This window comes from Buteo buteo, chromosome 21, assembly GCF_964188355.1.
Source record: "Buteo buteo chromosome 21, bButBut1.hap1.1, whole genome shotgun sequence".
Taxonomy (NCBI): domain Eukaryota; kingdom Metazoa; phylum Chordata; class Aves; order Accipitriformes; family Accipitridae; genus Buteo; species Buteo buteo.
The window spans coordinates 3,813,421-4,101,778 of NC_134191.1; the positions used below are offsets into that span (position 1 = coordinate 3,813,421).

Consider the following 288,358-nt stretch of genomic DNA (forward strand, 5'->3'; position numbering starts at 1 on the left):
TAATTCGACATTTAGCAGTGTCATAATTTTAATCTTGTCATGACATAAGACTTGCCATTGCTTAACAAAAAAAAAAAAAGTAATATTTGATCTGATCTTTCTGCCCAAATGCGATTCCTTTTTGGTCATGATTTTGGTGTATAATCACTTAAATTTGAACTGAATTCATTCAGCATACTGCTAACCCAGCAGTTAGTAGACAAGCAAGGAGCAGCAGCTGGCAAACATTAGTTCATTTAGTACCTTACTAAAACTATTTTTCAGGCACCTGTAAATATTGGCAATATGGTTTTGCTACAACTCTGAATATTTCTGTTTGAATTAAGACAACTCAGCCCACACATACAACTTGGGATAGAAGTGTCTGTGTTATCACTCAAGTGGTATCTGCTGTTTGAACAGAGTTTGTGTCCCTAAAGCCTACAAAGCATGACTTGTCTTGATTGTTATTATCAGGCTTTATTGCTGGACATTTTCCACGGACACATTTATATAAATGCAAATAGAAAAATGTAAAATGTTTAACCTTCGATTCAAGCCTCATGATTCACTTAGTGTGTGCAAAAATCCAGAGAGTTGTCCATTACATCCTCAACTCTTCCAAATTTCCCTGCCTGTCCTTCACACCTAAGCCATCTGTTTGTCATTTCTTGGCGCTCCCCGTACCTCTTTCACGAACGAACCATCTGCTCAGAGCCTTTAAACTTCTATTTACAATACATACTCTTTTATCTATTTTACAACTCTTTGCATATGTCAAAATTTTAATTACATAGTCACATATTAGGATGTCATTGGCTCAGGGGTCTTTTTCTAACAACAGTGTCTGTGATGGGCTAGAAGGCATTTAAAATGTGTTTTATGGCTCGCTGATATGTGGTATTTCTGAAGAATGCAACAAATTTTGAAGCGAAGAAGCAGACGATGCATGAAGTCTATAATTGTTCCAAGACACCTCCAAGTAATTGATGTCTAAATAATTCCATAAATGCTATTGCTTTGTTAAAATACAATAACAATATTAATTTATATGAAAATTCACTTTGGCTAACAGCTAATGCATTTAAATTTCATATAATCTAATGTAGTCCTATCTCCTGTTAGGTTGGGGAAAAAAAGAGGTTTCTTTCTAGAAATTTACTAGATACCGCAGATCTCATAAAATATAAGAAGGTATGAATGATTTTTATAAATGCTATAAATATGATTAAGATATCCACCTCAGAAAGAAGGAGAGCAAAACAGACCTTGCTGAACAAAAAACAGCTAAGAAAATTAAAAAGTACCAGTTATAGTACAGGGACTGTACATACATACATAATGCATGCATACAAATAAAGCTTTTCCCCGCTCTATTCAGATGGAGTTCCATCCACACAGATGAGACACTTCTCATACAAATTGCTGAGGAATGTTCCCTGTTCTTCCAGGATGAGTTTACTTAGTTGACACCATTTTAGGATGCTACCTTTTTTGCATGGTCATCAAGAGTGGAGGGAGTTCTAATAAGACACGGTGTTAGAGGAGAAGGAAGCAGCAGGTCTCTTGCCACATGGTCTACAAAACAAAAGAAAAAGGAATTATTGAGCATTAGCAAAATGAGATTCCCTTTTGGTGGGCGTCAAGGGCTTTGCCTGCATCTATCTTTTCTGCCCCTTAAGATGTGAGGGTTGGTCAACCTGTCTGTAAAAAGGAAGGATATACCAGCAATGAAATCTAATAATACATGGAAAGCACATCAGTAGGGAAGTGTTGTTATCTTTGGCTTTGAAAAAAAACCCAATCTTGAGAGAGATACAAACAGATTCAGTGCTATCAGAGGAAGGGCTCCCACTGAAGCACAGGTGAGATGAGTCTGGCTGCCTGAGAGCTGATCCTGAATTGAAGGGGTGACTTGGAAATCACCCTGGCTCAGTTGCAATGTCTGCAATTAGCCTTTTACAGAACTAGGATATGCTATAGAAACCTCTGCTTCCCCCTCTGCTTGCAGAGAGGACTAAGAGCTACACAGAAGTCCTATACAGTAGATCCCAATCAAAACAACATTAAGTACAGAAACACTTGCCAGTGTCTAAATGAAAAGCCTTCAAAATGGCTTAATTTACTGTAAGTACAATTCTAGGAAACAGTCGTTGAAATTCAGCTGCTTAGGGCAACTCCATCTCAAACTGAGCACAGAATCACTCCAAACCGCTTGACAGTAAATTGATCTGTGAATGTATTGCAGGTGGCTGCTCCATGGCAGACATACATACACACGTGTCTGAAGACTGTCAGAAGACCAGCTGGTGGGAGACAGGATCGTAAAGACGACTTTTCCACAAATGCCACAAGCGCAACACTAGAAGTAAGCCATTTCCCAGACAAACCTGATTCAGAGCTTAAATAACCCCATCATTAGGACTCCACGGCTGATTGCTAGACTAACACGTACAGCTGTAGTGTAGCACCACAGACCCTTTTGTAAGTCATTTGCTTCAGGACGGCTGGGAGAAGGGATCCTGTAGAGAGCGAGTCAACAGCACAATTAAATCCCATCAGGAAAAGAGCATCTCTTTCCTTTCATTTCCATTTTTTCCCTTGGCACTTTGTTACACTCAAAGACTTTCCATGGTACCATACACCCTAGTATTTCTAGCTTTGCTGCAAGGTAGAGAGATAAATGAAGCATTTTGATACTTCTTTGCTTTCGTCTAGTTCTGCACACAGAGTGGTGTACTTTTTGTGAAATTTTATTAGCTTGACTAGAGTGAGCAGCTGTCCTAAGTCTGAAATGACACAGAGTATTGGAGCAATTCCAAAAGAGCTATTCTAGGCATGCAAATGGAGGAGACAATCCCACCTCTTTTTGTAATTGATTAAGGTAAATAACTAAAGCCTGGAACAACTTGAAAGGAGCCCCTTCCCTTTTAATTATGCCTCTTTTTTAATAATGTAGCTTTTGAAATCACCATCATAACACGGATAGAAATTTTAATATCTCCGCCTAATGCTATTGTGTACATACCTGCAATGATGGCTTCTTTACAGGAATTAAGGAATCCAGGTTCCTCATAATATTTTAAAAAATTCTTTAAAAGACTGGTTATCACAATCCCTCAATTTACCAACTGATTTTCTGTTACCTAACTAGGGCTGCACAAATTAATAACAGATTTAATTCATCTTCAGGCATTGTGATTCCTCTTCACCTATTCAAACAGTGGAGATTATACTCATAATGCAGATCAATACTACCTGATTTCATACCCTATTTTCAGTTGCTTTCAAATCCTCAAATTTAATCATGCAGCCTGAATGATCAGCTACATTCTTTTGGAGAAATTTCATTTTTTTAAAAAATGCATTCATTTTGGAAACAGGTTTAAGGAACAAGACATCATATTTTTACATAAAAGTTCTTATAAATTTTCAGCTGAAATGCTTTAATGTTTCTATGGTTTAAATGAGTGACTGGGAATGCCTTTTCTGTTCTTCATAAGTTGATAAAGAATAGTAGGCAACAAAATGAATTTCTTTCAGTATGGAATTGTCTAAGTTACAGATCCGAACAGAGAAAACTCATTAGGTAATAAGTCTTCCTGTGGTGTCAACATCAGTTACCTCAGTGCTTTTTGTACTGTTTCTGTACTGGCAAAACAAGAGTTTAGAAACGATTGATCTATATTTTCTTGCCAAAGATGACACAAAAATATGATCTTCTGTGATATATCTGTTCTTTTTTTACTGCATATATACAATGAATTCATACATATTTTATGAAAACCTTTCACCAAAAGCTCTTGCATTCCTATAAAAATGCCTGTTTGTTGGTTTTTTTGACATGCAGAAAGACTGATATTTGGAAAAATGATGGACTTCAAAAATAACTTTGGATTCTCTGACCTGTTTCACTAATGCACGCTGCCGTAAAACCAGGAGGGGTGGAAAGTGCAATTCACAGAGAAGGGAAAGTGGAGGCATGCCCTGAAGCTTCATGGCACTGCTCATGACCTCTCAGCCAGGCACTCCTGTTGCTGGAGCTGTTTCCTCCTCAACCAACCTGCTAAGCCTGGTGAGAGAATGCATCAGCTCCATCTGTCTAAGAACAAAGAATAAATTTGTGCTTTAAAAGGGTCTATCTCTTGCTCTTTGACTATTCCTATCGTAATTTAATCATTTTCCTGCTTTCCAGCACTCTGTGATCAGAGGGAGGCGCTTGTACCGTTTGTTATTAATGTTTTTCACATCCATTCTAGTTGCCACAATAGCTCCATCATCAACAGGCTTGAAGTATGAACAATTAGATCATGATTTTCTTTAAGCATGTACCAGACATCACAAAAATCCAGCTGTGTGAACAAAGTAAAGAATCATCTTTGAGAGCAAATGCTGTTTGCAATCTTACAATTTGCAGACTAAAAATTAAATGACTATTTTTATCCTCTCTTTTCTGCCAGACACTAACTAAATTTGTCAAAGTAAGCATGCTTAGGATTAAAGTTTTATTGATTTTGGGTTTGGTTTTTTTTTTGAGGCAAACTTAAAATATGACACATAAAGTTTTCATAGCTGCGCTAGACTGCAGAAGACTTTCTGGCCCAGATTCCAGCTCCTGCTGTCTCCAGTTCACCTGCCGAGAGCTCCTGATCACAATCTCAGTGGTGGTCTTCAGTGCACTGCGGCTACCTGGCTCACAGCTCTGTTGGGGCCACGGAAATCTAGAGCGGAAGAGTTCGTAAAAAAAGGAAAAGTGTGAGAGATGGAGACTGAGAGAAACACCTACGGGAAAGAAGAATACTACCCAGTAGTGGGCATCACCTGCAGGTTAAGGGGAATGGTCATCAGCCTGGGAGCAGGTCGGCGTTGTGAAGGAAAGTTGGTTTATTCAGTGTTCGCTCTGAAAGGCTTCTGTTGGGTTATTTTATGCTGTGGTATTGTTTTTATTCCTAGGTTTGAGACATGACTTAAGGCCTTTTTTTGTGTTGAATTTCCATTAGCTTTGTCTTTCATTTCTGTGACTTGTCTTCTATTCCCTTCTTAGCATTTACCAATTGTAAATCCATGGTTTTGAGATGAGAGGAAAAGCAGAAATATTTTAGGAACTACTGTTTTCACAAGTTCCCTTCATAAACTGCTTTCTGAGGTGGTTACCCACCAGCTTTCCATGAGCTTCTAATCCCATTCTCTTGAATTTGAGAGTCCCATGGTCTTCAGTTAACTAGACTGTATCGGGCACAAATTTTTAACTGGTTTTCCAAATAGCTTATGTTGGTGTTCACTACCTGACCTGTTCCTTAGGTTATAAGTAGAGGCTTCGATACCTAGTTTGCAATGTAAAATCCAATAGCTTTTGTAATATTTTCATTTACTTGAAATTACATAGTGAAGGGGTAGAATTTAAATGGAACTTTTTACTTGTGTTACAGGAGATGAAGGAGGACGTCCAGGAGTTTTGTATTATCACTGAGTACAGCTGAATTCCTGAAAACTTCTATAAGGTCAGTGAAATTAATTGTGTAGGCTCTCTAGCCACAACTGCTAAGAGGAGCAAGAGCAGCTATAGTGAAGGGGAAAATAGTTTATGATGTTATTTGATAAAGATAGGTGTGAGTAATTTTAATGAAGTCCAGAGAGATACACCAGTTTGCAGCAACTGCTGAGACATCAGCTCCACCTACAGAAAAGGCTGTTGTATAGCTCTTACATAAACGTATTGAGCAGACATCCAAAACATCAGCACTTGCAGTAGTTGCTCTAGTTCAGAAAGATTACATACCTATAAAGAGGTACAAACAAGGAGCAGATTAAAGAGGACTGCAGGGGATTACTGAGTCCTATACAACTTCATATGGATGAATTTTTAACAACGGGAGCAAATAACTACTAGAAGGTACATTATTATGTAAAGTATGAAAACAGAATTTACGTGTCTTCTTCCTGAAGCAATCAGGATTTTTCATATTTCTATTGCTAATTGAAAATAAGATAAAATAAAACACATAGTCTGCCCCGCAGCATCTCGAGCCTCAAATAACTTAGTCTTACAAGTGCTGAGTATAATCCGTGGTGCCAGCTATGCTGGGCAGGGTAAGGAGTTTCTCATAAAATTATCCTCAATCTCAATTAAAAATTCCGCATTTACGTCTTAGTTTATCTGCAACTGAAGAAGACTGCTCTCTCTTGCAGTCAAAACATGTCATATGCATATTCTCACACAGAAAGCAGTAGAGGCTCTAAAGCCTATCTTAGAGCCTGTTTGATTTCCTGGCTGCCTTATTTGTTTACAACAATGCTCTTAAAATTGTCTCTACCATCTGTGTGGTTTCTAGTTGTTCGAATGAGAATGAGATATTAAAATGCCATCCAGATGTCTAGATGCATATCAGCATTAACATATTATGCAAATTGTCACAAGGATAGATTTTTTTCTTCTTAAACAAAACAATATTTTTAGATGGAATGGAGAGAAGTAAATCTGTGAAGGATGACAAGCAAAAAAATGCACTGAGCATATTCAGCTGAACTTTCAATCACTTTTTATGAAAGGGTTAGGTACAAAGTGTCCTTAGTTGTTTTTACTGTAAATCTACAGAGGGACAATTGAATGAAAACATAATCTTAAAAAAAAAAATCCACAAAAAGCAACGAAGCACCACTAAGCCTGAAGATCTCATAAAATGAATTCAACAAAGTGAAATATAAAAGTTGCCTCTGTGTATTTATCTCATGAGAATGGGACTTCATGAACAATATAACAAATATCTACTGGCTACTGAGCATCTAATTTAAAGAAACCTTTGGCTCTGACTCTATGGATGTTTACACTACGAGATAAGTACATGGAATCAACAATGCAAGATCATACCCAAGCTTTCATTGCTCTAAAAAAATAAGAACTGAGATCAGAAAATTAAGATAAATGTCTTTAACTGAGGTTGATATTTTCTGGGACCTTGATTCTTACAACTAAAAATCAACATGATGTCTCTTGAATTTCTCCCTAAAGTTTGGTGCATTTAAAAAAAAAAAATTAAAAAATGGAACATTGCAAAAAAACCCCTGAAAATTATTTTTGGATCACTCTCAGTATCAAGAGCTAAGGGTGGAAGATGGCCCCAGCTTGTAGGTTCTGCAGGGAAGCTGGGTACTGATGCAGAGAACAAGCTGCAAATAGGAGGAAGAAGAGATTTTATCACTCCACAAGCAAATTTTCATGGCTTTTAAAATTGGAAAGGAAATTGGAAGTGGAACAACTGGAAAATTGTTTGATCTCATGGAATTTCACTCAGCTCCCATGCATCAAGGCCTACCAACATATTTCCAATGGTCACCATTTTTAGTGTATGTTTTGTAAGCATTATGTTGGCAAACTGTGCAGAATTTCAAAAGAACTCAATGCAAACCTGGGAAAACTTTTGGGGTTGATGTATTTTGACTTAATTTAACTCATGGGCATACAGTACATTAGCTAGAACAGGGCCTGAGTGCAGAAAGACATTTGAAAAACAGTAGTAGTTCCACTACATTCACCATGAAAAGAGTCTTTGAAAAAGATACAGTATTTGGAACAAAGAAAATGAGGAAATACATTTTACAAGAGGATTCCTGAAGAGGCTGTAGCCATCATGGAGGAATTGTTGCAAATGCCAGGAAACTGAAGTATGATTGCAAAGACATCAGTGGTGATTTCATGCTGGGGGTGATTAGATGAAGGAGTAAAAGAAAAGCCAGGGAGGCTCTTCCCCAATGTGTTTGAAACCTGTTGCTGTACTGTGGTCTACTCAAAAGCCATCAATTTTGCCAATTGAAATGGTTTGTAGTGAAACAAAACAATCACAGATATATTATTTGGCTTCAAATATTTTAATGAAGTCTAACCTTAAGCTGGATTTCAGGACAAAAATAAAAAATGAGTCATATAAAGCAGGGTTAAGGGAAGAAGGGTTTTTACAAAGTCACCCACTCCGTCATTTTTATCTCAAGATAGCATAAACCAGACCTAAATTGTTTCTGACAGGTGTCTGCTTAACCTGTCCTTCCACTGATGGAAATTCCACAGACATCTACATTATTTATTCCACTACCTATCTAGACTTTAGGCTGGACATTTTTTTTTCCTAGTGTTTAACCTAAATTTCCCTTGCAATTTCATCATGGAGAAGATCCTATTCCCTCCCTGATGGCAAGGAGTACACTTTACAGCCTTCCTTCTCACAGAGGACAGAGCTAGAGCTAATACCATGTAGGTTAGAACAACTTTTCACCTGTGTGAAGGGATTTCACCTCCCTTAGCGTCCTTCTCCAGACTAACCAAGCTCAGTTATTTCAGGCTTTCCTCATGCTCCATGTTTTCTGCAGTTCTGACTGCAGCATATTCTCCACAGAATTCGTTTTAGTCAATCCATATCTTTTTAGAAATATTGGGTCCAAGACAGACCAGAGTTCTCCAGCTGTAGTCTTACTGATGTGTAGCCTTGAAGAATTACTTCACATTTAAATTGTGCTATTCCTGTTTACTTATCCTGATTTGCTGTCTGCTTTTCTTTGTTAATGACACTCCTACTGTCTCCCACCACAGCTCCTCTCCTGCAGACATCTTCCCTATCCTTCTTCCCTAGCCATCTTATCACCAAAAGGCATTAGGTGAGCTTGATACAATTTGTTCTCAAAACATCCATGCTGGTTCTTTTCTTATAATCTTTTATCTTCTGAGTGCTTAAATAGATTGTCTGACTATTTATTCTGGTATCTTTCTGGGCACAGAGCAGAGAATGATTGGTGTGTAATTCTTCAACATTTTTTAAACATATTACCTTATTATTGTTCTTTTTTTTTTTTGTCTGATACCAGTGGCATATAATCTGGACAAGGAGAGTGTCTATTATGTGTATACCGAGGGCTTAATCCACAGAGAAATGTAGAAGAAAGGATTGTATTTCAGCTGCTACTGCAGCTACTCCTGGGCAAGGATGACAGTTCCAGTGTTCAGTGGATCAATGATATCACAAAAATTGATCTTTAATAAATAGGCCCAGAGTTTGAGCATCCTGTAGCAGACAGTAAAAACATATGCACTATGTTATATACCTTATATACATTATAGCAGAATATATGCACGATCCCACCCTGAGGGGGGCAAAGATATATATTATATCTTTTTGTTTGTTGCATGTTCTGGGTTTTGCTCTAAAACCGCCAGAGACTTCTAATGATAATTCTCAAATGCCAGTCTAATGTCACGAGAGGGTAAAAAGAAGGAAACCGAATCGTGTAGTTTAGCTCCTTCAGTCATTAAAACAGGAATCCTAGCCTGGTTGAAAAAATATTGCTGTTTTGAGGATTGATAACTGTTCAGAGAATAAATCTGTTTGTGGATTATTAACTGCAAAGTAAAAGCCTATTTGCAATGAATGAACAATAGCTGCTTTTTGTATTGGTGTGTTTGGAGTGTCTGCAGCCAGATACAAACATTTGTAAACAATCCATCCATACAGCTTCATTTAGAGTTCCTGAGAGTTATGAATTGCCACCAAGAGGATAATAAATAGGCCGCCAGACTTTTTAAAATTCTGTTTTTTGCTTGGCATGAAGGGACTTTTAGTAACACGTCTTAAAGCAACAGGGTTTCATCTTCTGAACTTCATTAACTGCAAAACATAGAGCTCCTGTTGGTAAGACCCTCCAAATACTAAAAGCAGAACCTTAGTTACAATGTACTGAAGCAGGGTCCAAACTCGCCATATCCCAGATTTGTGCACCCCAAACTTTCACAAAGGACCTGGCAGAAAAAGCTCTTGTGATACTGCTTTAGAAAGGAAACAATAGTAAAAAATTGCTTTTCTTGAATCCTTACAGACTATGTAATCCTCCTGGATGACAGCTAGTCCTTATTTCCAGTGTAATATTAGCCCCTATTTACAATATAGTATTTTCCTAAAACTCAAATGAATTGTAAAGTCTCTCAGCTTCCCTTGTTCAGGTGCAGTAGAGGATTAATAAGCATTTCCTATGCATGGTTACAAGCGGAATGAATCTCTGCTGCTGCTGTTCACCCTGAAAAACATTCGTGATCCCAAAAGCCAGACCTTTGGGTAGAACACAAAATGTTTGCGTAGAACACAAAATGCTGGTTTTCAAGCATTCACCTGAAAGTTTTAATTCATGCTCTCACAAGCCCAAAGTATGAATGACTGATATAATATATTCTAGGGTTTAGTCGTTGTCAATCTTCTGGCTTTTCTAGTTGCTCTCACACATGGCGGTCAGCCTGGATTTCATATGAGTATAAGCAGTAGCTGTATTCTCACAGGTTTTCACATACGCAAGAGTGTTTTACTGTGAGCTATTTTGACACTTTCAAGAATGGCTAATTATGCACATTTAGAGGTCTCTTTCAAGGCCTTACCCAAAACGTATTGATCTTCCATTGACTCTCGTTGCCCTTAATAGACTGATGGGCAGTCAGGCTCTTTCTGCCTTATTTGATCTCTGCTGCTTACCAGAAATGCAATTTCTTTTCCAGCAGAGATCTGGACACCCTTTTCATTTTGTATCTTCCTGCATTACCTCAGTAGTTGTTTTTCCTGCTGTTTGAACCTTCTGCACAGAGACCTTCAAGGGAAATAACAGAATTGCATCAAGGGAAATAAAAGATTTGATGTAATCCTGAGACACATTTTAGTTAAACACAGGCAATTTGTCTTAGAGTAGTTCGATATCTGGATATAAATATATGGCCTTTGTATACCTGAGATGATATTGTCTATCCCAGAAAGCTATGACTGTTAATTAAAACAGATCAAGTGATAGCACTAATTTTACTGGCATATTAAGAAATAATTAATTTTTATTTGAGCCCGAGTCCTTCACAATTACTTTCCTCAAGCACTTGATGAGTGAGCTTCCGTTGCACAAAATCTTCCTAACACACTTATTTTAGCTATAAATATTTTCTTTGAAGTTATTTCTTAAATGTTTCTCAAATAGGATATGGAGAGGTAATATTAGACTTTCTCAGTTTACAGTATTACCTGTTTGCATGTAACTATCATGTGCAGATAAAATATCTGATAATTTGCTTTCAAGCACCAATACCTTTTTGAAAGAATTACTTCTAAATCTACTCAGGAACATTTCACAGAGTAAAAGTGATGATATTAGGTTAATACATTATTTATGATGAGTGATTTGCTCAGCCCTATGCAAAATAGAGGAACATTTTTAACCAGTTAAATCAAAGCTCTATGAAAAGAGGTGAAAGCATATTCTTTCCCCCATCTTTCTCAGTTTCATGACAGACTGCCTTAATTACTTATTAGGCCTTAACTTGGCAACTTGTCTTGTGGCAGCTGACAATAAAGAGCTGTGCCGGAAAAGATGAGAAACATCTGGGCAGTACAACCAGGAATAGCGACATTGCTGCTTCATCTTGTCTCCTTTTTTAGCCCAACGTCTGTGTCCTTTGCTTGAGGTTTTACACAGCATGTCTTCTTCCCCCTTTAATTCCCTTTAGACATAGTTCTAACAAAGATACTGCAACTAGAGATGCAATAGAGTGCAGAATGGAAAATGAGTTCACGTTAATCATGCAGGTACACCTCACTGGATAATTAATAGCACATCTTCCTGCCCGCATGTAGGACTTCAGAACTGATTAACCGGCAGCTTTCACTGCGTCCCACCGTATAAGAAAGTATGGCAATAAAAGAGGATTCAGCTTCACAGCATCATATAAGCTTAAATTTCATTGATAGTAACAATGTGAACAAGAAAATGTGAGATATGGGGAAAATATCTCAGGGAAAAAAGGATAGGAAAATAATTCTTCAAAGCTAAAAAATAAAAAAGCAGAAGAACAACGTACCAACAAATGTAACATATTTCTAAACTGAAGTTGCAAGAGAAAACACTTCAGTCCCACAAGAAGCAATTAGAAGATCCTGTGGAAATAGTGCATTAAAAAGATGGGTCTCCAAAGGAATGAACTGCTTTTTCCTCATATCTTTTTTTTATTATTGTTCACATGGAATTCATCTAACTGCATATTCTCTCCACAGTGTTTGAATGTTGCTTTCCCCTTTCAGAATGATTATCTGTCCTCTATTGTAAGGAGGTATGAATAAGCAAAAGCTTTCAAGGCTGCTGAAAAGGATGAAGCACTTTTTTATTTCTCTTTGTAGAACACAAAGCCTGTAGGAGGGAAATTGCAAAATATTGTTCTTCTCTAACATGCGTTGGAGAAGTACTTGGTTTATTTACTCATATCCCACCTGAAACAACCCACAGATTCATTTAAATAAATAAGCTTGCCCTACACAGTAGGTTTTTATGTGTGGAGTGGGGTAAAGAGAGTGAGGGAAATTCTTGTATGGAGTGGATTAGTCCATGCTTAGGCTTTTTTTTTAATATCTTTTTTTCCCAGTTTTACTGCTTCCTTTATAGAGGGGGTTTGAACTGAAAGAGTTTGGGAATCTCATAATGCAGGGCATTTAGTCCTTGGTTTTAGACATTTATTACCTTCTAGATCAGCTCACATGTGGTTTAAAATGCATCTCTCATTGTAATTCTTCAGCCACAGTCACCTGGAATCTGAAAAGGCCTTTATACCACGGAATCTGTTACCTGCTATCGTGCCCATAGTGATTACTGCTCTGCCTTGGAGGTAACTGGAGATATATTACAAATCTAGGTTAATAGGTTCTATGATCAATCAAATCAAAGGCACATACCTGTCCTATTAATAATGCAAATGTGATAGGATTATTGAGTTATGAGTAGCTTACACACAAATATTAACCACTAATACATTCATTAAAGCTGGGTAAAGTATTAATTAGTTTTGATGCTGCTGGATTGCAGAGTAACAGATAGTTTTACCAAGGCCTGCTCAAATTGATTAGTGTGATCCCATGCTGTGCACTGTGTTTCCACAACAGAATTGATCTTTTTCCTAGATGAAGACAAACAGCATTCTAAACCACATGCAGGGATGTTTCTGACTAAGCTCGGCTAGGGAAATAAGTAATAGAAATGTCCTGTTAGAAAGTTTTATCCTGTATGGGATCTTATTCTGAAAGTAACCACTTCAAATTTGATGTGACTATTTTTAGATCCAAAAGAAAAGTGGAATAAAAGATTCTTCATTTTCACTGTGCACTGTAGGGGTATAGGCAGTCTACCAAAGTGGGATTATTCTCCAGTACTCCTGAAATGCTACTTCCTAAAGTGATATTTCTGTTCTGTTAATCTTATTTATGAAGAAGCTGACAGCTTTGACTTTTCCAAAGTGCAGGTAAAATCCCCACCATGTGATAATGTCTATATAGGCAAATACCTGTAGCTCGTGCTTGTTACTGAGCCTTAAAACTGTGGCCCTCAGCGCCTATCCTCATCCGACTTAACAGCAGCAAAAAATGCATCTCTGTACTCACAAGAAAGGCCCAAAGTGCTGAATAGTGTAGTTTGAACACAAGCTATATATAAGTAAACATAAGGATCCCAGCTGGCACACATCCTAGTTAGGCAACCATGCACTTCTCAAAGATGCTCAGATATGAATCATGTATTTTAAAGCCAGTTGAATTACTATTGCAGAAATAAGGTCATAAAATATTACTGCCAATCTCTTGAAGGAAATGTATGTTGTTCAGTAATTATGCAATAACTGAAAGAAAAGTTTTTTATTTCATTTACTTTTTTTGCTCATTTCATCTTGGAGGAATGAAGGCAACAATCATACATGGAAAATCACTATCTTAATGTGTCAGACACTGTGGATTTCTGTGCTGGTGAAAGTAAGACTAAACTGGCCTTCTCAGCATGCTGACCACAACATCAGTGAAGGCCCTCATTGATGAGGGTATAAATATAGGTACTTTAATATTACGCAGGTTTAATAACAGGAACTGTTTTTTTCATGTGTCTTTTAAAGAGTCTGAGACAAGCCTATGAAAGACCGTGAGATTATTTCTAACAATATCACTGGCCTAAATTGATATGGGGTCGTTTCACTGCATGGACTGAGGGATAGAAAAGTTCTTCAAGGTTTGACCCGAGTGAGTGCCACACAGAGATGAATATTCTCAAGGTCTCAAAAGGGTCTTGGTCAAGGAAAATTTCAGCTTCCTCTCAGTTTTTTCCCCCAACTCTAGGCAGCTCATTGTCCCTGTAATATTATCTCATTTCTCTGAGTTCTGAAAGTGCCTTTTCATTTGTAGCACTTCACTGACAGTGAGTGGCAGTTGTTCATTAACCATTATCTCTTCTAATTTTCTGTGAACTAATTGTGAGGAGCATAAGAAAAGCTATTAGAATAGTAGAACACTGAGCGATAACAGAAAAAAAAGAGCGGGTCAAGATTACATTGGATCATCACAATTTACAGCAATATTTCTTTCAAGAAATGTGAGGTCTAAAAGTCAATTGTTAAAAAGAAGGCAGAAACAGACCTGCTAATATTCATTCAAAAATCAATAGAAATGTCCAATCTGATACAAACTTCTATAGCAATTTCTAGGGAAAATACTTACCTTATGACATGACAAGCATCTTTATTGCATAGGTTAAATGAGCCAGTAAAAGGAAAAATATTGCTAGCATATTGGAACATAGCAGTAGAACTGAAGAACAGACATACCAAGGCCCAAAGTTAAGATAGCCAAAAAAGAAAAAAACCCCACCCACAACCCCCCCCCTATTTAAGCTCATACTTACAGTCCAAAGCTGGCGTTCGAAGAGGGGAACATGCTTGGTAATGAAAGGTATCATTTATCTGGCTAATGTTTCCCAGAATTTTGAAAGAAATAGAAATAACATTATTAAAACTATTGCAGGTTATGAGTAAAGTAATTTTGCTCATGTCTGCATTAACTTGACTAACCACAGCAGGAGATTCCTTATAAATTTAGCTGATTATGAATACAAATAATCAGGTTTATATACATATCACTCACGGTTAGAATTCATTTTTGATAGCAATGAATGAGGGCGGTGAAAAATTGTAAATCAAAATATGTACTTGAACAATGTCCCGTTGTGTCAACGTGATTTCAGTAACTCACGATAAAAAGGTAGAAAAATGTGAATGACAGTTGTAGGAATAAAATTTTTCATATTTTCCTGTCTTTCAGCATTTAGACTAATAGGTAGATGGAGCATGAAAAGACAAACAATGATGGAAAAAATAACTACACTGGACGTATGTAGCAAACAAGTAAGATATAGGCATCTTTATAAATCAAATCTACAGCTAGGGTACAGACGGATTAGCAGGTGGTGAAACAACAGATGACATATACACCACTGATGGTGAAGAAATATGACCAAGTTGAATAGTTTGGACAAGCTTTAATTCAACACAGCACACTTTTGAAAATCGATGGCTTTTAAAATAACTTGGGAATGTTTCTGCCGAAGTCACAATACCTGCTGGCCCCTGGGACTGGGAAGTAACTCCGCACCATTGCTAGGGTAACAAACAATAAAGCTGAGCAATTGCTGATGATCACTTTGCACCAATTTGAAATGATTCTTGTGACCAATTACTCAGGCTGTGGCTGGAATCAGTTAGAGTTGTTCTGACTACACCATGCGGTACTTCCACAGCTATTGATGCACCACCAGATCAGAAGTTAAAATGTTAAAATAATGTAAGGGAAAGGATTCACTGCTGTGCAAAGGTTCCCACTGCTTAGGTGGGGCATAGCGGGGAGGGTATTGCTGAATTCCTTATGGATGAGACCAAAAATAAATGTTAGCCTTGGAGTAGATTAAAGGCAAGTAAGCAGAGCAGCAGAAATATCAGTCATAATAATGAAGGTGGAAGTAGATGGCTTTTCCAGATTGGTAACCTTCATCAAACAAATGCAGGATGAGATCATTTGAACACAGATTGGAAGAATTATGGAATGAAAAATAAGTTGAGTAAATCAACAAGCATGTCAGGTGATACTCCGCAGCGAAGATGGAGGTTTCTTTTTTAATTTACTGAAAAGGCACATTCTATTCTCACAGGGCTGAAGCTATAAGGACTCATTGCCGAGAAATGCTACTGGATACACACCTCCACCCCCTCTCATCCAGAAGACTGTTGATGTGTTTGCAAGACAGAGATATTTATGAAGAAACTTCTTGTACAAGGTATGTGCATGTGCATAGTTTAATTTAGGGCTAAAATAAGTGCCTAATGCGCAACATCGATAAAATCAGAAATGCAAGCAATGGAATAAATGAGACTGAGTGTTAGGTCTGTACCCTTTATGTCCTTTTAGCTGGTCAGAGTTCTCCTCTGTATCTTTCTCAAGAAAGTTGCTTGCCTGGTCCCCAGGCTGTTAAAAGGAAGGATTGATTCGAGGCTTTAACCTGTGCAGTTCCAGCTGGGACATTCAGGCTGGGCAGGCAGTACATGAATGTTTTTTGAAAATAATAATATTCCATCACTGGTGATACCAAGTAATAGTGAGAAGAAAGAAGGGTTGTGATTTATAGCGTGTCATGATGCCATTGGAAAAGGTGGGGAGCCACTCAAGCCTCTCCATGTTCCTCCTGGGAACAGTGCTGCGCTCCACTCAGCTCAAGATTGTGCCCCAAGGTGTATTTTGACCAAGAGAAAACAAAACAGTCATGTAGACTGGTGGGTACCTCTAATCCCAGTAATGACAGTAGCATGGGCATACCAGACATGCTTTCAATCTTTCTAGACTTGTGTATCGATGTCTACCTCACATACTCTAATTTTGCACCTTGGGCAAGTTTTGAAGCCTGTTCTGACTTCCACACAATTTAGATCTTCTATTTAGATATCACTAATATATTTAAAACTATTGTTCATCCACTGCCAAATCTCTTAAACATCTAAGTCTTCCAAAATATCTGTACCATCTGTCACAGTCTAAGAATTACCATTCTAGTTATCACCAATAAAGGGATGGAGTCATTTGATATGAAATTTATGCATAGCATCAGTCACCTGTTCACCCAGGATACAATTGAATCTGCCACTGCGGAATTTTGTATAACTAATGAGTCAAAGGCTGGGTTAATCATATGCATAGAGGGCTAGGAAGAGTATACTAGAATCATGTGGACAGTTTGAAAGGGTGGCTATGAATGAACATATGTGAGACAGAGCAGGAATGAGCTTTTAATTGGTGATGGTAAAATGTGGTTGTTTCGGAGCACAGTGTGGGGATGAGGGAGATAGGCATTTATTCCAAATATTGGATTATACTAAAACTAGATTTACCTAGTCTTTACTTTGGTACATGAGCACAGCACAAAGCAAGATTTAGTGTTCCATAGTGAGTGTGGCCACGGTGACTACAGGTTAAAGCACCCACCTTGGAAAAGGAAAAAATCTGCTTTTTCCACCCCTACTCCAATGAGTTTATGAAGACTATAGCAGTTGAATTTATGCAAGTTGAATAACTTCAAAAGATGTATTGAGAAGTCGTCCCTGATAGTTAACTGGTGTCCTGGTCCGGGGAGGACATTCAGAGGCAGGAATTCAACCCTCCTCAAGCAAAACACAGAGCTGAACCTCAATCTGCCACTTCCCAGGTCAGCAATGCAATTCTAGGCAGGGAAGACAGAAGGGGCTGTGTTTTGTATGAAGTTCAGTCCATGAGGTCTATCAGGGCAGGTTCTTGAGGCATCACAGCTGGGGAATACCTGCTCTGACACAGGCTCATCTGCACGGCCACTGCAGCAGCCAGTAACTCCAGGGCTTGGTGACATCTGAGCTGAGGTTTTGAGGACATTCATTTCAATGTTTGCATCAAAAAATCACAGTTACAGAGGTGGAAATACTCCAACGGGTCTAGCCCTTGGCACCTAAACAATATAAAAAAGTTACCTTTTTGGTGATACAAACAGCATATGATAAAAAACAATGCAACAGAAACTGCTGATGGGAAATCTAACTAGGTTAATACAGTTATTATCTAAGTCATGCTGCCAGCTATAGACGAATATTTTCCACAATCCATTCATTGTTAATGAACATCCAAGCTAGCAAATTAAAATAAACCCATTTTATCACTCAGATTTAATGATTTCCTGCTGGGCCTTTTTAATGTTCAGAATTGGCCTTCTTTGAAATACTTAGCTCATCAGCAAATTTGCTGTCAGTTTTTCGTTTCTTCTCCACTGAAGGTTACTCTGAAATTTTCACCTTTTCCTTTCAGATGTTTATATTTAAAGATAACCACTGCCAGCATGAACAACTTTTACCTCTCTTTGAGCTTGGAGTTCATAACGCTGTTTGATGGCTGTAAGCCCTTAAGTACTGAAACAAGGTGAACATTCAACTCCAGAAATTTCAAATCCAGGTGAAGTGAACTTGCTGATTAACTCTGTGAATGAAATGAGTATTTTAGTAGAGTGCTAGGATGACAGCAAATGAAAATCTGTCCTAAAATATAGTAAAACCTGCAGGAAATACAAGGTACCTGCTGAGAAACCAGCTTTCTCTTTACCTATAATGTTTAATCTTTTTGACTCTCGCCTAGTTCTTCTAGGGTAGAGGGAACACAGTACAGATTTCACAGCGCTGTCATCGCCACTGAAATGCTCATATTAATCTAGATTTTTATGCTATGTGACCGTTGGCAATAGGGACAGTTAACATTCCAATATCGCTTTCCGTTCAAGGATACTGAAGAGCATTGGAAACATTAAGCTCTGAGGTTGGTAATTTACTAATGAGAAAACTGATTCAAAGAGAAATTAGGACCTTAATCTCTCATCCATTGAAGCCAATGGAAATCGTTTTGTGGTTTCCTTGGGCAGACTGTGTGTGGCTTGTAAAAGGTCACACGAGAAATCACAGAAAAATTAGACCAAAAGTCCAATAACTTTTTGCTTGTTCAGTACAAGAATAACTGTCCCTTATCCTATGCCTGAATCCTTTGTATCTGACTCCCTTTTCCTTAATGCAGTTTAGAAATATTCCAATAAATTTAGATTTGCTAAGATTACATTTTCATATCACCACCAGCTGTGTGCTGCCGCAGAGGAGATGTGGAAAAACGGATAGCTTTGGAGCACTGCTATTCTTTTATTCAGGCCTAACATCATGGGTCTTCTCCCTGGGATCTGAGCTGGAGCCTTCATTGGTAGTGGAGGTTGATGCTCCAAACAGATAATGGAAGCAAAGATCTTTTGGGCAAGTTTCCCACAGAAGAAGCACAAGCTGGTCCCATGGAGTTGAAGAACCAAAGCCTTTGTGTCCTGTTTGCCTGCTCACAATTATTTTAAGCGCTTTAGTACAACTGAAAGCCATACCTCATGTCATAGAAATGAGATTTTCAAATTCTTTGAAGTAGATAAACTTTAACAAAAAGCTACTCTGGATTGCTGAGACCTTTCATTGAACTAAAGCATCCGGTTTTCAGGGTGACGTGATGACATTGAAGAAGTCACAATTAAATTCTTCAGACTTGTTATTTTAGAGGTAATATTCTCCAAGCACCTGATCGAAACCACTCTGTACTCAGTAGGAGTCTTTCTGCCTCGGGGCTCCCTTAATGTTTTGCAAGATCCTCTATCTCCGGTAATATTTCAGGCAGTTTATTACAAAATTCCATAATGCAATATGCATTGCTTGTGTGGCTAGAAACCTTTATATCAACAGTCTAGATAAATGCCGGTACTGCTATCATAATACACTTCAACAGAGGTAAGAAATATAGTGCTGTATTTACAAATTTGATCCATTCAGGGCCTAGGGCTGTAGTAACTTAGATATAGGAGCGTTTATGCACAAAATCACTGGAGCATACACATGATTATTTATCAAGATGGTCTCTGTATAGTGCTAGTATTATGCATTAGCACCTACTTGATATAACAGGAATAAACATTTCACAAAAGAACACGAAGGACACTGGAAAGGTATATCACAAGCACAGTTTTACAATGAACCCAGGGAATATTTATGTTGTACATTCCACATAAAATATGTGAGAGCTAGCCAAGTAAAGCCCTCCCAAAACTAGGTAAGCAGGACACTTTTATAATGGTGATATAACTGAAAGAGCGTTCCTAGACTTTCAGGAAGCTTATGTTTTCTATTGGTTTTCCTTCAACTTATGTATCACTTAAAGGTCATTCCACAGCACGATTGAAAGAGTAGATGTATTTTGATGCTATACAGAACAGACTTAAGTTTTTGGACTAATCTGGGCTTAGCAAACTCTAGCATGCAGTGAGTGGCAAATGTATTATTCTACTGTGTCATGTAAAGGATTACCTCAGATGTTTGAAATAATGCATATAGTTAAAGGTGATGGTAGAATAACATTAAAGCAATTCATTGTTTCTGGGCCTGATGGTAATATGAATGATAAAAACGTGATGACTATTATAGCCTTGAAGCATTACAGTCATTTTGCTATGATAATAGTCCTCAGATTTGGTTATAGCCCTAATATGTTACCTGAAAGTTAAAATTAGATTCTCAGGTCTGTTGGCACATAATGATTACTTATTGTCTAGAATGTAATTTCTGAAAGAAAACGAGAGTTGATCTTGAGGATAAATGCTGGTTTCTTTTATCTTTTTCCTTTTTTTTTTTCAAGACAAACTAAACATGGAGTTTGTATTTCAGAGAAGGAATCAACTGAAATACGCCAAAATAAATATCTCTCCTGCTCCATACTTACATCACTCTTTGTACCAAACTGTTATGGACCACTAGCGGTAACGTTTCTGGTGTTAGAAGCAATACACCAAAGCTGTCAAGTGACTGAGAGCTTCAAACCAGACCCTCCAGGTAGTTTGGGGTTTATTTCTGAGATATTTTAAACAGGCATGTGCAAAGCAGCAGCTCCCAGAAACCTGTCCTGGCTGTTAGGCTTGCCTGAGGAGTTACAGTGTTGTCTGTCTGAAGGACACAGGCTCTAAGATGACTTTCCTCAAAGTGAGTCCCAGCCTTCCCCTTCCCTACAGAAGTACCTAGCAGGAGAAAGGAGTCGGAGTCACAGTTTGGACTCCTTCCCCACCACACTAGGCAGTTGTCTCAGCTCTGTTTCAAACAGTGCCCATTATTGTAATATTAGCACTTCACAATCCTTAATGCGTGTTTAATCCATCATTTTTAGGACTCTCAAATGAAGGACTCGCTGTCCGTGGTCACCGCTACCACTGCAAACTGGAAGATTGCAATCTTAGCCATAACAAGGTCACATAATAAAGCACATACCAGAAGAAAGACTAATAATAATTTTCATTGCGTATAATAAGTATATAATAAAGTTCAGTAGTAGACAGTAGAAGAGCTGTGAAAGTCAAAGCATTTTTCTATTTCTGATTGTCACTCTGCAGAGAAACACACCTCCCCCCCCAAAAAACCCCACCCCAAAAACCCCAGGAATAATATTCCAGCCAAAGCTGAGCTGGTTCCAGACAAGCTGAAAAAGAAAATGAAATGGTATCACAATTATGACAATGCAGAATAGAAATTCAATATTTGTTCTGTAGTTTGTGCTGTGCTTTACTTTAGGGGACTAGGAAATGTTTGATTGAAAAGGGAATCGTGTTCGCGGGGTGTATTATTCATTCCAGATTTTACTTTTGTAACTCAGGATAGTCGAATACATTTCTTACCCCAGAATCTGTCTGATGTCTCTGCATTTCTGGAGCTTCATACAGGTGATTGGAAATCAAACATTCCGGGGAGATACTGCAGTTAAGTATTAAACCTGACAGTTTTTATATGTCTAGTACGATAATTGATTTCATGTTATGCTAACCTACTCTGCAGGTTAAAGCAGCAAGGATAGTTCCATTTCATAGAGTAGTCACTGAATTATTATTTTTAAGGTTTTAAAAGCACTGAGGCAATTTACATTTCTATTTTCCTTTTTAAACATTCATATAGTTGAAGAATACATTGAACACTTGCACAGGCAAGAGGACAAATTCAACCCTGAAATTTCCTCTGAGAAAAAAAAAAGTAAAATAGTAAAAAAAAAATAATTAGTAAAATATTAAAAATAAGTTAACTTCTTGAAAGGAGGGATTATATGTTTATTTTCTTTCTCTTTGTTCTGGTCCATTTACTACCTGCTTGTGGCTTCTTGTTGGAGTGTGGACTTGGGGAGTGCTTGGCAGTGGCAACAGTCTGAGCAATTTCCAGCATTTCAGAGTTTAAAGGCAAGCAAACTAACACACTTTTGAGCAATATGGTACCAAAAATACATTGGCATAATGTCACTGCTGACAAATTTTGGATTCACCAACTCTCTTCTTGATCAGAGAGGTTTCAGAGAACCGACACTTCTCTGATGTCTTTGGTAGAAGGGGTTTTTCCTAGATAATCCTTAGACTGGAGTAAACAGTTTGTTATAATGCCTCAAAATGGAAATGAATCTGTGTTTGAAAACACTGCTTTTTTTTTGAGCACATACATTAATATGAGGAAATAAAGGTAGGATTCACAGAGTATTATTGGACACTGTGAAAGTTGCCCAACTTTCCCTTCCAGGGTACGTAGCCCTTTCCCTCTGCTTCAGACTCATCTCAACCAGTCAGAGGAGTGATTTAAGTGTGGGTCTCTTACTTTTCAGGTAGCTCTCTAAACTGAAAATAAGGTGGTCTAGGTCAAAGTGCCTTCAATCTTCCCAACTATTACTGTTTCACCTAAATAAATACTACACCTGGAAAAGAGAGGCTGCTTCTGTGGGCAGCTGTTCCAGGCACTTGATTCACATCCCAATCTCACTCAGCAGTCATACATGTTATGCCAAGTGGAGAACCATTAACTTCAGAATTAATTCACGAGATAATGTCTTTTTACCTACTGGTACAAGTAATTGCCATGACCCAGTGCCTGTTCAAGTAACAGAATTTCTACTTCGGTAAGGACCAAATCAGGCTGTATATGGTCAGAGACCACTTCTTTTTCCAAGTAGTTTTCACTGTGTATTTATGGTGAGAAATGAGTGTCGCTTTCTTTTTGCACATTAGGATTGCTGAGCTGAAGAAAATGGGTATAACTTTTCTTTTAATTCTATAATCTTATTATCCCAGTTCCAATAAAAACTGATAATGAAATCTGAGGATATTGAGAACTTGGATTTTTTCCATTAAGTTTAACTTGATATTTTTTTCAAGCAGTGTGGTACTTACTATAGTCCAACTCTTTTTAAGACTATCCAGGGAAACATAAACCCTTGCAGCGAGCCATTTTCTGTCAAAATTACATCTGACCTGCATATTTTTGCAATTCTCTGATGCATTATACAGTCAGATCAGGTTGTTCCTTGACCAGTTGTTCACCCCTATCAATTGCATTAGCATTTAACCTGTCAGTTTAAATTACAAAGGTAACAAAGGTTTAGGAAGGTTACAATAGATCCAATCTCACACAGAAGTGTGGAAGAATAATCTTAAATCATCCTTCAATGCGAGTGTTATTTTTTCTCCTGACATACATATACTCACCTTCTAGAAGCATCACTGCAACTGTGGGCAACTTTTTATGGTGAAGACTACATGAGATCAGCAAAGCATGTGAAATAAGAGAAGTACTAACAATAAGACAAGCATGTATATTTTATTTGAACTTAGATTGCATCTCCTATATTTTTACTGATTTTCTCTTCTATTCTCTATCCTCTTTCAGTGCTAAATTTCCTCTTTTTCTCTCTCTAGAGATTCTATTCTTCATTGTGTCTGATTAGTAAATTAGGTCCTATTCTATAGTCACACAAGTACATCATCGGGGTTGGAGTCCTTTATATCCTTAATCCTTTAGACTTCAAGCTACTGTCTGCAGGAGGGACAGCCCAGCTTCTCCTCAAACCATCCATCATCCTGTACTGCACACTTACAGCTCTACCACCTCAGTTTTGTTTTTTTGGGTGGTGTATTAATAAAATACAAACCTATGATGCCAGTACACTAAGACAAAATCTGTTCTCTTTTAAACAAATGCATATGCTTGGAAAAATCTAGAAATCATATTCACTTTGCCTGGCATCTTTCATATTTCTATAATGATTTTATAACACATGGGCAAAGGCCATCCTATCGTTGGTTCTGTAGGGTTGTTCAGATGCAGAAGGACGATCTGCAAAATGCCTCCCCCAGCGCTGCAGCTCCAGCCCTGCACGAACCCCAGTGCGTCAGGGGAGCGACGCGGGGAACCACCTTTCAGCTGGCTCGTAGCAAAGGGGCCAGCACAGTGCATCTATGAGCAATGATGTCAGAATTCCAATGGCAGGTTGCCTGAATACAAAATATGACATAATTCTTACTACACCTACCCATATCAAACTCTCTGTGCCCCTCCCAGCATCAACACAGGCTGTTGAGGAGTAACATAAAAGCACTCCATAGCCTTTTGCAAAGCTAAATCAGCACATGATGAGCCAAAAATGCCACTGATTGAAGCATTAGGAAAAAAAAAGAAGCAACAAACAAACAAAAAAGCAAAATCCTGATTCTGTTAATCTGTAAATGCCATGATATTTCTTACATATTTTGCTCCCTTTCTTACTGAAGGTGGAACAAAGGGCTTCTGCCAATAATATTCATATGCACAAAGCTCACATCAAAGTTTGCCTGAATGTAAACTGCATCATTAAGATAGTAAAGAAACAATACGAAAGGTAAAGCCAGATTGTAGCTGTTACTGAGCTCAGGAAACACAGCTGCATATTTCTTTTAATATGCGTAGATATTTTAAAAATACTGTTTTCAGTGTGTCCAGAATGCATGTTAAAAAGGCTCTAAAAATAACAATGCCTGCCTGTATATTAAATTTGAACAATAGATAAATGCTAAAAATAATGATGCTGAAAAAATATTTTAGGCATATATCTTTGCATGCTTAGACAAATACCAACTTTACCACATGCAGCTGTGCCACATTAGCTGTGCCATGATGAATGTTGTTTAATAAGCAGAAGAGCGGAGATTGGCCTACATTTGGCTAGGGTGCATTCGCTGCTGAAATTAGGATGTGCTGGTTTCATCTCCCCAAACGTGGAGCAGCTGCTCCACCCGTCATGCAGAAGAGGGCTGAGGCGGGGTTTGCATGCTAGACTCTGGGCAGGACATTTGATTGCGCTAATAATCTAGATATGCAGATATTGTTAAGTGCATAACTGATAGAAGATTGTCATGACTATCCAAATAGGAAATACAACGCCATACCAGTCAATATGAATTTCCGATGAGTCTTTGAAGCCATACAGGTGTCAAAAAAGACAATCTTTACAGTGACAAGACTGATTCAGACCTTATTGCTATAACCCACAATATTACTACTCTTGAGCAAAGTCAGGTAGATTACTATACAGTTGCATGCCAAGTTTTATTAAAGAATGCATTAGGAACTGTCAAATTTCTGAGACTGCTATACTGTCCGTACACTCAGACGAATCTTATGGCCTTTTCCCAGCAACTCATATTCTGTTTTCAATACATATGGAATAATGTTAAGGAAAGAAACAAAAGGTGAAGTGATTTTCATCTTCAGTGCAACATTCACTACTCTACTACACAGCTGCAGATTTTGTTATTCCTTGCACAGAGACAGAGCTTGGATTTAGATTTTTGGCCCCATCACTTCTTCAGTTTGTAATAAGACCTATCTTAAACCTATCAGCTTAGCTGGCCAGGTGAGGCTATTTGTCCAGAGGAGATTCCTCCACCAGACTCATTCTTCATTGACTGGGGGAGAAGTCCTCTATGACTGAGGTGGGGAAACTGGATAGAGCTGGTGAGCTGATTCCCTTGAAGAGCATGCAGGTATCATAATAGATTTCCTGGTGCAAAATGCTCCAAGAAAAAAGCAGATTTCATTTGAGAGGTCTGTGTTATAATTCCACCTCCCTTGCAATGAGTTTCTTCAGTGGATACATTTGAGGAGTATCCTTTTCAGTTTTAAACGCTTTTTCTTTTTGAAGAGTAGAACATTAAAACCAGATAAAGTGAACTGGCTCCAGATTTATTTTTTGTCGCTTCACTATAATTCCCATCTTTCCCAAAATAAGCAGTTCATTGTGGAACAGACTATCTACTGCCCCTAAGTGTTCTCAGGAACACAACAGAGGCATCAAGTCCAAGCAAATGAACAAATAACAGAGATCCAGTCTTTCAATCAGCACTTGTATTCACATCCCTGCAGCCACCATGAAGCAGCCAAAACTAAAGTTAGTTAAACATTGGTCCTAATCTTTACATTCCAGAGAAAAAGAAAATAAAATAGTAACTGACAAAAAACAAATACAAAAGTATTTAAAAGCTCTGTTACCATATTTTGACCATGCAGATATTCTTCAAACCAACAAGAACTGCTGTCCCCTGATCAGGGAACTCTTCTTGAGAAAGGACAAAATACTTCTCTTAACTCAGATAATATCCTGGGATATTCCAAAGGAAAATGAGTATTTAAATATAGCACAGGCCCTATAAAAGCATCTCATCAAGACCTGCTTAGAGTGCACTGGTGCATTGTAATATACTACATAACTCTGTGGGTGAGCTGAGCACTAGTGGACCACAGTCCATTTCCAGTTTCTTTAAATATCTCCAGCAAATGCATGTGGAAACACTCCCATATCTACCTTTGTAACTCCAATTTAAACTACTTTTTCTAGTACATATTCATTAATAAAATCCTAAATTGTTTAGTGTCTTGTGGCATAAACCCAAATGCAGCCCCCAGTCCTACCAAAAATAAACCTTAACACCATTTGGTATGTTGTTCCAATGAATATTTATAATGGTGCAGGTGTCAGAGACTCTTTTCTGTGAAAAAAAACCTTATTCAGGTTTTATTGATGTAACTCACAATATTACTGCTCTTGTACAAAACAAGGTCACACTGAAGTTATATGTCAGACTTCATTAAAGTGTGTATTGGGAATCATCAACTTGTGATGCTCGCTGACCTGAGCACCTTGCAGTTCATGAACGTTAGCAAGGCTTTTTCATGCCACACATTTGCAACATGTTTGCATAGTCAGCTAATCAATACTGGTAAGAAAATGGCCCAGAAGTTACCTGACTGTCATTATCATTGCAATATTACAAACCTGATGATGTTGTCAGCTGCGAGTATAGCTTGCACCTCCACTTGATAGTTTCAAGATTTTCTTCTGCTTGATTCACAGCAAGCATTTGAAAATAGATCTTTCTTGCCTTATCCAGGAAAATAATCCCATTTGGAGGTTGTTATCTTTTAAACAGAAACCATCATGGCTCAGAGAGCTGATCTTTCTTTGAAACTTCCAGCAAAGCTGAGAAACTTGTACAAAAAAAGTTTTGTTTCAACTACATCCCTTCTCCCAGAAAGCTTCAGAAAGAAACAAAAGAAAAAGAAAAAAAAAAGTTCTCGGTTTTCTCTATTTCCTATTCTAGATGTATTCTCAATATAAATGAAATTAGGTCATGCATTTGATATGGCACACATGCACTATTTATGGTCTGCAATCAAGCTGCAAGCTGTGGAGCTCAGTGCCACTGTCTATCATGAAGTCAAACTCTGAGGCTAAATAACTTAATAATATCCTTAAATTTTGTATCTACCATGTATTCATGCTTTGGAGAGCAAACGCCTCAGCTGAAGGCTCCAATGTAATTTGTTTGGAGTGCTGACCTTCCTTTGAAGTATTACCAGTATTTGTCACTGTTATATTCATGATAGTAGCTGAGATTTACCAGTCCTTCTTGCCTGTGTTATCAAATTGCTTAACTTAAATATTTAAATGGAAAATGGCTTTGCATTTTTACTGACATACAGAGTAATTCAGATACAGAGGCTTTGCAGTGCTGCAGAGGGAAATACTTATGAAGCTGATGACTCACTGAGATTTCTTGTACAGTCTTGGTGTGTTAATGTACAACAGGAGAATTCCACCCAGATACTGCATTGAATCTCTGATTAACAACAGGGAGAGAAAGAGAGATCATTTTCACTTACCACCTGGAGATCTATAGGACTGAAGAACTCCACTGGACCAAAAGCCCAACCAAGTTTTCTCTATGTATTTCACATCACACTTTGTTATACTCAGGGCATTCATTTTTTGCATTGTTGTTTTTGGTTTTGTTTTGTTTTTTTTTTTTTCCCAATGTGTACATTTGATAACTGCCAGAACTGCAAAAAAGATAAGGAAAATAAAGAAAATTATGCTTAATCACAGTGAGACTATCAGAATCCAGTAAATAAACGAGTGTTTCCCATGCCTGCAACTTAATCCTAAAGTTAATGTAGTCTGATTATTTTCCCAATACTACTGGAAATCCGAGGTTGCTGTAGGCTTTAGAGAGCCTCCTCATACTGAAGTTCAGTGGGAGCTGATAACCTGATTTCTGTAGATGCCTCTGAAGAGTCCAACTGTAAAATTAGACAAAAATATTAAATATTTTTAAAATTATTTGGGAAGTCTTCATTGATAGGTACCAACAAAGTCATCCAAAAGGTTTTCTTCCCCCAAAAAATGTGGGCAAAGAAGATTTTGTTTAAAAAACATGGACACAATCAAATTTGCTCCCCATCTTAAAAAGTAATCATGTTTCATAACATTCAGAAAAATCACAACTCACATAACAGATATACATTGCTTGTTGTATACATAACAAAGAAGTTTCAAACTGACATTTGTATGGCATTAACTAATTAGGTGAATTTTATACCTATTAAATTAACCAGTACAAACACTGTGTGAACCCCCTTAATTCAATTCCAGTCTGCATTTATTTGCTTTGGGAAATGTGCAAGTAGAAACTCAATCATGGAAAAATACCCCTGCTACTCAATATATGTCTCCAGCTGATACCTTTTCACAAACTTAAGTAACCGGGGAGAGCGATTCAAATAAATAAACCCTCTATGTTTAGATGAAGGCACTGTCTTTTCCATTAACATCTCTCAGAGAAATAAGAATAATATTGGGGATAGAGAACTGATCAATATTCCCCTCAAAGTAGACTGGTTAAGTGCACTAATTAAATTAAAAAGTCTGAGGATTAGAGTCTCAATAGCAAAGCAGATGTTTTGTACTTACCAACCTGCCAAGGTGGAATATTTCCATGTGCTCTACTGGGCCTCCGTTACAGACCGAAATTGCTGGAAGGGTCAGGCCCAGCACAAATGAGAGGCCACACCAATTTATCATCTGTCCAGGGATTTGCAAAACACAAAGTTCACTTCTAAGCATCCTTTCCCTTTACGCTCAGGAGCTGTAGCTCCAATCAGCAGCTTCTGGCACATGTTCCCAATGGGCAAGGTCAGAGTAATCCTCATTTCAGTAATGATCTTGCAGTCCTGAAGATATGCTCTGCTCTGCTGTATTGTAAATGTAAGGAAGGTAGTGGGCAGAGATAACAGACGTGTGTGCAAGTTTGTGCGTTCCCTCCTCATTCACCGCTCAGCAGATTCCCATTCATTGCAGGCGATTGCCTGAAATAACAACCGCTGCACTCAAGTTTGTTAGAGGTAGCCACAGCACCGTCTTGTCACATTTACTCACATATTTCTTTATTGCCTCATGTCAAGTTCTGTTTGTGTCTTGTCAACCTAAGAACCGCTCCAGAAACATGTGGAATAGTCTTTGCAGAAAGCTCTCTCCAAGCATGATATTTGGGTGAGTGTTCAAGGCATGTGCTTGGCATGAAGCTTGCTAGCTGGCTTGTGGAACTGGATGGAGGAGCTAAGCAGCTACCCCATCGCCTTCAACTAAACAGCAGGCCGGACGGCTTCCAGCTGTGTGGCAGGATTTTAAAAGGGGCTGTCCAGAGGATGCTGAGGGGACAGCCACCCCACGGAGGGTCTCTGGGGGCTGCAGAAGCAATTGCACATCTCAGAAAATGTCGTGTGTCCAGCCCCAGAAAGCCAAGAGGATGTGATGCTGAATATGACCTGGACCATCCCAAAAGCTTGCTGACAGTAAATTTTCTTCTTTAGAAAATGTATTTACAAAAAATAAGTAAGCATCAGAAATACCATGCCATATAATCTGTGCTAAAAATATCCCTGTTATTTGCATCAGAAGAAAGATGTTTACATTATCAACTACAAAAAGCTTTCAGGAAACTCTTGGATTTCTTTTCAGTGTACAAAGCTTAGAAATAATATTTTGCCGAGCTAAATGTCTTTTATATTTACTTTTTAAAATAGTAGCTACTTTATGTTTTAACAATGACCTTTCCATCTGTTGGGTCAAGTATGTCAGCTGACCATGGAGTTCAGGGTAAAATAATTCCCAACAGACAGAACACTTTATTTTTTCTAAAAGAAGACAGCTTTAGCCTTTGGCTCCTAGTCAATATTTTGAAGAATTACTATGATTCTTAGGTTTTGATAAGAAAAATGAATAATCATGTCTTTTCCTTAAACTGTAAGTCTCTTTCTATCCATCCCTCTCTTTCCTACAGCAAATCCTCTGTCTAACCTAAATGAGTGTCCCAGTCTAACCTAAATGTAATCACTGTGTTAACAATACAGACTTTAGAATAATTATAGTTGCAAAAGTCTTAGATGATTTTCCTGTGGAGTATAGCAGGAATGGAAAAGGAAAAACAGTAGCTGAGATTACTCAGTGTCTTACTAACATTGTGGCTTTACTGAGAATTTTAATGGTACTATCGCAATGAGGTATGCGTCACAACGACACTGTCGTACCTGGTGCACGTACCAAATGCAACTTCTGGAATTGTTTGAATAATCTCTACGCCACAAAGTGGGGAAACTCCTGTTGCAGCAATTTTGGTGTTACCTAAATTTGTCTAAGCTCGATGTACATCTAATTTGGCCGAAGAAAAAGAGACAAGGGAAAACAATGAAAACAGTCAGACATCAACCAGTATCACCTACATGAAATACTGGGGATTTTTTTGCCATAATCTGTCATAAAGACAGAGCAGAGACATGATAACAGGTTTCAAGTAGTTAAAAGGTAGCGACAAAGGTGAAGGAAAGAAATTCTCTTGGCCGTTGAGAGTCAGGCGACAAATATTGCCAGGAAGGTTTAAGCTCGCCTAACTGCAGGACCGGTTCAGACCACGGCATCTCCATCGCTGGCATTTAAGAAAAGGTTGGACAAAGAGCCATCAAAAATGTTGCAAGTGTGCCTGACGCCATTCGGGGGCAGAGCACAATTAAGGTGCATGAAGTTTCTGGCTACAGCTAGAAAAATGTCTTATACTTCTGAACCAAGTTTTTCTCCCCAGATGCATCTGGCCAGTAGCCCCTGGCAGAGAGGGATGCTCGCGGACCCGGCTGTCCACCCCGGTTCCCCCCTGCGGAAGGGGACAAGGTTAGAGAGTCACTGCAGCAAAATCTTCTGTGACAAGGCCTATTCATGTTGTTTATCAACAAACACCTAGCTGCAGATTTTTAAAAGGTGTTTAGATACCTCTAGGCTCTATATAAGTTTTAGACGTACATAAATAACTAATTGCATTAAAAGAATATCACCCTTAAAAATATTCCCCTTAGTCTGGCAGACCTAGGGCTCTTCAGTACTTGATGGCATTGATCTCTGTATAACCTTAGCAGATGCTTTACTATCTTGTGAAAGGTAAAATACAAAGAAACTAAGGAGAAAAATAGGAAAACTTGTGAGAAGAGGCAGAGAAGGTAAGGCAATAACTTCTGTGAAGGTGAAACTGTTATGCTGAATCTAGTTCTCTCAGGCAGAACTGAAGTAGATGAAACACATGTTGGCATCTTAATGCTTAGTTTTTCTTTCTTCTCTTTTCTTTATAGTAATAGGAAGGAAAGTATTTCCTCTCCCATCTTAGATCTATCCATCAGACAACAGATCAGTAAAGCTGTGTTGAAAAAAGAATAATGTCTCCAAAGCAATAGAAATTCCTGAAGAAGTACCTATATGTTTGCTTGATAAATTATTTCTTCATTTCTATATTCATACAAAGCACATGTATTTTCACGCACCATTGAACAGAGAAATACTGTGAATTTCCATAGAAAGCTGCTATTAGGTTATTTTTCTTTTACTGAAGAAGTTATTTGCTACGGCTTTTCAAACCATAGTAAAAAGCCTTGCTATCCTTCCTGTACCCTATTGACCACAAGTGTAAATTTTTTTTTTTAAATGTTATTAATGGAAGATAGTTTCAGGTTCTACTTAAATTCAAGCATTTTTTCTGAAGCAGTCTGTGTTTTCAAACTAACTTGGCAGGATCCTGATATTGCAGTAACGCAAATCTCAAGCTAAGTCCTTATTAGAAATGGATCAATATCAGTTTATCACAAAAATGTGGTGTTTGAGGATCGAGGCAAAAAGGAGATGCTCAGGAAGATCCTGGCAAAGCTAAGCAGGACCAGGGATGGGCTGGCACACACTAAGGAAGAGCAGAAAGACAAGCAGGACCCCAAGCTCAACTCTCTGGCACAGGGTGATGGAAACCAGCTGCTCTCAGAAAAGCAGAAGATACCAACCAGAAGACACCAAGAAAAAGGAAGACAGGCTGTTGATGCCTCCTACATTGAGATGCTGAATTTTTCTCCCCAATTTCCCAAGTTTTCTATAAGCAGGGGTTGGGAGGGTATCAGCAGTGTGGCAGCATGGCAAGGAAGTTCCTCGCTGAGCGTGGATTGTGTTTTCTTGTCCCACAAGTTTTCAACAGTTTGCAGAGAAATTGTGTGCGAACCAGGGTGCCAATCACATTTCCACCCACCAACACCTCCCCTCTTTTTTTTGGTCAGGTCAGTCAAATTAATTGGTTTCAACTTTTTTTAAGTAGAAGTTCATTAAAATTTTGAAAAATTGACATCACAAGAAAAAAGCACAATCTTTGGTTAACAGTGCAACCCGCTGTTGCACTGGCTTCTTTTTCTTCTTAATTGGATATGTTGAATCAAATTATGCTTAGCAAACACTTTTGACTTTGGCAAATCAGCATTTCTTTCCAGTGGGGAAAGAAAATTGTCAAGAAATTCCCAACCACCTCAAATAATTTCCCAGATGTGGTGGTAGCTTAATAAAGTCGTAGCCTATTTAAAACTACATTCTTGTATCTTTTAGGTCTTCCTGAAGTATCAAGGGACAATCAGTCACCACTTGTACTCAATAAACTAGGAGATGGTACTACAGGAATCGATACAACTCTGTAGAGATTTGAAAGATGTGCATATATTGGAGAAAGCAGTAAATAAAAATAAAGCCTCACTGGAATTTAATTTAAGTATCCAATGGGTGAGTTTGTACTTGTGTGCATATATAAATAACTTAGCCAAAGGAAAGGGAAAATTGTAAACTTAGCAAGTATTGACTAATAGACAAAAAATAAGGCCAATGTCATCAAGTTATACTCCGCTATTCTAATTCTGCATTAATTTACATAAAGGGCCCTGATGATTGGATGCAGATAATTTCTGGCTCTCCACTCCATCAGGAAAAATCAATTTGGGGATATTATAGACTAAACCAACATTTTCCCACTATATTACCAGTGTTTGTTGCACATACCAAGCTCCATTGCTCATACAGGTAAGTTTGTGTTTCCAAAGGCATCAGGGGGTATGACTGGCACTGTCAGTATGCAGAAAGTATTAGGAATAATATTGTCTCAATATTGAGTTAATACTATTAATGGTAACATTTTTAAAGACTTCTTGGACAACTCAGATTAACATTTCTTCAGTCTTCTGAAATTATCAAGCATTATGAAAACAGACAAGGTCATTGTTTTATCTGCAATAAAGTCAAAGGAATTGCTGGAGATACAGCAAGAGTATTACACATATAATTACCACCGTGGTAATTTATTCAATAAAGCTCTCATTTAATTACAGGAACCTATTACACTGAGTGATGTGCTAAGAGTGATTTATATCTATCTCAGATGTAAATATTCAGAAAGAGACCTCCCATAGCGAAAGCGGCTCCTCTCTGCTCTCCACCCGCATTTCACTCCGGCAGCCGATACAAGAGGAGGACACGTCGGCAGGTCACGCAGCCGCCGCGTGGTCGGCCTGCCCGGGGATTTAGAGGCAGAAAAGAAGGTGGCTTGAGCAGCGCGGTCTGAAAGAGCACCGCACATCCCCACGAGTTGTCCCAGGGCTCGCAATTCATTTTGGAAACGGTTAGCGTCACCGGTCAGAAGCACGACTGATGCTTCCTTGCTCTTCAGGAGCATGGTCCGCAGCCACCAGTTGCAGACACAAGCCGGTGGTGAGCTGTGACGTACCAGCTATGTTATGTCCTCTTTCTGTGTTACGCTCGCCAACAAACGCTGAGAAAGTTGAGATGGTAGAAATCTGTCAGTAAGCCTGCGCTCTTTCTGCATCCATCAAGAGACTGCATGTGAAATAAAGTATGAATCCATACTGATTTACACTAAGTTAGAAATACAGAGAATTTCTTTTTCATAATGTGGAAAAATAAATATTCCTCATACTTGTAAATAAGTTGTTTCTTATTGGTATGATATTATGCACTTGCACATGCCTGCACCTGCTGCCCTCACTGCTCTTCTTCCTCTGCCCTTGGGTTATCCAAAGGCCGATGGAGAATCTGCACAAAGAAAGATTTTAAACCCCAGAGCTTTTAAAGGGAGAGATGTTTAGAGCTCTAATAAATCACTGCCTCTGCATGAACTGTACCTGTGCCATTTTAATACCAAAAGCATGGCAAATCACTCTATTACTTAAGTCTTTTCCTCCACAGATCTCAGAGCTTTCACAAAAAAAACAGTAAAATGAAGCAGTTTATATTTGAATGTAACATATTTTTCAATACCCATCTCTCAGAAAATGCTCGCTTATTTTATCACAAATTTAAACAACAACAAAAACCTCAAACCCAGTCAAACCCAGCCGTGTCAAGTCTGACAGAAGTTGATGTCACTCATAAAAGGCACAGCTTTCTAAAGCGACATCTTTCTCGTGGAAAGTGTTAGCCATTTGATAATACAGGTAATATTCAGCACTCTATATCTATGCTGATATATAAAACTGCTGTCAAAGCTGCTGTCTTTATTGACATCATCATGAATGCTTTGCTCCCGTGGTGAAGACATCACTGTCAGAAGTAGCTGAAAACATTATATAAGATATTTCTCAGTTTAACTATGTAAAAGTCCATTCTTAGAAACTCTTCAGGATCCCCTAACATCAGAAAAAGCCTGAAAGAACCCCATTCACAATAGCACGTCCCACATAAAATCTTCAAAGAGCATTTTAACTGGGAAAAAAAAGCTCTGGGTTGGTGTGACTGGTCACTCCAGGCATGGGCAAGCGTAGGTGTGACTGCCCACCCCGCGGCTCCCCTCCTGCGCGCAGACCTGGCGAGGGGTCGCCCAGACTTACAGAAATCCAACTGATGAGGAAACGACTGGGGCAACTGATGTTCAAGAGGCTGAAATAAGAAATTCCACCCAGCCGCGTACGGCCCCTCGCAAAGCTCTGGAGCTGTGTATCGTCGGCGCGGCGCACCCCGCGCCGGTGAGCGATGCTGAGGAGCCCCAGGCATCCACGGAGGAGCAAAGCAGAGACCCCGCTGTGCCCGCTGCTGCATTCTCCTTCACCGTACGCTGAAAATAATGCTGTAAATAAAAGGAATAAATCATTGTCTCCTGCAGCACTGACCTTACCTAACCTTGCTATAATTTGACAGATAAAACAAGTCACTGAAGACCAAATCTACAGAAAGATTTCAGTGATTTGCCACCTAGTGGAATCAAACTCCAGCGATGCTTGCTCAGGGGTGAGCCTGTGCCTCGGTCCCGTTGCAGTCTCAGCCTTTCCTAATGCCCCCCCTGCCCCGATCAGGGGATCAGAGGCCAGCACATGCCCGCACCGTTTCGCCCCGTTGCCGTCCCCGTGACATTTTATCCCACTCAGCTCTTACCTCTAATCTAATTTGACTGAGATGGAGAAACCTCACGCTCTCTAGAGATCGATTCTCCTCAAGCGCAGCACATAAATGAATATTTTACAAGTCATATAAATGCAGCCCTTTCCATTTTTCTTTTCCACTTCTGCTGCACGAAGGCCGATGCTGGTACCAATTTACGGCGTTAAGTTCCCACCTCAGGGGCAAGCAGCGAGTCCCGGCGTTCCAGCTGAGCCCCTCACCAGCCTCCGCCTTCCAGGGCTCCCTCCTAAGTGCCAAAAATCACATAACCTGCTGTTTAGTAGGTAACTTTTGACATCATTTTAAGTCCCACTCAGCTGTAACAGTTGATTATAAAAATGTGTAATTCCTCATTTATTCTAGAAAACAGCTTCCAGAGGTCCTGTGCATCAGTGGTCTGCGGTGACCTCTTTGTTGGTAAAAAAACCAATCTGTGCTGAAACTACTGATGTGTGAAAACTTCTTTAATAAGAAAACTCTCTCTACATATGGTTACTTTCTTTAGCACCTAGTGGTCAATAGCTAATATGATGTACCTTAAATGTGGCTATAGGGAATTAACACTTGACACCTTAGGATCCCACTGCAATAGCCCTGCGCTTTTGACTTCAAAAGCAATACAAGAGTAATACTGAGATCAAAGGCTTCCAGCACAATTACATTTTTGAAGTTTGCAAGCCATAGAAATTGGAGGCATTTTAGTACATTCGCTCTCATACTTTTCTGAACTCCTGAATACTTGCAGTCGCTGTTCAAACTTTTGATGCAGACTAATGTTTTGATGCACAAGAGTCTGAAGATGCCAGGGAATTCCAGATTAATCCACACTGACAGCAAGAGCTCATTTTAGCTTTCTATTGTGTGTGCAGATAGTTTGCAAGGTTTGAAAAAAAAAAAAAAAAAAAAAAGCTCTGCTATACATTCTGATGAAAAGTAAGCTCTGCTACTTGGGGCAAACACTATCTTTTCGAATATGCATATGCAGCAGTCCTTATTTTTGGATGAGGCATACAAAAACGTAGAAAGTTGTTTCTATATTTCACTGCCAGCAGAATACTTCACTTTTTTCTGCTCCTTGCTTGTGCACCCTCCAACAGATGTAGCGGCAGCAGATCAGTTCTGGGCTCCTTTGCGCACTGCTGCTCTGCCATTTTAGGTCTCTCTTCTTGCAGTTTTATTCCGTAACTGGTTTATGAATGTATGTAACCATTCGCTCATTGCCATCGTTGGCTGAACGACAGCTTTCCCTCCACAGTTGCACAGGATACAAGTCTAATGTCACTCTTAAAATCTTAACAAGGAATACTCCCGGTCCAACTTACTATTTGTGTCTGATCTGTCAATTATAAAATAAAGTCAGACACTCAGACATGGACGATGTCCTGACCCACTGTGACAGATGCATAGTTGCCCATTTCCCAGTACGTACGTTTCTCGAATCTCTTTATCCTTTTCTGTATTTAAGCAATCTTTTCCTCTTGCTCATCTACTTGCTTTTATCAATATTGGATATCTTGCTTCCTCTCCTGAAAATTATCCAGATTGCTACATGACAGATCATTTCAAACAGACAATTGTGCTTATTGAGAAATTCAGCATTTTTGTGGGAAAGTATTTTTAACTTCTTGCTGAACAGCCATTTGTAACCAAACTCTTCAAGGCACAATGAATGCTCCATCCCTTTCCCCAGTTTTTAAATGGAACAGCAGACACCGTTTTAAGGCTTACCTATGGCACAGGCTAGATCGTACAGCCAATAGTTGCTCAATTACCATAACGCCATGTCCATGCTTAACATTCCAAACTACCTATAAAACTTCAGTTTTATAGCAAACATTTTAATCAGGCCTTGCAATCTGTATTATTTAGTGACCCCAAATCATATCAAACGGTGCTTTGAGTAAAACCTGGCCAAGTCAAAGTCCACTTGAAAAGCAAAATACAGGCACGCACCACAGCCAGCCGGAGAGCCAGCCCCGTGGGAGAAACTCAGTCCTGTTGGAGTTTCTGGAGACTCTGAAACAAAAAAGCTGTCAGCATTCTTTGTGCATGGGGATTCCCGAAATTCGCATTACATTACATGCTTAAGTGTTCAGCTTGGAAACTAAATTGGTTATCCTTTATGAGAGGTAATCGTTGAATGTAGCAGTGCACCACGTTAACCCCATTTGTCCAGACCACTGTCCTGGGCAGGTAAAGTGATTATAAATCTTGGCAATACTCTGTACATCTGGGGGGCTAAAGTAGAGTAACATCCTCTTTCTGCACTACAGACTCCTTGTAAAACAGGCTATATATAGCAATAAATCTGTTTATTTTTGTTATGGTTCTTCCATCACTCTCTGACTGCTTCTGTTTTCTCTTTGAAAGCACTTGATTGTACCATTCTCTGTCTGTTTTCAGCATCATAAAATGAAATTCACTTCATTGATCAGAAGATGACCTCTATCCAGTGCCTTTTAGATTAGAGATAACAGCAGGCTGCTGTCTAACTGAGAAATAATTTCTTCAGCTCCTTCAGCTCCTCTTTATTATGATTGCTTCCTAACATATCACTTAAAAACTGGAACAGAAATCAAATGAGAATATCTTTTCCCAGTGTTTGTATTTTGACTTACCAACAAACACACACACACACTGCAGCACATGTTGCTTGAGAGTAATTCATTTTTTTCTGTGGAAGATGAAGAAAATATTTAGCTGTAGATAGATGAGCTGAAGAAATGGGTAAAAATGGATAGACATAAAACCTACTTTTTGCCTTAAAGACTTTATGCTTTAAAACAGGAAAAATGGTAGATGTACATTCATGTGAAATTTAAACTGTGCATATTCAGGAACAGGTTTTTAAATATCAGCATTAAAGATCATGTTAGAATATATTATCACATTCTGCACTGTAGCATGTGTTACATATATTTAACAAGGAAAGCACGAAAGACTAATCGTACACTATGAATAATGCCATGTTTTTACAGTGAGATTTGCAAAGCGTTATCCCAGACAGTCACTTCTGCTGGGGGCAGGAGAAGGGAGACGCTCCTCCGCCACGGGACGGTCCCACTTCAAAGGTGTCTGGCATACAGTGATATTTATCTGAAAATAGGCAGAAATGCCTGTGTTATTTCAGCTGTTTCAGGCCTATTGCTGAGCTGCAGGAGACGTTTCAGCTGGCAGCAAATGCCGTACTCTGGTCCCAGTGCCCTGGGCTCTACTGCCTTGGCTAAGCGGTGGGATTCCTGGAGGGCTTGTCAGCCCCAGGAAAGCCTCTCGGCTTCGGTCTTACCCTCCTGCACTTCACCACCTTGAAGAGTGCACTCTTTAGGAATAAAATGAACTTTTCTTTTTCTTTTCCCCCAACAAAACTTTGAGTGCCTCAGACACTGGAATGGGGTTTTGACAGCTGACCTTATTTTATCAAGTAATATATCACCAAAGTAACACAAATCTGATAGTGTATTACACTAGTACAGATAAAATGCTACACTAATACATCATCCAAGTAATGCTGGTTTTATGACCTGTTTGCCCTAATACGAGCTACTCAGCAGAAGACCCTTCTAGGCTACTAGGCTTTTCTTGCTTTATTTAAGGAGAGAGACCTTTCAAAAGATGGACAACAGAGAGAAAATGTATTTCTTTCTGGCTGTGGTGTGTACCACTCCTCCTTTCACGTGATGCAACAAAAGCTGTGACCGAAGCAGTCTATAAGGCTAATAAAAATCAAAGCTGCCTTCCTTGCTCTGCTCAAGGTGTTGTAGCCCAGTCTGCGGGTCCCCGGGGAGCCTGGCACAGAGAACGGGGACTTGGTGCATTTGGGATTCTCTGCGAGGGTGGAAAGGAGGCACTTGGCCTCTGCAGAGAGATGCCCTCAATGTCAGGCATCTATAGGCAGATTGCACTGCAAAAAATTTAGATTGAGGTTACAAAAGTGAGCATGGAAAGAAATACTAGTAGTAGTTCTACAAGGGGATGCGTTCAATGGGATAAAGGATTAGCTACAACAGAGCATGCCCATAGGGCACATCAGTTGTTTTTCAGTATTCTGCACCAGCAGATGAAGGACAGCCTTTAAAAATGTTGATAACATATCTAGCATAAACTTTTTGTACTTCATTGGCCAGTTGCAACTTCTAAACAAAATTTACCTTGCCCAGGCTTCAATACTCAGAGCACATTCCCAGGAGAAAAGAGCAGCTATTGCTCAAGGTCAGTCTCAACCACAGAGGTGTGGAATAAAGAAAGTCTGAGCATCCCCTGGCTGGGAAAATATCATCTAGGACTCATCTCTGTTTTGTCAGGAAGAAAATCCTTGGGACAGGGACTCTCCTCCACTCTGGGGTTGCACTGGGACTGAGGTTTTGCTGTAGCCTTGTTCCCTGACCGCACTGGAATAACACAAACATTAATTCAGAAAACTTGTTCTGCACAAAACTTTCTGCGTATTCTAACGTGTCACTAAATTTCCTTGAGTCCCCTTTTAAAAAAAAGAGATGAGATGTTTGGGTTAGTAACACCACTGTTCCCTTTAGGTGTGCAAAAGCCAAATTCCCTGATGGACAAAGTCGTTTTGAGATGGTTAATCCATAAGGCATGCAATGCATCGCAGTGCAGAGCCTGCCATTGTTTCAGACAATTTTATCTGATCTGTGATTTTCAAAACTACTGAAAGCACACAGATAGGTTGACAGATACATTTGCTGTGTAATATTGGCTCTGCAATGCTAATATTGGCTGTTGCCTGACATTTTCTATAACAACATTTATATAACCAAAGTTCCTGTAATTTCTAAGTTATCTGATGCACCACGAAATTTAAACCCAGCAATTCTATTTTCTTCACTTATCAACTTAAAGCTCGTGATGAATCAAGTAATATCAGAGAAGATAAATTATGCTGCTGTTTATTTACAGTTTACATCCCTGCAGTCGGTGTACCTTATGCAGGAATTGACCTTTGGAAGAACTATAGCAGCACATTATTTTTGCAGCAGTAACATTGATGGAAATTGATGATGCCTGAAAAACACACAATTATAGTGTCTTGATTAAAAATGGAGCACATTTCAATGAACTTTTCCCTTCTTCGCATGATTATGATACACAAGTACTAACATTAATGGTATTTTTTTATATAATGAACCATAAAATTACAGTTGGCAGTCAAGAGCACTCTAGCAGATAAGTAAGGCAATTTTCCTCATCATTTTTCCCTTTGTTGTCAATCTTGTTGCATAGCCCATTGCCTTTTCAATGAGCTGTAATGTGAATATTCAAGATCTTGCTTTTCCCCGGTGTATATATTCCAGTTGAAATAATTCAGTTTCATGCCACCCATTTTAATAGGTTTTATTAAGTAAACTTTTTTTAGGTTTTCCACTAGTACTAGAATTTGCCTGCACACTGACAAAAAGAATAATGGCATTTAAATTGTACAGGTTTCATGCAGATCAGCAAAAGTGCTTATTGAGCTTGCTGTGCAAACATGCTTAAAAGTTTGTTTTTGATTTTGCTCTAATACTGTCTTTCTCTCTGTATGGGAGGTTTTATGAAGTTTAGACATGTTTGAATTCTTACCCACGTAAGTATGACAATCCAATTAACTATAAGTTTAGACTGAACTGAGTTACAAGAAACATACATTATAGCTATTAGCTCTCATATTAAAGTGTTTTAGGAAGCATTTACTTCATGCTATTTCCGATTGCCTGGCAATTTACAACTCTTGATGTAAATTACATTTACTGTAGTATGAGAGAAGAGTAAAAAGTCGCATGGCCTCACCTGAGACTTACATGGAATAAAGTGGCGATAAAGATAAATACGTTATGTAGTTTGAAGAAAAGACGTGAAGTGCTCCTGAGTGGAATTGTCATTCTCACTTCCCACTACACGTAAACCAGCGGCTATCAGATAATCACAGCTTTCTCCTGCTCCAGCAGTAGCATGAAGTCTGGGCTCTACTGAAGACAAAAAGTTGGTGAGTGCGACCTCGCAGTGCTGGGTGAGAAGGGTCCTTCTCAAAACAAGTTTGAAAACGTTACTTTTCTGTCCCCTTAGCTGTGGGATTTGTTCAGAGTTTAGCAGTCAGGGAAGGAGATTATGTAAACAGGTCAGGCTTGATAAAGATTGACACTTTATCATCACCATAAGTGCAGAGTCAGGAGAAACTCATCTTCTGGACATGGCCAGACCTTGTGCCATCTGAAAGTCACCCTGATTTTAGGCTCTTGTAAACTGCCAACTGTTTCCTGATTCTCGTTCAAATCTCACCTGATCATCTTACTCGCCATCCTTTATTATTTGCAATTTGCCAAGGACAGAGGTTCTTTCTTCCTTATCTGAAGAGGTCAAGATATTAGTGGGTTTTTATATGGCATCTAGCAATTCTTAAGAATAGCAATAGCACAAACAGACAAAAACATGTTAACCCTTTGTAAATAAGAACCACAGTTACAAAAGGCTACCCTAAAGGTAACAAGCAGTAACTCCTTGTCACAGTTCGTTGCTCAGCCCCGCTGCCAGCACAAGATCCTGGCTCCGTTCTGAGAGTTATTCCTGGCTTCACACTTATTCATACTATTCAAACCAAATTTTACGATCTTATAGTTCTACTTTTTCCCCACAGACTATGAAGCAAATAATACTAGTCACTGCCACTCAAGAAAAGCAAAATCAACAACTGTAACTTGGATATTGGGTAACACTACTGAAATCCCCACAGTCGTGGAATAGTTGTAGATCATTTCATGATATTTGCCTGCAGAAGTCTAGGAATTTGCAAGAATGTGCAGGCCAAGAGTGTTATTAAAAGAATTTTTAAAATTCAAGTGTTTCACCAAAGGCAGATTGTTTTATTTTTGTAACTTTTAGTCAGTGAAGATAAGTTATAAGTGCGTCTTGTTACATTTTGTCAGATCAGTGTACACTAAGAGTTGAAATACCGTAAAGGTAAATAATCTAGGAAACAGTAGGCCAAGTTAAAGGAGGTGACCCTGATCTATCACCATATGAAACACAATGCTTATCCTAGGGAGGGGGGGGAGCCTCCTAAGACCTCCTACAAGGTTGATTTAAGTTTACTGCAATACTCAATCAAATTTAGGTCTACATTCTGTGGAATTTAAACATATTAAATTCTCATTGACTTCAACAGGAGTGTTATTCAGTTAAAGCCTGCATTACTTCAACTATTTTATTGAGCTCTACTTGAATAACCACACATAAGCCCACTAGCTTGCAAAGATCTCTACAAAAACAGGACAAAAAAAAAAAGAAAGAATCAACTTAACCAAAAAATTCTAAAGAACTGAAAAGAAAAATAATCTGTAAACTGAAAATGAGACATCAGGATTTAACTTCATAGATCTGAGTCTTACGTACCGCAGTTTCAGTGAAGCAGCTGTGATTTACCCATTAAAACCAGAGCATCTGGCAGCCGAGCAGCTGCACGTGGGTTCAGCGATGAGAGAAGGGTGCCACAGACCTCCCTCTCCTCCGAGAGCTCCTCTTCAGCCAGGAGCTGAGCCGACACCACCGATAAATATCCCTGACGGGATGAGGTTTGCCTCGTTTCTCCCACCACTTGCACTCAGCACCTTTGTTTTCAAGTTCCCTCGGCAGCTGCTCCCCAAATGCTTTGGGTTTGCGCAATCTACCCGAGACTTCTTTTCAAGCAGTAGTATTTTTAAAGGTTTGTGAGTTACGTTGACTTAGGAAAATGAACTGGTCTGGGAGAGCACTGTCCCTAACTGTGAGTAGTGTGGACTTTGTTTGTTGGTTTCTGCAATAGTGCTTTTTTCCCCATGGGTTCCTACCTGTGAGGAAACTGGAGAAGCTGCTTTTAGTGAGAGTCACACCGTACTCCTTTAAAAGAGACAACTGCTGTGAGAATTCCCTGGTGGTATTAATTCCCATTAGGACCAAAGATGAGGTCTAACATTTGAACATGCAAAGCCTGCAAGAAATTGTTGTAAAGAAGTGAGGCCAGCTTCCTGGTGAAAAGAAGCTGATGAGACCATGCTGGCTGCCTCTCCAGGTGGCTTTGAAACAGCAGTTAGTTTTATCCAGTTTAAAGTGAACATGGGATCAGCTTCCAGCACTCATGGAAATACTTACATGCTTGTATTAGCTGCAAACGTGCAAGACTGGTTCCTCAGATTTCAGCTCCAACAACTGCAATCCTTTCCTAAATGAAGCTTAACTATAAAGTTGACCAAAACCAATTTTTAGAAGAAACCACCAGTATATCCAACACAGACTACTTCTGATCACTAAGTAGCAAGAACTCGCTGCTCATTTCAATGGCCTATATTTCAAGCGTGTTGTGTAAAAGCTGTTATTAAGCCAGACCAAGTCTATAAAATAAATCAGAGTTAAGACAAATAGCAATTAAATTTTGTTATGGGCTCTGAATGATGAGATATGTGTTTCTGATAGAGAATACAAGTTGGTGAAAAGGGATCCAATGTGAAAAAGAAGCCATTGTATGGTGGCTTTTGATACGTGTCCGTGTAACTTTCACATAAACAATGGTGGCTAATCTTGGCTTAGAGAGCTCAGAAAAAGATCTACAGCTGAGAAATGAAGAGTGTCAGGTTTGCAATGAGCTAATGTGGCAGAAGGTCAAGGTTGACAAATCAGCACCAGCCTAATGCCTCGAATATGTCCACTGCAGCGCTAGCCTACAAAAGATAAATGAAGAAACTGTCAGCCAGCTCTAGTCTAAACAATGGAACAATTTAAAGTGGAGGGAATCATAATCTGAAGCAATTTGTTCCATACTGTACCATCATGATAAGGAAAATCTCAATTTTTCTCTGTCAAATTGGGGTCTAAACAGGAGTTTCAACCAAAAATCTTTCATCAGAATAAAAGTCACATTTCAAGTTATCCTTAAGGATAAGAGCCAGGTTTTAACCTCAGTGGTACGGCAGATACGAGAAAATAATTTTGGCTTGGTTGTGTAGCGGTAAATAAAATGCTGCCAGTTGTACTGCCCATTTGGAGGTAGACAAGAACAGGTAGTTGAAATATGCATTCATGAGGCATGGTGCTTAGCAGCATGTCAGAAGAACGTTCTGAAAAACAAATTAATGCACATCCCCTGATGAGGTAAATTGCATTTGCAATTTATTTCTAGAAGGAGGAGATGGCCAGTTAACTCATAAGGGATTGCTCCAAATCAGAGTACTGTCCTCTTTTGGCCTCCAGGGTAAGAGGCATGGAAAGGAGCATGCAAAAATCACTACTTCTCACAGATTTACTAATGTTGGGTCTTCTCTTCTGTCAAAGACATCTCAGGGGTCTTCACCATGAGCTACACTAGTAGAATGGCAGAGGGAAGACCCTGCAAAAAGAAATCTGAATAAATAGGTTGTAATGTGTGTGTTCCACTACATAAAAAGAGTGAAGTAACAGTTAGTATGTGATAAACCCACAAAGTGGAAGAAATTGGAACTTAAAATTCTCACTGATCCACTCTGTATCTTCACACTGCAGTTATAGATTTTTATTTCTGCTCTTTCATGAATCTCTGATCTTATGATTTTTCTCTCCCATTTTCCAGATTTTAATGGGTCTATCAAGACATTTGTATAGCACTGAAAAGAAGGTTATGCAAAGTCTGAAGTAAATTCAAATTGATTTTGAGTACAAGGCACTTTAACTTAATATGCATCTCCCTCTACTCAAAATGGCTCGTTACTACCGCCTCACACTTCCAATCTCACATTGGTTATATTTAAATAAAACAGGTTCCTATTATCCTGTGTGGTTAATAATTCAAGGCCCAATCCTGTTCCTGTTAATGTCAATGGGAGCTATTTGCTATTGACTGCAAAGGGAAGAGGTATGAATGTGATATCTGTATCATCAGATTCACTCCATTAGATGGCTGTAGGTTTCCAAAAATCCAAATATTTCAGGGAGCTGATAGTTTGCAGAGAACTTACTACTCAATGTCCAAGAATACACCCTATAATTATGATTTTATGGACATAGTTTTCTCAAACAGAATTATTCCTCATACGATACTTAGTCCTGGTGACGCCGAAAAGACAATCTGTTGTATACATTGGAGACGTGAATATTGCATCAGTGGCGATGTTCATATGCGATGTTCCCATTGCTTCTTTTGGAGATCCGTCTCAGCTCTTATCCTTCCGCTACTCTAATACCAGTCTGGAACGTACTGTTTGCTGCCGGCTGGATTCCCTTGGATGGCAGCTATGTCCCCGCAGGTACCGGTGGTTCGGCTCTTGAAGTCCTCCCAGTCTTTTACACCCAGCGGGGTTTTGCTGGGATCACTTTCCTTGGAGAAAGGGCTGTTCTGGACTCGTCTCTGCCGGTTCCCTGCCATCGTTTCATCAGCCAAAACGGCACCTCAAAGACAGGGTAACTGCAGTGGCAGAGACTGAAGCACTTGCATTCTCCACTGCTTTTTCCTACTTCCATAAGCTATTACGGCCCCTTGTCCTAACAGGTACCTTGCAGTTGGATTCTAATCCCTCAGCTCACACACCTTGAGTAGCTCTGTTAACTCCTTACACACAGCAGTCTTACTTCTGAGTAAAAAAGTTTACTACTTATTTTTAAAGATAATAATCCAAACATTACCCAAATGGCCTCCTGGGTGTTATAATTTAAAATATAGTTAAAATACTTCAAATAATAACACAATCTTAATAGAATATTCTTTAATACATCTTTGTTTTTTCACCGCTCTAGTACTCAAAGTTCTGGAGAGTGTATCAGCAATGTTAGTAAGAGTACAGATTTGTATGATAACAAAATCTGAAGCAACAGTTTTTTATATTTCTTTTTAATATTAGTTTCATTTCAACTGCAGCTGTAGACTGGAGAATGGCAAAAAATAGTCTTTGAAAAACCTGTAGATCATTTATGGTAAAGTAGTATTTAGCAGTACCTACGAAATCTATGAAATTACTTACATCTTTAATGAGATGCATATAATTACACAGTTTCTTGGACTGGGGGAGCCCAGCTGTGATGCAGAGAAGTACCACAGGCAATTTTAAAACACTTGAGATACTAAAAGTAAAGGAACTTCCTATCCCCAGCTCACGAAGCCCACTCATTCTTAGGCATTGACCCTTATAGCCTGGCAGACATGTTTTCAGGTGCAATACCCATGCAGATTTTATAATTAATTATATTTTCCTATAGTTTTTCAAGGAAGTTGCACAAAGGGAGAAAAATCACTAGCAAAACAGTATGGCCTGAAGCAACAACAAAAAAAAAAAAAAAAAGAAGAAAGCACAATAAAAAGAGTAAGACAAAGGAGACTTCTCTAAAATTAGTCTATGTTTTTAAGATGTGTCTCACAAAATGATTTTTAGGCTGTGGTGGTGTAAACCAACCAACCCTATTGACAGAACGATGACAGACTATTGACTCAGATGGGGAAGGATCCAGCCCACGTACATCAGATCTCTCTCACTGGAATTTGAGCCCTCTAAGGTTACAAAGAATGGATTCTATAAAACTAAACCTAAAAAGTGTATTATTTCTCAGAGGACACAATTGTAACAAGCTTTTCCTGATGGCAAAAATCCAATTATTGTAGTAAAGGTTGTGCTCAGTTATTTCTCACTTCATGTCAAAGCAAATTGTAAAATGAGGTGCATGGGAACTCTGCTACTCTACCTTTACTGATACATAAGCTTACACTCTACCTTTTTTGTTGTTGTTAGTAAGACAACAGAGGGAAAAACTGATGGCTAATGTCATCAGGTACTGGCCAAGAGTGTGATATATAGATTTTCTTCGTGTTTCTCAAGAACTGCAAAGAAAAGTTCAGCATAGATTGGATCAAATATATATTTTTCTTTGGTGACAGATATAAAGTTATCTTCATCTCTATTGAACTTTTCTTCCTCTTAGATAGTAGTGTATGTTAAACTAGTACAAGTGCTTTTTCTATTTGCTTGGCAGAGGAAAAGAAAAAACTCAACTCAAAACTAAAGGCTAAAGCAATTATTCCTAGCTGTATCTTTGCTTTCTGTGAAATGGCAGTATGGCTTGCAAGGAAAGCTAAATTATTTTTTTTTTAAGGAAACCAAATGCACTAAGAATGAAGACCTTGGTGAAGTTTCTTCACTGGCCACTGTAAATGATTGATGCCATACTCCTCCCTTTGAGCTCACAGCAATGTAACCTCAGAGCGAAGACCTCTTTGAACATCTCCTCCATGCTTTCATAACTCAGTGCCATTAGTACAATAGCTGCAAAATGCCTTTTTTCTTTCTTTTTTTTTTTTTTTTTTTCATTTTTAGTTTTCCTTTCAGATATTATGAGCATATGGAAGAAGGGGACTTCAAACAACGCTCGCTTGGGCTTGCTTTCATTCCCATCTGGTCCTTCCACTGGGATGGCCTCCCACACCTGAAACACCCAGCTCTTCTCTCCACTTTGGATCATGGGTGAAGTGACGTGTTTCATTTGCTGCAGCTACTGGACTCGGACATACAGAAGTGTTTCTTTTTCCATAGTAGTTGAGGTATCTGCTAAATATCTCCCCCGCGTCTCTTTTCTGCAGGATTACACATGCAGCTGTAGCTACGTTCATTTTTCTGCTCAATCATTATAAAGGTGGACTTACTGCTACTCTCACATTACTACAATATGTAAATACAAGTTAGGAGATGACTTGCATACACTTTTGGCAAGTTCAGCACAGATTAGAGCTGGGCAGAGATTCACGGACAGACCAAGTGCCCAACAGCAGCTGTACGCCGCAGAAATCTGGGCTCCATCCCTTTGCCATGAACAGACTAAAACATAGCTTAAACCCAAGGAATTTTCTGGGTTGCCCACTTTGACTGACCCTCACTTGGGATAACCTAATTCAGTTTATGAATTTCTTTTTAGGCATTTGCTAAACCAGACTTAATCAAACAAACAAAACAGAAAGCTGCCACAGATTAAGTCTGACTTGCTGCATCCCAGATTGAACTGAGGCCAGATTCTGCTTAACACTCACAGTTATGAATAAGCTTTCTCTGTCAAATGGGCACTGCTAAGCCACGTGCAAAATAAAATTAACCACAAAATCCAGCCTTCTTAATACTGATGGGATAAAGCAGCACCCAGTGAGGAGAAGGACAGCAGAATTAGGCCCAAAACTTAAGTATAAACCAGTTTACATTAAAAAGATATTTGACAGAATGACCATGCAATACAAATACTGTCTTTAAAAAAGTGGTTAGTGCTCACAAAGGTGTACTGCCCATCAATTGGGAAGGTGCTACATCCATATTTGAAAATAATGTCTATTGGACTGATCGGTTTGAATATATTAGGTGGGCATCTGTCTTCAGCTGAGATAGCACTAATTCGGTATTGTTCTGTTGAAGCTGACTACAAAGTTAGATAGATGAGTCCTTAACTGACAACTATTTGCTGACTCCTAACAGTACGATCTGTATTGAGACAGGAATTTCCCAAAACAAATACTAAACACCCTGCTTTTAGCATATATTGAGGGGTGCGGTGTTAACCCCTTTCCAGCCATTCAAGATATTTACCTGTTTTAATTGTTGTATGGCAGTGATTAGGAAACGGCGAGAAGTGCTGTCTCTAGTGGTCCCACTTAAGTGTCTTCATTTGGGTTTCATTTTGGGGTTTCATCCCAGATAGCTAAGCTAAGCTTTTCTGTTTTAAGCCATGACATTCAGTAAACATCTAAATTGTACCTTCAGTAATAGGGGTTTTTTTCATTCAAAACTCTTCTAAAACCAGTGAACAAGCAAATCTCAGAAAATTCTGCAGGCTATAGTTATGTTTGCTACAGTGCTCTTGGTAAGACTAATACATAAAAGGCAATAGAAATACTACTTGTAGGCGACCAACACTTCTGAGACTAACTTTACAAAACTGCCCTTTGCTCAACCTGAAAGGCTTTTAATAATGCTGTGACACTCAAGACACGCTTCCACCAAACTGATATTTATTTATTGACCCCAATCTTGTGACACAGGTCAGGGCTACAAAGGGTTATTTGCCAGACACAAGACAGGGGCTTGCCCACTGGCTACTGTCAAAGTCCTTAAGTCTATTTTCATTTATCTTAGCAAAAATCTTGCCCAAGCAAAAGCTGCAGGGCTCAACTCTCAAAGTTTAGAACAGGTTCATTTCTCAAATTAAAATTTTATAGGGCCTTGGCTGTCAGAGCAATTTGCAGACATGCCAGCCTTCATCACTTCTGCTGACACTGGATCGCCTACAACCCTCTCTGCAGCCGCCGCGATCCCTTGCCACCGCTCTGGATTTTTGGTCTGCCCTCGGAGCTGGAGAAACACTACCAGTAGCTTATGCCCCGTTTGCCTTCTCCTTCACCCCAACACAACCGTGCTGGCCTTTTACTTTTGATTTCCTTCGGTTTACAGGGGTGTTTTATGTCGCCAGGTTTATGATTGCTGTTTCTGCCAAGTCTCAGTCATGACTGCATTTATCAGCCCAGGGAGAACAGGTGTAAACCAGTTCTTAAACACGGGTGTGAATGCAGAGTTAAAAATAATACTGTAAGACTGTAAGGAATGCATCTTTTGGAGGAAAATAAACCCAAAGGAAGTAGACAAGTTTATCTGAAAGTAAACTGATAAATAAAATCAGTCCTGTGGAATACTCCAATAATCTGTTTTTAATATTTAGACTGCTTTAAATAGCATGCAGATTAAATTTGATATAGATGAAATTGCAGCCTCTATTTATTTGTGTTCATACACAGAAGCCACATAAAAACCTCTTGAGTTTGTGGAGGAGTCTGTAACGAATTTGCAAATAACCATATCTACAGCAGTAGTGCGTAATGTACCAGTATAATATACTGGAGAAAGTTGTCACTTGTTTGGCAATTAACACTGATATAGGAGGGAAAAGGAATGAGAGGATATTAACAGATTAATCTTGGGTCCTTTTAGACTGCGCTGAAGTAAAATGACAATTGAGTTTACTCCAACTTCTGTTAGATCAGTGCCCTCTGCTGATCACTGCTTGCATTAAAGCAGCTGCACTCTGCTCCTGCAGCAACCCAGCTCACAACCACCTGAAATACAGTCCAGGTATGCACCTTTACATTTACAGGAAGAAATTGTATATGGTTTTAACCCTCAACACCGTCTTTCTAACTGAAGCTACAAACAACAGGGAAATTTAACAACCACCACCTATACTGGCAATATTGCCTAAAAATAAAAGAATCTCTACGTATCTTAAGAAGTCCTGTGGTTCAGCCCAGAAACAAAAACTCCCCGACTTGCTGCATTGCTGCTAAACTTTGACTTTTTCTCCTTTCTGATGAAGTGAAACGTTTTTAATGTCTTAGGAAAAAAAGTGATCGACAGTTTCATATTGCAGCTGTATATTGAGATAAACTGTCCCACTTTGCAAACAGCCCATGCCATGACACTTAGCTTAGCACTTAGAGTAAGGAAATTCTTAAGGTGAGTAAAACTGGCACAGCCAAACACGTGGATGCATAAATAAATGGTCACAAACTTGCAGTCCTTCTCATGCTGAATGAAGTAAAATAGAAAATGCTGAGCACCAGCTTTCATATCTGTAACTTGTTATACACATATTATCAGCTTAATATCCTTGTTTAGCTAATAAGCAAAGTGCTAACATGGGGCAAAACCTGAGATATTTACCAACTGTCATTGCATCCAGCAGATACAGGTGGAGGGGAAATTTTATCTTGGCTAGAAATAGTATTATGCTTGGGGATGCTCACGCAGTAAGGGTCTTACTCGCAATTGAGTGTATGTCAGAAATGCATAAAGCCACAGAAAATATAAAGCCTCTGTTAGTTTAAAAAACTGAAAGATAACTACAAGAAAGCAGAACAGTTACAAAAAGAGAAAAAAATCCAATAGTGAGCTGGGAAACTTGACAGCAGCCTAAGTTTAAACGCTGCCTGGAGGAAGGAACACATTGCTCCATGAAGAATAGGAAGAAAGGCACATGGCAATATTTGGAGTCTATTGATACCCTTTACATTTAATTCCTTCTTCTTTTTAGATTGAACTTTCAGCTTATATGCAACAATAGGATTCAGTCAAATTTGAAAAATGCACCAACAACTTTTTCTTCTGGGAGTCCATTTCCCAGAGATGTGTTGCAGGCTGCTTTACTGATGTCTAACCTTAGCTCTAGTGTTTGCTATTCATATTTTTCACAGAAATTAAAGTAGAAAAATATTTTGGTAATGGTTCTGCAACCATCTATTCCCCACATAAGTACATGCCTTTGTGTGTGTGTGCACGTTATCTTCTCCAACAGTCGGTGAATTCGGATGCTGATTTTATTTCAGATGGGCATATCTTCTCCTATGATACATCATTCAGCAGTCTCACAAAGCATGGAGCTACACAGTGCCTTGCTCCCCAGAATCAGTAACATGTTACGGTAGCCAAAGAAAAGCCCATTATATATTGGCTGCTTGAATATCCCCCAGCTATCCCCTGAGGTACTTCATCTCAAAACATAACTAGAAGATAGAGAGGGTCAGCGTTCATGTTATTCACGAGCATCACCATTCCCGCGCAGTCTTTTTAGCGGTTTGCCACTGTTCTTCCTTCTGTGCTATGAAAATGTGTTGTACATATTACAACGGGGCGTTTATATTGCTCAGGAAGCAATCAGAAAAAAATCACTAACCATTAGAGTGAGGAGTGGAAATGAATAGTTGACAACTTCTTTATCTGCTGGTAATCATTTTAAATAGAGTGGAAAGGACGCTGGCACGCTGCAGGCAAGGACCTCATCTCAGCGTGGGATCGTACACCGCTTAGTGCAGCCCCCCCCCAACCTGGAGCAGCTCACCGCAACATCAGCACTAGAATAATAGTTCGCAAAAAACGCAGCTGAACGGACAAAGGGAACAGTAGACGTTGTACTTCTAGTAGTAACTGGGACACCCACGCTGGGGCTCTGCGTGCCCTGGTTTGTCACCAGCAGGTAGGGACCGCAGGGCACCACCACAGCCTGGAACCCAGCCACCGGTTCCCAAATAACACACCCAGAACAGATGTTGGGAAATCTCAGGAAAACACAGGAAATAACCTCTTGCTGTGCTCTTTTGTAGGACACGCTATTTTTTTCTGCACTTCCATGCTAATTAAGTTCCTGGAGGTGCCACTTCCTCACAAATCCTTCCCCTTCCCTAAGTGAAATGTCAGTATTAGTGCTGATTCAGTGGCAAGCATTGCTTTCGGGACCTAACATTTAAGCACAACGGTACTGCTGGCAAGGTACTACTTGGCAGAAAGAGAGCGAAAAGTTTGGCAACTATGGGCCAACACGGGTAGCAGATGTTTTTAATGCCAGCTTCTCTCTAATTGTAAAGCAGCAGCAACAGCACAGCATGAAAGGAGAATACCATAAATCTCCAATGTAGAGACTAGTCCACGAGCACATAAATTCTGCCACTTGTTAACAGAGTTTGCTGACAATCTCCATGCTCTGTTTAAAATTGCGTGGTGTGCAGTCTCATTTGGCTTCCTAATAATAGGCACAGCGAGCTCAGGCTGGGCTTCCAGACACAGGTTGCCATGATACAGCTCCCCGCGCCACGAAAATCACAGGGGCCAATTTGGAGTACAGAGATGAATCTTGCATACAGGAAAGCCTTGGTGCCAGGCATCTTTGCTCAACAGCAGAGGATTAGCACATATAATCAAAGCTTCTCTGCTTTTGAGGACGCGGCAGCAGTAACAGGCTTTCCCCCTCACCTGTAGATAAAGCACCCAGTCCTTCAACAAGCTGTAAGGGTCGCGTCCTTGGAAAAGCGTTGACCTTACAAACATAAATCTGGCTTTGTGCCCTCGGTTCCTCAACAGAATCATCCACCATCTCCTTCCCTCTATCGCGCTGTAAGACGACAAGTTTTCTTGTGCGGAGGGAGGTGAGCTGAGTCAGCAGTCGCTACTGGCTGCTGTTGCTCTCGGCTGCTGAACCTCCTATGATGTACTCTCATGGGGTTTGGCGATGATTTCCTCAGATTTGTCTACAAAGAAAACCCATGTGATATTATTCCTCATCCCCAAGATCGGGGTATCAGTCTTGCACATTTTTTTTCCTGGCTGGAGGCACTAGTGATGCGACTACTCACAAGAACAGGGATGTCCAGGAACACATCCCTGCTTCTCGTCCAATCTCACCGTGCTGCTTTCGCTAAGTAGTAAGGGTTAAAAACCACAACCATAAAACCGTGGTTTGGAACTGACCTGGAAAGCAAAGTTTATGAAAGATTTATTCACTGTTCTGACTTCTGGAGGGAGATACTTCGTTTAGGTCATGAATTTTTCTGTCTGGATCCAAGCTGATCACTCATGCTGCCACACTCCACCCTCTGTTCCCCTGCACCTTCTAGCCCACAACTAATTTTCAAAACAGAGGAGGTTGACCCTTAAGAAGGCTTGGAAAGTAAACTCTTTCTTTTTCTTTTTTGAGCAGCAGGAAACAAGACTGTTCACAAGAAGGGGAAATGTAAGAAATAAATGTTTGAAGAGTGAGGACCTAATATGAAGGAAAGAAAATCTTGTATATTTATGAGTAAAATGAGACTGTGTCCTCTTGAATCTTGCAGTCAGAGGAATCTGAACTGAATTAATCAATCACCAGACTATTGATAGGGAAAAAAAATGACTTGTCAGCAAGCAGCTTGCAAAGGATGTAGATGGAGATCTAGACATACCAGTCCACTTTCTCTAAACAATTAAAGGACAGATGCAGTTAATTTAAATCCACATAGCAACATCCTAATCAATACAGCTAAGCTGAGTTTCTCAGGCTAAAGATATTGTTGGTTCAGTTTTTATTATCCTTAGTTATAAAATTAGAAAATATGGACGCGACATGCTGTGGTCAACGTCATTCCAAGAAGTTTGCTCTACCTTCTTTGGTAGGCAATGCGCTTCTCAGCCCCCATAAAAGTTACCAGAAAACTAGAAGGGTATTTGCAAAGGAAAGGGTGAAATCTGCCAAAGAAGTCAAAACCCATACACTTCTCCCTGTTACAGTTCTTCCCAAGACAGAATCCCCTGAAGGAAGAGACTGTGTGAAAATGGGAGCTGGTTCTCTGACAGAGAACGGATTGACAGATTCTGTATTTATTTTTAAAAAATGCCTAACTAAGCATCATTAGTCACCCATCATCCATATTTCTCTCCATAAATGAGAGTGCATGAAGCTATAGAGTCTCCAGAGAAAGCAATTACAATGTTAATTTCAACTAAATGACAACTAGGAAAAAAGAAAAAAAAAAAATCAGTTAGCTTAAGGAGTTCAGTTCTCTTAGATCGTGATTACGAAAACTACTTCACAAACACTGAAAACCACCAGTCACCAATATAATCTTTAAATGAGCTCCCTGGAAAGGCACTACGAAGAGCAATATCCGTGTAGGAATACATTTCAGCAGTAATGAACATGCAAATCTTCAAGTCTGTCAAGCCACAAGTTTGACCATAAAATAGGCTAGATCCTCGAGCTGGGGGAACCAGACACACACACGTGTGCACACAGGCAGGCTGTTGATCCAGCTAGGTTTATCGGCACGTTTGCACTGAAATTCAAGGAGCTGTACTTTCTGACCCCACTCCATGGACCGTCATCTGTCCCATGCAACTGGTTGCTGTCCAAAGCCTCACTGAAGCCCTGAGTGACTCTTGCCTTGAAGATTTCATAGACTCATAGAAATCTTGGTTGGAGGAGACCACATCAGATCATAATTTCCCCACTCAAAGTGGAGCTCTTCATGCTAGATCAAGTCAGCCGTGGCTTTTTTCTAGCTAAGTCTTGAAAATTTCCAAGGATGGAAATTGTGCATCTCCCTCAGCACCCGGCACCAGTGCTACTGGAGGAAAATTTGGGAGAAAGGGCTTCCCATCCTTTCTTAAACTGGAGAGCTGAAAGAAATCTCACTCCAGCTTTCAAATAGTATAGAGGGCAAAGTCACAGTATGAAAGTCAGCGTGCCCCAAAGTGCTCTGGCTGTCTCCTCATCTTTACTCACTGCTGACAAGGTCAGACCCATAACCTCGACACTCAGCTCAAGTGTATTGCGTTGCCACTTTAACACCAATGGAAGCCTTTGCCCTAATTTAGATCTGAGGCCGAATTCTTCTGACGAGATGGCTTGAAATGACAACAGTGTAATGATTGTCTAGTTAATTCACTTAATAATGAGAACCAATTATATACCAAGAACATTTCCCTTGAGTTATTTTCCTTCTCAACAAACAGTCTTGTTGGAAACATGATGGTCCCCCATCCTCAGAACAACACAAAACATTTTATCCTAGTCGTTTAGCTGCCAAACACACACTGAAATGTGTTCCTGCAAACACTGACAAGATTGATGTGACGTTGTATTCTAGCTACACTGGCTGAGTCTTGACTTGGGCTTTGCTTTTATTTTTTTCTGGCAAAATATTGCCCATTAAAAACTGTAACAATGCTAAAATACCATTAAAAAAAAAAAAGTGGAAGGGGTTCTTCTGAAAGAATTTCAAGGCACTTCCCATTTCAAACCAGCCTCTTAGATCACCAAAGCCCATTTAAAAGTTGTCTTCAAAAGGAAAAACAAACAAAGCAAAAATACCCTCCATTCTAATAAGCTTCATAACTTCTAAATATCCATGGAACTCACTCTTTCTTCGGACGACAGCAAACGCCTGCGTGTCTCTGACGGGCTAAACGACACCTTGTTGAACAAAACGTCTGGGAGTCTTTCAGAGTGACAGGATTTCGCAGGAGCTATGTGATATTTTCTGTCGGCTTGGAAAATAAGCAGAAGTGCCGCTTCATTCTCTTTGTCACACAGTATCACCCAAATGAAGATATAAATATAAGGAGCCAAATAGTTGTATCCTGTTCCTTGAACTTCCGCCTATGCCTTCAGATCTGACAGATTCAAGTTTCTGACCCCAATTAAGCAGCTTCATCTCCATACCTCAACCTAGGAAACAAATAGGTAGAAGGGACTACCATATGTTTTGGGTTTCAGTTCATTAAATCCTTGATTGTGCAAAACCTTTTAAGAGATACTACCCCATAAAATTCATACAAAGCTATATTTTGTGTTGTTTGGAAGAATCTTATTAAACATTTTCTCCAAAGAAGTATTTCAACCTTTTGAGAATCAGCGTGACACTTAAATGAATTATTCATGCAAGGCTCCACAAGATGGGCAAGTTTCCTGCCAAGACTTGCACAGTGAGGGGTGTTATAAAACTGAAATTGGAATGTGGAGAGAACTGATGGAAAAGATTTCAAAGATCATTTCTGTTGGAAAAAAAACCCCCACAACTTCAGACCTTTAAACTTGCTTCTTCACAGTAGAGAGCCTTCTAAATGTCCTTCTTCACATCCACTCCCAAATTCTTCAATTTTAAAATGTGCTCACAAACAGATACATGTTTTTAAATGAAGCCACTGAGTGATGTAGGTGCAATTTGTGAGAATCATTGACACATAATTCATTTCAGTGATCCTTAAATGAGGGTTCATCTCAGGAAACTCTGGTAAGATTTCCTTCGCCATCTTCATGGAAGTGCTACCCACTGACACCATGGAGCTCTTCCTAAATTACCCAGTGTGGGACAAACCAGGAGCTGCCCCATGCATATAGGAGACGACCCTGAAAACCAATCAATCATCAGGCCTACGAACCAAATTAATGAAAATTTGTTGAGCCTTACTCAAAAGCTGACATCTGGCAACAACCAAATGACAATGAAGAGTCCAAACATTAAAGTCTTTTCTTTTTAACCCATATTTGCAGGCTTAGATGCTGATGAAAATGAATAAAGCTTACTTCATCCCCCACAAATACGCTGCACTGAATGACTAATGAAAGCCACATTTTAAATAATACAAAAGACGCAAGAAGGGACTGCTATCATTAATGCAAAGCAACTCTGTACCACCTAACATTGTTTTGGTGGCATTTGCATAAGGGGAAAAAAGCCCTGTAAGCATAGAGGGTTGACAGGCATGATTGCTGAGCGCATTTTAATAATTAATTCCACAAATAAGTGAAGTCTATTTTAATTTCACCTTAGACAGCATTGCTATCTCAGTGAAGTAAGTTGTAAGCCCTCTTCTGTTCCTGTACCCAACACTGACACTTTGGAAACATTACAAAAGCAGCGGGAATGTAATGAAAAATATATATAGTGCTGAGACTTCTGAGCTATCCAAAGTGCTCTTTAAGATCCTGCAGATAATCTTTAGGGAATAATCCAAACAGCTCTGTTGTATAAAGTTACATTAAATGACTGTACATCATGCTGTGATTGAAAATGCTGATCAGTTTGATTGGACATGGATTCAGTTCCAGCTCCTTAAAAGGCCTGTAAAGAGCAGCTTAGTAAAGAAAAAATAAACTAAAACCACCAAAGTGATGATGTTTGTGTGTTTCAAACAGAAACATAATAGTATTATTTAGCTGTGAAGGAACTGCTAAGAGGATCAGGGGAAAAAAAAAAAAAGTGTTCAGAAACCTCTGGTTTTCTCGAACTAAGACAAAAAGTTGGTTTGTCCTGTATTTTGACTTCTCAAAAGTTTCTATAAAGTCCTTTTACATCAGCATCCCCATGGGTAATACTACACCACTGCTTTGGAAAATGCTAACACCTATCTGTATTTGGCCAAGAAGAATTTAATGCACACAGAGCGGATGAGGTGGATACTTTTTCTGACAAATGAATGTTTCTATGTTTTCCCAGCTGCCTCCTGAAAAACAGGGAGTTGAGACTCATTCACAATTTCCAAATATAGGCCCTCTTATCATTTGTAGGTGGTATGATTTTTTTTCCTCCTTTCTTTCAAAGGGAGGGGGTTTCATCTTGGGAAATCACATACATCTGGGGGAGCAGCTTCTTCACCTTAACGCTTTACCGGAGGAAGTCCTGCTTCCAGACTAAAGGGAATGGAAGAAAGTTAAGATTTTTCATCAGTATTACGTCTCTAATGTATTTCTCTGAAACCTGAAAATTCATGACCCTATTCCAGTTTCAAAAGAATCTCTGTGGACGCAGTATCCAAGATGTATGTTTTCTCTTATAAGAAAAGCTACACTTCCTTACAGTTTCTTTGCATTTTGAGCAAAAAGGACTTAGAAACAAACAACATAGCCCAAGCAACTGACTTATTATATTACATCAGGTACACATTTTATTCCTGCTACTCTGAAATGTTGCAATTTAAAGGTACACTCAGATTGTACTGGGGACCCGTATACTTTTTCTGAGATAAAACCTTGGGGATTTTTTCGAGATCAAGTCACATAAGAAGAAGAGATTATAAACACTTGTTACAGAGTTGTCCCAGCCTAAAATATATTCTGCAAATACATCTTAAGGTTCTGTAAATAAGGTTACTATACATAATCCCACAGGTATGAGTATTATATGTACATAATAAAGCTTAAGATCTTATTCAGTTTTCAGGTATTTTATGAGGAAAGATACTGCCAGATTCTCAAGGGCCAAATATTTCATTCAAAGGCAAGGAGATATTATCATACTCTGAATAGATATAGTAGTTAGTTTGTACAGCATCTCATAAAAGTGTAATTTGCAGACTTCAGGAGAAAAAGAAATGCTTTAAGGAACACAAAGAATATTTATGTAGCTACGCAAATTACTTGGTTGAGTGGGGTTGCCTTTTCAGAATGATTTTAGAAACTGAAATTATTCCTTACAATATAACTTTTGCCATTATTGTTATCCCTTGCACTTAAAGATATTAAATCCTTGCCTTGAAATTTGGCTCATGAACATGCAATTATGATTAAAGCACTTCATCTTCTTAGCCCATTAATTCATCACAGTAACTAGCCAAATTCCACTGCACACAAAGTCTGGAATAAATGGCAACCTCAGTACAACATAGCAAATACGACCACAGGGTGAGCGCATCCTCATTTTGTTCCAGTGACAATATCACCTCTGCTTAAATATGCATTTTTTGGATCTCAAGCAATACACAGCAAAGAGCAGATGAATCAGATTATCTGGAAAATGAAGTGATTTTCACATTTTCAAACCAATTGTGAAAATAAACTTAATAGATTATTAATGTGAAGGAAACAAGTTTTTCTCATGCTTAATCAAAATTGCTCAGGCAAGTAGTTTCATTCCTTCTCAGTTCTTTCCCTGAATGAGCTGTCTTTCAGAAAAGCATGAAACATGTTTTACTGAAGATTATATTGTTGGAAAACTTAAATTAGATATCAGTAAACTCTAAGATTCAAATGCTAATCACGCAGGTATGTATGCAGAAGGGCTCTAGGACTTGAGTGTTAATATGCTCACTTTAATAATAAAGTTAATGAAAGCCATTGCTTCAGACAAGAAGATATGCCTATCACAGTTGTATCTTATCTATCTTTAATACATTTAGTCAATATACAATGATGCTGAACATACCTGTGCAAACATACCTAATTTTTTACCCTGAAAGCTAATCAATAATATTTCTGTTAGCATACTTCAGCTTAACTACTGGAAACAAGTGGCTGGAAACAAGTAACTGGTATTTCCTTCGCATCCTATATTTGTGGGTACTAAATCCCTATTAAGATGACTGCTGAGCCTTGTAACGACACCTCTAGGTCATGAAAAAACCAAGAGTCATTCTGAAAATGATATTACTGTAAAGAGATTTTCCCTGCACTAGATATTTAGAAGACTGAGAATACCCCAAAAAGGTTTGGATCAGCTTCAAGCATCTCATAACCCAGGAGACAAGACTGCAGGATCAGTCCAACCACCTACGTCCACAGGTAGCAAAGACAACCCACATATACCTCAGACTCCCTGGTCAGGCAGGAGCAGAATCTTCACAAAATACCCTTCCTTTTCGTGGGAGCATGGATTGAGAGTCGGTCTGCAGGTGTCCTGGGCTGTAATGTCTCTTTTAACATACTGGTGAAACAAAGCTATGCACACCCAAAAATCAGGACGTGCAACGGTAGTCATGAGATGCTTGAGAGCGCAACTCAGACAAGTGACTGGACAGTAAACCAAAAAACTAAACACACGTCTACACGTCACACCTCCCATCACAGTTACGTTGGTTGCAAATAGGTATTGTACAACAGACACATCCCAGCTGGAAATTTTCTGTAGCGTTCAAAGCTACAGAGCATTAAATGATCACATCAATTGATAATGACTGAAGCATGAATATAAAATAATTACCACCTTCAAGGGAAAACAGGAACGACAAAAATAATCACTAGCAGAGAATAAAATATAAGGAATATATTCATGTATAAATGAGAGACGTGGCTAGAGCCTTTGAACCTGAGCTGCACGCCCGCTGTGAGAGCTTTGATCACCAGCTCGGTGCTCACCAGGAGACACCGCCTGCATGAGGAGCAAGAGATGAATGCGGCACCGACCTTGCACAGCTCGGCCAGAGTCTGGATCATGATCCCAAGGCTGGGACTTGTCTTTTTGCTCTTTCTTAATGCCAGGCTTCTTTCTCAGCTTGTTCTTCACTGAAGGACACCACAAGTTTCATCATTTTAGCAGAACAAAGGAGACCTCCCCGCTCATCCTAGCAAGCAGCAGAGGACCCCGTGGTGGCACATGCTGGTGGTGACCAGTACACAGACACCCCCTCCCATTCTCCTCACCTTCCATTTATAGCTCAAAAATATCCCAGTTTCACAGGCCACAGCACAGAGATGCTGCAGGGGTTCTCTGTGACTGACACTCCTTTGAAAATCATTTACTGGCAGTCAATATACTCTGTGAAGTAATCTCTATTTTATTTGTTTCCCTTGGCTATAGTTCCTTGTAAAGTTAAAAAAAAAAAAAATCAAAACCCAAAAACAAACCCAAACAACAAATGAGGTTGTGTGATCAAAATTTCATATTAAGCTTCTGATAATTCACTCCCAAGTGATTCAAGTAGGAACCAGAACGCCTAAATGAAATCACAGCTCCATGTAATTCATAGTCATTTGCCAATTAATGTATTTTAGCACTAACCAATGAAAGACAACCTGACAACACTCAAAATACATGCATATCACAATAATGAAGACTTCATTAGAAACCCTATAAAAAGTGGCTTCCATATGTTTCACAAAAATTGGATGTTAGCTGTTCATTAATTCCAGTTTTGCTCAATTATAGAAAGCACATTTGCAAACATTAAAATAGTTAAAGAGCATATTTTATCTTCTTTAGGACTTGGAGGCTGAGGACAATATGTCAGCTGATCAGAGAACAAATTTTTGTCCACGATAACTCAAACTGACTACTATACAACAAAATTCTGTAAATCAACAATAGCCTGAACATTGCTGGGCTTGGACAAGACTGCAGTTGCAAAGTCACTACCTTTTGTCAGTAGCTTCTCTAATGATAAAAACAAAGAAGTACTCATTAAAAAAACAAGCCAACAAACCAAGCATTGTTAAAGAATTAAAAGAATGCTTATTTTCTTATTTTTAATACTAAAGAGATGTAGAGCACATTAAGAAAACCATTAAATTAAGATCTGTAGAATGGTGAATACTCAGAGAAAAAAAAGTTATTTGTTAATTGGTTTGGGTTGAAAGTGATGTTATCCTACCAGTTATATTCCAATGAGTTGGATTCTGTTGATTAAAAGTTAACTTATAAATCTGACATGGTTCCACCCAAATCAATAGAATTCTATTTACTTGCTAGAGGAACTTTGATAATCAGGCTCATCAACTTCAAATGAGCAGAAACCGATTTACCAGTCACGAGGAAGAGCCAAATCAGACTCCCAAATACAAGCTAATTCTAGTAGCCCTCCTCATAGACTTTTTATACACGAAGGTATCCAGTAAATATTTTAATAATCTTACAAATACTATGACTAAACACAGAAAGCTTCAAAGGTTTACTTCCCTAAAGAAAAAGGAGAAAAACTGGAATTTTGAGGAAAGGGAAAGAGAAAGTCAAAGAAGAGTCTGTGAAAGTGAATTTCTGGAAACAAATATATTCTAGAGGCTGCAGCAAAATGTATCCTCAGCACAGCAGGCATGAGACGAATGGGATGTCAAAGCCGTTAGGAGCCATTCATACTTTCAGAACAGCCGTGTACCAGTATGATTGTCTGCCACACCGAGGGACTTCAACCTCCTGAAGTGTTTTTTACTAGTAGCTAGGTCAAGGAACCAAATATTGGACTATTTTGTGAGAAATATCAATATTAAAATTCACCTGCTTGGGAATTAAATGAAAGGTAAAAAGCTCAATTTGGGGCAGAATGGTAAAAAGGAGAGGGGAATTGTACTACAAAAATTGAAACTTGGAATTTTCCCTTAGTGAACAATCTGATGGACTTCATTTAGTTCTAATCTTTAAAAAATATAGGATATTGACTTAAATTCCAAACTGTTAAATTCCATTTAAACCTTCCAAATGCATGTCTTCACTTAAAAAGTCAAACAATACTTTAAAAAAAAAAAATATATATATCTATATATTCTGGTAGCCCTCTTTATAGACCTTTTGTACATGAAGGTATCCAGTAAATATTTTAATAATCTTACAAATACTATGAATAAACACAGAAAGCTTCAAAGGCTTTTTTTTATTTTAGGGGGAAATTTGTCAAAAGCATCTTTATTCCCACAACACCATTTTATATCCACATCTCCTTAACTCCTGGTGAAAAATCAGGGTAGTAGTACCCAAAATGAGTTAACTGCTCTGCAGTCTCCAGAAGCCTTTCCATACCAAGTTCCTCCAGGACTTTTATGTTTTGTTTTGTTTTTTTTCCTAAAGGCATTGGCAGTTTCTTTTTTAAGATAAATAATTTACAGGCCCAACATAAACGTGCAAATTGTATTGGTAATGCATAATCCAAGTTCCAAAAATACAACAGGATTTTTGTACAGAAGATCCAACAAATAACTAAAGGGGAAAAAAACAGGGAAGATACTGTTGCTAATTTTGTCAATTAATTAAGAGAAGAAAGAAACTTAGAAAAGAATCCAGACAGCACAAGATTTCAGTGGTTGCTTTAAAACCAGGAAGATCGTAAGTTTCTGAAGAGAATTTTAAAAATGCTATATCTGGAAAATATTTTTAGATTTTGCAGAGTCCATAGACACCTCTGCACATCCCGACCTCCAGGAGAGGTACTAAAAATAGGCTTCAATTTAGATTTACACTGCACCTTCAAAAAACAGCCTTGTAGCCTGCATGGCTATTTAGACAGCTATAAATAATAGAAGAGCTTACGTAGGACTCGCCTCTGAGCTCAGTGGTCAAACGCATTTTGGCAACCTGAAGGGCGGATTATCAATTTTACATTTTGTTGCAGACGTCCGTTCCTCATTCCTGTGGGGGGGCTGCTCCAGCTCCAGAGGTCCTGCTGAAATCTCTGCCCGCGCAGACACCCCGCCGTGCCCCCGACCCGCTCCGCGCCTCCTCAGCCAAAGTCAACGGCAAAACTCTTCCGACCCGCAAAACCCACCCAAGGTCTCTCCCAGTTCAAAGGCCACCAAAGGCGGTTAAGACTAGAGATGATGTTTCTATAAAACAAATTGCCATGACTGCAAAGAAATCCAGTGGCGGAAATTTGCCACAATTCTCATTTATCCGGTCAGTAATTAATGAGCACTGCGTACATCGTTCGTAGTCTGAGCTTTCTGCCTTCGAGCTGCAGCAACTACATTTTCTGCCAGTGTTATCCCAGCACGGATCATTAGAGACCGACCGGGGAAGTCCTTCGCCTTTTCTCTGTGGCTTAAACAGACCTAGTTTTATATGGCTGGATTGCGAAATCTTTAGCCATTCTGGTGAATTTTCCCTGAACTCCCTCTGAATTTCCAAGCGGCTTCATAAATCGTGGACACCAAACCCAGACAGCAGCTTTGCCGCATGGAGTTGCCCTGTGACAGAGAGAAAGAGAGTTTCTCCCCAGACCTGTTCAGTATTCTCCTGTTGTACACCACTTCTCGGGATAAAATCTCCTATCCTGCAAGTATCAGCTACATTCATTATTCTTAGATATATGACCTTACATTTGGTGGTATGAAACACATATTGATTGAATGCTCATCTGACAGGCTTGTAATTACTCAGGTCATCCCATTTACCCTTTTTAAATAATGGCAGAACATGAGCTTTCTTCCAGCCTATTGAAACTTCCCTAGTGATCCAGGACTTATTAAAAATAAACATTAATGATCCAAGGAGTAGCTCAGCTGGCTCTTAAAAATTTTAGGTGCCAGTTACCTAGACTTACTGATTTAACAGAGCCCGACAATAGTAGCTGCCGTTTAACTGCCTCTTAATCACTGCCGGGATATAAATTATTCCCTCCTGCGAGGCGGCGGCATCACCCCCCTCCCTCCCCGCCGGGGAGAGGACGGACACACCGACAGCGCCGTTTCCATCTGCAAACGGGCTGGTGCAACTTGTTAAACTTCATTTCACTCCTGTCATATTTAAAGGACATTATGAAATAGGTTTAAACTTGCTGGCCATACATTTTCTCATGCTCTTTTGCTTGTCAATCTTACCGTGTTCAACTCCTCATTTATATTCCCTGCTAGACGCTCCTAATGGCCCCACTCACCATTTGTTATAGAGTATTTTGCCAAGGGCGGGGAGGTGGGGACAGAATTAGGAGAGTTTTATTGTTTTCATCTTTGTGAAATTGGATCTTTTGGAGAAGAGTAAATAAATTATTGAGACTTTTTTTTTTTTCCCATTAGCACATACTAGACATAATCAAACCATGCTTCCCTGCACCAAGCAACCACTAACATTTCATTCAGTGATCAATTACTCTCTTGCTGTGGAGATAGGATCTAATATAGAGCTCCCTTCTGTTGGATGCAATGCATCTTGAGTTAGGGAAATGTCAACCACGGTTTTTAAGCAACGCCAAGGGCAATCTCATACCAGCCGCTCGGGACCTTCTCAGAGGAAAGGACCCAGCGATGCTGCAGTTCTCCTGCTCCTCCCATAAGCCCACCTCCCTTCTACCCTGCAAGCGCACACTGCAAAACAGAGAGTGAAAAAAAATCCTGTGGGATTTGTTTTCCTAGCAGACATGACCAAGTGCCCCATCTTGTATTTTAGCTATTAGGAAATTGAACTGGAACACCGATCGCTCATTTCTATTAATTGCCTGTGACTGACAAGGGTAATGCACTCTGGTCTAAGTGCCATTTCCCTGTGCCTTCTGCCTACTTGCTTCTTCCAAAAGAGCAGAAAGAGCCACTAATTGTTATATTCAATACTCCCTATTTCCTGCAAGCAATATCAGTTTAATTAAATTTACATGGTTATAAGTGACCATTTCATTGCTGACATCTTCATTTTAAGTGCTCCCTCAGTCCCCTACTGACCTTTTTCTTTTTCTTAAGCCGTTTTCTACCCTTCCTGCTCAGCTATTCCCACTGTCCCAGCTGAGGCTGGCTGAAACAGAAGTCTTCTCCTTCCAGAGGAGGACAGCAATCCATAAACCCCAAATCCCGTTGACTGCTATCACAGCCAGGGTATTCCCCTTCGCGCTTAGAGCATGAAGGGTCTTTGAGAAGAGAATTTGGACATTTCTCTTCTTTCACCCATTCAAATTCCCTAGAGCTGTTCACAGGTGAAACCAGAGGCTGCAACACCGTTACCCTCAGCAGAGACCACCATCATCACCACCACGGTGGGTACCTGAAGCTGCTGAGACAGGCACTGCTGGCGATGCCCCAGCCCTGCAGAGGCACTGCAGTGTTCTCCAAAGCAACGAACAGCAAAACATACTGCTACTTTAAACCCAAAACAGCGAGGATTGACCCATGAGCGGCTGCTCCTCCCCATGCCACCGAGAGCCCGCTCCTCCGGCACCCGCGCTCCAGCACCGAGGGTAAAGCTCATCCCATTCCCGTGTGCTTTTCCCAGGACAGCCAGGTCCACGATTCCAATGCAACTCAGAAACCTGAAAATCTCAATAAAGCAGCTTAAAAACCACCCCTCTTCTCAGTAGCTCTCACTTAGGTTAGCTCAGCTCTCTGCCCAAGCCCAGAGGAAATGCCCAAATGCTTTGTCCTTGTCCCAGGCTCCAATTCCCTTCCGAATTTGCCTTTTCTTTGGGTCGGGCAGGAGGGTTCCTACAGCCCTCGCTCCCTCCAGTTAGTGCTCAAAGTGGGGTTACATTAATGCAGGTGAGGTTACCGCTTCCAGCAGCAATCGCTTCAAAGCGGCAGAGGTTGCCTTTGAAGGGTTGGCAGGACTGAAAATGAAACACAATTTTCAACTGCACGAGCATGAAGGAAGGAGGAAGGAACAAGCCGCCGGGGCTGAGCACCGCACGTCCATCCTCAGAGCCTGCGCTCAGAACTCAGTCAGCGTTCGCCGTGCCACCGGACGGCTCCGGTGCTGACACCAACAGGGACTTCAGCAACTGGTTCTCTTGCAATTAATGGGAACACAATTTTCTTCGGTTGTTTTGACATATTTTTCATAAGATTATGTGGTTGGGTTTTTTTTCTGGAATGAGGGAGAAAAATAATAGCAGCAGCGGTTCTTATAAATCACTTTTATCTGTAGGTTTCAAAGCACTTTGTAAAGGAAAAGATTACAAAAAAACCCAGGTTTATGTACAGGTGAAGTAGGTAGTAACTGCAAAAAACCACCAGCTATGGCTATCAACTCTAGCAACCCTACCAACACCAGCTCTACCTGTAGATAGCAGAGAGGTATGCTGGGAACAAGAAGTCACGTAGAAACAAAATTGGTGTTCCTGTCTCATCTGCCATTCTCCTCTAGTAAGAGTTTGTACCAAAACATTCACTTTGTCAGGGAAATGCATCCAACATCATCCATACAAAACTTCTGCTTGATGTGTCATGCCACATTCTGACTATGATAGTTTAGTAAAAAGAAATGTACACAAGAATTAGAAATGTATTGATTATGAATGCAGTCTGATCGGACTTCTATCTTTGGGGGCGGATGAAGAGAGAAAAAAATCTTTTCTGAAGAAACAGTAGTTAGCTTACTGAAAAAAAAAAGAAAAATAAATCCATTCTCTTGACTTGAGAGATAGACAAGCTGACAATGAAAGCGCAACTCAAATTAAATATGTTGTAGGCATCCCTTTAGAATTTGTGCCATGTCTAATTCACCTTGGAATTGAAGTCATCACATTTTACTTTTCACAAGAAGTACAAGAATAATAAAGGAAGTTTGGCTCCCTATGAAAACAGGGCAAATCTTTAGCACAATGGTAAATTATTTCTAATTCATTGCAAGGGAGTCATAAAATAAATGACATAGAGCTGTCAAGTAAAATTCATCTAAATACTTCTAAAAATCTCACAGGGAACCTTCTTCTGCAAAATACAGTTACAAGGAAGTGGGTCAACTGTATAAATCTAAATGTAAATTCCTCAGTATACCATGACTAAATGAAACCACGAGGAAATCTCAGTTTAAAAATCTGACTTGATTTGTCTCGTAACAGCTTCAGTATAAGAACTTCCTAAGAGCACGCAAGGGCCTGATTTCAGACCCCACTACAGAAACCTGACATCCTCGCATCTAAACCGACCGGGACTGTAGACCAGCAGAAGACTGAGGCTCTTTGACTCCAGACACGACTTTGATCCCCAGCGCTCAGTCCTGCCACATCCTTACCTGCCGGCCAGACCCCAAGGTATGGCTGCAACAGACAAAACCCAGCTGAAGGATGCTATAAATATAATATTTTTTTTTTTTTTCTCCTCTGTGCGTGCCTGACCCCCAACAGAGCAACCCTCAGGCTGTTCTCACCGCTACCTGCTGCGGCTGCCGCTGGAGGACCGCGAAGGTAAAGCACTGCGGGGGCTCTGGCCACTTTCTTCTCATCAGACAGTACCTGTAGCAGGGAGATCGTCTTCAGAGTCCTACATTGGCTGTGAAGATGCATTTGATATGGAGTTGAAGCCGAGCAGACTGATTATACCACTGTTGCCATGTGTGTTAAGTCAGAGACAGAACTCCGAGCAGCCAAAAGGCAAATCTGGCCCAGTTTCTCCCCTTTCCCTCTGGGGAGAATTCAATCAAGAATTGATTAATGCTTGAATTCTCATCAAGAATTAATAAGTTCCTGATGTGGTGAAAATGAATACTCTCAGGGAAGCAGATAAGATTGTTGTTTTGGGGGCGGGGGGGCAGAAATTATATATATTTGGCAACTCTGATGCCATGGCTAAGTTACAGAGAGAGAAAATTCTGAATTCCCTGACTGTTTATGCTTTTTTAATAATGTAATGAGTGCATTGACTGAAGGCCAGTTCTCAGAGATAACTTGGACTGCTTCCACCACTGTTTTCTCAAGCTTAGGTACAACGCTCAGACTCCTTACAAACATATCGGGAGAGATCCAGGCACATCCCTTCACAGCCTTGGTAGGACCCAGGTCCCACTAAACAGGGGACACTGAAGCTCAAGATGCCTTTGAAACGTCTTAAATCTTGTGCCTTTCTGGAGCTTTTGCGTTTTACCGCTAGGCAAGAGCGGCAACTAATGCTGAAATAAGACTGAAGGATGGGTTTTTGCTATGGGATTGATGTATTTATTTAGAGCACCCCCTTCTTGCTGCCTACCTTCACTGGCTGGAGCCCCCATTCCAAAAGGGATCCTCCAGCCTCAGGCGGGTCAGGTCTCCACGTCACACCTCCTGTCACAGGGTCCTCGCTCCCAGTTTACCTTGCTGGAGGCCCAGTCCCACCAGTACAGGTATGCTGGAGGAGAATATAGACCAACATCCACCTGCCTCAGCACCCAGCGAGGTCTGCCCTGGTCATACCTGCAGAAGTACAGCCACAAAAAGACAGGCAAACTCCGCTGGGAATCCTTCCTACAGCTCACACACGAGATGCTTTGCATCGTTACGAGCGAGAGCTTTGGAGTACGCACGCCCAGGAAAGGAGCTACAGGGAGATAGTAAAGTTTAGTGTTAAAATACAGCTGTACCTGTGTTAAAATAAAATACAGCTGTACCTATATACCCACTGATGTCAAGCACTTGCAGGCTAGGCAGCAGCTAAGCACTGGGCTCGGGTGCTTTAGCTGTTCTGAAGTTCTTAAATCCTCAAGCAGCAAAAGTTTCAAGAATAAAAAATAGATGCTGAAATACAGTTAAACCTCAAGAACTGGAGGCGAGAGAGTTAGAGCACATGTTACGGAGGTGCAGGGAAGGCTGTCATTCAGTCCAGGAGGGAGAAGACACAGGGAAATAATAATCTCAGGTGATTTCTTACAATCACTATGTCCTCAAATCCTTCCAGAGGACACAGCCAAAGAGGTTATAAAAGTTATTATCTGAAGAGACACAGGAACAAGCAATATCCCTGGCACAATCGCCACTTGTAATTATCTTGAAGCATTTCCTGGAAGAGTCATCATGCATGTTGCAGCATCTGCCTATTTCCCCAGTGTAACCACAGCAACACTTGCTTTTCTGCTCCGACTGGCAAAGAACAGAAGGGATTTGGGGATAATAGCAGGGAGCGGAAACACCAGGTGAATACTGCGGAATATGAAATTCCAGACTGCATTTGTTTATATTTAGCAATCGTTTGCTTTTATGAAAAGAGTTATCAAATGGTGATCATCCGGAATTAAAAAGCCAAGCGTGACTTTTGTCTGCATCACCAGCAGATGTTTGGGTCTGCAGAAGATGGCTGCATGAAAGATAGCTGTGCTACACTGCTCTCATTACCAGCCTGGAGGGATGTGGATTGTAAAATGTATCTTAGTGATGCCTCACAACGATGATTAAAATTAAGGTAGAACTGAATAAAATATCATTGCAAAGAAATAATTAAAAAGTCTAGACCACATATCTGTTACATACAGGGGAAGGCATTTTATTTTATTTTACTGCTTACTGTTCATCTCAGGGTAGGAACGAGAAAACAGGTTTCTGTTTTATTTCGTTCATTTTCTTCCATTGCTGCATGAACATTCATTTGTGTACATGCAACAACAGCAGAAAAATATATCCCCCAAAACCCCTTATGGAACATGCTTGATTTCCATGGCAAAAATGGGCAAGGAGTAGGGGGAAACTGTGCAAACGTGGGGAAAAGGAGTTTAGGGAAGGGAGGGAAGGGCAGGTTTAAGACCACTAGAGGTTTTTTTTCCCTCCCTCCATGACAAGATCGGGTCCAATACTGATTTAATTCCACCTCAGATCTCTTTGCCCTTTCAGCTGCTTATCAGGCATAGCTTTGTCTAAAATCCACCTTTACACATCCAACTTAAAACAAAGTCAGTGATTAATTTGGCTAGAAAGTCCAAGCTGGACTTCCATCATGTTTGCATAGGCACTTCACCTGGATGTGAGTTTTATTCTCTATATTCTTCTCCCTCCTCATCTCCCAGCTACAAAATAAGTGCTGCCACAGGAAACAGCATGGTCCCTGGTCAGGGAGTCAAAGAACTTTATGTCATTTTTATAAAGGAAAAAAAAAAAAAAAAAAAGGCATCTAAATAGTTAATAAATTACAAGAGAGAAAAAAAATCCACTTATTTTTGTCCCCTGTTGCCATGCATTTTCTTTCATTTACATGACTAAAATCAGACCAGAAACTGCTGCTTATATCCATGGCACTGCTCTTGTTTCACACAAAGTGAGGAACAAATAAAGCTGCACACGTTTCTCCATCTCCACATGGCTGTGGATGTCAAGAACACAATATTTCTTTTCTTCCATTCTCCAAAGCCAAGCCCTGGCCATTTTGTGTGGAAAGACTCTCTTACAATAACAATCCTAGAAAATATATATTCTTCTCTCTGCCTTTCCCATATTTGAAAGTGCATACAACAGAGTCTGTGGGACCTATACCTGACTCCTTTTTTGTTTGGGGTTTTTTGGAGGGGGTTGGGGGTTTTTTTTGGTTTTGATTTTTTTTTTTTTTTTCCTGGAAGGAAACCAAAATCCTGCTTGGAGCAGTGCCCCAGCCTCGATGGGAGCAGCTGGACTGGGGAGCGCTGGGGACGAAGCAGCCCACCCCACCGCTCCAAAGTAGCCAACGTGCTGTCTTTTGTCAGAAAATAGCTATAGGCTATGCCACTGCAGTAAAACCCATTCCCTTGCCCAAGAAAAATGTCACTAAAGGTTGAAGAAAAAGCACAAAGACAGTCAATACTTTCTCATAAAAAACCTCATCAATTTATCTATACATACACCAGTTAAAACGAGGTACAGCAAGTACGGATAGAAAGCCATAAAGGGAAATATTTAGCAACATTCTTGGTACTTTCTTTGACTGGCTGGATAACTAAAATACCTTAAAAAAGAAAAAAAAAGAGACATGATGCTTTAAGACTAATTGAACCAATAATCAAAGGCTGTCTCTAATTCCTGGACTAGGAGGTCAATTACTGAAATAAATTTGACAGCAGATAGATGGTAACAGTGTGCAATTACCATTTAAAGACTTGATAATTATGGCAAGAATTAGTCTGCATTTTCAACTGCAGCAAAATCCATCAATTTTTAGTAGTTATTATCTTGATTATAAGAAGAAACGGATTCAGCTATGTCTTGTCAAACTGACAGAAACCTGAAAATACAATGGGCGCTGATAACAGGCTGATGAAACGAGCCAGTTGAGTTTAAAGTTTCCATTCCTTAGCTGGAAACTTAAATTGCAGATGTGAGAAAATTTTAATGTTCAGAACATTCGGCAAGGATAGATGTAGACAAATTTAAACTCATAAATAATAGGACTGAGAAATGCATATTTTTATGAGGTTTGTGAAAATTAGTCAAAATACGGGCTTCTCACACAGACATTTAAACTCTCAATTTTGAAAGTCAGAGTCAGCTACAGAGTCACAATCCTGCATTTTTAAAGAATTAGCATGCTCTTCTTCCATTCCCCGGGGCTTTATGAACCTTTCGGTTCATGGGTGCACGCTTTCAAAGCTCCACAAGGTTGGTGAGTTGGGTTTTGCTGTAACCATTTCTTTTAAAATAAAATAAAATTAAAAAAAATAATCTGAAATCTAAAATTCTCAGTAAGTCACAGATGGAGCTTGATGTCCTTCCTTCCTTGAGGTGGACTGTGTTATATTTTTCCCTATTGAAACAATCTGAAAACAGAACAGTTAAGATCTCCCTGTTATTCACAAATCTGCAGTCCAGGGAGGTTCAGAAAAGTCAGAATCAGGTAAACCCACGGAGCCCCTGCTGCCCTGGGAGAACGAATCCCTGCACAGGAGAGCAGCAGTACTGCTCAGCCTAGCAGAGCTCAGCACTAACTACATGCAGAAAAAGCCAGAAAAATGGGTAAAACACGGTAGCTAAGAGGCATTGTAACAGCAACCATGACGCCACTAAGAATTAGATAATCTGCACACTTGGGGTCATTAAAAAATGCAATTAAAAAAAAGTAAACAGTTTTTGGTCAGGGTTTTTTTTAGTAAAAAATTTTCAAGAAACATATCAAGAAAAATTAAAATCTTCAACAAGTGACAGTTATGGGAAATGAAGCAAAACAAACATTTTCAGTAAATAATTTCCCCCCCCCCAGATTTAAAACAAAAATCACTTAAATTACTCCTGATGAAGAAACAATGAAAACAAGTGGCTTTAATATCTGCCATGATGCTTTCCCCCCTCTGTCTTGCAATGCTCCTCAAGACCTGTGTTCCAAAATTACTCTCCCCCATGCTTGTCGTTGCCACTGTCAGATCCCTTTGCTGACACTACTCTTTGCAACAATTATTTTCGCCTCAAGAACTTCTTTTTTTTTTTTTTTTTAAGTTTTTTTACATTGGATGAATTAGTGTGTCAAGTGATCTGATTTCACTGCACTTTATGTAAATTTATTTACTTAGTGGTCTCTTGGTTTCATGCTGAGTTTGGACAAATGTAGTCTTTTTTTAAATTATAAATAATTAACCAGAACTCCTGCTCTATTGGAAGTTGCTACTCCACTGTCAGTCTAAATAGCCCGGTACTTTTTTTGTATGCATGTTTTGTGTAAATTGCCTCTTAGAGGAAAATAAATGCTCAGAACAATGACCGCCTGAAGTCGTAAAGGATAACATCCCTCTTACACGGTAAGCTTATTTTTATTAGAAACCGCATTTGTGCTTTTAATTATTTAATAAACAATAATAAAAGGAACTCACTTCAAAATAGATGTAATCTCAATTACCACGTGTCCAACCACCTGCAGACACGCAGCGTGGCAGAAGCGATGCGGGTCATTCCCGGCTGGAATCCTGCACCAGGACTGGGCTCGGGAAGGTCTCCACACCAGTAACACACTGGTGAGGCCCTCAACACCTGTACGGATCTTCTTTACATCCCCCGGAGGGGCAAGCTGGAACCCTTTTGGCCAAATTGTTGTGTCTTCAGCCCTCTGCTTTCCAGTGAGAGCCAGGTACCCCACCAAGTGCTCCCCGGGCTCCTGCGCCCTGACCAGGTCATGCTCCCCTTTGAGTCTCTCCTCTCCCCTCCCAGAAATAAGTATTTATTACATGGAGTCTTAAAACCGGCAGGTTAACATCTTTTTTTTTTTTTTTAAGCTTAAAAAATGTTTTAAACCTTTTTTCAACTTTAAAAAAAATGAAAAAACCCACAAACACTAAAAAAAAAAGTCTGAAGCAGTTCAGACATCTTGACCCACAGCAGTTTCAAAATCCCAGGCGCAGCTGTAAGTGGAGCACATTTTCCACCCTGAAGAGATGAGGAAGGTTACAGGCGGCGAGAAAAACACGTGGTGAGGAAGAAGCTCCGATATAGCACCGATGCAAACAGGCTGGAAGTTTTCCAAGCCCAGGGACCGGGGAGTTGAGGGATCAATATAGACAGATCCTGATAGAAAGTCAGGAGGAAGACGAAAAAAAACCCACAAAGTTTGTGCAGGAGAGGCAGCCCTGCTACTTCAGGGATATCCACAAACCTGTTTCAGAAGAAACACGGATCGACCGCATCACCCAGCCAGGAGAAAGGGGAAAAGCCCACAGCACGTAGCGTGGGAAAAGCCCTTTGGAAGGGGTCACAGCCCTGTAAATCTCCCCAGCAAGGTCTCCTGACCTTCCCACCTTGCTCTTCCAGGTAAAAAGCAGGAACAAACCCATTTCCCCAGCGCTAGTGTGCTCTCACCTGCGTGTCTGGGTCACCTCCCCACAGCCGCGGGGCTTTTCTGCAGCTCCATCCCCAGCCTCACCTCCCGCTCCTGTCCCATGCGATGGGCTGTAACACCGCTGCAACGCTTGCTCATCCATCAAGAGGTGATGAAAACACTTTGCAGTCATAAAGGTAACTACATCCCAGATTGGAAGGAAAGGCTACTGATTCGTTAACAGGGTAATTAGTAAAGAAGTACCACCTGTATGGCATTTCCTTCAGGAAGAGCAATTGAAAATGAGCCAGTTCTTATTCTGGCCAAGTGCTGCTGGCTGCAGTGAGAATCCTGTAAACATGCTGAAGAAGCATTCCAACACGAAGCCGTGGAACTCCAAAACAAGACTGGGCTGTCAAAGGAAAAAAGAAAAACAACCAAAACCCCAAACAAAACATACAGCTGCATGTATTCTGTTTTGACATATTCCTGCCCTGATGTCCCAAGCAAATGGGGAGGACCATGCTGCAACCCCCAGGCTGAGCTTGGATATGCAGCATAGGAGTACAAACTCTACAGGCAATATGTTTTTTTGTTTTTTAATTGCAAATGGTCCTGCAGCCAGGCAGGAACATCTCCTGTGCTTACAGAGATGCTCTGCAAAAGAAGCGGCGCAGCAGGTATTGCCAGCTGGACACTGTGCGGCCAGGCACTGGGGCAGAGCCTTTTTTTCCAGAAATACTCAGATCTCCAGGCAGCGACAGAGTGGGACAGCTCTGCTCTGCAGGTTCAGCCACATCGAAGAGGGATGTGGCCTCAGTGAGGCCACCAGGGCCTCCAGCATGGCAAAAACAATGCACAGGTCTTGTTAAATAAGGCTTATAAATCTGCAGAGCTTACGCATTTCCAACAAGTGAGACTGCTGGTATTTCCCACCGGGTGACTGACTGACTTCTCTGCATTTCAAGCTTATTAACAGGTGGTAAAAGTCCAAAAGCTATGACATTTCGTTGTAATACTGAAGAGCAGAATGAAATGTTTGAACATTAGAACTAACGCTCTGCCCCCAAAAGAGTGCCAATAATGCCAACTTGGTATTAAAAGCAAAATATCAAATTAAGGTGTATTGGTCGTGTACTTTCTCCTTAAACTTGTGCTCGGGGATTTGTCAGCTGGGTGTCAGCAGAGGTGGTGGGATGCGGTGAGCTGGGATCTGCCTCCCATGCACCTGACGGTGGCAGCGGCACCTTTTATTCTCACTCCAGTGAAGCACATGATTGTAAGACTTTTTCCTCTCCATTACATTATTGAGAAAAGTGTAAATCTTATTATTCCAGAATATGAAGAATAATAAAAAAAACTTGGGATGCCCTTGATGCCTTCCTGAAAGGTGAATGCTAGTTAGCACAGTCTTACTTGTTTCTGCATTTGCACTGAATGTACTCAGGAGTTTTTGCAGGTGAAGAATGCATTAAAAAAGTCCTGAAACCTTCCTGCTAAAGTGAAGTAGCTAAAAACATGAGAAAAAAGAATGTACAAAAGCATTTCTTTCACCGAGTGAAACGTTCTTACAATAGCACAGAGACCACACCAGGGTTGGAAGCCAGGGATTATTCTCTGTGTGAGCAATTTGCTTCACACTTGAGCGCTGCTTAGATCTTTAAAATTTCTGTTAAATACCTTTTTTTAAAAAAAAAATTACGTTTTTTTTTTCCAGCAGTATCAGCTGCCATGGATTTGTCTGCTGACTTTTAACGAGTTCTCGGTAGCGGCAGTTTTGCTGTTTCAGGTATCAGATGGGTGTACCTGTGTGCATCGTGCAGGTCCTGCCTGCTTAACCTCTCTCCATGGACAGGCAGAGTAGAAATAGAGAACAAAATCATGTAACACTGAATATTAGGGGGGGTGGGGGGGAAGACAGGATGACCATTTTAATACTCAGTAACAAAAGAGCTAAGGTACTTTGCTCTTTTCCTATTTTCCTTGGCAAACAAAGAACATTTGTTATATTTCTGTATAATGAATACCTATAGATTTCAGACTTTTAGCGTAAGTGGAGTTTTCCCTAAGGGATAATAAGAAAAGAATGAGTATTACTGGGTTTCCAGGTGCCTGGATATTTATAAAATCACCATTATTCTGGTGATCTTTAATGAAGAAGAGTAGAAATTCACCCTGCTAATCTTTATAGCTGTATTCTACCACCTATAACTGGATCTGCTCTTTTCACCTCCATTCATGTGTGGTATGTTGAGCTTTTTTCTTCCATTTCATGGCTAAGTGTATTTTAATGCTGGATAATGTTATTTTTGCAGGTATTTCACATGCCACGGTTATGTGAAGTTATCCAACAGAGAGTATATAAAGCATGTTAGAGATGCTAATGTTATATAGGATGATAGTTTGATCCAGGAGATGATCATACCATGAAATAAATGAGGTATTTGAATTCAGGGTGTTTGCCATTCAGGTTCATCCCTGCTTTGCTGTAGATCAGCTCTAGACAGTTGGTTGTCTGTGATGTCCAGCAGTCCCAGCCAAAGCCAAGGGCAGCTCGACCTTGGTGTGGGGCCAAGAAAACCCACCGTAGACCACAAGCTAGAGAGGGCTACGAATGGCAGTTAAAACAGATTCCCAGCAAAGAAATGGTATCAGGAGAAAAAAACCACCACCAACAACAAAAAAAACCCCCCAGACCAAAAAGAGAAATTTGCTGATTACAGCTAAGGCTTTTGAAGATTACAACAAGTCAAACTTTTATTAGCAAAGTTGTATTTCATGTAAAATGAAAATATCTTTTAAAACCATACGTGCACATATGCATGATACAAACAGCAACTACAGTACAACACGTTTCTCTAAACTTTAATAAATGCACACTAACATTTAGCTCAAAAAGTAACATTGGAACAGTGACACCACATTTGCTTTGATCTTTTCTCATGAAATTACAAAGTATCTTGTTTAAAGTAATAATAACAAAAAACAAAACAGACAATATGCTTTGGCTCAAACCCACCTACTGGTTCCTGCCTGAAAACCAAACAAATCAGTGCAGATCACTTGAGACTTTTACATGAAAGATACGGAGCTGCAATGTAAACATGTACTGGTACTCCAACACAGCTTATATGTCTTATTTTGAAATACTAAACATTAACAGAGATGCAGCTGAGGGCTTGATCCATTGTCAAACAAAGGAAATTCTCTTGCCACGAAGAATTTCCTTGCTTTATATCCATTCTTACAGGTACATAAAATAATCTAAATTTACCACTCATTTGCAAAAAAAAAAGACTATAAAAAATTTTAATGAGATTTCCTTTCAGAAGCACACAAGGATCAGTGAATGTTATTCTAACTTTAGTTTACAAAACTGCATATGGAATTACTGCTAGAAAACCCCATCTTTTTATATAGAAAGATTGTGCTAGTATTTGTTTTCATCTCAAAAATAAGATCGGCCTGAAAACTTTTATTAAAACCTCTCATGCATGGGATCTGACCCATTCAGTCAATGGAAGTAGTTATGAGAAAAAGATCTACTCATTGAAATTTGTGTAATAAGAACAGAACAGAACAAATATCATAAAACATTAAATGATATGCTGATCAGATCCATTTAAAATGTAAGTTACAAAGAAGGTTTTTTAATTTATTATGCATACACACATTTTTATCCAGAGGGGAAAGTAATTTTCTGATTTAGTTCCTAATTCTGCTCTTCCTGAAGATCCAGCCCCAGAAGGGCTTCGATAGCCAGTCCTGTACTGTTATCCTTGCTGAAGAGCAGAGTCAAGCGCAAGTGAGGATTTGAGACTGGGCCCCCAAATTTTCCCAGAGACTGAAGCTGGAGCCATTCCTACAAGTTCTTGATTGTGCAATTACATTATATAGATATATATTTTTTTTTTAAATAAAAACTTAGGTCTGAGGTTACAATCTACACCAAATCAATGGTACACTGCTCTGTGAATGCAAATGGCTCACTTGCATGGGAGCTAACACATACTGGGGCTTCCCATATAGTTAGGAAGAGCTCATTTTATTTGCTTAATCTTATGCACAGCCAAAACTGCATGACTTTTTGAGAAACATCCATCCCCCTCTTGTTCCAGAGGCAGCTACTTAAATCCACAAGCCAGGATTCCGGGGGCCAGGGAAATGCCTCCTCCTTGCTGGATGAAATTGCATCCCGGGTTGACTAAGATATCAAATCTGAAAGTGTCATTTCCCCTCTCACACTTGTACTGCCAGCAAAATGTAATGGTGTATCGTAACCAAATGTAACCAAACTAAGAGCCACGGTGCTGGGTAATTAATAATTCCCTCTCCAGCATGGCTTGCATGCTTGCACGACTGGCTGTCCCTGACTCCCTTCTCCCAGCAGGCAGTCTGAAATTCCCTGCTAGGTATCAATTAATGAAATCTCCACAGATTTCCATCAACTGATTTTAATAAACACTCCTGGCCAGAGTTTAAAAAAAAATTATTGAATTTAATGTACTATTTCAGATCTGCGGTACAGTTGGCGATACTTTTTATTCAGCCTACATGGCTCCACTTCCTCTCACCTGTGACAGACTGTCCAAGAAAAAAATGCAGCCTATCTCCTGGCAATGACAAAAAACTGCTTGCAAAACTCTAAGCTTGCTCTGTCAGTTTACTTTTGAAAGCAAATCTCTAAAAAACCGTTAGTGTCCTGCACTTTCCAAGGTACACTGTATGAGTGGTACCCTTACAATAGAAAATAAAACCCCAATGGGAAGAAAAAAAAGGAAAAGAAATTATTGGGAAAGAGAAAAAAGCTCAGGTGGGTGAGATTCCCCAGGAGTTTTAGCCATTTGTTTAATATTCATTGGGTATATTCCTAAAAAGTCAGTGCACACTGTACAAATTCCATTGCACATCTTTTTGTCACTGTATGATTTTTAGGCCCTAAGGCATCATGAAACACCAACATTAAGATTTAAGGCTCTGAATTAAAATTTTAATAGAAAAAGCACTCATACTGGCACAGATGAGTAGCACATCACAGAAATGTCATAAACATCCCTTAGCAGCAACAGAACAATTGGTAGCACAGGGGATTTATATTCATTATTTGATAATTTGACACTCACTAATACGATTGGAAATTTGTGTCTGTTTAACATCGGTCTTTGCTGGGACAAGGACCCTAGCTGATCCGCGGCCACCCAAAGTACAGGAAAACGGACACCCATGTCCGCGGATGGGTCGCATCCAGCCTCCCCCACGCGCATCTGCCCAAATCTCTGCCCCAGTTAGCGACCCTGTGGCTGGGAGAGCTCTGCAGGTACAGCCCTGATTTTCTTCCTATTTCAAAGCCCCTTGATCTTGCGCTGGTGAGGATGATTCCTAAAGGGCATACGTTAAAACCAGCCCGAAGCTTGCAAAAAAGGCTGTCACGAGCTTAATCGGTTCTTAGACTTTATTGGGTTTGGGCTGCAGCAGAAGAGAGTCAGCAGATAAAGATTCTGGTGGGAAATGCCTCTGTTGATGAGATGCCAATTTTCATTTTTCTCCAATTATGCAAGATTTTTTTTCCAAAATAAAAAAGACTTTGGACTTTTTCAGCACTTGGATTGAGTGAAATGCAGAAAATAAAACTTTATAAATAATAAAAGTTAATGTCTTGTGTCACTGACGTGGAGTGGGGTGATTTTTGCCTCATCTTTTTATACTCATACACACGGCATCACTGGGGGTTTCAGGCTGGCTGTTTGGGGTTTGCTTTTCCCAAATAGAGGCTATATGAAAGGCCCTTACAAGCTACAATAATAATAATAATAATAAAAAAAAGAGGAACAGATATGCAGAACCATCGAGCACCAAAGGCCATTTACTGCTTTCCAAAATCGATGAGCGTGGGGGAGAAGCCCCAGCGTAAGAGGAGCTGGGTACGAACCGTGGCCTTTCTACTGGTAACAACCTGCATTTCTGTGGGCAACTAACGGGGCTTAATTGTAGCCCTTCCTGGAAACTCATAACCGTGTGAGTAATTCTTGCTTCCTCTCTTTCTTCCATTGAAGTAATGGAGACCGTGAAGGAGCCATCAGGGATATTTGCCTAATTAGTATCATGATGCAAAATGGCTTTTAGGATCTATTCCTCCTGCAGTAACTATTTAAAAACTATTATAATTGAAGTGTCAGTCATTTGTAAGCGCAAGAAGAAATGAAACCATATTGATACTCTACTCAAATAAGCATATTCAAAAATACAAATGCTTTGAAAGAAATTCAGAAGATTCCAATACAAAAAGACCAAAAAAATGTGCTGCACAGCTTTGCTGAGTTAGTGTTGGAGAGGCAAAGAAAAGGACCAGATTTAAACCAGCATTCAGTAAGCAAAATATAAAAGAAACTATACCATAATATTTTCTCTTTGCTTTTGCTTTTGTTTATTTAACAATGAATAGCTTGAAAATAAATGATCTCTTGAAAGTCAGGTAGGTCTATTTTATGTGATACTAGGAAGATGTATATGACTGGTATACACACAACTCCTTCTGAAAACTAGTTTTGCTGGTCCAAACTCATATTGAGAAGCAATTCTATTCATTCCTACACAGCTATACAGACTCATGCTAGCAACATGTCTCATTTCAAAATAAAACAAGGCTGATTTTTACTTGTGTCAATATTAATATCATATGTACAGCGTCTCCATGAAATGTATGCTAGCGCACAAATATACAGATATGAGACAGACAACAAGCATTTTGCTTAGAAATGCAGCTTGCAGAGACTCGGGAAAACAACATATTTTCTAATGATGGTGGATGGGAACCCTGTTTTGCCTTGCCACAGGAAAGATACTGCAGCTTAACTTATTTAAGGAAATAGTGCCAGCTACTGGTCAGAAGATTCATCCACAAGGCCAGAGCTTTGTCTTTTAAGAGCAATTTTTCTGTGGATAAAGTTGCATCTCTAAGTATTGGTAATTGCAGTCAGCTGTAACCACTAAAATAATTTTAGAGTGTCATAAGCAAAGGAGTTTCTTTATGAAAAATTATACAATATATAGAATATATTTCTCCAGTATTTTAAATTCTCATTTTTCTCAGTAGGATGCATTGTGTCACTTTGCAGAGTAACCTGTTGGTTTTGTTTGATATTCTTGTTGTGTTATAACCTCTACAATGCTGAGGCCACGGTACGTGAGAGAATACTACATATAAATGTACGTACAAAGTGACAACAGCCACACAGGAAAAAAAAATACTATACAGAGAAACATATTCCAAACCTAAGAAACACACGCAGTAGCAGTTAAGTATACAGATGTGACACTGAGAAATTCTGTTTTGGTAATACCGAGTAAGATGTTTTGTATAGGAAAAAATTATTTGTTTTGTTTTAATTAGAAGAAAACACCTAGAATTAGGATGGAAAATCATCTTTTAGTGGCAGTGACTTATTTTTGTATTACCTGGCTGTCAGGTCCCTGACTGGCTCAATTGGCAACCTGCTTCCAATCACATGTGGCAACTGCGGAGTACTAATCAAGATAAATATCACAATTAAACACGAATCATTCTTGCTCATAGTTTAGGCGTGGAGAGGAAAAGTTGCTGTAGAACTCCCAGTGCTTTCCACTGATCCTTTTTCCTTAGATCCAGAATAAGCTCCAATAAATGAACCATCTTCATTGAACATCCCATGCTCCCCTTCTCCATAATCTACCAGACTATCAGCACTTTCAGTGGCTTTAATGTCCCCGTTAATTGACTGGAGGCTGCCTTTCAGCGGCTTTTCATCGCTGTCACTACAAAACAAAGAAACGCCTTTCCAAAAATCTAGCTTTTAATTACAAGCATGGAAACTGCTCTTTTATTGTGAGAGCAAGCAGCAGGAGGGAAGAGCGAGGGAAATGTTTCTGTGGGGGTCGTACATGGAGAATGATCCGACCCCGTGAGTCCTGCTTGGTCCGGTGCACCTCAAACGGGTCATGCACACCGACCTGAATTCCCCACATACCTCATTTTGGGATTATGACAACAACGGAATTGGTTAAAAAGGCAAACATCAATGAAAACTACACATATGTTTTGCTTTTTTCCCTTTTTGCCTTGGACAGACAGCAGAATGGACAGAGAGGGAAAGGGAAAGCAAAGGAAATGCTGGAAAGGATTTGAGGGATCCGTTCCAGCAATCGGTGCTGTTGTCAAGTCTTCGGCACCTTACAGAAAAAGACATTTTCATTTTACAAAACAGTGGGCAATATTCAGGGCCTATTTAGTTCATTTTTCTTTCGAGGTGGGTGGGTGAACTGATGTAAAGTTGTGGAATGAGGCATCAGCCGTAGGTTTTATCTCACTGCTTTGTGAGCATTTCTTTCATTTTAGATGACTAACAAAGGGGCTTTTTTCCTTTTTTTCATTTGTTCTGCTATTATCTTATCTTGCTGTAACTGATAGAGTTTCCCTCTGCTGAAGGGGAGGAACAGGGAAAAACGAAAACAGAATCAGAGTGTCTGTATCTGCTCATATGCAGTCTATGTTCAATGGCAATATCATGAAAAAGGACAGGCCCACCACCAAAATTCAGGAAAAAAGGGAAATTCCACTGGCCATTCCTCCTAATGGCACCACAGAAGAAGAACCAAAGCAGTCCGACTTCTCCTGACTGAACACAACATGTGGGGGGATTGGGAACATAGATTAAAATATTACAAAAATAAAACCAAATTAGGCCTCTGAACTAGGTACATAATTACTCAGTTGTGGCCCTTGCTGATGCCAAGTCAGTGTCAAAGCTTTGGTAACATTATCTAGGGAAGGACAGAGAAATGCACCTGAACCTTACCTCTTCAGCATATAATCATTAACGTGTATAATCAATATGGTAAAAATATTTGCTACTTTTCTACACATGGCATTTCTATTTATAAAAAAAGACAAGTTTGGAGTTTGAGGGGAAAGGAGGGGGTCAAAGTTATTAACCTCAGGACTTTCTTACCTTTCTAAATATTTGTCCCATTAGAAAGCATTAAAAATTAAATAAAGATGAAATTATGCAGAAAAAAACCCCTATTCCAGTACAAATAATGTAGTATATATAAGAGGGATTTCAACAGAAATTTTATGCCCTTAAGGCCAATGACATCAGTTTTCCAGCATGGTTCTTATAATGATGTATTTTTCTTCATACTACAGTTACATAATATTGTAAGCTTTAGTTATTTTAAAGCAGCCAAAGTGGTTATTTCAATTCTCCTACAGAAACTTCTGTAGTGAGGCTGGTTGGGGTTTCTGCCATCTCTTACTGTATTTCAAACTTCTCTTTGTTTTCTTCCACAAAACGAACATTCCCCATATTACACGATTTGGGCCTGACTGGGTTTCAGAGACCCACCGAAGACATAAAAGTCTTTCTATTGACTTCAATGGACATTACAGCAGGAACCCAAATTATCATATATATTTACATTATTCATACAATGCTAATTAAAAAACAAACAAATAAACAAAACAAAACCCAGTGAAAAATAACCACTGATACATCAACATTTACTTATATCCCAACCTGGATGGATTTAAGTATACTGCATATACCTTTATGTTCCTACTATTATCCACTCCTGTGAGGTTTGCCTTGAAAATGAAAAATAGCGTTTAATTGCATGCTATAAAAATGTCCTAAATAATGATGACATCTGGAAACAAACAAAACCCCAACAAACACAAACGCTTGTTAAAGCAGGTCCTATTTACCTATATTCCCCAAAGATTTCATCTTTTATTGATTGAGCTTCGGGATCTGGATGCAAATCTTCTTTTTCTTTCACTGTACAAATAAAATAAAGCACAGATCTGTATGCTGTGTTCCGCCGTGGATTTTTCTTTTCGCAGGTGCAACGGGAAAACTGCCTTGTGATCACCTCCAGCCTAATCTGGAAGGTAGCAGCTCGCCCTGCACGTCTGGCTGGACACAACCAGCAGGCTTCCATCAAGGCTTTGGGGCCATTCCCTAATTTTTAAGAAAGCTAGCAAGTGTTTATAGAATCATAGTATGGTTTGGATTGGAAGGGACCTTGGAAGGTCATCCAAGTCCAACCCCCCTGCCATGGGCAGGAACATCTTCAACTCAACCAGGTTGCTCGGAGCCCCGTCCAACCTGACCTTGAATGTTTCCAGGGATGGGGCATCTGCCACCTCTCTAGGCAACCAGGTTTAAACTTCAATATTTATACTTCAATCCTTTCTCACTGCTTTGAAAATGACAGAATTACTTTCAGCAAACTATTCTATTGTTAAGCAGTTTGGCTACCCATGGAAGTTACGTCAGTTAGTATGTCCAGTAGCAGTTATCAGGTGGAAAGCGAGCAGGAAGCCCGGCCAAGGGCGGCTCAGAGGTCTAGCTGGTAAGGACCTCGACTCTACATCTGGATTAAATACTGGAAGATTCACCAAGCACTATCAAAGGCCTTAGCCAGATCTCTGACCAGCACGCAGCACTATCTCACCCAGAGAGCACAGCTTCACTTATATTCATTAGAATCCATTCTGCGGATATTTTTCAAAAGCTACAAATCCTAATTGGATGTTTCTGCTTGTGGCTTTGCAGCCTCCAGAGATAAAAGTCTGAAGGATGCTTGTTATTAACACGTGAACATAGCGAAAGGACAATAAATCCATTTACCTGAATATTTTCCTCCTTTATTTCTTCTGACAAAGCAAATAGTTAGCAGCAGTAAGGTGAGCAACGCGATGGCACACATCAGTCCAATAAACCACCCCTGGGTGGAAATTCCATCGTAAATGCCAGCATAGGCTTTGTGAAACAGAAGAGGAGTAAAAGAGAAGAAAATTAATCAGAGGAAAAGGTCATCACCCTACTATAACATGAATACATAACACGTTCTTCACTGGATCCTAACTGAATCAGTCTATCACTACTTACTGTGTTCGACTTAAAGAACTGCAAGACAAAACTATGTCCAGAGCACGACATTTTTAGACTTAAGGGCAATGCGCAGTCTACAAGGCACAGTACAGACATTTTGGAAAGGTAATTCTGAGCGAGTAGTTGACTCAAAGGATTAATGCCAAATAGGAAAGCCGAACAGAGAATTGTTAAGCCTCTCATGCAAAAGCAGTTTTGCGAAAGAAATAGAGTTAAAAGTGCACCTGATACATGCAAACCGCTGGACTGGCACACTTAAAATGGATTATATCACAGCACTACCCTTTCAAAATCGCATAGGAGGGAAAACTGTTTTGTAAAGGTTTGTCATTGTTCCGGGCTATTGTGCATCAAGTAAAGCACAGGACTCAGCCAAGAACCACGGATGCGTTTATGCTCCCATGGGATTCAACTGCAAGGGTCAACTTCAAAATCACAGAACAGAATAATGACTTTGGTACACTTTCACTGCACAACGTAAGATGTAACCTCAACATTTATTTACATTCAAAATAAATCTTTATCACCTTGAAGGGTTTCATGTCTCACCTCTCCCCCTTGTCTCAATTACATCTTCAAAAATGCTATTGTTATCAACCCAATTCTTAGTCACTAGACGAACTGTATATTCAGTTCCAGGCTCAAGTGCCTCAATGGGGTGAAACTTTTGGGTGGGCTTTACTGCTTCTGAAATCTTGCCGATCCCTTTACCTATGGAATGTACATATTCAAGTCATATTAATTAATGGTATTCATTGAACAAAAGGCCTGTGAAATGCACAGTTACAAATAATGTAAATAACACACAAATATGACATACAAGGATTTTTAACATTTGTCATCAGGTAATCTGATTTTCAAAAGCAGGCAGTAAAGTAAAAAACATTCCCCCTATTTGATTTTTAATATTCCATCAGATAAAATAAACAGCAGACTGAAGTAATCCTGATGTTTATGAAGGGGTTGGTACATTTCCCAGGATGAAAGTTAATATTGATGGGGGATTATGAATCTGCTTTAACTAATGCGTGCTTAAAAAAATTACAACTTGAAAATGGGCTTGCTTTGTATAGATAATCTGGGGTTTGATGCTTCTCCCATTGAACTGAAGTCAGCAGGGAAGAACAGACAGCTTGTTATGTGGAAATGGATTCTTATATGTCTCTCAGAAAAAATTAACATTGGGATTTGTACTCATTTCTCTCCTGACAGTGATTTTCCATGTCCTTTTAAATACCACAATGCCTGCACAAAGCACTGTTTTAGATATAGCTGAAGTTTGCTTTTAAATTGATATTTAGCATTTTAATGTTCCTGATGAGCTTAATATTTGTTTAAGAGGTAGAAGAGAAGTTCCAGTAGCCCTAGTTTTAGAGCCCTTTCACTTGCAAAACGCCTACTCTAATTTCTGTCTGTGTTAAGATTGCAGGGTATTAAAGCTTTTCTAAAACAGCATTTGTGGATCACAGAAAAAAGGACATCTACAGAACTTAGCAATCACTGCCTGAACACGAAAAACCCGTTCGTATGAGCAAATGCAGAACTGCGTGTGACCTGGGGGATGTCTTTAGTCACCCAGTGGGCACAACACGGGAGCGTGCCTGCCCTCGGTGGCAGGAGAGAGATTTTGGCTGCTGCACGTAATAAATACAACTCTTTAATTGTGTTCAGTTGCCTAATTTGCCTGCTTTATGCAAAGTCGTCTAAACTAAGGATTGAGCACACAGTATAATTCGAAAACTACTTGACCAATTAGCACTGGCAGTAAAACAATGCTCGTTAATACTTAAACTAGTAAACAAGCAAAGCAAGAAGCTTTCAGAGATTAAGGCTTAGTTGACAGCTGAAGGAAAAAAAAAAAAAAGATTAAGATGAATCCAAGCACAATCAAAGCAGCAGTTCAAGATAAGTTTTCCACGGCAACTATACATGTATTACAATAAGCAGTTAAATAAGTAGACCATTGGGACCCAGAGAGAGCACATACAGCTGAAATGTTGCTGATACTGAAACACAGCTTATTAGCATAAATTAATCCGTCTATCGGTAGTTTTTGCTAAATGAAGTATGTGAAACTGAGTTCTAATTCTTAATCAAACTGCAAATTAAGCAACAGGATACCACAGGTATATTTTAATTACATGTTCTAAAATCAAGACATCCGAAAAACGTATTTAATGGAAACACTATCCATAAAGTAACAAGAATGAATGTGAACCTTCAACCCGTTGTGTATTAAATGCCGTATAACACTTATGCATGACACGATAACCACATGGTCCAATTTGTACACAACGCAAGTCTCCTTAGGAAGCATTTCTCCTGAATTCCTGGTAAGCAAAATACTTAACCCTGAGCCCAGTGGTAGCCCACCGCTGCGGTCCGTTGTGCATCTTCTTAAACCAACATAACCAGTTCATATCTATCTCCTATTTATTTCCAGCTCGTGCCAGCCTCTTCTTTTTGAACGGACAGCTCTTTACAAAAGCAGAAAGGGGGAACTGATATGGCTGAAAAACAACGCTTTTCTGCCAGGTTATTGCTCAGCTGTACCAGCCCCTCCGGCCCCACAGCGAGCAGCGCGGGGCTGGGACGTGCGTCCTGGACCGAGGGTTTGAGCCCAACCTGACCTGGGACTGGGGATTTACCACTGGCTCTCCAGGCTGTTTAACATCACCTATCCCAAAACACTAAACAAATTTTTTTTCTTTAAAGCTCGGTACAGGTGTCCAGTGATGGGTGATTATGAGGTTTCTTTCCACGCGATTTCTTTCTGGTCTGTGTTACACACTCAATATAGTATCTACAGAGGAGAAAGCATTGCTAAGTGGGGCAAGTTTGGTGGTTGGAATAGAAAAAGCAGTGTAGCATCCTGAAAAATAAAAGCAAAGATATACAGATAAGGAAAAGCTCAACAGACTGGAAGGTCAGTGAGCTGCAGAAATTAGCTTCAGAAAATTGAAAGCAGTTGGGTTAGGTTTTTAATCTACAATAAGGGAGAAGAAGCATTAGTAATAAAGGCATATCACCAGCACTTCTCATCTTCCCCCACTATTTATCAGCCATACCATGGGACTCGCATGAACATTAAACACTGAACTGCAATTTTACAATATTCCTACCGGGCTTCAAGATTTATGAGAACAACAGAACACACATTTTTTATAGAAGCTTATGGTATAAAGGGAAAAACAACATAACCTGCCCCCAAAGACTTACAAGAGTGCTAGTTCTCCAAAAGTTAGCACATCTGTTATAAAACATGCTTATATAAAAAAGCTGGCAGTCTAATAGCTAAATACTAATTGTGGGCAACATCTTAATTTACAGCCATACCTGTCTAAATACATCTGCTCCAATAAATGGAAAGTTGAACTTTCATTAATTTTCCCCTACTGCTTGGCTATTAAAAGTGTATAAATATGCATCACAAGTATCCTTCACCTTCTGGGCTTTTTTAGTGCAGGACGTAATTCGTGCTTAATTGGGAATAGTTTAAGCTATGAAGATTAGTAAGCCTGTTGTATGTAAACTCTATTGAGAAGAATTTATAGGTGAGTTAGTGATCATCTATTTGTACTGATTGTCATTTGTATGAGAAATCTGAGCTCGGACAAGATGACAGGTTATAGTTTACGTCATCTCTTGCTGCCTCTTCTAAGCTCTCTGTGTTGGCTACACTGGGGCAGGCTGGTAGAAGAGGAAAAAGCAAAAAAAATAGCAAAGATGAACCGTTAATCACAAATCTGCTTCAAGTACTCCAAGGCTGATATATTTAGCATATTATATTTAACATGCCTATTTTTCTTGCTCAGAATGATAGGGGTCTGAAACAGCGATATATCACATATTCCTTTTCCCGGTCCAGCCTGTGTGCAGCACGGGGGCTGGCAGAACGGTTCGTTGCCCATCATTAGCAACAGGGTTTGATGGGCTATGGGTCCCCCGGCCAAAGACAAAGCAGCAGAATGGAGTGGCATAAATGACAGAAAAAGAACTTTTTCATCAAGATTTCATCAGATTCTTTTGATTGTGAGCAAACAGGGCATATTTGGAGGGGGGGGAGGTGCTGGTAATGATGCAGTGGTTACATATGGCTAAGGCAGCTGTATTTTTCCTTTTTCACTGTGCCTGTGGCAAAAGAGAACTAAACCCATATATTTTGTAACAAATGGTTAGTCTCCTCATCTTATGGCATGTCATGAAGGTTAGTACCCTCTGGCTAAGATTTTCAAAAAGCCTGTGGGAGTTATGTGCCAATTGCCATTGAAGTATAATGAAACTGGTGAACTTCTGTTCTCTGGCTTCTCTGGAAAATAAAACTACAGTTGTACGGCTTCCTCTGGATGAATTTTTCATTAAGGCTTGAATTTCTGGACACACAGTAATCATTCTCAACATGTAATACGTGTTTAGTAATCCTCAAGAAACACTGGTAACTAGATGAAAAGAGGCTTTGTGTTAAAAAAGGACTGCTATATTAAATTAAGTTTTTTCACTTATGTGAGAACATTATTTTGTGTTACATTTCTGAGGTTAATGATCATTGGGAAATTGACATTTTCAAGGGGAAAATTAATTAGTTTGTAGGTCATTTAAGAAATATTGCCTGAAAAGGAAAAATTAGAGCTAAAACTCATTCTCTAAAGGCAGCATACCTTCTTCTGTGGAATGAAACCAAGATGAAGCCACAAAAATTAAGCTATTATTTATTTTGTAGTACAATGCCAATATACTTTTGCCCAGGTTTTTCACGGTTGTCCACAGTATTTTGTCAACAACAGATAAAAAATCTTTAGTTGTCGATCGGCGTTTCATACCTGTGTTATTTTGGCTATGTTTAAGATCTTTCATAAGAAAGAGGCCTTTCATTTCATTGACTTTGTATTAGCTGCCAGTGGCAGTGGTGTTGGGTCACGCAGCAAAGATTCTATAAACAAAAGGTTTCATATCGCCTACTGGTATTTCTCACTAATTCCAGTGGGCCTGCGTTTAATCTTAGAGACAAATATTAAAGTGTGGTTTTCCTGTTAAGCAATTATATAGCACCAGCCCTTTCCGAGAGAGGCAGTGCTGCAGAGCAGAGCAGAGAGCTCGGTCTCCACCGCTGCCAGACAAGCACAGAGAGTGGCACTGCTCCACCGGAGAATGAAGAAATCCAGATGTGAGCGTGCGAGGGTCTTTTCCTATCAGTATCTGCTCATTGACCTTTTGGTAAAGTGTCGCTAACTCAAAGCAATGTGTTACTCCTGACAAAAATCTGAATCTGAACGGTTCATTCACAGAGGAAGATGTTGCAGTTGTAGAGAAAGTGTATGATCTCCCCATTTATCTATCCAGAGAGTTATATTCATTTAATTGAGAGAAACTTTTTTTACTAAATTCAGTCATTCATGCCACTGCAAACGCATCTTCAGGAAATGGGTTGCACATAAATTGCAGGCTGGCAAAATTATCATTTAAAGCACAACAATTTTCCCTACACAGAGTTGGTTTTAGTGGTGATACATGCATACTCGTATATGTACATATTAAAAAAAAGAGAATGACTTTTCTTTCTGATTCCAGACTATAGTAGCAGGGAGAACTGCAAATAAATGAAAGCAATAGCAGTGATGCAGATTGAGTATATCAATGATTAAACGTGAATGAATCCATAGCTTCCACCTTAACATCTCCACTTTCCTGGCAGAACGTATTGTGAAATTCTGAAATACCCATGGCACAGCCTGCAAAGGCTATATTACAGCCGTGGAAGCTATTCAAAGTCTTCAAATGAACAATGAGAGTTTTATGTTTTCATTACTAAAACCAGAACATAGTGGATATAGAATCACTGAATCAAAACCCAAAGAAAGTTGGAGCGCTCTATCACGGAGTTTCATTTCAGGGGGCACCACGTTTTATATCTGTCATTTATGTGGGTCATTTTAAATTACAAACTTTGACTTTCAAAATCACTCCCTTTCTTCAAAAAGAGAGATTGTTTTAATTTTGAGCAATTGTCTTGCTTTCTATACCACAGCTTAAAACCCCAAGAAGGTCACTGAAGAGAGTGATTTTTTTCCAGCCTATCATGTTTAGTTGAAAAATATCCAAACAATTTAGCCAGCAAATAATGACACAAAACTCTAGCGGCATCTCAGTGACAGATGCAGTGTCCTAATTTGGGCTGGCTTGAGAACCAGCAAGGAGCACACATTAATCGCAGAACTGGACCCTTGCGGCTTTTATTAATTATACTACTCTAGTCTACAAGCATTTCACAAGTTGTTGCCTCTGCTGAAACAAAATCTTAGGAAAGAAGAGAATGAGAACAAAATGAATGGCAACATTATCATCCATTTAAGCATATCAGGCAGGGAAGCATTTCAAAAAACCTGACAAGGTTATTCAAAGAAGTTACAGACTTTCAAGTGGCCAAAACACATTATTCTCCCTGCCCAATGAAGGCCAGAAAAGGTAACTAATGAGGTGATATTGTGTATTTTTTAGCTCAGGGAAAGAAAAAAATAAAGGATCTTTTACTTTCCTTAATGAAGAATAAATTTTAAACCCTGCTGATAGATTCGTAGTTACTACTACGTGAGTACCTGTATATTACAGTGAGACTGGAGGCTACAAGGCAGTTGAGAAGGAGTTTCCCTACTTGAGAAAGCGGATGATAGTTCATGGCTGGATCCTGAACTGGGACATGATGAGTTTAAAATACTTTTTACTTGTTTTACCAGTAACTGAAGAGATTCTGCAACTTAGAAGTCCAATAGGATGTTGTGCAACAAGGACCATTTTTCTCTTTTATATCAACATTGTTCCAGACTGTTATCATTGCTAAAAATGATGAAGCCAGGACTCTTTTGCTTATCACATTCTCTTTCTCCTTCCCTGTGGTAAGTGCACAGCAATGGTTTCTGATTAATAGCAAGGACTTGTTCCTCAGTATTGTGGAGTTTTCAGACTTGCTGAGCACAGTACATTTTATTTCATTTCAGCTGAATGTGAAAGATGAGCTACCATATAGTGCTTGCAATTTTCCTTTAAATCACTGAACATCGCTGAACATCAGTGGTTTAGGATAGGGTATAAGTGGCACACAAATGCTCACTTCCAGTCTCTGATAAAATAATAATAAAATAATGGATCAAATGCACTGCAGTCAACTTTATGTTCATCTGGATTTTCCGTGTCAAATACCTGCCCCTAATGTTTCTGGCAGTCCCGCGTCTTCATGCAAGGACAAAATTTATTTTTATAATATTACTGAGGACAGATTATCTAGATCTTCAATTTTTTTCTTCGTGACTAAATGCAATTCACTTATGCTAGTACGGCTTAAAGAGTTGATGGGTGGGAATAGAAACAGTGCTGTACAGCAAAATGAAACAGATAAGCTCTACTTTTCTGAAGAGCTGCATGGCTACATTAAAAAGTTCATTGATTGTTCTCATGGAAAGAAAAACAAATTTATTTCTTCTAATTACAAAGGAAATGTCAAGCCTGGAATATCCTCAATAGATTTTTCCATTATTGTTAGAGCTTCTCCGCATAAAAACATATTGCCTATTAACTTACTCCCTTGAGCCATCGTTAGTCCTTCTTCTGTGACCGGCTTCCCACAGCCTTTGACTGTACAAGCCTTCACATAGAATTTGTACTTGGTACTGGAGCTGAGACCTGAAAGCCTCCAGCTGAGCGTGGAGCGGTTGGTTACGCTGACATCGTTCAGAGGTCCGATTTCATGCGTTTCGTTTACTGAAAGGGAAAAGGCAGTTGAGTCAGATCCAGCAGCTAAAGGCTACGAACATGAAACGTGTCATGAAGGCTCCTGCAAGGGAGGCACTCTGCAGTAAGTAGGAAGGATGAAGCCTGAATAAACGTATCTCACCTCCCTGCCAAGTATTTAAATGGGATTTATCTCGTCCATGTCAATCTCCCAATTACTCAGTGAGCTATTACTGTTCTTAAAAAGCTCTCTGATTCTAGATATGCATGTACTGAGTGGGAGGTAAAAATTACTGTCTCCTAGATCATTAAATATATATAAATTGCTTCTTGCTTTGCTTCCAAACATCTGCAAACTTTTGCAAGCAAGTTAACGGATGGTTGTCCTGCTTTGCTCCCCTCTGCCTTGCTTGGCAGAGCTGGCAGCTGAAGGAGGGGTTGTCACTCACAAACCACCTAAATAGATAGATCCACTCTCTGCCCATAGGCACCAAAACCAAAGGGAAGATTCAGCCTCCAGCCCCTGATTGCAAAGGCAACCGGGCAGTTCTGTTATCAGCAGCGTGTCCTGGTTTCAGCTGGGATAGAGTTAACTTTCTTCCTGATAGCTGGTACAGTTTTGGGTTCAGTATGAGAAGAATGTTGATAACACACGGATGTTTTCGGTTGTTGCTGAGTAGTGTTTATACCAAGTCAAGGATTTTTCAGCTTCTCATGCCCAGGCAGCAAGAAGGCTGGAGGGGCACAAGAAGTTGGGAGGGGACACAGCCAGGGCAGCAGACCCCAACTGGCCAAAGGGGTATTCCATACCATGTGACATCATGCCCAGTATGTAAACTGGGGCAGGAGTTGGCCTGGGAGGGATCGCTGCTTGGGAACTGACTGGGCATTGGTCGGCAAGTGGTGAGCAATTGCATTGTGCATCACTTGTTTTGTATATTCCAATCCTTTTATTAGTATTGTCATTTTATTGTTATTGTTATCATTATTAGTTTCTTCCTTTCTGTTCCATTAAACTGTTCTTATCTCAACCCACGAGTTTTACCTTTTTCCTCCTGATTCTCTCCCCCATCCCACTGGGTGGGGGGAAGTGAGCGGTGCTTAGTTGCTGGCTGGGGTTAAACCAGGACACAGATAAGTGAAAATTACATGGGGTGTTTTTTGTAAATAGGGCACAGTCTAATCCTGTTCTATTCTCAAAGAACATATAAAATACCCTGAACTGTCACCACGCCTCATAGCTGATGGTGTGGTAGTCTGGGACCAATACTGGATCTTGCCTGAGGTCATCTGCTCGAAGTGTCTTCCCAGCTACTCAGTTCTTTCACAGACAAGAAAGAAAGAAATACCCCTGGTATTTAGTTGTTTCTCAGTGTGATTACCCAATAACATGACTCAGGTGGTAGTTGTCTGCATTTCTGCTGAGGCATTCTACAGGGAGGAGGTGCTTACTGACATAATGTGGAGATCTGAACAAATGTGGCTGAAGTTCTCTCATTACAAATTATTTTGCATTGGATGACTTTCACTTCAGTAAAATGCACCTACAATTTATGGGTCTTCTTAACCACTACGTTAGGTATAATTTGCAAATATGAAATAATTGAATTAGTCTATAAATGTGGAATAGGGCCTGGCAGCAATGTGAGCTTACATCAGAAAAGTGTATGGAAAACTTTTTGCTCTGGAAGATGACTTTAGCCTGCCCTCTAGCAGGCTGTGCACACATCGCAGATCAAAACACACTGTTCTGACGCTGTGGTTGTTACAGGGATCTCAGAAACAGCCCTTCTCATCAGCCTCTGTTTTAAAGAACTGCACATATAAACCCTTTTTTTTGTTTTGTTTTTCTTTTTTTCTTTTTAGCTAATAATGCTTAAATTCTAAAATCGAAGTAAAACAAGCACATACTTATCTGGTATTGCAAAATGTAGCCAGTCAGGTGGCCATTTGCTTTCTTGGGAAGTCCCCACGACAGAGTGACCGAGTCCTTGTCAAAGTTCAGGATCCTTAGAAAACGTGGTTGTTCAGGGACTGCAAGATACAGGGATTAGCTTTTAGAGAAGAAGATTGAACAGGTCTGTCTCGACACATACTTGTTAAATGAGGATATAGTTTAGCTCAATACCTACAGTTCCCATTTCTAGTGAAGAGTTTTATGAATAATGGAGATTTTACAATCACTTTAAATAAGGAAATCAACTCACCTTGTTACATGGACAATTTCTATTTATGTCCCTCCACCCCATATTCTCATTTTGTCTTACCTCCTTCTGGAGTTTCAAACACAACGGGGGAGCTTTCTGGGCCATCTCCCTTGGCGTTGTAAGCCAAAACTGTTAAGCGGAATTCACTGAAGGGCTCTAGACCAGGAATCATCCCATAGTTTCTGTCTCCTACAAATGTTAGGAAGTGTTTCTCTGGGTGATGCCTCTTTCCATCCAGCATGCTTTTTGTTTTCCACCAACTGACCTGCATCGAGATTGGTATTTCTATAGCAAATTATGTTGTGTGGGGCTGAACGCGATATTGATTTCTCTCATCTTCCCAGAAATGGGAGATTGCAATCTATCCTTGATCTGGGATTCATTTAGTAGTTTATTCAACTATATACAAATATTTAAAGAGAAATTTGTAACCTTATAGCCTCTTAAATGTCCACGAACTCTGTCCCTTGGTATTCCAAACCAGAAGACTTTGACCAGCGTGCTGTTCACAATATCCACCGATACGCCGGAAGGAGCAGCATCTGGAACTGTAAAAACAAAAGTGCTGCATATTAAAGATACTTACAAAGTCTCAGTTTCATGCCGTTCACAGCTACAGGGCTTGGCTTTCCAGCTCAAGCTGTGGCAGTTCATGCAGTCTTACTGCAGGCAAGAAAAAAGCCATTCCACCTGCATCCAGTGGGTGAAATGGGCCAATAAACATTATTTTGCCATATCAGGGCTTTCTGCTGAGGGCTGGAATACAGGTGCACTGGGACATATGAATTTCTACATCAGTATTTATGATTTCCTGTTTCAAGTAATGCTTACAGCAGTGAGAAGAATAAAAAAAAAAGATTAGCACAGCACTCAAGAAGGCAATCATAAAGTTTTTTTTTTTATAATCAATTTCATTTTACAACTAAGCTCATTAAACAGTAGGATTTTAATCACTACACAATACAGAGAGCTGTTATAGTGCCTGAAAAAAAGAGGCCTTGATCCATTGACAACTGAATTGCAAGGAAGATTTTCCACTGATAGATATAAAATTATATCCATCACAGACACACAAAGAAAATAAACACGCTGCAGGGTTTCTTTTTTTCTGTTCTCACTATTCACCACCGCTTCTGCCATACACTCCACAGGGGAGAGAAGGTGCATGACCAAACCTTCCCGTTGCCCACCTCTGGGTGCGCGGTGGGGATTCTCCCACCCGAACGGCTCCAAGACCCTTCCCAGCGCTGACACCTGATGCGGGTGAAATGCCAGGAAGAACTCGGCAGGTTGTAAACATCCAACTGGTCCATTGAGGGTTGATAACGCAGAACTCGGTGCGCTCACTCAACGAGAGGAGTACTCCGGAGAGCCTACCTCAGGGTTAGTGTCCCTCTGTAAGGCTGGTGACGTCTGTGGTTATCACAGCCACTTTACTGGTGGTCCCATAATACCTACCATGGGTCAGGATACGATCTTCTGCGAGAAGCTGCAGCAAGTGGAGAGATGGGAGCAGCAGCACCTATACTGCTGCTGCTGGGGAAAGAGTCCTGCGGGACAGGGTGGGTTAAATCAAGGACATGGCTGGCTGGTCCTTTTAATAAGCAGCAAAACACATGCTTGTCTTAGTTGGCTAATCCACTGTAGACTTTTCAACTGCCATTCAAACTGTCAGTTCGTCTCATTCTTACGAAAACAACTTAAAGACTTCAGATTCTGCATGGGATGAAAACTGCCTGACTGTAACTAGTAAAATTAATCTGTAGATCTGAAACACGGACCTTTCGCTGGCCCTCCTGGCCCCTCTTTGCCAACAGCTCCCAGCCCCTGCTGCTAAGCATTTGCAAATGCAATAAGCATTTGTATTTGGGATCAGGGAAGCTTGGCACCCCACGCTAGCTGGCCACCATGCTGTTTACTCCCTTGCTGATTTAAATCCTTAATTCCTACAGAAAAGATTCTTTTTTTGTGGTGGTGGTACTGATTAACTGGGTTGCTTCCTAAAGTGAGGCTTGGCATTTCTTTACTGCAGCTGGATACATTTCCAGTCCTCCAAATATCATCTCTAGTCGTGCGGTAAACACCAAAAGGGGCAGGCTGCTGTTCAGAGATGTTGGGGTGGCCTCAGCGGTGACATTATCCAGTGTCCCACGGACACAGCAGGGCTGACACATCCTGCGTGGCATCGGCATTAATTCTATTCGCAGGGCAATCCTCCTGCATGTTCACCTCTCCTAACGGGACATGATTATTAAAGCCCACCATGAAGCTGGAGCTTGAAGAGCATGTGCAAAGGGTGGTATCATATCCAGTTACTGTGATTTCAGAGCAGCCCAGGGCACCTATTTTGTGAAAATAGGTGACAAGGGGAGAAAGCCTCTTTGATCTGGTCTGGAGGATGCACTGTGGGCCAAGCAGAGTCCAAAATCAGACATGGGCAAGTGCTAAGATCCGGGGAGGGGGCTTGGAGCAGGAGTAGATCCAAAGCAAAGCCTTACAGTGGAGGAAGACCTCACTTCTGACAGCGTTAAAGAGCTGAATCAAGCCCCAGACAAGCTAAAGATTTTTTTTTTCCCCACGAAGCACACCACCATGACTGCTACACTTCATAGACTTCTTATGGACTGTGGCCGTCAAACAAGTATCCAGATAAAGCCAGCAACTGAGGTTAATGAAAGCACAAGTGACCTTTTCAAAAAAACCCTCAAATTCCAGCAAGTTGGCATCCACGGCACCCAGCATCAGTCGTATCTGCATCTCATGTAGCCCATCAGGCCAAGCACTGGCATTTCAGCAGTTCTGGCCACGGGCTGCCTAATCCATCACTCCGCATCCGATCGTTTTTCATCGCAATAATTCCCCACGCAGCGTATTTTTACACGGAGGTTTCTGCTACTTACCGTCCTCTCCTGAATATCCGATGGTAACGTTTGGTTCAGGACCAGATCCTAAATTATTTACCGCTTGGACTTTGATCTCGTAAGGCACAAAGGTGGGAGTATTTCGCAGGGTCAGTGAGTGCTTCTTCACCATCTCCTCGTTCCAGTCCGCCTCGACTCCCCGCTGCCGCCAGCTGACTTTGTACTCCAGCCCCGGCCCGTTCCTCTCCACAGGTTTCAATGGCTGCAGAAGAAGTTAAAAGAGATCTTGTCTGCCTTTGTTGCAGTAATCATGAAACAGCAGCTGAGGGGAGGGGGGAATAATTTTGGAGGGCATGTTACAACATTGGGAGTGAAAAGGGGGAAAAAATTAAGGTTTAGCTTTTCAGTGTCATGTTAATTTTGAGACTACTGGAAGAAAAAGGTCATGACTTCAAGAGAAAGGTGGGTGAAAGGCAGAGAAACAGCTGGATTAAAAACAGATTAATTGCTAGTAGACGTATTTCTGCATACTACATACATCAGGTTTTGTTTTGCCACAGGTTTTCTTTGTTTTCTTGTGTGATGTAAAACCGCATGCCTTTTAGCACAACTAAATGCATATTTTGGCATAAGGCTGTGTGTGCTTTTTAGTATGGCTAAAATCTGCGTTTTACCTTAGAATTTTATGTAGCACAGCAAGTTGGGTCATTAAAATTTAGATTTGTTCTAAGTATGCACCAAATGCTTGAAACTATGCCTGGACATTTAATGTGCAACTGCTGTGCTACTCTTTCTTTCTGATCAGCTAAAGAATTCATCACAACATGGTTCCCATCTAATTAACATTAATTTATAAAATATTAGAAGACGTAAAGCAATGGCTTATCATGAGACATTCTCCAGATGAGTTTATTTCTCTGAAAATGTACTTCTTAAATTAATAAAGTTAACTGGTTACCTGTACTACTAAAAATGATGAAGGTTATTTCAGTCCACTGAAACAGCTGTGGGTATTTCCCACCACATAGCCTACTTTTCATAATATTTAAATTATCTGTTGTACATATTAAATATATAATAACTGATAGGTATCCAAACTGCACACAGAGGTCTGAAAGGAAACAGCATCGACTTGCAAGTGCCAGCAGAAAGCGATGCCCCATTGATGCTCCTCATGCACGGGGGGACCTAGGACTGGTGGGATCTGCAAAAATTCCCACTTATCTGCTCTGAGCGTATGAGGACCTTTGGGATGACTGCGGTGAAGGAGCCGGTAGACTGGGCAGCTTTCTAACAGGCACTGCTGGGAGAATCACCTCCATGGCAAAGGTCCCAGGGAATGGGATTTGCAAGAGAAGCTGAAGAAGTAAAAAATTCCTACTAAAAAATAACTTCTTGTTTTGAGTTAAATTGCAGCACTGCTTGACTTATTTTGATCTCCCTTAATGCTGCAAATCCTTGGCTGAAAAGCTAGTTGCTAATGCTCATCTGGTCTCTTAATCCAAAGTAGGCAGATTAACATCATTTTGCAGCCTTTGTCTGCCAGAAATAGCATGTTCAGTGCCTAGCATTTCCTCTGAAAAGCATATAGGAAACACCATAAATAAATGAATATCCTGTTTACAACATTTAAATGATTCAACAAGATTTAACAAAGCCTGTCCATCCCATTCTCTCCCTTCAGTCTCAGTTTTCACTTCTACTTTTGCCCTGTCTGAGCAGTGGATTACAGGCTTCCCGGCGAGGAGAAGTGCTCGTTTTCTGTTCAACAAAGCGTTGGTCATAGCAGCATTTCCCAGCCCTGCTGGTTACTACCACCCTGCATTTCTTCTGAGAGGCAGGATGGTCTTCCCTGACCCTGGGCTATGTTGTACAGCAAAAATCCCTGTTCAAGTCCAAGCCAATAGATCTAGAGGGCCATCTCCTTTTGGTGTAATTATAGCCTAAACCATGAATTCACGCTGGGGAAACGTTTATTGTTCTTTGCTGCAAGCGGCAGATTGAGAAGTAAATCTCATGTAAATTGTGTTTAATTCCAGCCACAAAAAAATTATGCTTCCTTCCACAGTTGTTGAAATTTGTGTTAAATGAAGGAATATATATCTCTCTCAGCTGTTGGTACAGAAGCTATAAGCTTAAAAGCCAGGGAATTTGAAGACTGGAAACCATCCTCAAGACTTTTACACAATTCCTTTGACACACATGCTTAGGAGCTTTGACTACACTCCTTTAGTTCTTGATGTAAAAATTCAAGCTCACGTTCTCTTGGCCAAGTGATATGCATCATTTTTAAAGCTCTGGGCTGGAAGGGCAGAAGCTCTGCGTAACCCATCCCCTCCCTGGAGCTGGCTGCTCCCCTGCGGGGCAGGGTAAGACCACAACTATTTTAAGCACTTTCTTGTATGCAAGATGCACAGCAGAAGAGCATAGTCTGGGGAAGTCTCACTGTGCTTTACAAGACTTTCATATTTCTTAATAACCCGCCAAGTTAGATGTAAAAAATTCTCTTTTGAAACAAAATTGAAACTAAGAGAGGAAATCCGGAATGCATTTAAGTCAATAACAACTTTACCTTTGATTTCAGGAGCATCAAGGATCTTACCTATGGAATTTGCTAATATTTCCTAAAATACAGCGGATAGGGGAAGGGGAGATAAAGTCAAGGGATCCGTTATTTCTTTTTTAATGTAATTGTATTAAAACAACATCCTGATAAATTCCATGCTGCTTTAGAAACTGCTGCTTGAAAGGAGAACCTGTTTCCGATATTGTAGCACTGACAGACACGTTTGCCTTACCTCCCATTTCATCACCATTTCATTTGGTTCAGAAGCTTCAACTCGGATGTTTTCTGGGTTCTTGTCTGGAGCTGGAACCACACAGGTGATAAGGTTAGCTCACATATTGCAGGTTTTATTTGCATTTATTATTTAAATGCAAAAAAAGATGCAAAAAACTTTTCTTATTTCTGTATTACTGAGAGTGAAAGACACCTAAACAAAAAACATTCATAAGATTAATTACTTGGATCAGCAAAGCTGCTGTGACCAAAACACATTGTTTATGCAGTTTTGATTCCTAAGTGCCCTTGCTGGTTGGAGCCACCAGCTAACATGAAACTGTGACTTTTGGATTTCAAAGCACCAGATGTAGGGGGATTATGAGGAAGAGATTTCTCTCCCTATGGGGATAGTAAACAGAAGGTGTATCATTAGTGGGACACACAGAGCTGAAAAGCTGAAGAAGGACCTGAAATTGAAGTAAAGGGGAAAAAAACGAAAGAAAAATGCCAAGGAATGCAAATGCCGTGCTGAACAGTTGGCCTCTGAAATGACTTTCAGGGACACAACATTTTCTGTCACAGTGAGAAATGCACTGCGAATGGAGATTTTTGACAAGCTTAGCGCTGCTGAAGGGCTCCCCATAAACCCTGATCTTCTCCAGCAACTGCTTGTCCACAAAGGGCCGCGATGGGCTTTAAAGGTGCAAAATTGGCAGAGCTCTGGAAAGCGGCGTGTCAGACTTACCCTGGTAGGAACCAGCCTGCTAACCACAGCAGCCTAGACCATGCCTTTGGCATCCCTGGGCTGCCACCGAGCAGCGAGAGCAGCACAAGTCCCCCTGATTTCTTTACACCCCTCAGAAGCACAAGAGGACACTGATATTCCCAGCAAAACACTAAAAATATGGATATTCAGAAAACTTGATGGCGGCGTTTACCAGCCGGAGGTGTCGCATAGCGCAGCGATGGTTTGCTAGGCTGGCTCCTTCCGACAGCGTTCACGGATACGACACGAAACTGGTAATTCATATATGGGGCCAGTGACAAAAGGGTTGTGGTGTCATTCCCCGGGGTTCGGGTTAGCTCCTGCCACCTCCCTGGCTCCCACCGGTTTTCTTCAAACTCTATAATCGACTCTGGGGCGGAAAAGAAACAAAACAAAAGAAAAAAAGGCAGAGCCTGTATAAACGGCTTATAAACAGCAAGGATGGAAATGAACTTACAGCAAATTAACTGTCATAGTAAAACCGATTAAGTATGGCTGTGAGCATGGTTTGTTTCTTCTAACAGCCATGACATGCCATAATGCTAAACAGTGCAAGATGATGCTACTAAAATCCTTCATACCATTAATAGGGCTGTTGTGATTGGCCCCAGCTTTCCAAGATAGTCGAACACTTCGGTTTTGATTTTCTGAGAGCTGAAGGTCTTCTGGAGGATCAGGAACATCTGAGAAATAATGAAGAAGTGTCAAGAGCACAGCAAGATACTTCTTTTTGTCTTGGCATTTTCCAAAGGACCGGAACAGCAAGTTCAGTCAAGATGGTGATAAAACGTCCTTTGATTTCAAAATGGACAAAATTAGGAAAGTGGGAATTGCTTTTAAAGATCCTTTTTATTACAGAAAACCAGTCTGAATCTTCTGGTGCTGTTTTCTCCCTTATAAACACAATATCTCTTCTCAAGTTCATTTCCATCTACTCTCGTTACTGTGCTTCCAGCAACAGATTTTTCTTTTCAAATCAACACTAAGATCTATTTAATCATTAATAGATATTGACACTGCTCTTAGCAGAAAGTTATATTAGCATCACTTGGATTTACTCTGGTGCAAACCAGAGCGGTAGAAGGTGACTCAGCTCTGACAGTTATTGAACTTGGCCTTTTAGAGTATGAGTGAAAGGATAACATTCATTATCCCAGCCACGGGGATCTATATTAAAAGGAAACAAGAAAATTAATTACCTGCCAGCTCAACTAATGCTGCCCAGAGAATATATCAGAGTCAGAGTTGGCGGTGGTTGGTATGATAACTGCACTGCACCTCCTGGGGACAAAAGTGGGGCTAGACGAGCCCCGAAAATGGAACTACCCTGTTGGTGTCAGAGCTCGCTTTTCAGGGACGTGGTCTTAACCGGGGCTGAGGTTACCAGCACCACCGAAATGGGCTTCTCCCCTTCACGGTCCTGGGAGACGGCAAGGGGGGGCACACGTCTGCAACCCGACCTGGTTTCTCAACAGCATCAGGGGCAGAAGAGGTGATCTGTGGCATGGCTCGGTTGCCAAATTGCCTGTAGTGGAATGAACACTTTCAAATTTAGTGTTTTCAGGCTGAGAGTTGCTTATCTTCCTTATGACTTGCTTTCACAATTTGCAGTCTTAGTTTGGTAACTGAAATGTATAGGGCCTGATGTAAAAGAGTAATTTCTCACTGCTGGGGGCTGATGGTAACCCTTCATCCTTCCAAAGTCACACACACACACACACCCCCCCACACACACCTCCCTAAACGTAGGGCTGGCGTTTCAAAATCTAAAAAATGTACAGATCAAGGAAATGAGATTGCACAACTTCGGGTCTTTGACCTCCTCCTGCCCCAGTGTCCCAACTACATTTTTGGCTGACAATGTCGTTTCTTACAGGAAAACCAGCTACCTCAGCCACCAAGTCTGTCTCTGTCATTGTGAAAGAAATTAATTGTGTCTGTACCGAATTTTTTAAATAACAATGTTGAGATTTCTAGTATATCTCAGGTTACATCAAAAAGTTGAAAAGGTTATGCTTGGGTTTGGGGTTTTTGTTTTATGGTTTTTTTTATAATTAAGTATATTATATTAATTTAAAGATGGCAATGGTGTATCTCAAACACTCTCATCCTTCTATCTGTTCATTAATCATAGAACAAATACTTAGAAGAACTCTAACGGAATATTTCTTTTGCTCTTAGTTGCCCATATTTTGATGTCTCCATCTGTGCCATATTTAGTTCTTTAGTCATCTCACAAGCCTTTGATTTCAAAAGAAGCCTGAATTTTTCATTTGGAAAATAACGGATATTGTTAATCCACCAAGACCTTCCTTATATACAATAAACAAGGGGAAAAGAGCACAAGACTGTTTTTCCTCTTCTGCAAATCACCTTTTTAAAAGGGAATAAAGTGCTTCATGAAATTTTCATAAGTAATGTAACAAATAGTCTACAAACATTTTGAATTATACAGCACTAAAGAACACAGTACCATAAATAATGTGCATAGCATTTTCTTAATTTACTATTTACTGAAAAATACCATTCATCTAAAGTGTGAAAACATCTTGAAGGTCAGATTGTCTTAGCTTATGTTGCTGTGATGGGTTGACTCTGGCTGGACGCCAGGTGCCCACCAAAGCCGTTCTATCACTCCCCCATCCTCAGCTGGACAGGGGAGAGAAAAATATAACAAAAACTTGCGAGTCGAGATAAGGACAGGAGAGATCATTCACTAATTACCGTCACGGGCAAAACAGACTCAGCTTAGGGAAAATTAACTCAATTTATTACAAATCAGCCAGAGTAAGGTAATGAGAAATAAAACGAAATCTCAGAACACCTTCCCACCACCCCTCCCTTCTTCCCGGGCACAACTTCACTCCCGGATTTCTCCACCAAACCCCCCCAGCGGCACAAGGGGGACAGGGATGGGGTTTACGGTCATCACACGTTATTTTCTGCCGCTTCACCTCCTCAGGGTGAGGGCTGATCACGCTCTTCCCCCGCCCCAGCGTGGGGTCCCACCCACGGGGTCAGTCCTCCACGAACTTCTCCAACGTGGGCCATTCCCACGGGCTGCAGCTCTTCACGAACTGCTCCAGCGTGGGTCCTTTCCACGGTGTGCAGTCCTTCAGGAGCACACTGCTCCAGCGCGGGTCCCCCACGGGGTCACAAGTCCTGCCAGAAAACCTGCTCCACGGGCTCCTCTCTCCGCAGATCCGCAGGTCCTGCCAGGAACCTGCTCCAGCGCGGGGTTCCCACGGGGTCACAGCCTCCTTCGGGAACCCACCTGCTCCGGCGTGGGGTCCTCCCCGGGCTGCAGGTGGAGATCTGCTCCACTGTGGACCTCCCTGGACTGCAGGGGGACAGCCTGCCTCACCAGGGTCTTCCCCACGGGCTGCAGGGGAACCTTCGCTCCGGCGCCTGGAGCATCTCCTCCCCCTCCTTCTTCACTGACCTCGGTGTCCGCAGGCTTGTTTCTCTTACATGTTCTCACTCCTCTCTCCAGCGGCTGTTTCTCACTCTCCCAACTTTTTTCCTTCTTAAAAGTGTTATCACAGAGGCGTTACCACTATCACTGATTGGCTCGGCCTTGGCCGGCGGCGGGTCCGTCTCAGAGCCGACTGGTGTGGGCTCGCTCTCTCTCGAACACAGGGGAAGCTTCCAGCAGCTTCTTACAGAAGCCACCCCTGTAACCCCCCTCGCTACCAAAACCTTGCCACATAAAACCAATACAGTTGCAATCACTGCCATAAATAAATAAAGATGTAAAATGAAGCAAAATGTAATGAAATTAAAATGATGCAAAACTGTCAGTAAAAATAGCATCTTAGCTATTGGTTGACACCCTTAGGTACATGCGCAAAGGATTGTACGTCACTCCACAAGTTCCTCCCCTTAGTTTCAAGTGGTCTTTCAGGAAGGGAGCTGTAAGGATGCTCACGTGAGGTCAAGCTTCCCACTCTGTGGGTCAAGGTTTTTCTCTGCTGTGAACTTGCTGTTTGCCACTGGACAATAATTCATGCTCAGGTTTGCAGAGATAATTAATCCTTTGAGGTGCTTAACTTTCACTGATCGCCAGAGGACTTGGGCATCTAAATACCAGCCTTATGTCTTTCTTCTTCAAAATATAGTCCAAGTGGGTGGTAATTCATTGCAAATCTCTAGTGAAGTGGGGTGAAGGACTGACCAAGGACTTCAAAGCAGAAGCAGACCCATTCTTAATATGCTATTACGCCTTCCAGTCTGGGCAAGCTCCTACAGCCACTGTGGGTGACTCCTGAACTGAGAAAAATGGTTGCCTCATCTTAGGTATAACAAAGATTAAATATAAATGAAAAGTTTGCGTCAGCATCCCCATTCCAGGAGATTCAAGGGTAGCACAGCTGAGGTTAACAAGTGAGAGGTACATTGCACGTCTATGAAATTGGGTTATTGTGGCTCTGTAACCGAATTGGGCAAAAGAAGCCAATAAGCAAAAGTGCTGCAGTGGCATTACGTACTGCATGGAGCTGTTTACACACGAGGAAAATATTCTCTTACCAAGAACAATTAACTGCGATTCAGCTGTGACTCTGTCCAGAGAAGTGCTAGCCACACACATGTAAACTCCTTGATCCTCCAGTGTCACGCTTGATATGAACAGTGTATCCCTGTCCAGAATTATCCTATGGGGCAAAAAAAGGGATACATACAAATAAGGAAGAGAAAAATCTGTAAGATAAGCATATGACAGACAGACACCAAAAAACTGTTCATAAAAAAACTTGGTAACAGGACATTTTGAATAACATAATTGCACGTTAGGTCTACTACTTTAAAACATAATTGTAGTTGTATTGTACACTGCGCTGTAGACTATTATTTGTATTTTGCAGCAATTTAGCCTCCATGGCTGGAAGTTGGCATGTCTCTCTTGGTCTGAAAAGAGCCACATTGATATGCATCGGCTGAGTGTCTGGAACATAGGATTTTGGCACATCATTAATGAGGCAAATACATGGGCTTTCTGTCTGAATTTTTGAAAGGGTTGAGCAAAACCAAGCATTCCCAACCCACTTGTGTAAAGTCCAATGCACCAGGGGAAGCTGGCGTTAACCCAGGCACATGGGCTCTCTTGCAGACATGGCATTTGCTTGGCGCTATCTCCCCACACTACGTGCCCTCAGCAGGATCTTCAACCTCTCCAGCACTGCAGTGTTTGGGAAACCATCTCTCTTCTGTGGTAATTAATAAAGACATCTAATTGCCCACTGTGGAACCCTTCATATGGAATAAAGGCTGAGCTCCATCCCCTCAAGGTCAATGGAAACACAAGAGTAAGGCAAAATTCAGCCTGCACTTGTAAGTCCTAAACTCACATGCAGGAAAAACTCATTGCTTTTAATGTGTATGATTTTAGGCAGAATCCCAGAGACCTGTTTTCCATTCACTTCAACATTACGAGGACTTTGCTTCGGCTGAACAGGTAGAAAACACAGGAAAATACTGGTTCCACTGAAGTGGAGAAACAAAACCCCAGTTGAGTGCACTGGGGCTAGGGTTGTATTTTGGGGTTAAACCAACATTTATGCAATATTCTGCTGTGATGGTGAGAGAGTTAATCAAATGCAAAATAATTTGCCAGCCATGGTTCAGAACTCATACAGATGCACTTGTATTTATATTTATATGTGTATAAAATGCAGATCTATTCACATATCACGTGAAGAATTCTTGCAGACATAAATTTGCATTTCAAGCTATTAAGTCTCATGTTTATTGAAACTCGTGCTCCAGCACCATATAGCATTATTCAGCTGAGATCAAGAAAACTCTTGTTCCTTCCCTGCTTACCTGCCATCTTCCGTGCTGTTGACTGGCAGCTCATCTCCATCTTTCCTCCAGGATAATTTAAAACTGTGTTTCAAGTGTGAATCATACTCAGACTGACATTTCAATAAAATTGAATGCGATTTCAACACTCGGGGGTTCTTCGGAGTAACAACAAGTTTTGTAGCATCTGATTGATCACAGAAAAACACTTTGATTAGGAGAGAGAGACTATTACATCAAATTTTCACCAAGCACTTCATACATAAAAATCAACCTTAGGAGCAATGATCATGTCCTTTTTGTTATATATACAAACATTTCAAGTGAAGGATAGTTGGTTTTGAAATAGATATTTGCCAGGATTTCATTTTCTATCTCGAAAAAATCTTTTTTAGTTCACTCCAAACCAAAGAGCTCCAGAAAAAAAACCACAAAAATGTCACAGGTGAAAATCCTTGTTAGCAGACTGTCATGAAATGGATGATAAAAAAAAGCCTTGAATATGATTTTTATGTCCAATTGCCATATGAAATAGGCTTTGGCAATGATCCAGGAAAAATTACAAGCTTATTAAAGTCAAGTGAGAAAAAATTATTGCAATCAAGTTTGTTCTTTTAATTGACTCTAATCTGAATGCAGAAACAGATGAATAAGTAAGAAGAAAGCACTTGGCTGAATTTATTTTTACAGTGAAATGTTGCTCTGTGAGAATTTCATTGTACATTTTCATGTTTATTATCACTGTAAAATTTACAAAGCAAAGGGAGTGGGTAGAAATAGAACACAAAAAGAGTGTGCTTTTTTCCTCAAGTTTGTCACAGAAAACCTGCATCTGAAAGTTCTGAGGACTTTGCTAATTGAGTATTTAAGGGTTTTTTAAATTGGCAAGCCCTAAATCCTAAGTAAATTTGTATGCAACCCACTAAATTTAACCTTTGTGAGCAACAGAAGCCGTCCACTGCCATCACAGCCTCCAGGGGAAAACCCCTCCTGCCCAACCATCCACATAAATCCCTTAAAACAGAATTGGAGCACAAGATACGTATCTGAAATTTATAAGTAAACACATTTCAGTGATTTTTTCCCCCCCTCTCTATTTACAAATATTTGTCAAGTTGATAATCAGGCAAAAGCCTAATGCAAAGCCCTTAAACCAGCTGCACCCCTTAACTCATCCTGCTGCAACGTGTTCACCATAGAAGTTAATTTAGTTTGGGATGTACCTTCTGATCACCAGATGGGAAGTAGATTTAGAAAAGGAGGAAGCCCACGGCTGTGGGAGATGCAGGGACCCCGTCTGGCTCAGCGAGGAGCCCACCAACCCACGAGCACAGCGAGGGCTCTGGGCTCCCCAGGGTCAGCCAAGAACCTGCTCTGAGTGTAACAGAGCTGGTGGCAAGGAGGAGGGAAAATCCTTTTAATAACATTAATGGATCTGGGAAGTAAACTGCAAGTTTTTGATGGCTTGTGCAACTTCTGCAAAGGTCAAGAAGATATGAGGATGGAGAAATCACATGGGAAAATGGAGACAATTTCAGGTCTTAGTATACAGAGGATTTACAGCATCACACAATAAATCTGTATCTTGGACTAAATATTTACTAATTACTTATTTACTGAAAGTTTGTAAATAGAAAACCTTAGCAGATGTCAAAGGTCTTTCTGTTTAAGTGAGATACTACCTCTTATATCCAGATTAGCAGTGATCGCTCTTTTTCCAACAGAGTTTGCGGCCCAGCAAGCGTACGATCCTGAGTCTTCTTTCTTTGTTTCTTTGATCTCCAGGGTGCCGTTCTTATTTAACTCATAGCGTAATGTTGAAAGTGGCTCTATGCTATCATCCTTAGTCCTAAAGATGATAATATTTATGGGTTATTTCTAGGGCTGCAGGAACTGTTATTTCATGATTAGCAGATATTGCAGGGGACACAGGAATTTTGAGAGCTGGTCTCAGATCTGCCACTGAGCGACCAAGTCAAGATTAGCGAGGCACTTTACCAACGTGCAGGTAAATCATAAAGGGATATAAGCTTCCTGCAAACCAAAAACCACACTGACAGCGTCTAGCAAGGTCTTTAAACCAGTCTGGCTGAGTCTTTCATCTATAGCTGTCACCTGCAATTTTATTGCACCTGTCAAGTGCCCTGACAATCCTGTGATTTCCAACCACATAGAACCATTTCCAGGTAAATATGCTCTGTAAGTCATCAGGTTTCCACCTCAATAATGTGTCCAAATTTAAAAAGTTGCCAACATTAAACTAAGGCTGATGAAGCTGTAGCAGGATTTGGCTATATACAGCATGGCTTAGTTTAATGAATATCCCAGCGCTTGTCTCACACTGGTGTTGAGGACTTTCATTAACCTTTTTTTATAAAGCAGTTCTTCGGGGTTCTTGAAAGTGCATTTAAACACAGAATACTTACATACAGTTTTGTTACAAATTTCTAATTTTAACTCCATAGAAATAATAACTAGCACATTTTCCAATGCTTGGGAGCCTGTATGAACTTGTCTCACGAAAACATCAGTTCTCAGTGGCTTACCATCTAATATCTGCTGCAGGCGAGGCAAAGATTTCACAGTGCAGGAAGGCACTGTAACCCACAACTGTAGCATAGTTCTCACCATCTGAGGTCAGTATTAAGGGAGCAATATCTGCAAAAGAAAATGCAAAATAAGCAGCACTGCATTTCAGAACTGGCAATATAAATACTGTCCCTGTATCATCCCCTTTTCCAGAAAAGGCCAAAGGCTTAGCCACTTCATGGGAATTTCACTGCCTTTCGGAACCAGTTGCACTGAGGAACTGAGCTCTCATAAGCTTCACTGACAAAGATAATGGTGGTTGAGTGCTGGGCATGTCAGAACATGGAACATCAGTGTGCTCCAGGAGAGAAAACAGACCTGGTTCCGATTCATCTAGAGAGGTCTTTTATTAAATAAATTCCCATCACTCCCTTTCTTCAAAGAACAGTCTAAGCATCACAACTGAAATTAAAGATTAACAATACACTTAATAATTAAAAAACAGAGTTGTGGTCAAAATTCAGCCCCCAGTGGTTTTAGTCCATTTGAATTCAAAAGGTTTTGCGCCCAACCACAACCATGTTTTAAGAATAAAGGATATATCAAAGCTCATGAACACTTATGCTAAGCATATAACATTGCCCGTGATAAGGCTTGTTACATTAACTTGGACAATGTATTTCTTAAAATCTGGGGCCAATGCAAAAGAAAATGACGTGGTTACAATCCCCAAGCTGTTCTGAAGCTTTCAGTCAGCAGAATGGGACACTTCAGTTCAACCTTCCCTCGGGAATGGGCAAGGCCGGGAGGGCACTCACTGAGGACGTTCACGTTGGCACTGGCAAGGATGGTGCCGTGCTTGTTGCTGGCCTCGCACTGGTACACGGCGCTGTCCTGCAGCTGGAGGTTGGTGAGGCTGATCTCTCTGGCAGAGATTCTCCCTCTGAAGGTCCTACCTGGAAAGACCCAAACTGTATCAGAAGATGGAGAAAACACCGCGACTGCGGACTTTACAGTCTCTCCTCACTGCTGGAAAGTCAAAGGCAAAGCACATCTTCAGGATCAAGCCGGGACCTTGTTCAACAGCTAGAGAGCGAGTTGCAGAGCACTGCCTTTGCCAGCAGTCCCGTGGCCTAAAGAAAGTGCTCTACGGCACCAGTTTGCAGTAAAATCCCCACATAGACTTTTAAATGGTAGTAATAATACTGCTACGCCAAGGAGCAGGGCTCCCCAGGGCTCCCCAGCCCCACAGTCGCTTGTGCTTATTCAGAAGCACAAAGAAAGACCAGGAGCCCTCAATGAACGTGAGCTATGCCAGATCCCCAAAAGATGGGAGCGTTACGGGGTGAGGCAGAGGCAGTAACCCATGGGTAGCACCACTCCAACACCCTACAGCTTTCACCCCTACTCTTTTCAAGATCACATTCAAACATTTGGAAAATTAGCTTTATTAAGTAAATAAATACTAATTCATGTCTAAATAGATGTCAAACCAGACGTCATTCAGCGCATTAGGATTTGCGCGTCTCCTCTAACTGGGTGCAACGCAGGCGCATCCCACCCGGCCACCGCCTAAAGGAGGACGCTGGACCTCGCACTTACTATCGATGGGCATCCCATTAAGTTTCCACTGGATGGTTGGCTCCGGGTTGCCAATAGCTTCGCACAGCAGCACCAGGTTCGTTCCTACGCTGTAAACTCCACCTTCGGGCTCCTTTATCCACCGAGGAGGCTCTGTAAAGAGGGGACATAGCGGGTATCAGGTGCCACAGAGAGGTAAGTCTAACTCTGCTATTGCTCTGGTCCTCCAGGAGATGGCAAACGCTGCCAACAGTTCCCAGGCAGCTCCTAGCAGCCTAATGCGCAGCTGTATTGCACTTCTTGCAAACGGATGTTACAAAAGGTAAAATTAGCATCAGCACACATCAATTTCTGTCCTTCAGACCCTGTGAAATGTGAGTGTCAGGGAGAGAGTGTAAGAAACGGGCGGTGTTTATCCAAGTGGAAAACAAATGCAAATGGGAGGTGAGAGGCTGGGGAAGGAGGTAAACCTGAACGGGTCAGCATTTTCCCAAGGACCCTCAGACATGAGATTGTGGTCTGTGAAATGAAGTGAGACTATTTCAGCAACTCAGACAAGGTGCAGATATCCATCCAGCTCAAATCCCCCTCACTAGGCACAAGGAGGAGACTTCCACCCACCCGCCCAGGAGCAGAGTTCAGCGGTGCAGGAGCGGTGCGGAGCTCCGCGACAGGATGCGGCACCTCCATCTGCTCACCTACGTGGACTGGGGAAATGCATGGTGGTCTTCGAGATACTGGTTTTCCACCATGTATTCAGACGAGAGGCTTGTCCTTAAGGTATTTAGGAATGATGAACCATTCCCCACTGGGGATGAGAGAAGCACCATCCTGAGGAGTGGTCCAGAAAGGTTGCCCACAGGGTGGTGGTAGAGGAGCAGCAGTGTGCTGCTGCGTTCCCTGGGCTCTCCTCTGTCCCAGCACTGCCAGCTAAACTGGGGTAGCTCTGGGGAGCTGCTCTGCCCTATGTCCCGAGGCGAGATGCTTATTTTGATCTCCGCTGTTGAGAGCACAAGAGCTTCCTTCTGAAGTAGACAGGTTGCTAAATCTGTTACCAGCAGTTTTATCTGAGCTGCTTCCTGCTCCTTCTTTGATTTCTGCTTTTGAATTATCTTTTTTTTTTTTTTTTTTTGCATCTTACTATATGTTTCTTTCTCTGCAGACCAGCCCCTGAGCATCAGGTACCCAAACCTCATTGGAAAAACACAACCATAAGGGAGGGAGGGGAACGAAGGGGGTGGAGGGAGAAGCATTAATCTGATGAATGCTTTGTTCTCTACAGACTGAATGCAGATCCCTGAGCCTGCCTACCCTTCAGTGGGCAGCCTGAACCCAAAACACAGCCTTGAATTCATCATTATCTCTCCCTGAGAAGCAACAAACTTCCAAATTTTAATTCCAGACCTGATATTACCTCTTCTGCATGTGCTGGGCAGGTCACTGGGCCGCTTTCCCTATTTGAAAAAGATGAGCTAATGTATGGGAAACATGAGGATTCATTAGTTAATGCTTATAAAGCGCTTTGAAGATTAACAGAGCTGTTGCCTGGTAATACATCTCCAGATGTTATCAGTGTGATACACTAAAAACAAAGCGTCATTGCTCATATTCACACAGATATATTAAAAAAACACCCCTGAAGTGTGATACACAAGAGCTTCTACACACAGTCCACCATTTCCACAGTAGAGCACCCCTGAAGAGACGCTGTTAAGCAACAGCTAAAAACTGAAGTAAAATACAAGAGACCAAAGCTTATCTAAAATTATAACATCTTTGCATTTCCTTCACACAGCACAGATTTCTTCTACCGCCTTCCTCATGCAACACTGGTTGCCCTCCCGTAATGCAACGTGTGATGTGACCACACTTGTTACACGTCCTTGTATTTGGCTCTAGGAAAAAACCTCTGCAAGCAGCAGAACATTTTGGTTTTGCAGTTGTTTATCCTTCTCTCTCTCATATACATTATGCTTTCACCAGGAAAAGACAGGTCAAAGGCATGGAGGTGTAAAGGTTTGTACCAGCTCTGATGAATTTTTTTTTTCCCCCCACTAGGTCTGCCACAAACACGGTGCTTGAGACAGGGTATTTCCTTGGTTTGGAGGAGGTGAGACACCAAGCACAGACTGAATACAAACCACCTGATGGATCCTTTCCTATTTTCATCTGTGTATACACTCTGGAAGTGAGCTGCAGATATATTATGCCACAGCTTTCCTTTCTCAGCACAGGGATTGCTGTGGTTGCCCCAAGAAAGCGATGCAGCTACGAAGCCATAGGCAATGAGATTTTGTCAAGTATGAAATGTAATTTCACAGAAAGGCTGAAGAACCTCTTTTTTGTGTGGCAGATATGTTATTCTACTCATAAGTATACAAAGTATAAGAATAACAAAATATACATGTATTTTTTTAGCAACTACAAAAACTAGTGGTTGGACAGTCAAATAGTTAATCTGCATAAGCAATATGGTATGGCAAATATTTCACTGCATAATATATTCTTCTTGGTAAGAGTTATAAATGTGGGGCTTCTGATCAAGAGATTTATATGTATAAAAAGACATACAATGACAGGTCCAAAAATAGAAGGGATCTAAAATGAGCATCTAGTCCATCCTTCTGCAGCAAAGCAAGACCATCCACACCTAAACCAGCCCCAACAGATCCAAACCTTCACAGCTTCCCGTGCTGTATAGAACTAGAACAAATCTTTAATGTCTAACCAACTTCTGCTTTGCTGCAACTTAAGTCTATTGTATCTTGCATTGTCCCCAAGGAACAAGGAGAACAATTTGTGAAGAAACTTTGGTGCATCTAAAGGCTGCTATGCATTCCTCAGATTCATTCTTTCCTAAATTAAACATATAGATCATTTTTTTCTCAAATGCATGTTTTTGAGCTCTGTGACTACCCTTGCTGCTGTCTCCTGAACTGTTTTGAGTCAACTCCAGCCTTGACGAAGCGCTCGATGTAAAACTGGTTGCACTACGTGAGACCTTATCAGTTCTCAGTAGTCTCTCTTACAACACCACTTTTCTTTGTACTTTCCAGGATGATTTTTGGTTTTTCTGCAAGACTAGTATTTCCAGGTTGTGTTCAGCTTGTGATCCGGTATATCCTCCAGACTAGTCTAACCAGACATTTTCCATCCTGTGCTTATGAAGCCAATTAGCGCTGCCTGATCAGAATTGCTTTGCAATTGTGCTTACTGAAGCCCATCCTTTTTATTCCAGACCGTTTTCCCAATATGTCAAGATCATTTCAAATTCTCCTCATGTCCTCCCAAGGGCTGGCAATCCATCCCACTTTGGGGGTATCGTCTGCGGCTTCAGATGCAGTTACCACCTTGGGGTCTGCATCCCTGTTGAAGCAGCTTTCCAGTGAAGCACAGAACTACAGTTTGAGCCTGATTAAAACAACCAGCCATGGTTCTGCCTCACATTAGTTTCATCTATTTTATTTTTCTCTAGCTGAGTAATGAAAGTATTACGAGACATAACTGCAAAGGCCCTTAGCTATTATATCATCACTATAATTAATCATTATATTGTAATAATTATTTCTATTAAACACAGCCTAAGAGCTTCAGTCAAGATCAAGGTACCACTAGATCAGGCACTGTGATAGTGACAAGATTTTGAGGTTATATGAACATTTTATATTGAGCTTGGCAGATTATATACAATAACCAAATAAACAAACATTTGAAGTCAAGACAATTTGTGGGCTTTCTTTGCTTTTTTTTTTTTTTTTTAATAATTCTCTCTCATTCTAAGAACAACAGGGGGGGTTTTGTGCCTGTTCCAAAGTTTCAGGCTACATCTTTCCTTACAAAAAGAGATTAAAATGCTCAAACAGTCAAGCAATTTGCTAGCTGAATATTTTCATATGTTTGGAAATAATTGCCTGAGTCTTTGCCCTCAGACTCCTGTAGGATTAGTAAGTGGGCTGCATGCAAATATCATTAATTAAAGACTGTTATTTAGAAGGCTGGGGTATTTGTCTGAGATCCTCAAATACTGGAAAGAAGAACAGAACATGTGACATAGTGCAGAAATGATAGCAAAATCCTGATTTACACACCAGCACTAGACTGAGAAGGGTTGGCGGTTAATAACTGAGATGATAATTTTTCTTCCATGTTTAATTCTCTTCTCCCTGCATGCATCCTTTGAGAAGAGCCTGTCAGGTGTGAGGAAGCCCTACGTCAGCATAACTTCCCTGAAACCAGCTGAAATTAATGCTCGCTTCCACCAACTCAAGACCTGCCCTTGAGTGTGCACACAAGAGTTGCTGCAAGAATGATGAACGTGCCCATCTCTGATTAATGGTAGTGACATTTTCTGGTTAGAAACTCTAGAAGACAACAGTGTTAGAGCTCAATTTTACCTTGATACCCTGCATATGAGGTGACTCCTAATAGGAGGAATTGCTGCTAGTGACAGCAGCCAACATTAGTTACACATATAGAAAATGAGCTTAATAGCAATTGCAAAAGCATTTTTTACGTTGCAATGGCTAGAGTGGGATTATTTCCTTCTTTTCTTTTTTTTTTAAGTACTTTTTTGTTAATAAGCAGGAACAACAATTTGCCTGAAAGCTTCTCCCCCTCTAGAGACTGGAGGAGAAGGTGGTCAATATTCTGAACTGCTTAATTAATGTTATTTCCCTGGTATTTTGGTTTTTGCAGCTCCTGCAATTTCTTTGAAGGATTCAATTTTTACAGCCGAGAAAATCATAGCCAGATTGTTAAAATATTCAGCTACAGCAGAGATGCTCCAAACCATCTGGAATGATTTCTAGGAGTCAGCACTTCCCCTCCATCGCAACTGAAAACTTGCCATGTCCTGGTATCCCCCTCTGCTACACTTCCAGGAAAGGAGACTGTAAGACACAAGGTTGTGTCAAGTGAATGGGAATGATTCATCACATACTGGGAGAAAAGGCTTTTCCTCAGCTGACGAGTAAATACAGAGCAGGTAGCTGAAAGTGCCTTTCCTCCCGTCAGGACTGCTCGTGACCACGGAGTGAGAAGAAGCACAGATTAAAATGAAGCCGTTGGCAGACCCCGACAGTTTAATACTGTCTGTGGGGGTTTTTTATTTATTTTTTTTTTAACTCTGCAGAGCAGAGGCTGGAGCATTTTTCTTCAGTAAAGAGAAAACATTTTCAGCAAGGTTTTCAGCTGTGCTTCAGGATTCTCATTTTGTAGCTATTTATGGGCAGTGCTGCTGAAAGAGTGGCAGTGGCAGTGATACTTCTGCAGGGCTCGCTTGTCTGTTAAGTCTCATTGGAGCTCTGCTTTGCTCCTGGAAAAGAGCATCTGCACCTGCCTCACGTGGAGGGCTCACGCCTTCGGGGTTTGGGGAGTAGAAGAAGGGAGAAAGCAGGATGGAGGGAGAGAGGCGCCGTGCACCTCTATCTGCACTCTGCAAGACGCCTGTTATGGAGGTCTCTTGGCTGGCTTCATTAATCTGCCTTCTTCTAGCAGCAACATAAATAAATGACAACCAAACGGATGCACAAACATACCAGGTTCTCTGTTTTGCTAGCCCAGCGCAAGCAGCCAGCACTCACCCAGTTCTGCCACCAGACCTGTGTATATGCTCACGCACAGGGATGCACCACTCTATGCACAGAGTATGATATGCATGCGTAGAGTAATATAGAGTAATATATTGGTCATCCTTCCAAGCACACAGGCTAGGGTAAGAACAGGCCTTGGATACTCAGTGGGATGACAAAAAGGGTCATATTTCTATTTTTTTAACTGTTAAAAATTAGTAGAAAGTCTTTTTTTTTTACTTTGTTTCATAAGTTTTTATGATATTTTTTTAGGGGCTATAGAAACCACTCTTAGCTCAGGTCGTCCCCATACAGAAATGACAGCAAGGGAGCACGTGAAGGAGGGGAGGAGAGGGGTGGTACCATGTTTGGTCACTGCATTTTTCCACCCTCCCTAGGCATTCACTTTTGGTGGAAGCCAAAGAAAGGAAATTGAGCTAAATGTACCTCTGATCTGGCCCAGCATAGCCTTTTTCACATTCTTTAAGAGTAAGTAGAATAATTAGATCTTTTGGTCTGACATTCAGATTAATACAAGACATTTCATCAATATCTCTGCTTGACTAGCATCTTTAGAGTGTTGGATCTGCTCACGTATTTGTACTCCTGTTCATCACTTTGTAGAGCCTTCATGGTTCAGGAAAAAAAATGCTTTTTTTTTTTTTTTTTTTTTTTTTAAAAAGATGCTACATTCCGCAAGCTTCCCAAAACTGTAAGGCGGGTCCTTGGCTAGCATAAACTGATAGAGTTGGTTGAATTTATGCATTACACTGAGCGATATTAGCAGAGGTCCTCATTTACTTCCCTTTGACCACCTCTCTGTTCAAAATCAATAAGCTTAGTAAAGTGTACTCAGCACCTTCCACGTGAACGTGGAACTCGTGCTTCGCTCTCCCCATGGGGTTGCTTGCCGTGCACTGGTACGTTCCTTCATCGGCTGCAGTCACTTGGTCTATCTTCAATATCTTCCCAAAATTTTCTGTTTCTGGTTCATCCTTGGGTAAGTTTCCAGTGACCTTGACCCAGCTTAGGTGAGGAGTTGGGCTAAAAGCAAAGAAAAAAGAGAAATATTTTGAGTTGAATACTAGGCTGCTGCAATGCTTCGTGTGTGCAGAGCTGCTGGACTCCATGCATACGGTTTGCAAGGTGAAGTTTTCAGAGTCTTTTGAGCCCTTTTAAAACACTGGGGCTATACTAGGAGTTATACTATAGACTACAACTAGTCCATACTGCTCCTTAATTTGAAGGGCCCCTAAGAATAGGTTCTTCACAGCCAACACCAGGCCACGGCATGAGGCTGCGTTCCTTGCACGCGTATTGGCATGGGCTGCGGGAGAGGGAGCGGAGCTCATTTCATCCTACTAAAAAAGGGCACTTGAGGACAGACAAGGAGGTAAAGACTTCATTACAGTGACTTCACTCAGTGCCCTGCCTGGTTAGAAAGGTGGCCAACCATTGGAGATGGCTGAAAATGCTCTTTACGTTTTTAGAAAGCAAATGGCAGCGACACAGAAATCCAGGACAGACTGCTGTCTGCACCTTCCCAGCTGGGCTTCGCGACCCCGACACCGTACACAACGTACATACACAGTGTCATATCTGATTACTCTTGTGTCCATCTGTTATTGTGGCAAAATGCCCGGGCACAAGCTACTTAAAGCCCCAGGTACCAAGAAATTATGGTTTTCCACGAGCAGTGAGCACAACTGTGCAAATATCCTATTATTTCCTGCCAGAGTCCTTGTCCTGTACCAAAGTCAGGCTCTGCGTTGCCTTGGCGTTGTATTGAGGCAATGCCCTCCTGACACTGTCATTACTCAGAATACAAGTCTTCAAAAATGACAGATTGCAAATGTACTTATTTCCTTATTTTGCAGTTGGCTGCCCCTGATCTTAGTTACTTGAAATCTGGCTGAGTCTACCCGCTTCTGTGGTTTGTGGACATTTGGTGGGATGGATTGGCAGAGATATAGGCAAAGCTGATCATTTTTCTGCTGAAAATGGGAATTTTAGCAAATAAAAATATCATTTTATTTTGGTCTAAATGTTGCATTTTTGAAGGCTTTCAATTAAAAAAATATTTGGCTGGTGATCAGACAAAGAAGTACTTTGTCTTCCTTTGGGGGGAAAAAAAAAAGAAGGTTTTGTTTGAAAAATAATTTCAAAAAAAGTTTCCTAGAAAATATTTCTTTTCTTTACTTTTTTCCACATAAACAGAAAGCCTTTTCTGGCTTTGTCTTCTTCTACATGATATTAATTCTTGCACATGAAAATTCAGATTTCTGTATTTCCAAAGTGATTTGTTTATTAAGTACCTTGAAAACACTACAAACTCACAGCTGTGGACTTGTGAAGGTTTGTGGGCCTGCGTATTAGCTTGATGGGTAGTGAACTAGACAAGGAAGTGTTGCAACAGGGAACTAAAACTCACTGCAGATACTTGGAGTGAATCCAATAGAGACAAGTAATTCACCTTCTCTCAGAAATGGCAACCAACTGCAGAGGCATAATCTTGCCAGCTTAAATGAGCAATGCCCTTTCAAGCCCACATGGAAAAACAAAATACCCTAAACATGTTTGTTCAGGCAGATAAAGATCCTGATTTTGGAATTTTATAGAGGGAATATAATTGCACAGCCTTTAATATGAATTACCTATCTGCTAACCACAGTCTGCGTTCACAGACCTGCAGCTCTGCCATACCGCACGAGAAGACGATGATTTAAGCCTCCATTCAACAAAAAGCTCTATCACAAACAAACCAGAAGCGACTGTGCTTTCATTGCGGGTTTAGCGGTTGGAGAGGTTTTCGCGTTACCTTTTTCTCTGGTGGCACCTCTTCTGGGGCAGATTATTGCATCTACGAGCACACAGTAAACATTGGAAAAGCGGACTGAGGGCAAAGCGGAGCTTATGTCTGTCTGAGTTACTGCAGCAGGGACAAGGTCTGAGAGGTATTCACAGCTTCTTTGTGGGGACTGCACTTAACATTTATTTCTCCATTCCCTTTCCTTACTTACCCTTATTTTGTCCTGTGTTATTTACGATAAGGAACAAAATTGTCCTGCTTTCCCATCACATACCATCTACTTTAACCCTTTCCTATACTGTTACAGCGAAAAACTCCTCATTGAGATACTCTGCCATGCTTAGTGCAGCCAGATCTACAACTAGAGTATAGGTAGTGCTCTAACATAAATGCTGATAGCAATAACAAGCTTGAGATATCTGTGCAGCACAAAGCACCAGAGGCATGTGTAGGAATGGGCCCAAGCAGAAAACATGGGATTGGAACTAAATCTGAAGTTAGCCCATTACTGTTAGATTTAGCAGGATCAAACCAATACAGCTGACTCCAGTTCACGGTATTTTTACATAGTTGTGGACTTTGTTTCTCAACATACTGTCGCCTGTGACCTGTGATTTGACACCTGGAAAAATGCTGAATAGTTTTTGAGCACTGAACCAAAACTGAATTGGCAAAACTAGAAGAGAAACTTTATAGGTTGTGAGCCAAACCACAGAAGCTGAATTCCTATGTTATTTAGTTTCTCAACATCTCAAAAGTAGTACTACTGAAAAAAGTTCCATAATAGTTTTTTTTTAATATAACAGTTAAAAAAAAATCAATGCTTACCATATCATTTTAATTACTTGTTCATAAGCTATAGCAATACCAAATACATGAATGTTGCATGCTAGCTCTGTGCTGCTTTACAAGGAGTATGCATACTTCAGAAAAACTCAACATAGAGGTTCAATTTAAAACTGTATAGACAAGTAGGTATTTTCATTTGTAGTTGTATAATTCTTAATATAGCTTTTTCTTTGCTCAATTCTATTTCAAAAAGTGATTAAGTTTGTGCAGTATTGTGCATTACTCACAGCCCTTCAGCAATACATTCGAGTAGCAGGACACCTCCCTTGATGACAGTGACTGATGAGCTACTGCCAGCAGATTCAGGAGGGATCAGCAGTTTGGGTTTTCTTTCCTTGATAAAATTTGCTAAAAAAATAAAATAAAATAGAAGTTAGATATGAAATCTTAGAGCCTTTGCTTATCCTTCAATAATGCCACAAACATTACTTCTGTCAGAAGGTTTCAGACGTCGACTTGTAAATTTTCTTTTTTATTTATATGGTTTGAGACTAATCCAGGGCTCTCCCATTTCTCCTGATAACAGTCAGAAGACGCTACAGTAATAACAACAGGCAGCGGCACTGGTGAAGCCCCTTTTCCTACAGTTTCATGTCCTGCTTTCCAAGCCCTGGCCCTTTCTCTCATACACCTCAGCCAGTCTTGGTCCACTCGTCTTCTCAATTGCCGACCTTCAGGTCTACACCGTCTTTCTTAGCACCTTTCTTCTGCATTGACTCCATCATCTTTTAAATCTCAGATGAAAACCCATCTTTCCCGACTTGAATATCCTACAGAATTGTCCTTCTTGCTACAATTATTAAATCTACAGTAATGGAGATACAATTTGTAAGGAAGACTGTTAAAATAATAAAACAAGATTGACCTGCATTTGATTTCAACGGACCATTTGTTCCAGCCTGCCAAACAATGGTTTCATGATGAAATATGCATACAGTTAAATGGCTATCCAGTTATCACTATAATAACAATTAGCACAGTAATGAATAAGTCCCCAAATGGTACTAGTTCTTCAAAAATAGTCAGTTACGGATGATTTGGTAAAAGACTACATGTATCTCTCTGAACCATTTTCTGATTTTTTTTTTCCTCCTCTTGCTTTGTATCTCTACAAATCTGTGTCACAAGTGCTCAGAGCTGCAGCAAAGCACTTTGGTGCCTCTGGATACGCTTGCACATTTTCCATCTGCCCTCCACATCCTGCTGCCAAAGGCAGACGGTCCCCTTCCCAACCAGCGACAGGAGTTCAGACATCTCTCTGAGGGAAAAATCAGGTTTTGAGTGTCTGTCACTCTGTACAAGCCCTGCTTGTTCTGCTTACAAGGCTTAGCCTCCGTAGGCCAAGGCAGGAGGACTGATTAGTGCTTTGAGTTATCCAGTCCCAAACGCCCGAGGAGAAACCCTTTTCAAAAACCTCAGTGCTCGTCCAGCAGAACAAGGTCTTTCAGGAGTTTCACATTGGGCATTTCAAAAAACAGAGACTCTCAAAAGCAATTTAACCAAGTAAATCAGAATCAAGAGCTACATCCAAAATCCAAGACTCCCATTTTTACATATTTTAAACAAAATTAACTGGGTGGAGAATTGCAAGAACAGCTACTGCCTGCCTTCTGACTTACCCACACTGCCTGCATAAATCTCAGCAGAATATTTTCAGGATACTGCTCCGCAAAGAGGGGAACACAAAGCGAGGATAAGAAGAGCTTCGTTGCAGTGCTTACCTGTGGCGAGTATCAGACAGGGCAATAGACAGCCAAAGAGAACCACCTCCCACCTCCCACGAGGTACTACAGGTAACACAGAGCACCTAACGCTCTCTAAATCCACACCTTAAGCTCACCCTGGTGTAATGCAGCCCCAGGGTGACCCTTTAGACATGAATTCACGGTTTTAAACGGTGGGTACCTAAAGCCAGCATCTTCTTAACTGCCAGAGGAAGATCTGGAGCATCCAGCTCTGGCTCCTGCTCTGAACTGATAACACAAGAAACCCAGGACGTCAGTCTCCTTACCTACATCACATTATGAAACGTGAACGTTCTTTTCTCAAGTATGAAAACTATCTCTTTGTTAAAAACGCTTCAGATTTCTGTCAAAAAGTACAAGATGAGCAAATTGTACTCTATGGACCACTTAAATCCATCCCACTGCAATAAAAAGGCTTTTGTGGTTTTTTTTAATTTTTTTTTTCTTTTTTCCTGAGGAGCAGCAGCTCCCATTTCATCTCAGCTGGTAGATTCTCAGTTTAAAGGCTAAATAACAGATGCATTCAACTCACCCTTAGTAACCGCAGCGTTAGGTGAGCCTGAGTCATTAGCATGCTTAACTGAAATAAATAAAAGTGACAACCAAACACAAACATGCATAGTTGATATAGAATCAAAAGAAACAATAAATCAACCAAAACAAAAACATACCCCCCCAATTTCTGCCATAAAATAAAGAAACAAAGAAAAATGTAAAGCAAAGCAACAGATGAGCAACAAATATCTGAAAATACAAAGAAAATTCTTCAAAGATATGTATTATTCTGCAACATACTTTATGGGTCATCATTTCACCCTAGCTACCTAGTAGAATAAAAAAAATCACTAACGCCTAAGTATCCACTATAAAGAAATTTTGTAAAATTTATCCAGTCTCTTTTTTCTTATTGCTTACCTTGTTTTCTATGTATTTTTTTTAATACTGCGCCTCAACAGGGACTGGGCACAGAGTGGAGTGGGCAGTCTCAAGCTGAGTTTACAAACCCCTTTAAGTATATGCCTCCCTTTTTTGCCTGCACCTGGTCTCGTGGCTTTGATGGCAAGGTGCACGTGCTGAAGTGTTTTGCTGGGCAACTGCCAGGGCTATCAGCAGCCCCACAGTCAAACCCCATCTCATTTTTCTGTAATCTGCGTGTGCACGTGTGTGGGAAAGGACCCATTAGAAAAGCTACAGAGAGCAACATTTCATTTTGATATTTTTCTCACAATTGTTATCCCAAGATATGGTTTAAGCAAGTATTAAGATATACAAAGCCACTATTAATCCTTTATCTTTTTATCCCAACAAGAAAACTCTCAAAATCATATATTAAATATTAGGCTTTCATTCATGAAGAAAAATCTCCTTGGCTTTCTGGGCTGCATAAGCCCAAAAGGTCAGAAGTATTAGTGAAACAGAAGACTGATATTAAGGGCACAGGCAGCCTCAGCAAGTGGTACAAGTGATACCAGAAACTATTACAGCCACAAGAGATTCAAGCAAAGTGGGATGGGTCTCCAGCTGGTATAAGCTGCCTTAGTTCCACCGGCTTTTCTCGGGCTTTGCTGATTTAATGTAGCTAAGAGCGTGCCCTAAAAGGCTGCTTTTTTTTTTTTTTTTGGCTTGGGTATTTGTATTCTTTTCCTGTGTTTCTAACACTCATAGTTGTACACCCCATATATCCAGTGGCTTTACGCAGCTTGAATTAGCAGTTTGATAGGGCAGCAGGTAGGTGTACACCGAACAAATGCACGTGTCTGATGATGGGACGGCAAACCCCACATACCCTGGTGCCACTCAGGGGCAGTACCTGAAACCAACTTTTTGTATAAGACCCTCGGAGCCTACAGGAATACAGAGATGCTATAATAAAGAAAGAATTAAAATGCGATGTACCCTACGCAACTTTTCATTAAGGAAACGGAAAATGCCTCATGTGGCACTATTGATGCTCAAGGCAGCCTGCAAAGACCTGGAAAGCATCGTCCTTCCCAACCACATTGCTGCACCCGGACCAAAGCAGGCCAGCGCCCAGGGAGGAGGCGGCCACATAAAATCCTCAAGACCCAGTGAAGTCCCATCCATCGGTGACCCACTGGAGAAGCAGATTTCCCTAATGCATCACTGGCCTTCACTGGGGGAAGAACAGGAGGAAAAACGGGGCACTTTCGGGGGCCGACAGCTGCAAAAAGCTTTTTTCGGTTGAATTTAGCCCTTAGAGTAAGGTTAATAATGCAGGAATAAGCACAGTAACATGCATTTTCTTCAGAGAGAATCGCATCAGAGACACAGGGTGCACATCTGCATTCGCTGATGCCTGGGGAGTTTAAAAAAGTAAAACCAGCAGAAAACAAGAAACTACTCATCCACAGACTTACAACGGGAAACCTTCAGCGTCATTGGCATTTTCTGTACAATTGTCCTCAGTCTTGGAAATGCGGCAAAGCAACAATAATCACTTCGACTGTCATTTTCTTCCACATTTGCAAAGTAGAGATCTCCCTTAAGGCTCATGGAGACCCTTTCATCTTGCGGAATGTGCTGCAAATCTAGCAAGAAAAAATAATTATGATATGGTAATGATACTGAGCTGTTTCACCAATATGACTACTAATGCTCTCCTGTCATATGTTTGCTTCCAGATACAGAATGCAACTTTGACGCAAAAGAGGCAGAAGACCCAGCATAACCAATGAGTCATTTATCAATATTCAACATACAATTGATAATAAATATTTTAAATATAGTAATGCATTTTAAATATATATTATAATATATTTAAAACTAATTGATAATGAATAATTGATAATAAAAAAATACTCAGTACAAAGTTCCTTGCTCAGGTGCAAGGAAATTTCCAGCACCTCTCCCTGGTGCAAAGGCCTGTAATGATGATATGGAGGTCACCGTTTACAGCTGTCCCCCACTGCCAGTCCCCCAAGCACTTTGCTCTTCTGTAACTACAGATTACTGCAGGGGAGTGTTAGTACGAACTAAGGTTGCTGTACTGTCTCATTGCTGATCCAACCAAATGCAGGGCTGTGCTAAATATGTATGTCAGGAGTAGAAAGGCTGCCTTATAAGATCAGAGGTTTAATCTGGCACCCTGTCTCTGCAAGTACTTGGTCAGCATCAGAAACAAACCCTTCATGTCATGGAGGCAATCCGAATTACTTTGTCTCCCAAGAGCCAGAAATTCCTGCAGAACACAAATGCTGAAGAACAATGTGACAGAAACCCACAAGGAACTAATTACCTGACAGATTTATTTTTTTCCTTAATATCATAACTCAACCATTAGTTTATGAAAAGAGGAAACCAGTAATGATAGAAATAATATATTGACACATTCTACCCTCTCTACTGCAAAAGCAGTAGTCCTCATTACTGGTAGACCCCTTTACTGAAATGTAAGCTTTCTGATACCTCATATTTAATAATATGTTGTGTCAACGCACTCTACAATTTCACTTTGTGTTATGTAAAAACATATCTGCATTCTCCATTCTTCAACTTTGTTTTTCAATATCCATATCTTTTTTCCTAAGCACTTGCACAATTACCATTCCCATCTATTATGAATCTGTAATGAAACTGCTCTGGAAGACAAATGTTTTGAGTCTCCTGATATGAATTGTGTACAAATTGTTTACTTACCAATATTCATCCAATAGATATGCAAAGGTGGGATGCCTTTTGGGGGGTTACAGTGCAAAATCACAGAATCACCATGCTCCACATCAAGGGGCTCAATTTTTTCTTTTGGGAATTTTGGTACACCTGTACAAAAGCAAAGAAGTTCCTCTTACATTGTTACCTTCTGAAATTTTGCCCTTTACATCCCCTTTAATATAGCTCTTAATAAATATTTACCTTAACATCATCCTTTGCATTCTCTGCCTTTAGCTACTACTATTATTTACAAAGTGCTACAGAGTAACGATGCATTTTACTAAGAGTAAGAAATCTCTGCTAGCATTCTCCATTCACAAAGTGCACAGACCATAGTATTGAAAGCCAGTCAACTGAATGGTGGTGTTTAACACTTGTCTGTGATGTCCATGAGGCTTTGTCCAGGCTTTATTTTAATGCATTTATTTTCAAACACTTTCTATAGCTCCTTTGTTTGTCCTGTCTGGAAGGGACAACTCAAATTCAGACAGAACCAAAGCCTGAGGCTAAGGTTGGCATAGAGGACTGTGCACTGACAGGTCCCAGGCTGCTCCTGGGGGATCAGAAACCAGTCGGGGAGTGCAGTATGTTCTGGGAAGTCTTGGCTAAAAAGTGGTTCCCAAGAAGCCACAGCAAGTCAATGCACGTGAGGACAGACATCAGGCAGCTATTCCACCTTGAGCCTGGAGTTGTCCCAGTTCTTATCCATCTCCAGAATCAGATGAAGCAGAAGTCTGGTTTAAAGATAATATTGCCTCCTCATCCCCTCAGGTGTAAAAACTCTGCTGTGCAGACCTGCAGGCTTTCTCAGCAAGCTTCTCTTTCGGGATGCAGAGACAGGCTTTGCACAAAAGAATACACAGGGGTGCGCAAGGGTTGCGCTGTTGCGGAATAAAAATAGGTTAAATAAATAATGGATCAAGGACTTTTCTAATCACCCAGAGCATCAGCACTGATGCCAGCAGACTGTTCAAAGCCTGAACCACGCTTGGCAAACCTGGGCAACCTGGGCAGTCTCAGCAGCCCAAAATACAACCGGAGTGCATCCAAGAAGGGAAGCTGAGCTGGGCTGGAGCCCACACCAAACCAGGCACTGGGAGGCTGCAGCTTAGAGATTATTGCAAAGAAATTAGTCTGCAAAATGTAACCACTCCTTAAACAAATTTAACTAAGACGGTTTCAGGGAGCACGTTTTCCCTTGCTTTCGTTTCAGGCAAGTTCACACTAGCAAAAGTTTCAGTTCAGGCAACTGCATTAAACAGCAAAATTAACAGCAATTAAACAGCAAATGGATGAAAGCATCCTGGCTGTGCAGAGTCGAACTGGCACAGCAAATATTGCCATCCTGGTGTTCAAGTCAGGACAGGGAACGCTGATAGCGAATAAACAATTTGAAACATCAGTGGTCCAGCGGCTCTGCAGGATATCTGCGGTGTCACATTGCGGGTGTCAAACCGAAGGAGGAGGGTGAGAAATGCAGGGCCAGGACTCTGAGGAGACTTTATACATTGTAGGATTAATAAACATAAAAAGAAGCAATCACTGTAATGCTGATATTGCCTGAATGCAGATTGTGCATAGATTTTATCTCCAGGAGGATTATTAATACGTTACGAGTTCTTAGGAGAGGCAAAACAGAGCTAATGAGCATTACCCACTCTGTAGGTGAAATTTCAGATAATAAAGGGAATTGTATATTCAAATCCAGTGCGCTCAATAACCTATAGTCTTCAAGCCCTGGAAAATACATCTGTAAAAAGCCAATTTCTGGATCTAAATCTTACTTCCCAAAAGCACATCACTCTCAACAAAAGTTTAAGAAAGCTCGATCAGGTGAAGGATAAGGGATTTCCGATTAAACCAAAGAGACCAGCAAAGAGACTAATAGTGCAATCACTCATCTAGGACATTGAAAACTCTTGTTCAAACCCATTTTTTGCCTCATTTGGCACAACTAAATCTGGGTCTCCAATATCCCAGTTGGGTGCCATAACCACTGGTCTTCTCAGTCAATTTCTGTAGCCAATAATTACAGAATTATAGAAAAATATAGTAAGTCCCACTAGGAGACAGTGAAAAATCATGGTCTCGGTGTCATTAGCTGACAGCGCAGACGTTCATCTCCAATGTGTGGCCCAGATGTCTGCCTCTGCACTTCACTGGGGGAAGCGGCAATTTGAACCCAAATGTCCTCCACCTTGAATAAGTCCTTGAACCGCAGGTGGCTGGGGCTTCTGGGTTCTTCCATGCTGTTTTGTTTCACTTTGTTCATAGTGCAAAACATTAGAAAACTTTGATTTTCCCCTCAATGCATAACATTGAGTGTTTTGAACCCTTGAATGGTTTTGCAAGAGAGGAAAACTGAATTTCCATGAGAAATTCTAAGCCAAACCTTCTGACAAGCATATTTTCTTGCTGGGGTCCCACCGGTCTCAAAGACTAGAAAAATAAGTGCTTCTGAATTCTGCATGAGGAGATTTATTAAAACTAAGAAGCTAATATCACATTATACTTCGGCTCTCACACATTTGTCTTTGGTACGTATATGTAGGCAATTTTTTTTTTTTTTTTTTTTTGCAGTGTTCCTCTGTTTTAATTAGTGGATATTCCAGAATCAATCACTACTGATTTGTAGCTGATCACAGAAACTATCACAGCTGAATTAAGCTCGAAAGTATCATACAAGATTAATTGTGTCATGAAAGTGTTTAATACTGTATGGAGTTATCAATGCAGCACATGGACCCTGTAAAATTCACATCCAATTGATCTCTTTGCAGCGATACCATTAAAACTGTCATGTCAATCTTTCATGCAATTCCCCACACACAGATATAATGAGAGGGGACAGAGAATCCAGCATAGCTCCAAGTGCTACCTCTCACATATCCATAACGCAGGGGAGAACATTATTTAATGACTCTAAGAAAGGCTTGCTGAAGTGCCAGCAGGATGGCTCTCACGACACAAGCAATCAAGTGGCATGGATGAAACAGCCATAGGGAAGATGAAAAACTGCACACCTGGCTTCTGTTATGGAGACATCTTCTAAAAGCCCACCGTGACATGTAAAGCTCTCAAAACAGTCTTGGGAAAGTCTTTGCTGCCCAAGTATCATTTCCTGACAAGGCTGTACTGTGAATGCTGTACAGCTCCCAAAAACCAGAATTACAGTGCTTTGACAGTGTGTAAACCATGGAAATGGAAGATTATCAGTGCCCAGAGTCATTTGTGCAAAGAACCAGGCTCTGTTTAATCCCTGGGGTGACTGAAAGTTTAACGACTGAACTGTACTTGAGATTAGGCTGAAATACCACTGGCAAATTAGGTTGGCTGAGAGAAATTTCAGAAAGGAGTCTGGGTCACTCCCTCCTGCTTCTTATCTATCAGAAAATGCAGTATCTCAACAAAAAGCAGACAGGAGGCAGACTAATACAATGCAATATAAAATCTAAATTTGAGTTTAGCAGCAGAGATACAGAAATATACCAACTGGAGTTGGGGTTCTTCAGCCCCCAGCAGGATTGCTTCAGATTTACTCCGGTATCTATTCGTCCTACAGCTTAGTTTTTGTCCTACTGCTGACTACAGTGACTTCACACAACTGTAACTGTATCGAGTATGGCAATTTATACCAGTTTATATGAGAATGGAGACCATTCAATCTGATATTTTACAGGTTTCTGGGTAAAGTGTTGAGAAATTGAACTGAAGGAAAAGGGGTTTTCCAGGTAACTGTACAATTCCTTGAGACCTTTGTGTCTGGTTTGTACCAGTATCTGGTGCAAAATGGGAATCAGCTCATTATAGTAAATCAGCAATTAGCAAATATTTTGGAAACTCTTGAAGGAAAACATCACTATACACCAGGTCTGTTTTTATAACCTTCCCTGTGGATGCTGCTGGAGATGTGTCCTGGGCTAGATGGATGCTTAGCCTGACCCGTCATGGCTATTCTGAAGTTCTCCCATGCAAATAAATCCTTGAAGGATGTAAGAGTGAGAGAAAGTTGAAATAGTCAAGAAATTTCTATATCCTGGAAATTCCCAGCTTCTCAGACACTTTAATTAGTAGCTGAGTGATTTGTTATACAGATCTATATCTTGTGCGGTGAACAGCCCAACACATCAAAGAATCTTAAACATGACTTACAGTCACCGATCGCACGAGTGGTACTGAATACTGCTTGGGCAGCTTCCAGTACTCATCTCAGTGCATCAATTGATATTCTGATCCATGTAGTAGTATAAGCAGTAGTTAAAAGTGTAATTTTCATTGCAGCCTTTGAATTGTTTATGAGATATGATCCTGCTTATTTATGGATTTTTTTAATTGCTGCATTAAATTGAAAAAGTTAGGAAGGTCTGGCTTTCCATAGGAAGACCATGGCTGTCAGTCCACTCGCTCTCAAAGAAGCTTTTACGATGGAATCAGTGACGGTCTTTTTTTCTGTGTAAATCTCTCTCTATTGCCCTTTCCAAAACGATGGTCGCTGGCAACAATCAGTGAACCCAATGATTTAGGTGGCCAGAAAAGTTGTCAAAGGTATCAGACACTGGTTTAGGAGACAAGACATTTACAATTTATTCCCATCTACTGCAAAGTCTCAGTGAGTTACTCTCTTTGGTTTTCTCTTCCAAAAAGGCTATACTGAACACCTTCACAAAGCGTGTTACTGAGACCTCTTATTTTAGTATCAGCTCAATATCTTTTAATGATTTCACAATATTCTCATCTGGTTTTTTGAATATTAACACAAGTTTTGCTTTCTTTGGGAATTCTAGAACTAACATCATTGGCATAGCATAGCCTGCCACTGGACAACTTTATGTTTCGGCTATGTTTCCATCCTCAGATCTTTGGTCTTTTGGAGCAGAGGCTTTAGAAATACTCAGCATAAATCTTAATGCAGTCTACCATGAAGAGTCTTTTACACTACAGTTAATTAAAGAAGTTTAAACTGTTCTTCTTCTCCTTCCTCTGGCATTGGGCCTACTCAGTAGTTTAGGCAACAGATTCCCTAAATACAGGAGGAGGGTAGCTGAAGTCTGTGTTCTCACCACTTAAATTCATTTTCATGCTGCATGTATCTTGTGACAATCTGGACTTTGTAAACAATGCAAACATATAGACATCTTCAGACCCCATTCTCCCCCACTCTCCTTAATGTCATCATATATAGGGGAGGTGTGGTATTTTCATTATGTAGGTGAGATTTAATGATTACTTCTGCTGACATTTCTATTGCTTTCCTGGAATGACTACTGTGAGTAAACAGTCTTTTGTTCTCCTTTTCAGCAGCAACCTTACAGACCCAGTATTCTACTTCTGCAGTGTAAATGTAATTTATGAAAAAAACTGGCCTCATCTGACTTGCTGGGCTTTTCTTCACTTCATTGGCATAGTGACTTGCCAAGTAGCTTACATTTTACTTGAATACAGCTGGCAAAGCACTGCCACCTCTGCATCATTATCATGAATGCATGTAGTGATCTCACATGTACCAGTCTCTCCTTCAGAACTTGTGGGTGAATAGAGGTAATTTATCCCAAACTCTTCTGTGTCAGTGATTTGCCTAATTTACAGCAGATCTGTGCACCAGCAGCTCTCTTTCACTGGAGCACAGTTGTAGACTATCCAGCACTTTAGAAAATCAAAGGTGTCTTCTATTACTCTCTGAATCCTGATTTAATTTGCCGCATCTACATTGCACCATTAAATGAAAGAACAGATGGCAGAAGAGTATGAATAAAAGTAAATGTGCCTTAAAAGGTGTGGGAGTCGGGTAAATCCCTCTAATACATTATCTGTACCATTTATTTATTTTCTGGATTTAGGACTTTGCATGTATTAGCACTAAAATTCCTCTCGCGTTTGATAACAACCATGTTTGTAACTTCTCAGTTAATTTGTTGCTAACTACCCCCCAGTATATTTAATATCTACTCAAGCTAGTATAGACAACTTTTCATTAAAAGCAAAAATTATCTGCTCTGAGTACAGATTCAATAATCCCAGATACAGACATCAACTCGTTCTTGTTTTCCATTTTTAAGCATCTTTTTTAGCTCAGTAGCAATGGAGTATCAGAATATTCTGCTGCTGGAGGTGACATACCTTCACTGAAACATGACACTGAGGTCTTGAACTCCTCTGAAAATTAATGAGTCTGAGACACTTTGCTTAAGAGAAGTCGTATTAACCCCACTGCCCTGGCCAGACTCCAAAGTGAATAATTATGTCCTGTCTAAAGCTCTGAGTAACTGCATCACTCTCCTGTTCCTGCCTGAAACTCCAGCTGACATCAGCTGCACTGTCCTACCTGTGGAGCCAACTTACATCATTAGTTCAATAAAATTCAATTTACTGTCCTCAAACTTTGTGCAGTTCTCCTCTACTCAGGAATGCTATTCCCCTAAAGCAACTGCAACTTGGTAGAGACTAAACCATATAGCAATACATGTAATCTCGGTAATTCCTCACCAAACACCAAGCCACTGCATTAGGGAATACTATGCAGTACGGTGCAACGTGAAATAAATTTCCAAAGGAAAAAAATCCATAAAACTGGCTGGAAGGAAAATAAATCATGTCTTTCATGAGGAGCACTCATAAAAATGCATTTACATGGCATCCTTAGCAGACCTCTCCCAGGAACTCTCCCAGCCCCTGCTATGTGTCTTATTTTCAACGCGGCCACAGTGCCACTACTCTCCCACCCCCAGCTATGCCTAGAATGCTTCTCAGGATTATTTCCTATGAAAAGGACATGAGAAAAATGGTTATGCATGTTTCTCAAAGCCCATTTCCTCTGCATTGACCTGCTAGAAGTAGTTTTTGTAGACAGGTAGACACACCAATTCCACGTGTGCAGAGCACTTTCAGATCGCTTGAGAACAAAATATTGTAGGAACTTGGAAATGCAGGATCTCGTCTGAAAAGGAATTCTATTGCACTGCTGATTCTCTTCTTTGTCGATGCCACTCAACTACATCGTACAATCTGCTTCATGTTCTCAGCCTGCTCCATTGCAGAGCCAGTGAAGTTTCTTGTCCTTCGTACTCCCACTAGGAAGGTTCTGCTTCAATTTTTCCTCTTCTAATTTCATATATTTCAATCCTGAATATGGGACCAATTGTGTGTTCATCTTCCTATGTTACTTCCAAACTCCAAGTGCTTAAATGTATTGGTACAAAGCTGGTTGTATCAAGGTTGTCCTAATCAGAACCTTGAGCTTTGTAACAGTAAATTTCATCCCACTTCTATAAACCTGGCCCTTAAAATCCCCCCTTTCCTCCTCTGCCCTCCCTCGGTGCTACTGACAGAGGGACAAGTTTCTATGATCAGTAGTTTTGACTACTATATTTTTGAGCTCATTTTCCATTCAGTTCCAAGTCTTGCATATTCTCCCCCTAAGTATTTATACCAAACCCTGAATGCTACTGACATCAGACTAATGAACGCACAGTTGATTGGATCACTTTCCCTTCAGCTTTCAAATATTTACATCGGTTGCTATTTTGCAGTAATAAACTGTTATTTCTCCCATCCTTCCCCCAGCTTCTGATTTCATGTTCCTTGCTCTGAGATGGAGACCATATTGTCCTCCTAATTTCTGGGCACTCAGTCACAGTTGCCAAGCTAAAATATTACAGTCTTATGACTCTTAACAGCATTTGCTTTCCAAGAAAAGTTTGGAAAGCAAAGGCATCACATAGTTCCTAATTCTTTATAAATAAATTTCTCCAGTATTAGAGAGATCACTCCAAATTTAACTCAGGAGTTTCCCCAAACTCACAAATTGTCTTTTACAACATTTCCCCAAAGAGACTTGACTCAAACCAATTTTGTTTTCTCTGACAATGACTTCCTATTCCTTTATTGGCCACTGCCTTATTAACTTTTAATGTATTTCTAACACTATTTCATGATCTATGTCATTATTTCTCTCTTTCATGAACAGCTAATATCTTTCAATAACTGTACTGCAGTTAAGATAGCTACTCTGCCAATTTTTCTGCTATTTGTTTTATCTCTCCAAATATTTTAATTTCTGTATTTTCATGATGTGCCGGCATCAGCTCACAAACAAATTGTCTCAGCCCCGATTAGGTAGAGAATTTATCAGACTACAGCTCTCATCAATATTTATGCTTTCTTCTTTACAGAAAGAGAAAAGTATTAGAAGTGGAAGCATCACAAGAACAAAAAGTGGCTCTAAGCAAATACAAATCAGAAAAGAATTCTTATGGGGTTTATGGCAAAGGCAAAGCAAGTGCTTTATAAAGCATTTAAATAGTCAAGTCAAAGCAAATAATAATTTTCTGACATTGAACATTCAGCTCTCCTGAGATGGCTATTAAAAAGTTTACAGTTTTTATGCAAAGTGGGGCAGACGAGACTCACAAAGCAAAAGTAAATAATAAATGTTTTCCAAATGAATATATCTGGGAAAACATATACAAAGTCTACCCAGTTGCATTTGTATTAATTCAAGTTGCAAAGAAGTGTCAGTATCAGCACTGGGAAACCTGTAAGGAGTTGATAGTCCAGTGGTATTGTCTGAAATCCTGCATTCAGATTTGGTTTCTGTCCTCAAAACCAGGAATGAAATAAGATCATTCCAGGGAGCACACAGAGGTTTTCCTTCCAATATTCACTGAATAACAAACAGTGCATATTGTACCATACTCCAGCTTAGTAACTAGTTCTTTCCCATTTAGTTTGAGGAAACGCACTTTTCATCTTAAAAAACCAAACCAAACCAAACCAAACCAACAAACAAAAAGCAAAGTAAAAGCCCTTACTTGGAACAATTAGCTCAATTTCTTCTGACATGGCAGTTCCCAGCACATTGGATGCAAAGCAACGATATTTCCCTTGAAAATTGGTGATGATTCCACGGTTTTGAATCACAAACGTTCCAGAGTTGTTAGATGGAACTATCCTTGGGTCAGATAATAAATCAAACGGTTTTCCATCCTTCGTCCAATTAAAGCTGAAAAATAATGCAAGTGTTACAAAGGACAGGTGACAGACCAGAGCGCGCTATGGTACAAAACCAGTGGTAAATATGGGTCCAGTAGCGTACTACTAAAATAAAAGGAAAAACTTCATATAAGAGGAGGACTTGAGTGGTAAAATGACCACTGCGCTACTGTAACTTGTGTTAGCTATTGGGCATGTCTCTCCTGTCGAACACTTTACTTTTGGATAACTGACTGTGACATGACATAAGAATGCAAATCCTAAGGCAAGGACAATAAATGGGAGAGATGATCTGTGAAAGCAAGAGCCCCACAGTGAAAGGAACTAGAGGTTTGCAAAAAAGCAGTGTCTGTAGGAGAGTTGGGACTTTTGACTGGCAAGGATTGACAGGAGCTGTTCTCACCATCTACAGAAGATAGCATGGCTGAACCCAGGAGACACCGAGATGACTGAGTTTCTCCTGGTCTTGACATAGAATTTACTTGTAGTTTTGATGCTACTGAGGTGTGATTTTGACGAATGCTGATGTATTGGCCATAGTTTATGTATCTGGAAGTCTCAGATGGATTGAAATTGGGCTAAACTGATTCAAAATCAGAGACAGTTGGAAATTACAGTATAACATGTGTTTCGTGGAAGACGTACCTTTATCAATATTTTGCAACGTTTTAAGAGAATAAATCAACGTCAACAGAAATGTATGTTTTGGCACTTCACTAGTATTGGCAAAACTGCCTTGCTACAGTATGGAGGGGAATATGGGTTCCTACCGCCTAACCAAGACTATCACATACATTTAAATATACCAGGAAACTTTTCATTGATCCGCTGACAAACAGTGAAAAAAAGGAAATTTGTTATCATGCTACGTATCTCCATTCAGAGCTCAATTAAAAATGATCAAATCATCTTGATATAAAATAACAATTCTCAAAGCAAGTTTAAATTGTGTTGCAGAGAAAGAAGGAAAGGATTAGAGAGTAAAAATGACATGCAAACCAGCTATTAATTTAGCCCATAGAGCATGCAGTGACGAAAGTCTCAGGAGGAGCTTTTACTCTGTTATTATTACGTTTTTGTTAATCACATTTTCATTAAAAATCTTTTTCCTTTTTACACTGGTGTAAAATAGATAAAAGCTTATCTTTGGATATTTATTTGAATAACTCCTTATGTGTATATTTGTAACATCACCACGGCCATGATGATGTTAGGTACAGACAAGGTATCTGATAAAATGCAAATGTGATCTCTGAATACATGGTTTAATGTGGTTGGTATTTTTAGGGTTGCTGTGGAAAAGGCAGAAGGACAGCTGGGACCCTTTGATTACCACTACACACCTCCTATCTTTTGCAGCACAGCCCAGACAAGCTCTTTTGAATCGTGGGGTGAACTTAGCACATGCTGGAGAAATGAAACGTCTCCCAACAAGAAAAAGGCATGTTGATATCTATTCACAGAGTGAGTTGAAGTGATGGAGCAACAAAAGCTGAATGGCCTAAAGGGAAACGCAAACCTCAACCTCGCCTTACGATGACGAGCAGGTTGCTGTACTTCAGTTATTCCTCCCCTCCTCAAAACCAGAACAATGTTTGGCAAAGGCTAAAAGCAAACTCAATCTCTGTTTGCTTCTCCCGGTGAAAGCAGTACTCACGTGGGCTGTGGGTTTCCTCTTGCTTCACATTTAATTGTAAAGTCCTCATCAAAAGGGTAGGCAACCTGGGCGTGAGATTGCTCCGTGATGGTTGGAAGCTGTGCGACTGAACACAAAGAGGTGCTGGGTTAAAACTCCATTCGAGCAAAACCGTGCTCTGCTTAGGGCTTTCCTTCAAAAGGGACAATGTCAGGATTGCCTTAGTCCTGCAAAAAGTGAGGCTTGCCTTAAAAAAAGGATGATCATCACCATCCTCCTGGCATTGCCAATACTCTCTGCTCCCCAAACCGAACCCCGTGATTGCCTCAGCAGGCGGAGGAAGGCTGGACAGCACGGACCGTGTTCGGCCAGCCGCTCTCGGGCATCACCCGCGCACACTTCCATGTATGACCAACCCACCCAGGGCAAAGGAGAGCTGGGGCCGTGCTAAAACTAAAGTCAAAGCAACGTTGTGTGGACTGGTAAATTTTTTCAGCACTGAAGTCAATAACTGGCTTTTTAATCCAGAGGCAGACACACACACACCAAGTAGCAAACTGCTATCGCCATCCTGGATAAAATTGCCAGAAAATCCATGGACTGCAAAGATGACTTAATATCCCCTCCAGGGTACAGCAGGGGAAGAGCCGCTACCAGTCACACAATGATGTTTCACTAACTTTATTTTTTCTAAGGGAATTAAACTGTTGCGAGTGCCTGTGTAACAGAGCCGCACGAGGGAGAATGCTCCCCACAGTGGAGCTGGGGATAATAGGATCATCACATTGTTATAAACAGCCAGGAAGAAAATGAACATGCTTTTGGGTTTCTCTTTTAAGTCCAGGAAGCTCAAAGCTGGAGTGAAACGTGGTGTCTTGCCATATTGTGTGCTCTCAAATCCGAACACTTCCAAGCCCACTGGCTTCACTGATCAGACATAATTCCTTTTTATTAAAATATAAAATGCTTCATTAAAGCAAATTAAGAGCTAGATGGTTCCCCCGTGTAGGTACGTAAAAGCAATGGATGCCCAGACAGTTTGTCCTGCACTTTACAGTTACAGCTCCACTTTTGCTTTATTTAATCACAAGGAGCCACTGCGGTACCTTCCTCCAAAATAACCTTCTGCTTCCAAACGCTGTTAAACAAGTTTGGATAGCTTTAGAAAAATATCCTATAAACCTGTTTGATTGCCTTCTCCTTTGCAGCCAGGGCTGTTGGCAGACTCCAGAGTGCCAACAGCTCACGGCAGGTCCACACGATGCCCTGAAACTGGCCCGTGTCCTACTCTGAGGCTACAGCACCCAACCCCCTGCAAACAGCCTACATTTCTTTCTCCTTAAGTTTGTTTATTTATTTTTCCCCACCATAATTCATAAAAAACAATATTGTTGAGTTTTGCTTTGCTGGTTCACCTCCCCTTCCCAAAAAAAACCCCAAACTGTAGTTTGCAGTTCTCCTGGTCCATTTATGTTCGAAAAACGCCAAGCTTGGGAGGTCTGGGCTGTACTCCAGGCAGTGGGGTCCACTGGCTTTCATTGGATTGTCCCCTATGAGCCTCATCCCATATTTTACACGTGTCCTGAAACCCCACCAACCATGTAAAACAGGCAGTTTGAATGCATCACAGCCAGAGAGGGAGAAAGGAGGTGCTCCCCAGGGCCGTATGCGAGGCGTAGCGAATACTTCTCCGGGGACTAATGTATGCCCTGAGACATACACCTGCTCCTTTCTCAGGCTGAAACGGCAGGTTGCAAGACAAGTAAGTGAGGGTATATGCACATCAAACAAGCTTCAGGGAGATTCAGAGCCAAAATGAGGAATTTATGTGAAGGACAAAACCAAACCCTTGGAGCTAAGCGGCGTGTTGGATCACAAACACCAGATATATGTTATTAGACAAGTTTACTGCTCCATTTAAACAGGTCCAAACAAAGTAGCTTACATTTTTATCACATCTGAATTTCCCAAAGGCCATGTTCTGGCAGAATTAAATCCAAAATGGAACAACTGAAAAGCAGGATTTAGGTTTTTTTTTCTTTGGGGAAAGGTTAAAAAAAAAAAAAAGGTCTACCAAAACAAAACACCAAAGTGTTCAGTAAATAGCTACAACTCACCTGATAATGGTATTTCAATAGCTGCTGCCAAACTTAATACAAAGAAAAACAGGCATATGGTGATCGCTTTTGTGCTTAATTGCATCTCCATCACTCTTCTGTAAACAAGGAGTCCAAACAGAACGAGAGACACCTTATGCTTCTTCTCACTGTCACTTCAAATCAGATGTAAGGACGTGAAATTGAAAGTCCTGCGAGGAGAAGAAACAGCCATATTAGCTTGCAATATTAACTTGGTTCTAACAAGGTTACTAAATTAAAGCAATGCTTCAGGATTTGCAGCTGAATTGCAAATTGCACTAAGCGCCACAATTTCCTCTCCTCTTCCCCCACCCCCTGGCTTCAGGAAGGTCCTCTATCAAATTTCTAGCATAAAAATACATGCACAAAAGAACAAATTCATTAAAGCACAGAAGTATAATTATTTTTTGTTTTGCAATTAAAAGTAAGGATGGTTTAAAATATGGTATATTTGTAATCATTCCAGTTCATAAATTTTTCTAATGAGAGTTGTGCAAGTTCGAAAGTAATGTAACAAATCTAATGAGAGAAATTTGGTACACTAATGACCTTCTTCATAAATCTCATATGTCTTTTATCTTTCGTTTATGTTTAAAAAAGGACACAATCTAGTTGAGTTCATTAATAAGGACCAGAACATGAAACCCTTGCTTTTCCTCCATAATCCCAGAACTACTATGCGTAGGTTTTACACAATCCATTATACATCCTTAGATTCTGCGTTACAAGGCAAAAATGTCAGGCGGCTGCCAAAAGGAGACATATTCAGCTCTAATGAGCATTTAAGTGTAATTCACAGAGGAGTAAAGGAGAGCGAATTCTACAAATGTGGGTGTAAGGAGGATTTCAGTCCTCAGCATCATTCACAATATCTCAGCGCAATATTCACCGGAGTAAGATGTTTTGTACCTGTGCATCTTCTCACATATAGCACTTAGGGGACATCGGTCTCAAGAGAATTTAGACCTCAGCTGTCAAGATCATTTTGCAAGAGCAATTTTCAAGGCAAGGCCACTATTCTGGAGGTCAGGACCAACCCGCTGGCAGCCCAGCCCCGCACAGCACAGCGAGCTCCGATTCAAGGCACTGAGTTCACAAGCAGAGCTGTACGACCACGGCAACGTATTTCGTATTTCCAGACTAAGCCTAGCTCATGCACAGCTCTCGTATCTTTGCACACACCATCCGGTTAATCCACGGATCAGAAAAGCAATCCCGGGGTCACCGAGAGCTTTTGGCATGTGGGGGCAGGCAGAAGGTGGGACCTGGGCAGCGCGGTGGGGATGCTCGCCCTTGCCCAGCACAGCTGGCTGCAGCTGGAGCAGAGACAGCGCTGAGCCACGCAGCCAGCCCGCTCCGCTCCAGGGTGGTTTGCTCCCAATGGTTGGTTTGCTGGACCTCTACAAAACGCAGGGATAAAGCAGAGATTTCTCTTTTACCCGGCGTGCTCCCTCTCGCATCAGCTCTCGGAGATGAGCAACAGGTTGTGCTGCGGCCCTTTCTCCAGAGGCATTAGCAGGATAATTTCTGTTCACTCGGTCACCAGTTCATGAAAACTTCCTGGAAGTTAACGTCTTTGAGACCAAAATCCCTGGGTGAAGATTGAAACTGGCCAACGAGGGGACAAGAGACAGACACTATAATCACATAAGCCTCATTTGTTTAGAAATGAGGCTAAAAACCAGATGTCTTATAAGTATCTTAGGCACCGAGTGTTCGCTGATGGAAGAAGCTGACTAATCTGCTTAGTGCCTCGCTTCACAGAGGGGGACGGCACAGAAGGGCACCGGCGGGGATGGGGACCTGCTGGCTGAGCTGCCGCCCCCAGGTTGTGTTTGGGGGCAAATCAGGCAGAATCGGTCAATGCCAGTAAGTTCGGTTTTGCGGCAGTCGATATTTCCCTCAGTTTGATTTCTCCCAGCTCTGACTTGTGAGCAACAGACCTTTCCAAACCTCAGTCCAATAAAATCTGGGCAGTATCACAGCCTGGGGGGGTACACACGAGCCCCAGCCGTACATCAGCCCCAGCCAGCAGCTACCTGACGGCTGCACAACTCCTGTCACTGCAGGATCGGGCTCTCCCACCCTGCCTTACCTGCTCCTGGCAGACGCTCGGTTCCAGACCTATCTGTGTCATCGACGGTAAAACAGATGCTCTGACAGCAAACCCTCTAGCCACACAGTTGCAATTTAGGCTCATAAAAATCTGACCGGTGTTGCCGCTTGCAGATGGTACATTAGTGGTGGCGAAGTCCTCTTCTCCCCCTGCATCTGCTGACAGCTCTGGGGACCAGAGCAGCCCGTGTCAGGATGCCAACCGGAGGAAGGGGAGCTAAGATTACGGGAGGTGTGCAGCTTGCTAGGGTTGCAGGCTGAGGAGCAGGAAGTTTCTTTTTGTACGAATGTTACAAAGCATTGCATAGATTCAGATTAAATTCAAGAAAAAACAGGGAAACAGCTTGATTCCTTAACCAAACCTATTAGCTCACACTTCCTTTTTTCTTTTTTTTTTTTTTTAATAAAGTGACAGAGAGCAAAGAAGAAATGTACTAAATAAGAAAGATATCCTTTATCATGTGGTACAGCAGGACTTGCCTCTGCAGGCTGCTGTAATTAGTCGGTCTGTCTAGCGCCTTGCTCTTTTTCCCTGTGTTGAATACTAATGCAGGGGGCCGACAGCACCAGCATTTGGAAGCAGCGAGCACTTGGGGACCGACGGTGCTGGACTCGAGCACAGCAACCGGCTACTTCCAAAGGCCACTTGGAAACCTCCCTGCAGCTGCATTTAACCTCTGCCGTTTTACTCTGTGGCCGTTTCCACAAGGTACAATCCCAGGGTGACGTGAATTAAGCAACAGTATCTTTGCAGAGGTATTTACCTAGTGATAACTATCCAGCAAGATAAGCCTCCTGTTCGTATGTTATATATATCATCCCTAATAGAGCAGCGGAGGCGTTACGCTGGCTGTGACAGCAGTTATTATGGAAGACTAACACTTCACCCACATCTTCCCCAGTATGCCCCACTTAACCAGTTCTCCTCTGTGCCCTGTTCTGGACAGCGATGGTCCTTAGTGGATGGACAGGCGAGACATATGTCCTCCCTGCAAGGAGACCTACATCAAGTGATTAACCTTATTTAAGGTGATGTATAGACAGGGCTGCCGGGCGTTAGGTGTTTAGTATGGCTGTCACACGTTTGGCTGTCCGACCAAGCCTCAGGCCCCCAGCTCAGCTGACACTGCAGAGTCCCTGATTAAATCACCGACCTTCCCGCTCATCTCCAGCACCCAAACAACCCGAAGCCCCTTCCTAAATGAGCAATATCAGACTGCCTCCGGACACCCCATCCATCCTGGTCTCAAACGCAGCTGCGTACTCAAACTTCAGGCAGTGCAATCTTTCACTGCTGTGATGATTAAACTCCAACCCAAAATTTCTCGTCTTGTGCTAGTTCCTCGCAAATGAACAATTTAGCTGCTTAAGTAATTTGGAGAAATAAATGAGGTAGCTGCGCAAGCACTTGGCAGCCAGGGGCAGGTTTTGGTCTCGCTGGTGCCAAAGCACAACGCTCTCCTGGGGTCTAGTCAGTGGCAGAGAGCAACTGACAAAACTTTGACCTTGGTAAAAACATCAGCCCTGCTCTCTGAGCCAGTGTGCTGGATAGGGCCCAGAGCTTGCTGTGGACCCCTGCTTTTTCCCAGGAATTCCACATCCCTCTTTGTTCTCACGCAGAATCGGCTCCAGCGTCCCTTGCACCAGGGAGGGGGGCAAAAGATTACCGAAGAAAACCTTTCCTCGGCACAATGGATGAACATGGATGCTACAACAAATGTTACATTTATGATCCCTCCTCTTCCTTTTTCCTTTTCCCCCTTCTCCCCTTGCATTTCTATCTTAATGTTCTCTTTTCTCCGCCTCAGGCTTAAGTCAAGTAATTTGAATTCACTGCAAATACTTATCTGTAGTTCCTTACCTGCAATTCATTATTTACTGTGCTGTTCAGTTAATAGTAAATACTGATTGCTCTAAGGACAGCTCATTTGTTTGTTTAATGAGCTGCCTTTAACTTACAGTGAGCAAATCTTTCAAAATATCAGTACTTTCAAGGAGCAACCCAGTTCCAGATTCTTTTTTTGTATACCGTTGCTTCCAGAAGCATGTAATAAAAATATTGGACAACTAAACAAGGAAAAAAAAATTAAATTTCCATTTATCTCATAAACCTAGTGAACAATTTTCCCTACATATAATTACGACATTAAAATTGTTCATAAATAGTAGCACAATGACAGCCAAAATTCCCAGATTACTGGTCTACTGCTTCCAAGAGAAATTATATTGCAATACTAAATATGGCATCAATCTCAGCTATTTGGTTCCCTCTTAAAATATGTAAGATTTAGTCCCTGTATAAGTCCTGTACAGCACAAATATTCATGTAAGTACTGGATTCCCATAGCTTAATACTGGTACATTTCTGAGCTGACCTTTTCATTAGCTAGAATCAGATTTAATTTCTCAGTGACATATACGTTACAAGATTGTTAAATAAAAGCCATTGGTAATTAGAAATTACAGCCTTCGGGGTGGCCCCAGTTACATAATAATTGAACAAAACTCTGGAAAAAAAAATTGCCTCCTGGTATGAGAAATAAAAATTTGGTTATTTAATTACACCATAAGTTGCAAGTTAAGTGACTATATAGCACAGGAGCTTAATGAAGTACTCTCACTCTTTCTCAATTATGATCACAGAAGAAGAAAAAAAAAATCCCATCCACAGCCAAAACATCCCCCATCCCAAAACACCAGCAGTCCCTGCTCAGCCAAGGGCAACGGCTGGGTTTTACCCCCGGCTGCCAGTCGCACCGTGAAGCAGATCACGTCTGCCCGCGTCCCAATGGCGCGGTCGGGATTCAGCCCAGCGAGCACCGATGCTCCAGAACCGATGCTCCAGAACCGATGCTCCAGAACCGATGCCTCTGCCTCCAGCCCTGCAGAGCCTGAGGTCAGCCCAGACCCATCAGCTGGGGAGGCAGCTCCCACCCATGTGCCCCTCAGAAGGGAAGGTTCCCGAAGCCCTACCACCTGTGAAGACCTCTTTGGGGACGCTGGTCGTGTGAAACCTGGAGAAGGTGAGGCTCGATTGAGGATCACAGGGAGCGGCCTCGGGTGCTGAGGAATTTGAGAGTGGAGGGCAGCAGGGATGCTCCACCTGCCTGTTTCCACCCAAACTGCTCCGAGCTGCACGCCCTGGTTGAGGGGCCACTGGAGGTGACACCTAAAATGATGAGGGCTTCTATTCCGAAAGCGTTCATCTCCACCTCAGTGAGCCTCCATGCCCATTTCTCCCCAGCAAATAGGTGACAAAAAACTCACAAGGCAAGGAAATGTGTTCAGCGTGGGGCAAACTGGTCCCCCAGCAGCTCCCAGAAGAGGGGCCACGGTCCCCTGGGGTACAGGCTGAGCCCCAGGGGGCACGCAGGATTAATCACCTCTGCACCTTTCCATGCTACAGGTAGGAATATGTCCCTACTTCACTAATTAGCTAAGAAAGGTTGAGATTTATGCTAGTGAAACCTTAAATGTAATGCTATAGCAACAGCTGTAGTTTATGCAGCTATAGTTCTTCCCCCCCCCCCCCCGAATGTCCCCCAACATGCAGAGTCACTCATGTGTTTGGAAAAGATGAGAAGGAATATTCATAAGGACCCATCGTTTTACTTCAGGTGTCAATGTTATACATAGCTTTTCCCCTAAAAGCTTTTTGTCATCCCAGTGTTAGTACCAGGGAGAGGATAACCTTCACTTGACTCTATCCCAACCACCTATTTTTGGATGTTGCCAGTTCTCAGAAAAGCAGCCCATGATGCATATGCTGGAGGTGATTAAAATAATCATCCAAATCAGAAAGACGATCTTCCTTCCGTGGTAAAATATTTCCAAATAGACTGTAGCACATCAGCATGAAGTTTTTTTTAGATGCAATTCCACTCTCAGGAGGTTTAGTGAGAGAAGTCTATGCATTATTTATCTTGCCAAGGACTTTAGAAACATTATTGGACAGCACATGTAAAGTAAAAGTTTTCAGTGCAGTTAAACTTCAACATTATTTCACAGAATTTATGTGTTTCAAATACGATTGTAACTGTTATGCCTTCCCAATTTTGTAATCCGTCAGGCTTCCAGTTTCTCAAATCACAAAAAAACCCTCTAAAAATGTGATAGAATGAATATAAATAATAAAGAAATACGTACGCAAGGCTGTGAAATGTTTTACTGTAGCATGAGTAGCAGTAAAACATTCAATTTGATAAACAGTGTAAGTATCAGAATTAATTTCCCTGGGACAAGGTTTTAAGAAATAAGTAGGGATTTGGGGAGACCAGCTTGTCAAGTCCTGGTTTTCTGGAAGAGAAGTCAGACACTGGCCGGGCAGGGCATCTCCCCAGCCAGGCAGACACAGCGCGGTGATGGCTGGTGCCGGTCCCCGAGCCGGCGGTCTGCCATCGCCCGGCTGTGACCAACATCTCACTTGGATGTTTGTGCAAATTGTGTGGAAACTCAATTTATGCTGTTTCTGTCTGAGATCTACCCTGAGCTGAGCGGAAGCTGAAAAGGTGTATGAGCACCTTCCCTTCCAAGTGCCCAGCCCTGGGAGAAGGCAGCCGGCACCAGCTATCCATCTTTGCAGATACTCCCTATCTACTCCCAGCTGTTCCCAACAAAATCCTAAAATGCAATTCCCCTTAAGTCTCAGTAGATCACATCCTATGCTCTCAAATCATTTAAAAGCTAGCTATAAATGGTTAATGATTTCTCTTGGTCATCACTCTGCCCATATAATGGTACAGCACCTGACAGATTTGATTTAATTTGTTTCATACATCTAGTAGCTGAAGCACTGTACTACTAAATCACGGAGTACAAGCACCATATTTCTTAAAGCCTTGCATGTCTTTTACACACACACAATGACTAAAAACTAAAAAAATGTGGTTTCTAATCAGTACAAATGATCTGCTTGTTGGTAGCTCTCTGCTGACATTTGCTGATGTGAACCACCTTTGTAGGATCTAGAGGTGCTTGCTGCCAAAGGGTGTGAGGTCTTCAGGTTTTCCTGAAAAAATAAATGGATTCCCTATTGTCATTTCACCAATATGAGTCATACAAACTAGATTATCTGAATACTTTTTTTTCGAGGGTGTTTTTTTTTTTGCTTACACTTTCCAACATGCTCCATTGGCTGGCTCCTTTCAATTCAGTTTGTTTTTTAAAAACAGGGCAGAACTAAGCAATGTTTCTGGCAACACATTGTTACAGATGCCACACACATGATATTTAATCTTAATAAATAATTAGTCAGTACCCATTTTAGTCTATCTGCTCAACCCATCTAATGTTAACTAGACTTGACTCAGCCCAGCAGAGGATCATTTGTAAACTTTAAATCAAACAATCTTAAATAAAATTCCCCACTTTTTGTATTTGCTTCCTGTCAAAATTTGTGCGAGCAAGCTTAAGACCTGGAATGTTTGACAAAACCACTGACTTCATACAAATCACACAACTGCCAAAAACAAAGTTCACGTTTGCAGCTGTGGATATTCATGATGGAAACCTACTCACAAAGTAGCAGCCCTGCAAAGACGGTCAGGGGACCAGGTTTGCCACCCCCATCAGATCAGCTCTGCTGTGAGCTCAAAATGCCTCTGAGCAGCACTTGTAATAGAGACTCAACAGAAAATCCAGTGTGGAAATCAATACTTGGTTTAGCTTTTTCATAACCAAAGAAATAAATGTTAACTGTGAACGGTACATTGTTTATGATGAATACGTCATTAAACTTCAGTTATACCATTATTGACACGGCACTTACAAGTAAATTGAGATAACCACTGATGTGGTTATTTCTACCATTAGGAACACATAAACCTGAATACCCTGCAGCCAGATTCCACCGTTATGGATGTTCTTAAATATGTGAATAAATACAAACATCTGTATTGATTTAAAGAGAACAACAGTGCTTAACGACGAGCGGGACACCAGGTCACACTGCAGTGGTTCTGGCTCAGCCCTCCCGACAGGGCAGGCGCAGGTAAGCAGCAGAGGGAGTGCAGGAGGATCCTCTCCTGGTAAATACATCCTCCCCACCTCCTATAGCTGCTTGGGGACTTTCTGAGCCAGATGCTGCATCTAACCTTTTGTCCATAATAGCCACCCAGGGGCCTTTCTTCCACAAATTTAAGTACCTTTTCCTTTTTTCTTAATTGATGATATATTTTGACCTCCACCACCTGAGAAAATGAGTCCCTCAATAAGTACGGTGTTAAACTTGCTGCTTAATAGTCTCACTGGCTCTCCTCGACTCTCTGCTGGTCCCCCCCTCTGCATCACTTCTGATCGTGGAATTCCCTGTATCCCCCCTTTGCAGTCCCGTTGCCGGACTGAACCCTCCCAGAGCACCAGCTTAACCAGAGCGTGTGCGTGCGGTGGGGTAACTTAGCTGCCCAGTTTGGTCTCAGACGTTTCTTCTCTGGCCATCCTCACTGCGTGTAAAATTGTTTTTTCTCCAGTTCATTTTCGGACTGGGTCAACTGGGCAGCAACTCTGAGCAGCGGGAGCACTGGGCCACTATAGCAGCTCCTTTAACAGATGAGTTTAGGTTTGTTGACACAAACTTAGTCTTTCCTGAAGTGGGAACCAGTCCATATCTTTACATTCATCTTCTAGCCTGCTTTCTCTTCTACTGTGGCAGCAACCTCTCTTTCAGGGGAAAATCTGGATTTAAGACAGTGTACTTGAGCTCTATGTATCCAATCCTGCAGCATAAATTGCTTGTGTAAATATTTTGCAGACTTCTGAGAAATCTACAATTATTTAATTAGCAAGTTTCTAAGGTATCTAAAGTTGAATTAAAAATACCACGATGAAATTTTAGATTATATTTCTTCATTACACTATAAAGTGTACTTTGCATAACACTTGTACAAGTCTCCATAAAATAAGGTTCCTGGCTTTATATATATGCACATTTACACATGTAAGAGTGGTCTAATCCCCGCCATGTGTATCTGTTGTATCTCCTTTTCTTAAAGGTATGGCCATACGTTCATTCATTTTTTGTTAACCAATGAAATCAGAGAAATTATTCCAGCACAAGGAGATAACGCTGTATTAGAGGAATGTTGTGAGCATGGCTTTTTCACAGACCTACAAATACACAATGACAATCACTTCCCCTTGCTGGTAACAAAACAGCACAGATTTGAGCTTTGCAGATACATCTGAGAGCACACCAGCTGGTTAAAAATTAAACTATTGTCTGAGGCTTTTACAGTTATATATTTCCTTGAGATTCTATACCTCCTAAATGAGCTTACCACATTTCCTGCTAAAACTAGTTTTATGTTAATTGAAATTTTCATCAGCGATTAGCATTTCAGCTCATAGGTCAAGCATGAAGCATAAACCAAAGTACAGTAGCAACTGGGCTGGATGACTGGAAATGACGGCATGTCAGCCAAGCACAAAGGAAATAAAAGCAGTTTGCCATTTGTTTTCAGATGAGACTGCTAATGACAGCCTCCTCCAACGGAGGCAATGCAAATTCTTCTGAATTTCAAAACGAATTTGTGGCAAAGGCGCTTTCTTCTTTTGTACGCTCATTCTCCCTCTTTCAAAGCGCAAAATAATAGCAGAACCATGAGCTTTCTCGTGTTAATAACAGCAAACAAATGCAGTCTAGTAAAGCAACACCTCCTAGGAGAAATCCTGCCTCACCTTGAAAACCTCTCTTGAAACCCAGCTCATGCCACGGTTACTTTTAGCCATTCCAGCTCCCGCTCCGCAGCACATGGTTCAGCAGCCACAAAGCCAGGCAGAGCCCTATTGAATTGGAAATGCGGGCAGGGGATCTGCCAAGCAGAGCTCCTTGCAGGCCTGGAGTCTAATGAGATTGCTCATTCAGCATAAAGCTCGGTGAAAACAGCATCTATCCCTCCCCAACACATAGGTAAGGGCTCCTCGAAAGTCTGCCATGGGAGAAATTCTGCACTCTAGCAGGTAGTAAAGGAGGGCAAAAATCCACAGCACCCAGCACCTAATGGGCTCCATTTGAGAGCGTGGCATGCTCACAGTGCGGGAGCAATCCCCGTGCCAGGAAAATCATCTGACAACAACAGAAACTGCTGCAGAGCGGTGAGGCTTCCACTTTGCATTAGTGATTTTCACAGCATGGGTTTGTGTTTACTTGAGAGTTCCCTGTGCTAGTAGCAAGGTGACAATACGAACAGGGAAAGGAAAAAAAAAAAAGTATTTAATTGCAAATGAATTACTTCTATAAACAGCAGAAAACAGCTATTATTCCCACTTGACCCATTAGGTATCATTTTTTCCTGATGCATCCCAGACAGGTGAACTCATTCACAACATACAACACCGGCAAATACCGCCAAATATCAAAAATCCTAAATCTGAGCCCACTGCTTCACCTGTGCCATGCAAGATGCATGCTCACAGCACTTCTCTGCCTCACAGACTCGGGGGAGGCTCAGCGTGTTCCCAAGATCCCGAGAGGAAAATCCTGGCAGGCTTCACACACAAAACCTTAAAACCAAAGGAAAACTAACATCAAAACCGAAGCAAATCTCCTTCTATATCAATGTTATTCTTGTATCTCAGCACAATAGCACAACAAGACAGTGAAAGTCATTGGGACACTGTGCGTTTCTAATTTAAATTGCAGTCAGTGACTCATGACAACGAAGAGTTTCACGGCAAGCAATCTCGTGTACTTTCTGCCTTCCTCTGATTTTTCCTCCTTCTGTGTAATAAAGGAGATTAGCTTTTCTAGCTTCATGGAGGACCTCACACTGCTTGCTTTTCCCGATAAGTCAAGGCCATTAAGCTTCCAACTTTTTCCACATTACTAGGGATTCAAGGGATTACCTTAAAAAAATATTAAGAAAAAAAAATCAAGTTAAATGTAATGATTTAACCACAGACATTGCATGAAAGCATTTAAGGATACAAGTTAAACACCATCCACATCACTGCAGGACAAATTCTGAAATCCTGGCACGCCCTGCCTGGACAGGGAGCACCTCCTCTCGGTTTGGGTACCTTTGTTAGCTTTTACAGCAGGATCCACACTTACCAGTGGGATTTGCAGTCTACCAAGGAAGAAGTACCAGAGGAATTTACTTATGGCAATAAGTGCAGGATTTGGCCCAGTTTATGCATTAGGAAGTCTAAGCACTTGAGCAAACATGATAGCATAAAAGAGGAATAGATATTTCATCCTGATTCTGCATTTCCTACTCTTCTTGTGTTTACATTGGATGCTGAAATCTACAGTAATTTCCTTTTTCCATGAACAATTTTACAGCTAAAAAAACCCCCAATAAGCTTGAAGGAAAACACACATGCAAAAACCCAGCCCATATATGTGGGAGACTCTTGTCTCACCTGTATTCCTTAGGAGCTGTTACAATCCCAGCAGAGGCATGAGAGAAACTGAAGGGACAAGTTTTCGGCTGGATCTCCAGGGAGGAAAGAGTTTATAATCTTACTGGAAGTGCCTGAAACATTCTTTTAAGTAGCATAATACTATAATTTATCTGGTCACCATTTTATTTCAATAGCTTGTGTTAGTGGAAATGTTTTGTACCAAGGCTTTCAGGGGAACTGAGTTGTTGATAAGGTGAAGATTATTTCTGAGCATGAGCAGCAGTTTTCTGCTCTCACTTATGTAGTTTTACCATTGTAAGGGAAAAGCGTCGTTCAAAACGCTCCAGACCCAAATGATTTTTAGCTGCAGTAGTTGCTTCTCTCCATTAATGCCTTTTTTCAGGGCACTGAATCAAAACATCAATCTACACTGAAGACAGTTAGCTGACAATATATTGAATATATCTACTGTAGCTGTGAAAGAAAGGGAAAAGAATTCGTAATTCTGTTTCTCTCTCCCCTGGATCTACTCTCATCATCCCTTTCACTACCAGCAAGATGCAGAAAAGCAGCTGTCTGTGACTTCATTATTTTCAGGTGATCACACAGAAGTTATTTCATTAGACAGATCACATATGCACATGGTATATTTTAAAGGACAGTTGATCTTTAGAGATGCAATTTGACTCCAACTAGCTGCCTGTGCAGAGAACAACGAGGAAGCAACACACGTAGCAAAACACACTATGCAAACAGTCTAAAAGCCTTAAAAAATGTAAGATTACTCACCTATTTACTAAGTACCTGGAGAAAAATGTATTGAAGGAAATTGGGCAAAACTAAGTCCATTCTCCCTGAGCTAGCCGATGGGAGTTCAGTAAAGTATCTCTCAAGACCAGACAAGCAGGCTTAGAAACAACCCGGAGGTAGTGCCCACTAACTACACAAGTGTAATTACATCATTACGTTTCGTTTCTCTTTACTTTGGGTGGTTTGCTTTCCATGGCAGCAGTGAAACACATGCACCTGAACTACATGACCAAATCTTAAGTCTTTGCTCCAAAAGCTGGAGCTGCTGCCGGTTCCCGATGATGTGATTGTATGAACACCGAGCACAAACACACCATATTTTCCCCTGTCCCAGTTTTGGAAAAAACTGAAGTCCACCTTGCTGGAAATTCAAGTAAATAAATTTAAATTAGAAGTACAACAAACATATATCAGGAGTGGAAAACTTCTGCTTGAATGTATAAAATCTGTTAAAGTTACATAAAACTGTAAGGAGAATCTTAATGTTGAACGTTGAATACACAGAACCATGGTCTTCATTACCCATTCTGCCCATAACACGATGTTCTTCAGAACAAGTGTGACTTTTGCTCGCCAGCCCGTCTGCAGATGTATTGTACTAATCAATTACATGCATATTGGGAAAAAGCGCTCTCCATGTCACACACGTGAAAACTGTATTATACACTTCATACAGAGCTTCTATAACATCACGTGTTGTTCTACCTTTTTCTTAAACAAAAAAGAAAAAAAAAGAAAAAATGGAGAAATCATAAATACTGTTGGTCATACTGTTTTTCATCTCATTTGTATCGCATCACATGGACAGGTCCACTTTATTGCCCTCTAATCATTATCTCACATAACTGATAATACACCTTAGAAAGACTAACCAGAAAATGGCTAAGAAAACCAGAGAGGAGTCAGTTATGAAAAAGACAAGAACTGCACAATACCTGTCATACACTTTACTCTCAAATATCTCCAACTTAACTTCTGCTTCTTCATGCTTCCCTGCAGCCAGCTGTGAGCCTACAAAGGTCCCCAGAGCACAGGTAAGACTGGCTGCACGGCTTCACTCCTTACAGATCTGAGCATTTCAAAGAGCTCTCCCCAACACATACAAATGCACGGACACCCCACGCTCTTCTTGCTTGTCCAACCCAATTGGTGTGTCCATTAGATTCATCCCCTTGGGGTGAACAACATCATTTATTATATAGCTGAACTGCATCTGGAAGCCTGATGGATGCTCTTAGGTATTACCTGAAAAATGTGACTATATTATTATAAATAATATTTCATGTTCAATGAATAGCATGAATCCTTTAGAGGTCCATGTCACAGCGTCACGGCTCAAGAAGGCACAAAGGGAACTCACAGAGAGTCTGATCATAAATGCAGAAAACTTCCCACAGCCGGGGCAGCGCTCTGGCATGAGGGCACAAGGCCAAACCTGCTGCAATGGGCAGCCACATGCTTATCTATAATTTAGCCACTGAATACCAGAAAAGAACTAACCCTGTACCTACCAAATTCTGTTTTATTCTACATGGCAGAAAAGCCAATGGGAGCCTTCCTCAGTAGACCTTGTACACCTAAAATATGGGTAACAGGAGCTGGCAGGTGATGTACTGACTTCCATGACACTCCCCTCCCTATTTTTTGGCAACCGTGTAAAGCTCCCAGAGCTTGAAGCATCCTGATTTTCCAAACAGGCAGAGGAGCAGCTAACGGCTACTAAAGACATTGCAATGCAAAAATGAAAACGACTTCTGCAATTACAGCACATGCCCTTTGAGCTTTTCCCTTCGCTCTTTTTTTCTCCCTTTATTTAGCTGAAGTTATTTAAAGGACAGATCTCTGTTTAAGCAGCTGCTGCCACAACTAGTCAGCCCAAGCAGCTCTTTTAATTAAATATTTGCTGCTGTGCGAGTTTTCTCTTCCCTCTCTGCTATCCTTGTGGACAACATTTGTTCTTGCAAAGATAACAGGTCTGCTGAGCAGCCCGTGCCTTTGCCTGCAAGGCCTCCTCGCCCCTATAATGACGCGAAGTCTCCACAAAAATTAATTTCGTGATATGCACCGTGACATTTGCTATCAAGGACAACCATCAACAATAAGGAAAATAAACAAAACTTGCTGGGATTTAATAATCATTATTAAGTTATGTCATTTACATAATTAGACTTTAGTAATAACTATGGCATATCTCTTTTATGGCATGGTAAATTGGCAGAGCACTTCACAAAGTGATTTTTTTTTTTCCTTCTCTGCCTTCTCTCCCACCAATAACTGAAAAGGAAATCAGGTAAATGATATCACAACAGGTACTAAGCAGGTTGCAATAGAGAATGGAAATGGAGATGAGTATTGCAATGTGAATAAGAGAATTCTTAGGAAATACAGATTTCAAGCAGGTTTCTTAAAAATTTCATTTGCCTTGAATTTCTCCCCAGTCATGAGAAAGCTGCAAGGGATGAGGCTGAAGGGGCGAAGTGCTGTGAAGCCGCACAGCGGAGAGCAGGACTTGGGGTGTGGAAAGGAGGTGGAGAGAGAAAGGTTTCAGGGAAAAAGAGGCAGCAAAGAGGAGTACATGAGGATATTAGACCAGACACCAACAAGCCTGGTACAGCTACGCGGGGCCTCGAAGCAGCTGCCGTTAGATGTAGATGAGCAAGTGAACAGATCCTGGGAGAGGGCTGATTCTGTCAAAATAGCAGGGAATGCAGATGAGCGAGGGCTCGGTGCTGTGTGGAGAGAAGCAGGGCAGGAGCTTGGGAGAATTTGTGAGGCTGGAGCAGTAACTCACTAGGGAAGAAATGAAAGACAGACTGAGTCTCAAAGCACCAAGCAGGGAACGGGAGATCCCACGATGGTGACGGCAGTCCGCGGGGATCAGAGAGAAAAGCAGCTCACCGAGGCAGAGCGTGGCAAAGAACTCTTCATTCAACAGTGTATTTCAAACCTGCCTGAACTCTCCAAGTTGAGAGACGCAGTGGGAATTTATTTCAAAAAGAAAGACTAATAGCAGCAAGCAGATTTTATATATATATATGTGAATGAGATATATTAAGACAGACAAGATTGTACAAGTTATTCAGTTGCATCAGTAGAGCGGCACAAGAGGACTCAGCCCTCACTTTAATCTACACCAGACTGTATCCTTTGAGGTGAGGACAGATGCTCCCAACTGACATCACCTTCACTGGCAAAAAAAAAATAAATCTGATCCTCTGTTTCTATGGGAAACCTATCAAATTCCACTCATGCACCAGATCTCTTCCCTGCCTTTCCAGCTAACAGAAGCAACTAGTAAAGCAAAGCAGGGCTGGGGTTGGGGCCACTCGCTGTTACCTATCTCAGGAAAACCTTTCTTGGGGGAATTTATTAACATGGTTTATATTGTTTAGAAACGTTACCAAATAACTGCAATTCAGTGTGTTTCCTGAGAGGAACAGAAAAGGGCAGTATCCCAAAGTCCCTCTGCTTTCCTCAGATCCATGTGCCAGTAAACCTCAGTTCATTAGCACTCTCCAGGGCACCAGGCAGGTAGATGCAGACTCACAGGTCCTTCAAATCAGTGGAGAAATCAGGGAGAGTCTGAGAGCTATTATAAAATGCCTTTTACATTTAGGAGTAGCCAGGAAATTAAAAAAAAAAAATAGAGAGGAGCAAAATCTCCAAGTAGACTCCCACCTCTAATAGACCTCACCAAAATCTGAGCGTTATCAGGCTGGAAGCACCAAAGTAAAAACAAATGAGTTTCCTGATTCAGAGGTCACGCCTTCCGCAGCTGCTAATCCAGGTATATGTTAAGTTTCTGTTTCCTAATTTTGTCCTCTTTTCTTTTGTAACACTGTTTCTAATTTTGCAACTTTTGCTTTATTAGAATGAAAGTTGTTTTCATTCTCAACTTGCCTGATGTTTAAATGGGCTCATGCAAACTGGTTGAGCATGAGGAATACCGCTTTCACCCTCAAAGAAATCAGTTTTTTCAACAAATACTTTAAGCCTCTATAATCCAGGACAAGTTTGGGCATCCCAGGCGTTTGGGAGTGGCTCTCACTAGCTGCAAAATCAGCTCCGGGGCTGCTACCAGCAAGCTGCAGGCCAGGAGGAACCGTCCCAGGAGCTGGTTGTTATCTCTACCACCGCTTCTCCCTCTCGAAAGGGACAATCCAGGACTCCAAAAACCATCCAGACCGGCGTGCAGTGCAGCTCATCTGTTTTTAGACCTAATGGACCGCCGCATAAACAGGACCGGCGTTGCAGAATGTGTCCCGGTCCAAAGTGGGCTGAGCGTAACCCCAACGCCTGCTTAACGTGACAGGTCAGCAGTCTGTAAAAGAGCTGAAGGTGAGGCATACGCCCTGAAATATTCTGCTCAAACACACGCCTTTACTCTGGGGCTAACCAGCATAATTGAAGAGCCTCTCAGCAGCAATTTAGCAATGAATAGTCAAGAGGGTGGCTTTAAGTTTCGTCAGAGGCACTACCTTTGCTCCAGGCTTTGAGGAGATCAAGAGTTGAAATGTAACCTGGAGGGAGGAATGACACCGACCCGATCCCAAAGTCATCCCAATTTTCCTACAGGCAACGGAGCCTCCCGCGGGTGCCAGCATCCCAGCGTGGCTGCCAGCCCACATATTACCCACTCAAACAGGTCTGCCTGTAAATGTTTCACTAATCCTGAACCACAGAAAGGCTTAAAATATCTGTCAATCACGCTGCCTCCCCGCTGTCCTCCCCGCAGCCCTCGCAACCTTGCTGGGAGGATTGCTATTGAGATCGCTGGCGCTGCCAATGTACTGCGGAAAATTAAACCCCAGCCGTGGAAACAATAGCTATTACAAAGTGTGTAATCAGCGGGAGATGGGATGAATGTTTGTAATTCCGAGCCGTAGAAAGCGTTTTTAAAATGCCTTTAGTCTCATCTGTACTTCTTTAGTATTTTGCTGCCTAATAGTTGCATTTTATAGCTAGGCCATAATTTTACTGAGGTACAAACTTGTACAGTATAATGTCAAGCTAAGTACAAACTTCTACAGGATAGTGTCAAGCTATGTGGTAAAGTCAAGTAAACATTTGTAGTAATTATATGCCCAGGAGATTTCATAACACCATAGAATTAACAAGCAGCTCAGTAAATTATATATCACTTGATCTGCAATTGCTACATCTCCAGCAAAGAAATTGGCTTTATCTACAGCAACTCTGACATGACATGTCAGCGCGTTGTGCGAACCTGTCAGGCAGTTATTGTGCATTAATATTAGTTACCACCTTATCTCATAATGTTTCTTTTCAAAGAATTAAAGCGCAATTTTCTTGCACTTTCTTTTAAAGAGAAAACACGATCCCAACTAATAAAAAGAAGCCATTTTCTTGCGTCTTGTGATTTGCACTAGAAATCATTTCCACTTTTCCTTCATTACAGAGCAACCATTCAAAGGGACTAGCTCGATACAAAGGTGATAAGCCCTAATTCAAAATGGGTGTCTTGAAACATTTACATGTTACATGGATAAGCTAAGCAGGGAGATGCAGCCTGCCTGCTGAGAGGAGCAGTGTGCCCAGCCAGCGGGAGCAACGTTCTTGCTGGAGACATATGTTACTAAAGCGGTTGGTCTGGCACAAAGCTCATTAAGCGCCCTGACAATCATTTTGATAAAGCATAAGCCAGAAGCTACTGCCTCTCCTGTTGAAAACTTAAGGAATGAGAATAGTTCAAAAGACTTCCAATAAAGAAAATGCAGATTTTTTTTTTTAATATCTCTTTATAGACTACTTCAGTGATGCCAAGGTTACCAGTCAAAGCGATTACAAACTATCAACTCGAATAGGTATTTGAGCACGGCAATAAATTGCTAAAGCAGCTGCTGCATTTCGGCTCAGAGGTGAGTGCCCTTTAATGTTTGCTAAAGTGATTTCCTACAAAATCCCTATCATTTGTCAGGCCACTACCTGAAAAGTGTAACACACTTAAAGAACTCACAGATTCATCACCAGCTAATTCTGTTTTCCAAACAGCACAAAAAAAAAAAAAAAAAGGAGACAATGCTCAGGCATCAACTCCTTTCATATTTTACAGCAGTTTTAAGGCAGACTATTTACTGCCTTACACATGTCCAAGGCAGGCAGCCTGAGCCGCCCGAACGGCACAGCCGTGGGGCTCCGGGCGGGAGATGTTCCCCCTCTCCAACCCTTCTAGGGCAAATTTGATCCTGCTTCTAATCCTTTTGGTTGCAGGAGTGATGCACTGGAACTGCATCTCTGAACAGAATTGACCTTATCGCTCGTGTATTGTTTTCTTTTACTAAATGTCTAATTTATGCTGTGCAGACTCTAATACCACAGCCATCTGCCAAAAGGTGTACAAACCATCTATATTGTAACAGAGTTTATTAATATGTATTAAAAGCCACATTACAGTTGTCATAAGCCATTTCTGTACATGAATATGAAAAATATGACTATTATATTTAAAACTTTCAACTAATCATGCATCACTGATTTCCTCACTCTGAGTTTATAATTTAAACCTTTAAATGTTTCATAGCAGCCTCATCAAACCAAGATTTCCGGTGGCTGTAAACCCAAGACAGCCCATTACAGTAACAATACGAAAAAGACAAAAGAAAGCAAGTAGGAACCTGTTCTTGGAGGTGGGGCTGGTGCAGGGGGGTGGAGGGAATGGAAGAGTGGAAGAGTACAGATGAAATTATTTTTACATCAAAATAGAATTAGAAAAAAAAATAGGAATTGTGTGCACCTGGTTCCTTCACTGTTTTATATCATATTGTTCAGAGCACAGGTATAGTGTATAACATAAATCTGTCCAAAAGGGCACCAATGCTTTGCAGACAGAACAGACAGATCAGAGGTGACTTCTGTGTAAGCCTATGTCCATAACAGGGCCAGTGCTGGTAAAAGCTATCTAGATACCAGATCCGAACCAGTCCACGAGTACAGCTTTGCCTTCTGCAGAGTGCAGGAAATATTCCCTAATCCATATTTCACTCACGGTTTTAGGGCTTTTACTCAGCACAGCTTATTTAAAACCTTGGGACTCAACAGCCTGAAACCTCTGAGCTGCTGAAGCCCAAAGCAGGAGCACAAACTCCCAACTCTCTGCAGGAAGGATTCCCTCCAGGACACCAAGTCCTCCAGGCATTTGACATGATTAAGACCAATATTTCAAGGGATTTGGCTACTCTGTTCACATTAATACCATAAGCAATCTGTGTGCCCAATCTCCAAGGGTAATTTGAAAATCCCTGAGTGGGTTTTTGGTTTTCTTTTTTTGGTTTGTGTATTCTTCCCAAGTGCTGAGGAAGCAGATCCACTTATGAAAGCATTTATTAGACTTGCCCAGCTGTCTTTTTCCCATCTCTGAGTTACTTTGTGTGAATGTTAATCACAGTCATTATAAAGTTTATTGTGTATTAAATGCTTACCTTCATTCCCACACACACCCTGACCAGAAAAAAAAAAAATAAAATTAAAACAGGTCAGGAGAGAAAATGAAGAACACAAGCCCCAGAACTGGGAGCCATTTGTTAAAGAATTATTTCCAGCGATTCAGATCCCTTCCCCACTTGGCCACACTCCTCATTTCCAAACTCTAGCAACCACCTCTTCATATAACTGTCTTCAAAAACAATGCTAAGAGACAGCACAGTGCTCTTCGCCATTAGGAAGATAGAAAGCTGAGAGACAGAGCAGGTATTTTTGCAAGCCAATACACAGTTCAGTAAGGGTATGGGGGTTTCAGGTAGGTGTAATATCTCAAGTCGTTCTGTATTTTTCCTAGCGTGTGTGCAGGGTCCTGGAGCTCTCCACTGCATCAAACATGCACACGTAGGTATATATGCATGCATGTAGGTAGGTATATACGCATGAACGTGAAAAAAGAGACCAAGGTGGACAGCAACGAAGTCCTTCACTTTCACTTGGCCTCACCAGAAAGATTTGACTTCAGCTGTCAAAAGCAGTGAGGCAAGAGCACTGCTCTTCATTGCTGCCTAGTCTCCACCTTCTAAGGTAAGGTGACAACACCTAAAACAAGGAAAGTCAGTATATTTAAGCTCAAAGAGCTGCCATAAGCACCTCTCTTGATTCACAGGTCATAGCATGTTCAAATGGGAACATGACTCTCACAGAAACTGCACCTTTTCCTTTGGCATCCCTCTCCAAAGGAAGATTTCCTAGAAAAGTGATGTGCAGGAGTTTCTACTTTGTCTGAGTTTACCTTCTTGCCTCTTCCAGGCCTTTCTGTGATTAGCAATGCTCTCTACAGCACTAGCACAGACTTTTTAAACTGCTTGTCCTGATAAGAGAATATTCCACTAATCTCCTCTCACCTCAACAGATCCATGGGATGTCAGGGATTTTGGTAAAACTAGAGAGAATCAAGTACACTTCCCATTTAAAAAAAAAAAAAAAAAAGGACATATACAAAAATGAACAGGGAACTTGCCTCCAAGTAGTTCTTTATTGACTTTGACATACAGAAACCCTCTGTATGTAAAAGTGAGATCTGAGGAAGAAAAATCATTGAAGTGTTTTCCCACCCTGTGAGTGCTGGCAGAGCCACGGGCTGACTGTGTCTCCTGCCGTGCCTCCCCAGCCAGCTCCAGCAAGTGCTGGAATACAAACCTGAGCGTCTCCTGTACAAAATCCACCTATAGAAAGACTTTCACATTTGAATTTTGCAGCATGCACAAAAACAGCCTTTGGGGCCCTGAACCTGCTCCCCATCCAAGCATCTTAAAAGCAGGAGAGATAAGGACCTCAACCTCAAAGGAAACATTCTTTGTTTCCCTCCTTTTTGTAATGTTGACTGTGATAAATCTGTCTCCTGCTTTAATTACTTCAAGAAGATCTTCTAGGAGGACTTGCCTCCTGGTTTAGAGATGCTTCAAAATCTAATGGAGATGATTAAGTAAATGATACAAATAATTAAAGGGTTCTATTAATCTAACTACCATTTAAATGTTATTCTTCATATTATATATCCAAACCTCAGTATCTTATTCTATGCTATTCAACTAATATTTCTAGCATGTAAGCCCACGACAAATTAAAGTTCTGGAAAAAACACTTATCTTTATCTGATGTTCACATATCTGCAAGTCTGTAATTTCAGAATAAATCAGCCTGAACGACAGTCACTTACACTGCTGCATCATGAGCAATCTGCTGCTCATAGGGTTTACTCCTCCCAAGACTTGAACTTTCTTCTAACATTGACTTGATGTGAAGATGACCTTAACTCCAGATGATGGAGCTTTAGAGGTCAGAGCATTTAAGGAGACAGTGACCGTGCGTTTTGCCAACAATATACAGTTGTGATGTGAGTTGTAGCAAACAACATACCCGTTACAGGAGCAAACTACAGCAAAACCCCAGATGACATAAAACACAAGAAGTCTGGTGCCTTGAAGCAGAAGAATTTGAATGAAAGCAAAAACCTGTGAGGAACCTCTGGATTCTCTCATGAGTCCAAATTTTTATCCTGGCCTTTCTTCTAGAGTCACTGAATAAAGCACTAACTATCGGAATCTAAAATGCTGCCAATAAATTATTGCATTGAGAGTTGAAAGGTGAACTGGGAAAGGGGATGAGGACAACAGAAACAAGTTTTTCTAAGGACCTGGAGAACTGCCATGTTTCAAGACTGAAATATATTAATTGCTATGAATCTATGAGTTTAAAATTACCTGGAAAAAGAATGCATGTGTAAAAGTCCAGACTATTACATAAAGATGCTTCCTTCTTTATTCTTTATTCAAAGATGATCTTGCGTAGTTTGTGCCCTGCTTCCTTAGGTGACCTAGTACCTACTACATTTTCTGAAGTGGTTCATATGTTATTGTACACAGCCTACTCAATCTGCCATTTTCTGCCCAGGCCCCTTTGGTCCACCTAGGCTAACATTACACCCAGTTTAGTACAACCAAAGCTTTTTAGCTCTTTCCTCAAGCTCCCTGACCTCTCACTCTTGCCATTTCAGATGGGCAATAACCATCTTGACCTGTAATGCCACAGATGATTTGGGGGAACTCACTTGCCTCTCAAAATAAAATAAAATAAAAATATCTGCAGCTGTTGCTATGATATGAAAAGGGCAGAGGGCTGGAAAGGGAAAGATCAAGAAAGATGAAAGAGGTGATTTCCTCCTGTAATATAACAGACATTGCCCTTAGCAAAAAATAAAGGCAAGTATGGAATTCAAACATCCTACTACTGCATTCAGGATTTACAAATAAAGTACACGACAACATAGTAATCATCCAGCTTTTTGCAGTGTTAGTTGAAGCAACTTATAGGACTGAAATACTGCAAGAAAACTAATTTAAAATGGACATGCACTGAAAAACTTTTGGAGAAACAGCTGGAGTAATCAAGAGACATCACTTTATAAATTCAGCATGAGCAGTCTAATGTATTCCGTTCACACACCTGAAGGAGCACCTTCATGTAGATTTGCTTTTCTTTCATTCAAGACTTCAAATGTCACAGCCAGTCTGAGTAACCCTAACACAAATAGCACATCAGCTGCAAAAATCTCCCACCTGCTCCCGTGGACCAGAATTGCACCAGAGGCGCTTGACATTGCACCGACAGAGCTGGGGCACAGGTCCTACACCCCAACATCACCTGCACTCACTGGCGGGGCCGGGTTACTCTCTTGCTTTGTCACGTGAAGCAGCAGTAGCAAAGCAACACCCTCTGAATTCTTAAAAAAACCCCACCCAAAACAAAAAGCAAAAAACAATTCCTTTTGAATGTATTTCATTGCAGACATTGAGGTTCTTTTCCCTGAACGCTTGTAAAAATGTAGATAGCATGTAGGAAATACGTTCAACGTCTTTTGAATCACAAAACATAAGCTGATGTTGAAGTGGGTTACAGAAATCCGTTCTATTGGGGAGTAGACCTGAATTTATCCCCAGTATGCCTCCAGATAGATAGGTAATACTGTGATTAATTTTAATCTATCAGAATAATGTTTAAATATTAACAACGTTCATCCCCAAGTTCATTTAAATTATTAACACTTGATTATCTATTAATTGATTGTATTATTTTTCCATCAAGTGCTGGAGTTTCTCTCTAGGACTATTGCTGTTCCAGCTCCTTCCTACCACACTGAAATCACCCGTGACCCTGCTCATGGTAGTAAACACAACACTCAGTAGTGAGAAATTAGCATTCGTATCTCATCTGTGACAGAAATTTGGACTTGTGAGGAAGTCTGTTTGTGTGAAAAGAAAATATCTTTCATTCTAAGGTTGTATCACGAGTGACAACTTAATTTTACTCCTCGGCATACTACTGCATACAGAAAAAATCCAACCCATCAGAGAACAGCAATCACCTCACCAGGTAAGCGCCTGGTGTAGTGCAGATCTGTCATTGTACCAGCTTAACAGTTAGGTTGCTTTTCTTGGTAGCAAAATATTTAATCATACAGAAAGCAAAATGTGCAGTTTCTTTCAGGGGAGATCATGTACCTGATAAAGAATTCTCTTCAACCTGGATATGAAGAACTTATTACTTGAAAATGCCCAGGTGCAACATAGCATAAAACCGTAACATCGCGCTGTATGTGTCATTATAGCTTCAGTGCAATGAACTGCATTTAGATTATTAAAATGAAACAGTTATTCCCCCAGGATGTTGTGATCATTGCATCCAGCAATCCAAAAGAAATGAACCAAAAGTGAGGAATTGCATGGTATTATGGACAGTGATGCCAGGACAGCAGCCTGCTCACTCGGCATCGAGGACTGTACTGATGCCAGGCAGGGACCAGGACCCACAAGCAGGACCTGCACTGAGCACTCACTGGTAGCTCTAGTTTTAGGAGGATAGCAAAGGTGCTATTGTGCTCTAGCAACTGCAAATTCAGTCCCCAGATCTATGGGATGCAACTTGTATGACAAGAAGCTTGAATTACAGGCCCACTTATCCCATTATTCATAATTACTGGTTATTCATAATAAATAAAATCAACTTTTATACCTTTTTCCCCATCTTAAACCCCTCTGTTTCCAATGCTGATTTTCACACCGCTGTTCCTCTTCATCAGCAGACCTAAGACTATAGTTGCAGGGACATACAATGACTTAGACAACTAATGATTATGGTATTTTGGTGTTAACTAGCGGGGTTTGGTTATGACTGGGTTCTGAGTAAGACTAAGACACAAAGAAGACTTCATATATGAGCATACAAATTCTGCTCCTATTCTGCGGATGCCACAAAAATACATACGGCATTCAAATGCAATTTTTATGTAAAATACTTGGGATTAAAGAACAATGGGCAGTCAATGTTTTCAGCACACTCGCTTAGAAACAAATATGAACACATTGTATCAGAATAAAATCAAATCTGAAGGGGACAATTTAGGATAGCAAGTTGCATGAAAGCTGGCTTGGAAGGATAAAGGAATAAGATAACTATCCAGACACAAAAAGGAGCTGCAAAGGTGAAAGAGGACACAGATAGCTTTAAGAAAGAAATTGCAAAGCCAGGCCCTCTCATCTTGGCTACTGTTGTTATATTATGAACGTGGCATCCCTTTACAGCTCCCCGGCCACCACGACACTGTATGGCAAATCCCTCTGGCACAGTATGTGCACACGGATGGCCCAATGCTTCTCTTTCCCCATCTAACATAACCTTTCTTCTATATATCCCACGTTTGAAACATACTGAAAAAGCAGTTATCAAGGACTGGCTCAGCTTTAGGAAGAGGTTAGCCCAAAGCCAAAGTGCATACCAGAAGTCAGATAACATTCGTGATGCATATGAGCAGCCATCCATGAGGACACACGATGACATGACGTACAGCTGGGAGCTGCTGAGGAATGAAATGCGCCAGAAGCAATGCTTAGGTGACTTTTACACTCGTAAATTAAAATGGTACAAGTAGAGAGCAGAGAGAAGACTCTTTGAGTTACAGCATATTAAAGGCTTACTGACACTGAAGTAATAAGAAATAATGAATATTTAACTTCCATTTCATATTAAAAAACCTATTAATGTTTTATTTTGTCATCCATAATGAAACAAGAAATTAGGCTAGTGATTCCTAATGATATATATGGGGCACTAGCAAAATTGCTGGACCTAAACAAAGGCTCTTGTTAGTAAGGGCAGGCAGGAGTGGGCAGCCGAGGTCCACGTCAGTCTGCGTTTCAACTCTGCCAGCTTCATACACAAACCAGCGCTTCTCCTGCACTTGATGAAATGTTTGCGAGGCAGAACGTGAGCTCAGAAAAGGACAATGTGGATTACAAATCTCAAATCTGATCTTGTCGCTGCAGTCCTTTGCTTTCCCAAATCATTGTGGCACTTTTAATTAAGGAGATGGTCTTGGACTGGGGGCAGAAATTGAGATCCCAACTCTGACAGACTCTATATGTGATCTTACTAAACCGTTTTGCACCCAGCCATGATGTACTTCTTCTTCCATCTTTTGGACACCTTCTCTATCCATAAAGTTTCTCAGGATGGGACCTGTGTGCAATGAGTATGCTCCCTGGACTTCCCATGGGATAAACATGTCTCTTCTAATAACAATACATTTAATCATGGCCTGAAAGTACTATTTAAGCCTTATTCTGAGGTGTATTTGTTCCACATTTGCCAGAAAATCCAGGTTTTTGATTACAAACAAAAGGATGCTTAAATCAGCCCTGTACCAGTTCATAAATGTTACACGGAGGTTTAACAGAAGAATTGACAATGCCTCTGAGCCTATAAAAATAATTAATTAAAGTGCACAAAACCCAAGTAATATGAGTAAGTATCCAGGACATTCAGCAAGGTGAAATTATTGGAATTCAAGGCTTTGTAAGAGCTGAGCGGGGAACACTGCCCACTCCTGCACAGCGCTGTGGGCACGCAGTTCCCATGCTCAGCGGGCTTTCCACGGCGGACGAAATGACACCGGGAAACCAGGATAGAAATGAAAGTGACTGCCATTTGGGTTCCCAACATTCACTGCTGCTCTAAAAACCAGGGAACGGAGGGACTGGGGACACACAGAGGAGCTCCAGTCACGGCTCCGGCCTGGAGGTGGCTGGCGAGAGCTAGAAGGCCCGTGCAATAATACACAACTGAAATAAAATCCGGGACTTTCCCTTCTGGAGGAATCAGTGACAATAAAACCCAGAAGTTCTCCAGCGATTCCTTCCTCCTGCTTCCAACAGACACGATAAGGCCACGCTGGCGGCACCGATGCCTGACCCGGCGCAGCGGCCCACCTCCATGGCACGCCTCAGGCCTCGCCGCCTCCTCACAGGCCTCACCCTGCCAAAAGGAGCAAAAAATGCTCACTATTTACTCCTTCGGTGCTTTTCCTTCTCGTTCCACCAGAGAACAAAACTGGCACTGGAGAAGGATCCTGACTTGCTGAAAATCCAGGGCAGTGTGGATAAGCAAGCCTGGGGGACACGTCTGAATTTCAGATTATAACAATTTTACTAACTTGGGTTTGGCTAATAGAGGTTTTACTGCAGCGCGCTTCCCTGCTATACTTCAATCATTTATTACATGACAGGACCTACGAGTGCAGATCTACTTTGCATATACTATTACTTATCAAGAGCATTTAGTAATAAGACCCTCTGGAGAGCACATTATGAAAGATTATAGACTAATTTGACCAAAGATGTCCCTGGAGAATACTAGTGCTTCGGTGAAGAAGACTTACATGACTGCTGCTACAGCTGAAGATGAGTCAGGGAAGACTAGTGACAGGGTTAAAGCCTTCTGCTTTGGATTCTCTATAGACTAAACTGGTCACTAATCCCTAAAAATTTAATTTATTTGCATTAACGTACTAGTGAGGCAATATTCGCTTTAGCCTGTTGCACAAAATAACTTGAAATGTTTCTTCTAAATCTGGTTCAATTTAATTTCTCAGTGCTAACCCACCTTTATTTCATAATATACCAGTAGCCTAATTAATATTTAGTGCTTATTACATAGGCTTAGTCTCATAAGAATCAAGTCCGAAAACCAACTTCCACAGGACCCTGGTTAAGGTGCTTAACCTTCCCTTTCAATATATGTAGTGCACCTCTGGTTTGCAATGGATTTAGGTCAAGTCGATTTGCTTCTATTATCATACATTGACTTTTATTGTAAGTTAAAAAAGAAAAATAAGTGTATCATTATCTCTGCAAATGGGGTGTTTATTTCCTTTCCGTCTTCTCATGGTTTTCCTCTGCACTTTATGTCTACAAGGCATAAAGTACAGAGCAATTTTCAAACACAAAGTTTCTGAATTTAATCTAAAGTAAGCCCCATGTCCAATTTGGTAACAAATCACTGGAATGTAACTATTCACACTTGGTAAATACTCCATGATTGTAATTATATACCTAAAAATCATAACGTGATAGTGTTAACTGATGCTTCATAACAGATTTTTCTACCATTCTATACATAGAATACATCTGATATGTCTATACGTGATTGCTCTGTTTGGCCTTAGGCTAGAAATTAAAGGCCAATCTTTCAAACTATTTCTTCCCATTATAAACATTTCTACTGGGAAAATTGAACACTTTCTTTCGCATTTGAAGATCTTTGAATTCCAGCCACAGAGCTAATAAATACATCTTCAATTAACTTATTTTCTGGAAGTAACCAACTTGGTTTGTACTGCAACACACATCACCCCTGAATGGCTCGTGACTTTGGGAAGTTAAGCTGCTAAACTTCAAAGGACTCTTCTATAGCAAGAATCATCTAACAGCCAATTTTCTTCCTAGTCCTTTTCCATAGCCTTTCCAACTGCAACTGAAGCAGAAAAGTATGGTTGGAAATGTCACTCATACTCCCAAGCACTCTGATAGAGCTGGATAAAATAAAAATACTTTCAGATTCATTTCCATGTCTAAGACTGAATAAAGTCACCTTTCTGGAGTCCTGGAACATCCTTCAAACCTTCCCTTCTGGGAAAGAGCTGGCCATCAGCATGTCCTCCTTTTACAGAAGTCAAGTCTGAAAATTAGGCTAAGCTTTCCTTATTGCCAGAGCAAATCTGGGGCATCTTTTCCATGAGGACAAACTCACAGAGCCCGTGAAAGCCAACGGGGCCTGCCTGCACCCACGGAGAACCTGAAACCCTCTGAGAGCGTGTGGCGAGGGGCGACGGCACAGCGACCGCGCCGGCTGTCTCGGCCGCTTCAAAGGCAGCGCTCTGGCGAGGGGCTTGGGAACCCTGTACCACTGATAATTACCATCCAGCTCTCCTCTGCAGCAGGAGGATCCCTGCTGACTTTACTACCAAAAGATGCAGTATTTTTAATATTAAACAGCCACAGGGGGAAAAAAAGAGGGAGGGGGAGGGAGGGGAAAAAAAAAAGAAAATACTGTTAAATTCATAAGTTTCTGTGCCTAAAGGGGATCAACTTAATTCTAAAAATATCCCAGTTTGGACATGTTATGGACAGCTCTCATAACTCAGGTGTCAGCTCAGACAGCCAAGCTGAATATACACAAATTCCTCACCCAACACACACAACTGTCTTTTCTTTAGCAAGGCAGCCAGCAGTTCTGCTGGCATACTGTGGAAAAAATTGAGAAGATCCCACCTAACCATAGCTTTTTCTGCATAGCTACATATTCAGTTGACTCTATGCACAGTTTACAGTGAGGGAGTGTGGTTTCAGTCACTGCTTTCATCAAATGTGATTTTTTTGCAAATGCAAAAGCCTGTCCAAGGAGGCTTAAAACTTGCTTTCTGGAAGCAGCAGTGCAAAAAATCCTAATCACACCGACGCTCATGGAAAATAAGGTGAATTCTTTTAGAAAAATCAAATTTATAGTCACTGAAATTTCCCCCTCATCTTTTGGTGTTATCTGCTTAGCAATAGGCCTGACCTGGCCTTCCACAGATAAATGGAAAAAAAAAGATAGATCTAATGGCAGAAAAATATCTCCATTAATATGAAAACCTAAATATGCTAGTGTGGAGCATTTTGAAGATAGTTTTATCCTACTGAATCTTGTTATCCAAATGGAGAAATGTCAGCAGTGTGTTAAGCAGACAGGAAAGCTGGAAGACTCATTAAGCCACATTTAAAATATGAGAACATGCAAAATTGAATATTTTCCAGGATCGTTACAATAAAACTTAATTACAGAATTCAGGTTTATCTGTGTCACCCAATGTCACAATACTTCAAGACAGATGATGAGGGGAAAAGGCAAAACATCTCCAACAACTGCATTTAGCGTCACAGCAGTATCTGCATTATTCATCATCAGTTGTGCAATGACAGATCCAAAATAATTAGTATTACTCACGTTAAGTTATGCAATTCACCCGCCTAAAAGAGGAGCCGTAAAGAAATGCAAACTAATTATAAGCCAGTCACACGCTCTGCTGCTGATGCATAGCCACCTCAGACCGACACTGCTGTGTGTGCCAGCCTGGTGCCTATGCTGGAAAGCTACAGCAGACCAAACCTCCAGCTTTGAGTAAGGAGAAAGACCAAACCTCATTAACACCATATCGTGACCAAAAATGCAGCTATCAAAACAGAGAAGTAAACGGATTCAAAATTCAGGTGTGTACCTTACAGTGTAGTCAAACCTCTGACCTTACATTAAAAAAAAAAAAAAAAAAAGGAGAGAGAGAGAAAAAATCTTTCTTTTTTAATAGTCAAACCTCAAAACCACAACATCTACCTTAGAATAAGACAATTCACCACCATAAATGTCTCTCTTCCTTCTAAAGACAACCGATGTGTACCCATTCCTGCTCATTAATGTATACATCCAACACAGCAGAACAGCGCTGGTCACCAAAATGAGCAGCACTGCACATGTCCTGCATCACTCCAGAGATACCCCAGGGCAGGCAAAAACTCTCACTAAACCCCTAGATTATTTGACATCATTCAGCACTGCCAGACTCAGACCCCGGAGCAAGAAGAACAGCCTCACCATAATGCTGTCTTTTCACAAAGGCTGAGAGAAGGAGATAGAAGAAATCCAATACATGTTTGGGAGGTTTATCCAGCAGGAAAATAGGGAAAGGCTCAAGATGGGTGTGTGAGAGCTGCAGTTCAGAGGAGACAGAATTTCATGTCAAGAGCTAAGAAAACATATATATATTCTGAAGGTTCAGTTACTTCCCCCACCTTACAAAGTATAATTTTTTTTCCTGTTAATTTTCCTTTAGCTGTCATAGACATGAAAATTTACTCACATCTTACCAGCAAGACAGATTTCTGTTTCATCTTGAGATACAAGCCCTGAAGCATTATTGAATGGGTTTTCCAAGAGAAAGAATTTACCTGAGGCAAAATTGCTCTGCTTATACTTTGTAAAGGAAAATATTGGTTTACCACTGCAAAACACACACCTGTGGAACATAAACCTACATGCTCCACATAAAGACCTGGCTTCGAGGGTGGAGACAGACAAGAATACAAGACACTTTAATAGAGACAAAAGGAATCAATACCTAAAATTAGAATCAATTGTGTGATTGGTAAATAGAATATTCCCCTTCTTTCCCAAACTCGGGGCAAATAAGGCTATTATGCAAACTTTGTAAAATAAATCATAGCATTTCTTCTATTCAATCACACCTAACAGCAGATAGAAAGAAAACTTACATTATTTTCCACACAGTTTCATACATGAGTAGTACGTACTGACACTCATGGCAACATGTGTAATATTCATCGACATACATGCCCATTTTCCCCATCGCATCTTCTTATTGCAACCCAAAAATGCACTGGGATCTACTCAAGGATTTTGTCCCTCTGCCTCAGATCAGATGAAGTGAGAACTTTATTTGTACTGGCTTCCACAGAACATGCTAGAGAAGAAGAGATTTCATCCAAATTTGTTGGGATTTAGATGATGGTATGTCAACACAAATTCGTATTTTGATGTTTATGAGAAAATAACTGTTCTTTTTTCTTTTCAGGTACATTTTTCTGCCCTCCCCAGTTTCAACCAGCATTAAGCAATGGATTACTTTCCCTCCTTATTCTTCCTTCTTTCTCTCTACCTGTCCCACATAAACTTCTTAACATGAGAGTTTTCTAGTAGCAGGAATAAAATATGTATATTTTATTTAAGTTCCTTTATTCTGAGCTTTCAGGACAACAACCTAGGACACAGTTCCATCAAGTGTGGTATCTCTACAAGGACCTCTGTCTGAAAAGATAATTGACATTTACTTTTACTTACTGTCCATATAGAGCCAAAGATGCAATGACCACTAAGGTATCATGAAAGTTAGCAAGAGATTCATGTTGACTTCAGCAGAGTTTGGATCCCTCCTCCATAAGGAATTGCAAAAGCCTATAGCACAGTTTTGATGAATCTTGAATATCTGGAAGCACATATAACTGGACTCTTCCTGGTTTATTTTTCTCTCAAGGTCCAAAGAAGAAAAATGAATAATTGAACACAGGAAGCAAAAATATATCAGTGCACCCAACCAAATAGAAAAATTCAGTAAAGGTTCCTCAAATAAGGATCAGAAGCTATGAGAAATAACCATGAAAGACACTGCCTTGATGCGCAACTCTCTCCATTTATTGAAAAGACAGAAAGAAGCTGGTTCCACTCAGAAGGAGGCAAAAAAGGCTGTCAGTCAAAACCTGGCACGTACCGCAGCAGCTAAACACGGAGCTCATTAGGCGTGAGAGCCTGCATATTACTGGTGGTTTCACCTACCCGTGCCAGCTGAGACTATTCAAGGTTGCAAATGGTTGTAGTAGGATACTCTAAAAATCAGATAAATGCTTAAAAGGATCTGCTTTTCAGCAGATGAAGTTAGTGTTTTCTGTAAGGTGGGTTCGTACAGAGCACCTGAATTTAGATTCATCAAAACTGAAGCACTCCACACCAGAAAGATACTTTGTAAAGTAGGTCTGGTGTGTCTGGTCAGGAAACAACTGGTAAAAATCAAATTCCTGTATGACCAAGATGACAGAAATCTTAAAAGGAATTGTTCCAGTAAAGGTTATTCTATATGTGTTTTAACAAGCAAAAAGCACCAGACACTTGAGAATAAACTCAGATGTCTCAGCTTTGCACTAGCTTAACATTTGTCACTTCAACTCTGCCTCATTGGCATATTGAGCTATGAAGGGACGTCAGGCATAGCTGTGCCCTAGGAGCTCACAGCTTGCAGGGGAACAGCCGTGAGAGGTCAAAAAAGCAGGTTTTATTGAGAAAGAAAAAGAAAGAAAAAATAAAAACAAAACCCCCCAAACCCACAAAACATCTGGGCTGAGATAGAAATTCAGAAATACTGACTTAATAGAAAAAAAAACCCTGATCTTATACGAAGATGTGCTTTAAAGAAGGCTCTGTGATACAAAACAACAAAGAGAGCAAAGGAAGATGGAGAGATGAACATAGATACGAAATACCAGCTACAGCCCACGCATCAACAGGTCACAAACATTTCACCAAAGTGGTCTGATAGATCACTGCGATGCCCAAGCCCTGCCTCACACACCATAAACAGCACACTGGAATAAGAGGACAATATTTCACATATGCTCCTGTCTGGTGACCCTAGTGGTTAACCAGCCATTTGACAGCCAAAACCTGCTTTAGATCAGCTTTTAATCAACTCAGAAATTTCAAACCTTCTTCGGGGTAGCCTCGGTGCTCCTCCTCCTCCTTCTCACTGCTCAGGATGGCTGTAGGTGCTTTTGTTGGACCCCGTCCCTCTTCCAGGACGATGCCACCTCCCTTCCTCCCACCTCACCAGGACCTCAGCGATGGGCTGAGGCTGCAGCTCTGCCTCTGCAACACAGAGGAGCTTCTACAAGAAGTCATGACTATTTCAGAGAATTTAACCTGAAATGCTCTGCAGATGCAATGAATGGCCATTTAAGTAGTGAGTCATCCTTTCTCAGATCCTTTTAAGGAACTTAGCTGGCACATTTTCAAGGCATATTTCTTAATACTTAGTTTTGCAATTTTCAGGGTGATACATCCCAGAGCTGGAAACATGGATCATATGGCAGAAGAACCACATTTGTCAAGGGGAAAGCATTTAGCACTATCTTTTCCTATATGTGGTACTTGGAAAGCCTGATCTTAAAATATCTGGGCTTCTGCCCTTTACGCAATGAACTCTTTTAAAAGAAGTCAGCTGAACTCGGCCAAGAAAGATTTTTAATTCTGTCTTCCATTACAGCCAAGCAAATTAGATTTAAAATATTTTTAAAATGCATTCCCAAACTCAGCTCATTACTGTCTTTGACTGTCATAGCAATCTCAAGCTTTTCCAATGCTTTACTTTTTCATTTTTCTCAGGTACCGGCATCCTATTGCCTATATCCGCACTCACTTTTGAGGAGGGTTTCTAGGAGGCTCTGTGTAGTGCATAAGTAACTAAAACTACCCGAGTATGATCACTTCCAACAAGTACATACTAGGCTATGATGGCCTCTAACAGAGTTTCTGTTAGCCCAATATGAAAGGACCTTCTACATGTGGATTATTCTACACTGAATGTACCCAGGCTGCAAATCTGTGTTACAGAGATGACCAGGTTCCCTTCAGGGAGATCTCAAGATTCACCAGAAGACCCTCTACCAAATTATGAGATGTGACACCTTTTCTTTTTATTAAATTTTCAATCAGTAGACTATTTTTGATTATTCTAAATTCTGTAGCCCATGTCAGTGTGCACCTGCCTTTGATACGTCAGCAAATTGCTGTCTCTCTGCAACTGACTGTTGAAATAATGCCTGTAAGTATTTTTAGCCCTCTTTTCAAATAGGCAACGGGTTGCAGATGGGTGAAAGTGACAGACTTAAAGACAGAAAAAACCCACAACTGAGTCAGAGAAATCTGACAAGTCATCTAAACCCAAGGATTTTATCACTGGAAATAGGAAGAAAAGAGATTTGGTCTCATGTCTTGCTCTAAAACAAGTAAATGATGTTATCTGACGCATCCAGATCACTAATTTGGACAACTCAGCAGGGAACTGAACAACCGCCTACACAGGAACAGTCAAAAAATAACAATTCATAATAATTTATTAAACAATATCCTTATGTTATGATTACTTGTTGTCAATGAAATGAGTTATGACGACTAGTCCTGGAAGTCTGAAGAGATCAATACCAAACTAATATTCCTATGTATACACACAGTAATGGTGCAGGGATTAACACCTCATTAGTCCATAAGGAGCAGGGTGCCAACCTGTGCTTTGGATGTCAGAGCTCATTACACGGTAATATAGAATACAATATTTATTCTTTCTATCATATATATGTAGTATATAAATATATATGATATACAGACATGATCTGTAAAGGACACCATGCACAGCAAGAAGATGAATCAATTGGATTAATTAGATATTTTATGACTGAAAATCTTTATTCTTTGCAGGTCTACCAGGCTGCAGTAAAACACTCTCTTACCCTTTCACACATACACAGAAAAAAATCCCAAATAAATCCAATTCCTTTAACCTTTCATCTAAAATATTATTCTCTACTTCTTACTATTTTCACAGAAATATGATCATTTTTTGGATATATTTCTCATCGACTGACGGCACAACACTCATTTGCTGCCTCGTGGCACAATCATCTTCCCATCAGCAGCATCCTGACTACAGCTGTCGACTCCTGTGGGATCCAGGGCGGCACTTTTCCATCAGACACAACATTAAATGACTGGTCACTTGATTTGCAAGTGTGAGAATGACTTTGAACAGAAAATGGAGTGAAGAGAAACTGAAGCTCAAGTTAATCCTAATGCCAAGCAACCTTTTCTCACTGATTTTTAATACTTACTACAAGAAGGAAAAATAAAGTTTCAGGTCTGGACATTGCCAGCAAACCACAGGGAGTCCAAAGGCTACAGCTCACGATGGGAACTTCAAAAAATATGTCAAAAGCATTAGCAGTTCAGAGGGAGACGAATGACTATGTTTGTATTCAAGCCCATTTGCTAAAGAAAGCGTTTAATAATGAGTGGCATCAAGAGCTGGTCTCCGTTTTTCTTAGCTGCAAAGCAAAAAGTTTTGCAAGTGCTTTCTTCGTATCGCTATTTCAGTGCTTCCACTAGCGCCTTGACAACACTGACATACTGAAATCTTTGATAAAGCCGCTGCTTCCCAAAACGCTCTTTTAAAAAGTAAAATGCCTCGATTATCATCTTGAGAACATCAGGGTGAAGTTATCACTTATTCAACGGATGCCAGGCTTGGTTTTCAGAGTTTTACAGAAAAATGCTCAACTGCCCGAACTCCCCCCGCGGTGATCCCCAGCTCCCCTCCAGCCCCCCACCCCAAGGGAGGCGCATCGTGCCCCATCGGCGAGGGCTGACTCCATCCTTGGCCACCAGCCCTGGGGACAGGGCAGGGGACCCCAGGGGCATTGGGGGACCCTGTGTACACCCCCCCCCCCCCCCTTCCTGGGAATTCACCTCCCGCACTTGTATGTAAAAGCTCCAGCGTAAGCCCTTCAGAGAGAAGTGAAAATCCTGTGTAATGAGCAGGGTTTTGGCAAAACCTGCGCATCTCTATTTGGGGGATAAAGGTTATAATGTTGAAATAGATTAGTTTGATGAGGACTTCTTTTTTTGTTGGCAAAGGAAAAAATGCTATTTTCTGGGACAGCTTGCTGGAAAAATGGGGCTTTTTACACTTGTGCAGCCTCTCCCATCTATCCAAACCCCTCAATCGCTGGCAAACAGGGAACTTTCAAAGGAAAGAAACTCAAGCTAGTGCCTCCACTGAGAGAAAGGACATTGTAAATTCTGTTTGAGAGCAGCTGACTGGCAAATCTCAATATATTTACTGGCAAGCCACTCAGCCTGTACATAACATAGGCTGTGAGTAACCCAGTATTATCTCCTGCCTGCTGGGGAAGACAGAAAATGCACGAGCACTGCCCCGTGCAGAGCAATTGGGAATGCAAGTCAGTAGGAAAGCAAATCAGGCTTTTAGGTTCACAGGTTACAGAAAGGCTCCATTTCTAATTACCTGGAGAGAATTACTTTCCCCGTTATTTTGTGCTGTATGGGTATTATTAACTTTTTACATAAATCTGCATTGTAGAAATGTAAACCAAAGCTGGTTAATGAAAAAACCCACCCTGTAGGGACAGAGCAGTTCAACAGATGATCAGAAAGGCCTTTTGCATCATTAATCTGCATGATTTCATGATACTGCCTTGGATAGAATTAAGAAAAAAATAAGTATTTTGTTAATGTGGGCGTGAAGCATCCTTCAAAAGGTCTGTCCCTTCCCCAAAACTAGTTCTCCCAGAACCACTGCACAGCAACAAAGACTTACTCAAATTTGAAACTAAATCATTAACCAGAAAGCACTCAGTGGGAAAGCACTTCTTGCCCAATATAAGAAGTTTCATAGCCATCACGTCTGTAGCCTGCCATTTGTTCATTAATTTTCAAATGAGGGATTATGAGCATAGACAACGTCCCTTTGTCTTCCAGCGTGGCACACTGAGGATATAACGCTGAGTCCCTTATTAGTGGGTGTCCTCCTCACCCCTCGCTCAGAGACAGAACTTCTCGTATGACGACAGAAACCACGCAGTGACCTCCAGCCAACGCAAGCTGTCGGGTAACCAGCTAACAAAAAATGTTTATTTCACAGCAGCCTCTTCCAAGCTCTCAGTACGTGCAAAATCTGCCATGGCAGCATCCCTGCACCCTCACACCTCAGGCCTTTCCGACAGCCCTTCTTCTACATTTATCAAAGCTCCAACTCTCATCAGATGCAGAAATCTACTGAGCATCTGTCAGGTGTCTGCATGCTATGCGGCAGATTATAGAAAAGCAACCCTTTGGAAAAAAGCATGCCTATTAAATCTGGAAGAGCGATAACAGTATCGAAGTTCTTGAATTTAATGAGGCAACATCACTTAGGGCTGACTCTTACTAAATGTATATAAGGAAATAATTCCCTTGTAATGAGCTCATGTGGCAACTGGCTTTGCCCTTTCTGCATGCTAATGATAATAAATTCCATCCAAATTATTTCAGGCACGGCGTAGCTGGTATACTGTACTTACCCTCAGCCCTGTATGCAAGGACAAAACAACAGCTACACTAAAGGGGAAAAGGTGCATTAGGCCACTTAGTAAGAACTCTTTTTCTTCTTTTGCCATATTCAGACACGATCAGCGATTTTTTTTGGCAGTCTATAAAATGCTAAGCTTGGCAGGGAAGTGTTTAGAAGCAAATGACTTTTTTCAAAGATAGTAGTGACGAAATGTGCAAAGTGAGTTATCTCCAAGAAATATCTGCCCGCCTGGGAATCCTACTTCTACACAGCCAAGGAAGATGGTACAGCCAAATAAACAGATGACTAAACATGGGCTGTCAGTACAATTGAACAACAATCTATCGTACAGCTACACAGGAATAACTTCTACTGCAACCAATTTTGATCTAGCATGACAGGATGGGTTTTGAGGAAATCTGTCAATAGTATAACAGCATTTAAAGAAAATGCCCAAGTAATTTGTCACATCTCTGTCAAGCCAGGTTCGGGCATGCAGGTCATTCTGTTGCGAGACGTCAGCTTTCAGGAATGGGAATTGCAATGACTTTCAAGGCTTAAGATTCTAAAAAGTGGTTGATTTGGTTAGCCAACGTATAATTTTGTAAGTCTACTCAGCATACTCGGGTGGCACGGAAAACAGGAGTCCACATGGAGACGTACCATGCATCCATAATGCATGATAAAATGATGGAGGAGAAAGCAGCAGTCCTTTCAGACAAACATTAACTTCTGCACACATTTTCCCGTTGCTACCCTAAGCACTTGTCATACATGGGAGACACGAGCACTTTGCAAAGCATATGTGGTTTGGGCAGAGAAACGGAGGGCCGATACTAATAAGAGCTGGCACGTTGCCACGGCTCCGGCTGATGAGGAGGGAATTTGTGAACACCGCCTCTGTCGACTCATCACCGGATGGATGCCGTGTGTTTTGTTTGTTCTTTTTTGGAAAAATGTCAGTTCAGTTAATCCAATCAAGGATGGATCAGGGTGTCAGAATCAGTTTTCAGACTGTCAGAAAATAAAGCAAGTCCTCATCACTTAAAGACTGAGTTACTGTTGCCTCAAGATAAAATATTGTTAATACTAATAATTTGGTTCACAAATCATATCTCTTTATGTAATCATTTTTCTTTTCAAAATCTTCCTAGTTACCACAAACTACATTCAAAGAAAATAGTAATTCCAATTTCTAGTCTGATCATTTTCTTAGTTTTTATTAACTTAGTATTTTACCTGATAAGAAAAAAAAAAATGGAGGGGCTTTTTTTCCTATTCTTCTTCTTCAGCTGACTCTTTTGGTTTTGCCGCACTGACTTCATTAGGGTCCTCACACATTAGGAGTGTTATTTACGTGAACTGGCCTCAGGACTTTTCCATACTAAATGCCAGTGGTAAATTAATTCTTTAATCCTCTTTATGCCACAGGATGCAAATCTGTACACATAACATCTGCTTATCTACTTTTTGCTATTAATTATTACATTTTTAATCACTTTCCATTCTCTAGCATTTACTTATGCTTTTCTGTCAAAGAATGAATTTAGAAAAGGAATTCAATAGCTCAGCCACTTTCAGAAAATTAATTTATCTTTTCATTTCATGGAGGGTACTATGTTGTTTGTTTTTTTTTTAAATAGTTTCCTTTATTCCAAAGTACAGAACGGTATGCACCCTGTTATCAAATCTGCCTCAGAAATACTTAACTGGACAGTGGCATTGCAGAAAAGGTGAGTGTTCTTCATAGAAGAGTGAAATACATTAATGTTCAAGTCTATGGGGGCAGGACTTGGAAAGAGAAAAAACTACTAAAACATAACAAAAATAAGCTATATTTTTTCAAGAATCTTATAACGCATGGTTTATCACATCTTTTTAATAGATTTATTATACTTAACATTCATTTATTATTCCAATACTCTCTACTCTCTACAGTGGACATCAGAGTACTGCACTATACTACACGCTGACCAAATCTATAACTAATATTGCAACCAATGCATTAATTTATTGCATCCATATTTATATATAGTGTTGTGGTAAAGCCTCAAGATTGTACACATATTTTTTCCCACACGTAAAAAACCCTTCACAAAACAAACCATGCATTTTAAGAGCTCATTTTGGTAACAACTTCCCCTTTCAAAAGTTGGCCCAAATCTAATTTTTATTATCTCATCTAACCAGAGCATTGGAAAGGACTTCAAGAGGTCATCTTCTCTGTTGGCAGACTCAACCACAGCTCTGTCAGTCCTGGATGTACCCACTGAGGGACTGCTCCTTCCCAGCAGCTGGAGCCTCAGCGGCCACCCTGGCAACCTCAGGCTGGGCTTGCTGGCTTGGTCACTGGCTAGTGTCTTTCCAGTGTCCGTCCTCACTCATTCATGCCACAGTTTTGGCCTTCCTCCCGATCCACAATGGAAACTGACCTCGTTACATTTGCCTTTTCTACATCTGAGGATTTGCTCCTCCCCCACCACACTTTTTTTTGTTTGTTTGTTTTATTATTGTTTTTTTCTTTTGACTCATTTCGACCAAAACGGATCTGCATTTCCCCAGGGTGAAGACTAGCAAAAATATACTGGTTTCTTGTGCACATAATACAAATTCTTAAGCTCTTTTCCTGGAAGAGCTCTGTCTCCCTTCCCCTCCAAATTCAGCACAGGATGCCTCCTGTCTCAAGGACATGCCCTTTGCCATTGTCATGAAAAAAAAACCCATCACGGCGTTATCAAGCTATAAGCCTCTAAATATCCCAGCGCACACCAACTTCGGAGACATTTGACAGTTTAACCCTCCCCACCCCTCTAACCCCCACGTGTCAGATGCTCAGACTGCCAAAAGATCAACTCCCCATCACTCTCATTCCTACTGCTGTTAGACTTGAGATTCACCATCTCGAGGTGACTAACCATCACCTAAGCAAGGCTGCTGGAGCAGGACATTCCCTGCCGGAGCAAGGCTCAGACACCAGGACTGCAAAAAGGTGCTGAAAACACAGCCGGGAAGGTAATGCAATCAGAGAACATAACCACAACCACGGTGTGCCTACAGAAACCATATTAATGCTGTATGGTTAATATGGTTTCGGTGGGTAATACAAAAATACGAATCTTCAAGTCTTCCAGTTCAACTAATGAAGACTAATTAAGCAATAAGAAATACTTCATATAAATCTTAATGAGTTTTTCTAACCCCTCAGTAGTTGAATTGACTGTAATTAATCAAAAAAATAAAGATGGTCATTTACTAAAGAACCTTTTCCTTTTGATGACAAGATCCGTCCTTCCTACCTTTCCTGCAAAAAGGGATTTAAAAGGTAAAGGGAAACATTGGCCCCTTACCTAATAGGGAAAGAATAGCAAATCACGTTCCACATATAAAAGGTTGGCATATTCAATAGCTTTTTTCCTTATATCTTCACAAAAAGATGTTTTACAGTGTCCAGACTCTCAATAGAATTCATTTTAACTAGGAGCCTGGAACACAAGCTGAACAGAGAGTTAAAGACTGCGTGGGTAAGATACAACTGAGTAAGTTATTAAGGATTAAATTTATTTTGAAATACTTCAGGTATCAGATGAAGTTCTCTTTAAACTATTAGTAATTACTTTTTAGTACTCTCAGGGAATGGCTGAGGTCCCGGAGGGTAAGAGGTGGTCAAACACAGCAGCTATTATTAGAAATGGGAAAAAGGAAGACTAGACAGTCTAGATTCAGTACATAGAAAGACCCAGGAACAAATGATTAAACAATGAAATTATAAGCACCCAGAGGAATATAAAGTGAGAATAAACTGCCAAAATATATTTGTGAAGAACTAATTATGTCAACCCAGTCATTTATTTATTTTTTTATCAAGATAATTGCCCTATCATAAGAAGGAATCAGATGTGATACATTTTGAATAGACAAACATATTCCTCTATCACAGGAAGGCACATTTACCAACTTCTTATTTTAGACTAACAATAAACACATTCAAAGAACAGTTTTCAACTGTCTGCTTCCAAATCGAGGGAACACACCAGTGTATCTCCACAGGTCTTTGCACCTGGTCCCATATTGTCATGAGTAACTTAGGTCACATGTAGTGTGGAGGATCTGCAAGCACTCTGGAGGATAGCAGTAGCATAACAAATTATCTCAGCTTACTGGGAAAAAAACCCCATCTGAAATCATGAAGATAATTTAATAAAAAGATATGCAAAGTCCTGCCTACTTTGGAAATAATCAAGTGCAAATTCTAAAATGGCTTTATCGGGTAGGTAACAATAGAGAGCGAAGAGGGAGGTTAGCAAGGATAAAACCTAACCATGAGTCAGCAACACAAGTCTGCTGCCAGAGAGACAAGTAGTGTTTGGGGAAATATTAACAGATGTTCACCACAGGACACAGGAGGTAATTATTCATATGAGATTTAGAAAACATGACCTAGAAAGAAGGATATCTGTTCACTCCATAAAGAGAGAGGACCAAAACCTAGGCATAGCAGCAATATTGCAATACATAACAGGTTTTAATTAAGAACACTACAATCAGTTGTATTTCATGAGCATGAGTAGTGACTGCCTTAATTCACAGAAAGGAAAATTAAGGACAGATATTACAAAAAGCTTTCTGAGCCGTATAGATAGTTAATCACTTTAATACGTTATCTCCAAGACGGCTGCTGGGACCCATCGCTGGAAGCTTCTAAAAAGACCTTGACACAAACATCTCTCCTGGAGGCAGGCTATGTAGTGTGGTCCAGCGAGCTGAACTGGATGACGGCCTAAGATTTTGTGCCAGATTTGCATTCTAGCATGTTCAGTGTCAAAAAAACAAGAAATAACATCTTCTAGAAACATTATCTCCTCTGGAACAGGGTAAAAGAATCATTTAATTTGGCACAGCTGACTACTGCTGCCCAATACAGCACCAGCTTTATATTATCTTTCTTTTAAAATTCATATTACATACTTGCAAGTCAGATCAAATATGGACAATTAGCTTGAGAGTTTGCAAAGAATCAGTCCACAAAAGGCACCTCTTTATCCCAGTGCTGCCAATTTTATCTTTTCCTAAGAAACACAATCAAATAAAACCAAAATAGACAAAGATACCTTGTCACACTTCTGTTTAACACTCCTGTGTACTTTGGTTTCTTAACATGGTCTACTCAATATTATCTTTAGGGAAAAGCCTTTCAGGAAGGAGACGGTGGCACGTAATATACTTCCTTCATTGTGATGGTTTATATTACATATTCTTATTCATTTGTCTTAATTTACTATGCATTTGGTAGTCCCATACAGTACTTTGCAGGAAAGCTTATTTCAGCATGAAACCAGAATTTTATATTTCAATTTACTGAAGTAATGAACGAGCTTTGCTGATGCTGAATATATTTTAACTTTGTATTTTTCTGTGATTTTATTATTATATACCTGGATTATAGTCTCTTACCATTCTATTTTCTCCGTGTCTACAAGTATGTAGTAATATAGCAGATGTATTTGAAATAATAGGAATAACAAAAGTAGTATTATGCACAATTATAGCTAGTAGCACTCAAAATCAGACATTGTTAATAATAAATTACAATATTATATAAAAGAAATACCATCCGAAAACTGATTTTACACGGCATATTAAAGACTTGATGGCTCAGGAGATGGGTAATAGAATAAAAAGCCTTTCATCTCAAGGTCATCAATTCAAATACAAGTCAGACTGATAGTAACTGAAAGCCATTTGATGAGAGCTCTAACGAACCTAGTCTTGTTGCTAAAAATTTAAGAATAGCCTTAGCATTTAGCCCTTTCTCCTGCCTCTGACAGCAGTCAATACAGAAATCAGAGAGAGTATGGAGGAGCAGATCTCATTCGGCGGGTAGAGTTGTATTTCCCTTGTTATACACTGCCAGTCCCAGGCTATCGGTATTTTAGCGGCTTCCTAGCAGGTACCCATTTGTTCTGTTCCAAAATTCAACATCTTCAGCACTGCTGTGTCTTTTATTGTTTGGTGGGTTGAAAAACAGAATTGGGCTTTCAGCTCCAAGTGTCCACTTCACATGATGCATAGGCAACACTCAGGTCCTTTGTCTGAGCCATAACAATTTGGTACATTAATGCATTATCTTTATTTGATATCTTCCTATTTTTCTGGTATGTATTAAATAACGTACCAAAGGAAACCAATGCACTGGGGAAGAAAAGAATCCCTGTGCAAACTAGAGCAACTGTTCAGCTAGCCTCACATTAGCCAGCAAATAAGGCAAACCACATATTGAATGACTTGACAAGGAAACTCAAAATCCTCTCAAATAAAACCCCTGGTATAATTTCCTTTGTTCCAGTATAATGCCTGCATAACTTACTGTTGGCTACAGTATTAACATGATGCAAAGCACTGATAAGAAATCCATTGATGTTGTCCTTTTGTTTGCCTTTTTATGCTGAACAAGATTTTTATTAAAAAAAACCAACAAAACAAAACAAACAAAGATGAATTTTCTGTGATTCTCCAAAAAAGCATCCCAAAAGGAATTTTGCTTTCTTATCTTTCATAGGCAAAGCTCAGTGTTTGCACATGCAAACTAACACCTACAAACACCTGTTTGCAGGTATAAATGGGGACACACAGAAGCATCAGTGTGACATATAGTAAAAGGACAAGTGTTCCCCCTAATCTCTATTTGGAACCCACAGATTCCTTTTTGAACTGAGGCATCCAGACAACCTCCCCAGGTCCCTTCCAGCCTCAATTATTTTAAGATTCTAAAAATTAACCACCTCATGATTCATGTAAACTCCATCTCCAGTAGAACCTGAGTTTAGGAAAGCCGTTTTGCTTTCTTCAGAAGTGACCAATGGATTCATTTTAAAGGTACCTAGGTACCTAAAGATGCAGTTTACAACCAGCATAGGTTTATGATGTCTGGATAATCAATTCCCTTAATGCAATTTTTCCCCAGTGTAGCATAAGTGTCTAATAACCATTATAAAACCAGCCCTTACCCAGGGCAGAGAGCAGAAATCCCCAAACTCACTTTTCTGCTGTGTCTATAGATATACCTCAGCACCTACACTTCCACTACTAAACCCCTGTTGACACCTGTATTTCAGTGCTGAACTTGATAATTTATTCCTAAATCCTGATAATCTCATGATATTTATAACTCGCAGCTCAGCGGGATTTTCAGATACAATGCTATTTCAAGTTATTTTACGCTTAGTACCTAAGCAGGCACTTCTGGAGCATGCCCACTTCTCCCAGTTCAGCCCTCACGGAAGCAGATGGGAAGATGCCAGACCGAGCTGCACTCGGACCACGTTACTTCCCACGGAGCGCGGGAACGGCCCCGTCATGACACACAGCAGCGGTTTGGTGATAGTTCATCTCCAGTTTTGGGAGAGAGAATTTGCTGGTGATGCACCCAAACGTGAGCTCCACCCAAAAGTTTCAACTTTATGGAAGCTCTTCGTATGATGGAGGCTGTATAAATTTTCGAACCCCCATCGGCCCAAGATGCACGTGCCTCTGGTGTCGGTGTGCAGCCTGCAGCACTGGATTGCTAACCTGATTTTCCCTTGCAAGTGATCAGGATTTAACCAACTCCGATTACCTGAGGTTAAAACTAGAGATCGCTTTGTTTCAGCAAAGAGCTACCCTCTGGCTTGCAACACCAAATGGTCCTCTCGCTTCATCTTAGTCCAGAAGACTAACTGTCAAAAGTGCAGAACTATGGATTTAAGTGGATTTCGGAGTGTGGAAAAATCCCGAATCCATCAGTTAAGGTCATTAGCTCATGTGACACACCTCACTGAAGTCAATTTTCAAGGATAAGCATGTGACAATCTGACTGGAGGAATTCTCCTTTAATGCATTATTAATTCATTTATTATTACAGTTATTATAATCTTTATGCAGGGCACTGAAGCTCAATTTGTTCTATATCAGCTAATGTTTTTAATGAGCCCTTTCTTCTCCTCAGGATGGGAGCTTCCTTAACCAGTTATCTAGCTTTTTAAGCAAGTAGAAAATGACATGATGGTGTATCCTCCTTATAAATACAGCTTCACATATCATGCCCTGAATTTTAAGTGAAAACAAATGAGTACTAACTTTCACATCGCCAAATATCTTTTAAAAGGTAATAGACTCACAAACTCTAAGTATAGGAACTTTATCACCCAGTTAAACACAATGAAATCTTAATTAAAATTCCTCTATCTGACAAAGAGGAGAAATACATTTAAACAAAAAGGTCCTGTGTAAATGCAGTTATTTGCGGGGGAGACATTGGAGCATATATTAACTTAAGTCTGAAGCCCCATCTGAATGGCTTCGGGTTCATTCTCTGGTCACGCAGGGCAAAGAGGTTGCGAGGCTGATCCCTGCACCGAGAAACTGGTTCAGTTGGAGAGGAAACGGCATATTAACTAGAAGAGTGAGTGTACTTGAAGTTGTGAACCAAAGGGAAGAAAATAGCACATTTCCCAAACATACACATTCCTGACGCGCTGAGGGCCAAGCATCCAGCTGGTTACAAAGGCTGCATCACTTTGCGACCTTTCTTGCTGAGGGAGAAGGTCACGGTATTTAAAAGATGTGTAGACGTGGCACTCAGGGACATGGTTTAGCGGTGGACTTGGCAGTGCTACCTCTATAGTTGGACTCAACGATCTTAAGGGTCTTTTCCAACCTAAATGATTCTATAATTCTAGATAGAAATCTGTTCAAGTCTACACTCGGAATGTTATGCCTACATTTCCAGTATTTCTCCCTCGAAATGGAATAGCTCAGCCCATGGGATAGTCTCACAGAGAATATAGGAGAAGGTTTTTGTTTGGTTTTTTTGGGGGGGGGCGGGGAAGTTTATGCATTTTGGGGGATGTGTAAGAAGAAACAAGACAGACTGTCCCACAAGAAAAGCAGAGTGAATCTTTATTCTCTTTGCTCCTGCATGCCTAAAAAAAAGTCAGCCTTCACATAGTGACCTTTCCAGCTGGCTGGTCTTGAAAGAGGGAAAGTTTATAAGCTAACTCACAAACTGACAAGAAAGTGAGCTTTTCAATTCAGAGCTGCTCCTGCAAAGAGGTGAATCAAAATATAACCAGATTTGATGGAGATCTAGATTCACACAGCATGTGAATCCCATTACCTGATTAGTCAGGGTTTATCAAAACTTAGTAAATTATTTTCTACTTGAAACAATCATTGGCTGTAAGGAAAAAAATAAATTTATCAGTGGGTATAATAAAAGAATAAAAAAATTTTACTAAAAAAAAGTTAAAGCAATATTCAGACAGACTACCTTTTATCAATAACTTTGTCACTGTGAATTTTACAGACCACAAAAATATGGAAAATGAAATTCAGCAGCAGATACACAAGTACAATGTTCTCAGCCCCGCTCTCTGCAGTAGTCAAGGCCAGTGAGCAGAATACAGAAAATCCCAACAAACGGTATCTCAAAAGAAAGTTATGGTGTAAATAATTCCCATTATACTCAAAGCTTTAGCCTTAGAGCTCTTATTAACAAAAGTTAATGGGAAATGCGGTTTTAAACTCCACATATTGGTAGCACAGACTCCTTTTTCATCAGCCACAAATGAGAAACAGAACACAAAATTACAGGAGAGGTTTTTTATGAATAGGATTTTAAAAAAAAAAAAAAGATAGAAATCCCTTGCCAGTGTGATTATTTCCTCCAAGCACATCTCACTACAAGAAGGGTCCACAGGCGCTAAAATTCCCTGGTAACAAGCTATCCTGGAGAAGCCCAAGACATAAATAACTCCATGGCTCCAAGACCTTTGTTCACTGGTGAACAGTTGTTGGCAATGCCACCGCTAAGGCCCTGCTCTTCCGCTATTTATTTTCAACATGCCCCAGGGGTATTTTAAAAAGAGGCAAGGTCCATCCACCACTTTGGATCCAGCCCCTGGGGTGTTTGGGTAACTCACTGCCCCGACAGTCACCGTCACCAGCTGTTGGAAAGCTGAATGGAAGACTGCCTTTGAAATAATCAGAATAGAATAATGACAGCACCTTTTCCTACAGGCTGAAGGACCAAAGAGATTTGAGGGCGTTTTTTTAAATGTAAAATCACAAGCTCGTTGCCAATTAGATGCTACAATAGGATAAAGCCTAGCTTAGAGCTCAGCTACACATATAATAACAAATGACTGTTTGCTTAACTTGTAAAAAGAGAAGACAAACAAGTTCTGCCTGACATTAGAGAGCTTTCAGACTTTGAAAGCATGTCCGCATACTTCAAGTAATTAAAATCACATGGAATTACTCCAGAACATACATACATGCACAAACAGATATACACACACGTGTTTATGCTTTTATAGAAAGCGTATTAAAGACAAGAATGGTATCAAAAGGGTTTAAAATGGTTACAATGACTTTAACTGTTATGATTCAGAAATAAAGGTAAATAAAATTTACGTCTAAAACACGAATACTTAATTTAAAAAAAAAAAAGCATTTCTAACCAGTACATGCAGTTGTTCCTTCATCAATGCATGGTCAATTTGCAGTTTTACATCTGAATCATTCTCCCCACTTTACTGCATCTAGAGAGAAAGACAAATTTGTGATTTGAGTAATGGTATGTCATATGTTGAATTTATCTAAAAATAGCATCTTTATCAGTACAATTTCTTTGTTTTCTGTTGTTTATTTTTTTTTCTCTGTATCACTGAGGTTATATCTGATCTCATTCTCTTTGCCCTCTACTTAACTGGAAAAGGACAGTTTTTTCTGTATTTGAATAACAGAAGCAACATACCCCATGGAATAGAAAAATGGGCTGAAGTGAGAAGATCTGATTCTTATTCTAAATCTGGTTTGTGACCTTGGAACGAGTCATTTCTCTGCACCTCTATTTCCCCTCTCTTTCTTTGCCTTTCTTGTCTACTTAGATTACAAGCTTTCTAAAGCCTGCTAAGTGTTTATATAGTATCAAACAGATAAGATTCAGCTTTCATTAGAATCACTAGATAACACAAAACCAGAAACAATAAATCTTATCAATCACCACTTACATTATTCCTCTTCTATAGTCCACGAATGTGAAACACGATGTCAAAATGATTTTCAATATTTAATTTCATTTTAAATAAAAAAAAACTAATAAAGGCCCACGAAAGAAAAGTATATTCAAGAGGAAACAGATCCCTTAACTGGTTTTTTTTCTAATAACATTCCCCCAATTAAAACATATTGACCAAGAGTTGCATTTCTATATCAATTGCTTGTGTACACGGACACGACACACCTCTGCTCTTGAACTAACACCTCGATAGTCACTCCTGGCTGAGCCACGTCGCACCACGGGCTTCAGCCTCTGCTCAGCATCCTGCTCTGTACCCATAGGATGCTCTGCTACGTGCTGGGAGCAGCAAAGGCAGTGGGAAGGCTTTGGAGCTCTAAGACCACTTTTCTTGCTCTCCCAAAAGAGAGTACACAGACACTGTGTAAATCCCAGGCCATGTTCCCATGCCACAAAGGAGCAAAAGCAGCACACAAGCTTTTTTTTTCCTTTGTGGGTCACCTTTAAAAGTTATTTTCTTTCCAGACTCTCCATATGAATGACAAGATATTCAGTGAGATGTCTTAAGGGAAAAGAAGTGATAAAGAGAAATTCAGCTAACCTATTTTCTTTCTTGTCACTACTTGATAATCTCTTTATCTGGTCTCATTTCACCAGTTGCAGACAGACTTATTTCCCCATGGACAGACCCAACCCTTCTTCCAAAGTGCACACGTGCACATGCACCTCCTTTTCCGCAGCATTTCAAATTCATATTGTAATGTCTCTCTACTAGTTTGGTGTATATATAGCCGAATTCAGCATACATAGATGTACATGCTTATTGCCACACACATCTCTCAACTTTCATATAGTTTCTGTGGTTATAGGCACACACAGAACCTTTATATGAACCACTCCATCGTAAGTATGCAATTTCACTGAAACACAATTCACTAGCACATATATTTTAAAGTTCAACCCCTTTGTCAATAAATTGTGGTTTCCAATGTGAACAGAGAACATCTTCTAAAGCTCTGCAGTGATTTAGGAACCTCAATTCTACTTTCAGCTGCACCTTAATCCTTCTTGACTTCTATTGAGGCTTTAGCTTAGAAATCTTTATTCTCCTGCTAGCAATACACTCAGCCTTTTAGAACGGCTTTACCTTCACAAAGTAATGTAGCTGCAATCCGTAATGCCAAATGCAAATTGCCTGATCTACACCTTGTGCCAGCTGGGTATAACCCAACAAAGCTGTGGCAGCCTGATCCAAGGATTGCAAGACATGCCTCAGCTAGAAAGCACAGCAAACGCAAACCCAGTCCCATGCACAATCACCAGGGCTTGCAAAGTGGAGTAGAAAATCCCTGTGCTGTGAATCAATGTAAAACAGAGGCTATTTTCAGGATTTCAGTTTATCACAGGACTGGATTTAGAGAGTTCAAGACCAGAGATGCTGCTATTACATCAGGTCCAGACTTCCCACCATTACATTTCCCCCAGCTATCTCTATATTAAGCCAATTCACTTGTAATTGATTAAAACATCTACTCCAAATAAAAAATCCACTTTTTATTTAGAGACATGAAAAAAGAGGAAATTCAGGAAGAAACTATTTTATTCAGAGATTCTGAGGGAAGAGGGAATTATGATTTGTATGTCCCCCTCCACCTATTTTTTAATCTAACTCAAAAATCACAACAGAGGATAGTAACTCAAATGCTTTATAGCTGAATTCTTTTTAATCAACTGTCTCCTATCTTTACCAGCTGTTTGTCTGCTTCTCCCATTTATGCTGTGCATCTTTGGACTTATCGATCTAGTAAGCTTTAAATTACAGCTATCCATGAAAAAAAAAAAAAAAAGCAGAGGCAAACCATAACAGGAAAGAACAGACCTGATAAAGGATTTCTGAAGGACTACTCACTTTTGCTAAAAGAAAATCTTAATAGAATTTCCTGGAGAGAAGGTCTGTAGGACTGAAGTTATCAGTGTAGTGTACAGACAGAGGAAGGGTAAATAGAGCTCACGGATTGAAGGAAAGGATTTATATCAAAAACAGTTCCAGTGAAAAGTATGGGAAAACTTGGGGAAAAACCCACAAGATACAGTATTAGTAACCTAGTCTGTATCTCTGGGTGTTTTTATTGGGTTTATTAGAGCCAGCCAATTTATAGTAGTTCTTGTTGTTTCAGGCGTAGTATAAACAGACAGTAAGAATTTATCACTCCCCAAAACCACTAAAAAAGTTTAACACTAAAAAGGCAGAGTAGGAGCAGAGCTGATTTCAGTGCTCAGGCGCACCTACTGCAGCTTCAACTCAACGACTGCTAAGGAGTTTTGCTTCAGGCTTTCACCAGTGAGCTATCAGGACTCTCCTACTGAAGGAACTAAGCTGACCATAAATCTCCACAATCCTCCTCCACCTCAAATCCAATATTCCATGCAACGATACAGCAATTCCCCAGGGAAGGTGATCTAAGCTCCTGGCAACGTGCATCACCTGGTGAAGGTTATCCATCATCTTTGCCCAAGTCTCTTCTGTAACACGAAGGAAGAATTGCGACTCGGCGGTCGGTGTCCCAGGTGTTCCCATCTGGGGCGATGCTGTCAGGAGGAAAGCACCGTCCTTCCTCCTGCGTCACAGCTATGCAACAGGCACAGATGGCTCTTGCTTCCCTTACTCAGGTAAACGGCTCTCTGTCCGAATCAAGCTACTTAAGTTTAAAAACCAACCATGAGGCTTATTTCACAGAGGGATAAGATGAGGATCCGTGGCACTCTAGGCTATGTGTCGTTATTACTGCTGTGCACAGAAGTATCCATGCGGCCATTACTAGGCTGCAGAAAATTTGCAGCGCGAAAAAGGTCTAGAAGGATTGCATCTAGCGCTACACTGGAAAAGAAAGAATTGCTGAAACAATGTATGTCTGAATGAGAAAACCTGTCTCCCAGTCTATGTTGAAAACTTAACGTGCTCCTTGGTTTTTCATGCCTTTCATACTACAAGGGAAAAATCTGCAATCTTACAAACTGGGATTTATGATGACTGTCCTAGAGACCCCGTGGCCTGAATCAAAGTAGTTACGTGTCTTGGTCTTGTAAATCTGTTGGGATTGTTAAAGATGAGAAATAAAAATACAATCTTTTTCCTCTGTGGGTATGGGCAAAATGTCCGCATGGCTGGATTCCCAGTGCTGCTTCTGCTTCCCGCTTCGCAATAGCATTTTATTGTTATGATGTTCTGCAAGTACAGCCACTTTGGTCTTTCAATTTTCCAAAAGGTTAGAGGGAGCTGACAGACTTCTAAGTGAGGGAATGCAGTTCACACTTTTATTCACTCAGCTGGTCATTCACTGAATTTGACACTGTATTTCAGCCAAGCCGCACATGGTGCAGAGAAGGGGAGAAGCAGCAGGGCACAAAGATGGCTTTAAGAGACCTCTGATCCCTGTGTTGAGCTACCCTGGGGTTGCTTGGTCTCGGAGCAGGACCAGGAGCAAATGCTGCAGCCAGGATTAGCGCTGGCATCACCCGCTGCCTCTGGCCACACCACAGATGGCACGGGCGGCTTCCCGGGCTCCTCCATCTACTGACTGCGGAGGAAGAACAGACTGGAGCAGGGACGAGTGGTCCCTGCTGCAATGTGACCTTCACATTTCATCCATCCATTTCTCTCTAAAAAGATACACGAATTGATGAAGTACAAGCCTCGGAGTCAGGCTCAGATGACGTTCCGAAAACGAGAAACTAAATGTTGAAGCGTTACTTGAATCATTCCTGCTGCAGATCCCCACAGCGCCGAGGAAAACAATTAATAGGTTTGGCCCAGAGGACTCGACAAGGCAGAACACCGGCCAGGACGAAGCTTTGATGCTGCTTTGGCCACTCTCCCGCAGCAAAGCCCTCCTGAAGCCAACCCACTCCTGCAGCCCTGTGCTCTGCACGTCAAATCTTCTGAGACCCGACTCTGCCTTGCGGTGCTGACCATGAAGGTTTATCCTGTTGCGGCATACGTCGTGTGACATGTGGGTGGCAAAGGGATGAAAGGACCCAAAATCCCAGCGCCCAGGCCTGGGCAGCCTTCCCATCGGCTCCAGCACCACTGCAAATGAGGAATAAGCTTCACTTGTGCATATTAATAGCAGAAGGTTTTTTGAGGAGGAAGCTCTGACAAACAATAAAAAGGTGCATTAACCAGCTTGGAAAACAGCACAGGATGAAATGGCTAAACTGTAGTCACAGCAAAAGGTTGCTGTCCTTACAGCTTATGGATCCCACATAAGTGTAAATGTGCTAAAGGGAGTATTTGCAATGACATTTTCAGACTAATACCATGTACGTAAGGTTAATATGGGTTGAGAAAAAAAGAGCAAGAGAGAAAAGAAGCTCTTAATAATTAAAGAAACAAACATTTTTAGATGTAATTTTACCCACGTGCATTATGAATACAACCTAACAAAGATGCAGTGTTGCTGAGAGAAGTCAGTACAAGAGTTTTTCTGCTTCTTAAATCATATGATTATTTTCTTTTTAGCAACAGTAGGAAAGTACTAATTTTACAGGAATAAAACTAAGATGTCCAGTTTAGCAGACATGCTTTCCCAATATTTAAGTTTTCCCAGCAGGAAATAAAAAAATTGGTTTGGGTCAGTGTCACACTTAGAATAAGGTGGCTTGTAATTACTGCAAGCACACTGTTGCAAGTTGCTCAAATATCTTATTACTGAAAGGACTATCAGAATACAAAGAGAGCTTTGAAATACTAATCATAGCTGTCTAAGACCATCACATGATGTTAGCCAACAATTTCTGTGATTTATTATACCAATAAAAGACGGCAGCCATGATCAAGTTTTTGTAAATCAAGCATATTGGGCCAGATTCTGGTCCATGATTACTCAGGCATAAGAAATGTTGTAGCACTTTACTGATACATAATTCAGGTCTGTAGTGAACTTCCCAGTATGGATGTATGGTATTAAAAGTTGTAGTAATGTTTACCGGAAGAAAATCACCTTGGTTCTAACATACATATAAAGGCTGATGCCTACACACGCACACACACTCTCTCCCTCAGGCTTGTCACTAGCCAGGCACATCACAGATATCTTTCCCTAAAAAAAAGGTCAAGGTCTGTGCAAAAGCACTCAGGTGTCATGTACAGCAGTGCCACACGATCACGGTAGGTATATGTTCAGTGGTTAAACCCTGTGCCACGACACACATGCATGCATTGGGTTGAGATTTACAGTGAACACCAGGTGTTATTGTCCCTTAAGGGAGGTTGTGACTGGTAGAGAATCACCTCTGTCAATATTTCCCTCCTGGGTCAATAAATTCTGATAGTCAATAAAAGTCAGTGAGCAAAACTGACACCACCGCAGGAGCCTGGGTGTACCTTGGGGTAAAATTTGGCACATTTAGTATCCGCTTATTAGTTAGAATGATTTTGCATTTAAGGTCCCCAAGGTATAGAACACACTTTCACTTGGTTTTAATAACCTTCTAATGCACAACACAACTCTGCGTTACAACCTTTCCCTGAGCTCTTCAACACGGACTATGTGCAAAGTGAATGGCACATGGGCTGAGAAAAGGATTTCTCCTGTACTGGTAATGCAGCATCATGAGTATCTACATGCCAGCTAAAAAATAGCCACCATTTTTCATGAGACCCATGCATTGTTATCACAACACTGGGGTTTCAGGAAAGAATACAGCCAGAAAACTTAGTTTTGTGTTTTCCAGATACAAATTAGATTTCAACCATGCACACCTATGTGCCAAAACACAGAGTCATTCTCAGATACTCCGGAGCAAATCTTCAACTGGGATTAATCAGCATAGGTTTTTTGAAGTTATTTTTATTTACACCACCTGAAAAACTATTCCCCCAATGTCTCCTGGTTAAAAATTTTATGCAGGCAGTATGCAAATTTAACTGAGGATGCTTTTTTCCACTCTACAACACAAAAGTCAATCATATGCAAACTGCCATGATACCTGAACTCAGAAAGATCAGAAGGACCTAACCCATGACACTAGGTACAAATAATGTAGAAAGGTTTTTGAAACTATTTTTAAAATAATCAATTTTGCTGCTGCCCTGTTCACAACAGATTTAGAGTATAGTTTTAATGAAGGAATACTTTTTTGCTGTTGTAAAGATTGTTCACTGTTAATTTGTAATTTTCAGGGGTTTTTTTTCCTGGTAATGCCTTTTAAATGCACTTGAAAAATATCCAACACTGAAATTGGAAACTTAGCCTTATAATATGTAATTCTATGTTCAGATTGCTAATGATCACACAAACTAATAGGTAACTTATTTGGCATCTAAAACGATAAGTAAAACCACGAAACAAGCAAACTTAAAAGATTTCTAAAGCTAACTGACAAATGATTTACAGGCTAAAAATTTCTCTAGAGATTGAAAGTCATTAACTTTTACAAGTCAAACAGAGGGAAAAAATGAAGTCAATAGACTGAAGTTGTTCATTATAACTCATTTGTTCAATTCTAATCTTAATTTGGTCACCAGCTCTCTGCTTGCTTATAAGATGGTCAAGCCATGCAAACAAAGTGATATTTGTTCACATAACAATATTGAACACTTATATAGCACTTTTCATCATCAAATCTCAAAGCATTCTGCAAAGAAGGAGAGCTTTGTTATCCCCAATTCAGATAGGGAAATTGCAGCAGCAGGATAATTGCAGAGCCAGAAATAACACTTCCGAGTCCCAGGCTAATGGCCTAAGTAGCAGCACAGGGCATTTTATTAACACAGACGATGACTGAGGTCAAGATGGGCGATTTCAGTATCGCAACTTTTGAACGGCTGAAAGTGGAAAGAGAAAAGTGCAACTGAAAAAAATGCATCAATTCAATGAGTGCTTTACATTGGCACTTAAGACTTCAAGCATGCTATTAACTCCTTCTGTCCACAGATAAGCATAAAGACTTAATACCAACAAACCCCATGGAGAAAGGTTACTATGCAGATACTTAAGTTATTACGGTACCCCCAAATGTTTAGAGTCCAACAGGGTTTCCAATTTTTTTTTGCCTATCAGAAAAAACACGTTTCTGCTGAAAAAGGCACTGTATCGGATTAAAAGCTGTTAAAATGTATGCTCAGAAAACAGACTTTTTTTTCCCTCAGAAGAGACTAATGAGTCAGAATTATTTCTCAAGCCTTTTATTCCTGGAGCTGTGCTGTGAAACAGGTGATGGGTTTGTTGGGAGCTAATGCTTATGGGTCAGAATCAGAGAGGTCAACAAGGAGGACGCTGCTGTGTGTGTTTTCTGCCCACCACCCAAATTAAGAACTGGAAGTGGATAAAGCTTTATTCAGCCTCCACAATCAAAGGCCCTGGTCATCCTGGGGGACTTTAAGCACCCTGATATCCGCTAAGATGACAACCGGTGGTGCACAAGCAACTGAGATTTCATGAGCACATCAAAGACAATATTGATGCTGAACTTCAGGGGAGCGGTTTGGCTTGCTGAGGGAACTAGCAGGTGTAATGTCATGGATGACTGCCCTGGGGTGCAGAAGGACACAGGGGAGCTCCTTGATCTTCAAGGAAAAACTCCTCAAAGCACGAGAACAATCCACCCTGATAAGTGGGAAGTGGAGCAGACGTGGCAGAAGGCTGACTTGGCTGAACATGGAATCCCTGACTGAGCTCAAACATGAAAAGAAAGTGAACAGAAGGTGGAAGTGGGGACGGGCTACCCAGGAGGACTATAGAAACCTTGCCCAGACTGCAGGGACAAACTTAGGAAAGCCAAAGCTCAGGTGGATTTGAAACCGGCAAGGGATGGTATGGCCAACAAGAAAGGTTCACCCATAGGTACACCTGCAGCAAAAGACCAAGGAAAACATGGATCAACAGAACTACTGACAAAGGGTATGGAGGAAGGATGAGGAATTCAGTTCCTTTTTTGCCTCAGTCTTGACTGCAAGGCCTACTCTCAGGCTGCCCAGGTCCATGGTCCTAATGTCTTTGTCTGGGACAGGAAAGTCCTATCTACAGTAGAGGAAGATTTTGTTAGGGAACACTTAATCAAACTGGACCTACACAGGTCTATGAATGTGCAGGAAACAGGGTGACATTATTTTGAGGCTCCTCTTTCTGTCTTTGAAATATTGTGGCAATTGGGGGATCCTTTTGATGACTGGAAAAGACAACCGTCATGGCCATCCCCAAGAAGAGCAAGAAGGAACAACACACACCAACATCCAACCATCTGGTGACCATCACCTCAGTCCCAAAGAAGATTATGGAGCAAAACTTCCTGAAGGCAATCTGTTTAACCCCTTAATACCTTCGTTAACAACTTAGACAATGAGAGGGAATACACCGGCAGCAAGTTTACAGATGACACCAGAGCTGGGGAGCAGCGGACGTGCCAGAGAGCGGGACTGCCATTCAGCAGCATCTCAATAGGCTGGAGAAGTGGGGTGACAGAAAGCTTACAACCTTCAACCAAAGCCGACGTGAGGCTCTGCGAAGGGAAACCCACGGTGCAGAAAGCAGCTCTGGGGAAGACAACTTGGGGTTGAGCAGGAGTCGGCAGCGACAGCGATGAACGCCAACCACACGCTGGGTTGCGTTTGCAGGAGCACAGCCAGCAGGACAAGGGAAGGAATTATTACTCTCTATTCAGCACTTGTGAGGCTGCATCTGGAACAGAGTGTCCCGTTTGGGTTTCCCTGTCACAAAACAGACACTGACAAACTGGCAAAAATTCAGCAGAGAGGACCAAGATGATGAAGGGGGCTGCAGCACATAACTTAAGAGAAGAGGCTGGGAGAACTGTGTTTGTTTAGCCTGAAGAAGAAAAAGCTAATTACTGTTTTCAACTGGACAAAGCCCTCAGCAACCTGATGTAACTTCAAAGTCGTGCCTACATTCAGCAGGAGGTTGGGCCAGAAGATGTCTGAAGGTCCCTTCCAACATAAATTATTCTACAGTTTTAATGGTTTCTCCTTCACTTGTATTTATCGTAGGGTATTCAGTTGTAAAGTATCATTTGGAAATAATTATTCTGACTATGTGCAACATTTTTAAATGTAATAAAAAATTCCATACATATTTGAGAAGTATCCAACTGCAGGTGAAGAATATCATGGCCTAAAAGCCAGTCAGCTGGAGCCAATTAAAGCACAATCAGCATCCCATGACACCAAAACGCCTAATTGAACTTCTACCCTCTGTGCAAGATGGAGATTTTTACCTTCTCCACAGCAGCCCAAAATGAGGGGTTCACTGCTCTGTGTCTCTGTAAATCAAGATCATTATCAAAACATAACGATCAAAACAGGAGATGCCTGCCTTGATTAAAATAATGGTATTCCATCCTCTAAGAAGAAAGAATACTTCCCTTGCAAAAAGACTACCTCAGATGTTTAGTCACAGACACCCATTTTTACCCTCCTGGCAAATGGAGAATGTGATCAGGAGCAAGTGACACACATGCATATTTAGAATTGAACTTCAAAAGCTAGTGGTTCATTAGCGTAACGTGAGAAAAACTAAGACATGTCTGAATGAACAGCTATGGTCTAATAAAACCTGAGCTTGGTTTTAAAAAGAAGAGAAAAACTAAAATGTATGTCGACTGAAATATATAAACGTACAATGAAAATCAATTGGTATTTATAGATACTGAATAATGCACTCATTACTATTCATTCTCATTCCTGTTCATTTTGCAACCGTCACAAAAAATATGGTGACTGACTGACAGCTTTTAAAATATTTTTATGCCTGAAGAACCAAAATAGCTGAAAGAGATCTGGAATTTTGAATTCAAAAAACTGTACAAACTGCCAATAGTATAGTAATCTAATCTTCTCTTAATTAATTTTTGGCCTTTTTTTTTAAGTTCAAATTTCCCCAATCTTTTGAGTTAATGTGAGTAATCCTTTTGCTTTTCTTCCTTTTTGGGGGGGAATCATGTTTCACTTCTATTTGGCTTTACTAAGCTGTGAAAATCTCTGTCTATCAGCAAGAGTACAAGCAACATTTTCCCCTAATTAGTCCATAAAAATGCTAATTTTTCTAATGAATCAGATTGAAATATCACAGGAGTAGGTAATAGCGCAAATACAGAGTTTGCTTATGGGGTAGGCTTTCAGATTCATTTTGCTAATCACTACGACAGCACTGGGCAACTTAGCCAATATTATAATGAGGTTAGAGAGGCAAAACATGCTCATCTTAATTTTTGTGCAAAATACAGACAGTTACATGCATATGCATGCACTGCAACCATGCATTCATTTATATATATGAAGAAAACCAGACCCATCATATTTACAGCCTAGCTCCTCAGCCGCAGCAAGCCCTTCCGTCCCCATTACAAGCAGAGGTCCTCTGCCTGTTTACTCAAGCTGAGGATGTGACCATAAATCTTTATTCTGCCCAATTTCACTGTTAATATAATCCATTTCTGAAACCAATAAAATAATACTTTCTTTTTTCATGGACCAGTAGCTAATAATGTCACCAGTTTGAATTGTACAAGCAAGAGACTGAAATCATTGTCTGTCTGCCCCACAGCATCTTTCTCTATTTTTTTTTCCTGCACTTACACTTTTGCTCCTGCCTTCTGTGCTGGCACATACTAAGGCACTTGTATCCAAGCCGCAGATCTAGGAAGGAGTGGTCTTTTTTCAAGTCAAAAATCTAGTAGAATCAATGAGCTCTTAGAGGAAATCTCTTAGGGCTTGACCTTCAGGGTGGCCTTTTACTCTCTAAACCCCGTGTAAAACAGTGATTCTGCCAGTCAATCCTTAGTAAAAGATTTAAAGAAAGGGACTGTTGCCTATTGGTGGCACCAGCAATCTAAGCAGGAATTAAGCAGCTTGAAAAAGCGTTTAAATTCAACTTACCATTCTCCCAGAGCTCTCCATATATTCTTTATGGCCCTGTGTTCCCTTACCCCTTTGATCATTTTATATTGAAGTAGTCTCTTGTTTAATACGTAGCTAAGATGACTGCACGATAACATCAAAACAGAAGGGAACATAAAGAACATGAAAGAATATGAAGTCAATAGCTTCGCCAATCACAATACATAAACAGCCCTAGTTAAAAGCCACAGCGTTACAGTGCCGTCTTTATGCTCTCACAAAGCTGCACGCACTGTTAAGACCAACTACAAACTGAAACTAATGATTAAAACTACATTGAGCTTGCTTTCTTCTGCTTTAATTGTCATTCGCTTTACTCAAAGGGTATGGATCCGCAAATCCAGCGCCTATCTTTGTGCTTCAGCCCAGAAGCCCACCGCGCCAGCTGGTCTAACTGTCTTTCTGTTAGAAATCGGGGTTTCCAAGCCAGGGTTTCCTCAATGCATGGAAGCTGCACACGTCCACAAAACATGGTCCATTACCCTTGTACCATCACCCTTACGACAGAGCTCCAACCATGCTCTAACCAGTTTCAGAGGCATTTTTGACGAGAAGCAAAAAGGGAGAAGAGGTTTCATTGAAATCTCTCTCATGGTCTTTTAAGAACATTAACTCAATTCAACAAAAAAAAAAAGAAACAAAGCCTATTAACACAAGACTTTGTCTTCTTGATCCCCAACATACTCCTGTTTTAGTGTTTACATAAAACTACACAGTATGTTTCGGAGGCCAGACAGATGGAAAAGTTGATGTCTACTGTCTAGAACTCATCTCACACTTGGTTTTCATACTATATTTCTTGGCTGCCTACACTCATGCTAATCTGCTAAAAAATCACTTTACCCACGTGGAAGGCAACATATCACTTGTACTCAGTTCTATTATTCATCAGACAACCATGATGGCAGCTCCATGACTGACTGCTAATTATCCTTTCCAACTGGATGTCAGAGTTGCATTTTCGGCAGCAATTTATTCCTCTTCCCATGGAGTCATGAGGTGGAAGCTGAGCCCTATTGATGTCGGTGACAAAAGCCCTGTTGACTTCAATTGTGTCGGGAATTCATCTTTTAATGGAAAGAGACCTGCTTAAGTGTTATTTAGTATATGATGTCAACACTTCGAGATAACAACTGACACGAGAACAACATGCACGTTACCAATGGTGCCAGGATGGGACACAGCACTCAAAGGCTCTGCACGCCGTCAAATCCCTGTCACAGGACCAGACAGGATGGTGGCACGTTCACATTTCGGGTGCCTCCCAACAGACAACAGCCTCATGTCTGGTCAACCCAGTGCACACAACACGATCTGTAATACCTGGGAACAGCAGTACTTCACCAGTGTGATGGAGACATCGCATTTGCTTGGTGGGCTGGATCCATACTGCAGCCCGTAGGCTGGCTTTTTCATACCTAGTGTCTAACAGGGAGATACAATCCCTGTTTACAAAAGCAGTTTGGAATAGCTCCAGCATTAGAAATTCACAACCTACACTGCACCTTAACTTCTTTAATAGAGGCGAAAGCTAAAAGGGCAATGAGTGAGAAGGCAAAGGAATCTCACCTTTCACTGATTTTCTGCCTATTTCTCTCTCCTAGACACGCTGGCAAGGAGGACAGCAGCATTGTTCCAAATGCTGCCTTCTTACAGAAAAAGTCATAGTTTTCACCTGGAGAATGTTTCATGTATGTAAATGAGAAATTAAAGATAAAATCCCAGTGTTGACAAACACACACTTTCTGAATTACAACAGGCTTTGATGATGGGTTTGCTGGTTTAGGGGTGGTTTTTTTCCCCCTCCAAATAAACTATCCTGACCTGTCCTTTCTCTTGGCTATTACTACTGCCTTACTGTCCCTCCCTTACATTAAACAAAGTGTTTCACATAATTTCACTCCCAGCTGGAGGACCCCCTTTGCCTGAACTCCCAGCCGGAATGATGGGGACCTGCTTCTCTTCCACACTGCTCCTCAGCTCTCCCTCCCTCTTCCATCCAGCTCTTCATCCTAAACAAACAGATATTTTAATAATCCACCACCACACCAAGACAGCAGGTACCCAACCATCCACAAACGCACACACTCGGGACAGGACTATTCTCTTATTTCTGCATGGTCTACTCAGGCTCCATCTCTTCTTCCCACATTTCTTCCTGCTCATAGCCAGCCCGTGCTCACTCCCTGCCTCCTATATTGCTTCCAAACTCCGTCTGTACAGAAACCTCTTTCAGCTACTTGTATAACGTCTCCACTTTACAGTAGCTGAGGACATAGTCACCAATTCCTCCAGCCAACATGCTGATCGCAAGTGAATAGCCGTGATTTCAGCAGAGATGTTTGTATTTTGCAATGGTCTTTGTAGAGCAAAGCCATTCCTTGGGGTAAAAATACCAGCAGGCTGCAGGAACGCTGCCAGGTCCAGGGGCAAAGAATCAGCAGAATCCCGTCATTTTTTCCCCACCTGCACGAGCCTGAGCAGGTAAGGGAAGGAGAGTCATCTCCCGAAGGCAGCAGCAATGACAAGTCAAGCTGGAAGGCGGTTTTTAGCAGTTGGTCGAGACCAGCAGTAGTTTTAGCAGCCATCCTGCCCCAAACTGAGCTGAAGAATATTCTGCTTCACTCCATCTTTCTCATGCCACTAAACAACATGGGTAGTAAGACAGAATTCTGTTTGTGTGTAAATTGTTTTTTAAAAAAACTTCACTTTAAAAAGGAAGCCTCCAAATACATTTAAAATACTGTTCAAGCCAAATTCCCAGCACAGCCTATGAGATTTTATTCAAATACACTTTTCTATGCTTCTGTATCAGCTGACTGCAAGTTGCTGGTCCTTTGTTCTGCATAAGGCTCATCTTCTCTTTTCTAGTCCTGTACCAGACAAACCAGCAAGCTGACCTCCGAGGACAAGGGAAATCCACTCTCCTCATTCAGAATTGGTCTCTGGAGCACCTAAACCACAGAAGCCTTATACAAACTCAATTTGCTTTTCTGATGCATCCTTTTATTTGTGTTGTTTAAGAACACTTTATGCAAAAATTTAGTGCTGAAATTAACAGCAATTCTTATATATGGAACAACAAAAAGAAGGAGGGTAAGAATAACTCACGATTCCTCTGTAATACGTGCTATGACAAAGTGGTATAAGTAAAGATGGATTGTAAGAACTAACTTAAAATATGAAGCAGAATCCACAAGAGCAACACATCAAACTGAAAATAAATAAATAAATAAAAATCAATGTGCACTGTACTGGTTGCTTGCAAAATTAGACAATTAATTCTGTGTAAACTAACCTATCAGGAAACCACACTGTGGGGATTCTGATAGCTGTTATTGCAGTACACTATATTAAGAAAAGAGCGCTTTAATGAGATCCCCGGAGAGTGTCCATGGACTTGGATCTTCCTCTTGAAAAGACCGTTTTTACCCCATTTAACTGCCAGTATGTTGCATCTCTGATACACATATGAACAAAAAAAACCCAACCAAAAACGCACCAACCACCAAAAAAACCTCCCAGCCATTAACACAATTATCAGTACCAATAAGCATTGTGCTTTTCAGGATCAAAAAAGACATTATGCCATTTTCAATATATAAGATCCATTAGAAATAACATCTATATATTAAAACCACTGCACTTAACACCACTTACAGTCAGAATAGCAGCAGCACAAAGAAAGCTTTTACACAGGGGGGTGTAAAAAAATATAATAATAATAAAAAAAAAATAAAACCACACAGTGCTTACCAGAACAATCTGCAACCTGGTTTTTATTAATATATTATTTTTCTATAAGTAAAGACCTAGTGTAAAGCTTGTCAAATACAATAAATACCCCAGTTTAACATTTGATTTTTCAAATAAGTACTGGAGAAAACCACTTTCAGCTCCAAATTCAAAATGGCTGCATTACAAACTGATTGCTTGCTGTAAAATAACAGCTGTAAAATAGCAAGGCAGAATATTTTTATCAGAAGCTTAGTAGCAGGGTTAGAAGCTATTCTTCTATTTGCAGATTCTCTGTAAAAAACATGTATAACCCCATTTATGTCTTAAATCTGAGGAATCAATATCCTCCGGTTTTGAAAAGCTTTTCCAGTGAAGCCTGTGGATTTTTTCTCATTGTATTATCTGTTTAACAGAAGTGGTTCTGCTAAGTGATGCCTTAGATTAGAGGGGCAAAAAACATGAACAATTATTTTACTAATTGCACTTAAGATGAAGTGCAAATGAATAAACAAGCCAACAAATAAACCCTTATAAATGTTTAAGCCACTCTGTAAATTTAGGTGAATTACTGCATTTCATCTCCAGCTGTACTATTAGGACCTATGTAAGTACCAGCTTTATACATCCCTAGTATAATGGACTGGACATTACTCATATAATGGACCAGGCTGTGATATTAATGTTGATTTGCAATAGTTTCATACTTCAGCAAGTTAGTAGGTTAAAGAGTTAATGGGTAAAGAAGTCAATAGGAATACTCAGCGCTCAAGCAGTTAATGAATGCAAACCAACACGCTAGCATATGCTGAATTATTACTCTGCTGCTGCCATTTTACCTGGGCCAGCTTATGTGACATCCTCTCCCAGCATGGAACTGGGCTCCTACCTGCCCCATCCGAGGCAGACCAAAAGCCAACCTGCAGGAGACCACCGATGGACAGCCACTGCCGAAGTCAGCTCTCCACAGGGAAGCAGATTCTAGCGAGTTTTAAGCGTCCCTAATTGATTTTACAGTGCTAGGAAACTGAAAAAGAGTTCACATATAATCTTTGAGTCCTAATATTTAGATGGGGAAACATTTGTTTATCGGTCAGCTGTGTAATCTCAGGGCCTCTGTAGAGTGTGGGACAGCCTCTTAAGTAGCTTTCTCCAGTTTTGATTAGCTGACTCCATAGCCAGCCCTATAAATATTCTTAACATTTGCACCCAATGGACCAAGTATTTTGTTGAGCAGACTAATTGGTTCACAACCCCTGCTAAGTATCAGCCATATCATCCCTGACTGCCATAGGCTACTATCATCATTAGCCAAGTGACAATCTCCTAGAGAATTTTGGCTCTTTAATCTCTCTTCTCCCCGAGGACATCAGATTTATTATGGGTTAAAGCTATCAGAGTTCGCTCTCGTTCCTTTCCTACGCTGTATTCGCAGCACAGAAGGAAAAACCTTGCGAACACGGCGACACAAAGGAAGCTCATGTCCACGTCTCCCTAAAGGGACGGCAAGATGCTACAAGACCTTGGGGCTGACGCAGCCAAGGCGGAGGGCCAGATCCTGCCTGCACACAGATTTCCGAGAGAAGCATAAATTAACGGATCCCAGCCGAAGTCGCACGCTGATGAAAGCGGCCCTTGATCGGCATCGTTCCTTTTCCTGACCCCACGTTAACACCGAAACGCCGCGGTCAGGGTTGTCCCAGAGGCTGTGGAAAGAGCCCCCGTACCCAGTACGCCACGTGCCTGAGACCCAGCAGTGGTGGGGTGAGGAACACTGAAGAAGGAGAAGCAGAGAGCGAGATGAAACAGGTCAAAAGCTGGAACAAAAGGTGAACAAGAGAACAAAGGTGGGAAGAATGAAAGACAAGCTCTGAGAAGACATAATATCCTCGAAAAGCCAGAACACGCACAAAGAGTACCAGCTTCAAACAACGCAAATCTGACCTTCGTCATGGCTGTGCCATAGATCTGGAGATTTAGGCAAGGAACAGGGGGGTTCTCTTTGCTTTGTTTCATTAGAAAGAAAAAGTTCTGCTCGTAAACTTGGGAAAAACTTTAAAATGATAGAGATCTGGAGCATTAAGGTCTCTTACTTCGAAAGACACACAGATCACAGACACCAACAGCTCATAAGATGGTATTCACAGCTACAGATGTTCCCTCCATTAATTTTCCTGAAAACCCCCCAAACAACCCACAATTAACAAGGAATTCCTCTCCTCATTGCACCTCTCCCTATTCAAAGAGGGAAAAGCAATCATCCTGGTACAGACAAAAAGCCCTTCATGGCCCTCTGGCAGTCTTTGGCAGAAAGCGTCCTCTGGATTGCCTGCTTTCAGACCAAATTCTTTGTCATCTTAAAAATATCTTCTGCTCACTGATACTAAAGATTCACCTGACCATTTAAAACAAGTAGGGTACATGAGATTTTAAACCTCCAGTCACCGTCCCAGTCCACCTGAAGGTAGCAGGGAAAAACCAGCTCTGCCGTGTTGGCCTTGATGTAGTTTACAGAGGAAAATGGTTATTAAAGGAACAAAGTCAAAGCAGCTCGTTCATGGACACTGCCTCTCGTGTCCAAATCTGTAACAAGGCAATAAACCATGGGTTTCAGTACCAGAGCTACACCACAGCAGCACCCTCCCACCACAGCAAGCGATCAGCATGCACAACACTTTTTTTTTTTTTTTTTCTTTGAGTCACGCTGAGAAATCTCTGCAATTTGTAGCTTTGGAAAGCCTCCACATTCACATTTAATTTGAAATGATATCCTCCCTGTCAAAACATGCCTGGGGGCAAGTCACTTATGAAAAAAAAAATAAAAAAAATAAAATCTGAATCTTCTTGTCTGTTCTGAGTCATAACATCTGCCACAGCAAGTGTCTGCAGCCAAAGACAAGAAGATGTTCTTCTACAGCGAGCAGCGCCTAAATAAAAGCAATACCCCAAAATAGAAGGAATCTGAATCACTTCTCCATAACTGTGGTAAGACCTAACTGTTAAATATTAGGAACCAATAAACATTAGTATACCAGCTTTCAGGCACTTCTCATGTGCCTGCACAAGACAGAGATCTGAATTGCACACATATATATTTATAAATAGAAGGTATACGTGCACTTGTCTGTGTATGTTCATGCAAACATACACATTAGAAGTGTGTAATTTCAAGTTTCAAAATTCATGTCTCTGGAATAAATGTAAAAATCTGATATGCTCCATATTGAGCTGGTTCACTTTTGTTTGTTTCCCTTTCAGTCACATCAGCTGTTGCTGGTACTCTGGTTATTTTCACGGAAGATAAAGTAATATCAGATTCAAAAGCCCAAGGCAAAAGCTATTGCCCGTTGCACAAAATGGTTTAGAAAAAAAAAAATAAAATACATTTTATATTTATATATATATATATATATAAAAATCCCAAATGATCTTCTTTTTCCATGAACTGCCATGATGGTTAAACAATTCTGTGCAAAAAATACATATATAGTTTAACTAAACACACAATGTAACTAATTGTGTGTGTATATATATATATACTTTATAGTGTATCATCTTAACACTTTATCCACTCAAACTACTATCTCTTAAGAAATGGCCAGGACATTCAGTTCAAAGGAAACTGTGAAAAACCTTGCAGGAGGCAGTTATAGAATAATCAATCCAGGGAGACATTAATTTCCGATCCCTATATTTAGAAAGGGCCTATGATCTAAACCATGAGACCTTCTCAGAGGGTCATAATAGATTTGTTTCATTTTATTTAACCAAAGTTAAATTCACCAAATAGCCCCTGGCCTTAGGAAGGCTGAAAGAGAATAGTGTTTCTATTGGATTGTTTTCTTTCTACAAAAAAAGGAAAAATCACTTCAACAGAAAGCATCTGCTCAGCAGGCCAAGGTGGTCAAGATGCAACTGAGATGGGAGGTTCTGTACAGAATGTATCAGCAAGGACTAAAAATAAGTATGGTGCAAGATTAGCAATTTAGATGTGTTGCTAATATATTCTTACCTTTGACACTAAGTATAACTGCATTCGAAGGGCATTCAAAAATTATAGAAATAGAAACAACTAAATGGGTCAAAAATAAGGAAAATAAAGGTCCCTTTAAGAAAGGAATGAAAAGAATTATCAGTATTTCATGCACAGATGAAGTGTTTCAAGGAATGAACATGACAGGCATAAGTATTTATGAAAACAGGTGAAACAAGGTCAAATAGTCACTTTCATGATCACACCAGAATTAAGAGACAGCAAATTTAAAACAGGAAAGAAAATCACAATAATTAACTTTGTGAACTCTCTGACACAAAAATGTTATTGATACAAAGGACATAATGATTAGGAGAATGATTAGATGTTTAAAGTGCTAATAATAATACTTTCCCAAGCCAGGATAATAATTTATAAGGGCTATTGATCTCATGTTTCAGGATGGAAGCCAAGCAGTAAGTGCTTGGTAAGAAGAAGAAAAAAAAAAAAAAAAAAAAAAAAAAAGTCTTTCAAGACATTTTGTTCTTTAATTGTGATAATGAGAGTTCAGGGGAGGAGGGAGGAAGGTTTGGCGTTGGTTTTTTGGTGGTTTGATTTTTTTTTTTCCCAGGGTGTTGAGTCATCTAGTATTAGTTACTAACAGAGATAGGATTCTAAGTTAATTGGATCTTTAATCGGATTGAATAGGGTAATTCCTACCTCTCTGCATTCCTAATGGATGTCACAATGTCGTGAGTTAAATGCTGAAGTGCTGCTCTGATTTGAGAACAGCTTCTAGGGAATCCTTAGGCAAAGACAATTATTCAGATGTCCATTGAGAAAGAAAACAATCATCAAGGTCAACATACTTCCAACAGTATTTTAGGATAATTACTGTCCAGTTAGTCAATTATTACAGGTGGTGCGGACATTCTTGCATGATTTTTTTCTTCCACAAGAAAACAGTTTATTATAATTTGTCAGTCTTCCTAGTTCCAAGGAGAATATTACCAGAATAAGCCCAGGTTCTAGCACAGTCCTGAAAACACCCAACTCCAGCCCAGAAGTCAGAAAACTGCTGTGCGGTATTGCTGGCAATGTAAAATATCTATGGCCGTATGAGGTAGAAATAGTTGACCCATGAAGAGGTGCAGGTAATTGGGTGCTTTAATTGATCACAAATGTTTCTGTTAAACAGTCCAAAGGAAACACATTGCAAATTTCCATTGTAAAGATCCTGAAATAACTGCTCGCTTCAAATCCAAAACCAATACAGGAAACGTTGCTAAACAAAGGTAATGGCTTTGTGATGGAGTTGTAAAAAAATAACATGCGAGTTATTTCTCTCCCCATAACAATTACAGTAGTATTCTCTACTGTGGACATAAGACAGCGCTTTTGAAAATGTTTCTGGAGAAGTGATTTTCAGTCCTGGCTAAAAGGCTTCCACGATAGCAAAGTGACTTACAGTCCTTAAGGCATCTGTTTCACTTCCATGATAACTGGAGATCCACACAAAAAACCAGCAGCAAATTCACCTGGGCCATGACCTTGACTGAACCACTGCACTTCCCCACCAAATAAACACGATATTACATTTAAATTAATGATTACGTGCTTATTAGGCACTGTAAGCACTTGAAATATGGTATGTTTCTTCTTTGAAAAAAAGAAGACACAGTCACTGACCTGGTGAAACTATTTCAAGATGACAAACACGCACACAGACAGTACTCCTCAAAAGCAGCCGAGACCACATAGGTTTCCCTGCTGGATTTCCCCAAAATTTGTTTGTAATGGTATAAATATAGGGCTCATGATTTCTTTTAAAACTTGTATGTATAACACCGATGTCAATAAAGCGAAGGGCACGCAAGAGCCCCCAGTGACAGCCCGCCGCTGGACAGGTCAACCGTGCCGTAGCCCAGGCGGTACACGACATGCCCTTCGCTTCTGGGGAACGTGGCGCGGGTCTCGCCGTGGGACACAGCCCTCGGCTCCATCCCCTCCCAGCAAAGTGGATTGCGCTGCCTTCTCTCACAGCAGCAGAACAGGGAGCCGATGCTGCCAAAAGCCCAAACCACAAATAGGAGGTTTCTTCATCATCGTTAACAAAGCGTAGAATCCAAAATTGCTGTTTTGACTATGAAACAGATGACTCCAGCTCTGCCAACACTCAAGGTGTTCCCAATGCCAAAACTCACTTTGCTGAAACATATGCTCCCGTATTTAGAAACAGAAGCTCCTTCTCCAGATGAAATTCCCTTCTTTGCCCTTTTGGTGCTTCTATTTCTCTTTTTTGTGCTTCCCATGTACGTTCCTTCTTTTTCTTATCTTCTTCCTTTGATTACCCTTTCAGTGCTCACAGATTTTAAGGCCTTTGCACCCTTCTATACGTCACAGGCTGCTATGCTTTTCCCTATCGCCTGCAAATCATACTCAGTAACTTGTGTTTGATCATATCACAGAAGGTATCCAGTCTCGATTTGAACACATCATAGTTCATTCCAGTGGTTAATCACAGATAAAAAATTGTGTTTAATGTCTAATTTAAAATTGTCTGGCTCCAGCTTCCAGCTATTAGATCTTATTTTTCTTTTCTCTTCTTGATTAAAAAGCTGGATATGCTTTCCCCATGAAAATACTTGTCCCCGTAATCAAGTCCCCTCTCAATCCTCTTTTTGATGAGCTAAGCAGATTGAGCTCTCTAAATCTCTCACTGCAGGGAATTTTCTCCACTCTTCAAATCAATATTGTGGTTATTTTCTTGATTCTTCAGTTTTGTAAACTCTTTTTTCAGCTGTTGACACCAGAAGTGGCCATAGCTTTCCAGCATTCTCATGCACTCAGATAAAAACCCTGTGTCAAAGGAGCTCACTAGTCCTTCAGCCGTAGCATCCCGCTGGGAAGTCATCTTCCTTTCTTTGTCCACTGTGACCCCTCCGTACCCTTTCACGGTAACTCTTCTCAAGGATACCCTCTTCCAAGTGCATTGGTTAAGGCACAGACTGTTGGGAGCACAGGAGAAGAGGCAACATCTTGCCAGCCCATTAGTCTGCTCCATATAACTTATTATTTCCATACTACTGGTATTGCCTTATCCACAACTTTGGCAACAGTCATTTAATTTTTGTGTCCAGATTATTGATAGAGATGTTAACCTGTTTCAGGACTAGTTCTCATTCTTGCAAAACTGCGCTAAACCCACACATCTTTCAATACATAATCCTCACAGAGAAATACCTTTTCAGCTCTGTTAGCTAAATCTTAATCCATTAAGCAAGACTGCTACTAATTCTACATACTAAATTTGTTGGGTTTGTTTGTTTTTAACTGAGATTTCATCAGATACCAAATCTAGAAAACTGCCATAAAGCTTAGTTACCCGTATCTATCAAACCCATAACCCCATCAGGAATAGGATCCCTTTTCAGAAAGCCATGGTGACTGGCCTTAATTATCTCTCTATTCTTTAACTCTATATTAATTCAGTCTCTATTAACTTATCCATTATTTTTCTGGGATTGGTGCCAAGCTCCCCAGACAATCATCCCCTACCTCCTTCTGCTTTCCCTCTTTGTACATGGGCTCCTCCGGTATTCCCGCAGAACACCAAGATACGTAGGATAAAGGAGCCCAAAATACTTAGTCACCCTTCTATGATATATCACCCTATCTTTCCCAAAGATACTAAACCAGACTTTTTCCAATAGGCATATTATCCCTTTGATCAGTCCTTCCTCTCCCTCCCACCACCATTCCTGTCCGCCCATCCCGGTTTATCTGTCGCACGGGTACGGAGATGCCAAATCCAGCCGCCGAGAACAAGACAGACCACAAAGGCTATCACCACAGCCTGCTCGTGAAAGCTGCTTCAGAGACTTCAGTGTTACGTTTTAGCTGTAAAATTTGGGTTTTAGGAGAATTCAGCTTTGCCCTATCTCCATGATATTAACTCAATAAGAGGGTTTTTCCCAGGGATGCCCGTTCCATTACCCCAAAGCATCCTTTCGAGTCCCTGTTCGAGAAGCACACTTAGCACCACACATTAATTGAACTTTCAAGCGCCAGCCCAGGGCTCGGTGATCCTAAGTGGACTGGACACCGTCTTCTCTCAAAGGGGGGCTGCAAATTGCCGGATTAGCACCACACAACCCTAATGCGGTCAAGCATTTGGAATATAAGCTGTCTTACATTATTTACCTGTAGCAAAGTTACAGTTCAATTACTGAAGTAATATCTCATTCAGGCAGAACAAAGAAGAAAGGTATGCAAATCAGTTAGTTTAAATTCGCTTAATTTAAAGTCCTAAAATTTTTAAGGGTGCATTCCCTCTCCAGGGACATTTGGGTTTGGAGATTATAAAATACATAAAGCTCTAAACCGTTACATGGATTGCTATTGCCTGAGCTTCGGAAGTTTGCATAAGTTGTTCTTTTCCGTGAGTGCATTATATAATTAACAGTGCAGATATGTAGCGCTCCTGCCTATATCCTATCCTATGTAAGGATAAAGAATTTGGTCTAACCACCACCCATGACAAGGAGCTTTGTGCACAGACAAGCTTAGCATACATTTTGGAGGATGACAGTGGAAGAGGTTTGTATGGAGAATGCTGCTTATCAGCTGAATACAAAGATTATTCCAATTTTTTTTGTGATATACATGATAAGGTTTCTGAATAGCCCTTGACGTTTGTTGTGTGTTGGGTTTTTTGGTGGTTTGTTTGGTTTTTTTTAAATAAACGCTGAGGCAGATTTCTTATGCACCAAAGGCGAAATTTTCATCTTGCTATGCAGTTGGAATTATGTGAGGTTTCACTGCACAGTGATGTCTGACAAGGGGAATGGCTGACAGTGAGAATTTGCTGCACTAGCAGGATAATTAGGTGCAATGCTCCAAAAGGTAGGATCCTGCACAGGTGGAAGTAAATGGGAGAAACTTCCTTTTCTTTAGCGGCTGCATAACCAGACCAGCTGTATTACTTTCTGGTGCCACCACACTTAACTGCACTTTACCTTTAACAAAGCTCTGTACCACAATACAACTCAAACAGCTCTCGATTTTCAGCAGTTCCCTGGGACGTAACATGAAGCCGAAAAGGTGAGACCGAGCGTTTCCCAGCAGGTAGGCACCGTCTGGGCAGGTATTAGCCGAAAAGCAGGGTGGGCAAAAATCACCGGTGGAGCGCCGCGCAGACACAGACAGCAGGGATGCTGCAATTCAACACCATAATCAGAGATAATAACAGTCCCAGATTTAGGTGAAAGCCAAAGTCAAACCTCATACAGTCAGTAATAGAAAGGTGCATTTGTCATGCAGGTAGTAAACCCTGAGCAATTACTGTGGATTTCAGTGGTAACCCTGTAAATTTAATGAAGTAGGTATGCCTTAGCTTTGTACAGCTGGGACAGTCCTTTAATCATTGTTACTCCATATAGCTTACAGTATGACATCTGTAATTTGTACGAGTCGGAAAACAGGAATATTCATTACTGTTTCCCAGTTATTTGTTTCCATCAAAATAGGAGACAAGAACACGCCACTTGATAGGAGACACCATTAGAAATCTCCCAACCTGCGTGTCTGCGGCGAGCCCTATCGCGCAGCCCGTTACAGCATCCTTACTGACGGACACGACAAGCCCACGCGGACGTCGGACACGATTGTCCAGAAGCCCAGATGGCGTAAGTCAGTGTAACTCAATCATCCTCAGCTGAACCACAGTAATTTGTATCAGTCAAGGACCTGAGCCATTATGCCTATTTCTCAGACTGGTTAGGTTGTAAATTAGATTTTCATCACTCCTGGGACAAAAACCTGACTCTGCTGAGGTCAGTGGGAGTTTGACCATCTATTTCAGTGGCGCCATGACTTCACCGGTGGTTTTCATGTGCAATATTAATCCTGGAAGTCATCACAGTGTATCGGGTTTATTACTTTCCTAAAAATATATTAAATAAAATCTTCCATTAGTACTCACAGATACTAGTAGTTCAGTTCTCTGTTATTTTCTTCTGCTCAAATGTAACAAAAGGAATATTTATCTCAAAGGATTTGGGAATTTAATTACCAAAATAGCTACAGTTTTGACTGATGCTTCAGCAGAACTCATACAAAGTAAACACTGAATACAGTTTATTCAGCTGTAAAACTGCCTCATGACCAAGAAGATCAGATGGGACCTTCTCTGACTCATATCAGGTCAAAATAGAAATCCTCTAAAATCCATTTCCTACAATGTAATTTTACTAGAACAAAATCATTGGTGGAGTAATATGAAAGAATAATCTATGGAAAATAAAGCACAGGGCCCTTATTCAGTAACACACCTGAGCAATAGCCCCAATTTGAGCTAATACTTCCACTGAAATCAGCAAACATCTTGTGGTTTAGAGTATTTTGCCTATGAAGTAGTAAACCCAACAAAATCAGGCAGACAGGCATGGGTGCAAACATGCACACAGACCTGTATCAACCAACACAAACCACCCCAGTACTGCAGAGGGAAGGATTTTAGTGATGTGACCGACCAAACACACTGAGCTATGAGATCACTCTTGGAAAAAAAATGTAGGTGCTTCAAAACCTACAGACAATCTCTTATTCATTAACAATTCTCTGATTTCAGTAAACTGAAAAAAAAAAAAAAGGTGTATTCTGTGAATATGTCTAAAAAAAAAAAAAAAAGCCATAGAGTTAATCACTACTGTTAGCTGAAAACATTGTTATGGTATTTTCTAACAGAAAAAAATCTGCCCTGGAATAATAATTTTACTTTTCCTATAAGCAAAGCAATCTTTCATCAAGACTAATTTTATTTCAGGCACTGGGGATACAGCAATGGCACCAGCCATTTTTTACTGAAACATTGTTCCAGGTTTCCATCAGTTTTAATACTGTAACACAGACGACATAACTGAACGATGCATTTTTCAAATATACTTTAAAGCTGTGGGAATACACCCCTTAAAGGCAGCCCTCGCTTCCTTTCAAGTGCCATACAAGCACAGCAGGCAGCATTCAAAGCCACCTCTTCTGTGTCAGCCAGCGGAAGAGGCTGACAGGGAATTGGTTGTGTCACACTCGAAAAGTCACCAAAGGAGACGCAGACTGAAAGGTGGAAGGGCCCGATTCTGCAATTTATTTTTCCCTATTCCTCTTAGGAGATTACTGCCTAGCCAATTAATTTCAGCCGGGAGACTGTCCTGAATAGCGACTGCCAACCTTTCACAGTCGTCTCTAGGGTCTCCCAAAAAAATGGAGACACTTGAAATGAGATTTTTAAAAGCACTGAAGTCCCCTGACTAAGCTATATTGAAAGGTAGGAGGACTTTGGCTCACTGAAATGTTTAGATACAATTCTTTGGAACTGGAGTCTTGGGCTTTCACTACTTGGCTTGTTTACAGTTAAACTTTCTATTCACGAGGGCATTGAGACTTCCCAGCCACAACAGACCTTCAGACATGGCTTCATCCCACCTTTAAAGTTACAGCCCTCTCCACCTCTAAAAAAAAGACCAGCAGCCACAAGAACATGTGAAGGCGCAACCCATGTGCTGCCCTCCACACTCCTGCGAGGAAGAGGAGGAGGAGGAGGATGACAAGGAGGAGGAGGAGGAGAAGGAGGCAGGAGCATCGCTGGGCAGGCGAGAGCAGCCCAGGTGGGGTCCGGGCTGAAGACCAAGAACACTCGCAGTGCACGTCTTGCTGCTGCACTGGAGCAGCCCAGGGGATAAAGTCCACGACCAGTACACAAGGTTCAGCTTTCCCCACCTCCTCGATCGCAAACGGGGGGAGGATGAAACGGGGACACTACGAGAAGCTCCGTTTTTTGCCGCAGCGACAGCGGTTGTTTGGAGATTACCTGTTGGGAGCTCGGCGTGGGGCTGTCCCCGAGGCAGCTCAGCCTGGCTGACAGACCGGCTATTACAGCCAGACCGGGAACCATCTGTTAAAAATATCCTCGAAAGCTGCACTCTTACAGAAAAAACCCTGCCCAGGCTCGACCATTAGCTCCTTCTCCCCCAGCTGCTCAGGCTTGAATCCAGACATCTCTATTTCTTCTGTGCGGCAGAACAGGAGCAAAGATGAGGATGAATCCAAGCAGGCTCATCCCTGTCCTCCCCAATCGCCCCTTCACCCTCCTTAACCCGAGTCATGTCCCCACCACACCTCTAATTTCATACCATCTTGTTGCTGACTCAGCAAAGGGAGAAAAAACACCTGAAAAGAGGAATTGGCAGTTTTCTTGATAAATGGAGAAAAGAGAGGGCTAGTGAGGCTCAAAGAAATTATGAAGACTTAAAAGCCCTAATGACAAAAGCAACATAAATCTTGTCCTTCTTGCATGGAGCAGGATCTGCGCCTGGAGGTCACACTCGAAACAACTAACACTAGTTCAGCTGTAACAATAAACACTAATTTTAATGATAAACTGTTTTCCATCTGCCTTTTTTGGAGTTTTATACATCCAGGTGTAATGAAGGAAGAAGGAAACATCTGCTAGGGAATGCTGCAACCTCAGAAAATAACACATCACAACGGCCGTCACAGCTCCACACTCTGCGTTTCACACGGGGTGCCTGGACACGCTGGGAGGAGAAACCTGAGATGCCAAATATTACCGTGTATCTTCATCGATTTATAATGCAGAGGCAATCACTAATCAGCATTTGGGTATGCAAATGCACTTAGAGAAATCAATGCATAAAACAGATACAAGGAGAGTAGCTGTGAAAAAAAAAACCCAACAACAAACACAACCTTGAGTTTTGGGCATTGACTTTGTTGCATAGAAACAACAGCAAAAAAAACCCACAACAAAATCAAACAAGCTCACATGTACCTAAATCTTTACCTAAGTCTATCTAAGCCTAGAAGGGCAATTACAAGTACACAGATTATGACCTATAATAATCTTAGCCTAGGAATATTGACAATGAGTTGAGATTTAGGTCGCTGTGGTCCACAAATGGCAGCAGTTACTACAGGCACTGCTACAACATCCCCTTCTAGTCCAATACACCAGTAAATCATGCAATACCCAAGCTCTTTGTCTAGGAAAGAAGAGAAATACCTCGATTCCTTCTTCTCACCAAGAGGGAGAAAGAAATCTTCCAGAATGCCAACTACTATCTGAGTAAATTAAATGCTGTGACAGCCTGCAGTTCTCCTAGCCCTAGTATGCTTTTTCTTAGTTAGGATTTTAGAAGGAAAAGGCTGTGTCTGTATTAGCAAGTAGCAGAGCTCAGAAGGGCATAGATGAGTAGAGCAAAACAGTGCTGGGAACCCCAAATCCACCCACGCACATTGCAAAGGCTTCGCTTCAGCTCTAGGCAGGAGGCCACGGATGAAAAACCCATTAGCAGCTGAAGTGCACAAAATAAACTCCTGAAACAGATATTCTGGTTTAGGTTCATCCGAAATTAATCCGGTTTGTGCGGTCTCCCCATAACGCAAACCAAAGCACAGCAGGTGGGGATGGGACAACTGCAAGATTCCCTTCCAAGGTGCACTCCAGAACTAAGATGACAGCGTACACGGACCCAGGGGTAACAATAAAGGGTTCACTGACATAAAAATATAATTCCACATGTATGAAGTGCATGCAGGATGCTGCAACCTGGTTAAAGCCAATATTAGTACTCTGGGTATACAGAACCATGATAACATTTATCTTCCTTCTGCTCTTTGAGTACTAAATCTGTTATTTCCTTACACAAAATCGCTCTGTTAAGAAACCAGCGTCTTCTGCGAGGACAACCCAGCAGAGGTCTCCAGCCATATGGGCTGTAGGATGGGCCAGACTGCCCTGACATAATTCGGACAACAATCAAACCGCATGCTCCATCTTGCATTTAATTTACTCATAATGGAGCATGGGGTAACGCCACAAGACCTTGCAGGATCTCACATCTCAAGACAGCATGAGGGGATCTGTTCAAAAAGCATTTGGTAGATGACTGTCTTTGTTAAGGCTTCTTGTCCCACTAATTATTTTGGTTTTTGAACAGCAGTCTAACCGAGAAAGGGCAATTGAAACTTGTTATAAAACACTGAGGACATCACCGCCAGAATATGGTTTACAAGTAAGATTCCTGCTCTTTTCTTCACACCCATGCTGGTCCCCAGACCCTGTGCTGAGGCATCGATATTAATTATACAAAATCTGAGGTTGTTATAAGGTGGGCTTTGTGCTAGCAAAAAAAAAAAAAAAAAAAAAAAAAAGATCTTTAATAAAACAGAATTTCTAATTTCCTGGACAAATATACCAAAAAGAAATTGTGGCATCTTGGTGGGTTGCTAAGCAACCAAGAGCTCCAGTGTCACTTGTTTGTGATCAATTCAAGTCATTCATCAGGCGCTGAAGCACCAGCTCAGGAATTCCAACAAATCTGCGCCTTGGGAAAGCCACGGGGACTTCCTGCCACACAATAACACTTTCTTTCCTCCAAGATAAACTTTGTAGATGTTCTTTTGATCTGTGTGATATGTTAATTCATTATTCTTAACATACTGCTAATGGGAAAAGCTATAATTAACTAACTACAGCATTGTAACGCATGCAAGATAAACTGAACTAATTAGTAGTGTTTAAAGTAGTCCCTGTCCTCTCCCACTGGGGAAAGGAGCAGATCCCTTCTTATCACAGAAGCAACTGTCCACAACATCGTTTTATGTAACGTACAGCTACCTTTTTTTTTCTTCATTTTTCCTTCTAAACTTAAGTGATAAAGTATATTTTTATGGCTACAATCCAAGCCACTGGAGGTACACATACATGTCGTTAATAATGTAATCTTTCATTTAAATGAAGGCTTATCTGCTGGGTTTCTTGGGATAAAGAAGTGGACTGTTGTACTTTCATTCATTAATGACTGAAGTAACACATACTAAATGCCCATAATAATTACATCCACTCACACTGACAGTGGGTTAAATGTAATCAAAGTGTATATAGCTGAAGTACGGTCTCTTCATTTCAGCCTCAGATTCAAAATTCATTTTATTCCTATTTTGATAACAATCAATAATAAATTGCAAGAGTTTAGAGAACGAACTGGTTTAAAAGCTGTTGCATATGGCAAAACTTCTACAACTGTTGGATTGCTGACAGTTTTTTTTCTACTAAAGATATTTCATGATACTTTTACATATATTGTGCAATATTCCTGAAGGAACTCCATTACCTCCTGCAAACCTTGGTGGTATCTTATCTTTTGCATTTCATGTTAATGTAACATAGTCTAGTCTTGTAGTTCTTCTGTAAGCCAGACTCCACTGACAGCAGATGTTCAGCCTAAGTAAGGACCACAGAAACTGGCTAACAAGAATTTTCTAATTTTTTAATGACTCATTGGGAGAGGTGGGGTTTGGTTTGGTTTTATGTTTTGGAAAGACAAAGAAAATTCCTTACTTTTAAGACACAGAAAAGTGTTCATGCAGCAGTAGTCGAGCACTCTAATACTTCATGCCACTAAAAGCCAGCAGAGGATCACGGGAAGCAACGGGCAAAGGACCACATGCATAGCTCCGACAAGTCAACGTTGCATGGGTGTTCACAAACGGGCAAAAATTACACATTCATTTTAAGGTCCAGGTTTTTCCCCCATCTCCTTTCCTCAGGCCTATAACTAAACTCATAATATTTATTATTTATTGCTTTTGGAATGGTGTTTGGGAGAGCTACATAACGTGTATTTAACTCAGTCGCATCAAATGAACCCTTGACAAACAAAAATACCACCTGTCAGGTCTCTGGTGAAATTTTCCAAAGCATGTTTCGAGCAAAACTATTCCTAGGTAGTGCCAAGAATGAATTCACTTGTTTTCAATCTGTTGAGTTATGGTTGAATACCTGTATGTTATCCAAAATATCATAGTTTAGCTCCTTTCTACCCCCAAATAAGAGGCAAAGTAATATTAGCCATAGAAGCTATAGATGAAAAGTCTATTTCCATTTACTGTGTCCAACTGTTAGAAAACAGAACCTCCTTGCATTATGAAGACCTAAACCTAGCCGAGACCTGATGCTGATGCTCTGATCGTGCAACGCAAATTAATAACACACAGCACACGACACCGAGGTTTAAAGATTCTTACAGCTCTCCTGGAGCGCAACACAATCACATCACTTCCCCAGGGGGAAAAAACAAGGCGGGGGGGGGGGGTACTTTTCTAATTTAGGTATTGCAGGAAAAAAATAAAATAAAATACTCTCCAAAATCACTAGTGAAGGAAAGAAGAAGCGTTTTGCCACAGACGCCTGACATCCAGGCTTGCAAACTTGAACCCACCTAAAACCACACGAGACCGAGCGCGCCAGCCCCCAGCCCACTCCCACCGTGCTTTTGACCTCCCCGGCCCCCCCAGGATCCCCAATTCCCCCCCCATTCTCCGCATCCAACCTCCCTCGCCCACCTCCCACCTCCCCCGGGCTCCGCACCGCTCCGCACCGCTCCGCACCCTCCCGCAAACTTTCCCCGGGGCAGCGGCTCCTCCGCCCCGCCGGGACGGGAGAGCCCGAGCGTACAAGGAGGAGGAAAAAAAGATTCATAATAATAATTATTATTATTATTAAAGAGGCTTTTGGTGGAAAAGGCAGGGAGAGAAGAGGAGGCGGCCGGGGCAGCGGGGCACCCGCGGTCCCAGTGCTCTCCGCCAGCCGGCAGCCCCGAAAGGGGATGGGAATGGGGATGGGAATGGGGATGGGGATGGGGATGGGAATGGGGACCGGGCCCCCCCCCCCAGCCCAGTGTGACCCCCCCAGCGTTACCTTGAGCCCCGCACGGGCAGAGCCGGCAGCTCGCAGGGCGGTAGGGGGGGGATGACGGCCGGAGCCCCGTCCCGGCTTTCCAAATTAATGGCTCCACCCCGGAAAAAAAAAAAAAAAAAAAAAAAAAGGGAAAAAAAAAAAAAAAAAGAGGAGGCGGGGGGGTGGTGGTAGTGGTGGGGGGAGCCCAACCACCCCGAACCCAGCTCCACACCCACGAGAAGGAAGAGGGGTCCCTCCGTGACTGGCATCACTATCTCCTCCGGCAGAGCTTGCAGGGAGCCATGGCAACGAAACCCCCCCCCGCACCTCCCCAAACCTCTGCCCGCCTTCCCCCCCCCTTCCCCGAGGTTGGGAGAAGGATGGTGATGTGGGGGGGGGGAACCCCGAGCCGCCCCCAGCCCCCCGGTCCCTCCCGGCGGTTCCCACCTGCCCGATCCGACGCCGGGAGCCGGGAACCGGCTTCTCCGGGCGGCACCTGGGGATGGAGGGGACGGGGCTGGGGCTGGGGCTGGGGGGGGGGAGCCCCAGCCCGGCCCGACCCTCCTGCACCTCCCCTGCCCGCCTCCAGCCTGGGGGGGGGCAGCGCTGCCGCCTCCCGTCCGTCTGTCCCCCCCCGTAAAGGGAACGGCGGGGCACGGGGCGGGGATGGGGAAGGGGGGGGGGGGTAAGGGTTTGGTGTCGGTCAGCCGAGAGCCGAGGCAAGGAAGGGGTTAAAGAAATGGGAGGTGGATTTGGGGAGGGGGGGGGGGGGGCACGGACGGGACACGGTTTGCCACCGGCGAGATCCTCGCTCGGTAGCTCGCACTTTGGAGGGGGCTGCTAAAATGGGGGCTTCTTGTCTTCTGGCGTTGCTTTTTGGAGGAGAGGGTGAGGGGTGAGGAAAGCTCAGGTGGGGATGGGGTCCCCCCACCCATGTGCTCATCAGCACAACACCTAGTGCTTTATAGGGACAAACCTCTGAAAACCTGTCTTTTCCTCGTTTTTTTTTGCAAATGCCCCTCTTCCCAATTCTTGCTGCGTGCGCTGTACAGCGCACACGACCACACAAACCCGATCGGGTTTATGTGTGTGTGTTTGAACACTCGGACTTTCTGCCTGTATGGTTTACTTCTGTAATCCCTTTGTGGAACAGGCTAAATTTTTAAGTGATTGCTGAAGACAGTCGCCACAAATCTGCCAGTCATTTTCTTAAGCGCTCCATCCAGAGACGCCGTGTGGAGGTGGTGAAGGTCAGACATAATCATTTTCATGAGGACTTGGACTTCTCAGACAATTTTCTGTCTCACTGCTGACCTTTGGGTGTTTTTCTTTTCTCTGAGCCTTGTCTAATGCAATGAACAATAATCATAAAGTAACATTCACGGGCATTAAACCATAAAACCACCCTACCGAATCACTGTTAGCACTCACGGGGATTATTATCATTTGGGTTAAAGATTTTTCGGACAGTAGCAATCAGAATTTGTGGAGGTGCTGGCCAACTCGTGTTGTTTGTCTCCAGCCGATTTAGGTAGGTGAGCTTACTTTTTGGACAAGAAGTAAATAATTACATTTAAGGAAAGCTATTATGGACTAGAAGTGGCAGTAAAAGAAAAAAAATCTGAAAACTAGTAGGGAAAAGGGTAGAATCGTTTAATATACTTGTTCTGTGTTAAGAAAGCAAATGCAAAACTCTGTTAAAGCAATGTTATGCTTGATATTTTCGTCATGCAAAGTTAGGCAATTCATAGATCTAACTTTTATATTAAACTACGTTTAAGTCAACTCGCGCCAATATAAATGCCAAAGTTCTCACCAATTGCATGGAGAAAAGCTGCTATTATGTAAGGAAAGCGTGCTGTGGTTGCTTAGAAAGCTCTGACGTTGGGCAGTCGGATTTCTGCGCAGCGGAGGCCCGGCCCAGAGCACACATAAGGGAATGGGAGTTCTCCCTTTGAATCCCGCTCTCATAGCCAAATCCTGAATTGACTTACTGTTTCATCCACAGACAGTGAAATGGTATATTTACAGCACATTGCCTCCCAAAGCAACCAACAGCTAAGCAACAGGCCTGTGCCCCCGTGTTGCAGAAACCTCAGAAAATAAATGGAAAAAGAGACAGCTGTAGAGGAACGTCTCGACCGTGTCAGGGCTGCCGATGCACTGAAAAGCCATTTGACCCAGTAAAAACGTGGCCATCGGAGATCGAGTCAAAATCCAGAGATGACTGGAGATTTACTGAAGCGTTGGCAAAAACCGAAGACGCCAAGGGTGGGAAGCTGTGCCCTGCTCGTCTGGGAGCAGAGATAACGGAGCTGGCCGGAGAGCTGGGAAGAGCTGGCATTGCCCCCCCTGCTATTGCCAAGAGGATGAAAAATGGGGGCGATGACTCTTACCCACTTCTGGCCAATACCGCCCTCCTCCTGGGATGCCTCAGCAGTACCAAGAGTTTCCAGGCTGATTTCTGCAGGGCTCTGACATAAAGAAAAGCCACGACAATTTAATTACCTCCAGTGATTGCTTGAGGCAGGGCTGCTGCCAAAGTCAACTTCCTAGTCTGCCCATACCTATGTCGCAGCATCCACTACCCAGATATGCCGTGCCACGAACAGAAGGAAGCTGGGCTCCCAAAATGCAGCGACCACTTAGACTTCCATTTCCCTGCGTAGCTGGCCCAACTTTTAGATCCTCCCCGGCAACGTGATTTCCCCAGGGTCTTCTTACATTTTCAGGTTTCAGCCCGTAATACGGAAACCATTAAATGGTTTTAATTTTTCGACACAGAATTGTGCAGAAAGTTTTCCTTCCACTAGGAAGCCAGCTGGTGGAAAAGTCAAAGTATGTCAGCTTACCCAAAACCGCTCCCTGCTGCCAAAATAAAACGTGTTCTTGTTCATAGTAAGACACGGCATTAATCGCATCTATTTCCAAGACTAGGGTTTGCCTTAAGTAAAGTGTAAATAGACATAATCCATAGTGCTCCAGATTTCACTGGGTAATGAAACAGGGCAAATGTCATCACACTTAAGTCTGCACAGAACAAAAATAAAGACAGAGAAGCACAGTTCGGTCCTGTCCACGTCTCCACAGAACTGCTCTTTATTTTGGGATTTCCTGCCGAAAATCAAGGAGCCTTTTCATCAAACCCGCTACTTGATGTGAGACTGAGCGCACAACACTGCTAGAAACTTGGGAAAAATTCATTAAATCTCTCCAGGCTAGTACTGATCACATATTTAAAATACATGTTAAATGCATAATATTGTCTCAAATCAAGTCTGAGGAAAAAAACTCGGAATATTTATCTCAGGAGTTGTCCAAAGAAACCAGAAGGAATAGAGGGTGTGTTTGTGCCTATTGCAACTTTAACTTGTTACCTCATTCACTGAATGCACTCCCTCAAGAAACGCCTACCATTTTAAAATCAGTTCCAGAGTCTGATGGGAAGCTCAGAAGATTTCTGATCTTACTCTAAGTGCTCCTTAAGATACATGAAATACTCAGGACAAAAGAACAGATTGGCCAGACTTTCTTTAGAGTAAATTCATTTTGCTTGTAATTGCCAGCACATATCCCACCTCCACAGCTCATTAATAAAGATGATGGAATTTTTTTAATAGGTAGATATGCAAAAATGTGAATCTACTTGAATATCAAAAGCCACAATTTGATTTTTTTTTTTTTTTTTTTTTTAGATGCTAAGTTTCTGGGAATCTGTTTTGGTCCTGGACAAATTAAATGGCTAAAATAATTGACATCATGCCAACTAGCATTTTTTCCATGTCAAAATTTGGTTTGGAAATTATGTCCTACTGCAACTTTTCACAGTATTTTCATAAACTTTGGAATTTTTAGAATACTTAAATTATACCAGCTGAGGTGTATATTGAGAAGCACAAAGCTCCATTACAAGCTTTGAGCTCATAGGGAAAGATTTCATCTGTAAAGGGCAAAATACATATGAGATAGAGTGATGCATATCCCACTAATGCTTTATTAAACTTGTATCTGAGTACACATCTTCAGTAGCCTTGAAATGTTGAAAGTTAGACAGATCTTGACCAGAGCAGAGAAGCTGTAGATGTGCTACAAAATGCTCATCTATTCCTTCATAATGAGAATACATGAAAAATCCATGTGATCAAAGGACAGCAAATTTAAAATGAATTAAAGGAACTACCACTTTTCGCAGTTCAAATCAATCCCAGGAATTTAGGCTTTGAAGAACCTGGAGTGAAATGTTGGGATTTTTTTCTTAATATAATTTTTTAAAGGCTGGATAATTTTATGACTGCTAATAACATTTGTAACTATGCAAGCTAAGATAATAACAACGGTAATCAAATCTCATGCTTCAGGGCATAAATTGATTGCTTGAAGGGGCTATGGAGGTTTTTCTTTTTTCCCACTGCTGAGTACATGATTTCACAACTGACTAAGTGCATTACAAGGGGTGTGTTTGCTACTGTAGCTAGACAATTGATCTAATCCATAATAACAAATACGACACCAAAATACAGTGAGCTGCCTATCTGCTTTGCAAACACTAATAGATTTAGGATCAAATTCAGTGAAATATTTGGTTCTTATTTTCCAGTTAGCTTCCTACAGTTCTTCTGAAAGAAAGCAGTAAAGTCTAGATTACTAAATAAATAATAAAAACAACCCAAACCACATGAAACTTAGGAGCAAGAATCTCACAATGAATCTTAAAGACCCAAGTTAGGCAAATGGGTTCATCCATATTTAGGTTCATATTCAAAGATGGGCATGAAAACCAATCAATTCACGGAGTATCAAATCACCACGCAGGCTGACCCATGCATCTCCTGTGGCCGCCTTGTAAGAAGACAACCATATGTTTCCATCAAAAAAGAGGCTGTGGTTCTCTTTTCTTTGAAAAACAGGTACAGCAAGAGATGAGAGAGCTCAGCCTGGAGATGGGGATTTAGGTTTAATTCCCAGCTGTACCAGAAAGCTCCATACAAGTTTCCATTCTGCTCCAGGACAGATAGACTGAGCTCTGTAGAACACATTGCATCAAGCAGAAAATAATTGAAGATTCACTGGACCTAGCCTGGAGCAAAACTGAGCCTTACCTTCGTTACGGTATTTGTGGAGGGAAGGCTTGAGCTCCAGTGGTGCCACAACAGACTATTCATGCTTTTTCCTTCAAGCATTCGCTAAAGATCCTAGAACCTGTCCAGAAAGCTTCTTTCTGAATGAATATATAATATAATGGATAAGAACAACTTTGTAATTTCTCATCTTTGATGGCATTGCTTGTTAAGTGAGACGTTTATCATTCCAGGTTTTAGGTTTGGGTTGACTTGCTTTGGGTTTTGTTTTTTCGGTTTTGGGTTTTATTTTTGGTTTTGTGTTTTGTTTTGTGTTTTTTTTTCACTGCACAGTAGTGACATTGCCAGATACCACACTTTAAAGAGCAGAACTCCGTAGCACAGGTTTCAAGTTCGTACATGTATTGAAAGTAGAGATCTGCCATGCCAGTTTAGTTGGCCACTCCACCACAGACACCTTCTCCTTTGGTAGCCTGCCCAGTTATCTAGTTGGCGTGTACCAGTTTCCGGGATGAAGCTACAAAACTGTAAGTCCAACAGAAAGGCTGTGCCTGAACGGCAGACCAACGCACGCCCAGTCATCCAGCACGCAATGGGACAAGGTCATTTATAAAGAAAAGCAAGTACCATACTCACAAAAAATGCTATCTGAAAATGTATCTTTGGTCTCTGCACAGAGCTGGCACAAAGCCCAGAAAGAGCAAGCCACAATATTTAGAGAAGTGGAATTGTGACTCACGGCAGGACAATGGCATTGATCTCATTCATTTGTGGAAGAGATTAAAGAGGCCTAGAAATAAAGATTTTCTATTTCCTGAACAATAACTGCTAGTCACTGGACAAAACATCAGCAACAAGGTCCCCACAGTTGCTCTTATTCTTGCCTAGTGTGGAGGTGGGTTATGTAGAATGAAGCCTTTGCCTGGATAACCCATGAACACAGTCATAGCTTTTCCAGTGATGTAGATGAGACCTATCGCTCACCAACTACGGAATAAAATGAATTCTTTTTGCTTTCTGTCGAGGTCAACTGGTGTAATTTGCACATAATGTCTACTGCCAGAACCCTACATTGATATAAAACAACCTGATTATCTATACTGCCCTATACAGAAATAAAAACAAGTCTTTAAAGAAATCGTTTGTGCACCTTTTCCCACTGAAAGTCAAACCCATTTGGATTATAATAACAAGTAACATTTACGGCATTATTGTAGCCACCTTTGAAACCAAGCACAGTTATGAATGTAAACAGCTGATTCAGAATTACCAGGGACCCCCCTCCCAAGTTCTGCAGACACATGAACAAGATGATTACTGAGGGGTTCATTTGGTTTTCATGAGAAAAGAAGAAATGACACTGATCTCCTAAGACAGGGACAAACAGTGGTCTTGGCTAATGCTATCATTTGTATTCTTCCATTTTTTATGTCCATATAGTGAAACGGTTTTATTAAAATAACCTACATTAAAGTCCAAATCGAAAACAAAACACTAGATGGTTTGTTGCTGAACCATTTGGTGCTCCCTGTGTTCCTTTACCAATTTAATCTGACTGGTGGGTTGCAGGGTGTTCGATAGGTCACCTGCATCAGCAATTTCAGTCCAGACAATTTGCTTCTAAATACTACATGGTATGATACACATTTTCCAATTACATTTCAGACTGCTTTTAAATTCTGCTAGACAGACAAAGTTATATGAAGAATAGAAGGCTTAGGAAACAACAGCATACAAATAACTGCACATTAAAACAAATTTTTTTTGCAGAGTCAAGCTATACAAAGTTATTAATGCGAGGAGGAAAGCAATAGCTTGATCAACAACATAAGACTTCTTTTAAAAAATATTGGCAATTCTCATGTAACAGAATACGTAAATGATTTATCCCTCTTCAATGTCCTTCAGACAAGACACTCAAGGAGAAAAAAATTAGTACTGTGAATATCAGATACAATAATTGGGAAAACACTCTGTAAAAACAAGCATACTTCTGTCTTACCCTTCAACCTTATATACATAAATATATATATATATACACATTGATGTTATGGAAACTCAGGAAATTTTATTAAAAATAAACATCTTTCAGTAAATACTGGAAATACTGTCACCAGACCGAGGTGATGAGCGTGAGTCAAAAATTACATTCTTACAAGAATGAAACTAAGCACTCCCTTGAAAGTCTGGGGATTACCAAAATGGTCAGCATTACATTTGTCAGGTGTGATAATACACCCTAATAGTTTTAGTAGACTCTGCAGGCAATACTTAGTATTTTTTTTCAGTATCTAAATTAAAAGGATAAATACTTCCAAAACCTTCAAATCAAAACTAACAGTAAATGGAGGCCTGTGGTGCAGGGTGACCTTAACCATTTGTTTAGCTGGCTGTAAGCAAGCAGTATGCTTTTTCAGAATAGCCAGTAAACGCAATGTGATGGAGCAAGGAACAAGGAATGCAAGGGATAGAATCAGGATCCCTATGAAGAACCTATACTCTGAGTGGGACATAAGTCTGAGAGAGATTGAACCTTATCTATTTGGAGGGCTACAAAATCCATAGCTGTATAAGCAGAGGATATTAGGTAGGTATAAAAAGTCTCTATTGCTTTTGTATTTTGTGCTGGTATGTATTTTGGAATTTAAGTGTCTAGTTCTGCCATCTGCAGCTCAGGAGGGATAACAAACTACTTGTTAGGATTCACAAAGGAGTCAGGGAAACAACTGCAGCATTTGAAAGTACATCTTAGAACGAGCAATGAGAATTCATCAAGTAGCATGTTAAGAGGTGATTAGATCCCAGCCTGTGGTACCAGAGGGAATAGGTATTTTGTAGTGGAGGGCTCCTCTATCCAGCTGACAAAGTATAACAAGATCTAATAACTGGCAGATGAGAAACTGTTTATTAATTTTTTTTCTGAGCAGTGAGTTTAATTAACCTTTTAGCAACATTTTCCTAGTTGTGCCAAGCTATTCATGACGGGCCATTATAATACCAAGACTACCTATTTTTCTTAAAAATACTTTTTAGCTCAAGAAAAAGGATTGAATTGGGAATGTATAATATAAGAAATTCCTGTTGGCTGATCACAAAGGTTGTACTGCAGCCCTTGCTGATGCCCAGCAGTGACAAAAAGCACAACTAAGCACAAGATCTAGGCCAACAGGACCCTGGAATGAACCAAGGGTGCGTTGCTCCAAAGATGACCTCCAAAGAAACCCCTTAAGCCAAGTCCTGTCAGCAAAACAAAACTGGTTTTGAGACCTGTCTAGCTGCAAAGTGGCTGCAGCTGCAGCAGACCACGCGGGCTGACCCTGCTCTGTCGTCCTCCCATTCCTGCCTGCATAGTCCAGCTCTGGGATGGAGCAGAAAAAATCCTCAGTTCCAACAGCTACATCTTGCTCGAGGGCTTGAAAAAGTTTCTCAGAGAGGTAACGTGCTCCCTCAGAAACCGACAGCAAAATCGGGTATATGTCATCTTAAACGTGCGTACTAGTTTGGCTAGACGTTAAATCCAACACTGAGGGGAAACAATACCAGAGAAAAACTGCTGTCAAATTCACCTGTATTTAGAGCCATGTGGGTGTGCTATGTTACATACTGATTTAATGATATAGAATTATCATGCAGTTCAAGCTCAGCTGACTTCCAGCTCCTTGAAGTTAATATAGCTGTGACACTTTCCATCAGCTGAAAATTTATCCTATATACTTTTCTAAATATATCTATCATCTCCAACAGCTCCCAAATTTCAACTTCATTGAAACTGCTTTCTCAGTCCTTCCGCCATCTGCTTTTTTGCTGGGCTCACATGTGTTTCTCTGGCAGTGACTCTGTAGACCATACCAAAGCACTGAAAAGCACAATGGAAAGTATAATTTTAAAGTGTCTTGCCTCATTTGGGAGTGAAATGCACTTATATCACGAACGCATAATGATTAAAAAAATATCAGAAGCCGATACACCTACATTTGGATATACATTTCTCTGCAAAGCATTCACTGACCGCTGACAAAACCAATCTCTTACAAGGTCTGTGAACACAGCCTAGCATATATTCCACACTTGAAGAGTCGCACACATCCCTTATACAACCACCAAAGAAAGAAATCCCCATGCCAACGTTCAAACTCTGGACAGGAATGCAAGTCAGACATCATTTTGCCACGATGACAGTAATCACCAATGTACAAAAGGAACTTTTCTAAAAGGAATTGTTTCTAGAAAGCTATATTCAATCCTCTGTCCAAGCTGTGAATACCCAAATTGTTTATATTTCTCTTACCTTTGCTAGAATGGGTATCCTTCCCCAGTGCCATCCATGGTGCACTGAGATACATTAAAAGGCTTACATGTTTTCTTGATAGAGGAGCCAGAAGGGAAAACAGGTTACCATTTTCTTTCAAACTATAAATAAAACAAAAAACTGTTTCAAATTTTACTTCTTTCTACGTGACTACATCTCATTCCAACCTAAATAATTATCTTCTGGATTCATTGATTAATTTATCCCCTAATTTGTAGAAGGAAGATTATTTTGTTCTCCATCCTTATTGCCAAGAGATTGGACTGACTGAAAATAAAGAGAGGGATGTTAAATAATGCAACTGCAGCAAAAGCAAAGCCAAACAAACCTAACACAAACCTTTAAAGAAAGGAACTCTTTATAAGATAACCTGTCTATCCAAAGCAGGAGTAAGCAGGGTTTAAAAGACAAAAGAAGACTTCAAAATAGGCATGGCAACCTCTGATCTGAGTTTTTGCACTCATAGAAGTTTTAATTCTACATGAAGATGCATTTCTTCAGGCACAGCAGTTGAAATATAACAGGGCCCTTAGGTGGAAAATTAGAATATAAAGGCTATCAACTGCCAATTAATCTTGTGAGGTCAATGGGAAACAGCCAGAATTGCTGTTTCCAGATGGGTGAAGGGATGCTGCGGAATTTAATTTATCCTGTTACCGATGCACTCTGGCAGTTCTCTGAGCCCACGCTCTCAAAAAAGGAACTGAAAGACCAATGAGTTGGCAAGATTTGGGGCCTTATGTGTCAGCTTCGTACAGTGCCTGGGCTGGAGATGTAAATTCACCCACTAAGTGGATAGGTGGGACACATTGCTGTGCCACCCTCACCTGACCGTTCAGAATGGCCTGCAGTGGGTCTCATCATGTGGCCAAAGGTGATGCATTACTGCATACGGTCCAGGAGATCCACAAGAGAACAATTTGCTGTTTAATAATATTTGACTATTAATTTAAATATTAGTAGTGCTGGTTAAAAATCTCTAAACTGTTTAAAGCTAGTCACATTTTAGATCGGGTTATAAAGAGAAAGTATTGACTTACCATAAACAGTTGAGCACTTTTAATGTTCGATGATGAAATGTAAAATGGGCTAGCAAGTTGTGTTCATCAAGAGCAGTTGAGAGGTATTAAAATTAAAAAAAAACAATCATGTCTTCAAATAAAAAAATCTCGGAAATCTTCAAAGCAATGGCTGAAGGTGTGAATGCTGTCACTGATTCGTGCAGCTTTGTGCTTCACTGAGAAAAAAAACTGAGAAATATTTGTTTTACTGTGTGTTTTGACTCACATTTTCTCATCAAAAGATGCTATTTGAACTTAAATTACTGAGCAAGCTGCAGCATATTTATGGCTGTGGGTCTCCAGAGAGAGTTTTCAATACTGTGAGGAGCCCTGTGCTGACAAAGCCTCTTTTAAACCACGGCTGATCTAGATGTGGTCACAGACCACTCAGCCAAGGCTGATTTTAAATACTTCTGTAATAAAGTCAAGTATACCAGATAACCCCTGTGGGCATCTATTATGGTTACTAACATATTAATTGACTAATGTAGTTAAAAAATTGGATAGTCTTAAATATGAAATGCTGTCTCCTTAAAATATGTTGTGATGTGTATTAGCTTATTACAAATGGCATTAATATAATACTGATAACAGACAACAGTATAGATGAAATAACATATTTTCCCTTATGATACTGGTTTATGGCGGGTATTTATCCTCCAAGATATACAGTTAATCTTTAACCTAAGCATAAGTTACCCTTCACGACAAGGGAAAATTTGCTTACGTGTTTCCCAGAAAATGCTGCTTTGGTCCACCAAGGAAGATAAGGTAAGGTTATTAGGTGGAAAAGCGAGAGGCCACAGATTTCCCCTCGCTCTGTAGGTTGACAAAAGTATTTCCCAGCTGGAAAGTCAGTGTGGTAAGTTGTGCAAGGCAATGGAGAAATTCATGTTGCAAGTTCAGCATGCAAACCACCAAAAGGCAAGATAAAGTAAAATGTGGCTTAAACTGTGTTGAAGAGGATAAGAAAGGCTTATGGGTGGGTGTTTACGCTGATGAGGTTAGTGGCTTGGAGTGTGACCCAAAGAGAGGATAAGATGGATTGCTCTAACGGTGTTGTCTCTATCTCCTGTAGAAATGACAGTGAATAATGGGGCTTTAATTGGCAGCCGCCTTTTCACCTGTACTGAGTAAGTGCTCTCACTTGTGCCTGCTGGAGTTATGCATCCCAAAAAGGGCAAAGACAAGCTGGAATTAATAAAAAAAGATGACAGAGTAAGAGATGAGCACATTTTGACTGCTGGTATAAATCAGGAGTAATGCCAAGGAGCAGTAGAGTGATACCTCTGTGAAACAGGAGCAAGTGTGATCAGAATGAGACCCTTTCTCATTAAGTGAACAAGTCACTTCTGAATCAGGAGAGAAACATAATACTGCCTTAAATTAAAGCTGCTTGAAAAACAACTTTTGCTATACAATTTGTACAGGATTTGTTTTGCTCACAGAATAATTTATCATTATTTCTATTGCAGTAATGACTATGAGTTCAGTGTTATATTAGGCTGTGTGCGCACTCCTGAGATAACATTGAAAAAGATAGAAATCAAGCAAAGAATGGCACAAACAATGACAATGTAATGGGGTAATGGGGAATTTTGGCAATCAGGCCGTACGCTTCGTAGGCTAATGCTGTTTTTGCAGTTTTTTTAATAACGTGAAGTTGTTGTGTCCTTTCACACTGTAACATAATGGCTGGTTTGGGCTATTTTCTCTGCTGGAGGGCAACTCAGGGGACAGGAGGGGAAGAGCTCTTTTGAAGTGAAAAGAAAAAGAAAAGAAGATGTTAAAAATGAGAGTAAATGAGGAGCAGGGCAGGGGGGGATGATGAGTGAGTGTTCGTGGGGACACTGCCTTGGCCAACATCATGCTGTCCCACTGCATCCAAGCGGGGCTGGGGGCAGAATGAGGCCCCAGGATGAGATGGGGGTGTCAGACCTGGAGCATCCAGAAGGTCCAGTCAGAACCGGCAGGAGATGGGGTCAAGGACAAGGCTACCCAGAGGGTGACTCTGAGGTCCATCCCATGGCACGGGTCCGGGGCTCACCAGTCAGTGAGGTGGGACCATGGGAGACAGAGCAAGGCACAACCACGCCAGTGCCATGTCCTAAACACACCTGGGTGCCCGGGGCTGGGCTTAAATACAGCTCCTGGGTCCTTCGGGAGAAGGTGTGTGAGTGGGGGTCCTGGTGAGCCTGCTCAGAGCAATTAAGTCTATTAGTGCCCTCGAGAGACGGGGTGAAAGAAGATGTGCAGCAAAAGGATAATGGATAAAAATTAACTGATTGATAGAACTGAAAGTCATTAGCCTCTTGTGTGATGGTGTGGATCTGCACCGCAGAGCTATGTTTCTCACTTCGGTTCAGAGAACGACAGAATTTAAGTTTCCTTCGTAGGAGCTGGGGGGGGCTGGCTTTTGTCTTCAAAAGACGTTTCAGCCTGGGGAAGAAGGGAAGTCTCTGGGGTCTGCCCCGAGCCTGGGGGAGGCTGTGGGGTTCAGGAGACCTGATGGACCTCCAGAGGCCACACCGACCAGCCTTGCACGGAGCTACGGACTACTTCTCAGGTTTTTTTTTTTCTCTTCTGTTGTTATGGAAACAGCCTGTTGAAGGGCTGCCGAGGTTCTGAATCCTGGATGTGCAATGAGGGCAGGTAGGTAGGGGATCCCTCTGTGTAGTTTCACAGCTGAATAAAGATGTGGATATTTTACATATATATTAAACAAACACAGATAGTCAAAGCCCTAACATGGAGGCAATTCTAGGACAGCAACATTCATAAGCAAGCCTGCTGATGTGAATTTCTGTAACCACCTGTAGGCATGTACAGAATCACCGTGCTGAATGCCAAAGGTTTTGCCTAAGGAGATGCCTGATTATACCCAGATGCAATTGTACATAGTGCAGATTTCATTAAGAGTTTCCTTATGTTTCTCCAGTTAATTTCAAAGCTGTATCTGACCTGAAGTTGCAGGAGCAAAGACCTGAAGATATAAAACCGTGCCAGGATAACGGTTGTCATTTGGAGAAAGGCAGCAGTCTGACACCTGAGATAATTCAGCAACTCTCGATGCTCTAAGGCTGGAGATAATAATTCCGAGTGTGCTATTTCATCTGGGATAACATGCACCATCCAAGCCACTGCTTCTAATTCCTTGCTTGGCAAACCAGACTGGTTTTTTGGACCTCCAGTCCTTTGTATAGTCAATCCGATGCTCTCAGCCTGTGAGTCAAGACAGTTTTCTCCAAGAGACTCAATTACTTCCTTCAAGAATGAACTTGCAAGAAGGAGCCCTTAGATGCATGTGCTCATGTGAACATGCCAGGGAAATGTGTCTGATTGCAAAAAGGTCAAAAGAGATGACTAGTCCCTCCATGGGCTTTCTATCCCACCTTCTCTGCAGACCATTAATGGAAGAAAGCTCCCTTCTGCTTCTCCCCCAAGCACGCTTGGTTCACTTGCTGCTCCCTCTCTATTTATTCAGCTGCAGAATCTGCCTAAGACTATTCAAAGTCTGTAAATCAGACAGCAATATTTAAGCACAGAACAAAACCATCACAAGCCAATTCACACAGTCTCCACAGGATGAAAGAGGAAAGACAAATTCTCCAACACTGTTTCACTAATGAACCTCACACCTTTGTAGTAAAAGCGAGATTGTCTGCAGTTCGCTCTTTCTCCCAATTATATCTTCAGCTCTTTGCTAAAGCTGCTAATCAATGTACCAGATAATGCCAGCTCTGAATGTCATTCTGTATATGAATATTTGTCCATTCAGTATTGCCTGTAGAAAAATTTAACTCACACAGGGCACCGCAAGCTCTTGTGGCTAAAAAAATCCCAGTCTTTCCAAGTTAGACCGTGAGGTATCTCTGAACCTGGGAACAAAGGAATACGTCCAGAAGAGAAACAGTTGCCTTGTAGGAAACTTCCTCCCCTGCACTTCCAGTTCTGGGGCACACTGGAATAGAGTCAGGGCTGCTGGTGCCCTCTCCTGGTGCCATAGCATCACGATCTCCTCCAGTGGAACCACCAGTATGGTTAACCGGTGGTAAACTGACACTAGATACTGGTATTTATTTACTGGTGTCTATGATAATCTCCAAATTTGAATCAGCAAACCTTATGTGCTGGGAGAGAAGAGACTTGAGCAAACCCATGAAATGTGTCACCATGCCAAGGCTGTCCAGCCAAACGAACGACACTGCAGCGCCGTACAGGCGTGTCATTTGGGTTTGGAAGTATCACAGCTATATGTTCAGGTCCGTTAAATGATCCCAGGTTGCTAGCTAACACAAACTCTTTTGAGCTGAAGCTGGGTCCTTCAAGGCCAGCTTTGCACTGCTCTGCACTGCCTGATGTGGGGAAAACCAAACCCCTTTCGTACTCGTAGGTCTCGTGGAAGGGACTCTCAAACAGGAGACAGAGGCTTCCAGTCTGGGCTACTGTCATGGGGGGGGGGATGCTTCCCAAATAAATCAACCCACACGCTTTAGACCTTCCCTGTAGGTATCAGTGACAGAGGGGTCTTGTGGGCACAAAACAGAACGTAGAGGAGACCTTTCCTTCACAAAGATTAGATGCTGCCAACTTCTTCTGTCCTCACCTACAGGATACACATGCTCTTTTCTCTGGCAGTGTTCTCGTTCCTGAGAAGATACAAAGATGTGGTGTGATCAGCTAAGAACATTCCTATAACTACTGAACGCACAAGAAAAGCATTACTATACTAAGCTACAAACGACAGAAAAAACCCCTGTGATGAACAGACAGCCTTTTATTACCTAATAATATATCAGATCTGGAATTTCAGTACAGAAAAGGTGAAATCCAGTATTCTACAGCCTGTCCCTACCTTATTGCCTCCATCTGAAAAGGAAATCACGTAGTATTTTTCCATCGGTGTTTGCTCCTGAAAGTTACTTTGCCTTCAGTTAACTGGAGGACCAGTTCTCTTGAAGTGCACTTCTCGGAGCAGGCAACAGCTTGGAGAGAAGATTATCATGCAGGAGCAAGATTGCACTAATTGGAGAAATCAGTATTTCAGCTGCTGCTGTTTTGGAGTATTGGAATGAATTAAAACAGATGAAGCTGACATTAAATCAGTATTGAGAAAAAGTACCAAAGACTGGGAGAGCAGAGCTGCGTGCAAGATGAGGAGGTGTTGTATTAACGTGCGGTGGTTTATAATTTCATAGCCGTTTGTTTCACTGATTGCACAAAGTGACCTCAGTCTTGCTAACAGCACGTCTGTAGGACACAGAAGAAATGTCCCGCTGTCCATCTGCAGCAGATGCCAGAGGACACGCAACCACTCGGCAGGTCAGTAAGAGACCTGGTAGAGAGCAGAGTCTTCTTCCACCTCCTTGAGTCTTCCTCACCCAAACTCACCCCTCAGTTTCCCTGAGGAAGCCTCTTCAACTTGAACATGTATCATGTATTTACTGGGGTTTTTTTCTACTTCAGGGCAGTACCTCACTATCCAACACCTACAGCCTCCTGTGCACCGGTCAGTAGATGCAAAGACAGTCTCTAGTTTACAGCCGCACCACCAAAAGCTATCCGAATGCAGAAAAGAAAAATTAGCAAAGGAGAAAAACAAGGCGAAACAGGGCATTATTCCCTTCCACAGGGCTCTACAAGGCCACGAGTACTAGGTAGCATCTTCCAACAAATACATATTTTTCCCTTATTAATCAGACTTAAAGCAAAAGAGATACACAAGCTGGTGTTGCACATAAACCCCTTTTCTTATTTAGAGTAAATTCAGTGCGAGCATTTTCCAGAAAATACTGATAAAATAAAAATGTCCTTGGGGAACCATATACCATTTCTTCAGCTGCTCATTATGTAGCTTGCTCTAACAGTCCATCATACTGAATTTTGTATCCCAGGTGCTGATGAGGACAGAAACAGTTTGCCAAAAAACAACTGTTCTGAAACATTCCTGGGCACTGATTTTATCAGTGTGCAACATTTGGGAGACTCAGTGAGGTAAAGGCAGAACTAGATCCAAGTAGGTCGAAAGGTTTTACATGAAAATATTCAGAGAATAAATTGTTAATTGGGTAGGGGAGAGGTGCTGTTCTCGGGCATTCTTGCTAATAATCTTTCATTTACATAGTGGAATTGTCTTCAAAATAGGGATTCTTATAATGTATTAATGCCTAATTGAAAGAAGGTGCTGCAGTTAACTCAGGAACCACTTAATTTCGAACCCTTTTATCATCCTTAAATGTGAATCCAAATTTAAACATGGAGGAAAAATACACGGTGTATTCAGGAACAAACAAAGGTATTGTCTGACATAAGGAGCTTATGTAAATGTGGGATGGCAGAGCTCCTTTTACAGTAAACCTTTCAAATACCACAATAAATCATGAAGAACAAAAAAAAATCTTCTTTCTTTTAAGGAGGTTTGCAATGGGATTTCACCTGTCCAGGACTGATGAGGGACAGCACTGTTCAGAGCAAAAAGGAGCTTTGCTAGCATCTTCCTAAGCAGTAAATTGCAAATAAATATCTTTTTTGTGTGTGTGCATGTGCTTGTGTAAGAAGGCTTCCATTATGTACCCACTGACAATTTGCTAATTTTAAAGCAGAGGTGACATCATGCAGGGATGGATGCACCTGCAGGAGTGTTTCACATCCTTTCAGTGCCCCTTTACAAGCCAGTAGATTTATTTTTGCTTTTAAAGGCACAGAGCCAATTGACAAAAAAAATAAAAATAAAAATTAACAGGTGCCTGTACTACAATGGCTTGAAAAGACATTGGATGTGATCTACTCAGTGCAGTAACTGTCCTGCCATATAATCTCAGCAAAGTACTTCACCTCCTTCTTTCTCTCTTGCTATCCTTACCTTTTAATTCTGCATTTAGACTGGCAGTACTTTGGAGAAGGAACTATCTCCTATGGAGTCCTCTAGTTCACAGTGTTCTGCTCTCAGTTGTTCCTGGAAGACCAACAATTATAATTACATGAAGGCAGGATGCATGTGGATGCAACATTACTTTGTTCAGGCTAATCAGCTCAATTCTATCAGTGAAATCTCTCTCAATTATAGGAGAATCCATGTGTGCGACCAAGACAGCAGAAATCAATCCTAATTACTCCCCACTGCCTGCACAATTCTCCTGTGAAAATAGAGGACAAGGGACATGAGGTGTTCCCAACATGGGTGGTGGTCACTGCAAATTACTTCTTCTAGGAACCTGTTACTGCCCTATTAGGAAACGCTTATGCTATGCCAAGCAAGAAATCCAGCAGTATTTATGTCAGCAATATTAACAAAATGGCCGCTTCAAGCAGAAAAACAGTCATAAAACCTCGCTTCCTCCAGGACGTGCTGAGCAATGAATTCAATAGCTTGCCTAAGAAAAAACACAGAGATCCCTGTGTTTTATGCCAGGTGAGAACTTCATAAAATCATTTCCTTGTCCCAACAGAAAAAGCTAAATTTTGTGTTCTTGGTAAATCCCCTTTATTCCGATGTAGGCCCACAAATCTGTCTTAAACCAAAATTGACCTGTGGACGAGCGCTGGGTTCACCCACCACCACTCACAAGGCGTGCAGCAGCAGAGAGCCGGGGCACCTCTGTGGTTGGAAGGGGCAGGGAGAGCGGCAGACACCCAAACCGACCCACGCCTGGCAGGATCTCCTGGATCTCCACTCCTCCACTTTCAGAGTGGCCCCAGATGAACTGGGAGCTGGTTTCATCCCAATAGCATCAATGACATGCACAGGCAATTTTACAGCTGCTCCAAGTACCTCTTGAGCATCCCTGGCAATCAAGCTTCACGTCTATGTGTACTACTACAAAATGAAGGAGTGAGTGGGTTGCAGTGTGTCATTTAATCATCTTTATTTTTATATTAGACTCCTGAATATGCTCCTTCATACACATAAATCAATTTGAGTTACAAAAGATATTGGGCACTGTCTACCCAAAACAATTATAAGAAGGGCGTCAGTGCAGACAGCCCGTGCTCATGGCTGCAGCGCCATTTCATTCAGGTTGCTCTCCTCAGCACATAAACCTTCTTTTATTTTTATCCACCGAGATCTGAGTGCCCGTATTTTGAAATCTCTGCTATAAAACCACATAGCAGCCACACAGGAATCAGAAAGCTGCTGTGTCTCAGAAAATAATTTTTGTCCACAGTGTTGACACAAATCAGAAATGAATGAAATTATTCAGCAGAGTTGAGAAGTCAGGACAAGGCAGTGTAGTAAACCAAAACGGAGCAATAGCCAAAACCCTCCTGCAGCACATCCTCCCTTTATCTGATGCAAAGACAGAATGCTGCTTCTTCCTGGCACGAATTGCATCTCCAGAGGTTATACCCATACATCAGAGAGTACAGAAAGAAATACAGAACAAAACCGGAGGAGACGATCAGCAAGATTTTGTTTTAAACTTAGAGCCCGAAGATCAAAAGGTCAACTTCAAAGTTTCCAGCTCTTCTTGCAGTAATGATAGGCTGAATTATGCCGCTCTTCTCCAGGGCTAGATTTGGAAATCATATACATTCTTTGTTATAATTTGACCTTGCAATGATCTGCCACAATAGGGATTAGGGTGTTGTCAGAAGATTATTCTGCACCTGTTTCCCTGACATTTGTCCGTCGCAGAGGAAGTGTAAATACTGGTGACATCTACCCTCAGCGACGCCTTGTCACTCCTGTTGAGATACAGCTGAAAAGCAAAGAGAAAGAAGAAGGGAAAAGGTAATGAAGAAATAAAAATAGAAGCAGAAATTGGAAACCAGTCTAACTTTTCCCCTGTCTACCACTCGTACCAAGAAAGCAAAACAAAAAAGATGCACAGGAAAAATCAGTACAAGTCAGCAAAGAGAAAAAAACATGTTGGAAACATACACAGGGAGATGCAGGAACACCAGGCATTTATACTAAAGTCATATTAAAAACTGTACCTCTCTCTAAAATATTAGGAAACCCTGGATAAAACATGTCTGATATAAAGGTTTGCTCAGATTGAACTGACTGACAATATCCATGGGGGTAAAAGATGAAAAACAGGCTATTGCAGCTGGATGCTCTTACTGAAGTTAGACATTTCTTACCAGGAGAGAAATACAACTACTTTGGAAAGAAAAATTGAATAAAGTTAGAAAATGTCCTCTATAGAATGAGTGAAAGACTGGTATCACAAGCACTGAAAACAAAGCTTGAAGCAAGCTTGAAACCCCAGTTTTCAAGCAGTGTAAAGCTCTCCCTCTGGTCCCTCTTAACTTTCATTAATCACAAATGGAATAAAAAGACCTAATAATGTTATTACTTTTTACTATTTTTATTACCTGTATTTTCATACAGACAAGCTATTCCTGGCTCACAGTCCCATGATATTAAGTTCCCTCATCCCTTGGCTGTTGATGGGAAGTGGGAAACTAACTTTGCAGGGCTGTTATAAAAATCTCATTCTGTCTCACTATCACTGATATATATACTGCCTTTGGTATGGATCACATCTGTAACTGTCAGAAAAGGAGCTTTCCTATGAAAAAAAGTGGGTTTATTTACTCAACAACATAGTCTGCCACAAAAAAATCTCTAGCTTAAGTATGTAAGATGGACATGTTTCTTTTAAATAACCTCAAATGTTTTAATGCCATCTTACTTAACAGCAATACGAAAAGAAATAAATGAGTTTTGTAGCTATGTGACACCAAAATCTCATTGATTTCAGCTAGACCCTAAACACATCAGTGCCCCAAATTCCTGTTTCTATAAAGACAGGTTGAGATTTAATTTACAAAAACATATGCTATTTTTAAAATGTTCACCAGTTTTTCATCTTCATTCATTCTGATGCACATATTTAAAGAGTTTCCAGTATTTCAGTTTTCTTGGCCAAGCAGAAATATTTATTATACTTGTTAAAGTTTATATTACCCTGTAGCAAAGCAATTTATCATTACTATACATGGGTGACTTTCCTGATTATTAAAATACTGTTAAAGTGAAAACTGTTCAGCTCACCACACTTCTCTCTAATTTATTCTTGTTGTTCGACTTCAGTTGGAATATAACTGCAAAATAATACATCCGATCTAGAAACTGAGACACAGGATGGATAGTCAGAAAGGTGAGAAGTGTCCTCTTGACAAGGCTGAGTGTATCCTCATATTTTGTACAGATATGGTCTAGGGTCCCAGACTGTCTTCGGGGCCACATGTCCACAAAAGGTTGATTTTGCTTCTGGACAGTAAATCTGCTTCAGAGTTTTATTAGTAGTGCCGTACCCCCTTGAACTGAGGGTGACACGTGCTGAGAAATTCCCCGCAGGGAATCCACCTTCATTAAATGCACTTAATACAGACCTTGCCTTTGCTACCTGCCCTCGCACCCATCTGCTAGAACGACATTGCCTGACGAAAAGTTGGTCCTTGGGAAACTACACTGGTCTGATAGAGAAAAATATACATATAACTACTGAAGTGCTAAAATTACTGCAGGAAGCACCTCCTATGCTTTACTAAAGCCACCATTTTGTGAATCCTTATGAAGAAGCATACATATTGCCATCTATATTGGTGTTCACTCTATTCCTCTGTCTGTATCTTAGGAAGTGTATAAATTTATTGAGGAAAAGGGTTTAGCACTGTTCATAGCAAATCACAGTGCTAACAGAACTACCTTGATAAGCAGCGGCATCTGGAATACTCTGGAAGCCCATCAGGGATGCAGAAATACAAGCTTAAAAAAGTAGTTTCAGCAAAGTAAGGCTTAGATAAGACACACAGTAGGAAGGCCAGCAAACAAGCAAAGGGATGAGTCTGGAAGACTACACTGGAGTTCAACTGGCGATGGACTACCTGAGGATCTGCTGCACTGTACCAGGCTCAAGCGACTGAAACTAGTTCCCAAGATTAGAGCTTGACTATCCATTTGTATCATGTTCTCACAGGCAAATGGGGAAGGTGAACATCACCCATCCTGAGCTGGGCACGGCCAACAGAAAAAACACGAAGGAATCTTTCTTAATTATCGTCACCTCACTTGATCTGACAGGTAATCACAGCCTGAAAATATTACTACCAAATTCTTTTCAGATCAGAATGGAATGAGATTTGGGAACTGAGTCAACTTCTGCTCATGGCCCTGAGGACAAGAATGATGGACTTTCTGCCCCAGTCAAACCAGTTGGTATTTTTTACCATCCACTCCTACGCTATAGAAAACCTTCCATAACAAGTGTGCGTATATGGTTTGCAGTTAGAACTATGTGCAGCTTTTATTGTAAGAGCTGGTTCCTATCTACATGCCTAGTAATTACAAATCCTGGCTTTTGCACAGTGTTGCTCATCAGAGACACTTTCGAAGTAAGTAAACATTATCCACATTTTACAAATATTTACTTTGGGGTATGAGCAAGCAAAACAATTTGCTCAAAGTTAGACTGGTTACTATGCAGGTGGGAGAACCAGTATTAGTGAAACAGCAAAACAGTGAGAGAGCTGCGAACTAAGACCAAATTACCGCAGATCCAGCCTCCTGTCCACTGGACCACGAGACCTTCACAGAAAAAAATGCCGAGATCAAGTACAGCCATGGCACGTGGCTAACACACAAGAACACAGGACTGCCTGCATAGCCGGCTGCACGCTCAAGCCAGGTGTCTGCTCAGTCAGCTCCAAAATCTGCAGAGAAAAGAATCCAAAGTCTGTTATTAGCAAGCATGAAATGACTTCACTATGCAATAAGTTGTTTTGGTTTTTTTTCCCCCTTGTCCCTGTTGGTTAAGGATAGGTTTATGTCCAGAAGCGTCATGGTCCAAAAAGCCCTGACCCCTCTTCGTGAGGATGTTGGGACTTTGTGGTGACATTTAGTTGTTCTGACAGTGTCTGGGGCCAGTTAGAAACGGCCCGTGGGAAAAGTTAACCAGGGAGAGGGGAGCAAGCCAGGGTTGCTGTGCTTCTCATGGCTCCACTGCAAACACACTCCAACCGTGAAGGGTGCTTAGAGGTGTTGTACCTGACCTGCCTTTATTTTTTTCCCGACTGAATCTGGAGGTTTTGGAGAAAGCAGAGACATTTTTAACAATCCCATGGGAGGGACTTCAAGTTCCAAGTATATAAAGAGGAAAAGTATATAAACGTTCTGCATCTTTTTTCAAATCCAATAAAAAATGTTTTGTTAAGGTTCAGATATTCCCATTGAATGTAATAGAAGTGGCAAATTTGTGGTGGTGTTTAAAATACCTCCCTTATGTATCTTTTTACAGACTCTATGACTGTATTCTAGCTAGAATTTTGCATACCAGGTTTCCAACTAGTAGTGATTACTTACGGCTGAACCGTCAGCTTCTGTATGCAAGGAACCGCGATGGCAATGCTCACAGAGAACAGCCCATAAAAGCTGCAATGGGTTCTGCTATAAGTTTGGGTTTTGGGGGTTTTGTTTGTTTGTTTGTTTTGAGCATAATGCCTCCTTTGGTCTTTGTGAGAATCTTGTAAAATTGAAACATAACAAAATTCAAATGCTCGCAAGCAGATAAGAGCACTGAGCTCATGTCTGTGCTTTTCATTCACTAGCAGTTACATTTTTCTCTATCATTTGCTGTCGTTGTAGTGATAACACATAATTTTAGAGCTGTCATGAAATGAGATTTTCAACAAAACATTTATTTTTCAATCTGAATTCACCATGTTTTAGGTAATATTTCCGCATCCTTTTTTCTGAAACTGAAACTCAGGTCAAGTTGTACTGTTCTTTGCTGGCAACAAACAATTGCACCAATCAGACTATATGCTTTACTTCTTAATGAACTGATTTTTTTTTTCTGTTTCTTCCTCTGCGTTATCTTAAAATGCAGAAGATGGTAATTTAGTTTGCTATACAGAAAATCCCCTCCAGTAAAAAAATACATTCTTCTGAAGCTGTAGTGGCCAATAGCAAATAAAGTTCAGTTCTTTGGGTGATGTCAAAACAATGCCTGATAGTAACAAAGCCAGCTGCTTTGATTTATATTGCCTTCCTCTAGCAATACAAGCCAGCATTCTGCTTGCCCTTTTCACTGCAGTTGCACATTAAGCTGAATGCTTTAGAGATTTTCTACAACAACTCCCAGATCTCTTTCCTAATCAGTATTCGACACATCTTTCCTTTCAGCAGATGCGCTATTTTTTCCCTTTGTTCCAAGATTCATTGTTCTCCATTAACTGCAGTTGCCAGTTATTAGTCCAGATGCAGAAATGATCCAACGACCCCTTATGAGTCGATGTGTTTACACCCACCCACACGTCTGTGCGCCAGCATGCAATAGGCCCTTAGATCATCATATATTTAAATATATGCGCCAAAACTATATGCTGTTTATGTGAGATTTATGATCTTTCCCAAATGTGCATATGATAATGAAATGCAATTTTGAACTGTTAAAAGTGAACCACCTTCAAAGATAGTTTCTGGAGATGTGCTCTTCTGGGCTTCAAGAATAACATAAAAATACATAGAAGGAGATCCTCAGCTGGTGAGAAATCTTGTTAGAATTAATGTTGCTCTGTTGATTTACACCAGGTAAGAGTGTGATCAATTAAATCTGTGCCGTGAACTATATAATTTTTTAATGAAAATTTAAATGTAATCAGGCTAGGCCTCAATATTCATTTTGGAGAGAAAAAGGAGAAAAAAAATTAAGTATGGAAACACTAGGAGAAACCATTCTTGAAATACAGACAAATTGGTAGGAAATGGAGTGTGTAATGCTTAAATATTCAAACTACTGATAATATAAACAGGTGGCAACCATATAATATAAAGTACATTAACTTGGAATTCTGTAGACACTTGGAAGATAGGAAAATAGGATTTCACATCGTATTAGTTCACTGGTCCATGAAATCCTATATCCTTCTTTCAACATTGGCTAGTAGATAATTCTTCAGTGGAAGACAATCCCGCCCCGCATAATGCATCTCAGAAATACAAAATGCTGCAAGACAGAAGAAGCAGGAAAATAATGGGCAAGGCAGTCATTGAAAAATTTGGAAAAAGCCAAAAATAGGAGCTCATAGCTTTAATAAAGAGAAAAGATTCATTGTCTTAAGACCAAGCTCAGCTGGGTATTGGACAGCTAGAAGTATGCAGTGCTTTCTACCCTCAGGTTACTGACTCAGCTCATCTCCCCCATCAACACTGCCTAAAATTTATGATCACTGCACCCTTTGTGAATAAAGATGTTTCCACTTCATAAAATCAATGGGTTTACTAGCACTCACTCCTTCCCCTTCTCCTACCAGGGGCAGCAAGCATGGCAACTCCATGAACCTCCCTTTGTGACGGTCCCTCCAAAACAGGACTGAGAATCATTATTAGGGAAAGGATGGGAAGCTAATATCAAACTCAGTGAATACCGTCTTAGCTACCATACAAATTAGTCTGTGTTTAAGTAAAATTAAATATTGTGGCATATTCTGACAGTTAATCCTTGTAGTTGCCAGCGGATTGTGAAAAAAAAACCAACAAAAACAACCCACCCCAAACAATTCTGCAGTCTTGTTTTCACACTAGAAACTGTTTACAACAGTTGGGATAGCCACAACCACCCACTGTGGCTTTGTCTTTATGCTGGTGAGAGCAATACCCAGCTCAGAAGCCCTGGCCTCAGGTATCGGTAACGTCCAAGCACAGATGAGTAGCAGCGTGTCCCAGCTAAATATTACCAATGGTGATTATGGAGATGAGCAGGAGCTAGTGCAACCTGGCCTTAAATTTACCCCCTCCCTTAAATGGGCCTTAAATCAGCCCATCAACTAAACCCACACCCAGGATCAGAGACTAGCTGCACAGAAAACTCTTGCAAAGTCACATGTGCTGAACAACCTTTAGCATTTTTCTCCCTTACTACCCTCTTTGAAGTAATTGTATCTCAACTCCCTTGCAACTGTTAGACAGCAAAAGGCATAGCACCGGCAACAGTGCTAAGCTTAAAATGCGCGTAGGTGTAGGGGGTGAGTGCGTGTCTCTAGAGACAAACAATACTGAAGGGTAACCGAGAGCAAGGTCAATGAACGCAATGGTGGGAGAAGGCTGTATACCATATGTACAAACGGAGTTACATTACACCTGAATTCGTGACTTCCAAGGGTTTTGCTTACTTCAGACTTTTCTGAAATTTTTTTCTTTTCTTAGAATGCCAATAACATTCTCAAACCTCCTAACTTCTCCTTATTTCTTCCCAATTGCCTGGGCTGCAGCTGCCACCTGAGACACCCCCAGGCATTTAACTTCTCTTCTCTTCCTCTCCTCTTGGCCTCCTTCCCACCTGGCAAGTGTGCTCAGTCATCACCCAGCTCAGTGAGAAGGGTCTGCCTCAACTCCATACGTACTGGGAATCAAAACGTATAGGTCACAGCAGGAATCACTGACTCGCAGTGCACACATGTGCTTGTCAGGAGGCATCAGGGACGCGTCGATTCAGCTGCAAGTGAGCAACAGCACTCACCGACCCAGCGAAACCTCTCCTGATCTCTCAGGGGCTCTGTCGGCATTCAGAAATTCCCCTGAGCAGTGCGGTAATATTCCCTCTTCACGTCTGGTCCCAGATTTTTTCTACTTCACTTCTGTAAAAATGAAAAAACCTAAGATATCTTTGAAGTTTAATACAGACACTTAATTGTCTCTGATCCTGGCTTGAGCTGTGCAGAAGAAGAAAAATGAAGAACTCCATTTTGTGTGCTTTCAAAAGGTCTGGAGCAACCTGCTTGCTCTAATTCAGCCCAGGAAAGAAAAAATACGGATAAATACCTTCATATGTTACAAAGACTTAAAGCTGCCTTTTAGTGCCATGGGACCATGCGGAAAGAGAACATATTGCAAGGCAGATCACATGAATCTCCAGAGAGGTGCTATAAAGGGCATGATCAGAAACATTCAAATATCATTTATTCTCATGAGTCTGGGACAGCCCACACCTAGTGCCCTGAGCACTGAGGTTACGGATGGGGCTGTGTTAGGTTATCCCAAACACCTGCGGATAAGCAGAGTGATGGTCCCCTCTCTTCATCACTTTTTAAAACGTGTTGACACTGAGAAGTAAGAATGGAGCATGGTCAGAGGGTGACAGAAAGGTCTGCCTGTCCTCCAGCTGGGGCAGGTCCTGGCACAGGGCAGACACCCCACTGCAGCACTGCTACATCGCACCACCACCCTGCCCCATGCACAAGTTTAGTTTTCTCCCCTCTTTGAGATGTGACAGAAAGAAAACCCTCACAGCAAGTCAGGGGAAGAGTCTCAATAACCAACACAAAATTGCATCTTTGTAGGTGAACAGAAATGACACCATTTTCCTGCTAGATCTGGGTACAGATCCTATTAAACAGCACAGTCACTTCTTTCCTTTGTTCCCAAATGGTTATTTCACTAACAAACACCCATAAAATGACAATTTACAATGAAATGGTTTCAGAACTGTAAACCATTCTAAAAGCTGAATTCAGGCAGAAGCTAATGATGCAGTAGATTTACTAAGCCAGATCTAAGCATAGGAGGGTGATTGGAAAAAATACACTGTCTGATACTTTTTTTTAATATACTTTGGATAACAACAGTACACAGAACAGCATCATTTAATATATTAAATGATCCATCTTGTCATGTTATGGCTTCATCTGATATGATCTATTACTTTACAGCATGCTATTATGTGTATAGAAAAAAAACCCTAGCTTGTAATAAATTATCACAGCATCTATTTACTTTGCAGTACCTATTCACTTTCACATTCAACCCATGCCAATGTAAGTCCATTTACAAAAACACAGGTCCGTTTCCCAATCTTTGTGAGCTCTTTAGAAGCATGGACCACAAGATCTTGTGATATCTCTCCTGGATAGCAAATGTTCAGTTTATGAGCACTAGACCTTCAGGCCTTACTGATGCACGCTAGCATTAATAAGAGTCTTGATCCATTTTTGAAGATGATGAGCAAGCCAAATCCTACAGCTACCCAGAAAGGAACAAAATCCCTGGGAGATGGGAGATGCAGTCCTAATTCCTTCTTATGTTTTGGAAAGTTCCTTCCATAATACTTGCTCTACTTTTGAAATATCTACTTGATAAAGAGCTCAAACCTTGATCCTACTTGTGGTCTTTGTGCCATTCCTATACCGTGATGTTGCCAAGGACAAATGGGTTTTCCAAGATGGATATTACTCTTTCACATGGCCTGAAGTTGTGTAGTGAAGGGGTTGATCCTGGGAATCACAGCTGGGCAGGCATAGTTTAAAGGAGATCTGGAGAGGCTCTAAAAATGATAATCCCACAGAAATGCAATAATAGGGCAGGCAGCAAACACTTCCTAATTTATGTAGCAACAAGCTGTTCTCCAGGTGCAAATATAAGCATAGCTCCCGATCAAGATTAAAGATCAAGGCTGCCTTTCTCAGACTGGAATTGCTAAACAACTTTCCCCCTCCCATTGCAAATGACATCTTTTGATATGTGTTATCACCTTTTTTCATACAAATTCCATTGAAACAGTAGAACAGCATAACAAAACACCAAATTATTCCTGCTAGATTCACCAACTAAAATTAAAGAGTTTTTTTTCTACTTGGTCATAATTGTAATATTTCAGATTCCTTCTACAAAGAGCAGAATTTAATGGCTGTTATGGATTTTTCACCCCCTTAGAGAATTTCTGCAAAATTCAATTATTTTTGGAGACTGCTTGAGTTTATATCTCACAGTGATGATGAATTACCTATTGTACTGGCTGACTTAAAAACAATACACAAAAATCAATTTTTTGACAAAAGGAAAGACACAGAGAATCCAGGATTGGCACACACTGCCTTTGCCCTGAGTTTAAAAATGAGCTAATTTCAACCACTTTGCCTTTTTAAACCACTTGCTGTAGCAGCATCTGATTACATTTCGTCTGTTTAGGTTTCCTATAGAGATTGACTTTGCCAACAAGACGATTTGCCGTCAAGAAATCGTAATTAACTTAATGAACTCTGTCTTTTAAACAGTTGGAGATTTTAGAGCTAAAAGTAATGATTATCACAAGTATCAAAGAGTTTTGTTTTAAACATACATATTCAGTGCCAGATATAAGCAATTTGCATGTTAACATTTTCATGCTCAGATGTGACAGTGGTATTTAGGATTGCTGACTGTCTAAAGTAAGAACAATATTATGCATCAAATAATAGAATTTGAAATAACAATAAATAACACTGAAAATGGCATTTAAGTAATGCCTCTCTTAACCAAGAGTTCTAAAGCTCAAATTTGCTAATAAAAGAAAAACATTGCACCAGATCAGAGCACGAGTCCTTCTGTGAAGCCCTGAGATACAGTTTGAAGCCAACTTTTCATTCTGTCCATGAATCTGCAAACAGATTATATCACATACTTTGGGTTGAATAGCATATAAATTGTCAAGAAAAAATATAGGTAGCCTGAAGCTACCATTAAAAATTGTTGTACTGCCAAATGCTTGGGCTTTGTGGACCAGCTGACCTTCCCCCTCGAAAAATATTTTCATATTAATCTCATGCTAAACAAATCAAAAAGTATTGCACTGGTAAAATCCGACTTTGTGTAGTGCTGTGATTTTACACAGCAAACACTCAACCTGTTCTCATCCTTAGATGATCAGATGTTATGGTTTGGGGTTTTTTGCCATAAACTTCTTAGCAACCTTGAACAAAACCAGGACATTTCATAGGGAGTGATGCTGAGCAGCAACCATGGAAATACTGCTGTAAGAAAACCATGCAGCGTGCTCTCCCTCTGAGAAAGGCTGATAATATTGTCAACAGGAGACCCAGATCTTTGTCTCTAAACTTCATTACAGGGAACATTGGCTCTGAACACGATTTCCTATACAATATCACCAGTGCAAAAGGAATGGCATAAATATTTGACATCCATCTTCTTGAGAAAGTGGCCGCTATGCCTTTTTCCCATTGGTAGGCAGAAGCAACCTATTAGCTAGATGTGTAATTTATCCTGCCTTGGAAAAGTCATGTACAAGACCATCCCAGCAGTATAGCCCACGTACCTCCACGTCACTCTGATGCAGGTACGACCCTTATTGCCTGCCAGAAGGTCGCCTTTCCACTGAGAAAAAAAAATACCGAGGAAGAGTGAATGATACATCTCCAAGAAGTAAGGCATGCATGGCGTGCATTGAAATTACAGTGCCAGCTTGCCAATTTTAATGGGTGACCTCATCTCAGGCACTTTGAAAAGACTGTTTTCAAAAGACAGTCAACATTTCCTGAGAAAAATCAGTTTCCTGACAAGGCATTCATGCTGAGCATCTCACAAGAAAGAGCTACCTTGCATGGCGTAGGTGAAGAGATTTGTCAGAAAAATGTGTGTTTTTCTTAACTTGAGGATGTCAGCATTTATTACTTTTCTATTTGGGATTTTTTTATTTATTATTATTGCCAAGATATTTTCAGTCTAGGAAAAATGTTCCCGTTTTGAATGTCACTGCATGGATCTCCTGCCAAAACACACATACAATTATGTTGTCACTGAAAAGCAAGAAAGTTAAATCTTGAAGCTCTTACTCACTTGAGTAATCTCACTGAATCAAAGCAGTGGGATCAAGCTCCTAATTACGTATCCCTGAAAGGCATTTTGTTATAATGCTGAACATCTCCACTGAGGACCTTCCATGACCCTCTCATGTTATAAGAGCTTTGCAATAACTCAATAAATAACTGTTCATCTGCAGACGAGCTGTACAGAGCGCGGGGTTTCGGTTTTCTTCCTTCCTGCAGAGGTGAACTAAGAGCCACCGCTGAGAGTCACCATGCAGTGACCATGTTGCTCTCCAGCTATTTATTGACGAAACTTTCCCCAGTGGTTTTCACACTGGTGAGTTACAAAAGGGAAGCACTGAGCAATTCCTAACCTCGCCAAAGGTAGAAACAAAAGTTTTCTCACTGTCTGTAGCTGCTGCAGGATTGGGATCAGATCATAAATTGTAGATTAAATCGTGTGCATGAATGCATGAGATTCTGGTAGTTGTATTAACTTATCATTTCTAGGTAAGGGCTGTCTAAACTACAAAACCATCCCAAAATGCCTTCCTAGAAGAGACGTGGCTCATCCTGGCAAGCAACTTCAGTTTAGGTAGCATTAGCTGCCCAGATTACTAAATTCTGCTAAAGAATAACTGCATCTATGTGAAGGCTTTTGCTAGCACAAACATGCAGATTTACATGTGTCCACATGTACGTATGACATACGCAGTCTCTGACTTCCTTAGGACGTCGGTGGTTCACAGAATTAAAGCTTATATAAACTCCTGCACGACTATGACTGCAGTAAGTCTGTTTCCCACCTTTGAAACAGTTTGCACTGCAGAAGCACTAATGCTAAAATAACACCACAAATTTTCCACACACAAAACCGTGCAGCCTGACGGTGAGAGAAGTCTGCATCAATCCCTGTTTAATCAGCAACGGCAGCAGAGCCCACCTCCATAACGCATAACAGAAGCAAAGGGAAAGGCGCTACGATGGGTAGGAAAGACAAAGAAAAAGAAACAGGATTAAGGAGTCAGCTGTCAGAGACCAGAGGAAGAGAAAGGAGGTAGAAAACGGCAAATATTCTCAACAAAAAGCCACCTGTGAATAAAAGCACCACCACACATGAAGAAGTTTGTCTCAGCAGCAGAGACGGAGTGAATAGCTGATGGTACCACGGGATGTCCAGCGATCACCCGCTGTCAGCAGGTTCATTCAAACCTAAACTTGACTGCCACATCATCACAGCTCAGCTCCAAAATACCTGACATCTGGAGGCTTAGTCTGGACTTAGGCAACATCATTTGAGTTGTGATCTTCTTCCAAAAAAAAAAAACAACCAAACAACGAACCAAACTATCATTTGTGAGACAAAATAAAATATTCTCCATCCTGTTTTAAAACACAGGAGCACACGTGCCCACACACAGGCACATTATTGGAGGGAATGAAGACAAATCCTGTCATTGCAAAGTGTAACCAGCTGACAATATTTCCTGACAAGTACCTTGAGGGCAGAAATCAGTTACAGTGGCTGGGCAAGCTTCCCCTGCTATTAGTCACCTATGCTGATAAGCCGTCCTGCCAGTAGCACTTAGTGCTACGCAACTAGTCCTGGATGTATTCATACTACATATTTCAACTGCTTTCATTTCTGTGAAATTCTAGCTGCAAATGCCATGGCTCAGCTACTTTCTGTAAGGCTTTCTAAAAATCAGGACACCTTTGATGATCACCGTGCTTCTGGTCTAGAGCCGTTATTAAGTGCATGTACTTCTTCACCTTTTCCTAAAACACAATTACCGAGAAAATGATGGGTACAGATATAATTTATGTGGGCAAGCAAATGCATTGCAATGTAGCTACATTACAAGACAGGCTCAGCACCTCCATGTGCTGAAATAGGAAAGATCAAGAGTTATTATGCTCAAGAGGGGGAGGACAACCTTGTCACCATTCAGCATCATTCCTCTACATTGCCAGGGGCAGATGCATTTCCATACAGCTGGTAACATTAATTAAGGTTGCCTTTTAGGGAATTCCTTAAGGGATCCATACTATCCCCTAAGTTAAGCACTGCATAAGCAGAAACATGCAAACAGAGCAGTTTTTAAATCAGTGAGGGAAAACAGCATCCCACCTACACCAGAATAATAGATAATAGGGATGAAAGAGGAGAAACAAAGCCACAGAGAGAAGAAATATGAAAATCTTGTGCTTTTAGTACAGTATTTACAGTGCATGCCACCTTTATAGTGCATAGAAATGCTCCAGCATCTACCTACCTACCTGTTTCAGTTGAATCCTTGATTTTTTCCATTAAGTGAACCAGAGCATTATTCTGAAAATAACAGTAAAACAGACGAGTGAGGTCAGGGATTACCCTACAAACAGCATCTGCCCAAGACAGATGATGGCTTGGGACACTGCCATGTTTCAGTCTGCAGCCCTCCACTTTTCGTCCTTCCTTCTGTTTCTCACAGAGGTTTTGCCCCTTACTTTTCAGTTTCTCATTGTTCCCATCAAACTCATTTTTGGCAAAAATTGCAGTCCAAGTCTGTAGCTAAGGGATTGCTCTCCTGACTTGCCATTTTCTACTTTTATAATACTAGGGAGCAAAAAAGGATACATGCAAAAGCAAGACTGATAAAAGGAAACGCCTCTATTAGGGGTGTTCCTCTAGTTTTCTAAAGCCTTCACCAAGTTTTGGTAAAACAAGTGTTACAGACGAGTCATGGGTAGGTGACAGGGCTGGTGGGGTAGAGACATCTGCATAACCTCAGGGCTACCTTGTGTGCACTAGGGCAGAAAAGCACGCTCTGAACTTAAAGACAGCGCTGTGGTCTACTGGGCTTTGCTGTAGTGTGGCCCAATTTCTTCCCATTGTTGGAAGCCTGAAATTTCTACTGGCTTTGTACACACAAATAAACCAGCTCACCAACTTCAGGAAGCGCCTGCAGAGACTCATAAACAGTTAGCTGCAGCTGTCATTTTACACAAATGTTTCTTGCTGTGATGAACTGGAAATGCAATGTGTTCCTCATCGAAATCATATTTAATTGCAGCTAATTCCAGTGCCATCAGAGGAAGTGTCTGCACATTTGCTTATCGCAGCCCCACTGGCAGCCACTTACACTGGTTTCCCATTTATTTCATACCCAGTTCAAAGCTGCCTGCCTCAAAATTCTCCACGGACCATTTCCAGTCATCTTCACAGATCTTGTGCCCATGCTAGGTTTCATTGAAGTCACTGGGAAAATTTCCATTGATTTTAATTGAACAGGCTGTTTAGCTTTTTTTTTTTTGCCCTCTGGCAATGAAACATTACAACCAAAAAATTCAAACCCATGTACTGTAGGTCTCTTATTTTATGGCAAAACTGAAAATAAGCTCATGCCCACCCCAGGTTTTACTAAGATTTACAAATAGGAACCATTTTGTGTGTTTTCCTCTAGAAATGCACACCAGTTGTGTAATTGGTCTGAATGTGACACAGTTCTGAACTATGCATTGATATTTGCTTGAACAGGACTTTTTAAAACAAAAAATACTTTGCATTAGATATCAATTGATATATAACGTCACTACATATCATTAAAGACACTGGGAAAATTTCCATTGATAACTGCCAGTTTTCTTAATTCGTTTGTCTGTTGTTTTCTTTTGCAACAGGAAAATTGTCATAATTTCCACATTATTACTAAAATAGTAGAACATACCATGTTTTGAAATAAGATTTCAGGCAGGGCAAATTTATTCCTATCTATTGCATTACTGTTTTCCAAAGTACCAGAATATCTGAACCCCCAGATTTGCTTGCTCTGCAAAGAAGAACTACAGAAAGATGAAAACAAGACATTTGCCTTGGTCCTCATCCTTTTTGAACAGATTGGAAAGAAAAGAAGAGGACAGGGAGACAGCTGGAGAAGACCTGTCGGGTGGCAGTGGTGAAGGCAGCTTGCTAACTCCCTGAATAATTGTGCCCCAGCGCTAGGCATCTCTCAGGGCTGGCAATCCCGTCCTGCATTTCCTTCACTCTTGGGAAGGAAGATTCCTTATCCTTGTCAAATTCTATGAATATTTTGCTTACAGTGTTAACAAAAGTCTGATTCCACTCAAGTGCTGTGACGGAGCCTATTCAGGGTGGTTATTATGACTGCAGGAACATACGCCAACAGTGAGATGCCTTCCATGGTAATGAAAAGAAATCCACAACAAAAGAAGTCCAGAAAGTTCAAGTCTACCTCAGGTTCACTGGTTTCTGTGCTATTCTTTCATGCTATTCATTTACTCACAATGAAGTACTGCAGAATTCAAACACATTTTCTCTATGCTTCTTTTGCTATACAAAATAAGGTTGATTCAATGAAAAAAAAACACCAAAACCCAAACCAAAAATAATAATAAAAAAACCCAACAAAAACCCACCAAACAAAAAAACCACCATGAAAACAAAACTCCCCCCCCCCCCCAAAAAAAAAAACAAAACCAAACACCAAAACACAAAGCCAAGATGTCTCTTTTGGACTCAGAGACTACCCACACCAACAGTTCATTAATTACCTGGATTGCTCACAAAATTAAGTCCTAACGACATCAATTTCCAAAATTTTTGTCTCTGCCAGAGCAAAAAGCAACCCCCGCTCCATGTTTGGCCAGGGCAAATAGGCACTACTTAATAACCGATATTCCCTTCCACCCAACACGATGTTAATTGAATGGATTCCATTAAGATATGAATAGAAAGGACCAGATTAAAAAAAAAAAATCCATCTGTAAACTGAGCCAATGATTTTAATGGGAAGAAAATAAAGGCTAGCAATTGTGTGGTGAAGAAGTGCATCAAAGTGTTAATTGCTTATAGTCATCTGCTTCTGAACTAGTGGAGAGGATGATGAAGATAAGGTCTAATAAAATGTCTTTTCAGACAGCAGAAGTTCTCATCCTTGGTTATTCTGCAGTGGAAATAAATGGGTAAAATAAGGAAGGAATATTTGCAACTGCATGGACTTAGTGTTTAGAATGAGCTCCAAACCAGTGAGTCTGTTTTGCCTTTCATTTTTATCATCCTTTACATCTATGCAAAGTGAGGGCAGAGCAGATATAAACATTTCTATTCCAACTTAGAAGCTGTTCCTTAGGCAAAATACTTCAGTTCAGCCAAGCAGGGCCAACGTAACTGTCAAACAGCTTGATACCACTTTACTGTTCTCATAACTGCTTTCTGCGTATAGCACTGTTTCTAGCAGTCTCAGGACCAATATTAGTTACGTACTACAGTATACATCTCAAAATGCATTCGCAGGTGAACAGCAGAATGACAGCATAATCCCTTTTCTCATATGCTGCATTTCATGATACACCCTGGATTCCTCAGAAAACCAGTTAGGCAAATTTACGACCTCTACCTTGGAGCGAGGCCAAGGAACCAACGTAGAGCCAAGGTCCTTGCCTACCTACACATGAGATGTAGAATATGGGAAGTTGATATTAACAATCCAAAAGGATTATTTTTTGCATGTGACTAAAGATATTTCAGGAGGTAATTTTGGAGGCACCAATTTTTAGAAAGATTCTGTCCACACCGAACTCTTACAAAACCCATGCTTTCTGTGATACGTAGGGAAGACCCCAGTAGTCACCTAAGGCAGAAGAAACTGTGGAAAATCTGGCCTCAAATACAAGTCCCAAGTTCTTCTGAAAATTCTTGTCCTATGGTCTCCAGACAATGCTATCCGGGCATTTTATAAAAAGCTGAGCATAGCTACAGTCTGATCCTGACTTGCCTTCGTTTTCACAACTCAAAACCACATCAGTCACCTAATGAAAGGCATGAAGGTGGCTCACTTCCACTCCTCAGCTCCCCAGTGCCCTCTCAAGAAGAGAGGGATGCGCTTATTTCTCCTTTTTGTGTCATTGGTAGGACTGGCAATTAAATTCCAATGCTAAAATATTGATAATGGGTGATGATATCCAAATCTGGAAGAACCATGTTTGTCATTCTGGTTTTAGGAGCTGGCTGCAGAAGAAATGTCCTTTTCACTCATGATGTGAATCGGGACACAGAAAGAGGACTATTAAAGAAAAGACTGTTGCATTCCTGATGGAATAATGGTTCATATACCCTCCCTTAATATTAAAGGAAGAAGTACTGATTTTAATCTGATGAATCCCGAAATTACATGAGGTTCTCCAAGTCACATGGAGCAGCCCTGATGAGATCCTCCTAGCTTTCATTTCTTACTCGTAGCTACAAAATGTTCTCACGAGTGCCGTAACGGGAACTTGGAGGAATGAGAGTCCAGGGAATTTTAAAATGTCAGAAACATGCAAATATTGCGGATTAGTATTCCACACAGAGCCATAATTTTCAGTGTTTGCATTCATTTTAGCATTCCTTTTAAATTAAAGGCGCAATAGGTAAGCTGGCAGCATGCAGATGGTTTAAAGAGTTTAAAACGTCCTTATTCATAGTTTTAATTTTTTATAACAGAAGCTATTTAGAACCCAATTTTTGTGCTCTTTCAAAGGTAACGGGATTTGTTCTGAAAACTAAATTCAGCAGGAAACCGGCAGGTAATTTGCGTTAATGCTTTTGCATATTTTAAATACAAATAATATGAGTTAATAATATCCCTTCAGATATTTAAACATAACTTGAGATACAGACATCTAGCTGTGTAGAAAAGGTTACAGTGGAACAAAACTGTAATCACTAGGGAAGAGGCACAGGAGAAATGTGCCGCTTAGGAGAGTCCTGAAGTAGATCTGGAGAGCACTGCTGCACTCGAATAAAGGCAGCTGGGGGTAGATGAAGGACGTAGACATTTTCACCGCGGTGGCAGCTGCCGGAGCTAGACTCTAGAAGTGAAAGTGCATAAAGGTAATCAGGCATTCGGCAAAATACATAAAAAACATCCACAGGCTGTTCAAGGGATGGTTTTAGAGCCAGCCATCAGCAAACACTAAACACGGAGCGAATTCATGCTGCTCTCTGACTTAGAAAGATGTCCCTTTCGTTTGCAACTTTGGGTCCCATTTCATCTTCTGAGATTGACTGAAATGCAGAGGAATTGGTATGGATCTGATCTATTTTACAGTTTGCTGGCCTCTAGAAGTGAAAGATCCATGTTGACTTCCCCCCTCTGTCTGACGAGGACCTAACACACATCAGAGGAGAGCATGTTACCAGTCAGCAATGGGATGTAAACCATAAACCTGGGCAGCGATGCTGGAGTGGGCTATCCTGATTCCCCATGTCCCATTGAGTGCCCTGAGCTGTGAATCATTCTCTCTCTCTCTGACTTCTTCCCTTTTTCTGGCCTCAGGACTCGCATCCTTTGCTGCGATGACCGCGAGCAGTGAGCGCTGCTTGCTCCGAACCAGCTGCGAACAGACCGCTGCTATAGGAAAAAAAAGATGATGGATGCTCCTCTTCATCCCTGAGCTCTCAGGATAGGGACCCTACACTTCTCAGAGCAAGGCAGTGCTTCGGGGGTCTCATCTTGTCTCACCATCGTGTCATGGTACAGAATATGACTACTGCTGTCACCACCTCGAAAGAAACCACCCTGGCTGTGGCTTGTTGAGCTGGTCCCTGAGAAGACCTGTTGCCCATCTCAGCCCATCAGGCTCAGGTGGAGGACATATGGCTGCCTGCTCCTTTGGGGAGAGCTCCAGGCACGTGCAGCGAGAGGCTTGGGAATTTTAACGTCAAAGAGAAGATGAAAGACATTTCTTTCTTCCTCTCTCCTGGCTCCTTAAAGATGCTTGTCCCTTTCAGGTTGCTTAAAGTACTGTTCTTATGTGCCCATGAGCACATTCCTGATGGAGCCTCACCAGTTAATAGATTTCCCATTGCTAAGCAGGGGGAAAACACACAAAAATAACCCAAACAAACAAAAGCTTATCCTATTAGCTAGTTGTCAATTATCCTTGATGGGTAAACGTACCAGTGGCCGGAGGGAAATGCTGGCAGGTGTAATTACTGGCTGCTTTTTCCAGGGTTATAACCTCTGACTTGCAAGGTCTGTCTTCAGGTACAAAAAAAGAAATCACTGAATAAATTATGATAAGCTTCTTCCCTGCATAAATAAGGAAGATTGCACCTGAAACTGGAAAATTTTAATTGCAAAAGCATTTTACTTCCAGTGCTTCTGCACTCATGATGGGTGATGTGAGCAAACATCCTCACAAAGTGTGGTCTCTTGTTAAAACTTACAGGTACCAGCACAGAATATTATAAGGAAAAACATTTATGTGGAAAAATATTGCATGCTGAGTTGACAAGAATCTACTTGTGCTTATTACAAAAAGATACAGTGCAGTTTAAAACTGACAATCCATTACTAGAAATCCATCTTTTGCTAGGATGATAAACCAAGATTGAATTATAGATTTCACAGCAGCAATTTCTACATTCTGCATTTAAATCCACACCTTCTGCTTTCTTAAAGCTTTTTTAATCCATTCATTTGAAATAAATGGTCGTGCTCAAAAATTGCCTCATTTAATGAACATTTTCATTGCAGAAAACGTAGCAACACAATCCCCCAAATTGTTCACAGACCTCATTAAAAGGAGCTCCCTCATCAAAACCCAATTTTTAACATTTATTTATTTATTTATGTTTAGTTTGATTTGTAAACAAGTACATGCCCCAAGCGCACGGCTGCATTTCCTACTTAATTCAGATTTGCAGAGAGTGCTCAGATGTAGTTACATTTTGGGCAGGATTCTGATTTCAGACCGTTGCCATTCATACATGAATATTTAGTCACACATGAAGTCCATCTAATCCACAGATTGCAACGCAAGTGAATAGGGCAAGTGTGTTATCCACATTCTCCCACTAAATTAAACCTTTCTGTCTTGTATGAACTCATTTAAAATTGAGATTTCTGTTCACTGTACTCTGTTCAATGATGTGCCTCACAGCTCGGCAGCTGTAAATATGGGCCAGTTCCTTCAAACTGGTTTTACCCCAGAAAGGGATACCGGCGAGTGCCCAAATCCAGATTGCTGCTGCTTTCTCCTCGTTTCACTTTGATAATTCAGTTACAAATAAAGGCAGTTAAACCAGTCAAAAGCTTACTGGACTGAGCAGTCCTGGCCAAATCTCCTGTCACTCTTCCTAAATAGCCATCCCCAACTTGTAAACAGATGTGTGTGTGGGAGAGAGAAAGACTTCCTAACTCACCCCCATAAATCTGAAAAAAGTTCAACATTCAAACTCCACCAAATGTTAATCAGTCCGCCGCCTTTTGTTATTCTTATGAATGACTGTAGTCAGGCTATTTAAAGCAACTGATGCATTCAGTTGTTAATTGTAAGTGCCCATTGAGGGCACCTCAAATGAACCACAGTCTCCCTCAGTTCTCATCCCCCCTTCCCAGCAAAAGGCTGGAAAGGCTTTAAGAGAGAACAAGAAGTTCATCTGCTAAGAGTTCATCTACTAAGCCAGCAGAGTCCTTCAGAAATTATTACAGAAAGGGAAGGGCAGTCTTGGAGGAAAGAGGAAACCCAAGTATTTTAGTAGCTTTTTATTTATCACCCAAACCTGCCGTAGCTCTGTGCTTATCTGTTCTCAGACCTCCTGAAGAGAAAACTGCCCAGGCTCTGTCCCCTTTCCAAGCATCCCCTGTCCAGACCAGTGAAGAAGGGTCCTTTGAGAGAAGGTGCGACTACACTATTCAGCATCACTTTTACAAAGTCAGAAGAATTATTTCTCAGACTTTTGCCTACCTCTTCAACTTATCTGCTCAAGTAGGGGCAGAGGTTGTGTGCCAGCATCCCGTAAGTGTTGGTTTATATGCAAGAAAACCTCTGTTTTGGCCCACTACACAAATATTTAAGTGCTAGTCTTGCACGGATTCATGAGTTATTTCAACTAAAACAACTAGTCCCAATAATTTCAATGGTTTTATGCGCAGAGCGTAAAAATAAGTACATTTGCTGTGTAGGGCAATAACTGGCTCAGTGCATATGCTCTGCATGAATGTAAGAAACACCTGTACCATCTTCTTGAAAGCCCATATGACCACCTGCAGGATATGGTAAAAAAATTAAAAAGAAAACTACCTTCAGGGAAAAGTCATGCATCACTAGAAAGAGTCACAGAACTGCTTCCTTTAAGCCCAGCAACATCACACGAAAATAAAACAGTCTCAGTGTTCCTAGATATGGCAATCTTCTACACCTCTTGTCTGCCAGGCTTCCTGCTTGGAATTCAAAGCAGGAGGATGCAAACAGGTACCGCTGCCAGCAGAAATGTCCTTTGTAGGGTCCTGGCCACCAGCGGAGCGGGAGCCGGAGCACCGAACAGCCTGGGCTGAGCGAGGAAGCAAAATGAATACAGGTGGCGTGGAGCTGAACAGCATCAGCATACCAATGCTAATTCAGCCCACATCGTTAGTTAATGAGAGAGAGTGGGTTTATGTATGCATAAAACAGAAGGCTGAGGCCTTGGGGATCCATATCATATTTATCCCGAGAACAAACACCCAAACCTGAATCCGAATTTACACAATCTAGATGTGCACTCTAGAAGTTTCAGGTATGTAAACAGCAACAACATCAAGTAGCATTTCTGCCAGACGGACTTATCAGACACACAAAGTGGCTCAACACCACTATGACTCTACCATGAATACTCTCCAGGGATGTCCCACAACTATCTCATCTCTATAACGTTTCAAACCCTGGCACGTTCAGCTTGTGGCTTTTTTTTTTTTCCTGGAATAGAAGGTGACTAAACTCCATCTCCCTGAAAATGGTAGAAACAAACATTTTCTTTGTCAAATTTTCTTTCTCTCTTTCTAACTGGAGCCACATCCAGGATCACTGTCTAATCACTCCATACTCAGCACATGCACCAATACCCTCGGCTCCTCATTTGCAAGCATTGCAAAACAGCTTTTAAAGGAAAAAACCCCTAAGACTTGAGATTTTTTGGCTGTTGTTTTCATAACGGCTTGTATTTGCTTTTAATCAACACGTAACCAAAAACAACAATGAAAAAATGTAACAGTCTCAGTACTGCCTCCGTAAAAGTGCTATTAACTTCACTGGGGAGAAAAATCCTAGGAAAATAGATGTAATCTATTGCCATGTTCAGTAGACTTCCCAAGCTTTTTGAAAATTCAATTGAAGTGAAATATATTTTGCCCCAAAATGGAACTTACTGTAAAGTACCCAAACACTGACTTAAAACTTATGTTTGTAAAAATCCCACAAAAGATTAGTCAAAGAAAGTTACATTTGTGTTAGTAAAACAGATTTTTAATAGGTAGTCAAAATGAAAGAAAGAGTAGTCACCAGTTTTTCCTCCTGATTATTCATGTGTGAGTGAAAGATCTCATCCTGCTGCTTATAGATGTAGTTGGTTTAAATACCAAGTAACCAGATTTTATATCTAAGGTATTTTTCCTCCACTGGCAGTCTGTCCTACACCTTTGTAGCCTGAGACACTTCTAGGCAGCAGCACTACCTTTAACATCAGTTTTTAAGCTTCTCATTGAAGTATCACAATTACAAGACCTAAAACCTGGCTCTTCATGCAGTCTGATTTAGCAGCCGCTGCACTTCGTAAAATCCGAATTCTATTACCGAAGAAACCCTGCCAATGACATGATATTACACAGCGTGAAATCACTCCGACATCTAATCTTCTAAGGGACTTACATGACAAAAAGAATCAGGAAATCTACGCAGTCATCATTTCTCAAAATTTTTCTAGTTTCCAAGCTTAAACTAGATACAAGCCTGTTTTCTGAACCCTGTGTGCATTTCAGCATCATTCAGCGTAAGGAGCAATTTTCTATTTGAAAAGAATCCGTGTTGGGATTATAAATTAATATTAAAACCAATCTCCACACTTTCATTGTCTCCCCAAAGAACCAGAGGTCTGAGACTGAACTTGAAAGGAGGTGAGTTACAGCAGGTACGGACATTTCCTAGTATACTGTTTTTAGAAAAATGGAATCACAATAAAGCCCTGAGGTATTATCTGCTTTCTACCTGAAAGGACAGGGAAGTGATTCAATCTACATTCTCTTCATAGCATTTTCTTACCATTTGCAGTGACACAAGCCCATCACACCTAGTACCACTCGCTGCCAGGGCTGCATTACCAAAGACGCACGTGTGACACTGGCACTCATCTACGGTCCCAGCTCTACAGGTACCCCAGTGAGTCCATAGTTACCATTTTTTCCATGAAAAAACATAGAAGGAAAATTTAGTCATAGAAAAGTGAACCATGGAGAAAGACAAAGGAAGATTTTTATCGTCCTTCAACAGACCACATAATGGTAGACAGAGCCAGGATGCTAAACACAGTATCTGCATTTCAGAATAACCACAGCACTACTTTCAGGAGAAAAAAAGGGACTAAAAAGCAACCACTTGTACCAGGGTGACGTGATGAGATATCTCTGACCACGTGGATTTTAGTCAAGCTGAGTCTTTCTCCCTTGAATTATCTAGAAACGCAACCACCCCGGTCCCAACAGCGGGAGGCAGACAGAGACACCCCCCCATGGATTTTAGGGGAGCTCAACCATCCTTCAGAGACAAGGAAATACTGCTCTCCACCACCACAGAAATAAACGAGAAACAGGGAGTCTGTAGAACAAGTTAAAGCTGAGCCTGACAGTTTTCAGAAGCTCTTTTTTACCCAGAGAAGTGACCTGCCTCATAGCAGAAATAGCCTGAGAGGGTCCAGTCCTTCATCTCCTCAGCCCCATCACCCTTTGTGGGAGCTCAGCCGATGTGGTGGCAGCTCAGAAACATTTGGTGAAAAGTTCAGCAATCACTTACATGGGGAAAAAAAAAAAATATATATTTTGAAATACCTGCAAAAGCAAATGCTGTCAATTCCCCGAGGCATTCTTCAGAGCTAAACAATCACAGTGCCAACATTTTAAGGAATGAAACTGCAGACCTTCAAGTGAAAATAAACTAATTGAAGGAAAAACTGAGGCAAATGGATCACAAGTAGGTTAAACTCACTCATTTTTCTCCTAGACTCATTGAGGTTTTTAACTCCAAACGGAGGACTCAGAACATAATGTAACAGGAGATAATTAGCATGGATTCCCAGGGAAGAATGCAGCTATCCACAGAAATTATACTGGAAAATATTTTTGAAAGTTACTCTTGAAATTTTATTTGTATTATTGCAATCTATACCAAGCAGACAAATAAACAAATAATGTAACTAAAACAACACTTAAAAAAAAAAAAAGACTGGGTGCACGTGCTAAGGTTATCTTGTTGCTGGCTTACGCTTTTAGGCTACACAAGCCCAGGGTTAGCAGTGTTATTGTCTGACTCAGCTCTTGAGAGAATATCTAAATCACAGTAATTTCTAAATAACGCCAGCCTACACCAGCCAGCAATCAAGCGCTCGCAAAATAGTAATAGACACATAATGTATGCTAAACTGGAGCCTTGAATCTCAAAGTAAATATGACATCATTTTGACCTGCTAATAAACAAGCTCAATCCTGCTTAGTCTGGAGTGTGTTTCGCTGGGGAGATGATGGGACAGCCGCACGGGTGAGGGCAGGGGCACAGCCAAGGACCCTCTTCCATAACAGCTCCCCTTTCGCCCAGATACGCGTGATTTAAAATACCAGTGCAGACACTTCAGGGCTTCCATGGTACCTTTTTACCGAAACACAAACACAAAGGAATAACCAGTATTTAACGAACAATTATATGACAGGAGAAATTACATGGGCAGATTGTGAATATAGCCTTTAATCTTCATTACGGATTCAAACACAAGCATCTAAAATAAGATTCAAGTGGGATGATGAAATTCTTTTTGTTTAATGGATAACAATCAAGTAACACATAATCCCTTATAGCAATGATTCTGCAACTACTCTGTCCCTTTTATGTGCATAATATATCTTAATGGGTTTTACAGCAATTTAGGCCACAAGACAAAGCATCTGGCAAAGACTAATTTACAACAATGTCACTCATGAGTAACATATACCATCCACAGAACTGAAATATTTCATGGTATAGGCACTTAATCTTACTGCTATCCAGAAGTCCTGTAAATACTCTTCAAAAAGATGAGAATTTCTAAAGAACAAGAAAACCTCCCCAATGCTGTTACACCTCTTTCTGGCATTACTTGTCTTTCAGTTGTTATCCTTTGAACAGCATACTTATTTCTTTTTCACTCATTAATAAGATTATCTCACATTAATAGAGATATCGCCTGCGTCTTTCCTAGACGTCCTTGCAGGATATGAATGCCACACAGCTCATCAGAAAACAAAGAGGTCACCACATAAATAGAATTATTAGGATTTTGAATTTAAAGCGATCTCAAAGATAAATATAATATGCAACGTGGACTAAAACAGCCACTGAAAAGGCAAATACGAACAGTCTATAGATTTCAGTCATTTCAGGAAATTTTGAGGAAAATCATGATCTCAGTGTATGTGTGCAGGCAAGGCAAGCGAAGAAATGATGAATGTATGGAAAAAATGGGATTAGTGTTCCCTTTTCATTTCAAGTACATGCAAAGACATGAGAATGAGATACATCTGTTTTAGAAGATCCTTTCTGATCACGGCTATATTCTCTCAAGTAAAAAACACGTGTGCTGAGGACTGTCATGGTTTAACCCCAGCCAGCAGCTAAACACGACGCAGCCACTCACTCACATCCCCCCACCCAGTGGGATCGGGGAAGAGAATTGGGAGAAAAAAGGTAAAACTCGTGGGTTGAGATAAGAACAGTTTAATAGAACAGAAAGGAATAAACCAATAATGATAGTAATAACAATAATAAAATGACAATACTAATAAAAGGATTGGAATATACAAAACAAGTGATGCACAATGCAATTGCTCACCACTTGCTGACTGATGCCCAGTCAGTTCCTGAGCAGCGATCCCCCAAGGCTAACTCTCCCCCCAGTTTATATACTGGCCATGACGTCCCATGGTATGGAATACCCCTTTGGCCACTTTGGGTCAGCTGCCCTGGCTGTGGCCCCTCCCAACTTCTTGTGCCCCTCCAGCCTTCTTGCTGCCTGGGCATGAGGAGCTGAAAAATCCTTGACTTGGTATAAACACTACTCAGCAACAACTGAAAACATCCCTGTGTTATCAACATTCTTCTCATACTGAACCCAAAACATAACACTGTACCAGTTACTGGAAAGAAAATTAACTCTATCTCAGCCAAAACCAGGACATAAACACATGTACAAGCAATGCCTCTTATCACAATTTTATTCAGATACTATTGAACTTAAAGGATTTCTTTCCAGAAGGACCTGAACTATATTAATGAGTACTGTTAAATTCTATAGGACTACAAGTAGTTTAGAAACCTTGAGGATATTTACACTAGTCATTAATTTTACCTCACAGGCTAATACTGGCCCTGGAAGCCTTTTGAATGAATACTTGCTTGAGTTAAAGCAGACCTTGCAGGAGGTGGAATAATTTTCTTTAAAAAAATTGCTGTTTAGAGAAAATCCACAAAAAAAATTCAGTTGTTGAAATGGTTAATTGCCATGCCTGTTAAGACTATGACTTTTTTTTTTTCTCCTGACAAGCACCTTACGGTAACTTATGAAAGTACTTGATTATCCAGATTTGGGTTCTCACGGGGAAAAGCAGAGACTGATTTGGTGAATTGTTACTATTCACTTTGCACCTGCTGTCTCCCACTGACAGACAAATTTTCTAACCACTTCACCATTCTCTGAGTCTTCTCTGTACTCCCTGAAATTTCTAAATTGCATAAATTGTGTAATACTACTACTGTTCATAAATCCTGGGATGTGTGTGACCTTTTGGTCACTCACTCTAACGGGAGCTATTTTTCCACTGATTATCAAACAGTAGTTTTCAGGCAATTTTGTGAATATTTTGCAGGTATTAACCAATTGTGTATTACTGACATTAATCTACAAAGACCTGATAGGAAAAGAAAAGAAAATTCAAAACATCGTTTAAAGGATATTAAATTTCCCAAGCACATTCAGATGCTGACCTTGTCTCTTAATTGAGAACCACCTTAATGTGAAGAAGCTATTCCAAAAGCATGACTGCTATATGAAAGGACAAGCTTCGGTTCTTCTGCTCACGGTTCAGGGATACATACCGAGAAGAGTGGTACCCACAGTTTGAATAATTTTATCTAAACATTTCATAGCTGCTCTACTAGAATTGCATCTGTAATTAGCACATGTACCAGAACTTCTCTCTCTAACTTCTGTCCTGCCTTCAAAGGATTTGGAAAGGTGAAGGTTGAACAAAACTATATTTATTTCCTGTATTCTCGTCAGGAGAGCTGAGAAATGACACGGGAATTGCAAGGTTTGCCATCCTGTCAGCAGGGAGCAGGCACTAAGATCTCATTCCCTTTGATCCTTCTGGATCCAAGCTGCAGCATCGCACTAAACGCGACTTTTCTGGGCCAGAGTCTATCACTTTGCATTGTTTGCAATGTGATCTTGCTAGCAGGATTTTCATGGTTAATTTAGGATTGAGGGTTGTTTTTATTATTTTTTTAATGACTGTGTGACCAAGCCATCTCCCTCTTCATCTGCTCAATAGATTTATTTTGTATTGGGCTACATCTGTTTCAGTACCTTAACTGTTCCAATCTGAGGACTATTGACATTTTCATTATGTGCAAGTTGACAGTACATGGCTATATTAAGGGATTTCCAACGATAGGGCAGGATGGAGGGGCTGTGATCTCTCTTTGCAGAGATTTCTAGTAGATAATGCTTTTCAGTATGGCAAAATGATAATGCAAAAAGAATTGGGACATTTTAGTCCGTGTAAGAGGACAAAATCACAGCATCCTTGTGAAATAAGTGTTGGCTGGAAAGCAAGGTACGTGTCATTAATATATATCAGTATCTATATTCCAGAAGGAGATAGCCAAAGACTATAATTAGCTCTGAAGCTAAAGTATGAGCAGCATAATAATAACTATTAGACTAAAAGGGAATGTAATGAATAAAAGCTCAATTCACAAAGGAATACAATGTTAATATTGAAATTTGGACATGTTAAAATGGTAAGTTGTAAAAGAGGAGCATTTAATGACACTTTGTGTCTGTGCAATTTATTCAGGCTAGATAAAAAAAGAAACAACTGTAATTTACAAAAGCAAGGAGTGGTTTATACATGTTTTGTGATACAGTCTATCAAATCGATCATTGCCTTCAATGCTGTCTCCAGCGTACACGTACACAAGCTCTGTGCTGCACAAATACGCACACACACACATATATATATATAAAAAATTAGGTCTGTTGTTTTCCTACAGCAGTAAAAAATGAGTAGAGAGAACAATGTTGGAACAGATAGATAACAAACTTCACAGGAGATCTCTTTGGTCGTTCTCCAGAGCTGACCTTGAAAGACTGCTTACGCGTGATTGTCAGTAAGTGCCTCCCCCCTTTCATTGACCAATTATTTACACATTTCTATTCAAACCTAAGGCTTGAGAAAAGGGGGAAAGGGAGGAAAGCTAATGCCCTCTTTAAAAGCTAGCTGTTGTTCTGTATCAAGACAAAGATGTTTAAACACAACACAAACTAAAAAAGACAAAGACAGTGTTCCCTGTATTCATATTTACTCAGTGATCCCAGGTTTGTTATGAGAATGCAAGATCAAAGTATAGGCAGTTCACAGTCTAAGCTACCATCCCAAAGGGTATCGAGATAATATTGCATTATTTCAAGTTAAAAGAGAGTTTTCTGTTATTTTCTACAAGATTCGTGGTATAATCAGTTGATCCATCCTTTTTAATATAACAAAATACTTCTCTTACTTCAGAATTAAATTCCTTACTGATGAGTTTGCAACCAGTGTGAAAGGGGAAAGAAGAGAATTAATCAAAAGAAGGGAATTAATCAAAAACTATAGGCTGACAAACTAGTCACATTCTTCTCCTATGGTTCTATCACTTCTTTGATTTCACCAGTGAGTTACTATTCAACGCATTAAGAATATTTCTGTCACTACATGTAAAAGCTGCCATGCTCTTGACCTGTCCCATGTATGTATTCTTCTTCCTCCAGACTCTCCATTCAACTTTTCCTATTCCTTTCCCCTCATCTGCATTAATATTTACACAACTTTCTCTATACCATCTGTCATCCTGTCACCTGTGCCTAAAATAATCTGCTACTTTTCTCTACCAAATATTCTATTTCACCACATACAAATCTCTCCTTATAAAATAAAAAATAAATAAAATAATCGATCTCTTTCATAAATTAGTGCTCCTCACCAGTGATAACAATGAACTTTTATTCTTTACATGGCAGCTTGCTAGAGACTTTATGAACAATTTTCCTCCCCCACCTTACCTGAACTATATTTAAGATATACTTTAAAAAATAACTTAAACATAATTCATGCAGGAAGGTTCTAATATTTTAGCTTAAATCAGATTAAAAACAAGTGTAAATTTCTACCTATTTATTAATATAAGTCACTCTTAAACCCAGAGTAAGACTATTTACATAGCCATCAAGAATGATTTAACTACATTGGCCCTACAAATACAATTTTTGAAATGTATAAATGGAGTGGGCAGAACTACAGAGTACAAGATGGATCACCTATTTTTCTATACAACATTCTGCCAATGCTTCAATACCACAGCATGCCAGACAGCAGCAGATCAAGTCTGTTATTTATATCAGAGAAGAGCCCAGAAACTTCAGATTTTCTCCAAAACTCTAGGGATTGTCTCAGTTGAGGCTAAATCTTATGGGTATGATATATAGCAACAAAGTGAGTTAAAATATGCAACATATTTTGAGAGTCTATCAAGAGTTCATGCTACAGTGGCATGCAAGATTGGCAAGGACGACTAAAAGTTAACGTAGCTGTAGACAAAGCAATTAGCATCTCTATTATGTGGATATTGATCCAGATGATCTCTCTGTTAACAAACCTTCCAAAATGAGATAAGGCGGCACTTGCTAATAATGCTAGATGAAACAGATAACAGCAAAATAATCAATTAAGTGGAGTCATGTGATGCCTACTTTGAGGATCAAGAAGGAGTGGAGAGATCAAATGAAGAAAAAAATTATAATTTACAGTTGGGAAAACTCTGTAAGATGCTTATTTGAAGTCAAAACTGATAACGTAATCCCATGAAACAGGAACAATCAGCATCCTGGAAGGATGAGCATCATCCCCTCCTACTTGAGAAAAGCCTTCCAGCACCTCGCTCAAGGTGCAGGACTGGATGCAACCCTCAGTCGCTGCAGTTTCTGTAAGAGCAGGAACTTACAGTCCAACGCCCAAGAGAACAGAGAGACCCAAATACCCCAATGTGCATAATGTGGTCCTATTAACTGGGGGCCTGGAGCTGACTGCCAAAATGTCCTGAATAGCTCTTTTTAACTTTTCTCGGACTCCTGACACTATTTCTCTTTCTTTCCTCTTCCCCCCCCCCCGTTATACATCACTATTGTCAGACCTGGTCTGACACCGGGTCCCATTTGCGAGACATGGTTCAAAGATATTCCATCATTCGCAGCTGGTTGAGTTGCACTGGCAGAAGTTTAAATGGGACTAAAGAGAAAGAAAGAAATGTGCCTGACTTAAGTGAGGACTATTAAAAGCAGGAACAGAATCCACTTCCCATCCCATACAGTTCAGCCTAACAACTATGAGTTCCTGCTGCCTACGTTCTGTACATCTCTTCACCTCCAGTTCACGCAGGTTCAGAAAAGCAAAGTTTCACTTATTTTGGGGCAGTTCTAACTGTCAAAAAGCCTTTTGCTGTAAAATCACATTCACAAAGGACACTGTTGAAGTTACAAATGTGAAACACTTGGAGCAACTCTGTGAATGAACATAATAGGAACAATTGAAGGAATAGGTAAATCTGTCCTAGGTAGACAGCTGACTTAAAATAAATGTATTTGTTAAAACCACAGTCTGGTAACAAAAAATTCATAATGTATAGTAAATTTATTATAATTAAAACCATAAATATTTGATTATGAAGAGTCTGTCCCTTTTTGTTCTGAGAAGCTTTAGTTCAAGACAAACATTTTTTCATGAACTCTTCTAAAAATGTGAAATACTATTTTATATATTCTATCTATCTATACTGTTACTAAATTTCTTGTAGTTGGAATTCTTTTGAAAGGACACATTTTTGTTCTTTGGTTCGTCTATCCTTTGAGTATACAACTCCATTTGAGTATATAAAAAGATGTATGTCATTTCTATTCCAGAATCTAGAAACTACTGAGGTCTTTTTTCCTCAGTTTTAAAAAATACATTACTGTTTCAGCTGGGATACATCATAAATTTAGTGTGAAAAGGTGTCTTTGTCTGGTAATCTGGGAAACTGAAAAAAAAAAAAAGTTATACAGAAAAAAACCCAATATAGCATTTCTTTTTTTTGGGGGGTGAAAACTGCAATGAATCATGATGATGTAAACCAAGGTTATGTTAGCAATTGAGGAAGAAAAGAATTAAAGCATCCTTATTTTTACTTCATCTTGTAAGCTCAGGAAGGTCTTATTTTGTCCAGACCATGGAAGCCAGCTACAAAGACCAGTGCAGCTTCTTTTTACATACAACCTAGAAATAAATGTTATGACTCCATTTTACTTGATATCTAGGGTTCTTTGTGTTGGGATACCCTGCCTTTTTAGTAAATAGGTGAGAAATTTTTTTTTTTTTTAAATAGTTAGACTAATTAGTCATTAAAACATTTTAATCAACATACACAGAAGTATGGAAAACTATGCCACAGAAGTCTTGTTAGCTGTTCATATATTTTAAGTAATAATCATGAGCATGAGACTGGGTAAAGAACTAGAATGAAGACATCCAAATCTTTTTGCTGTCCTTCCCTTTTCTGCTCGATTCCCAAAACACATTAAATCCTGTTTTTTCATTTAGCTGGGACTTGCAATGGTCATTACCTGATAGGAAGTAATTCACTAGATAAGAGCAATAAACAGACCTAACAGCAGCCCCCTGGGGCTTTTAGTCAACAGTCTTTAAAAATTCCAAAACACAGCGCTCAGGTGCCTCGGCTACTTCAGGTGAGCTGTATGAGAACTATCTTTCTCCACAGATGTACTTTAAAAATAATCAATTCTGAGAAACTCACAGAGTAAAACTGACACAGTATCATAGACACTATCATATCCATTTAAATGAGCTGGAAAAAAAGTATGTTTTGAGGGGTTAAAATATCCCATCTGAAAATATGATGCCGCATATTTCTTCTTTACAAAATATTTAAATATTAACAATTATTTGAATCCCTGCTGCAAATTTTAGACTGGTATAAAACTGAAATAGTTCTATTTACTTAAATACGGGGTCAGCAACTCATAACAGATCGAAAAACAAGTCCAAAGAATAAAATACAAGTTTACCCACTATATTTCAGTGATTATTTTTTTTTCACCCCACTGGTAAACATTGGTTCATTGCAATCAGAATGCCTCAGGCAAATGTAGCGCTATCAAAATACTGGCACTGGCAGGATTTCAGCCACCTCCCTGGCAAACTCCTTGGAGAAAGATCTGCTGTCCTGTACCAAGACTGGAAGGTTTGTACAAGGCAAGGAACTGAAGGTGGTGAAGTATGATGGAGACATATGTGGAGCACAGAAAAAGTCGTGTCACTGATGTTCAGAAAGGCTGAACTCCTACAGCAACAAGGGATGGGAATGCCTAATGAGACAATATTCATCAAGTTTTGCCAATTCAGCCTTAGAGAACAAAAACAGAGAGTAGGTGCCCCTCTCTGTAAATACACCATGTAAACAACAAGGAGGAGGAAAAGGATTTGTAAGCTAAAGGGAGAGGAAAAAAAAATTTATATAAATTAGCCAGGAATAAATTTATTCTGAAATTAGATGAAGGTCTCTACCCATTATTGGAGAAAGGTTACAGAGCAGAGTCCCAAGAGAAGAAAAATTCTAATTAGTTTTAAAACGGTGCTTGATCACTTTATGGAAGGTATTACACGGCATGGATATCTCCTACAGCAGAGAACTGAACTCATGACCCAGCAGATCCCATTCACTCCTAGGAGTTTCTTCACATTAATGCATACGTACCATCAAAACTTGACCCTTTTTCATGCTTTTAACACTTAAGTCCATTTTAATGCCAAATTTTGTGCTTTTGGGAGTCTAATATATGTTTTTAATGTTTTATATGCTTTTATGTTAAATTATTTGAAAGAACCAAACCACACAAAATCTAACACTCTGCTGCAGCCATTGATTCTACACATACTGTTATGGCCCCTTTATCTGAATGTTATTTAATGAGTGTCCCTGAAGGGATTAGCATGTCAATGTGTGTATATTGATTTCCTAATCCAGTCCATCAAAGCTGTTATGATCTGGTGACAGCACAAGAAACAGGAGTTCAAGGTTCTTCACACAGCTCCGACAGTATGTTCTCAAGCCTCTTGATGTGAGAATTAGCTCAGTCCTGAAGTCCAATTAATCTGATGAGACTGTCAACAAAGATGTCATTTCTAGTCACATTTTTGGGGATGTGGACACCTGTCTAAAACACAGAATGAGATCACCAGCTCATTAACATTTTCCAACAGATGGTAAAAAGCTGCATTTTATATCATTTTGGACTGCTCCACATTTTATAGCCAGACCTCTAAGCTACTCGTGATATAGGGCTGCACACCAGAGTTAGTTTTAGAAATCAAAATATCTGGTAGACGTGTATTTAGACACTAGCATCAGGATGTTACAGCAGAAATAGATAGAGCTTGCAATCCCTTCCCAGACATTAAAATAAAATAATATAGAATAAAATAAAATCAGAACAACTCAGGAAGGGAAATTGTTTAAACAAAGCCTTTTTCTGAGTAACTTAAAATTTCACCCAGTACTCCTCTCCCGCAAACATTCCGATGTGGAATATTTCAGTTTCCTGTAGTGCCATGACCCCATCCTTTCCTAAGGTCTACACCCAAGACCTCTGCCTGGTCCTACACCAGACACAATTCCATGACACACAGTCCTCCAGCTATTCCCTAATGCCATAAAGCCTGCAGGAACAGGAGCCTCAGCACTACAGTGTGTGCCATAAAGCAGAGTAAGAACCAGTTTGACAGTTCTTGTACAGACGAGGCACAAGCTGCTTTTCCTCAGTAGCAGTGCTAAGGTCTCAATCCTGTTACTACTGCGTTCAACAGGAAAACTATTTAATGTAACTGGAGGAAAATCAGATTCTAACAAGTTCCCAACTGAGCTAAGTACCGCAAGAGGAGAACATGTAAGTGCACATCCTAGTCAGTATTATTGCAGTAATATGCGATAGTGGAGTTTTATCAGCTAACATCTAGAGAAATTGCTGTCAGATGAACGAACAGTTTTGAAGGCTTTATAAGGAACCCCCTTTTTTTCTTCACTGCTATGTATTCAAATAAATTCTTCTTATACCGTCTTCATATTGCTTTTGCTGTTCAGATGTGTCACAGCACAAATTGGCATGCTTCCTATTTTTGATATTGTCTAATTCCCTGGGTCATTAGTTATGTAATCATAATCATTTTTCTGCTGGGCAGATTGGTGTTATCTATCTCATCTCCTTTTCTCATCTCACCTCTTTAGTAGTGTTAGAGCATAGATGGGAACATCCAAGTCCCTCAGGGCACCATCTGGTACTAGCCTGTACAGAGAGGGCTAAATGAATGACATACTGTATGGTACTTCCTACTCATTAGTTACTGATTCCTTATGTTGCTGGGTTTGGGTTTTTTTAAAAAATTCATTCCGTTACATATACTTTAGTTATTTTGTTCATCTCTGTCTCCTTTCCTTTATACCCGTATCTAAAGGCTTCATAGGGTGGGGAAAATAGCCAATGGGTAAGAAAATGATGTGCTGGAGGGTGTAGTGTATCAGGAGTAATATTGTGAACACAGGAACAAAGGAGATCGTATGGGATCCGTGTTTAAACTATATGCGGGAAACCACATAGAAAATACTCAAAGGCATCACAAAGTAACAAGGAATTAATATACATATATATGTATACACAGCCTATATGAGTCACCTGCCCATCAATGAGTACACTACACAGCCCGTTAACACGAACAGATGAATCTTTTATACGTAAATAACACCAAGTCTAAAAGCTATTGCCTCCTTTCCCAAAAGAATTAAAATCCAGTCTGTACTGATGCCGAAACAATTAGAAGATGCCTTCTGAAGTTTTGATTAACGCGCATGTACCAGCCATCGTCTACCTGCACCACTCGGTGAGAAAGCACTGCCTGCAGATAAAAGGAGCTCAACATTTGCATTTGTTACCGCTTTATGTTCATCTCAGTAAAACAGATTGTTATTTTTTATTGTACTATGTAGCACCATAAATATAGATGGCCTTTTAAAGCCAAATATCACTCTTGCTAAGTAATTGTCAATTAAATTTAGTATTAATTATTCTTAATAGCCCAGCCTCATGTACTGTTTTCCATGTGTCCCATTTTTGCATGGATCCGATGTCAGAGCAGATGAGTTTTGGTTTGGAGTTTACTTAAACCCCATATTTAATGAAATCACTGTATTGTTGGGTAAACGTGTAAATCTCTGAAGTGAAACTGCAAGAACTGGTGACAAAAACCCCGGCCAGCACAGACCAGCGGCACGTTCAGCTCTTGTAAGTAAACATCAAAGCACAATCTGACAAAAATGCAATAACTTAATAATCAATTCAGGCTATAATTATATTGACAAAGCCTTTGCTTTCAAGGGTTAGTGTTAGAAGACATATTTTCTGATCCTCATTAAGACAGACAAAAATTCCAAGGACTCCATTTCTACCCAGATTTTCAGCCTCCACCGCAGGACAACCTGCCTGGAGGATGGAGAAGCGACGAGGGTCGCGCAGGGTGCCCTAAAGCCGTGTGCCGTGGCCCACCAGCACGGCAGGACCGAGGAGCCGGGGTTACCCACGAGCGGCTGGAGCAGCAAATCTCACCGAGACTCGCTCCGTCATTTCACGGACGGTTAAACGGTTCCTCTCTGCCGTGCCCGCAGGGCGAGGGCCTCATCTGGCAGAGCTCCGCCGACGGGAACGGAGGCTGCAAACCCCTCTGAGAGCAAAGATAAATGAAGCCTCAGGTGTTTCCCCCCTTGATGTGGAATCTAGTAAAGCTTAGGGGTTATTTCTAATGGGTTAGTTTTACCCTGGCCTCCAGGATGGATGTGCCGGCATTCCTCTATAGCCTTTGCCATGCCTTACCGACAATCACTATGTACAAGAGTCAGTTCTGCAGCAGAATTCAAGCTCTTCCTGAGCAGTTCGGCTCTCACAAATAGCTGGTGCCTCATTAGGCAAGAGGCAGCAAGAACTGGAAAGGAAAAAACGAAGGCGATAGCCCACTTCTGCTCCCAGTCCTGTCTCCAGTGACATGGGACCGGCTGCTGCACTGGGTTCATGCTGGGACAGAGTAGCTGCTCGTCTTGGTCTTTAAATGAACGCCTGCATTTTTAAAAATTTGCTTATACGTTTTACAGTTTGTGCTTGCTATAGCGCAGCGAGGCCTCGTGCACAAACAGGGGGTCAAAGATGCCCACCATCAATCTGTCACCTTCTCGGTGAAATGAAAGGAAACGTTAAGCAATGTTACAGATCCATGAAATTCAAGGGAATGTCAGCTCCCTGAAATGGGGGTTGTATTTTCTACATAACATTCTTGTATGAAATGGCAAAACAGAACGTAGGATAAAATTCATAACAAACAAATTTAAAAAGATCCTCAGTTTGGAGACTGTAACACACATTCTTGAGATGCCTTACAGCCATTCATTCTTCCTTATATCCATTTGAATGTTCCCCCTTGGCCTTTTGTTTTCATTTTAGCTTTCTAAGCCTCTGTGCCATTCCAGAAGCCTTTCCCCCCCCTCTCTGCTGTCCCTCCCTCCCAGCCTCATGTACTCTGCCTCTGCAAGACCCTTTCTCCTGTGTTGATTACTCTCGCTTTTTGGCATGTGTGCTCTTTCTAAATTCTCTTTTGCTTCTTAAACCTTTTTTTTTTTTTTCCCCCCCCTGGACTGATTCCCCTTTTTCTTTAAGCCAGTCTCTTTCTTTTTTTTTCCCCCCACCCTTAAAAAGAGCATTTTATTCTGGCCAAACTAAGAGGCTTGCCATGTTCTCATTTACAAATGTCACTGCAGCATGGCTAAAATTCTGCTTCAGCTCTGAAAGCTGCACTGGCACAGAACAAAAGCATTGCAGTGCCTTGCACACCACTGCGTTGTTTCCCTTCATTCCTCCTCCAGGCTTCCTTAATAGTAACAGCTTGTAATGACATTTTAGCAAAAGCCACACTCTTTACAGCTCCTCCCCCTGCTTACAGCAGAAATTAATAGTGAGAGTCCATTTTGCAGAAGCCATGAAAGACTGGCCCTAAGCAAGAGAAAAGGAGATAGACAGCCCCTCATTCCTACTTGGTCATCTCTATTTTCATCCATCCTAATATTTGAGATTTTTTCCCTCATCGAATATTCAACTGTCATTTATAATCCTTCAGCTCGGCACATTAATTTTAGCAGGGTTCAGCACGCACGTGAAGGTATCTCTGTGTGGACCTAAGAAGGACCAGAGAAAACGTTTATATTACCAGGACCGAAGCGCTAAGTGCAGATTTCTGGCGTAAGTGGTGTAAGACCATATTCAGCAAAACGTCGTGCAAAGCAACCCACGATTTAACGTGTAAGGACATCACCAGCTAAACCCAGCTCGAGGCCTCATTGCCAGAGCCCTCCTCGCCCAGCAGCATCCCTCCCTGCCCGCGCGGTCTCGTCGGTGCCCTCCAAACCTCACGGCCAACCCCTGGGCGCAGCTGGACAGAGACTCAGTAAGTCTAAAGAGTTCTTGGTGGCATTGCCTGTTTTGCTTATTTGTATATATATTTATATTTACCCACTTAGAAAAGAATATGAAACTAGAAAATTAAATGTTATATAATTAATAGGCACTTTGACGACTCGCTGCAGAAGTTGAGGGTTCGCTTTCCCTGGGTTGCCTGCGGAGATGAGTTCAATAAGCGGATACCCTGCCAAGGGACAAACGCTCGCGGGGAAGGTGGAGGAAAAACCCATCTCCCGCCTGCGTGGAAAAGCGAGGGACAGCACAGCGACAACCGCTGCGGTTCACCCGAGTCCACCGCACAAAAACAAAAGGGAGCTGGGGCTGCTGAAGGCGACTGGCACCGGCTGTATAGAGATATCAGGAGCCATCAGGAAGTCCTTGACTAACGGGCAAGAGTCTCCTAGGCCTGCTCCAACAGCGAATTAAGGCAGTGGAAAGCCTCCCACCGGCTGTACTGGCATCTGGGTTAGCCCCGTAAAAACAAACAAACAACCAACACTCCCCCCCCCAAACGCCAGGAGAATTACGTAACATTTGCTCATTTCAAAGCAGATTTCAGCAGCGCCGGAGCGGTTTTGGGGTGGGATAGTCTCACTTCGCCTCAGCAATTACTCTGATTTTCCTTCTAAAACACGAAAAGGTGATGGAATAATTGAATGCCCAATTCACTGAGCAGTGGGGCGAAGACTGGTCAAGTCAGGATAGCAAAACACTGAAAGGATGATTAGGTGGTGTTATAAAGAGGTAGTGTTCTGCAACAAGTGGAGCATCCCAAGCTGCCTCTGGCTTCTGGCCACCTGAGCTGCGAGCACAGCCACCAGCCATATTTAATCTCGTTTACTATTTAGACAATACAAAAAAAGAGAGGCTGTTTCGTTTGCACTGTTGGTGTAAACCTCCGCCATTCCTCTGAACTTCTTGACAAGTTCTTACAAGGTGGAGATTAGCAGAAAGTAAGTAGTGAAATTAAACAGGCCGGCAATTTTCCCAAACACAAATGCAGAAATTGGGAAGGAAGGAGGATTTTCTATCTCCAGTACAGGCAGGTCCTCCCCGGGGAAGAGCCAAACCTGCTGCCAGCTCTGCGCTGCTCAGAAGATAAAAGTGATTTCCAGCAGGAAGAAAAAAATCTGTTTGTTTTGGGGCTTTGAGTATAAATTAGTATTTCTGGGCTAAAACTGATTAGTCTACCAATTCCAGTGCAAGGTTTCTCAGTCTACAGAAGAAGAAGAACATTAGAGGAATATTTCCAAATTCACAGCCGAGTGGCAAGGCAGCAACTGGTTTAGTTGCACTTGCAGGAGACCTGCTGTGGGACACCAGTGCGGCTGCAGGGATTGCGGCTCCGTAGGGAAGCTGTTCCTCTCCAGTGGGTGCAGGATGCATTTATTCAGTCCCTCATTTGGGTTTTTTTTGCATAATCCTGTAACAGGAAGACTGCTCTGTGCGCAGAGAAATAGGTAGAAAGTTTAGGATCCCCCTGAAACTAACAGCCAAACGAAATGGTAAGTTCTGTGTAAAACCTGAAACTCCTATCCTCCAAAAAGCCAGATCTGCCCTGATTTGACTGGCAACGTTGCTCATACAGGAACTATAAGGCTGTGGGTACAATAACTTTCTGCTACACATTTGAGTTAATGTTTTGATTGCTTTAGTTTATAGAATGTCACAACAATAAACAGTGGTTTAAGTGACCATAATTAAATACCGTATGTATGAAAGAGCTGAAATGATTTATCAGCCAAAAGGCACTAAGTGCTTGATCACTTCATCAGATCATTAATCTGTCTTCCAGAAATGTGCTTGGCACTTATATAGCCAATTATATGGATTTTAAGTGTCTGGACATCAGTACATATTCACAAGATTAGATCAATACCAGGCATAATTCAGTCTATATATTCCACCAGATATTTAGTGAGGTTTTTAAGACAACAATTTTCTTTTTGTTAAGGCAAATTAATAAATACTTTAGTGCACATATAGTTCAGAGAATGACCAATGTGAAGTAGAAAACACTTTATATTGACAGCTGCCAAGTTCTCTCAACACTGAGTACTTTAAAATGTTAAGACAAACCTAACTTGACTCTTAATTTCTTCTGTGCTATATGAAGGTGCTTCCTGAACACGTTGGGTTGGATTGCTACTTGCCTGCTGCTTTGTAGCATCTCCTTTCCCTTCCTTTTTGTCTGGAGTTTGTGCCAGGGTGCCTACAGATGACTACTACAGCCAAAATATTTTTGATAAAAATATGGTACTAAAAATATGCATATACACTTGGAGAATGTCAAAATAATCCCGAGTGTTAAGCACAAGGAAACACATCCTCAAGAAACAGCAGCCTGTAATCTAAATTAAGAAGCAAAATAAGTATGAGTTCTCTTAGCTTGACTTTTTCTGTAAAAACTGTCTTGTTGTACAGACTCTCTTGGATCATTTGTGCTTCCAAGAGGCTTTGTCTTGTCAGCTCCTCTCTCTCTCAGCTAAGGCAAATATTGCTGAAAGTTGGGCACATCACAGATCTAGGACTTCCAATTTTTTATCCTTTTAAATCCCATATGCCTGGTGGCCATGTTACAACTCAGACAGTGAGAAGCCAGCAGATGTTTGGGGATACTTTACTATAAAAAAACCAGTTCAGGGAGGAATCAAACCAAGCAGCTAAGTTTCCTTCCATGAAATCACCTAATTATCTCTTCAATGTTGTGTCTTGGACAAGAAGTCGTCCCTTAGTCTGGGGTCTTTAATTTACCATTTCAGAGGACTAGAGTCCTTAATTTACACATTCTGACCATGTAACAAGGTAATTTATCTTTATTAGCACCTCATCAAGTGTCCAGTTCCCTCTTTTGCTTGAAATAGCAAATAACTTCTTCAGCTCAATGCATCGGCCTGAGTCAGCCTGAGATTTCCCCTCATCACGTAGTTCAAGCATGCCTGGTCTGTTCCCAAGGGCTTCACTTACCAGCCAGCGTGCCTGGATCTCTTTAAGATGTCCCTCTTTTTGACTGGCAGTGCTTCATCTTTTTTCATGGCTTTCTGAGCAGCCCCATAGTAAACAGAAGCAGTTCTCCAAACAGCTGCCTGGCCAGAGACCCTTTCGTCTCTGTTCTCCTTCAATAGATTTGCAACGGGAAAATACAGCCAAGACCAAATAGGCAAGATCAGACTGAGAAATTCTGGGGGGCAATCTGAAATTACTTGGTTTATCTTCCTATTATTGCTAGTAAGAAAACACACAGGTCATTCATTATATTTCTGAAGGCAATGTCTTCTAATGCTGCCTGCCTCGCTCTCTTCCACTTGCAAGAAAGAAACTGCACTAGTACAAGTAAACCACACATCCCAACCTGATTTGAGTGCTTTGTAGCCTGGTTAACAAATGCAACTGCATCCACAAAGAACATTTTAAGTAAGCAAATAGAAAAACATAGGCACTAATAAAATAAAATGTGAATATCATAGTAATATTTGCCTACGTCATTGCATACAAATTCTAGTAATGTATTAGTTATATATTTTTTAAATGCTCAGTTTCATGAAAATCGTTGCCAGTCTTCAATGCCTGGTGAACACTGCCTTTTGACTTTTGGCAAAGAACATAAATTAATTACCTGTTTAGTATTCTGGGTTTGCTTTAGTAAAATGAGCAGCCAACTTTGCAGTGGGCCAAAATTCAAACAGAAACTCAATTCATGCAAAAGAGATCAGCCTTACTTTCCAGCCTTAAAACTTGGATAGGCACCATACTGTCAGAACGGCTTCTGTCAGCCAAGGGGTGATAGCTGTACAATGCAAAGCAAACATCCTTGTCGGCAGAAAAGGAGAGCATGTTTGCCGTGATACACTGTGCAGGGAAATACATTGAAACCTGTCTTACAACATCTACAAAGATTTCTTCTATTAAAGCACCCGGCTTTCTATGTTCTTCCTGAAATACATTATAAATGCCCTGTGCCAAAGACCAGTTTACTGGCAGTTGTATAATGGCCAGTATGGAAATGGAACGGCTTTGTATTAGAGCAGGAAAGTCCTAGGAGAAAACTTCAGGAGATGCACTATCACACTGGATCCAGGGAGTCTTCCTCATTCGGTGAAACACTCTCCACCATCTCAGCCTAACTTTGATCTTAGAGGGTTTTTTATAAACATAAGGATTGGTAATTTCTTTACTGAAGGGATTTCACTGGCCTACATACAAGATGTAACACAAGGAACCTTTGCAATATTTTATAGTTCCAATTTTGGATTGTTTCTAGAAAACAGCTGGAGTCTCTGGTAGCCATAGAGACCTTGGGTCTGGCTGGAAGTTACTAAACTTTAACTAATTGTTAGCAAGTGCCAAAGGGAAGCCCGATGCAGGAGCTTGCCTGAAACTTTGCTCTTCAGGCCTGGCTCCTTGTTCAAACAGCCGAGGAAGAGAAAAGACATTAAGAAACAGATGAAGCCAAAGCTACCCACTGTTCCCCAGGGGACACGATGGCACTTAACCGTCATGTCGCCATTGGGATTTCACACTAACTCACTCCAACGTTGTTTTGAAACAACAACGTGTCATGATATGCGCACAGAAACACACGGTCACCATCCCCATGCTAACCATGGGCTCACGCTCTGAAAGAGAACTTCTCCAGCTCATTATTGACAAATATCTCATCATCGCGTCATAGCATTACAAGGCCTATCTCTTTTAATGCTGTGGCATAAAAAAGTGCCACTCTGAAAGCACATCTCGTATCTTCCAATTCGTTTACTTGCCTAGCCTCAATGATGACATGGTAACGCCAACGAAAGCCCCAGAAAGCTTGCAACAGTACCTTTTTTTTTCCCACCGACTTCTCCACAGGCACTAATTTTGAGTAAACTATCATATCTGTACAGAGAAATTCCTTTATATTTTAAGTACAGAATGGCTTTAGACTTGAGCTAGACATAGAGCTCTCCTTTCTCAGAGAGGACAGTGGCAACACTCTTAACCCTTTATCTACAAGAAAATCAGATAACTGCTCTGTTCTGAATGTAGAGATTGAAGTAAAAAAACCCCAAACACTAAGAACAACCCCAAACCCCCCAAAACAGAAATCAGTAGCATATAAAAAGATGATTACGGGAGGAATTAGAAAATATGGGTAAGTCACCGGGAATAATTTCTTCACAGTATATTAGGCAACTGAAAAAGTGGAACTACAATACTGGATTAAAACACGATTACTGAAATAAGTAAATGGAAATTTGTGAGCTCACATTGTTTTCCACAAATGCTTGTTCTGATTCTTGTGTCACATTTGGAAATACTGGAGGGGAGGGGAGTAGGGCTAGAGAGTTAGAAAAGCTGATTTGGAATCTCAAATCATTCATTGATGCTATACTTAAAAAACACTTTTAATGGAAATAAAATGTAAAATACATAATACATTAGTTGTGTTTAATTACTCATCTTAATTAACTTGAATAATTAAATAATCTGGTTCCTCTTTGAATACAGCATTTTGCATACCAAAATACAGAACACAATTAAAGAGGAAGGCCATTTGAACCTTAGAGCTGAAAATTAATCCTGAAACCTGCTTCTGTGGAGGCTGGGACTGCAATTCAAATGTATTGATTAGATTTGATTTCTATGCAGGGAAATTACTATGAATTTTCACATCATTCCAGGATGCAGAAAAAATGAGAAGTAATCGCCTTCTTCATTTCTCTGATCTTTATTAGGAGATGTTATTCTGAGCTAGTTCATTGCCGTTATCACTGCAGTCACACTGGAATTTGTTGCTGTGGCAATGCAAAACACAATACAATGAGATGATTATAGCACTTCCAAACATTCCTTTAAATTATCCAACATTACTCATCTGAAACTGCCAAAGTCTTGAAGCCTGCATACCTGAAGTCAGGTTCCTAAAATCTACATACAAGTACCAAAGTCAAAACTGTCTGATTACTGCAGGCATTAAACACTTACAGGTTGTATTTAAAGCAGCAGGATGGCTGGGTTTTCAGCAGCAGTTATTAAATCAGTCTAACACTCTGTTTATCTGCCAACATTTGGAGTAGGAAAATCTACCTTTTGGGTATCTACCTTGTACAGGCAGAGACAGGCTGGCAGGGACTGTCTCCCTTACTCCCATGGTTGTGCCCAAAATTGTCAAATTGCATCATCGGGCACCCAGATAATGTAACAAGTGTTGTGACCAAAGCTGTTAAGAGACCTCAACCTGTAATTATGTCAATGGGAGTCCAATGTGAAAATACATTGCTCCCTGGGTGAGATACCTCGGAAAGTTAAAGAAAACTTCGTTCGTGTATTATGGCATTAGATTTCTACCTTGTTATTTTTAGCAGCTACAGCCCACATAGATGAGACAGACACAAGATCCCTAAATAAGATTTTTTTCATAAGGCATTTTCCCAAATCAAATTATTTGTCTTCCTTTATTGATTATTAGCTGTAGCAGGCTGGAAAACCAGCTTTTGACAAGGTATAACTGGAGAGAGCTAAGGGCCTGATGTATTACCACATGCCACAGAAGAGGGAAATCTCCTGGAGATTTACCAAGCATGGGTGAAATGCAACAATCCAAATTTCAAGGACTTTGCATGCCAAACACATATGAACTTTCTGATATTGAGAGACACCAAGGGATGCAAGTTTGGGAACAAACCTTCAGATTAATTTTCTTTTCCTTACTTTCCCACCTTCAACCTCTTATTGAATCCTTTCTCAGGAAAACCACAATTGTCTGAGTTAATCTCCCCCACCCGTCAGTTTGGGTTTCTCCAGTGCTTCTCACCATTACAGAAAGAAATCTCTTAAAACAAACTACAACAGGCCCTCGTTCAAGCCTGGTTATGCTATGCTCCACTGGCCAATTCAAATGTTTGGCTTTTATTTCTCATTACGTTCAGTTAAAAATCATAGCAAAACTCAGTCATAGAGATGTGGTTTTAAAAGCATGAGATTTTCCTTGGCAGCTCACCACCCGATTTCTTTACCTTTGTGTTTTTATCAGTTCTGTCCTTTGGTGCATGTGTTTGATGTTCTGCTATACAATACCTACAAAACCAGGAAGGAATGCCTTTGCTCTCAGAAATAATACAAAATGACTAAGCACTTTGAATTTTTTTCCCTCCCGAACATTTGCCTGACCTTTTGCTCTCTTTCAGAACAACGCGACATTTTCTCCATTAGTATAAAGTGACCTCATTTGAAGAAACTCATCACAGCACTGGCAATTCCTAGCTGTAGCCACAGTGATTTTTGATCTCAAGAGGAACCATCGGTATATGCACCCTTGTTGAGCAAGTTTTTTGGTTCATGAACTTATACTTCCAACATCTTTGGTATATTCATCCATCTATGAAGTTGCAGCTGTACAGAACATCAAAGTTTTGTGGGTTTAGGATGGTACAAGATGAAGCAGCAGTATTTCAATAGAAGTTTGAGATCTCAATATTGCAGCCCTTTACTAACTCTGATTTAGTATACCTTACAGCATTTAAGAACATAAAATATTCTATGTCATTAACACAATTCATTATAAATGAGCTTCTAGCTCTCCTTTCTTTCCTGAAAAGAGAAACCACTTCTTTTTACTACAGTTGATTTGAAAGCAAAAGGAACAGCATAGCAAAGAAAACAATAATGGTCATTTCTGGTGTCAGGGCACATTTTTTTAGTACCTCGTGAAGATTACACAGAATATCTGGCTTTTTATAATGCACTCATCTGAAGAATGTAGTTCTTTTAAAATAAGCTTCCTGTGAAAAAAATGTTTAGAATCCATTTTGGCAGTAGCCAAATGATGGACTTTTAGCAAAAGAAGAAAATGTCCCCATAGATACAGAAAATGTTTGGGTTTATGCCTTCAGCTTTGCTTTAAAGCCTTGCGGCTCAACCAGCCACCCCCGTAAGCATCCTGAACCAAGTTCAAGGGCAGATGGAGAGATTTGCTGTATGTGGTTTTTGGTCTTTGCCACAGGCTTGAATAGCTGAGATTATTTCACAACCCTATGCCTGCTCGGCATGTTGTGTTTTCTGATGAGAGCAGAGAGGGAAGGACCACTCAGATCACCCCTAATTGCTCAGGACTTCCGAGGAGGATGGCAGAGGATGCCGGGAGAGTTGTCTCGCACCAGGAAAGCCTCTGGTGAAAACAGAGGGGCTTAATTTAAGCAACAGAGCTCACCACTGGGCTTATGGCACACAGAGATAAAAGAAGCTCCAAACAGTTCAGTCTCAATTTCTTAGCCAGAAAATAGATGGGGACTTATGAAAAACCTGAAAGTGGACTTGCTCTGGAGTCCTGCTCAGTGTTGAGAGCTATGAGGACAGCTGGGTTCAGGGCAAGGCTGTAACTCAGCCTGTGTTTGCAATAAGTAATTTAGCTGTAAGTCAACAAAATAAAAATACCTGAAAAGGCAATTTCAACAAGATTAATTTATTCATCCAAACAATGTATTGATTAGTCTACGCAAAGTGCTGCCACAATATTTCTGCTTTGGCAGCTGCTTCAGCAGCATGATGCTACACGGTCCTACAGGTGCCTCCATACTGTCCCTTATTAGCCTCTCCTGTATTTCCCAAGAGAGGCTGCCAGACCAGCAGCAGAACTCCCCACTCAGCAGAAAACCTTACCACAAGCTACACGCAACTTCAATCACGCAATGAAAACCAAGCCTTCGTCCAGCCAACTTTGGCCACACCTTTCTTGGGTTCAGAGGCAAACGAGCACAGCACATAGGTGGTGCTTGCAAGCTAATTTTGCACTTATTATCCAGAGTGGTTTATATTTAACTGGTTTGTACTGGCAGGTGAAGGGCTAGTGCATGAGCTGTTGTTTGGGAGCAGTCCTCCCTGGCACGCAGCGCTGCGCTGCAGCCATGCAGCCCTCCCACCTGGTCTTCTCTCACCTTATCTTTCCTCGACACGTTCCCGATGCTAAAAGCAAACGGGAAACCTCTTTTCTACCAGCACTTTTCTGCTCAGAGAATATTCTGCTCGGAGTTGCTTCCTGCCCCGCTCAGTTGTAAGCATGTTGGGAAGGAGTCCTCATGCCAGGATGACTCGAGAGCATCCTATCTCTCGTCAGACATAAATAAATACCTGTTATTTGGAATTAAAACTTCCTTCACTCCCCCAAGTGCTGTATTCCAGCACTATTTATACACAACATTTATTTTACATTTCTATTGAGAATTATTTATCAGCCATAAATCCTGTTGTGATGCCTGAGAAACCTTTCTATTTAATACGTGTGTTGTCTTTGATTTTAAAGAAGAGAAACATTTAACGTCTCTGAAATGGATGGCAAGATAGCAAAACGCAATTGCTGAGTGCCCTCTAGTGATGCCAGGACAGAATAGCTCCGGCTGCGTTCCTGGCAGGGGTACTGAAAAACTGATAATCACACATTTTTTATAAAAAGATCCCCGGGTTTTTTTCATAGATATCTTCTGTGCGCATTTCATTCCTGTATTTATCGATAATTTCAATTGATTACATTTAGAACAAGCTTGCTAGAGCTGCTCCACCAGCACAAATTGAGAGGAAGATGCAGCTTTCCTCTATATTTATTAGACTTGGGAAATGCCAAACAGGTATTAAATCTTTCCTATTACTATTTCCTATACACAGCAGCATCTAGAGGTCCCATTGCACTAGACAGTAAAAAAAGGAAACCCCCAACACACCCATATATTAAAATAGTAGGAAAGCAGGTAAATTAAACAAATACCCCCCAAATAGGCTGGGGACTTGAATATGAGTATGCTTTATGAAACAACAAAGTACTAGATGTTGTCAGAACAGGAGTGGGGATTCCTGGTCTGGATTAACTGTCCCCTTTGGTGAGTTCCCACGGGCTGCTGCGGCAGATCCCTCTCCATCCCCTCCTGCCAGGCAGCAGCGGGCCCTGGGCTGGCGTAGGGCTGATTTGGGTTAGCATTAGGAAAACCGCACATCGTTTGTAACTTCTGGATATTTGCAACTGCACAACTGATCAATACGTTTCAAGTTATTCTTTCTTCCCAGCAACACTGCTTTCCTCTGCTGAGGGATTTTTCCTCAATGTTGAGGAATATTCCTAAGGTTTTGTTCTATTTTTGGCAGCCACATACTTTTATACTAGCCCAGATTTCAGGGCAAGGCTAGGGTTTGGGTTTGTCAGAGGGTTGCGAAAGCCAGAGGGTGCAGATGCAGAATGACAGCAGCATTTTACATGTTCTAGGGAAGAACCACAAGAGCTGAAATTAGTAGCTTTGGAGTAATCGTTCTGCCCTTCTCATTACAAACGTATTCCCAGAAGGATGGGTGGTTCATATCCATGATAGTGGCATGCTGTGGTCAGAAAAGGAGCATTATGGCACTTGGCATTTTGCAGTTTCCAGGAGCTGAGTTGGGACGGGCACAGGCACATTCCCAGCTATCACCCTTTCTCTTCCAGTATCAGTGAGCCCCACTGCTGTGATAAAATCTGAGTTAGGTTAGAGCCAAGGTTGAGGTCCGAGAAAAGCTTAAAGGTTAGTCCTCAGGTCTGTACGCTCCAAAGAACAGGGAACCACCAGGAGTCTCCCATTGAATAGTTCTGTCTGCTGCACAGGTTTCAGAGGACTCTATTCTGAACAGGTCTGCCCATGTTCTATCAGGAGATTCCTCCTTTCTGGCCGCTGATTTATTCCTATTTCAGAACGGTCAGGCTAAAAGCAAAGAGGCAAACGGGAAGGAAGAGCTACCACGTCCAAACGGAGGCGAGTGCTCCAAACAAAGGTCCAAACAGCGGCAGGACTTGTCACGGCAGAGCCCAGGAGAGCAGAGACCAACAGCGAGCCGTGCGTGGCTGTTGCTTGGGAACCTCTCCATCAACAGCCTTCCCCAACAAAACTGGTTGAAGGTGTCTGTCAATTCCAATTTCAAAAGAAACAAAGGGGAAATGCTATTAAAAAAACCAAAACTTTTTCCATTCTGTGTTTTCCTCAGACACTCTGCCCTACACTATACTGATACATCTGTCATAATCTCTCTTCTATCTTTCTCTCTTTTAGTCCACAGTCTTTGAAACGTGGTAGGACTGACCCAAAAAGCTGTATTGTAACCCATCAGCTACAATCAGGATAAATTAAAAGCATAAATTCATGCATAACTTTTATGCTGTAAAAGCATAATGCTGGCTCACAAATGTTTAAAAGAAGGTTCTTCTGGTTCTATTCCCTTTATTCTTCTTCCTGCAGGCTGTTTCCTGCACAAAATGTCCATGATCTTACCCAGGCTTTTTATCAGGCCCAGTAATGCAGGCTCTCAGCCAAGTTTGAGACTACTTTTGACATACCAAGAAATCACTGGATTTTAAGACAGTTTATGAATCTGTGAACTGCATTAAAAAACAAACAATTCACAGAACACATGTCTTGAGGTATGAATAATTCAGATATCTTGCACTGCTTCAGAACTGATTTTTTTCCCTCTGAAGTTCCAGCCCATTTGTGTTGGCATTACAAAATACACTGTTTGTGAGAGAGATATGCTGACCTTATGAATCATTTTATATCATGCTCACAAGGCGTTGATAAGGACTCATTAATTTACCTGCATTTTATTTTGTTAACTTTCCTGTTATTTCTGGGAGGTGGAGGAGGGGACGTTTTCTTCTGATGATGGAGCATCATGTGAGCATCATATTCTATAATTATGGCTGCTGCATGTGACTGATTTCAGTACCATTGACTTCAAGACTATAATTACCAGGTTTCTTTATGGATGAGTCAGTCATCTAACTGTATGATTTAATTTGATCGATCACTACATTATAACATTTGCAAATCCAGCACTGCAGGACAGACATTTTCTGGTTATACACCCACATATCTGAGTTATTTCTAGAGTACACATTTTTTTAAAAATTGCTCTAACGGCAATATTAATGTATATATGTATCTGAAGAATCGACAGAGGCTGCCAGTGAAGTTGCTGGAGGGGTAAAAAGAAAAAAAAAATAAAATGAAGAAATGTAGTGATATTCTTTATTTTACTTCAATCCACTTTTTGGATCAATGATAATTTCCCTGTTTTTCTGAATCCACATAAACTTCAATACTGCAATAAAGGTGCAGAAAAAACACCACTTTTCAAAGTTATTCTTCCACCTTTACTCACCAGTAGAGTTTACTACAGACCAGTACCAAACTATTTGCTACCCCCAGGGTTGATGGGAGGCTCCACAGGATTTGCAAGGC

The 288,358-nt window shown here is 40.8% G+C and overlaps 1 protein-coding gene across 7 annotated transcripts; it reads right to left on the reverse strand.

Annotated features, from left to right (window-relative positions):
• Positions 1-77,660: 77,660 nt before the first annotated feature.
• Positions 77,661-219,325, reverse strand: CHL1 (cell adhesion molecule L1 like). Of its 7 annotated transcripts, none has more exons than XM_075052663.1 (27): positions 219,273-219,325; positions 139,477-139,667; positions 137,381-137,486; positions 135,543-135,733; positions 126,721-126,843; positions 125,442-125,612; positions 123,596-123,643; positions 121,546-121,666; positions 118,520-118,704; positions 112,112-112,243; positions 111,328-111,465; positions 110,527-110,638; positions 109,663-109,829; positions 108,002-108,167; positions 106,709-106,833; positions 102,763-102,864; positions 102,354-102,551; positions 101,432-101,502; positions 98,673-98,895; positions 96,205-96,320; positions 95,833-96,037; positions 95,477-95,599; positions 93,416-93,595; positions 86,393-86,554; positions 85,580-85,711; positions 84,652-84,724; positions 77,661-82,703 (listed from the first exon to the last, which is right to left on the reverse strand). In XM_075052663.1, exons 2-27 carry the CDS (start codon positions 139,565-139,567, stop codon positions 82,487-82,489), a joined length of 3,678 nt encoding a protein of 1,225 aa, XP_074908764.1. In that variant the 5' UTR covers positions 139,568-139,667; positions 219,273-219,325; the 3' UTR covers positions 77,661-82,486. The 7 variants fall into 7 exon arrangements, with proteins under 7 accessions (XP_074908764.1, XP_074908762.1, XP_074908761.1 ...); XM_075052661.1 differs by lacking the exon at positions 219,273-219,325 and adding an exon at positions 187,315-187,390; XM_075052660.1 differs by lacking the exon at positions 219,273-219,325 and adding an exon at positions 172,404-172,518.
• Positions 219,326-288,358: the final 69,033 nt, after the last annotated feature.

Bases quoted from the DNA above. Each gene is read 5' to 3' on its own strand.
- CHL1 (XM_075052663.1), bottom strand. From the start codon at position 139,567: ATGGAGATGCAATTAAGCACAAAAGCGATCACCATATGCCTGTTTTTC. The intron at 109,830-110,526 runs GTAAGCCACTGA...TATCATCTTTAG, and splicing joins CCTGCAGCAGATATTAGATG to GACTAAGGATGATAGCATAG. The intron at 102,865-106,708 runs GTAAGAGAATAT...ATTATTTCTCAG, and splicing joins ATCGCAGTTAATTGTTCTTG to ATGTTCCTGATCCTCCAGAA.